This window comes from Malaclemys terrapin, chromosome 6, assembly GCF_027887155.1.
Source record: "Malaclemys terrapin pileata isolate rMalTer1 chromosome 6, rMalTer1.hap1, whole genome shotgun sequence".
Classification (NCBI taxonomy): domain Eukaryota; kingdom Metazoa; phylum Chordata; order Testudines; family Emydidae; genus Malaclemys; species Malaclemys terrapin.
This window is the reverse complement of record NC_071510.1, coordinates 4,202,862-4,491,219: the sequence shown is the minus strand read 5'-3', so window position 1 is coordinate 4,491,219 and position 288,358 is coordinate 4,202,862. Positions and strand designations below refer to the sequence as shown.

Below are 288,358 nucleotides of genomic sequence, written 5' to 3'. Positions count from 1 at the left end.
AGCTCAACCTGTTTAGATTATCAAAAGAAGATTGAAAGGTGACTTCACTGAAGTGTTGAAATGCCTTAATGGAGAGAAAATATTGGGTATTAAAGGGCTCTTTAATCGAGCAGAGAAAGGCAGAACAAGACCCAATGGCTGGAAGGTGAAAAGAGACAAATTCCTATGACAAATAAGGCACAAATATTCAACAGCGAGGATGATTGACCACAGGAAGAAGCTACCATGGAAAGTGGTGGATTCTCCATCTCTTGATGTCATTTAATAAAGACTAGATGCCTTTCCGGAATGTGTTTGCCCAAAAAGTAGCTATTGTGGTAGACAGGAGGCCTGTGATATGCAGGGGGTCAGATTAGATGCTCTAACGGTCTCTGCTGCCCATAAAGTCTACTCATTTCTGAGAAACCGAGTGTAGCATTGGGAGCAGCCTCTGCTGTTTTACTGTCTAGCCGGCTTGCTTCCTAGAATGAATATGTGTGCACAGATGGTTGATACTCCAAAGGTCCTTCTCCATGTCTGGCTGTCCAACGGAGAGGATGTACCTAGTGGGTCTGGCAGGGATCAGTCCGGGGTCTGGTACTATTCAACATTTTCATTAAGGATTTGGAAAATGGAGTGGAAAGTATGCTTCTAAAATTTGCAGATGACACCAAGCACTTTGGAGCACAGGATTGGAATTCAAAACTCCATGGCTGGGCCTCTCTCCATAGACTGGGCTGAAGTGAAAGCCCAGAGCCAAACACTCCTCCTCCTGGGGAGTGCGCTCCGACCTCTAATGGTCAGATGCTGCTTAGCACTGTCAGAGCAGCTTTGCTGGGGGATTCTCCCAGCATTTTCCAATAGTGGGAAAGTATGAAATCCCCATTTGACTGCTGGGGACAGAGCCTAGAGGGGGCAGCAACTTACCCCGAGTCCCACAGGTCAATAGGAAACCAGCAATGGAACCCAGGAGTCCTGACTCCCAGTTCCCTGCTCCTATCACTCCAGCAGAGCACACTCCCTCTCAAAGCAGGGGGACCGGACATGAGGGCCTGGTTGTAATTGCCAGCTGTGGGAGGGAGTGTGCAGCAGTGGTTAGTGAAGGGGCCTGGAAATAAGGACTGCTGGGTCTATTGGAGAGTGTCACTAGGAGCAGTGCATAAGATGAGGTGTCCTATCATGTTTACTCAGATCAGATTAGGACATAATAGAATGGCTGAAATAGTTTATTTTATTTGTATTGTATTATTTTGCAATTGTTAAGAGCAGCAACTTATCAGACTGAAGCATCTTATCTAATTTTTGAGATCTAAGTGTCTCCTCTTTGAGTGCGACGAGACAATTTAACACATTGTGACAAAGAATTTTCATTGCCACTTGTTATGATTTCAAGAAACAAACTGGTTTAGTTTGAATAGGATTTTCGGTCAGAAACGGTTTCAATGAAATTTCCCCACCATCTCGATTCCTGGACTCTATCTCTGCCTTTCGGCGGAAGGGGGGAGGCGGTTGCTGTCTGTTAGAACAGGAGTCTGATTTGGATAGGGATAGAGACCTCTTCAATGTTTTTAATGAAGTAAATACTAATGGGAATTGTGTGATCATGGGAGACTTTAACTTCCCAGATATAGACTGGAGGACAAGTGCTAGTAATATAATAGGGCTCAGATTTTCCTAGATGTGATAGCTGATGGATTCCTTCACCAAGTAGCTGCTGAACCAACAAGAGGGGATGCCATTTTAGATTTGGTGTGGGTAGTGAGGATCTCTTAGAAGAAATGGTTGTAGGGGACAGCCTTGGTTTGAGCGATCGTGAGCTAATTCAGTTTAAACTAAATGGAAGGGTAAACAAAAATAGATCTGTGACTAGGGTTTTTTTTTTTCAAAAGGGCTAACTTTAAAAAATTAAGGAAATTAGTTAGGGAAGTGGATTGGACTGAAGAACTTGTGGAACAGATGGATCAGACTGAACAGGTTCCAAACCTCTCGGAGGCTCTTACCTTCTAAACAGGGACGTCAGTTTTCTAGTAAAATCAGGAAAAAGAAAGGAGAAAACACAGAAGAGGTTCCTCCTGGCGCTCACGTATGTGACCCCTAATACTCTCTCAGTCCTCAAAGAGAGACCTCGAGAAGGAGACTTGCTGAAGGAAAGCTACAGGGGACTCAGAGGTTTCCCTGGCCCTGCGCCCCTGTCCTGCCTGGCTGATGTCAGCATCTCTCTGTGAGGTCACCACCTCCCCAGCACCTTTGACCAATAGGCTGAGGTCCTGCAAAAGGCCTTTGTGATGTCACTGCCACACCCACCCCTCCCCTGCAGTGCTAATGTCCTGCCGCAGGCCAGACCCTTTGGAGGTTTGAGCTACTCCCTGTGGATCACCCCGCTCAATGAGTGTTCATTCTAGGAAGCAAGCCGGCTAGACAGTAAAACAGCAGAGGCTGCTCCCAATGCTACACTCGGTTTCTCAGAAATGAGTAGACTTTATGGGCAGAAGAGACAGTTAGAGCATCTAATCTGACCCCCTGCATATCACAGGCCTTTCTGCACCATATGGGGCAGGCAGAGCTCTGCCTGGGCGCAGGGGGAATGGGATGGGGGTAGATCAAGGAAAGAGGGGAGGGGAATGGGTGTGAGGGAAAGAGCTCCTGTCCCAGATGAAGGAATTTGGGGGCAGAGGAAAGGACCCTGCTCCACAGAGAGGGGAGAGGGTTTCTGTGAGTGCCAGGGGGCTCCATTTCCCCTTCCACTAGCTCCCCATTTACAGAGAGCCAGAGCAGTACCCGCAGCAGAGAGCGGGAATTGCTGGTGGCCTCAAAGGCACAGGCCCTGCAGCACCTCGGGCACCTGGAGCAAGTGCCGCATGATACAGAGCTGGTGCATCACATTGGCCGTGACGTCCTCCTGCTGCAAGGGAACGAGAACCTGTCTGAGACTCAGACGCCTCCGAGGAATCAGGGGGGATTAACGGCCCCTGGAACCAGCAGCATTTCCACCCAGCCCCTGCCCACCTCTGAGGGATGGATTCCCCCTCCTGACCCTCAGGATGGAGTCTTGTTGTCCTTCCTAGTGACCTCCAGTGGCAACCCCCCTCCTTGTACGGGGAGCTCCTGCCAATTCCCCCTCAGTGCCCCTGACAGCTGTTCCACCTCCAATCCACAGCTCAAGTTCTCAGACCTCTCTCCTCCAGCCCCACCCAGGTTGGGTAGGGAGGGGACTGTAGCGGGGGGGCAGGAGGGATTCTGGCAGCAGTGAAGTGGGATGTGGGGAGGTTGAGAACTTTCCCCAGGTCACCCCAGCCACTAATGCTGAAGCCGCAGGATGGCAGCCCTGGTGAATGGGACGGATCGGCAGCCCCTGCTGACTAGGGTTACCATACGTCCGGTTTTTCCCGGACATGTCCTGCTTTTCGGCAATCAAACCCCCGTCCGGGGGGAATTGCCGAAAAGCCAAACATGTCCGGGAAAATGCCGGCCAGGCGCTTCCACTCCCGCGGCTGCTCTGCTTCGCTCCTCCCCTCTCAGACTTTAAGAGCCGAGCTGCCCGAGCCAGAGCTACTGGCTTCGGGCAGCCCCCCACTGCCTCCAGACCCCGAGCCGCCGGCCGGGCACTTCCCTTCCCGGGCTCCAGCTGAGCTGCTCCGCTCCTCCCCTCTCAGACTTTAAGAGCCGAGCTGCCCGAGCCAGCGCTACTGGCTTCGGGCAGCCCCCCCCTGCCTCCGGACCCCGAGCCGCCGGCCAGACACTTCCCTTCCCGGGCTCCAGCTGAGCTGCTCGGCTCCTCCCCTCTCAGACTTTAAGAGCCGAGCTGCCCGAGCCAGCGCTACCGGCTGGGCGCTTCCCCTTCCGGGCTCCAGCTGCGCTGGGGAAGCGCCGGCCGGTGGTGCAGGGTCTGGGGGCTGCCCGGCAAATCGTGAAGCCGGTAGTGCTGGGGCAGCCCTTTCCCCATGGCTGGGAGTGGGAGGGAGGAGGGGGCGGAGTTAGAGCGGGGAAGGAGCGGAGTTGGGGCGGGGCTAGGGGTGGGGAAATGGGCGGGGCCAGGGCCCGTGGACGGTCCTCTTTTTTTATTTATTAGACATGGTAACCCTACTGCTGACTGAATCCTCCTGTTCTCTCCAGAACGGGTCCAGCCTTGCCAGCAGCAGGACAAGCGTCCCCTGCCCATGTGCCTCAGCCCTGCCTGGTCAGACGCCATCACCCGTCAGTCCTTGGCCTCCGAGGCTGCCAGTGATGGGAGCAACTCTGGGTGGTGGCTCGGGTGACACAGACACCAGACCACTAGGAATTGGGTGCGGCCCTGTGGGACAGGAGAGTCTCGCAGAGGGCACTTGGGGTACTCTCCTGCCCTTCCCAAGAGCGATAGCACCCTGTCCTAAGAACATAAGTCTGGGATGAGGCAAAGCTTGTCATTAATTAGCCTGGCTAAAGAGCTGGGTGGAGCTGCTCTGGGGACAAGCTGGTTCGCTCCTGCTCATGGAGGTGAATTCATCTCCCTTCCCAGGAGCACCTGCTCTCCCTTTCATTCCCCACCAGGCTCCTTGTGCCAGGCCAGCGAATGGCCACAGGATGGGAATGAGGCCTGGGCCCCGCCCCAATCTCCTGAGTCTATTGCAGCTGTTCACCTTGTCCCCCATCAGCTGCTGGGTTTCCCCCAGGAGGGAGTAGGTGACAGAGAGAGAGACACACACACATTTGTCCTTCTGGTTGCAGGGCTTGTGTCCTTCCAATTCCATTGGTGGCTGCACAGTGGGCAGAGTCCTCGCTGCGTGCCCAGCCCAACAGAATTGCAGGGCGTGGTGTGGAACACAGAAAGAGATAGAGAGACTCATCCTCCAGCCGGGGTCAGTCTGAGAGAAATTGGCTGGGGTCCCAGTCTCACTCTTCTAGCAGGTGCCATTTCCCAGCTGGGTTCCTTACCCCTCTGGTGCAGCAGCAGCTGGTAGAGCCGGTAAACCCCCTCCCTGGCCTGCCGGCTGATGTCCTTGGCTGGGTCACTGACGGACAGAGCCAGCTGTGCCATGTGGTGACCCATCCTGGGGAATTCCGCTGAGTTCTAATGGATGGGAGAGGGAGAGGGGACTCCATCAGCATTTTCCTGTCAGCTCCCAGTCCGCCCCGGGCCAGGACTCTCCTTCCCCTCAGCCCCTCTGCAGGAGATGCTAGAGGATAGGAGCTAGAGCCAGACCCTTAATTTCCTCTGCCCCCAAGGAAGCCTGGAGCACAGGGCTGTAGGCAGGGCCCTCCATGAGGACTTGCTTCCCCAGCTGCTCCAGGATGACAGGGAGGCATGAACCTGGAGCACAGTCCCCTTAAAAGCCCAGAGTCACCACTTAACTAGGACAAGAAGAACTTGACTCAAGCCAGGCTCACTCTCTGCTCTGACTCTGCCTCCCCAAGAGGAACACTCCTAACCCACAGCCCCTGCAGCAGCAGATCCTACAGCCCGTCGGAGCCAGATCACCTACGCCTGGAGTCAGGAAGCTGGGGTCAGAGGTCACTTACGTCAAACTCAGGGAGGGCGATGGTGAATCGGAGCAGGGCCGTGCTGCTCTTAACGGCCCTGGCTCTCTCTCGCGGCACCCTGGACACGATCCAGTAGTTAATGTGCTGTGGGGAAAGGAGGCATTGCACTGACTGCCCTGACCAAGGATTCCCACTGGGGGCCCGGCTAGGATGACAGACTGGAAAATGGATCTAAGAGTGAAGGTAAAATTGTCCCCACCCCTCTCATCGGGCTCACCTCCAAGATGTACTCGAGCCTGTCGGTGTCTGGGGACTCTGCCAGCAGGTTCCCCAGCATGGCGTCCAGGAGGTCTGGCAAGACCCTAGGCAGATCCTGAAAGCAAGGGAGAGCCATGGGTCAGAGTTAGGCTACACCTGCCACAGGATGGCAAGTGGGGTCTCTGGGAAGCACTGGTGAGACCCCCAAACACATATCCTGGCCTCTCTCATTCACATCCCACTGCAGGAAATTAGCAAGGAATCATGGCAGGATGACAGCTGGCTCTTCAATCCATGACTTTAGCATGATCTACCTGCACTTGGGTGGTGTCCTTCTCCATGCCCAGGGTGAAGACGGCGTGCAGGGCAGCTCGGAGGAGGTGGGTCTCCAGCTCTGGCTCCAGGGCAGGTGTCATGGTGCTGGCAAGAGAGAGGAGCCGGTATTAGACTGTGCAGTATGGGAATGGGACTGGCACCAACACGCAGGTGAAACTGCAGGGAAATAGGCACAGACTGGCGAGAATGGAAACTGAGGCACCGAGCCAGGGAATGACAAGGCCAAGGTTTCTCAGACAGACAGTGGCAGGAATAGCCCCTGTTCCCTGGACACTGCTGCCCCTCCTGTATCTGATCCTGGGAGTGAGCCTCTCCCCAAAGCCGTTGCAATGTTACTGGAGTGAAAAGAACAGCCCAGCCAGGAGAGAGTGAACCTTCCCCGCACCTCTGCCAGAGGAGCCACCCTTGGGCGGTGACCTGGGAGTGGGAGGGGCAGTGACTCCCAGCCCTGGGCCTGAGCAGCACTGGGGTTAGGGGAACCGGGCCGGAGGGTCTCGGTACCTGAGGTTGCCCACAGCAATCAGGGAGTTAGCGAGGACGGCGCCGGGTGGAGAGTTATCAGGCAGCTCCTCAATGAGCTCCTGTGAGACCCAAAGGAGACAAAGGAGCGTGTGAGATTCGGGCCACACTGACACTTCTCAGTGAGGAGATTACACAGCCAGGGCCCCACACAGCCAGCAGGATCCCCCCACCTGCCCCCCGCTCCTCCGATTCCTGCCCAATAGTGACCACTCTCCGAATTTCTCCCGTCTCTTCTCCGCAGTCTTCAGCCCCAGCAATCCCTGCCCTCAGCTGCCCCTCCAGCACCAGCCATCCCCCATCCATTGGGCTGGGGAGACCCCTGACCCTCCCATGTCTCTGTCTTTCCTCCAGCTGCTGGGCACCGTGTCTCGCTCACCACAATCCTCTCCGCCACAGCCGCCTTGCAGCAGTGCGGCTCCAGTGTGTCCTGCCCTCTCTGCTGTGCAGCGAGACGCGGGGTGGATGGCGTGCAGGAACACGAGCTGCTGGGCCTCCTCCTGCACCCACCAGGAGTGGGGTTAGGGGAGAGAGAGCCAGTTAGCCAGGGACCTCCCTGCCCCCACACAGCAGCTGCAGGACTCAGGCCTGAATGGGGGAGAGTGGGGACCCGCCCATTGTCCAAATCACCCACCACTCCACCACAAGCAGGGTCAGGAACTGGGACAGTGCCTGTGGGGGGAGGAGACCTGGCTGGTTTGTGACAGACACCCCCACCTCTGGGGTCCCAGATCATGGAGGAGAAAGGTCCCCATTAGGGCTGGTGGATCATCAGGGACAAGGCCCTCTGCAGGGGGTCAGGTGCTGGGAAGGGGCAGGACAGTCTCGGTTCCAGCACAGCTGGGGTACATTTGTACCTTTTCTCCGCCTTGGAGCTGCTCTCGGCTGTTATTGAGAGCAGCCTCCTCTGTGGTCACGTCCACCCATTCCTCCTCCTCGTCCCCTGAGTCCCTGGCAGTCCCTGCACCAGGGAGAGAAGGGGACAGGGTGACGCCTGCTGCCACTCGGGGGAAGGACAGGGGCACGGTGGGGCAATGTGTCCCCTTCCCACGACCGGGACCCAGGGCAGATCGGGCCCCACACTGCCCCCTCTCAGTGATGCCTTCAGCCCCCAACTCCTTCAGGAGCCCATAGCAAAGAGACCCCCCCAGACTGTCCTGGACTCCCTGAGAGGTGCCTCCCCCCAACTGGAGCACCAAGGACCAAAGTGGCAGCATCCAGTGTCAGTGGGGTTCATGTGGCTCAGGCCTGACCTCTGGGCTGGGGACCCGCCCCCATAGCACTGATCGAGGGCGTGGGCCCAGGGTGTTCACGGCCCCGCCCTCACCTCTCCCTGAGCCCAGCCTGACTTCTCACCTGGAACAAAGCTGCGGCGCCCATCGGCCTCGCTGCTGCCCGAGTCCCAGGCACTGCTGCTGTCCCATGGGGAGCGGGCCGAGCTGCTGGTGGTGGGACAGGGATCCTCCACCTCCTGCCCTGGGGAGGCTGGAAGGTCCTCAGTGACCGGGCAGGGCGATGCCTCCTGCTGGGAATCAGGGCTGGGCTCCTGGGGTCGGTGCTGCCCACACAACATGCCCCAGAGTCACCAGGCCCGGCTCCCCTCCTGCGCCGGGTCCTGCCTGCCCAGCCGCATCCTGGCCCAGCTCCATTTCGACCTGGCCTCTCCCACCTCGGCGCCTGCGCTGGGAGCGGGTTTTCTCCGCCAGAAGGCTGGGCACTTCCACCTCCTGGCCTGGCCGGGAGCTCCTTCCCCGCCAGTGGGGACGGAGGAGCCGCTCTGCTCCTGGGGAAGATGGCAGCTGCTTCCCTCAGGCTCTGGGGCCACCTGCAGAGCCTTCTTCCTGAACATCCTCAGGAGCCTGGCCATCCTGGAACCGAGCGGGGAGCGGGCGTAAGTCTGGGGTCAAGGCAGCCTCTCACTAACCAGCCTGTTTGGTCCCTCCCCATCCCTGCCCCAGGCAGAGCAGCTCCTCCTCCCCGCACAGGGGTGCACGTAATGCAATCTACACGCACTGGCAGGAGTTCATTGCATGATCTGCTCCCAGCGTTCCCCCTCGTCACCCCTGGGGCTGCAATGCCCGAGGAGTCTCCTCCTTTTCCATCACTGGGTTCAGTCACTTTGCACAAGCAGCTCCCTCCTGCCGTCCCAGGCCACACTCCCCCTGAGGCTAGAGAAGGAACAGAACCCAGGAGTCCGGACTTCTCTGGGAAACCATTCCCCACGTCAAAGTCCCGAGGCAGAGCAAGGCCAGGACCCCCGCCTTTCCCATTGATTTCCATGCTCAGCAGCTCACAGGGTCTGGCCCAGCTCAGAGACGCTCAGCCTGGGGAACGGTCTCCCACAAGGGAAGGGCTGGGAGCCCCATTGCTGGGACCTTTCCAAACACACTGGAGACGGCTCTGGAGAAGCCCCTCCCCGGTCTGAGAGCGAGGGGCTCCTGGGGACGGTTTGCAAATCCAATCTCCTTTGGGAGAGATTCTTTCCCCTCTTTCTGCCTCTCCCCAGACAGATAGGAGACTCCAACGGGGAACCCTAATGCCACTCACTTGCTCTGCTGACGGAGCGATGGATGGAGGATGTTCAGTGTCATCCCTCGCCCTTCTCCTCACTCCCCAAAGCCAAGGCAGGCTGGAGAGGGTGGTGGTGACCTGAGGAGTTACCCTGCCCAGCCAGCAGGCAATGTGATAGCACTGGGCGATCGACTGGCTGTGAAAACAAGAGTCTGTCTTATTGCCAAGGGACAGAGAAACTCGGCCAGCAGCCGGGGGTGCAGAACACTGGCCTAGTGCGGGGGTGACAGTGCCTCCGGGATCCTGACATCCCGGTACTTTACACACCTTCCTGGAGCCTCCCAACCCCCCTGGGCTGTAGGGGCTGCGACCCCAACCCCACTGATGAGAACCAGGCCTGGGGCGGGGAAGCTACTGGCTCAGGGTCACACCAAGTGTCAGAGCCAGGGATGGGACCCAGCAGTCCTTATTTCCAGGCCCCTTCACTAACCACTGCTGCACACTCCCTCCCACAGCTGGCAATTACAACCAGGCCCTCATGTCCGGTCCCCCTGCTTTGAGAGGGAGTGTGCTCCGCTGGAGTGATTGGAGCAGGGAACTGGGAGTCAGGACTCCTGGGTTCCATTGCTGGTTTCCTATTGACCTGTGGGACTTTGGGTAAGTTGCTCCCCGCTCTAGGCTCTGTCCCCAGCAGTCAAATGGGGATTTCATACTTTCCCACTATTGGAAAGTGCTGGGAGAATCCCCCAGCAAAAGCTGCTCTGACAGTGCTAAGCAGCATCTGACCATTAGAGGTCGGAGCGCACTGCCCAGGAGGAGGAGTGTTTGGTTCTGGGCTGTTGGAGTACGGGCTTGCAACCATCTGTGCACACATATTATACTAATTGCATCTAGACCACATCTCCCTAGTTTGTTTGTGAGAATGTCCTTATTAACACCAAGATGGATCACATCTACTGTTTACCCACCTCCACTAGGCCCGTAACCCTGCCAAAGAAGGAGCTAGGATTGGTTTGGAATGATTTGTTCTTGACAAGTCCATGCTCACTAGTCCTAAGAACCAAATTGTCCTGTAGGTGCTGACAGATTGATTGTTTAATAAGGAGTTCCAGTATCTTTCCAGGTATGTTAATGGATGGGAAGACGCTCTTTTTCAGGGATCTCTGACGAGAACTGGGGCACAGCACTTAGTTTGTTGAGGCCATTAAATGGAGACAGGCACCTCTTCTCTTCTCCCAGCACCCCAGATACCTAAAAGGCTGGGACTCACATCCCTCAATGGGCTTTAAAAAAGACAATGGTTACAATGTGGCCCCGACCATTTCTGGTTTCTGCAGACTAGATGTTTTAGCAAAGTTTACAATTCCTTGGTGCTCAACACCGTGAAACTCCCCTTTCTCCTTCACAAAGGGCTTTAACGCCCCTTATCTCACCCAGGCTCTCGACTGCCCAAAGTTGGAGAATTGTCCCTGTTCCCACTGCAGAGCACCCCCCACGACACACACACAGAGTCCTCCTGGTGGTGGGAGGGGAACAGAGGAAAGGACAGAAGACGTAAGAGATGAAGAGGAAGGAGGGAGGGATAGAGGAAAAGATAAAACAAAAAGGACAAACCCTAATGTCCCCAGTGATTCTAAGTGACAAAATCCCAGGTGGGGAATAAAATTCGACCACCTTAAGCTAGTGTTTTCCATGCCTAGAATTCAGCTGGTGCCAGATGCATCAGACTGAACAGGTTCCAAACCTCTCGGAGGCTCTTACCTTCTAAACAGGGACGTCTGTTTTCTAGTAAAATCAGGAAAAAGAAAGGAGAAAACTCAAAAGAGGTTCCTCCTGGCGCTCATGTACGTGAACCTAAATACTCTCTCAGTCCTCAAAGAGAGACCTCGAGAAGGAGACTTGCTGAAGCAAAGCCACAGGGGACTCTGAGGTTTCCCTGGCCCTGCGCCCCTGTCCTGCCTGGCTGATGTCAGCATCTCTCTGTGAGGTCACCACCTCCCCAGCACCTTTGACCAATAGGCTGAGCTCCTGCAAAAGGCCTTTGTGATGTCACTGCCACACCCACTCCTGCCCTGCAGTGTTAATGTCCTGCCACAGGGCAAACACTTTGGAGGTTTGAGCTACTCCCTTTGGATCACCCCACTCAATGAGTGTTCATTCTAGGAAGCAAGCCGGCTAGACAGTAAAATATCACAAGCTGCTCCCAATGCTACACTCAGTTTTAACAAAATTAGTAGACTTTACGGCCAGAAGAGACCTTTAGAGCATCTCATCTAACCCCCTGCATATCATGGGCTTCCTGTATAGCACAACAGTTACTTTTTTGGAAAACACATTCCAGAAAGGCATCTAGTCTTCATTCAATGACATCAAGAGATGGAGAATCCACCACTTTCCCTTTTAGTCAGTGCCAGGGGGCTCCATTTCCCCTTCCACTAGCTCCCCATTTACAGTGAGCCAGAGCAGTACCTGCAGCAGGGAGCGGGAGTTGCTGATGGCCTCAGAGGCACAGCCCCTGCAGTGTCTCAGGCACCTGGCGCAAGTGCCGGATGATGCGGAGCTGGTGCATCACTTTGGCCGTGACGTCCTCCTGCTGCAAGGGAACGAGAACCTGTCAGAGACTCAAACGCCCTGAGGTATCAGGGGGAATTAAGGGCACCTGGAACTAGCAGTATTTCCACCCAGCACCTGCCCACCACTGAGGGATGAATTCACCTCCTGAACCCCAGAATGGAGTCTTCTTGTCCTTTCTAGTAACCTCCAGTGCCAACCCCCCCCTTGTAGGGTGAGCTCCTGCTACCTCCCCCTCAGTGCCCTTGACAGCTGTTCCACCTCCAAACCACAGCTCAAGTGATCAGAACCCTCTTCTCCACCCCCACCCAGGTTGGGCAGGGAGGTGGCTCTAGCAGGGGGGGCAGGAGGGATTCTGGCAGCAGTGAAGTGGGTTGTGGGGAGGTTGAGATCTTGCCCCAAGTCATCCCAGACACTCATGCTAAGCCACAGGTTGGCAGCATCTAGTGTCAGTGGAGTCCAAGCACTATTTCAACCCCACAGTTTTGGATGAACTTCCCACAAGGGGAGGTGAAGAGCACCCCCAGCAACACACACACACACACCCCACTCCTGGTGGTGGGAGGGGAACAGGAGAAAGGACAAAAGAAGTAAGAGATGAAGAGAAAGGAAGGAGGGATGGAGGAAAAGGTAAAACGAAAAGGACAAAGCCTAATGTCCGCAGTGATTCCACGGGACAAAATCCCAGGTGGGCTATAAAATTCTGCCATCTTGAACTAGTGTTTTCCATGCCTAGAATTCAGCTGGCACCAGATGGATCAGACTGAACAGGTTACAAACCTCTCCGAGGCTCTTAAATTCTCAACAGGGACGTCTGTTTTCTAGTAAAATCAGTAAAAGGAAAGGAGAAAACTCGAAAGAGGCTCCTGCTCGCACTCACATACCTGAACCCTTATACTCTCTCAGTCCTCAAAGAGAGACGTCGAGAAGGAGACTTGCTGAAGCAAAGCCACAGGGGTCTCTGAGGTTTCCGTGGCCCTGCGCCCCTGTCCTGCCTGGCTGATGTCAGCATCTCTCTGTGAGGTCACCACCTCCCTAACACCTTTGACCAATAGGCTGAGGTCCTGCAAAACGCCTTTGTGATGTCACTGCCACAGCCACCCATCCCCTAAAGTGCTAATGTCCTAGAATTCAGCTGGCACCAGATGGATCAGACTGAGCAGGTTTCAAAACCCCTTGGAGGCTCTTACCTTCTAAACAGGGACGTCTGTTTTCTAGTAAAATCAGTAAAAGGAAAGGAGAAAACTTGAAAGAGGCTCCTGCTCGCACTCACCTACGTGAACCCTAATACTCTCTCAGTCAGATCCTGGAAGAATTCCACCATGATTTCAACAGCTTCCGCCCCACCATCAACCTCAGCCTGGACCAATCTACATGGGAGGTCCACTTCCTGGACACCACAGTAGAAATAAGCAATGGCCACGTTAAAACCACCCTATACCGAAAACCCACCGACCGCTACGCCTACCTTCATGCCTCCAGCTTCCACCCCGGACACACCACACGATCCATCGTCTACAGCCAAGCACTGAGATACAATCGCATCTGCTCCAACCCCTCAGACAGAGACCAACACCTACAAGATCTTCACCAAGTATTCTCAAAACTACAATATCCACACAAGGAAATAAAGAAACAAATCAACAGAGCCAGAGGTGTACCCAGAAGCCTCCTGCTACAAGACAGGCCCAGAAGAGAAACCAACAGAACTCCACTGGCCATCACCTACAGCCCTCAGCTTAAACCTCTCCAACGCATCATCAGTGATCTACAACCCATCCTGGACAATGATCCCTCACTTTCACAGACCTTGGGAGGCAGGCCAGTCCTTGCCCACAGACAACCCGCCAACCTTAAGCATATTCTCACCAGCAACCACGCACCGCACCATAACAACTCTAACTTAGGAACCAACCCATGCAACAAACCTCGATGCCAACTCTGCCCACATATCTACACCAGCAGCACTATCACAGAACCTAACCAGATCAGCTACAACATTACCGGCTCATTCACCTGCACGTCCACCAATGTTATATATGCCATCATGTGCCAGCAATGCCCCTCTGCTATGTACATTGGCCAAACTGGACAGTCACTGCGCAAGAGGATAAATGGACACAAATCAGATATCAGGAATGGCAATATACAAAAACCTGTAGGAGAACACTTCAACCTCCCTGGCCACACAATAGCAGATGTTAAGGTAGCCATCTTACAGCAAAAAAACTTCAGGACCAGACTCCAAAGAGAAACTGCTGAGCTCCAGTTCATTTGCAAATTTGACACCATCAGATCAGGATTAAACAAAGACTGTGAATGGCTATATAACTACAGAAGCAGTTTCTCCTCCCTTGGTGTTCACACCTCAACTGCTAGCAGAGCACCTCACCCTCCCTGATTGAACTAACCTCGTTATCTCCATACTGATTTATACCTGCCTCTGGAGATTTCCATTACTTGCATCTGAAGAAGTGAGGTTCTTACCCACTAAAACTTATGCTCCCAATACTTCTGTTAGTCTTAAAGGTGCCACAGGACCCTCTGTTGCTTTGTCCTTTCTAGTAACCTCCAGTGCCAACCCGCCTCCTTGTAGGGTGAGCTCCTGCTACCTCCCCCTCAGTGCCCTTGACAGCTGTTCCACCTCCAAACCACAGCTCAAGTGATCAGAACCCTCTTCTCCACCCCCACCCAGGTTGGGCGGGAGGGATGGAGGAAAAGGTAAAACGAAAAGGACAAACCCTAATGTCCCCAGTGATTCCACGGGACAAAATCCCAGGTGGGCTATAAAATTCTGCCACCTTGAACTAGTGTTTTCCATGCTTAGAATTCAGATGGCACCAGGTGGATCAGACTGAACAGGTTACAAACCTCTCCAAGGCTCTTACCTTCTCAACAGGGACGTCTGTTTTCTAGTAAAATCAGTAAAAGGAAAGGAGAAAACTCGAAAGGGGCTCCTGCTCGCACTCAAATACGTGACCCCTAATACTCTCTCAAAGAGAGACCTCGAGAAGGAGAATTGCTGAAGCTAAGCCACAGGGGTCTACGAGGTTTTCCTGGCCCTGCGCCCCTGTCCTGCCTGGCTGATGTCAGCATCTCTCTGTGAGGTCACCACCTCCCCAGCACCTTTGACCAATAGGCTGAGCTCCTGCAAAACGCCTTTGTGATGTCACTGCCACACACACCCCGCCCCTGAAGTGCTAATGTCCTGCTGCTGGCCTGAAGGTTTGAGCTACTCCCTGTGGATCACCCCACTCAATGCCTGTTCATTCTAGGAAGCAAGCCGGCTAGACAGTAAAACATCAGAGGCTGCTCCCAGTGCTACACTCAGTGTTTCCAAAGTTAGTAGACTTTATGGCCAGAAGAGACCTTTAGAGCATCTCATCTAACCCCCTGCATATCATGGGCTTCCTGTATAGCACAACAGTTACTTTTTTGGAAAACACATTCCAGAAAGGCATCTAGTCTTCATTCAATGACATCAAGAGATGGAGAATCCACCACTTTCCCTTTTAGTCAGTGCCAGGGGGCTCCATTTCCCCTTCCACTAGCTCCCCATTTACAGTGAGCCAGAGCAGTACCTGCAGCAGGGAGCGGGAGTTGCTGATGGCCTCAGAGGCACAGCCCCTGCAGTGTCTCAGGCACCTGGCGCAAGTGCCGGATGATGCGGAGCTGGTGCATCACTTTGGCCGTGACGTCCTCCTGCTGCAAGGGAACGAGAACCTGTCAGAGACTCCAACGCCCCGAGGAATCAGGGGGAATTAAGGGCACCTGGAACCAGCAGTATTTCCACCCAGCACCTTCCCACCACTGAGGGATGAATTCACCTCCTGAACCCCAGAATGGAGTCTTCTTCTCCTTTCTAGTAACCTCCAGGGGCAACCCGCCTCCTTGTAGGGTGAGCTCCTGCTACCTCCCCCTCAGTGCCCTTGACAGCTGTTCCACCTCCAAACCACAGCTCAAGTGATCAGAACCCTCTTCTCCACCCCCACCCAGGTTGGGCAGGGAGGCGGCTCTAGCAGCGGGGGCAGGAGGGATTCTGGCAGCAGTGAAGTGGTTTGGGAGGGGGTTGTTTGGCTTGTTTTATTTTTACTTTGCAAAAGGTTTTTTCAAAAGCATTTTCTGCCCCTCTTACCCATGGTAAGGAAACAAATGGTTGTGGGGAAAGGAACCTGAGAGTGGTGGAGCCAGGGCAGTGGGGGGAAGTTGCCGGAGGCTGAAGAGGGCAACGGGGGGCTGAATGTGACCAGGTGCGGTGGGGGGAAGGGAACAGTTGGCGGAGGCTGAACGGGGCGATGGGGGGCAGTTGGAGGAGGCTGAAGGGGGAGAAGGGGGAAGGGGAAATTTGGGGGGAGGCTGAAGGGGGCAATGGTTGAAGGAGGCTGGGGCAGAGTGGCAGTTGTGGGGGCTGCTCATCCCCATGGGAGGGGAGGAGGAAGAGGAGCTGCCCTTGTATCAGAAGCTGTTTCCTATTAGAACTTGCAACTTCACTGTTCCTGAGCAGGGTCCTGTGATCAAAGGGGAACTAGATGGGTTCATGGAGGACAGGTCCATCAATGGCTGTTAGCCGGGATGGGCTGGGATGTGTCCCTAACCTCTGTCTGTCAGAAGCTGGGAATGGGGGACAGGGGATGGGTCACTGGATGATTCCTGTCTGTTCATTCCCTCTGGGGCACCTGGCACTGACCACCGTTGGCAAACAGGACACTGGGCTAGATGGACCTTTGGTCTGACCCAGTCTGGTCGTCCTTATCTTCTAATGTACTTCTCACGTGCTCAGTAACGTCTGCAAATTGCTGCCCTCACGCGCCATCAGAATCTGCTCCCTGCAATCAAAGGCAGGGAATATCCCCCTGAAGGGGAGAAATCGGAGGGGAGGGATAGGCAGAGGGATAAATCTGGGACAAGCTCAGGGTTCAGACTGGGGTGGGGGGGCGGCCTGCCCTGCCAGGTAGATGCAGAAGGGAAAACCCCCAGATAGAGTGAGGCAGAGGGGATAAAAGTTACCACGGATGGGGGGAGCCGTCAGCAGCAGTTCCAAACTAGGGTGTGGTGGAGGGTAGAAGGACATGTGTTCCTCACTGGATGGTCCATCTCAGCACCACCTCCCCAGGGCTGTGGTGTTAAAGGCCCCGGATGGCCCAGTGTCCAGGTACCGCCGCTGTGCTCTAGCTGAAATGGTGACTGAGCTGCCGAAGGAGACTTGATACAGGGAAATAGTTTACATCCTCCCCCCGACCCCCCTGGGCTCTGCTGGTATCAGCTCCTGAGCCAGACACTGCAGGTGATACGAGAGATCTGGGGTAAGTGCTGGGGCCTGGCTGGAAAGTGACTCTGCAGAAATGGCTCCTGCTCGCCCCATCCCTGCCCCGGAGTGTCTGTGCGGCGCAGAGCTGCTGCCCAGCGCCCCCAGGCTCACCCCGTTAGCAGTGGCTGTAGCTATTGGGGAAACACTCACGGGAATGCAGGACAGTGACCGGCTCTTCGTGCAGGAGGGAGAGGGGAGAGACTGGATGGGGCAGCTGGAGCAATCAGTGGGGAGGGAGGTTCTGGGCACCCAGCCTTACCCAGCTCCATTCCCTGCAGCCCCCCGGGGCAGTGACTTTCCTGGGAGAGGTGAGGGGCAGAGAGAGGAAAAGCCAGTTCCTGCCTCTGCCTGGTCCCTGCGCTGCTGAGGGAATGGGCTGTTCTGGGGTCAGTGTCGGGGGATCCCCCAAAGCGGCTCCTTTGATTCTGCTCTTTTCTGGCGTTTGGCTCAGAGACTCTGTTCCTGGGAGAGTGTAATAGCGTCTGGTGGGTTTAATCCCGGGGGAGAGGTCGGGTCTGTGCTGTAATAGCGTCACTGAGGCTTCTCCCAGCATGGCAGAGTCTAGAGTGTCTGTCTACAGGGACAGAGCCTGGGGGAATCGGGGTGTGAAATGGACTAACACTCATTCAGAAACCTCCCGAATTTCCCTTCTCACCCTGACAGGCTGCAGAATAACGACCCCGTTTTGCTCCAGACCGTCCCATCTTCCTAGGGGCTGGGGAAGGGAAATGGCTGTGGTGGATCCAGCTCAGGAAGGGGATTTTGGGGGAGCTGCTGGGGAGGGTTGTTGTAGAGGGGGGTCATGAAATCATAGAGTTCACAGTTCTAAGGAAGGGTAGAAGGGAGAACAGCAAAATAGAGACAATGGATTTCAGGAAGGCGGATTTTGGTAAGCTCAGAGAGCTGATAGGTAAGGTCCCATGGGAATCAAGACTGAGGGGAAAAACAACTGAGGAGAGTTGGCAGTTTTTCAAAGGGACAGTATTAAGGGCCCAAAAGCAAGCTATTCCGCTGAGTAGGAAAGATAGGAAATGTGGCAAAAGACCTCCTTGGCTTAACCACGAGATCTCGCATGATCTAAAAAATAAAAGGAATCATATAAAAAATGGAAACTAGGACAGATTACAAAGGATAAATATAGGCAAACAACACAGGAATGCAGGGGCAAGATTAGACAGGCAAAGGCACAAAATGAGCTCAAACTGGCTACGGGAATAAAGGGAAACAAGAAGCCTTTTTATCAATAGTGTCGGAGAAAAACACAGTTCTCACTCTTTGGTTGGGTACAGCAAAGTCAGATACTTTATTCTCTCTCTATCAATTGCATAGAGGGAGAGAGTGCACTAGGACACAGGGTCTCCCCCTCCTAGGCAGGTCTCTCCCAGGTAAACAATTACAGCAAGCATTTATACCTTTTGTTACAGACAATAATGAGCAACAGCTGCATTTTGTTTATACATAGGTCATCCTGATATCTTCTTTTCCTCACTTGTTTAGACTCTAGTCTACATACAATATTATCTACACAAGGTCGCAACAACTTCTCACACAGTTCTTTCCCACTCGCCTCACACAATCCTCGCTTCTACAAATCTCGCGTTCTTAGGGTTACAGTTAGCCTAATTCTTGCTAACAAACTGTCATGCATTGCAATCCCCTTCCTGTCCGTTCTTTCTCTGCTTCCACAATACATTAGAAGCAAGAGGAAGACCAAAGACAGGGTAGGCCCACTGCTCAGTGAGGAGGGAGAAACAGTAACAGGAAACTTGGAAATGGCAGAGATGCTTAATGACTTCTTTGTTTTGGTCTTCACCGAGAAGTCTGAAGGAATGACTAACATAGTGAATGCTAATGGGAAGGGGGTAGGTTTAGAAGATAAAATAAAAAAAGAACAAGTTAAAAATCACTTAGAAAAGTTAGATGCCTGCAAGTCACCAGGGCCTGATGAAATGCATCCTAGAATACTCAAGGAGCTAATAGAGGAGGTATCTGAGCTTCTAGCTATTATCTTTGGAAAATCATGGGAGACAGGAGGGATTCCAGAGGACTGGAAAAGGGCAAATATAGTGCCATCTATAAAAAGGGAAATAAAAACAAGCCAGGAAACTACAGACCAGTTAGTTTAACTTCTGTGCCAGGGAAGATAATGGAGCAAATAATCAAGGAAATCATCTGCAAACACTTGGAAGGTGGTAAGGTGATAGGGAATAGCCAGCATGGATTTGTAAAGAACAAATCATGTCAAAATTATAGAAGCAGCTTTTTGATCTAGCCAGCAAATGGAATGGCTGGCAATCAAAATTAGAACAAAATGTATTTTGAAATAAGATGCACCTTTTCTATATGGAGCGTAATGAACAACTGGCTAATCTTACCACGGCCTGAGGTGGATCCTCCAGTCCAGCACGTGGGGTCTGTCAGTCGAGACTGGATGTCTTTCTAACAGAGATGCTCTAGTTCAACCACAAGTTGCTGGGCACAGTATTGTTCACTTACATAGCAGGGAAGAGTTCCCTGCATTGCGGGAATCACTGAAGTTCTTTGGCCTGTGTTATACAGGAGGTCAAACAAGGTATGATCATAGTGGTCTCTTCTGGTCTTAAATTCTATGTACAAGGACTCGGAGGGATTAGCTCCTGGATTTGATGCCTATTAAATATGGGGCAAGGTCATTAGAAAGATGTTCATGTTGGCTCAAAGTTAAGGTTTGGTGTTGTGATGAAATAGGCTCCTCCAGCCGCTCACTAAGTGTAGCTCGCCAAGTTGTCCTGAATGACGGCTGGTTTTGGGTGCCTGATTTGCCGCACCTGCCTCTGAAAAGAGCTGGGTACTCACAACTGCAGCGGAGGGCGAGGGGTGCGCTGCAGCTCTGACAAGCAGGTTCAAGTTGCTGATTTTTTTTAAAGACCTCTGTGAAGCACAAACATTCCAGCAATGTCATGCTGGACGTTAAGAATCCCTCTGTACGTGGTCTCAATAAGGAATTAGCAAGCAAGATTGGCAGAAAACACTCCGAGCCCAGTCCTCCTAAAACATCTGCCCAGATGTAGTGACACACAGCACAGCCTCCCCCTCCCCCATCTTTTCCCTGCCTCCCTGGATTGTGACTACACCCCACAGGAGGAACCCCACTGGGGCTCATTCCTGGTCGGACGGTTGCAGCAACCCCTCCCCACCTGCTTCCCCATGTGGCTGGTTCCTGGCGCAGATCCCACTGCAGCCATGCTGCATTCAATGCCTGGCTCAGCACCCTGCGGCGGGAGCAGTCACCGCAGGTGAGCAGGTCTGGTGCCATTTGGGGAGGGACCTGACTCTCTGCACAAGGCCTCGCAGTTCACCAGGAGTTTCTGCCTCAGCAGCTAGTGGATGCAGTCTGGGGTTCGTTCCAGCCTGAACCAGAGCCCTCTAGTGGCCACCACTAATGAAACCTCAACCCTACACTCTCCAGAGTCAAGTTATGCCAAAATCCTTGCCTCCTGCCTTAGGAGAGGAATCTACAGCGTAAATAATCCAGAGGGTATCCCAGAGAAATGTGTCCCCTGCTGACAGTCAGGGTTGCAGGCCACCTGCCTGACCTCAGGATCCCATCAGCCCCATTCGCTTTTATTTTTGGGGAGCCCCATCCTGGTCCCCTTCTCCATGGACTCCTCATTTCCATCCTCGCTGCTCAGGTGAGAAGGTGGGAGGCCAATGCTAACATGTCTGAGTTCTTTAGAGTGCCCTTTAAATCTTCCCCAGGCAGGAGACAGGGCCAACTGGCAGGGGGCTTTTCAGCTGCGGCTGTGGAAGTCCCCAAGTCCTGGCCAAATCTGGGAAGCCAAGACACCTCTGCGTCCTGCTCCAAGCCACTGGAGGGAACTGGCCTAAGAACCTTGCTGGGGTTCTGGTTTTTGGGCCACTAGCTGAGAGTATTATTACAGTATATGATTGTATTATTTCTGCTGCAGCTACCATGCAAGGGATCTCTTGCTAAAGGGAAGAGGCTGATGCTGCCAAGGGGAACTAATGGACTGGCCAACGAGTCTTGCCACCTAGCGGAACATGATGGTGTCTCCTAAGGGGCTGGAACTCCGGAAAGACCCATGGATGGGCAAAGTAAGCTTCCAAATAACTGAGCTAAAGAGCCACTGAGCTAGTAATTCTCATGTTTGCCATCCCTGACCAACACTCCAGATGCAGAACAGACAGATTCCATTGAGTTAGTCACTCTGATTTGACTCTGAACTGGTATTAAAACATGACTTCCTTCCCTCTCCACATATGAAATGGCAACAGCTTCAAAAACCTTGATCATTACCTTGCCTCCTGGGGCTGATGTCCCTGGGGCTCATGGCATCTTAAATGGCCTTACTGTCACCATCTAAACAGTACAAGGACATCTGCAATTAACTGCATCGGTAGACCAATTCCAGGTAGCAGTCTTGGGAGCCGTGGGACAGGTCCTCAGCTGATGTAAATCAGCATAGCACTATTGATGTTCATGTAACTATGTAAGTTTCCATCAGCTGAGGGTCTGGCCCCATAGCTCAGGAAGTCGGAATGCTCTACACAGAGCAGCTGGTGGCTGCTTTACAATGATCGAAAGAACCTTTTTACCAGCGATACTTACATTGCAGAGAGGTCGCTAACTGAAGTGTGATTCCTCTGACGTGCTGAAGGCTCTGGCACTGGGAGAGGCATTTTTTTCTCTGCAACCATAAGAGCTAGAAATGTCACTCTGTGACTAGCTTGGTTTCTGCAGAAACAGAGTCTAACTGGAAGTGCTGGTGCAGTGCACAGCTACATACAGGCCTCTGCCTTCTAATGGCTAGTTTGTTAAACAAAAGCCAATTTCAAATACAGTAACTCCTCACTTAACGTTGTAGTTATCTTCCTGAAAAATCCTACTTTAAACAAAACCATGTTAAGCAAATCCAATTTCCCCATAAAAATTAATGTTAGGTTCCAGGGAAATTTTTTTCGCCAGACAAAAGACTCTTTCTCTCTCTCTCTCTATACACACACACACACACACACACATATACACAATATAAGTTTTAAACAAACAATTTAATACTGTACACAGCGATGATGATTGTGAAGCTTGGTTGAGGTGGTGGAGTCAGAGGGTGGAAGAGGGTGGGATATTTCCCAGGGAATGCCTTACTGCTAAATGATGAACTAGCACTCGCTGAGCCCTCAAGGGTTAATACATTGTTGTTAATGTAACCTCACACTCTACAAGGCAGCACAAATGGAGGGAGGGGAGACAGCATGGCAAACAGAGAGAGAGAGATGCACATTGCCCCTTTAAGTATGCTGACATCACTCTAAGTACATTACCTTTTTTAGTTGATCAGCAAGTTGAGACAGCAGCTGCTGCCAGCAAGCTCCCTCCATCCTGAGCCCTGTCATGTCCCCCCCTGTTCTGTGGAGATGGCTCAATGGGGTAAAAGAGCAAGGGGAGGGGCAGAACCGGGGGGGGGGGGGACACCCTGACCAGGGCCGGCTCTAGGCACCAGCTTGGCAAGCAGATGCTTGGGGCAACCACTCCGGAGAGGGGCGGCAGGTCCAGCTATTCGGCAGCAATTCGGCGGATGGTCCCTCACTCCCGCTCCGAGCGAAGGACCTTCCGCCGAATTGCCGCCGCAGATCGCGATCGCAGCTTTTTTTTTTTTTTTTTTTGGCTGCTTGGGGCAGCCAAAACCCTGGAGCCGGCCCTGACCCTGACATTAGCCATCCCTCTTTGCCTCCTTTCACAGCAAGCAGGAGGCAGTGGGGGGAGGGACAGCTAAACTGCCTGGCAATTGGTAGCCTGCTGGGCAGCTGCTGCACAGGGAACTCAGGGGAGCGGGGAGCTGATAGGGGAGCTGCCGGTCCACCCCTGGTTCCAAGCCCCCACCAGCTAGCTGCAACGGGCTGCTCTTCCTGCAAGCAGTGGACAAAGCAGGCGTCTGCCAACCAACGTTAGAAGGGAGCATTGCGCCACTTTAAACAAGCACGTTCTCTAATTGATCAGCAACGTAACAACGTTAACCGGGACAACTCTAAGTGAGGAGTTACTGTAATCCTACAAGAAAACAGTGCCTGAGCCTTCTCCCCCCGCGTGGTGATTCTTTCCCTCTGGCCCTGTCTATCCCAGGGCATATATTCTAAGGACTTCCCGTGCCTCTTCTATCTGAGGGAGGTAACTAACCAGGTGCACCAGGGAGGGTAAACCCACTGAACCTTTCCCTGCAGGATCAACACCTGCCACAGTGTGTGTTTCAGGCAAAGAGTGTTAGCCTGTTGCAATGGGCTATGGGTTACAGGAAAGGCCACAAAAGCAACAATCGCAGGGTGTTAAGCAGACTGGGCAAAACAGATGTCTCTGGAGCAGCATTTCTCAAATGCAGCCACCAGGGGCTTTTCTTGAAGCCACAGCTACATTGTTCAGGCTTCAGCCTCAGCCCTGGGTGGCAAGGCTCAGGGCCCTGGGCTTCAGCCCCATGCAATGGGGCTTTGGCTTTCTACCCTGCTCGGTGGCCCCCTGACACCTGCTCATGGCCCCCCAGGGGGCCCCAGACCCCTGGTTGAGAACCACTGATCTAAAGGCGCTTATACGTTGTCGCATTGTGTAGCACAAATCGCACCTTTTTCTGCTATATGCCCTGCGCTGGGGGATTGGCATGGTGATATTCTATTGCAAAGAGTCTGGGTGGGTTTACCTGGAATGGGCAGTTTCAAGTTATCCAAGAGGGACTGAGATTGCCTCTCAAGTACAAAGCTGGCAGGATATGGCACAAAGTATCTTTTGACAAGGAAAATGTTTGTTGGTCTTAGAGCTTTTGTTTGTGTCTCAACAATCAGCAGTAAATGGCTCAATAAATAACCCACTCAACTGTGCTCAGATAATCACACCTTTGTTCCCTTTTCCATATCAGACTAATTCATCTCAGCGACCCAGAGCTGGAACAGTAATAGTCAAGGGGCTGCAGGTGAGGAATGAGGTACACAGAGGAAGCTTGCACACTGCACGTTAGGCTGTGCCCGGTTCCAGCCAGTCCTCCTAGTTTCATGCTTTTGTGACTAACACGATCAATAATAATATCCTCCCCTTTTTATTTAACTACAGAGTGTGTAGGGCTGGGTGGCCCAGGGCTTGGTGATGCACTAGAGACTTTTTCCTCATCAAGCCACCACCAGTTTGAGTCTAGCCTGGGCCAGTGGTGATTAGAAGCTGGCCATTTGCTTCTCTATACGAAGGGAGTTGGTGGTTGCTGTTCAGTTTCCAGTGGCCAGAGACAGGGGTCAATATTTCAGAGATCACCCTCGCATTGGCAGCAGTCTCAGGGGAGGAGCCACGGGATGAATTGATGAGGACGCTAAACCACTTTCTAAGCCAGGGCTGTTACCTGGCACAGGTTTGAGGTGCATTGCTGAGGAAGCATGGCCAAGCTCACCTGGCTTTAGTGGTCTGCCGTTCACCCAAAGGAGTTCACACCAACAGCTGGTGGTGCTGGGGGGGGACCGTGATGAAAACACCTGGGCCAGGTGCTGTGAAAGAAAGCCACGCCCCAGAAGGTTTGAAAGGAAAATATGAATAGCTCTGTAGCACAACTGCAGAGTGCATTACGTTCCCCCCTTTGAGGCTGAGGCGGAGAGGATAGGCACCTGCTACTATTCCCAATGGAAGGGGCCGCAAGTGGGATTTTCAAAAGAGCCTTAGGAAGTTAGGAGCACAAGTTCCATTGACTTTCAACAGTGCTTGTGCTCCTAAGTGTGTAGGTTCTTTTGCAAATTCCATCCTTTAGCTCAAATGGTACAGCCCTGCCTGGGTTTCAGAGCTACGGTCCCAAGGTCAGTCTATGCTGATGACCCAATCAAGTGATCACTGCACACCTATTAATGGGTAATCCCATTTACAGACTAAATGTGGTTGCCAATGCAAATGACAGAAATGGCATCCTATTGAAGGATTCCCTGGCCCTTTTTTTACTGCAGGCAGGGCCAGAATGGTATTGTTGGCCCTTTTCAACCTGAGCAGCCAGTCAAAGTTTGGGGCCCTCTGGGTGTTCCAGGCAGGAGTAGAAATTGATGGAGTCTGGTATTTGCTTTGATACAGGTTTGTTTATTTACAAAGAACAGACAAAGTTTCTGTTTCTGAACACAGAAGGAATCAAGAAGAAGGAAACAGCTTCTTTTGCTCACAGAAGCAAGAGCACTCTTAGTCTTCACCCCTGGCCTCAAAACCTCTTCTCAGGTTTCTTCTAGGGTCAGCCACCCTTGCTTTCAGGTGCTCCTTCAGGCTGTCTGTTCTGGTCTGATCTCTCCCCACACACAAAACAACACTCAGCCAAAAGCTCCTAGGCATGAGCGGCAGGTCGCATAGGCAGGAGGAGGCGTTGCCTCCCCAAACAGCCACGTGTGATCCCACCCTCTGCCGTGATGCTCCCTGCACGCAGCTGTGGCCCCAGTCCTCTCGGCTCCGAGTCCAGCAGCCCCCCCAGTGCTCTGGAGATGGGGCTGGGTGCTGCCCGCCTTTCCGGCGCTCCAGAGCTGGGGAGGCTGGGGCCGCGTGCTGCCTGCCTTCCTGGTGCTCCGGAGATGGGGGCTTGGCTCCGACGGGGCCTCGGACAGAAGGGGTGGGGCTGGGGGCTAGCCTCCCCCAGCTGGCAGGTCACGTGCTGCCCATGCTCCTGGGCCACATCTACCTTTTGTCTTAGGTGGGGCTTTGAAGGGGGGTTCAGATCTATCAATCTCCGTGAGGCATTAACTCAACCCATCACAAGGATTCCCCCAGTTCATAACAGTGTATGGTAGCTTTCCCTTTCAGGCACAACCCACAACCGCTGAAGTCAATGGAAAGACTTTACAATGACTTAAATGAGAATTGGACTGAACCCTGAGGAAGGACGCCCGTGCACATTCTTCCACGGAACTTGTGCTCTTGATACACCTTTTCATTTAACGATGATGCATTTAACCACAGGGAAGATTCTGTGAATTCCTGAACGCTGCATTTTCTTACCTTAACGAGTCTGGATTTCCTTAACTATGGATTTCCTGTCTTTATCATGCTTGGTTTGGAGATAGTTACAATATTGCTGTAATTTTTTTTAGCCTGAAATTACTGGTATGTGCTCAACCTTAAACCCCTCTGTAGCGGGGTGGTTGCCCCACTCCTGCCATGAAGGGCATGAAACTAGCTGGCCCTATAAGAGGGCTGAGGGTCAGAGGCTAAGACATACCGTCTCTAGCTTCAGAGAGAGCAGGACCGGGCTGCCTGGGAGCTGAGACGGGGATCTAGGGTGGAGCAGGGCTGGGGAAGGGCAGAGGGAGCTGGGGAGCTCCAGCCTAGCAAAACCCCTGGCTGCAGGCCTAGTTAAAGGCCTACAAATACGTAGTGGGGCTGCAGAGGGGCAGCCCAGAGATAGGCAGAGACAGCTGGTCCAATCCCCCTTGCCGATGATGAGTGGTTTAGAAACTGCAGTCCGCCCTAGGGAGTGGGGGCTACATGGTGACTGACAGTAGCCACTGAGGTGAGGTGGAGATAGAGGGTGGGGGTTCCCCTGGGAGGGGAGACCCAGATTGTGGGTTACTGCTGGGGCAGAACCCTTGGGAAAAGGGCACCGGGGTCCGGGAGAGACACGGGGGCTAGCGGCAGGAAGCAGAGCTGGAAGAGCTAATTCCCAAGACAACCAGCAGGAGGTACCGCACCGGTGAATCTTCGCCCCGCCACACCATCTTACTGTAGTTGTTTGTCTGGGAATTTCCTTAGTTTCCTGAGCTAAGATAACAAATTTCATACAAGAACACTAAACAAAATCCCAAAGAGAGTGCTACTTCTAATGATTTGAAGATAGGTAGTATGTGTGACATTGCACTCCTTATGATTTTATGAAAATATGCTAATGAGTGTGAAATATAATGTAACTGGAATATGCTTCATGCAAAAGGTCTCTTGTAAGGTATCATTACAAAGCTTATAATCTACTGAGTGTGGTCATTCAATTTGTATGAATGTATCATTCTTGTATCTGAAACTAGGACTATAAAATATAACTCTGAGGTCCTATTGTAGTTATGCAAAGTGTGGCTATTAATGGTGGTTTAGAATCTTGATGGCTCCCATCAACTAGGACAATTGACTGTGGATGGCTCTGTTTGCTTGCAGGCCTTCCTGTGAGTCAGCCTGGGGGGAATGAAGGCTTGGGGTCTCACAGGACATGACACCATGTCACCTGGTACTGGAATCCATCTTAAAGCTGGTGCTTTTCCATTTAGAAGGAGAGGTGAGGACCCAAAAAGACAAAAGATTCCCACCTTGTGCCAAAGGTATATAAGGGGGTGGAACAGAACAAAGGAGGCAGCAGTCATGAGAAATCCCCTAGCTATCACCTGAGCTGGAACAAGGACTGTACCAGGGAAAAGGATTGGGCCCAGACTAGAAAGGAGTCTAGTGTGTGAAAGAAGCTTATTGGAACATCTATGAGGGTGAGATTTTATCTGTAATCAGTTTCTTAATGTATTAGGCTTAGACTTGCATATTTTTGTTTTATTTTGCTTGGTAATTTACTTTGCTCTCTCTGTTATTACTTGGAACCACTTAAATCCTACTTTTTATACTTAATAAAATCACTGTTGCTTATTAATTGACCCAGAGTAAGTAATGAATACCTGGGGGAGCAAACCGCTGTGCATATCTCTCTATCAGTGTTATAGAGGATGGACAATTTATGAGTTTACCCTGTATGAGCTTTATACACAGTAAAACAGATTTATTTGGAGTTTGGATCCCATTGGGAGCTGGGTGTCTGGGTGCTAGAGACAGGAGCACTTTTTAAGCTGTTTTCAGTTAAGTCTGCAGTTTTGGGGACGTGGTTCAGACCCTGGGTCTGTGTTGCAGCAGATTAGCGTGTCTGGCTCAACAAGGCAGGGTTCTGAAGTCCCAAACTGGCTCAGAGGTAGTCTCTGCACATCAGGTGACGGTCCCAAGGGGGTTTCTGTGACCGAACCCGTCACACTCCCATCATTTAAATGGTTAACTTTTAAAACTATATTTACATCCCTACTGCAGAGACAAATGCACCATGAAAGCAATGAAACATCTGAAATACATTGATGATATTTTCATTCTTTGGCCAGATGACTCACAGATTTCCACCACAACTTCAACCACCACCACTCGTCCAATAAACTCTCCCTGGAACACTCGCACACCAGCATCAACTTCCAGGACACCAGGACCAGCTTCAACAATGGAACCCAGCAGACAGCTATCCACAAGTAATCCACAGATCACAACGCCCACTTTCACAGATCCAGTAACCATGCCAAACACACCAAGAAATCTGTTATCTACACACAGGCACTCAGATACCACAGAATATGCTCCGAGGAGAAAGTCCAGGATGCACACCTTAACACACTCAAAACCACTTTCAAACAAGGACACTCCACCAGAGAAGTAAATCGTATCATGGAACGGGCCACCAAAATACCCCGAGAGAACCTGCTTCAATACAGAATTAAAATCCCCTCTGACCACACACCCCTAGTTGTCACCTACCACCCCACACTGGAATCCGTATGATACAGGGTATCATCAAACAACTACAACCATACTTGATGGGACCCCATCCTGAAAAGAAATCTTTCCTGAACCCTCTCTTCTGGCATTCAGACAACACCCCAACCTCATCAACAGAAGCAAACTCCCCACAGACCAGGACACACCAACTCAAAGAGGCACCAGACCCTGCCAGAACAACAGATGCAAAACCGGCAGACATACCTCCACTGCTACAATGATCAGAACTCCCCCCCTCACACCCCAACACATCTTTTGAAATCCATGGGTTCTACATATGCCTATCACAATATGTGCTGTACCTCATCCAGTTCACTAAATGCCCCAGCCAACAACTATGTGGGTGAAACCAGACAATCACTATGCTCTCGAATGAACTCACACAGGAAAATGATAAAAGACAAAAACACCAGGTCACCCGTGGGTGAACACTTCTCACAAAATGATCACTCTATATCTGACCTCTCAGTCCTCATCCTCAAAGGAACCCTGCACAACACTTTTGAAAGACAAGTCTGGGGACTTACATTCATTACTCTGCAAGACACTAAAAATCAGGGACTGAACAGAGACACTGGATTTATGGCTTATTACAACAATCTATAACCCACTAACAACCCCTTCCTGCCCCAACTGCTTCTCCCCTCCTTCCTCCCTATGACCGGAGGGGTGTTAATGTGCTGCTTCACCTTGAATGGTCCCTTGAAATCTGTGTTAACTACCTATGCTAAACAATCTGTTCCACCTTGTATTTAGCTGTGACACTCAGACCTGCAGCAGAGCTCTGTGTAAGCTGGAAAGCTTGTCTCTTTCATCAAGTGAAGTTGGTCCAATAAAAGATTAGTGGCTACAACAACACTGTTTACTGCAGAGATGTCAGTTACAAAACTTCATGGCCCTGTCTCCAGTTACAACTATAATTAGTTGGCTGTTAGGTTACAGTGGCTGGGCAGGATGGTGCTAGATGCAATGACAATCCTGGAGGGACACAATGATTTTGTTGAGGTTTGTAGATACTGTGATCTGTTCCAGTGTTTTAAGCTATCCCCCAACTGAGTCTCTGTTGGCAAAGGATTAGAGCGATATTAAAACATGCTTGGGCATGAAGAATATTTACTGCCAGTTGCTGTGATAGCTATTAGCCAATAAGCCCCAGTGTTTTACTGAATAGCAGAATGGAAGAGGCTGTGAGCCTTGTGTGATTCACTTTCCTATGTGCGTGCAGTCTTTATGTCAGAGCTGAGAATGCAGCATGCTGATAAGATCTGCTTCCTCTCCTACATGAAGCAAGTGCCTATTCCAGCTACCCAAAAAAAAAACCCCACCATCATAATCAGCAGGAGAAAGATGCTATGAATGATCCAAAATAATTTATTTTTTAAATCACTAGTTGTATCTCCCTTTAAGTAAGCATTCAAATAATTTACATAGGCCCTAGTTCTGCAGAGCACTTAGGAAAGTGCTTCGCTTTAAGTGCTTAAATCCCATTGAAGTCAAGGGTGCTTAAACACATGCTTGAAGTCGCTTTGCTGAATCCTGGCCATAAAGATCAAATCTGAAGCTGCTCCATGCATAACATTTGAGAACTGCAGAACCTGACATCAATGGGAGCTTTGCTAACTTGTCAGGCCCCATGGATCACTGGTTTGGAGTTAAACTAATAGCCCTTTTTTACTTTCTGTATAAATTGATAGTGCACTGGACTGGGATGCAGGAGACCTAGGTTTTATTCCCAGCTCTGCCACTGGCCTGCTGGGTGACCTTGGCCAAGTTGCTTCCCTTCTCTGTGCCTCAGTTTCCCCATCTATAAAATGGGGGTAATGATAACTTGTGTCTTTTGTAAAGCAAAAAATATATGTTCCACTCTATATGCATCCGAAGAAGTGGGCTGTAGCCCACGAAAGCTTATGCTCTAACAAATTTGTTAGTCTCTAAGGTGCCACAAGTACTCCTGTTCTTTTTGCGGATACAGACTAACACGGCTGCTACTCTGAAACCTTTTGTAAAGCACTTTGAGATCAACTGATGAAAAGCACTAAATAAGAGCTAGGTATTGTTATTATAAATCTAATAGCTATAATAAGAAATAATTAGTAATGCATCATTTAATCTCAGATTTTTCATCTAAACTCAGGCATTGAGGAAAGACCCTTGCTTAGCCCCCGGATTTCTGTGCACTTCTTGACAAAGAGCCTGAGCACCTGACCCAGGAAATATATAAAAATAGCCGAGAGAAAAGGAACTTGGTGATGTGTCTCCAGATTAGGGGCCTGATCCTTCACATGCTAATTTTTGCAACTAGTCTGAACTCCAGCAAGTAGTTTCTTGGAATTACTCTCCTGAATAGGATTGACGTAACTGTGTAAGGGCTTACAGGACTGACCTTCACACATGTTGCTCTACAGGGGACATATGAATACAGCTTTGGGTCCCGGCTCCTTTGCCAGCTCTATTCCTTTGTCAGAACATTATAAATAAGTGAGGAGACACTGGATACAGACATTAACTTTTCAAAATCTGTGTGTCTCAAGTGAGGTTTCTTTACCTTTCTTAGGTACAGGATGTGTAGCACTGTCAAGCAATTAAAAAAATTCATCCCAATTTATCATGTAATTTAAAAAAATCGCGATTAATCATGCTGTTAATAATAGAATACCATTTATTTAAATATTTTTGGATGTTTTCTACATTTTCAAATATATTGATTTCAATTTAAGCACAGAATACAAGGTGTGCAGTGCTCACTTTGTATTTATTTTTGATTACAAGTATTTGCACTGTAACAAAAACAAAAGAAATAGTATTTTTCAAATCACCTCATACAAGCACTGTAATGCAATCTCTTTATTATGAAAGTTGAATTTACAAATGTAGAATTCTGTACAAAAAATAACTGCACTCAAAAATAAAACAATGTAAAACTTTAGAGCCTTCAAGTCCCACTCAGTCCTACTTCTTGTTCAGCCAATCACACAGACAAACAAGTTTGTTTACATTTACAATGCTGCCTGCTTCTTATTTACAAATGTCACCTAAAAGTGAGAACAGGCGTTCGCATGGCACTGTTGTCGCCGGTGTTGCAAGTTATTTACGTGCTAGATGTGCTAAAGATTCATATGTCTCTTCATGCTTCAACCACTATTCCAGGGGATGTGTGTCCATGCTGATGATGGGTTCTGCTCAATAACAATCCCAAGCAATGTGGACTGACACATTTTCATTATCATCATCTGAGTCAGATGCCACGAGCAGAAGGTTGATTTTCTTTTTTGGTGGTTCGGGTTCTGTAGTTTCCACATTGGAGTGTTGCGCTTTTAACACTTCTGAAAGCATGCTCCACACCTCCTCCCTCTCAGATTTTGGACCGCACTTCAGATTCTTAAACCTTGGGTCGAGTGCTGTAGCTATCTTTAGAAATCTCACATTGGTACCTTCTTTGCATTTTGTCAAAGCTGCAGTGAAAGTGTTCTTAAAATGAACAACATGTGCTGGGTCATCATCCGAGACTGCTATAATATGTAATATATGGCAGAATGTGGATAAAACAGCAGGAGACATACAATTCTCCCCCAAGGAGTTCAGTCATAAATTTAACAAATGCATCATTTTTAATGAGCATCATCAGCATAGAAGCATGTCCTCTGGAATGGTGGCCGAAGCACGAAGGGGCATATGAATGTTTAGCATATCTGGCACATAAATACCTTGCAACGCCGGCTACAAAAGTGTCATGCAAATGCCTGTTCTCACTTTCTGGTGACAGTGTAAATAAGAAGAGGGCAGCATTATCTCCTGAAAATGTAAACAAACGTGTCTGTCTTAGCGATTGGCTGAACAAGAAGTAGGACTGAGTGGACTTATAGGCTCTGAAGTTTTACATTGTTTTGTTTTTGAGTGCAGTTACGTAACCAAAAAAATCTGTTTGTAAGTTGCACTTTCATGACAGAGATTGCACTACAATACTTGTATGAGGTGAATTTAAAAATACTATTTAATCATTTTTACTGTGCAAATATTTGTAATAAAAATAATATACACTTTGATTTCAATAACAACACATATATGAAAATGTAGAAAAGCATCCAAAATATTTAATACATTTCAATGGTATTCTATTGTTTAATAGGGCAATTAAAACTGCCCATTAATGGTGATTAATTTTTTTATTAATCACGTGAGTTAACTGCGATTAATCGACAGCCCTTATTATGTTTAAATGTTACACTGTCCGAGAGCCTGTTAGATGCAATCTATCCTAAGCAGTACTAAATAAGAAACCACATGTAAGTTGTCTAGCATACAGCAGGATAAATGAATGTCAAATAGCTCCAGTGACAGCACATACTTTAGGCTGTGCAAGCTCTGCAAACGTCTGTTGCAGGAGCCACAGGCTATGTGCTAGGAGGGTGCAACTAAACGTCCATGCCCATTTGGCACGGGAGGGGTCCCAGCCCCATAGTGGGGGAGGGGGCAGTTTTGTCTGCCCAAGAGCAGAACAAGGCGCCCGACAGGAAGTGATCAATGTACAAAGAGGTTGCAAACAGATAGTCCTGCTGTGTAAATGTCCAATGCAAGTCAGGGCTCCTCTCACAAGTGCTAACTTCCAATTAGTTCACTGTGTACGACAACACAAACACTTGCCAGCACCGTCCGTCCCACTGTATCCACACCACCAAACCCTCTGGTGATGAGAGAAAGAGGGACTGCACCCAGCAGTTAATGGGCTTGATGCAGGGCCACTGGGTGAGATTCTCTGGCCTGTGCGATCAGGAGGTCAGACAAGATGATCGTAATTGTCCCTTCCACACTTAAACTCCATGAATCTACAACTGGCAAATGTGGTTGTGGCTCTGTAGCAGAATCTCCCTCTTAAGGCAGGAATTCTGGATCTGGTAAGAGTATCGCTGATTAATATGCATGGATCTAGCTAGCACTTGCTTTGGGCAGCAGGTAAGGTAGAATTGTCCTGTGCTGTTTCACACAGTACAACAATGAATCATCCTGTATTAGACCTGCCAAGCACTATGCGTTTTCCCTTACGATAGTCCCTCATTTCCCCAGGGCCAGTTCAAGAAACTGGCTGGAGAGAACAGGAGAGAACAAGCAAATCTCTGTATCTGATGGCGCGCTGCGGTGCAGCTTCTCACACAGATTTCATTCCTTCCATTCTTCACTGCAAAGGGCAGTTAGGGAGCCAGTGGGACATGTTGCTGCCAGATACTTATACAGTAGCTGTTATACGGACACCCACTGGAGCAGGGGTGGGCAAACTTTTTGGCCTGAGGGCCACATTGGGGTATGGAAAGTATGGTGGGCCATGAATACTCATGATATTGGGGTAGGGGTGTGGGAGGGGGTGAGGGCTCCGGCTGGGGGTGCGGGCTCTGGGGTGGGGCCAGAAATGAGGAGTTCAGGGTGTGGGAGGAGGTTCTGGGTTGGGGTGTGGGGGGATGAGGGATTTGGGGTGCAGGAGGGGGCTCTAGGCTGGGACCGATGGGTTCAGAGGGCAGGAGGGGGATCAGGTCTGGGGCAGGGGGTTGGAGTACAGGGGAGGGGTGTGAGGGCTCCGGCTGGGGGTACAGGCTCTGGAGTGGGGCTGGGGATGAGGGTTTGGGGTGCAGGAGGGTGCTCCAAGCTGCAATTGAGGGATTCAGAGGGCGGGGGGGGGATCAGGGCCATGGCAGGGGATTGGGGCGTGGCTGGGGCTCAGGGGTGCAGGCTCTGCTTGGTGCTTACTGCAAGCAGCTCCTGGAATCATGTCCCCCCCTCTGGCTCCGAAGTGCGGCCAGGTGGCTCTGCACACTGCCCCATCCACAGGCACCATCCCTGCAGCTCCCATTGGCCGGAAACCATGAGAATGGGGCAGCATGCAGAACCACCTGGCTGTGCCTCTGCATACTACACAGGAGCTGGAGGGGGGTCGAGCTGGAGGGGAGGTCATGCCAGCTGCTTCCTGGGAGCTGCGCAGAGCAGGGCAAGCGCCCGACCTAGCTCCCTGGTGGGAGCTGAGGGCCAAATTAAATGGGCTGACGGGCTGGATGTGGCCCGTGGGCCGTAGTTTGCCCACCTCTGTGCTCGAGATAGTTACAATGGAACGGCTAGTCAGCAGGAAGCGCAGACCTTCCATTTAGAACAGTGACGAGTTACAAAGAGACGTTACAGAAAGGACTGAATGAGAAGGATAAAGGCTTCCAAACCAGCTTGCCTTGCACTCTATTTATACTGTAATTGATGCATTATGGTGAAAGCTGAGGGCTAGATTCCACCTTCTTAAGCCTATATGAGAATTTAGGTGGATTCCTCTTTGCTCAGAAGGGTGCCCAACAAACCCTGGATTTTGATCCTCACCCAGAAAAAGAGGGCTGTGTATGTGTATATCTGACTGGATGTTGGGTTTTCAAATCCATGTCCCTGCCAAAGACAGCACCCCAAAGCAAATGGAGGGCTGGTCCCACACATAAGTGTATTCTCCTCATATCTGCTCCTTCTCTCTGGCATATGACAACTGTCTTGGTGCTTAGGGTATGTCTACACTACGAAATTAGGTCAAATTTATAGAAGCCGGTTTTATAGAAATCGGTTTTATACAGTCGATTGTGTGTCCCCACATAAAATGCTCTAAGTGCATTAAGTCGGTGGACCGCGTCCACAGTACCGAGGCTAGTGTCGACTTCTGGAGCGTTGCACTGTGGGTAACTATCCCACAGTTCCCGCAGTCTCTGCCACCCATTGGAATTCTGGGTTGAGATCCCAATGCCTGAATGATGCAAAACAGTGTCGCGGGGGGGGTTGGGTACATGTTGTCAGGCACCTCCTGCTCCGTCAGATCAACCTTTTTACCTGGGTTACCTGTGCAGACAACATACCATAGCAAGCATGGAGCCCGCTCAGCTCAGCTCACCGTCACCATATGTCATCTGGGTGCCGGCAGACATGGTACTGCATTGCTACACAGCAGCAGCTAATTGCCTTTTGGCAGTAGCGGGTGCAGTATGACTGGTAGCCGTCATCGGCGATCTGGCTGCTGGCAGACATGGGGCTGCATTGCTACACAACAGCAGCTCCTTGCCTTTTGGCAGTGGATGGTGTATTACGATTGGTATCCATCATCGTTGTATTCCTCAGTGAGTTCGGTCAGAGGCACCTGGGCAGACATGTTTTGTCTCCTGGAGACTCAGTCCTGCCGGCAGTCCTATTGCACCGTCTTGACGATGATGGCTAGCAGTCGTAATACAGCATCTTCTGCCAAGCACCCAGAAGATGCCGATGGCTATCAGTCATGCTGCACCGTCTGCTGCCAGCCTAAGGTGTAAAAGATAGATGGACCAGATTTGTTCTGTATTCATTTGCTTCCCCCTCCCTCCGTGAAATCAACGGCCTGCTAAACCCAGGGTTTTGAGTTCAATCTTTGGGGGGGCCATTCTGTGTGACAGTTGTTTGTGTTTCTCCCTGATGCACAGCCACCTTTGTTGATTTTAATTCCCTGTAAGCCATGTTGTCACTCGCCCCTCCCTCCCTCCGTCAGACAATAGTTTCACGCCTTTTTTCAGCCCAGATGCCATAGTACTGGGATCATGGAGCCCGCTCAGATCACCGCGGCAATTTTGAGCACTATGAACACCACGCGCATTGTCCTGGAGTATATGCAGAGCCAGAACATGCCAAAACAAAACTAGGCGAGGAGGCGATTGCAGCGCGGCGAGGAGAGTGATGAGGAAATTGACATGGACATAGACCTCTCACAAAGTACGGGCCCCAACAATGTGCAAATCATGGTATTACTGGGGCAGGTTCATGCCTTGGAACACCGGGAAACAAGCACAGATTGGGGACCGCATCGTGTTGCAGGTGTGGGACGATTCCCAGTGGCTGCGAAATTTTCACATGTGTAAGGGCACTTTCATGAAACTTTGTGACTTGCTTTCCCCTGCCCTGAAGCGCCAGAATACCAGGATGAGAGCATCCCTCACAGTTGAGAAGTGAGTGGCGATGGCCCTGTGGAAGCTTGCAACGCCAGACAGCTACCGGTCAGTCGGGAATCAATTTGGGAGTGGGCAAATCTACTGTGGGGGCTGCTGTGATCCAAGTAGCCAACACAATCAAAGACATGCTGATATCAAGGGTAGTGACTCTGGGAAATGTGCAGGTCGTAGTGGATGGCTTTGCTGCAATGGGATTCCCTAACTGTGGTGGGGCGATAGATGAAACCCATATCCCTATCTTGGCACCGGAACACCAAGCCACCGAGTACATAAACTGCAAGGGGTACTTTTCAATGCTGCTGCAAGCCCTGGTGGATCACAAGACACATTTTAGAGAACAATGGGTACACTCTTTCACGTTAAATTTTGCTGTTCACATTACACAGCACATGTGCTTTCGTTACAAGGTCGCATTTTTCCTCTTATATTGAGGGCCTGCTGGTTTGGTGTGAGAGATCACTCATGCAGTGCCAGGCAACAGAATTCGGCTTGCAGGCAGCCATGGTAAGCCACAGTCTTTTGGCTTTTTTAACCTTCATAACATGTGGGAATGGTTTCAAACAGCAGCACCCTCATTTCCCATACCAAGCACCCGTTGGGTTGGCCATTTAAAATGGGTTTGCAATGTAAAAGGAGGGGCTGCGGTTTCCTGGTTAACATGCAGCACAAACCCAACTACCCCCCACACACACAAACACACCCAATTCTCTGGGACCATTGGGTTGGCCATTTAAAATGGGTTTGCAATGTAAAAGGTGGGGCTGCAGTTTCCGGGTTAACATGCAGCACAAACCCAACTACCCCCCCCTCCGCCCCTCCCTCCCCCACACACAATTCTCTGGGATGATCACTTCACCCCTCCTACCGCACCGCGTGGCTAACAGCGGGGAACATTTCTGTTCAGCCGAGCAGGAACAGGCACCTCTGAATGTCCCCTTAATAAAATCACCCCATTTCAACCAGGTGACCGTGAATGATATCACTCTCCTGAGGATAACAAAGAGAGATAAGGAATGGATGTTGTCTGCATGCCAGCAAACTCCGGGACCATACGCTGCCATGCTTTGTTATGCAATGATTCCAGACTACGTGCTACTGGCCTGGCGTGGTAAAGTGTCCTACCATGGCGGACGGGATAAGGCAGCCCTCCCCAGAAACCTTTTGCAAAGGCTTTGGGAGTACATGAAGGAGAGCTTTCTGGAGATGTCCTTGGAGGATTTCCGCTCCATCCCCATACACGTTAACAGACTTTTCCAGTAGCTGTACTGGCCGCGATTGCAGGGCAAATTAATCATTAATCATTAAACACGCTTGCTTTAAACCATGTGTAATATTTTCAAAGGTACACTCACCAGAGATCCCTTGTGTGCCCTCAGGGTCTGGGAGCACGCCTTGGGTGAGTTCGGGGGTTACTGGTTCCAGGTCCAGGGTGATAAACATATCCTGGCTGTCAGGGAAACCGGTTTCTCCACTTCCTTGCTGTGAGCTATCTTCATTGTCTTCATCATCATCTTCCTCGTACCCCGAACCCGCTTCCCTGTTGCGTGATTCTCCATTGATGGTGTTAAAGCACATGGTTGGGGTAGTGGTGGCTGCACGCCCTAGCATGGCATGCAGATCCGCGTATAAGTGGCATGTTTGCGGCTCTGCTCCAGACCTTCTGTTTGCCTCTCTGGTTTTGTGGTAGGCTTGCCTTAGCTCCTTAATTTTCACGCAGCACTGCTGTGCGTCCCTGTTATGGCCTCTGTCCTTCATGGCCTTGGAGACCTTTTCTAATATTTTGCCATTTCGTTTACTACTACAGAGTTCAGCTAGCACTGATTCATCTCCCCATATGGCGAGCAGATCCCGTACCTCCCATTCGGTCCATGCTGGAGGTCTTTTGCGATCCTGGGACTCCATCATGGTTATCTGTGCTGATGAGCTCTGCGTGGTCACCTGTGATCTCCACGCTGGGCAAACAGGAAATGAAATTCAAAAGTTCGCGGGGCTTTTCCTGTCTACCTGGTCAGTGCATCTGAGTTGAGAGTGCTGTCCAGAGCGGTCACAACGAAGCACTGTGGGATAGCTCCCGGAGGCCAATAACGTCGAATTCCGTCCACTCTACCCCAAATCCGACCCACAAAGGCCGATTTCAGCGCTAATCCCCTCGTCGGAGGTGGAGTAAAGAAACTGGTTTAAAGGGCCCTTTAAGTAAAAAAAAAGGGCTTCGTCGTGTGGACGTGTCCAGGCTGAATTCAATTTAACGCTGATAAATTCGACCTAAACTCGTACTGTAGACTAGGCCTTAGGGTGTTATAGAACATCAGGGTTGGAAGGGACCTCAGGAGGTCATCTAGTCCTAACCCCTGCTCAAAGCAGGGCCAATCCCCAGACAGATTTTTGCCCCAGATCCCTAAATGGCCTCCTCAAGAAGTGAACTCACAATCCTGGGTTTAGGAGGCCAATGCTCAAACCACTGAGCTATCCCTCCTTCCCAAATGACCACATATAAGCCTTCCAGCAGGGAAGAGCCCCACGTCCATTTCACAGCCTTTTCACGGCTTGCAGGTCTAAGTTGAGGCTGAGGGTTTGTCTTAAGGGATGGGAATTTAAAGGGTGCTCAGTGTTGGCCTAACTCTGTTAGCTGTCCATTGCTCTAACTGGGAACAGAATTTGGCCAATGCTGAGAACTTTGGAAAAGCCCAGCCCACGTGTTGATGATTGGAATGGCTCTGAGTCCTTTCCAAAGCTCCCCTGGCCTTCCCAAGGTTCACAGTTCACTCCTACTCTCCACTCCCACTGATAGACACTGGTCTATCCCTCCACGGCCCGCCAGCCTCTTTCACTTCTGACCCATCTCTTGGAAGAGTGGGCCCAAGTCAGGGACAAGTGAGGCACACTGATTAAGTACATTTCACCTCCAATTGGGCACTGTGAGGAGGACAGACATTCACTCTGAGTGAATCAATCTGGAGTTTGGAGGCAGTGAATACTGCTAGGTTTCTGTAGGCCCTTCAATACAATAAAGGATCCTCTGCAGAAAACAGGAGCTGAAGTTGATGAAACAATAACAAAAAGATCTGAGCTGAGCAGATGAGGTGTCCTGTTGTGGAGCAGCACCAGAGACAGATCAGTCTCTCGGGTATAATACCGTGGTAACCGCTGCTGGTTTACAGATAGGAGCAGATTGCATCCAGGCACGGGTGAGTACAGCACTTTTCTCCTTTATTGAGCTTTCTATAGAGATCCTTTCCTCTTGCTCTGCAAGATTGGGGGCTTGTTACAGAATCAGGAAACTCCTAGGGGCTTGTATGTGCTTTAAATCATCTGCTACAGTGATGACAAGTGACGGGGAAAACACAGAGCATAAGCCTGACTGGCCAGTAGTCTTGCTCTAGAAGCAAATCTCCTGCAAAGCAGTTCGTTTTCCATCATTGTATATTTCTTCCCATGAAAATTAACTAAGTATTTGTGCATTTGTAAGGCACCTATCACTGTGGCTCCTATATAGTACAATAATATAAATAATGTAGAATTGCTAGCCAAGAAACCTCCACAGAACATGCAACAAGTTCTCCCTGCTACCGGTATTGTCACTCATTAATAAGAGTGGTGGATGAAATGTTCAATATATAACCAAAATAATTGAATTACCAACTCCCTGCCATTGCAGCTGCCTTGGCAGGGGGGGGCCTCTCAGTCCCTCCTATTGTCTGCCTGTGGCACACTGTAGGTTCGTCTCTGGGGGCTCTAATACTTGGATTTACTTCAGGCTGTTGGCTTGGTGTGCGGGTGGCATTTAGGGTGTGTCCACACTGCAATTAGACACCCATGGCTGGCCCCCTGGGGCTCAGGGACTGTCTAATTGCTGAGATAGAGTTTCAGGCTCAGGTTGCAGCCTGAGCTTTGGGACCCTCCAGCTTCACAGGGTCCTAGCGCCCCGGCTTCCACCCAAGCCGAACATCTACACCGCAGCTAAACAGCCCCTTCGCCCGAGCCCCGTGAGCCTGAGGCAGCTGGCATTAGGGTTGCCAACTTTCTACTCACACAAAACTGAACACCCTTGTCCCGCTCCTGTCCCATGTCTTCTCCGAGGCCCCGCCCTACCCCTTCTCCGAAGCCCCGCCTCCTCTCACTCCATCCCCCCTTTCTCTGTTGCTCGCTCTCCCCACCCTCACTCATTTTCACTGGGCTGGCTCAGGGGGTTGGGGTGTGGAAGGGGGGGAGGACTCCAGCTGGGGGTACGGGCTCTGGGGTGCGACTGGGGATGAGGGGTTTGGGGTGCAGGAGGGGGCTCCGGGCTGGGGCAGGGGGTTGGGAGTGGGGAGGGGTGAGGGCTCCAGCTGGGGGAATGGGCTCTGGGGTGCGACTGGGGATGAGGGGTTTGGGGTGCAGGAGGGGGCTCTGGGCTGGGGCAGGGGGTTGGGAGTGGGGAAGGGTGAGGGCTTCAGCTGGGGGTACGGGCTCTGGGGTGCGACTGGGGATGAGGGGTTTGGGGTGCAGGAGGGGGCTCTGGGCTGGGGCAGGGGGTTGGGAGTGGGGAGGGGTGAGGGCTCCAGCTGGGGGTACGGGCTCTGGGGTGCAACTGGGGATGAGGGGTTTGGGGTGCAGGAGGGGGCTCTGGGCTGGGGCAGGGGGTTGGGAGTGGGGAGGGGTGAGGGCTCCAGCTGGGGGTACGGGCTCTGGGGTGCAACTGGGGATGAGGGGTTTGGGGTGCAGGAGGGGGCTCTGGGCTGGGGCAGGGGGTTGGGAGTGGGAGGGGTGAGGGCTCCAGCTGGGGGTACGGGCTCTGGGGTGCGACTGGGGATGAAGGGTTTGGGGTGCAGGAGGGGGCTCTGGGCTGGGGCAGGGGGTTGGGAGTGGGGAGGGGTGAGGGCTCCAGCTGGGGGTACGGGCTCTGGGGTGCGACTGGGGATGAAGGGTTTGGGGTGCAGGAGGGGGCTCTGGGCTGGGGCAGGGGGTTGGGAGTGGGGAGGGGTGAGGGCTCCAGCTGGGGGTACGGGCTCTGGGGTGCGACTGGGGATGAGGGGTTTGGGGTGCAGGAGGGGGCTCTGGGCTGGGGCAGGGGGTTGGGAGTGGGGAGGGGTGAGGGCTCCAGCTGGGGGTACGGGCTCTGGGGTGCGACTGGGGATGAGGGGTTTGGGGTGCAGGAGGGGGCTCTGGGCTGGGGCAGGGGGTTGGGAGTGGAAGGGGTGAGGGCTCCAGCTGGGGGAATGGGCTCTGGGGTGCGACTGGGGATGAAGGGTTTGGGGTGCAGGAGGGGGCTCCGGGCTGGGGCAGGGGATTGGGAGTGGGGAGGGATGAGGGCTCCAGCTGGGGGTACGGGCTCTGGGGTGCGACTGGGGATGAGGGGTTGGGGGTGCAGGAGGGGGCTCCGGGCTGGGGCAGGGGGTTGGGAGTGGGGAGGGGTGAGGGCTCCAGCTGGGGGTACGGGCTCTGGGGTGTGACTGGGGATGAGGGGTTTGGGATGCAGGAGGGGGCTCCGGGCTGGGGCAGGGGGTTGGGAGTGGGGAGGGGTGAGGGCTCCAGCTGGGGGTACGGGCTCTGGGGTGCGACTGGGGATGAGGGGTTTGGGGTGCAGGAGGGGGCTCCGGGCTGGGACCGAGGGGTTTGGAGGGGAATCAGGGCTGGGGAAGGGGGTTGAGGCATGGCGGGTGGGGTGTAGACTCTGGGCAGTACTTACTTCAAGCAGCACCTGGAAGCAATGGCATGTTCCCCCTCTGGCTCCTAAGCGGTGGTGTGGCCAGGCAGCTCTGCATGCTGCCCCATCCGCAGGCGCCACCCCTGCAGCTCCAATTGGCCGTGGTTCCTGGCCAATGGGAGCTGCGGAATCATCACGTGGGGTGGGGGCAGTGCGTGGAGCTCCCTGACTGCCTCTACGCATAGGAGCCAGAGGAGGGACATGCCGCTGCTTCCAGGAGCCGCGCGGAGCCACAGCACGCAGGGAGCCTGCCAGCCTCACTGCACAGCCAACCAGACTGCTAACGGGCCGGTCAGCAGTGCTGACCAGAGCCACCAGGGTCCCTTTTCGCCAGGCATTCCAATAAAAAACCAGACACCTGGCACCCCTAGCTGGCATGGGCTAGCTGAAGGTTTTTAATTAGAGTGTAGACATACCTCAGGGCCTGTGCTATACAAGAGGGCCGTCTCTCTGGTGGTCCCTTCTGGCCTTAAACTCTATGATTACCTAGATTTTCATGGCTCGGATTACAAGCACGTTTGTGCATTTTGCCGCAATTTCAGAATGTGCCCACTTTGTGAAAAATACTTGCCCTCTGGGCTCTGTGAAGATGAGCCTATGTTCGAGCGCATCAGGTTACACCGCAAGTCATGCAGTTTCGCTCAGAAGACTGAATGTTTTCAAAGCCAATTTACAGCTCTCTCCAAGTTATGGAAAAGATGCAAGATCGTGTTGTGCAAAACTGTGGAGACTAATTCTTCAGGCTCAGCTCCAGCAAAGCACATGCTTAACTTTAAGCACATGAGCAGTCCGATTCAACGCAATGGGCCTTGCAGCAATAGGGCTGAGATTTTCAAAAGCAAATAAAGCATTGCTTTTCAAAAGCACAGTGGGACTCATGCTCCAACCTCTCTTAAGCACTCTAAATTCTGAACACCGGCATGCCTTGCCGGAGCTGTACCTTGCATAGCATCACGTGTGCGCATGACACTTTACAGGTATATAGCATGCCAGGGTACCTGCACGAGGCATTTTCAATCTGAAATAAAGAGCATCTACCAGAGGACAATATACTTACGGCAGGTTCACCACTCTCTCTCTCTCAGCAGGCCCTGTTACCTCAAACACAAAACCTTGATAGTAAATGTCCTTCCTCCCACTTTTTCTCAGGGTTTCCATCCCTCTTCCACAGCCTGGGGAGGGGACTCCAGATCACCCCTTTCCCTCCCAAGATTGCCAGTCCACTGACAAACAGTCCCTCTCTCGCACCCCTCCAAGTGCGGGCAGAGAGCATTCTATCCTAGTTCAGTGCCTCCTACAGGTACTCGCTACTGTTTTCTACAGCTCGTAAAGTCTCTCCCTTTTCTACCCCCACTGTCTGAGTGGGTCAAATTATCTTCATGTTCCCCATCTGGGGAGAGGCATTGGCTGTGTCACAGCTGGGGCTGAGTCCCGGCTCCCTTTAAAGGGCCAGCCACACTGTGACAGGTCCCCTCAGGAGTCTTTTCTGTTGGAAAAAAAACACAAATGATGCAGCAAATCCTTGATAACTCGTGTGAGTTTAACACACTGTTTTCCCTCCTTTATTAGGCTCTACACAGGGACATCAGTTTGCATGAAGAGCACGTTAGATTCATATTTTCTGAAGGAGCTAGATGACGAACAGGTGATGTATCTGCAAAGTGCTGTACAGGCACCAGTGAAACCCCCTCACAGCACCGGTCAGGTAAACACTATCGGTCTCATTTGACAGATGAGGACATTGCAGTGTAGAGGTAAAGTGACTGGATCAAGGCCACAGAGGCAGTTCAGTGTCAAAGCAAGATTACAGTGCAAAAGTTCCTGGTACCTATTCCTTATCTCAGCACTAGGGCCAGATCATAGAATCATAGAATATCAGGGTTGGAAGGGACCTCAGGAGGTCATCTAGTCCAACCCCCTGCTCAAAGCAGGACCAATTCCCAACTAAATCATCCCAGCCAGGGCTTTGTCAAGCCTGACCTTAAAAACCTCTAAGGAAGGAGATTCCACCACCTCCCTAGGGAACCCATTCCAGTGCTTCATCACCCTCCTAGTGAAAAAGTTTTTCCTAATATCCAACCTAAACCTCCCCAACTGCAACTTGAGACCATTATTCCTTGTTCTGTCATCAGGTACCACTGAGAACAGTCTAGATCCATCCTCTTTGGAACCCCCTTTCAGGTAGTTGAAAGCAGCTATCAAATCCCCCCTCATTCTTCTCTTCTGCAGACTAAATAATCTCAGTTCCCTCAGCCTCTCCTCATAAATCATGTGTTCCAGCCCCCTAATCATTTTTGTTGCCCTCCGCTGGACTCTTTCCAATTTTTCCACATCCTTCTTGTAGTCTGGGGCCCAAAACTGGACACAGTACTCCAGATGAGGCCTCACCAATGTAGAATAGAGGGGAATGATCACGTCCCTCGATCTGCTGGCAATGCCCCTACTTATACAGCCCAAAATGCCGTTAGCCTTCTTGGCAACAACGGCACGCTGTTGACTGATATCCAGCTTCTCGTCCACTGTAACCCCTAGGTCCTTTTCTGCAGAACTGCTTCCTAGCCATTCGGTCCCTAGTCTGTAACAGTGCATGGGATTCTTCCGTCCTAAGTGGAGGACTCTGCACTTGTCCTTGTTGAACCTCATCAGGTTTCTTTTGGCCCAATCCTCTAATTTGTCTAGGTCCCTCTGCACTTTCTCCTTGGCACCTCTAAGCCCTGATTCAACAAAGCACCTAACTTCAATGGGATTTAAGCACAAGCTGCCAGGACTACTCATGTGCTTAAAGTTATGCACATGCTTAAATACTTTGTTGAACTGAAGCTCAAATGCCTTGCATACGTAACTGTGAATTATCCTTCGGATTCCACAGAACTTGTAGCTCTTAGGTCAGATTAAACATGCAATGCATTTTCAGACCCTGGTCCAACAAAGTACATAAGCAGGAGCTTAACTTTAATCACATGCATAATCCCACTAAAATTGATTGGGCTATCTAAGTATTTAATGTTGGGCCTGGGCTCTGCTGAACTGGGGCCTCCCAGGGTTCAAATTGGCATGGGCAGCCTGGCATGAGCTGGAGAATGGGCAGAGTTATGAATAGCCAGCAGTCAAATCATTTTTTTCCATTTGAACGGTTAGCCGCTTTTCTGGTCAGGCAGCTTCACACTAATCAACCCCATGACTTGGAAAGTCACGGGTCATTCATATCTATAAGTTGCGTGATATTTGATTTTGCTGTCAAGGTTTTTTTCTCTTTTTAGTTCCTTGCCAATCCTGTATGTCTGGCAGCGCGCTGCAATGCCCTGGGCTAACGCTCTGCTACTCAGAGTGCGAGAACAAAGAAATCGAAATGGCCACATTTTCAATAAAACTCAGCATCCAGCACCTCCCCTAGGAACATCCGAATAAATCTGGGTCCTTCCCACTAGAATGCTGCAGCTTTCCCCTGCGAACCAGGGGACTCCCCACACCCAGCCCTCGCTGGGACTCTGGTTGCTGTTGAGCTCTTTGGAAGAGCTGAGCCCAGACTTTCACAACTAGAAATTGTTCAGTGGACAGCTTTGATCCCCATTGAAAATGAGTACAGCAGTCTCATCCCATGTGTCCACAACACAAAACCACCATATTCGGATGTGTGAATGGCAGCCTCTGTTCAAGAGGGACCCAAGAAATCGGTAACATGGATGTCCCAAGTCAGGATTTATGTGCATGGGCTGATCTATGCCTTAGGGTGAAATTTACACACTTGTCCACAGTGATGCTTGATGTAAGTTACTGTTGTGCTGTTATAAGTGTCAGTTCCAAGAGCATTGCATTCACATTGTCAAGGGGTCCACTCACCACAGTGACACCTCCTGCTGGCCACCCTGGGGATTAGCACTGCTAGATGGTGCCTCTCCCATTGTCTTCTCACCCTGTAGACCCACCTCACTCCAAGAATCCCGGAATCCTCTTCATGGCTCAGCCCTCTGGCCAGGCCACCATCCATGTCTCCCCCTTCTGGGGTTACCCAAAGTCCTTCTATGCAAAGAGTCCTAGGCAGTCTTCACTTGTGCTGCCCTGATGGTGCCCCTTCCCCCAATGGCCAGCATAGGAACCATCCTCTACTCCAGGTTCCAGTCCAGGGACCCTCAGCTCAGCAGTTCTGTGCTCCAGCCACTCAGCCCTCAATGCTCCTTCCTAGTCCTCTCCTAGGAGTACCAGCTCCAAACCAACTCACTTCTCTTCCCAGGGAATGACTACAGCCTGCTACCTTCCTGCAGTGCAGCCTTTCCCGGAAGCCCCCTGTCTATTGCCAGCTGCCTGCCTGGCCTCTCCTGCACAGCTGAGCCTGTTCACAATCAACCCTGCTCCCTGGCGCTCCCTCCAGATGCAGCCTGTGGAGTTAATTGGCCTACCTGGCCACCTTAACCCCTTCGAAAGAACACCCCATCTCACACAGAGAAAATTAAAAAGAAATACCATCAACAAATAAAGCTATTTTGCATGTACCACCCAGAGAAGCTGCTTTGATAATATATGATTTAAACCCGCAACAAGAACTGCTGTGCTTTATCTAGTGTGGAAACCCTGGAAAATGAGTGTTAAAAGCTCATTCCCTTCTTTCTTTTAGAAAGACATGTTTGAATTTAATAAATACTGGAAGTTCTCTGGAATCCAAAGGATATTTTACAACACTCTGGTCAAAGAACTGGGAGGGTTTGGGACAGAGCCTGGCAAGTTCATCTGGCCAACCAGTGTGACCATGACTCTGGATGGAGATCTGGTTGTGAAAGACAGTGGAAACCAAAAGATACAGCTCTTCAGCCCTGAGGGTTGCTATAAGTGTGAGTTTTCCTATGGATCTGAACCAAGAAAAGATCTGGGAGATGTGGCATGCACACAGGATGACTTGTTGCTTGTCACTGATGGATCCAAACCCATCAAGGTCTTCTCTAAAGATGGTGAGATGATCCACCAGCTGAAGTCTCCCAAAATGGACTGGAATCATTCCTACAGGATGGCAGTCCTGAAGTCCAATGATATTGCAGTGACAGACTGGACAGATGGGGGAAAAGTTCACATCATTGAGGTGGACTGGAGAATGAATGCCATCCTGAAGATGAACGTGATAGGCGGCTTTCATAGACCAGAGCACATTGCAGTCAATAAGGTACAGTATAGCACAAACTACTAACACAATTATTTACATTGTGGCAGTTCCCAAAATGCACTAAACACAGTCCCTGCCCCCATGAGCTTGCAATTTAGGATGAGCAATAATTTTAATGATGACTCTTTCGTTAGCCGTAAGTTACGGAACAAGGTGGCAGAATTGTAACGGAGCTTTATTAAACATTCTGTAAGGCTAGTACTCCATGCTGAGGCTCTGCTAGTTCCCTTGGTGTCACAGCCCTGTAACAATCCCCCCTACTGCCAGGCCAACACGCCTCCCTGATCAGCCAAGATTACTAGAGCAAAGCTAAAAATTGGCCCCAGATCTCTTGGTCTCTGTCCATTGCCTTAACCGCAAACGATCCTTCCTCTCTTGTACTGACAGGCTGAAACAGTGCACAGAGTAAGAAGAACGTTTGAGCAAAGTGTATGATGAGTGGTCTCGTTCTGTAGAGTCCTGATGATTCTGTTGAATGAGAGACACTGGTTTTCTTGCGAGATCAGGGTGAGATCCATTTACAGTTTCTCCACAAACCCACTAGGCTGTAGACAAGCTACGTAGTAGTAGAATTCAAAGAATGTTCTTTTCGCTGTTAATAAATTTTCTTTGTGACTCCGATACGCCTTTAGCATCCAAACTCTGGAATAGATTTCTGGGTTATTTAGTACCAGCAGTAAAGCCAAGCCCGTTGGAATTCTAGCAGCTCTAACTAGGGTACTATCACTTTTTTTTCCCTGGCAGAGTGAAGAGATACTGGTTACTGAAGGGCAGCTCTATGGAAAATACCGAGGCTGCTGCCTCAAGATTATGGACAGTGAAAGAATTCTGAAGAAAACAATTGGACCAGACTATGGCAACAAATTCACCTTTGTGAATCCCTCTGGAGTCTGTGTAGATTCAAATGAGAACTTGCTTGTTGCAGATGAAGGACAAAACTGCATAGTGATGTTTAATCCCGATGCATCCCTGATTGCTTTAGTAGTAACTCAAGATCTAGAGGGCCCTCGTGGGCTTTCAGTGACCAAGGATGGGCTCTTGGCAGTAGCTGACTGCTACCATCACAGTGTGAAGTTCTACAGATACAGATGAGAGTAGGTGAATGCCTTAGCTCAGCAATTGAACTTACCTCAGTAAATACCTTTGTAGATGGTGAATAAAATAGAAATGTAAAAATCTAGGTTAACATGGGACAGAATTGTGATCATTGGGCTGCTTCTACCAAGCAGAAGAAAAACATTCTAACCTTATGCAGGCAAGCACTATAGGTCAAGACTTGGAGCCAAGGACTCCTGCATTATAATCTCTGTTCTGCTACTGCTTTACTGTATGGTCTTGGGCAAATCACAACCTTGTATCCTGTCACAGTTCCTGCACCTGGTAAATAGGATTCATGCTACTTACATACCTACCTGACCAGAGTGGTACAGAGGAATGAATGTTTGGATGCTGCATTGAAGATATCAAATGCTATGTAAGCGCTAACTGATATTATTATTAGGTAACCCCAAATTCAGAGGTAGTTTAGAGTGTGTGCCAGGGTTTTTCTGATTATAAGTAAGGGGAAAACTGTAGGATTTTAGATCGGCTGTGCAGTCATTGTTGGTAAATACTGACATTTGAAAGTGATCCGTTCTGTTCATTTGCCTAATGCTATTACCGTAGGAGATGAGTTTGTGATTTGTAAGCTCTCCAGATGTGCTGGGATGCTATACTCTCCTGAAGTTAGGGTTGTCCTACATGTGACCGCTGAATTGAGACTATGAGAGGATTTGTATTCAGGGCTCTTTCTTATATTTTTGCTGTAATGGAGATGCACTGGGAATCATTCACATATCTCTTCTCACTGCTGTTTTCCCACCAACTCCGAATGTGTTGTAATAATCTCTGTAACCTGCCTTCCTGCCATCTGGTTTGGTCAAGAGTCTTCTACCCAAGCCTCCCACTGGATTCTAGTTGCTTCCTAATATAAAGTATCTTGATTCTTCTTCTTTATTAAATAAGAGGGGGAAATGTTAAATATTGGGAAGGGGGTTTCTCTTCATAGACACAGAAGATCATGAGCAGTACTACAGGAACTTCTCTTCCTCACTTCAGAATTGCAAAGAAACAATGATGGGTCCTCACTTCAGGAACACTAACAAAGGTGGATAACACCAATATGTTAAAAAAAACCCTGTGAATTAGTCAGATATGATTTATCAGTAAGTATCTGCAAGTGGGTAGAAAAGGGTAAGGAGGTGTACACTGACATAGGTTACATGCCAAGGGGCCAGAAGGGAGGAGCAGAGCAGGACGATGTAAGAAGGTTCAAGTCATAGTTTGGGAAAACACGGTTACTTACATTACAGTAACTGTGATTCTTCGAGATGTGCTACCCATGTGGATCCCACCTGGCATCCACATGCACAGGGACTCCAAGAAAAATGTGGCGACTTTAACTTTCAGTCTCCTCTTAGGCCTTGTCTTCCATAGGAGAAAAGGTCTGTTTTCAACTTGTGTGAGCTAGCACATATTAAGTGAGAAATCTGCCTCCGTGCACAGGGCTGACCAAAGACCAATGCACCACTTGAGCTGTCACTCACACACTCCCTTAGGGTATGTCTGTGTCTCAAGCAGAGGAGACATACCCCCACTAGCGCTGATCAAGTTAGCATGCTAAAAATAGAGTGCCAGGCAAGCAGCAAAGGGGCTACGTCACCCCGAGTACATACCTGAGAGAGAGATTATGAGTCTGCTCTACAGCCAGTTGACTTTCAGCTCATGCACTAAGCTCCAAAGGGCCCAGGTTTGATCCTGCTGACTGGGGTCTGTCGGTGTTATACTAGACAAGTACTCATGGTGGCTAGCCCCTCACAGTGCCGCGGCTACAGTCTGTTTTTACCACATTCGCTCAATTAGAGCTAGCATAGATATTTCTCATCAAGTTGGGAATTACACCCCTGGTTTGAAGTGCAGACATACCCTTAGCTACCCTTGCACTTGTTTTCTAACATGTAACATTCTCCACCTTAGAAATCAGATCTGAAATTTGCTTGAAGTGTTCAAACATGCCAGGGGCATGTGGCTTCCTGGAAGGTGTGATAACAGACACCAATGCTTACATTCTTCCTGGGGTTGTCCAAAAGGAATGTCTCATTATCAAGCTTTAAAATATTATTTACAAAACCCAAGGGATTTGGTGGCCTTGGCACATGAAACAACACTGACCACAAAGTGGTAAAGAATAAGCACAATGTATTAATAAAACCTTTCAGCAAACCAATAGGTTATCGGTGATGTGTCCTTAGACGACCAATTATTTTAATCCAGAGCTTTGGAATAAAAAACATTTTATGTTAACGATTTAAACAACCATTTTATTTTTTAAACAAACTAAAATTATAGCATTAGTACAATATTAACATAGTCATGAGAATGTAGGAACCTCAAGAGGAAATCTAGTCAGCCCCTTGGCACCACTGCAGAATTACATATTAATAAGCCTTAAGGATTCCAGGGCGTGCAAGACAAGACAGATGGTGATATCCTCAATCTTTAACATGCTCCTTCCTTTACAATCTTTATATTCTTGTCATGTTCTCTAAAGAAAACAAGAAAAAACGATCAAGCTTTCTCAAGCTGGGTCACAGGTACGCAATGTTCTGGGGCACTGCTTTCATAGATCAGATGCACAATGCACCCAGTCTGAATAGAGACTTCCTACACCCAAAACAGATACTGAAATCTTTGCTGTCAACTCCAGTGTCTTTTTACATAAAAGGAAAATACCAGGCAAGCTTGCACTGCACCCTTCCACTGCCTATTAGATGCCACCTATGAGAAACAATCGGCCTCAGCAGCGCAGCACAACTTCCGTCAGATGGCACAAAGAGCACTGATATGAATCTCACCTGCAGTAACTGCAGAGCTCGCACTTGTTCCGGTAGGTTGTCCCGTCACTGCCACAGACAGGGCGATAATACAAAATACACATTGGTTTGAGGATATAATGAACACAAACCGGCTGGAAAAATTGAAAGAAAAATCATGAGATCAGTATTTCATTATTTAGAGAAAGCCAGAGTGAATACCTATCAGAGGGCTACATTCGGCCCTGATATACACACACCGAGTAATCCCCACTGAATCCAGTAGAGAAGCATCGGGTGTAACTCAAAATCTGGCCCATGGCCACTAGCTCACACAGCACGCATCGTGCTCGATGGAAGAGTAATTTTTACTGCTAAAATGAAATGTGCATATGACACCTACATTCAATCAGAGAATTTTATACACCCTTTGGCTAGTAACAACATTAGAAATGGGGAAGATTTTCAAAGGCCTCATTGGCAGCGAGGCACCAAACTCCCAGTGAAAGTCAAGGGCGATTAGGTGCCTAACTTGCAGTTGTGTCTTTGAGACGCTCCCCCCTTACCCTTTTGGGGGAAGAGCTAAGTACAGCACTTACCAACAGAAATAAGAGAAAACTCAAAGTTCCACCTTAACGGATGGCTAATGTGGAACTGATTAAGATGGAAATGCTGAATGAGCAGATGTGGTCCTTGGCCATTTGCCAGGGAGTTAAAGTCATCAGTAACTTTCTCTAGGTTTAAGCAAATATCAGTTGATGTTACATAGTCTTAGGCATAGTTAAGCCCTTTTGTACAGAATGTTTCTTTCGCGTTATGCACCACCACCTCCATTTAGATCACAAAGGGAACTAAATAGCCTGTCCAATGCTGGACCATATTCAATAGTCATTCCTGTAACAATCAGATACAAACTTTCTCTCTGGTCTCCCTTTATGGAAAGGGGAGTGATCAGGGGATTAGAATTGTCCTGCACACAAGGTGACAGGAACTGAATATCCTTCTAAAATTTTGCCTCTAGATACCTTTGACTTTTGTCAGTGCCAGACATTTGAAAAATGTCACTTCCACTTTCAAAGCAACGAGAGTTAGAACTGCATAAATAGATGTTTTCACAGTTTCAGCACTATCAACATTAATGCCAGGTTTGTTGTTTCCAGTTAAAAAGGCACCTACTACTATTATACATAACTATTTCTATCTCACACACGGTACATTTTGCAATTCCCAGGTGTCAAATCTCACATGTGAATTACAAAATTTATGGCAATGACGCACAGTCCCTCCCATGGATGGTAGATGGTGAAGCAGCAGAAAAATAGTGATTTGGGGTACAGTACCAGTCTCACTCACAGTTCCCTGCTTTCACCATTATACAAGACTGGCTCTGCCATGTGTGTTTATAAAAAAAATATACACTCCACTCCCATGTATTCTATAATAATAAATAGCAGACGGGGAATGAGATGAATTCAGGTTGATGACAGTGAGCAACAGAGCTGGGTGAATAATTTGTAACATTTTTTTCAATCAATTTTGCCTGTTTCATTGTCTGCAAACAAATAGTGATTTCTCCATATTTATTATCTATTCAAAATTTTTTGCTTAATAATTTCTGGGAACAATTACCAGCCTGTAGCTTGTTCAGGAGGAATTCGTAGTGAGCATTTGATATTTAAAATTTGAACTGCGTGGAGTAATTTTGATCAGACACAAATCAAAAGATAAATTTCTGGTCCCTGATTGGCTGAGTGAAATTTTGACTCAAGTTTCCAGTTTCAATACTTGTGTTTAAAAGTTCCAAATTTGCTTTTTGTGCCTTGTCACTTAAAATTATCTATTCCCTGGTCATTCCTGCCAGTAAACTTGTTTGTTAGACTGTTTGTGGAAAGCAGAAGGGTGCAAGACAGTCACAGCAAATTTGTTTAAAAATTAAAATGAATATAACAAGTGCTCAGTTCTATTGAACAATATTTCATACATGTAACAGAGTAAAGAAAGAAAGATCTTACGTAGCTTGGTAATTGTCCAGTTCTATTTAGTCCTTTATATCTTCCTGTGCCTTCCTCTGAAATACAATTTGTTCTTATGAAATCAAAACCTAAGCTTAAAGTGGTGAAAACTGCATCCATGATCAAACTTTAGTGAAATGTGCATAGAATTAATCTATGTAACCATGTGCTCCATGTCCTCCCTCAGTATGTTTGCTACAATCATTTGTTGTGTCTTGTTTTAATTTAGATTGGAAGATTTGGGGCAGGGACTGTCTTTAACAATGGGCAAAAGAGTGTGCAGAACTGCATCGAACCGTACGAGGCAATATGAATGTTTCCCTTAGGCAGTCTCTGCCAGGGCTACCTAGGTCACAGCTCTGGTGCCAGGGGCAGTATCTGGGGCTGCATGCCAGATTCCCCCCACCAGCAGAAACTGGGCCAGGAGCAAACAAAGCCATAATTTCTCTCCCTCCCCCCATACACTGGCCAGTGGAACTGGCTGTTTATGCGGGGTGGGGGATGGAACATGCTGCATCCCTTAAAGGAGTGTCACAAATTATTCCTCCCCCCCCCGCCCCCCCCCGCACAAACAGGAGCATTGTGAGGCACAGTCCCTGTGCATCCCCAGATCACACCCAACACTGTGAGCTGCTTGCAAATAGCATGATCCCTCTATGGGTGAAATCCTAGCCCCATTCAAGACAATGGGAGATTTCCTACAGACTTCAATGCAGCCACCATTTCACGCTATGTATTTATACAGTGCCTAGCACAATAGAGGCTCTTTCTTAACAAATAATAAAATCAGAGCTGCAAGATAGGGCAAAAACAGGTAATACAATTCCAAGCACTGATCATCCACCCTTATAGAAAGGTCACAGTTAAATGAAAGAATATTGGGTCAAATCCTGCAGTTTGCAGTTTGCTCAGCTTTTGGCTGAGGAAAGACCGGGGACTGTAGAAATCAGCCCATTGACTCTCAGGACTTGATCCTCCAGATGCGATAGGATGTAGTACTGTACTTATTACCAGGAGTAACATGGAAATCAAGAAGATAAGCGAGTCTTCAGCACCCCCGAAATATCAGGTCACTTTTATTTAGGTGCTCAGCTGTGGATATGGGTAGCTAACTCCAACATCCAAGTTTGAGAGTTTTGGTCCAGTGTTTCTAAGCAAATGAAAAATATACCCCCCCCCCCCCCCCCCCCCCCCCCCGCAATACAGTGAAACAGGAAAGAAAATACTTACTGGCAAAAGCAGAGAAGCAAAAAAAGAGCACAGTGATGTGAACTTTAAAATTCATCTTGATTTTGACATAACCCACACACCTGTAGATCAAAAGCTTTGCTCTGATATTGTTTCTGGGCAGCAGTTACCAGTAATTCTTTTCATAAAGGAGTGTCTATTATATAGGCTGGGAAGTGCCAGAGTTGTTTATTTTTTAACTCTTTCACTTCTCACTGACTCTTCAGAAACTCCACCTCCTCCTTCCTTCCATGCCCTGCTCAATTCCCCCGACGGCTCTTCCCCTGCCCTATCCCTGAGGAAGCCCTCTAATCAATTCCCCTGTCACCTAATAAATTCCATCTACAGCCAAAACTCTGATCAGCCTCAGATGACCTAGAGCAACCTCCCATTCACCAGCACCCCAGTTATCCTATCCTGTTCATCCCGCATTCCACCCACCTTTCCCGACAGCAATACCCTCACCCCAAGTAACCCATACAACTAACCCTAAGAAATACCCTCCCCATAGCAAATTCCCCCACTACAACAGTAACTTGACTCATGCTGATGGTTACAACATGCACTCTGTGACGGTACCTCCCATAAGGCTTTATGGAAATATGCTTACAATGTGTTTTATGCTACATATGCCATGTAACATATCTTCGTAAAGGTTATGATCTACTGAATGTATTAATCTTATTTGTATACATGTATCATTTTTGTATTCGAAGTTATGAATGTTATGAATGTTGTCTGTGTACTGGCTTGATTTCTAAATAACCTTAGTAGAGCATTTGGTCAGTTCCCAGAGAAAGGAATGTTGAAATTAAGGACCTAATCAAGAAACACTTAAATGACAATGGATCTTGGAATGATTCAATCCAAGAAGTCTACTTGAGGACCTTCAAGGTAGCATGTAAACAATAGATGCTACCTGTAAAAAGTGTGAGTCATGCATGGACATGTGACTTGCCCAGGTGACTCCTAAAGTCCATTTTGGAGCTGGACCCTGCCCTATCCCTGAGGAAGCCCTCTAATCAATTTCCCTGTCACCTAATAAATTCCATCTACAGCCAAAACACTGATCATCCTCAGATGACTTAGAGCAACCTCCCATTCACCAGCACCCCAGTTATCCTATCCTGTTCATCCCGCATTCCACCCAAGCTTGGTGGGCTGGTGCCTGGGCTGTAGGGGGGTTGTGGGGGAGCTGGGTTAGGGGTGTGGAAGTGGACAGGGGCTGTAAGGGGGTTGTGGGGGAGCAGGGGGCGGAAGTGGACAGGGGCTGTAGGGGGGTTGTGGGTGAGCAGGGGGCGGGGTGCGGAAGTGGAGGAGCAGGGGGCTGAAGTGAACGGTCTGTAGGGGGGTTGTGGGGGTGTAGGGGGGTTGTGGGGGAGCAGGGGGCGGGGTGTGGAAGTGGCCAGGGGCTGTAGGGGGGTTGTGGGGGAGCAGGGGGCGGGGTGCGGAAGTGGAGGAGCAGGGGGCTGAAGTGGACGGTCTGTAGGGGGGTTGTGGGGGTGTAGGGGGGTTGTGGGGGAGCAGGGGGCGGGGTGTGGAAGTGGCCAGGGGCTGTAGGGGGGTTGTGGGGGAGCAGGGGGCAGGGTTTGGAAGTGGCCAGGGGCTGTAGGGGAGTTGTGGGGGAGCAGGGTGAGGGGTGTGGATGTGGCCAGGGGATGTAGGGGGGTTGTAGGGGTGCAGGGTGAGGGGTGTGGATGTGGCCAGGGGATGTAGGGGGGTTGTAGGGGTGCAGGGTGAGGGGTGTGGATGTGGCCAGGGGCTGTAGGGGGGTTGTGGGGGAGCAGGGTGTGGAAGTGGACAGGGGCTGTAGGAGGGTTGTGGGGGAGCAGGGTGCGGAAGTGGCCAGGGGCTGTAGGGGGGGTTGTGGGGGAGCAGGGGGCGGAAGTGGCCAGGGGCTGTAGGGGGGTTGTGGGGGAGCAGGGGGTGGGGTGCAGAAGTGGACAGGGGCTGTAGGGGGGGTTGTGGGGGAGCAGGGGGCGGAAGTGGACGGGGCTGTAGGGGGGTTGTGGGGGAGCAGGGGGTGGGGTGCAGAGGTGGACAGGGGCTGTAGGGGGGTTGTGGGGGAGCAGGGGGCGGAAGTGGACAGGGGCTGTAGGCAGGTTGTGGGGGAGCAGGGGGTGGGGTGCAGAAGTGGCCAGGGGCTGTAGGGGGGGTTGTGGGGGAGCAGGGGGCGGAAGTGGACGGGGCTGTAGGGGGGTTGTGGGGGAGCAGGGGGTGGGGTGCAGAAGTGGACCGGGGGTGTAGGGGGGTTGTGGGGGAGCAGGGGGCGGAAGTGGACAGGGGCTGTAGGCGGGTTGTGGGGGAGCAGGGTGAGGGGTGTGGATGTGGCCAGGGGCTGTAAGGGTGCAGGGTGTGGAAGTGGACAGGGGCTGTAGGGGGGATGTGGGGGAGCAGGGGGCAGGGTGTGGAAGTGGACAGGGGCTGTAGGGGGGTTGTGGGGGAGCAGGGTGAGGGGTGCGGAAGTGGCCAGCGGCTGTAGGGGGGGTTGTGGGGGAGCAGGGGGCGGAAGTGGACAGGGGCTGTAGGGGGGTTGTGGGGGAGCAGGGGGTGGGGTGCGGAAGTGGACAGGGGCTGTAGGGGGGGTTGTGGGGGAGCAGGGGGCGGAAGTGGACAGGGGCTGTAGGGGGGTTGTGGGGGAGCAGGGGGTGAGGTGCGGAAGTGGACAGGGACTGTAGGGGGGTTGTGGGGGAGCAGGGTGAGGGGTGTGGAAGTGGACAGGGGCTGTAGGGAGTATGTGGGGGAGCAGGAGGCAGGGTGTGGAAGTGGACAGGAGCTGTATGTAGGGGGGTTGTGGGGGAGCAGGGGGCGGAAGTGGACAGGGGCTGTAGGGGGGATGTGGGGGTGCAGGGTGTGGAAGTGGACAGGATTTGTAGGGGGTTGTGGGGGAGCAGGGGGCAGGGTGTAAATGTGGACAGGGTCTGTAGGGGGGATGTAGGGGAGCAGGGTGAGGGGTGTGGATGTGGCCAGGGGCTGTAGGGGGGTTGTGGGGGAGCAGGGTGAGGGGTGTGGAAGTGGACAGGAGTTGTAGGGGCTTGTGTGGGTGCAGGGGGCGGAAGTGGACAGGGGCTGTAGGGGGATCTGGGGGTGCAGGGGGAGGGGTGTGGAAGTGGCTGGGGGATGTGGGGGAGCAGGGTGTGGATGTAGCCGGGGGCTGTAGGGGGTTGTGGGGGTGCAGGGGGAGGGGTGTGGAAGTGGACAGGGGCTGTAGGGGGTTGTGGGGGAGCAGGGTGTGGATGTAGCCAGGGGCTGTAGGGGGTTGTGGGGGAGCAGGGGGCGGAAGTGGACAGGGGCTGTAGGGGGTTGTGGGGGAGCAGGGTGTGGATGTAGCCAGGGGCTGTAGGGGGTTGTGGGGGTGCAGGGGGAGGGGTGTGGAAGTGGACGGGGGCTGTAGGGGGGTGTGGGAGTGCAGGGGGAGGGGTGTGGATGTAGCCGAGGGCTGTAGGGAGGTTGTGGGGGAGCAGGGGGAGGGGTGTGGAAGTGGACAGGATTTGTAGGGGGTTGTGGGAGTGCAGGGGGAGGGGTGTGGATGTAGCCGGGGGCTGTAGGGGGGTTGTGGGGGAGCAGGGGGAGGGGTGTGGAAGTGGACAGGGGCTGTAGGGGGTTGTGTGGGTGCAGGGTGTGGATGTAGCCGGGGGCTGTAGGGGGTTGTGGGGGAGCAGGGGGAGGGGTGTGGAAGTGGCCGGGGGCTGTAGGGGGTTGTGGGGGTGCAGGGGGAGGGGTGTGGATGTAGCCGGGGGCTGTAGGGGGGTTGGGGGGGAGCAGGGGGAGGGGTGTGGAAGTGGCCGGGGGCTGTAGGGGGTTGTGGGGGTGCAGGGGGAGGGGTGTGGATGTAGCCGGGGGCTGTAAGGGGTTGTGGGGGAGCAGGGGGAGGGGTGTGGATGTAGCCGGGGGCTGTAGGGGGTTGTGGGGGAGCAGGGGGAGGGGTGTGGATGTAGCCGGGGGCTGTAGGGGGTTGTGGGGGAGCAGGGGGCGGAAGTGGACAGGGGCTGTAGGGGGTTGTGGGGGAGCAGGGGGAGGGGTGTGGAAGTGGACAGGATTTGTAGGGGGTTGTGGGGGTGCAGGGTGTGGGGTGCAGAAGTGGACAGGGGCTGTAGGGGGGTTGTGGGGGAGCAGGGGGAGGGGTGTGGAAGTGGACAGGATTTGTAGGGGGTTGTGGGGGTGCAGGGTGTGGGGTGCAGAAGTGGACAGGGGCTGTAGGGGGATGTGGGGGAGCAGGGGGAGGGGTGTGGATGTAGTCGGGGGCTGTAGGGGGTTGTGGGGGTGCAGGGGGAGCGGTGTGGAAGTGGACAGGATTTGTAGGGGGTTGTGGGGGTGCAGGGGGAGAGGTGTGGATGTAGTCGGGGGCTGTAGGGGGTTGTGGGGGTGCAGGGGGAGGGGTGTGGAAGTGGACAGGATTTGTAGGGGGTTGTGGGAGTGCAGGGGGAGGGGTGTGGATGTAGCCGGGGGCTGTAGGGGGGTTGTGGGGGAGCAGGGGGAGGGGTGTGGAAGTGGACAGGGGCTGTAGGGGGTTGTGTGGGTGCAGGGTGTGGATGTAGCCGGGGGCTGTAGGGGGTTGTGGGGGAGCAGGGGGAGGGGTGTGGAAGTGGCCGGGGGCTGTAGGGGGTTGTGGGGGTGCAGGGGGAGGGGTGTGGATGTAGCCGGGGGCTGTAGGGGGGTTGGGGGGGAGCAGGGGAGGGGTGTGGAAGTGGCCGGGGGCTGTAGGGGGTTGTGGGGGTGCAGGGGGAGGGGTGTGGATGTAGCCGGGGGCTGTAAGGGGTTGTGGGGGAGCAGGGGGAGGGGTGTGGATGTAGCCGGGGGCTGTAGGGGGTTGTGGGGGAGCAGGGGGAGGGGTGTGGATGTAGCCGGGGGCTGTAGGGGGTTGTGGGGGAGCAGGGGGCGGAAGTGGACAGGGGCTGTAGGGGGTTGTGGGGGAGCAGGGGGAGGGGTGTGGAAGTGGACAGGATTTGTAGGGGGTTGTGGGGGTGCAGGGTGTGGGGTGCAGAAGTGGACAGGGGCTGTAGGGGGGTTGTGGGGGAGCAGGGGGAGGGGTGTGGAAGTGGACAGGATTTGTAGGGGGTTGTGGGGGTGCAGGGTGTGGGGTGCAGAAGTGGACAGGGGCTGTAGGGGGATGTGGGGGAGCAGGGGGAGGGGTGTGGATGTAGTCGGGGGCTGTAGGGGGTTGTGGGGGTGCAGGGGGAGCAGGGGGCGGAAGTGGACAGGATTTGTAGGGGGTTGTGGGGGTGCAGGGGGAGGGGTGTGGATGTAGTCGGGGGCTGTAGGGGGTTGTGGGGGAGCAGGGGGAGGGGTGTGGATGTAGCCGGGGGCTGTAGGGGGTTGTGGGGGAGCAGGGGGCGGAAGTGGACAGGGGCTGTAGGGGGTTGTGGGGGAGCAGGGGGAGGGGTGTGGAAGTGGACAGGATTTGTAGGGGGTTGTGGGGGTGCAGGGTGTGGGGTGCAGAAGTGGACAGGGGCTGTAGGGGGGTTGTGGGGGAGCAGGGGGAGGGGTGTGGAAGTGGACAGGATTTGTAGGGGGTTGTGGGGGTGCAGGGTGTGGGGTGCAGAAGTGGACAGGGGCTGTAGGGGGATGTGGGGGAGCAGGGGGAGGGGTGTGGATGTAGTCGGGGGCTGTAGGGGGTTGTGGGGGTGCAGGGGGAGCAGGGGGCGGAAGTGGACAGGATTTGTAGGGGGTTGTGGGGGTGCAGGGGGAGGGGTGTGGATGTAGTCGGGGGCTGTAGGGGGTTGTGGGGGTGCAGGGGGAGGGGTGTGGATGTAGCCGGGGGCTGTAGGGGGTTGTGGGGGTGCAGGGGGAGGGGTGTGGATGTAGCCGGGGGCTGTAGGGGGTTGTGGGGGTGCAGGGGGAGGGGTGTGGATGTAGCCGGGGGCTGTAGGGGGTTGTGGGGGTGCAGGGGGAGGGGTGTGGATGTAGCCGGGGGCTGTAGGGGGTTGTGGGGGTGCAGGGGGAGGGGTGTGGATGTAGCCGGGGGCTGTAGGGGGATGTGGGGGTGCAGGGGGAGGGGTGTGGATGTAGCCGGGGGCTGTAGGGGGTTGTGGGGGAGCAGGGGGAGGGGTGTGGATGTAGCCGGGGGCTGTAGGGGGTTGTGGGGGTGCAGGGGGAGGGGTGTGGAAGTGGACAGGATTTGTAGGGGGTTGTGGGGGTGCAGGGTGTGGATGTAGCCGGGGGTTGTGGGGGGGTTGTGGGGGTGCAGGGGGAGCGGTGTGGAAGTGGACAGGATTTGTAGGGGGTTGTGGGGGTGCAGGGGGAGGGGTGTGGAAGTGGACAGGATTTGTAGGGGGTTGTGGGGGTGCAGGGTGTGGATGTAGCCGGGGGCTGTAGGGGGGTTGTGGGGGTGCAGGGGGAGGGGTGTGGATGTAGCCGGGGGCTGTAGGGGGATGTGGGGGTGCAGGGGGAGGGGTGTGGATGTAGCCGGGGGCTGTAGGGGGTTGTGGGGGTGCAGGGGGAGGGGTGTGGAAGTGGACAGGATTTGTAAGGGGTTGTGGGGGTGCAGGGGGAGGGGTGTGGAAGTGGACAGGATTTGTAGGGGGTTGTGGGGGTGCAGGGGGAGGGGTGTGGAAGTGGACAGGATTTGTAGGGGGTTGTGGGGGTGCAGGGTGTGGATGTAGCCGGGGGCTGTAGGGGGGTTGTGGGGGTGCAGGGGGAGGGGTGTGGATGTAGCCGGGGGCTGTAGGGGGATGTGGGGGAGCAGGGGGAGGGGTGTGGATGTAGCCGGGGGCTGTAGGGGGTTGTGGGGGTGCAGGGGGAGGGGTGTGGAAGTGGACAGGATTTGTAAGGGGTTGTGGGGGTGCAGGGGGAGGGGTGTGGAAGTGGACAGGATTTGTAGGGGGTTGTGGGGGTGCAGGGTGTGGATGTAGCCGGGGGCTGTAGGGGGTTGTGGGGGTGCAGGGGGAGCGGTGTGGAAGTGGACAGGATTTGTAAGGGGTTGTGGGGGTGCAGGGTGTGGATGTAGCCGGGGGCTGTAGGGGGTTGTGGGGGTGCAGGGGGAGGGGTGTGGATGTAGCCGGGGGCTGTAGCGGGGTTGTGGGGGTGCAGGGGGAGGGGTGTGGATGTAGCCGGGGGCTGTAGGGGGATGTGGGGGTGCAGGGGGAGCGGTGTGGAAGTGGACAGGATTTGTAGGGGGTTGTGGGGGTGCAGGGGGAGGGGTGTGGATGTAGCCGGGGGTTGTGGGGGGGTTGTGGGGGTGCAGGGGGAGCGGTGTGGAAGTGGACAGGATTTGTAGGGGGTTGTGGGGGTGCAGGGGGAGGGGTGTGGATGTAGCCGGGGGCTGTAGGGGGTTGTGGGGGTGCAGGGGGAGGGGTGTGGAAGTGGACAGGATTTGTAGGGGGTTGTGGGGGTGCAGGGTGTGGATGTAGCCGGGGGCTGTAGGGGGTTGTGGGGGTGCAGGGGGAGGGGTGTGGATGTAGCCGGGGGCTGTAGGGGGGTTGTGGGGGTGCAGGGGGAGGGGTGTGGATGTAGCCGGGGGCTGTAGGGGGATGTGAGGGTGCAGGGGGAGGGGTGTGGAAGTGGACAGGATTTGTAGGGGGTTGTGGGGGTGCAGGGTGTGGATGTAGCCGGGGGTTGTGGGAGGGTTGTGGGGGTGCAGGGGGAGGGGTGTGGAAGTGGACAGGATTTGTAGGGGGTTGTGGGGGTGCAGGGTGTGGATGTAGCCGGGGGCTGTAGGGGGTTGTGGGGGTGCAGGGGGAGGGGTGTGGATGTAGCCGGGGGCTGTAGGGGGGTTGTGGGGGTGCAGGGGGAGGGGTGTGGATGTAGCCGGGGGCTGTAGGGGGATGTGAGGGTGCAGGGGGAGGGGTGTGGAAGTGGACAGGATTTGTAGGGGGTTGTGGGGGTGCAGGGTGTGGATGTAGCCGGGGGTTGTGGGGGGGTTGTGGGGGTGCAGGGGGAGGGGTGTGGAAGTGGACAGGGGCTGTAGGGGGTTGTGGGGGTGCAGGGGGAGGGGTGTGGAAGTGGACAGGATTTGTAGGGGGTTGTGGGGGTGCAGGGGGAGGGGTGTGGATGTAGCCGGGGGCTGTAGGGGGGTTGTGGGGGTGCAGGGGGAGGGGTGTGGAAGTGGACAGGATTTGTAGGGGGTTGTGGGGGTGCAGGGGGAGGGGTGTGGATGTAGCCGGGGGCTGTAGGGGGGTTGTGGGGGAGCAGGGGGAGGGGTGTGGAAGTGGACAGGGGCTGTAGGGGGTTGTGGGGGTGCAGGGGGAGGGGTGTGGAAGTGGACAGGATTTGTAAGGGGTTGTGGGGGTGCAGGGTGTGGATGTAGCCGGGGGTTGTGGGGGGGTTGTGGGGGAGCAGGGGGAGGGGTGTGGAAGTGGACAGGGGCTGTAGGGGGTTGTGGGGGTGCAGGGGGAGGGGTGTGGAAGTGGACAGGATTTGTAGGGGGTTGTGGGGGTGCAGGGTGTGGATGTAGCCGGGGGCTGTAGGGGGTTGTGGGGGTGCAGGGGGAGGGGTGTGGAAGTGGACAGGGGCTGTAGGGGGTTGTGGGGGTGCAGGGTGAGGGGTGTGGAAGTGGACAGGATTTGTAAGGGGTTGTGGGGGTGCAGGGTGTGGATGTAGCCGGGGGTTGTGGGGGGGTTGTGGGGGAGCAGGGGGAGGGGTGTGGAAGTGGACAGGGGCTGTAGGGGGTTGTGGGGGTGCAGGGGGAGGGGTGTGGAAGTGGACAGGATTTGTAGGGGGTTGTGGGGGTGCAGGGGGAGGGGTGTGGATGTAGCCGGGGGCTGTAGGGGGGTTGTGGGGGTGCAGGGGGAGGGGTGTGGAAGTGGACAGGATTTGTAGGGGGTTGTGGGGGTGCAGGGGGAGGGGTGTGGATGTAGCCGGGGGCTGTAGGGGGGTTGTGGGGGAGCAGGGGGAGGGGTGTGGAAGTGGACAGGGGCTGTAGGGGGTTGTGGGGGTGCAGGGGGAGGGGTGTGGAAGTGGACAGGATTTGTAGGGGGTTGTGGGGGTGCAGGGGGAGGGGTGTGGATGTAGCCGGGGGCTGTAGGGGGGTTGTGGGGGTGCAGGGGGAGGGGTGTGGAAGTGGACAGGATTTGTAGGGGGTTGTGGGGGTGCAGGGGGAGGGGTGTGGATGTAGCCGGGGGCTGTAGGGGGGTTGTGGGGGAGCAGGGGGAGGGGTGTGGAAGTGGACAGGGGCTGTAGGGGGTTGTGGGGGTGCAGGGGGAGGGGTGTGGAAGTGGACAGGATTTGTAAGGGGTTGTGGGGGTGCAGGGTGTGGATGTAGCCGGGGGTTGTGGGGGGGTTGTGGGGGAGCAGGGGGAGGGGTGTGGAAGTGGACAGGATTTGTAGGGGGTTGTGGGGGTGCAGGGGGAGGGGTGTGGATGTAGCCGGGGGCTGTAGGGGGGTTGTGGGGGAGCAGGGGGAGGGGTGTGGAAGTGGACAGGGGCTGTAGGGGGTTGTGGGGGTGCAGGGGGAGGGGTGTGGAAGTGGACAGGATTTGTAAGGGGTTGTGGGGGTGCAGGGTGTGGATGTAGCCGGGGGTTGTGGGGGGGTTGTGGGGGAGCAGGGGGAGGGGTGTGGAAGTGGACAGGGGCTGTAGGGGGTTGTGGGGGAGCAGGGGGAGGGGTGTGGAAGTGGACAGGATTTGTAGGGGGTTGTGGGGGTGCAGGGTGTGGATGGAGCCGGGGGTTGTGGGGGGGTTGTGGGGGAGCAGGGGGAGGGGTGTGGAAGTGGACAGGATTTGTAAGGGGTTGTGGGGGTGCAGGGGGAGGGGTGTGGATGTAGCCGGGGGCTGTAGGGGGGTTGTGGGGGTGCAGGGGGAGGGGTGTGGATGTAGCCGGGGGCTGTAGGGGGGTTGTGGGGGAGCAGGGGGAGGGGTGTGGAAGTGGACAGGATTTGTAAGGGGTTGTGGGGGTGCAGGGTGTGGATGGAGCCGGGGGCTGTAGGGGGGTTGTGGGGGTGCAGGGGGAGGGGTGTGGATGTAGCCGGGTGTTGTGGGGGGGATGTGGGGGTGCAGGGGGAGCGGTGTGGAAGTGGACAGGATTTGTAGGGGGTTGTGGGGGTGCAGGGTGTGGATGGAGCCGGGGGCTGTAGGGGTGCACGAGGCTGCGGTTCGGGGCACCGTGCCGCGAGCGCCCCACGCCGAGGGGGCCGCCGGGGTGTCACGTGCGGCCACGCCCGCCAGGGGCTGTTTTAGGGGCGATGCCCCGCAGGCGCAGATTGGCTGCCTGCCGCGCATGCGCAGGGAGCCCGCCCGCCCCCTATGCAGCGGTGGTGTCGGCTGTTCCGCTTGGCGAACGCCCAGGCCCGGCGCGAGGGCCCTTTCGCGCTGTGGCTTTTTTCCTTTTTCCCCTTCCGTAGCGGCCGTAGCGTGCTGGTAGTCTCGTTGCGTGGGCGGGGCCGAGTGAAAGGGGGCGGGGTTGTCGATCGCTGCCTGGGTCACTCGGCGCCTCCAGTTCCCCTCGCTCTGCGCGGGGAGCGGCCCCCACCGCCTCTGTCCGCGCGCGCGGGTCTCCGGCCGCGCCGCCATGTTGGGCCTGCGAGTCCTCCTCCTGCGGGGGGCGCGCGGCGCCGGGGCCTGCCCCCAGGTAACGGCCGGGCCGGGGCGGGGCCGCCGAAGGGCGGGGCAGAGGAGGGCGAAGGGAGGGGGCCTGGCGTCATGGGGGTTGGGGTGTGGTGCTGTGGGGCAGGGGGAGGGAGAAGAGTATGGCCGTATGGGGGGCTGGGGTATGGGGAGGGGTGAGGCAGTATAGGGGCATGGAGCTGGGTGGGGGAAGGGCATGGCAGTATGGGGGGGCTGGGGTATGGGATGGGGGTGAGGCAGTATAGGGGCATGGAGCTGGGTGGGGGAAGGGCATGGCAGTCTGGGGGGGCTGGGGTATGGGATGGGGTGAGGCAGTATAGGGGCATGGAGCTGGGTGGGGGAAGGGCATGGCAGTCTGGGGGGCTGGGGTGTGGGGAGGGGTGAGGCAGTATAGGGGCATGGAGCTGGGTGGGGGAAGGGCATGGCAGTATGGGGGGCTGGGGTATGGGATGGGGGTGAGGCAGTATAGGGGCATGGAGCTGGGTGGGGGAAGGGCATGGCAGTATGGGGGGGGGCTGGGGTATGGGATGGGGGTGAGGCAGTATAGGGGCATGGAGCTGGGTGGGGGAAGGGCATGGCAATCTGGGGGGGCTGGGGTATGGGATGGGGTGAGGCAGTATAGGGGCATGGAGCTGGGTGGGGGAAGGGCATGGCAGTATCGGGGGCTGGGGTATGGGATGGGGGTGAGGCAGTATAGGGGCATGGAGCTGGGTGGGGGAAGGGCATGGCAGTATGGGGGGCTGGGGTATGGGGAGGGGTGAGGCAGTATAGGGACATGGAGCTGGGTGGGGGAAGGGCATGGCAGTATGGGGGGCTGGGGTATGGGATGGGGGTGAGGCAGTATAGGGACATGGAGCTGGGTGGGGGAAGGGCATGGCAGTCTGGGGGGGCTGGGGTATGGGATGGGGTGAGGCAGTATAGGGGCATGGAGCTGGGTGGGGGATGGGCATGGCAGTCTGGGGGGGCTGGGGTATGGGATGGGGGTGAGGCAGTATAGGGGCATGGAGCTGGGTGGGGGAAGGGCATGGCAGTATGGGGGGCTGGGGTATGGGATGGGGTGAGGCAGTATAGGGGCATGGAGCTGGGTGGGGGAAGGGCATGGCAGTCTGGGGGGGCTGGGGTATGGGATGGGGTGAGGCAGTATAGGGGCATGGAGCTGGGTGGGGGAAGGGCATGGCAGTCTGGGGGGCTGGGGTGTGGGGAGGGGTGAGGCAGTATAGGGGCATGGAGCTGGGTGGGGGAAGGGCATGGCAGTATGGGGGGGGCTGGGGTATGGGATGGGGGTGAGGCAGTATAGGGGCATGGAGCTGGGTGGGCGAAGGGCATGGCAGTGTGGGGGGCTGGGGTATGGGATGGGGTGAGGCAGTATAGGGGCATGGAGCTGGGTGGGGGAAGGGCATGGCAGTATGGGGGGGCTGGGGTATGGGATGGGGGTGAGGCAGTATAGGGGCATGGAGCTGGGTGGGGGAAGGGCATGGCAGTATGGGGGGGCTGGGGTATGGGATGGGGTGAGGCAGTATAGGGGCATGGAGCTGGGTGGGGGAAGGGCATGGCAGTATGGGGGGGCTGGGGTATGGGATGGGGTGAGGCAGTATAGGGGCATGGAGCTGGGTGGGGGAAGGGCATGGCAGTATGGGGGGGCTGGGGTGTGGGGAGGGGTGAGGCAGTATAGGGGCATGGAGCTGGGTGGGGGAAGGGCATGGCAGTATGGGGGGCTGGGGTATGGGATGGGGGTGAGGCAGTATAGGGACATGGAGCTGGGTGGGGGAAGGGCATGGCAGTATGGGGGGCTGGGGTATGGGATGGGGGTGAGGCAGTATAGGGACATGGAGCTGGGTGGGGGAAGGGCATGGCAGTCTGGGGGGGCTGGGGTATGGGATGGGGGTGAGGCAGTACAGGGGCATGGAGCTGGGTGGGGGAAGGGCATTGCAGTATGGGGGGGGCTGGGGTATGGGATGGGGTGAGGCAGTATAGGGGCATGGAGCTGGGTGGGGGAAGGGCATGGCAGTATGGGGGGGCTGGGGTATGGGATGGGGTGAGGCAGTATAGGGGCATGGAGCTGGGTGGGGGATGGGCATGGCAGTCTGGGGGGGCTGGGGTATGGGATGGGGGTGAGGCAGTATAGGGGCATGGAGCTGGGTGGGGGAAGGGCATGGCAGTATGGGGGGCTGGGGTATGGGATGGGGTGAGGCAGTATAGGGGCATGGAGCTGGGTGGGGGAAGGGCATGGCAGTCTGGGGGGGCTGGGGTATGGGATGGGGTGAGGCAGTATAGGGGCATGGAGCTGGGTGGGGGAAGGGCATGGCAGTATGGGGGGGGCTGGGGTATGGGATGGGGGTGAGGCAGTATAGGGGCATGGAGCTGGGTGGGGGATGGGCATGGCAGTATCGGGGGCTGGGGTATGGGATGGGGGTGAGGCAGTATAGGGGCATGGAGCTGGGTGGGGGAAGGGCATGGCAGTCTGGGGGGCTGGGGTGTGGGGAGGGGTGAGGCAGTATAGGGGCATGGAGCTGGGTGGGGGAAGGGCATGGCAGTATGGGGGGGGCTGGGGTATGGGATGGGGGTGAGGCAGTATAGGGGCATGGAGCTGGGTGGGCGAAGGGCATGGCAGTGTGGGGGGCTGGGGTATGGGATGGGGTGAGGCAGTATAGGGGCATGGAGCTGGGTGGGGGAAGGGCATGGCAGTATGGGGGGGCTGGGGTATGGGATGGGGGTGAGGCAGTATAGGGGCATGGAGCTGGGTGGGGGAAGGGCATGGCAGTATGGGGGGGCTGGGGTATGGGATGGGGTGAGGCAGTATAGGGGCATGGAGCTGGGTGGGGGAAGGGCATGGCAGTATGGGGGGGCTGGGGTGTGGGGAGGGGTGAGGCAGTATAGGGGCATGGAGCTGGGTGGGGGAAGGGCATGGCAGTATGGGGGGCTGGGGTATGGGATGGGGGTGAGGCAGTATAGGGACATGGAGCTGGGTGGGGGAAGGGCATGGCAGTATGGGGGGCTGGGGTATGGGATGGGGGTGAGGCAGTATAGGGACATGGAGCTGGGTGGGGGAAGGGCATGGCAGTCTGGGGGGGCTGGGGTATGGGATGGGGGTGAGGCAGTATAGGGGCATGGAGCTGGGTGGGGGAAGGGCATTGCAGTATGGGGGGGGCTGGGGTATGGGATGGGGTGAGGCAGTATAGGGGCATGGAGCTGGGTGGGGGAAGGGCATGGCAGTATGGGGGGGCTGGGGTATGGGATGGGGTGAGGCAGTATAGGGGCATGGAGCTGGGTGGGGGAAGGGCATGGCAGTATGGGGGGGCTGGGGTATGGGATGGGGGTGAGGCAGTATAGGGACATGGAGCTGGGTGGGGGAAGGGCATGGCAGTATGGGGGGCTGGGGTATGGGATGGGGGTGAGGCAGTATAGGGACATGGAGCTGGGTGGGGGAAGGGCATGGCAGTATGGGGGGCTGGGGTATGGGATGGGGGTGAGGCAGTATAGGGACATGGAGCTGGGTGGGGGAAGGGCATGGCAGTATGGGGGGCTGGGGTATGGGATGGGGGTGAGGCAGTATAGGGGATGGAGCTGGGTGGGGGAAGGGCATGGCAGTATGGGGGGGGGCTGGGGTATGGGATGGGGGTGAGGCAGTATAGGGGCATGGAGCTGGGTGGGCGAAGGGCATGGCAGTATGGGGGGCTGGGGTATGGGATGGGGGTGAGGCAGTATAGGGGCATGGAGCTGGGTGGGGGAAGGGCATGGCAGTATGGGGGGGGCTGGGGTATGGGATGGGGGTGAGGCAGTATAGGGGCATGGAGCTGGGTGGGGGATGGGCATGGCAGTATCGGGGGCTGGGGTATGGGATGGGGGTGAGGCAGTATAGGGGCATGGAGCTGGGTGGGGGAAGGGCATGGCAGTATGGGGGGCTGGGGTGTGGGGAGGGGTGAGGCAGTATAGGGGCATGGAGCTGGGTGGGGGAAGGGCATGGCAGTATGGGGGGGGCTGGGGTATGGGATGGGGGTGAGGCAGTATAGGGGCATGGAGCTGGGTGGGCGAAGGGCATGGCAGTGTGGGGGGCTGGGGTATGGGATGGGGTGAGGCAGTATAGGGGCATGGAGCTGGGTGGGGGAAGGGCATGGCAGTATGGGGGGGCTGGGGTATGGGATGGGGGTGAGGCAGTATAGGGGCATGGAGCTGGGTGGGGGAAGGGCATGGCAGTATGGGGGGGCTGGGGTATGGGATGGGGTGAGGCAGTATAGGGGCATGGAGCTGGGTGGGGGAAGGGCATGGCAGTATGGGGGGGCTGGGGTGTGGGGAGGGGTGAGGCAGTATAGGGGCATGGAGCTGGGTGGGGGAAGGGCATGGCAGTATGGGGGGCTGGGGTATGGGATGGGGGTGAGGCAGTATAGGGACATGGAGCTGGGTGGGGGAAGGGCATGGCAGTATGGGGGGCTGGGGTATGGGATGGGGGTGAGGCAGTATAGGGACATGGAGCTGGGTGGGGGAAGGGCATGGCAGTATGGGGGGCTGGGGTATGGGGAGGGGTGAGGCAGTATAGGGGCATGGAGCTGGGTGGGGGATGGGCATGGCAGTATGGGGGGCTGGGGTATGGGATGGGGGTGAGGCAGTATAGGGGCATGGAGCTGGGTGGGGGAAGGGCATGGCAGTATGGGGGGCTGGGGTATGGGATGGGGTGAGGCAGTATAGGGGCATGGAGCTGGGTGGGGGAAGGGCATGGCAGTCTGGGGGGGCTGGGGTATGGGATGGGGTGAGGCAGTATAGGGGCATGGAGCTGGGTGGGGGAAGGGCATGGCAGTGTAGGGGGTGCTGGGGTATGGGATGGGGTGAGGCAGTATAGGGGCATGGAGCTGGGTGGGGGAAGGGCATGGCAGTCTGAGGGGGCTGGGGTGTGGGGAGGGGTGAGGCAGTATAGGGGCATGGAGCTGGGTGGGGGATGGGCATGGCAGTGTAGGGGGTGCTGGGGTATGGGATGGGGTGAGGCAGTATAGGGGCATGGAGCTGGGTGGGGGAAGGGCATGGCAGTCTGAGGGGGCTGGGGTGTGGGGAGGGGTGAGGCAGTATAGGGGCATGGAGCTGGGTGGGGGAAGGGCATGGCAGTATGGGGGGGCTGGGATGGGGTGAGGCAGTATAGGGGCATGGAGCTGGGTGGGGGAAGGGCATGGCAGTCTGGGTGGGCTGGGGTATGGGATGGGGTGAGGCAGTATAGGGGCATGGAGCTAGGTGGGGGAAGGGCATGGCAGTCTGAGGGGGCTGGGGTATGGGATGGGGGTGAGGCAGTATAGGGGCATGGAGCTGGGTGGGGGAAGGGCATGGCAGTCTGGGGGGGCTGGGGTATTGGATGGGGTGAGGCAGTATAGGGGCATGGAGGGAGCTTGTAGGAGGGCACTATGGGGGCATGGGCTAGAGAGCGGAGGGAACCCCTGGGGGCATGAAGGAGAAAGAGGAAGCCGGGAGTTGAGTCTGTTCTGCCCCCGCAGGTGGCTGGAGGCCATGTGGCTGCTGTGCAGTGCAGGTAGTAAGGAGGAGTCAGTGTCATGGTCCTTAGTGACTCATGAAACCAACCTGTATGACGGCTGCACAGCCCCTCTTACTTGTCTGTGAACTTACAGAAAGGGTTACTCCTGGGGTGGCCAACCTGAGCCCGAGAAGGAGCCACAATTTACCAGTGTACATTGCCAAAGAGCCACAGGAATATGTCAGCAGCTCCACAACCCTGCTCCCAGTGCCTCCTGCCCACCAGCAGCTCTGCCAATCAGCACCTCCCCCTCCTGATCAGCTGTTTTGTGGTGTGCAGGAGGCTCTGGGGGGGAGGAGCGAGGGCATGGCAGGCTCGGGGAGGGGGTAGGAGGGGGTGGAGTTGGGGCAGGGCCTGTGGCAGAGCCAGTGGTTGAGCAGTGAGCACCACGGGCACATTGGAAAGTTGGCGCCTGTAGCTCCAGCCCTGGAATCGGAGCCTATACAAGTAGCTGCATGTTAACTTTTGAAGAGCCGCGTGTTGGCCACTCCTGGGTTACCCTTTCCCTGCTCTCACTCCCTGCAGTAACTTACATGTGCCAGGTGCATTTTCACTGTTTCCCTTCCAATCGAGTCCATAAATAGAAACTTGGTCTCTTAAAAAAAATATATCTATCTATTTATCTGTTCTAAAGCAAGCTCAGATTCAGACTCAAAGAGTGGCAGTGGTAGCCACACTGTGGGTTTTACACCTTCACGTTGAAGATAAATTCAGCTTCTCCTCTGCGTGTACAGCCTTGTAACACGGTGGCAAGCTTTCACTCCTTGAAATGTCAATATCCCGAGGTTCCCCCTCATTCTGACTTGCACAGAACAGGTTCTGGCTTTTGACATTCATGGTGTTCCCACAATAATATTGGGACTGATAAATCATTGCAACACGATACTGCAACATCATGTTGTAGCAATGCAGTGACTGCCTCTAAAGACATTGTTCTTAATTTGGAAACTCTTAACCACTGCCCTCTGCACAGAGAAGTTGATCCAGGAGGGTGCTGCACTTACTAGTGCTTTTTAGGCCTTGTCTACATTGCAAAATATAATGGTGCATAAACATGACTGTGAACATTTGAGTTGGATGACACAATACGAACCATGACTTGGAGGTCAGCGTAAGCCACAATAAACTCTGGGTCAGCATAATTATGGGGGACTTTAACTTCCCGGATATAGATTGGGGAACAAACGCTAGTAGCAATAATAGGGCTCAGATGTTCCTAGATGTGCTTGCGGATCAATTCCTTTATCAAGTGGTAGCTGAGCCGACGAGGGGGGAGGCCATTTTAGATTTGATTCTGGTAAGTAGTGAGGACCTTGTTGAGGAAATGGTAGTGGGGGACAACTTGGGCTCCAGTGATCATGAGCTAATTCGCTTTAAACTAAATGGAAAGAGTACCAGAATTAAGTCAAAGACTAGGGTTTATAATTTTAAAAAGGCCAATTTTAACAAATTAAGGGGACTGGTAAGGGAAGTGGATTGGGCAAACGTATTAAGGGACCTAAAGGCAGAAGAAGCCTGGGATTACTTTAAGTTAAAGATGCAAGAGCTGTCAGAGGCCTGTATCCCCAAAAAGGGAAAAAGATTACTAAGCAAGAGACTTAGACCGAGCTGGATGAGCGACCGGCTGAAAGGGGCGATTAGGAAAAAACAGAAAGCGTACAAAGAGTGGAAGAGGGGAGGGATCAGTAAGGAAACTTACCTTAGCGAAGTCAGAGAATGTAGAGATAGAGTGAGAAAGGCCAAAGGCCGGGAAGAGTTGGACTTAGCGAGGGGAATTAAAAGTAATAGTAAGAGGTTTTACAGCCATATAAATAGGAAGAAAGCAAAGAAAGAAGAAGTGGGACCGCTGAAGACTATAGCCGGAGAGGAGATTAAAGATAATCTAGGCATGGCGCAATATCTCAATGAATATTTTGCATCGGTGTTTAATGAGGCCAATGAAGGTATTAGGGATACTAGCACCGTTACAGAGGGGCATACGGGATGGGGGATTACCGCATCCGAGGTAGAAACAAAACTAGAACGCCTCAATGGGACTAAGTCGGGTGGACCGGACGATCTTCATCCGAGAATATTGAAGGAATTGGCGCGGGAAATAGCAGGCCCATTAGCGACTATATTTAATGAATCTGTAAACTCGGGGGTAGTCCCGTTAGACTGGAGAATAGCCAATGTGGTTCCTATTTTCAAGAAAGGGAAAAAAAGTGACCCGGGTAACTATAGGCCTGTTAGTTTAACATCAGTAGTGTGCAAGGTGCTGGAGAAGATTCTGAAAGAGAAACTAGTTGAGGACCTTGAAGTTAATGGCAAATGCGATAAATTACAGCATGGTTTTACGAAGGGCAGATCGTGCCAAACGAATCTGATCTCCTTCTTTGAGAAAGTAACGGACTTATTAGATAAGGGAAATGCGGTGGACCTAATATACCTGGATTTCAGTAAGGCGTTTGATACAGTACCCCATGAGGAACTATTGGTTAAAATGAAAAACATGGGGATCGATATGAAAATCCAGAGGTGGATAGGGAATTGGTTAATGGGGAGAATGCAGCGGGTCGTATTAAAGGGTGAATTGTCGGGTTGGAGGGAGGTTACTAGTGGAGTGCCTCAAGGTTCGGTTTTGGGACCCATCTTATTTAATCTATTTATAACTGACCTCGGGACCGATTGCAAGAGTGGGCTGATAAAGTTTGCGGATGATACGAAGGTGGGAGGAGTTGCAAACTCAGAGGAGGATAGGGATACTCTGCAGGGAGACTTGAATGAGCTTGTGAATTGGAGTATCAGAAATAGGATGAAATTTAATAGTAAAAAGTGTAAGGTGATGCACTTGGGGACGAATAATAACAATTTTAGTTACAAGATGGGGACGCATTGGTTAGAAGTAACGGAAGAGGAGAAGGACCTAGGGGTCCTTGTGGACCGCAGGATGACTATGAGTCGGCAATGTGACGTGGCGGTGAAAAAAGCCAATGCGGTCTTGGGATGTATTAGGCGAGGTATATCTAGTAGAGATAGGGAGGTCCTGCTTCCGTTGTATAAGGCGCTGGTGAGACCTCATTTGGAGTACTGTGTGCAGTTCTGGTCTCCGATGTTTAAAAAAGATGAACTCAAACTGGAACGGGTGCAGAGAAGGGCGACTAAGATGATCAGAGGAATGGAAAACCTGTCGTATGAAAAGAGATTAGAGGAGCTTGGGTTGTTTAGTCTGACAAAGCATAGGCTGAGGGGGGATATGATTGCTATCTTTAAATATATCAGAGGGGTTAATACAAGGGAGGGAGAGGAATTATTCCAGTTTAGTACTAATGTGGACACGAGAACGAATGGATACAAACTGGCCGGGGGGAAGTTTAGGCTTGAAATTAGACGAAGGTTTCTGACCATCAGAGGGGTGAAATATTGGAACGGCCTTCCGAGGGAAACGGTGGGGGCGACGGACCTGTCTGGTTTTAAGATTAAGTTGGATGAGTTTATGGAGGGAATGGTTTAATGATAAAACATAGTAGCCAAGGAAAACCAAGCAATGGTACATGGACAGCATAATGGCCAACAAGGGTCAGGCTGGAGACTCTTGCCTATATGCTCGGGGTATTACTGATCGCCATATTTGGGGTCGGGAAGGAATTTTCCTCCAGGGTAGATTGGCTGAGCCTCTGGAGGTTTTTCGCCTTCCTCCGCAGCATGGGGCAGGGATCACTAGCAGGAGGGTCTCAGCCGATTGAAGTCACTAAAACACAGGATTGGGGACTTCAACGGTAGAGTCCAGGGAAGGGTCTTGCGGCCTGCAGCATGCAGGGGGTCAGACCAGATGATCATAATGGTCCCTTCTGACCTTAATGTCTATGAGTCTATGAGTCTATAATGTCATCTATCTGACTGTTCACAATCATGTTCTCAAATAATCACATTTTGTTATGTAGATGAGCCCTTGGAGTCCTCTAGGGACCTGGGGCAGCTTCTTGTGGAAAGGGGAAAGATGAAGCAACAGTGATTATGTCTTATGGAACCAGTCAATTATACAGACTTTGTTCTGACATGTATTTCAAACATTAATCTCTGAACATGTGCTGTTGGCACTCATGAAGGATACAAAGTGCAGAAACTGTGACCTTGAGCTAATTCACCATTTGCCTCTATGGTTCTCTGAATCTTTTTTTTGTCCTTTTGAAGCTTGACATTGAGTGGGTAAATGATAACTCATTGCACAATTGTGGTTACTCAGAATACATGCAGGTTTAAAATTTGTGTGACGACCTTCTTGCATTAAGAAACAATGAACCTGAAAGGAATCCAGGGATATCTCCATCAAGGCTAAAGTTAAGATACCCCCAAATTTATTTAAATCATAGAATCATAGAATATCAGGGTTGGAAGGGACCTCAGGAGATCATCTAGTCCACCCCCCTGCTCAGAGCAGGACCAGTCCCCAACTAAATCATCCCAGCCAGGGCTTTGTCAAGTCTGACCTTAAAAACCACTAAGGAAGGGGATTCTACCACCTCCCTAGGTAACCATTCCAGTGCTTCACCACCCTCCTAGTGAAAAAGTTTTTCCTAATATCCAACCTAAACCTCCCCCAATGGCTATCTATACTGCATGCAATGCGCTTTAAGGTATTTTTGTACCACGGGTTCCCGCAGAGCAGTGTATTTAAGGAAGTTCTTCATCACACAGCACACAGTCAACCTGTGGAACTTGTTGCCAGGGGATGTTGTGAAGGCTAAAACTATAACTGAGTTCGAAAAAGATAAGTTAGTGGAGGATAGGTCCATCAATGGCTATTAGCCAAGATGCTCAGGGACTCAACCCAATGCTCTGAGTGTCCCTAAACCTTTGACTGCCAGAAGCTGAGACTAGATGTTAGGGGATGGATCACTCGATAATTGCCCTGTTCTGTTCATTCCCTCTGGGGCACCTGGCACTGACCACAATCGGAAGACAGGATACAGGGCTAGATGGACCATTGGTCTGACCCAGTATGACTATTTTTATGTTAGGGGTAGATAGGTGACTGTGGCCATGGGCTAGGTCTGTGGGAGCTGCTGTGGCATCTCTCAGATGTTCCCAGTACATTGTGTTGGTTCTGCTCTTTGGTAGCAACATCAGCCTGGCCTCAGAATGCTCCTGTTTAGTCATTATTTTGATATGCTGCCAAAACCTTCCTGAGAAAAGGAAATGAGAGAAGGGAAATGCCGATTTTTAACAGTTAATATCTCAGCAAAAACTGATCAGAATTTCATTAGACAAAGAAAAGGTACTTCAGTGGCCTGAGGTCTATCCCTTGCCAAGTATTGAAGGCCTACTTCAAACAATGGAAGTGAGAGAGCTGCTCAAAAGGTGGAGGGAATCCTTTACAATGGAAAGTATTAGGCAGGCTAAATTATAGGCATTGCTATCAGCTTCTATCTAGAAATGAGATGCCCTGAAATCTAGAATGAAGTGGCAGATTGTTTTATGACTCCAGTAGTAACTTTAGTTATTTTTTTAACATTCTCTATTCAGGTCCATGCATCTTTGGCTACAGGGCCCAGGCAAAATGATGGCACGTTTTATGAAATTCGTACCTATGATGTTAAGCCATCAAAGATGAAGGAGTTTGTGGAAATGGTCAATAAACACATCCACCTTCGCGTAGCTCATTCAGAGATGGTTGGATTCTGGACTGCGGAGTTTGGGGGCATGAATAAGGCCATCCATATGTGGAAGTTTGGTATGCGCAGCATCACTTCATATTGCTCTTGTGTGTCATGTGCATTAGACAGATGAAACAGGATGTTTTCTTGGACTCTTATAAATAAATAAGAGAGAATAGCTCCTATACTGACAACTGAAAACAAATACAGTAGAACCTCAGAGTTTCGAACACCTCTAATGGAGGTGGTTTGTGACTTTGAAATGTTCATAACTCTGAACAAAACATTATGGTTGTTCTTTCAAAAGTTTGCAACTGAACATTGACTTAATACAGCTTTGAAACTTTACTGTGCAGAATAAAAATAGTGCTTTTAACCATGTTAATTTAAATGAAACAAGCACAGAAACAGTTTCCTTACCTTGACAAATCTTTTCTATTTTTTAAACTATCCCTTTATTTTTTTTAGTAGTTCATGTTTAACACAGTACTGTATTGGATTTGACCTTTTTTTGGTCTCTGCTGCTGCCTGATTGCGTACTTCCAGTTCCAAATGAGGTGTGTGGATGACCGGTCAGTTCGTAACTCTGGTGTTCATAATTTTGAGGTTCTACTGTACTTGCAGAATTAAGGTGAAGCATTTTTGATATCTCTATGCTAGACAGTCTCGTACTGGTATTTCTCATTATTCATTTGTGTGGCTTTCTTTTCTTAAATTATTGAAAATTCTGCATGTGCGTCTGTCTGTGTACTTTCATATACCCTAGTTATTCAAGGTAATGTAAGCAGGATTTAGGACTGTTACTGGGTCCTTAAAAATGGCAAATTTAATCAATAAATTCTATGCTTTTCCTTTGTTTGAAAAGCTGTCTGAAAGATTTAGGCTTTAATAATGTTTCATATAGCCAAACAAAGTATACTTAATGTTACATAAGGGAGAATTAATACAAAATATTCATATATGAGCAAAAACTCAACCAAAAATAAGAAGACTAAAGCAAATCTGTTTAAGGAAAAGGCTAAATCACTACTTATTTCCATTTTTTAGGGATAGGGTTTCTTATTTCGTACCAACAGCCAAATATCTAGTAGGTATAGAAAGTGTATACATGAAAGACTTAGTGCCAACTTCTAGATACTAAGAGTGATTGTGGCCACCAGCTTTCGTTAAAAAACCCTATTTTAATATTGATGTGAATTTTGCTTGGAAAATTGGTTTGTCCGGAAAATTGTTAGATTAACTCTGAGGGCAAAAGAGGATATTCCTGAAGAAAATTAAACTGTTCTTATGTTGTCACTGAAAAAAAAAAAAATTACCCCAAGTGAGAATATAAGTTCTGAATCTTCACGGATGACACTAACCTGTGGGGAGAGGTAGATATGCTGGAAGGTAGGGATAGGGTCCAGAGTGACCTAGACAAATTGGAAGATTGGGCCAAGAGAAATCTGATGATGTTCAACAAGGATAAGTGCCCCGTCCTGCACTTAGGACAGAAGAATCCCATGCACTGCTACAGGCTAGGAACCGACTGGCTAAGCAACAGTTCAGCTGAAAAGGACCTGGGGATTACAGAGGACGAGAAGCTGGATATGAGTCGACGGTGTGCCCTTGTTCCCAAGAAGGCTAACAGCATATTGGGCTGCATTAGGAGGAGCATTGCGAGCTGATTGAGGGAAGTGCTAATTCCCCTCTATTCAGCACTGGTGAGGCCACATCTGGAGTATTGCATCCAGTTTTTGGCCCCCACTACAGAAAGGATGTGGACAACTTGGAGAGAGTCCAGTGGAGGGCACCGAAAATGATTAGGGGGCTGGGGCACATGACTTATGAGGAGAGGCTGAGGGAACTGGGGTTATTTAATTTGCAGAAGAGAAGAGGTAGGGGGGATTTGATAGCAGCCTTCAACTACCTGAAGGGGGGTTCCAAAGAGGATGGAGCTCGGCTGTTCTCAGTGGGGCAGATGACAGAACAAGGAGCAATGGTCTCAAGTTGCAGTGGGGGAGGTCTAGGTTGGATATTAGGAAACACTATTTCACTAGGAGGGTGGTGAAGCACTGGAATGGGTTACCTAGGGAGATGGTGTAATCTCCATCCTTAGAGATTTTTAAGGGCAGGCTTGACAAAGCCCTGGCTGGGATGATTTAGTTGGGATTAGTCCTGCTTTGAGCAGGGGGTTAGACTAGGTGAGCTCCTGATGTCTCGTCCATCCCTAATCTTCTATGAGTCTATTAATAGTTTCTGTCTCCTCATAATAAATTTATTTTAATTGAATCCAGTCTGACAGAACTGAATATAGAATTTTAATATGTCTTTCCCTTTCTTGTAGATAACTTTGCCCATAGAGCCGAAGTCAGGAAAGCAGTAGCCAGTGATAAAGAATGGCAAGGAAAATTCATCTCTCCAGTTCTGCCCTTCTTGAATAAACAACACAATGAAATTGTTTACCTGGTACCTTGGTGTGAGATTGGGAAGCCTTCAAAGGAAGGGGGTGAGATTTATCTGTCTTTGATTAAAGCTATCCATGTGGATTTGATAAGAAATAGCTTTATGTTTTAACCAAATGTTATGTTGTGTAAAAGGCTAGGGAAGAGTTCAATAGTGGCTTTCTTTTACAGGAATATGTAAGTTAGGGTAGGGGTGTGTGTGTGTGTGTGTGTACGTACACACTTGTACTTTCATGAGTTGGTGGCTAAAGCCCTGTGCAGGATGGTTGGGAATAAATTGGATGGATGCTCATCTTAGCTGTTCAATCTGTTCCTCCTACAGCAATGCTCTGAATATTTTTCTCTTAACTTGCTTATTTGCTCAGTGTATGGGAATGCATTTCTAGAAATAGTAAGACAATCCAGTATCCTGTCTCACTTGCAGAATTCATGTTTTACAGTATAAAAGAAAATAAGATTGTCACAGGTTTTAGTGTGATTTCACCCACAAAATCAGATTAGCAGATGACACTCAGATTTTTCACAAATTCATTCATTTTTCTCTCTGTTTAGGAACTGTTTTTTTTCTTGTTTTGTCACAATCATGATTTTAAAAACCTACCTTCTATGAGGTAAATATGCATCATTCATACATTGGTGTCAGTACCGAGTAATCCCTGGAATGTCAGTGTTAAAGGTGGCATGTCTTGCAGCAAGCCTGGAGTCTTCTCTGTAAACCTTGTTGTTTCTGTAGTTCCTCCTCAAACAGGAAAGACCCTTGAAGGATAGAGCTGATATGTTTGTCCCAGGTGTCTGGTCAGTGATTGCTGCTTTGGTCTCAGGACACCTCTTGCTGTGATGGATGCTGCTAAGATTCATGTAGTGGTTATGATGTCATAAATAACATTGACCACCAAGGACACTGTCAGTTTCAGAAAGGCTAGTAGGATCTGGGCCAGTTCACATTGTTCATCTTTCTATAGCCTCAGGAGATTTTGTTGTCTCTAGTCATCTGAATGCTGAATTCGTAGATCCTGGAGAAAAGAGACTGGTGTTCACCTGAAATGGCTTCACTTCTCTTTATCTTTGAGATGGCTCCATCTGTGCAGGGTCGTTCAGTGAACTTTTCATTGTTTTCTTTTCTGTGACCCGTATTCCTGTGTGACATGATGGATCTTGGGACCCTTTGGAGCAATGTTTTGGTCTACTAACCCCAAAGAGTTGGAAGTTACTGCTCTAACTGAATCACAATAAATGTGAGGATGGCTTGTAAGATTTTCATACCTTTTAGAATCAGATGATTAGTTTGACATTTCATGGCTTGTACTGCTGTATTCTTTTTCCATCAGGGGTGTATGAGATGGTTACTTTTCAGATGAAGCCTGGTGGGCCGGCTCTGTGGGGCCAGTCGTTCAGAGCTGCAATCAATGCTCATCTCAATACAGGCTACACGAAGCTGATTGGTGTTTTCCACACAGAATATGGATTACTTAACAGAGGTACAGTACTAGTCAGTTTTCAGTACAGTCCTGGGCACAGAGGGGCAAAGGTGCAAATCAGCAATACTTATGAGAGTGTTCAGACTCCTGATTAATGTCACTACAACTTTGGAGGCTGCATTTTGGATCCTGGGCCTCTTGTATGGCTTTAGCTGATCAAAAACTGTGGTGTCTTATTTCTTTCACCATAACTGTACTTTCCCGGAGTCCGCGTCCATGGTGCTAGCACCGAGCACTGGTAGTATGATAAATGGGGTGCTTGTCTCACTGTAAGCGTGCTAGAAACCAGTGCCAGCACTAGCCCTGTGGGGAATTGAAACTCCATAGATACACACCATGCCAATAAGCAAGCCCTGAATCATTGAAAGGATTTAAATGTATAAATAAGTCTGGCTCATGCTTGCTTATGGATCACTTCCTCCTCTCAAATACAGCCAAATTACTCTCTCTTGCCAGGGGAAAAGGAGCAGCATCTTGGCACTAGTTCTGATATCACTGTAAGTGCATGGAAGGGCACACATGCACCAGGATAGCCCCGCTAGTATCATGGGTGATGCATATGGACATACACAACTGTCTAACTAGTCAGATCCAGTGTTTCTTTTGCCCTGGAATCCTGTACACTGTCTCCCTGAATTCAGCTTGACATGGGGTCTAAAGACAGTTTGCTGAAACTAGAGTTGTGGCTTAAAAGGATTAGAAAATGCAGTGTTAAAAATCAGCATGAGAAAAGCTCTGCAGAAGGAATGTCTTGTTTGATGAATTGCTGCTTTTGGGTGGAGGATTTCAGAACAGAGCAAAGGACCTGTAGGATATTTCGTACTGTAATTTAGCTACGGTCTCACTCTTCAATTTGTTATGCTCTTGTTTTCACAGTTCATGTGCTCTGGTGGAATGAGAACCCTGACAGCCGTGCAGCAGGGAGGCATTATGCCCATGAGGACGCCAGGGTGGTAGCAGCTGGTAAGCAAGAAGGCTGTGTCTTTTCAGCATGTATACTGAAAAGTCAGAATACCGTTCATTTAAGAATGCTGTCTTGTTTTACCTAATTCTGTGTATTTAATTTCAGTGCGGGAGAGTGTTAGATTCCTGGAGTCCCAGCAAAATATGCTTCTGATTCCTATGCCTTGTTCACCATTGAAATAGTTTTCTACCGACTGATGTAATGGCAGACAACACAACTTTCATACGGCATTTTTATCCTGAACAGTCATATGAGTCTCTCTCAATACCAATATAATCTAGCCAAATATTTTTCAATTTACTGTATGTGGATAAAACCTAAATCCACATGCTTAATCTTAGCCGTAGTCCTCTGCACTCTGTGCCACAATAAGAATTCAAGGCCTGCCCACCATGCCGTGAACTCTGCAAATGCTTCGTATTAGCCATGAATTTCTCATCTTATCGCCACTTGGAGATGCATCCATGCAGAAGTATTCTATAACTGGTACAAAAAGGCAAAAGGCCCTTTCCAAAGCTCACAGCTGTACCAGTGCAAGGATGATCAGAGAGCTGTTATCTGTATAATGTACTTTGCTATCTCCTGAGAAGGTCACATCTTCCCAGTTACTATTTGTTACCCTAAAAAGCAGGAATCCTAATCTAGGTTTTGCATGCTGACCATACATCTCACTGGTGTGTCTGCTTGTATTTATTATTTTTAATGAGGTTGGAATTACGTTTGAGAAATGTTGCAGTAAAATTGGTTAAGTGGTGATATAGGGAACTCAGCTTAAGTATCAGGAGAATCTTTTTTACTTGAATTACTGTATTGCAATTCACTTAAATTCTTTCTATTGTGGGTCACAGCCCTTTATTCAATTATGACTGAACAGTAAGTTACATGGATCACATCTCCATGCAAATACTTGTTTATTGTGCTGAAACTGATTATGAATGACTTGATTAATTCTGAGAGTTTCTTTATGAATTGTATCATATTAACTGGGCCACTAAAGTCCATATGCCTATACTTTTGGAGAAAGCTTTGCCAGACTGTAAAGCTTAAAGCCTAATAAAAGCATTGATTATTGTTCTGCATCTTGTATATAGCCATATTACTTGCCTAAAACTGTTCCTGTCCTTTCAACCAAGAGGGTATAACGCTTCTATAAATGCAGCATTCTGAAGGTTCTACATGTTGGTTCCAGCAGCCTAGAGAATAGTTCCTTTAGAGCCAGTAATCTTGCTCCTTAACTTGCTGGAGGGAGTCACTGAGTGTGTAGATGCATGTTGCCAATCTGTCTGGGACTAAAAATCAGATCTTGGTCTAGTTTACAAAGCATTGCCTCAAGATATTAATTCAGTTACTTTATACACAAGTTGAGATATGAAGACTTACGACTAAAGCCTAGTTTATAAATAAAAGCAAATGTAAATGGGGAAAATATTGCCCATGGGATGCAACTTAACATTTGTAAAGACAAGTGTATGCAGTGTAGATAGGCTCTGATTGAAGTTGTCAACTAGAATAGCCCCTTTAGCTGTACACTGCATTACAGAGGACACGTGCACTATCCTCAGGATGATAGGACCAACGTCAGACTCAGTGGAGACTGACGTCTTCAGAGATCAGTTTTTCCTATCTTTGATTTTTTTTTTTTTTAAACACTAGATTAGGTCTTTGAACTTGAATCTGATTTATTATGCTGCTAGTATCAATTCTGAATATCTCTGACCTTAACCTGGACTAAGTTTGAATCATAGAATCATAGAATATCAGAGTTGGAAGGGACCTCAAGAGGTCATCTAGTCCAACCTCCTGCTCAAAGCAGGACCAATTCCCAGCTAAATCATCCCAGCCAGGGCTTTGTCAAGCTGGGCCTTAAAAACCTCCAAGGAAGGAGACTCCACCACCTCCCTAGGTAACGCATTCCAGTGTTTCACCACCCTCCTAGTGAAATAGTTTTTCCTGATATCCAACCTGGACCTCCCCCACTGCAACTTGAGACCATTTCTCCTTGTTCTGTCATCTGCCACCACTGAGAACAGCCGAGCTCCCTCCTCTTTGGAACCCCCCTTCAGGTAGTTGAAGGCTGCTATCAAATCCCCCCTCATTCTTCAATAACCATGTGTTACGTGGCACAGGACACTGGGATTTACCCTCTACCGTAGTGGACTGCAGAAGTAAAACTTACATTAATATTGTTTGCATTAAAGGACTAAAACAATTCAGTTCATGGGAAAGGTGTAAAACAATTTTCCACTTAATGTGTGGAAGTTCACATCACAAACCAAACATAAACAAGGTCCTCCTGCGTGTCACAGATTAATAGCACTGCGCTAAACAGTAAATGCATAACAGCAAATTTTTGTAGATGAACAGTGCTGTTACAGCTTTATTTTTGACTTAATACAAGGCAATTAAAATGCCTAATACTTCACAAACAGTTATTAGCAAATACAAATATATATATTTATTTTTATGAAAATGTCCATTGAAAGATTTAACTTAAGTTTTGTTGTGAAATCTCTAGATTTTGCAAAGTTAACAGATATTCCAGTGCAAAAATAGATCCCATTACAGATAGCATAAAGTGCTTGGAATGAAGGACCAACTGTATTTTTGGGGGGCGGGGTGGGGGTATGAGGAAGGGGAGAAGCACTTTATCTTGGGGAAAAAATAACATGTATAGTCCTTATTGAAATACAAATATACTACAAAAAGGGTTGCAACAATTTAATAGCATACAGTAAGTGGTAACATTGTTTCAAATACATAAATGCCCTAAATGCAGTTCTGTTATCAGAGTGGTTCACAATTGTAACACGTGTGGCACTTGGATAATTTTGCCTGACATCCAACTCCAAGGGCAGAAAGAAGTAGTTGGAAATCATTTCAGCGAGTGAGAGAGCGGTATGTGAGAACTATATGGCACAGGATGGATTCCATACAGATTAAAAAAATGTACAAGAGGCTGAGATTTCTCCAGGGACTGAAGAGGTGTGAAATATTCCTGTTACCTTCAACATCTAGTGTAACTTTTCTTTTTATCATAGAAGCCAGATTGTGCATTAGGACTCTTCAAGGCTTTCTTCTTTGGCAGGGTTAGGAGAAATGAGCACATTATGAGTACACTGTCTACCCACTGCAAATGAAATCATCCATCAAAAAAACTGCAACCATCTGTATGGGTTTAAAATAAACCCCATTGCAGTGGGCTCAAACTTGCACACCTCACATTCCTATTATACTGACTGGTTCTGTGCATTGCAGGATTGAGTCTATAGCTGTAGTCTCTCTGTTGAGATTGTGAATTAGTGCCACTTGTGGTGTTGATTTTCAGAGGTATTAAATGTTCAGTGTGTTCATTGACTCTGAAAATCATATCATAGCCCTGATCCTGCAGCCCTTGGTATCATGTGAGTTACAGCTGCAGGATTGGCCCCAATATTTATAACAGCTCTGCTCCTGAAAATATAATGTATACTGTTAATCTATTAATTATTCGGTGAGGCTACTGTAGGGAAGTCTGAGTTCCTGTAAGTACAATACAGATATGCTTTAAGAAATGAGGTATACTAACCCCGTCTTCTGTCCTTTCCCCTCTACAACAGTATTCTGTGGATTAAATTATGAATATAGTATATAAAAGGCACTTCAGCGTAGCTGTAGATTAGTTTACTTTATCCCAATGCAGAAATACAGTCAGGACTGGTAGACTTAACCCTTTGCAGTGTGTTTCATTTAATAAAATGCTGAATTTATCAATGCCAGGATGCCTGGAAGTATATAAATAATCATCACATTGCCTAATACTGCTAAAGTGATCAGTTCATGGCACTTTCTGTATTTACTAGTGTAAGACTTTGGGGCATTTACTGAAGAAAATCAAGTCATGATGGAGGAGTATCCAGAGGTAATAAATAACTTTTAGAGGCCCGGTGCAGCAAGGGCCATAAAGCACCAGTAGCCCTGTTGATGTCAGTGGGGCTGCTCATGCGCTTGGGGCTGAGGCTGGCTCTAAGGGTTGAAGCACAGCTGGGGTGCCCGAGGAACATTAGTACAGATGTGCTCCCATGGCACAGCCAGACGAGAGAGGCTGTCGGTAATTCTCATCATGGTAAAGTTTTGAATTTTAGATTACGGATTGCTGTCACTGGGGTGTTGGGGTTTATGCGCCTAGTTGTTTCCAAGGGGAACTTGGATGAGGTGGTTTCCTACACGAACAAAAGTATATTCTGCAGTTAGGGTTCACCTAATAAACTACAGCACATTAATCTAACCATATATCAATTTCCATGTAGGAGAGTTTCAGGCAAATTGTTGTAGGTGAAGCCAGGGCTGGTGGTACTTGTTCGAGCACATAATCTGGGATTTGCACAGACCATCTTACATGCCTGTAACAAAGTTATCACTGAAAATAGAGCATGACCATGCCGACATAATATAATAAATTACACTATGGCTAAAGATCTAATTGAAGTATTTCCATACCCTAACTGCTGCCTTTTTAAGGACATATAAATAATATTGTTGAAAAAAATCTACATCTCTTCAGGTTTTCAGTTTAAGTGACAAAGCCAGAAATAACTCCACATTTGAGCTAAGCAATAGCGAATTTCAGATGCTGGTTACCTTTCTGCTGCCAAACAGGAATTCAAGAATAGGCATTCCATAGCAGAGCGACTGTCTCGTGTGTTATAAGTTACTCTTGGCATTAGCAGCATATACAACCAATGAGTGTGCTGCTCTAGTCTGATCCCTAGTTTTGCTTCTCCTCCACGGCTCTCTACTCAGTCCTTGCGCAGCCTTCCAAGTGGCACTACTGTGGTATCGCCAGAGGAGCAGCAAAGTACTTAACTACATAAAGGCTCGTTAGGGAGCAGATGATTGGTCACAATGCTAGTGGGACAGTCCCATACATTTGCAAGGTTCAGTTGTGCTCGCTGCCATCCCTGCAGCGGATGATGAGATAGGTTATCAAATCTCTGTGTACCATCTACATATGGTATGCTTCGTAGTTTAAGATTATTACCGATTGACCTCCACCAGTCTATAAAGATCTTTACAGAGTAGCTGGTCTGGTGGTTCCCCCCCCCCCCACCCCCCCCACACACACAAAATAAGGCCACAACACTGTGCCTTTTGGTAACTGGTTGGCATTGACTGTTTCGGTGCATTCATTGCCGGCAATGCATGTAGCACCAGGGAAATTCCACTCCCAATATGAAAAAATTTAAAGAGTATGAACGTGCACACCTTTAAAATATCAATAAATAATCACTGGCCATGATTCCGCAATAAACGATTGTTGCAACCCTAGGAAAAGTATACGGTGTAGGAACAAAATACAGTATGGCTGAAAGCCCACAGTGTCCAATGGGTTCCATACTACAGTTTCACAGAGTTATACTGTAATGAACTAGATTCAAGTCAGTCACTTGAGAACAGTACAACAAGGCAATGACTCCAAGAGGCACTGCCTCTGTAATGGAATTTTGTTTTCATTGCATTGAATTGCATTGCATTGAATGGTTATCAGTAGAGTGTCCAGTTTACGTCTTTCCCTCTGTATCCTCTAGCTTTCCCCTTTGGGAATATCCCATTCCATGCAAAGGAAGGTGTGCTGTCTCGTCCTTCTGCTCAACACCATGTCCTTGCCAAGAGTAGCTCACACGCAACTTTCTTTCACCTTCTCATCTTGCAGAAAAGACGTAAGGATTGCAATGTCCACAACAGTCTGGTTTTTGTGCAATGACATGTCCTTTGTGTGGTCATCATCACTTTGGTCCTTGGCAAAGTTTACAAATACCTACAAGAGAAAAGGGTCATGGAATCTTTAGTCACTTTGGGCTCTGCTTAATGCAGGACGTTTTCCTCTACGAACTGTTTGTTTACCATGGATTCAACCCTGCTCCCTATTGAAACCAATGACAAATTTCCCACTGGCTTCAATGGCAGTAGGATTAAGTCCAGTATCTACTCTTTGTCAATTAAAATAGAGTTACAGAAGAAAAGCCCAGGTGGAAAAATAAAAAATCTGCCACACAGTAAGCAGCATTATCCAAAGGCCTCAGCCGCCTTATCAGGTGTTTTGGCTACTGCACCCCTCTTCATTGCACTAGCTTCGCTGGTCACTGCATTGAGCTCAACATCCTATTCCTCAATTCCTTCCTGCTCACAACCCTCATTTTATCCTCCCTCCCTCTGCATCCTTCTCCCACCCTTTGCTTCTGATCACTCTTGCTTTCAGACTCCTTTTCCACTATCCCCAGAGTGGGACCTCTGTGCCAAGCATCCTCTGCAAAACCCTTTCAACACAGATCTCTTCAGCAGTGGTAGCGCCACACCTTTTCCTACTTCTGTACTGCATAGTGCCAGTGCTAGATTAGAAACTCTTTGAAGCAAAGGCCCTGTCTTTTGAAGTCTCCTGGAAGGTGCCATGTATTTTTACACTGCTATGTACTTTGCATTTATAAATACCGCATGTGTTTACTGTTTTTGCACTGGACAGTATTACCTTGCACTACTATGGTGCCTCTCATCTGAGGATTTCAAAGGCTTTTATAAACATGAATTTCGCCTCACAAGACCACTGTAGGCATTCTGAACCCCATTTTACAGATGAACAAACACCCACACAGAGGGTTAATGACTTTACCCACAGTCACACAGGATATCTGTGGAACAGGAACAGAAACCACGTATCCTAACATTCAGTTCTGTACAATTGCAAGACTATACTTTGTCCTTCAAATGTGTTTCTCTTAGCTTTTATGTCACATTTAGCCTGAAGGCTTGGTTCAGAGTAGGGAGAAAAAGATGCAGTGGATAAGCCAATGATGATAATACCTAGCTCTTATGTAGCCCTTTTCATTAGTAGATCTAAAAGTGCTGTACAAAAGCAGGTCAGCAGCATTATCCACATTTTACAGATGGGGAAACTGAGGCACAGAGTGGTGAAGTGACGCCCAAGCTAGTTGCAGAGTTGGGAATGGAAGCCAGGTCTCCTGAGTGCTCTATCCACGAGGCCCCACATAAATATTTGCCTTTCTACAAAGGTGAGATTCATTGACATGTTACAATCTCCACATAGGAAATACTCAGCTGAAGACAAATGGTCAAACTCTGCTCCCAGTTACACTCTGGAGGTCCAGTGGAGTTACTCAGGGTTTCCCAGCTATGTAAAGAGAGGAGAATTGGGCTCACAGCGCACTAGAAACTTACTTGGTCAAGTGTAGTCTGAGAAACGGAGTAGTCTTCTATGTGGAGTCTTTTTTTGTTCTGGGAGAGGATGCTAAATATCCTAGCCAAAGAGGATGGCGAGGATGGGAGCTGGTACTGAAGCATGTTCCGATGCTTCTCCTTCAGGACGCTGCCAGGAAAGGCAAGCCCGAAGAATTCCTGAACGGGCTTCAGGTTAGGGTTTGCCCCCGCTATTCGCACTACTATTGTATAGCCATCTCCAAACCTGCAAACAGCACCAAGCAGAGGAGTTGAGGTGAGTCTCTTGGAAAAAGGGGTGTCATTTAAAATACACAGCCATTTCCTGTAGCTTAAAGAGCAACAAGGAAGCCACATAAGAAGAGCCGAAGAAGGAGAAAAAAAATCACTCACGTCAATATCCCAGCAGCTCAGATTGAACTGGTTGGCAGCCCAGTGCAGGCCCACTGACAAGTCTATGGCCTGAGCAAAATGAAAGCGCTCACCTGTTCTTCAGATGCTGGACGCTGCCAAGACACCTGAACCGCCCGTTGACCATTATTGCCATTCGAGTGCACAGGGCTTCGCATTCTTCCATGCTATGGGGGCAAACAAAAACTATTTAACCCTGCAAAAAGCCTGCGTTTTCTGAAATCACCACCGCTACATCGCACCAACCTGCATTTACAGAAACGAAGCGGCTGAGGTGAATGTTTAGATTTCAAAATCCACCCCCAGTTAAATCAGACTGGAGAAATACAATGCAGTATATACCCAACTATAATGAACACTACATGCCTGTGAGATGTAAGCACCACTGATCTCCCCTCCTTGATGACGCTCAGAGCACAGTTCCATAAGAAACGGCGTGCCTTGGGATCCATTCCCGTGGTTGGCTCATCCTGAAAATTACATTTAGTAAACCATGTTATACTATAACATGCTACTGACACTATTTCGTATACAATGACAATATTTAACTGTGCAGAGTGAAAACCACACCCATCCAAATGATTTTTACTGGAAAAGTTTAAAAGAAAAAATGTCATGGAAATTTTCCCCTTTTTTCTTTCAAAATTTAAAATATGATTTTCCCCCAGAAATTTTAACTTAGTAAAAATTTGATCAGCTCTATTGTTGGTCAAAATTTGGAGAACAAATTTTGTGAATGTTGTACATTTTTTTCTCTAACTAAAAAATTTGGTCATCAGTTTCAATATTGGAAAAAATTAATGAGCTCTAGTTTAAATAGAACGTGTAGCTCTCACTCATCACATACTATGGATTTTAGTAGCTCTTTTTCAAGAATTCACAAAAGGAAAGATAAAACCATTGCTTTCTTGTCTATTCTTTTCTCAAACTGTTCACACATAAAGAGCTGGATCTGATCATCCATCTATGCACAGAACTCCCTTGACGTTAAGGGAGTTTTGTATATAAAGCAGTGGCAAGCTATCAGCCTTAATTCTTAGTGAGTATCCAAATCTAGACAGTCATTGCCAAAGTAATCGGAAACAACTCTCTGGAACAAATTTCCAAAAATACATGGCATGAGCTTCAGGCCTCCATTTTGCCCTGTATTTGTACATATAACTACATCATGTTCACATATAAGTTGGCCGTTTGCACATACAAATGACATGTTATGCATTTAAATGTATACTTCATTGCCAAATGGTAAAACTTCACAGACTTCAATGGGAACAGCATTGAGACCTAGTTATTTTTTAATGGAAAAAAATGTTAATACATGAAGAGTCGTGAACTCACCAGGAACACCACCGGAGGGCTCCCAATCAGGGCAATAGCAGTGGAGAGCTTGCGTCTGTTCCCTCCACTGTAGTTCCCAGCATATTTTTCTCCATATTTCACAAGGCCCAGTTTACGAATTGCCCATTCGCCAACCTACAGGAAGAGAGGGCAACATGACCTTCTGAATCAATATCTATGGGTGGGAACTACTGCACTGGAAGGTAAAGAGTCTTTGGGAAATAGAAACATATTTATAAAAATTAGGGCTGTCAGTTAATCGCAGTTAACTCACGTGATTAACTAAAAAAAAATTAATCGCAATTAAAAAAATTAATCACAATTAATCACACTTATAACAATAGAATATAAATTGAAATTTATTAAATATTTTTGGATGTTTTTCTACATTTTCAATATTGACTTCAATTACAACACAGAATACAAAGTATACAGTGCTCACTTTATATTATTTTATTACAAATATACGCACTGTAAAATGATAAAAGAAATAGTATTTTTCAATTCACCTCATACAAGTATGAAGAACGGTCTCTATCATGAAAGTGTAACTTCCAAATGCAGATTTTTTTTTGGTTACATAACTGCATTGAAAAACAAAACAGTGTAAAACTTTAGAGCCTACAAGTCCACTCAGTCCTACTTCTTGTTCAGCCAATCGCTAAGACAAAAAGTTTGTTTGCATTTACAGGAGATAATGCTGCCTGCTTCTTGTTTACAGTGTCACCTGAAAGTGAGAACAGGCATTCGCATGGCACTTTTGTAGCCGGTGTTGCAAGGTATTTATATGCCAGATATGCTAAACATTCGTATGCCCCTTCATGCTTCGGCCACCATTCCAGAGGACATGCTTCCATGCTGATGATGCTCGTTAAAAAAATAATGCGTCAATTAAATTTGTGACTGAACTCCTTGGGGGGAGAATTGTATGTCTCCTGCTCTGTTTTACCCGCATTCTGCCCTATATTTCATGTTGTTATAGCAGTCTCGGATGATGACCCAGCACATGTTAGTTTTAAGAACACTTTCACTGCAGATTTGACAAAATGCAAAGAAGGTACCGATGTGAGATTTCTAAAAATAGCTACAGCACTTGACCCAAGGTTTAAGAATCGAAGTGCCATCCAAAATCTGAGAGGGACGAGGTGTAGAACATGCCTTCAGGAGTCATAAAGAGCAACACTCTGATGCAGAAACTACAGAACCCGAACCACCAAAAAAGAAAATCAACCTTCAGCTGGTGGCATCTGCACGCCAGCTACATCAGTGCCATGCGAACGCCTGTTCTCACTTTCAGGTTACATTGTAAACAAGAAGCAGGCAGCATTATCTCCTGCAAATTGTAACCAACCTTGTTTGTCTGAGCGATTGGCTGACCAAGAAGTATGGCTGAGTGGACTTGTAGGCTCTAAAGTTTTACATTGTTTTATTTTTGAGTGTAGGTTGTTTTTTTTACATAATTCTATATTTGTAAGTTCAACTTTCATGGTAAAGAGATTGCACTACAGTACTTAGAATCATAGAATATCAGAGTTGGAAGGGACCTCAAGAGGTCATCTAGTCCAACCCCCTGCTCAAAGCAGGACCAATTCCCAGCTAAATCATCCCAGCCAGGGCTTTGTCAAGCCGGGCCTTAAAAACCTCCAAGGAAGGAGACTCCACCACCTCCCTAGGTAACGCATTCCAGTGTTTCACCACCCTCCTAGTGAAATAGTTTTTCCTGATATCCAACCTGGACCTCCCCCACTGCAACTTGAGACCATTGCTCCTTGTTCTGTCATCTGCCACCACTGAGAACAGCCGAGCTCCCTCCTCTTTGGAACCCCCCTTCAGGTAGTTGAAGGCTGCTATCAAATCCCCCCTCATTCTTCTCTTCTGGAGACTAAACAATCCCAGTTCTCTCAGCCTCTCCTCATAAGTCATGTGCTCCAGACCCCTAATCATTTTTGTTGCCCTCCGCTGGACTCTTTCCAATTTTTCCACATCCTTCTTGTAGTGTGGGGCCCAAAACTGGACACAGTATTCCAGATGAGGCCTCACCAATGTCGAATAAAGGGGAACGATCACGTTCCTCGATCTGCTGGCAATGCCCCTACTTATACAGCCCAAAATGCCGTTAGCCTTCTTGGCAACAAGAGCACACTGTTGACTCATATCCAGCTTCTCGTCCACTGTGACCCCTAGGTCCTTTTCAGCAGAACTGCTACCTAGCCATTCGGTCCCTAGTCTGTAGCAGTGCATGGGATTCTTCCGTCCTAAGTGCAGGACTCTGCACTTGTCCTTGTTGAACCTCATCAGGTTTTTTTCTGCCCAATCCTCTAATTTGTCTAGGTCCCTCTGTATCCGATCCCTACCCTCTAGTGTATCTACCACGCCTCCTAGTTTAGTGTCATCTGCAAACTTGCTGAGAGTGCAGTCCACACCATCCTCCAGATCATTAATAAAGATATTAAACAAAACCGGCCCCAGGACCGACCCTTGGGGCACTCCACTTGAAACTGGCTGCCAACTAGACATGGAGCCATTGATCACTACCCGTTGAGCCCGACGATCTAGCCAGCTTTCTATCCACCTTACAGTCCATTCATCCAGCCCATACTTCTTTAACTTGGTGGCAAGAATACTGTGGGAGACAGTATCAAAAGCTTTGCTAAAGTCAAGGAATAACACATCCACTGCTTTCCCCTCATCCACAGAGCCAGTTATCTCATCATAGAAGGCAATTAGGTTAGTCAGGCACGACTTCCCCTTGGTGAATCCATGCTGACTGTTCCTGATCACCTTCCTCTCCTCTAAGTGCTTCAGAATTGATTCCTTGAGGACCTGCTCCATGATTTTTCCAGGGACTGAAGTGAGGCTGACTGGCCTGTAGTTCCCCGGATCCTCCTCCTTCCCTTTTTTAAAGATGGGCACTACATTAGCCTTTTTCCAGTCATCCGGGACCTCCCTCGATCGCCATGAGTTTTCAAAGATAATGGCTAATGGCTCTGCAATCACATCCGCCAACTCCTTTAGCACCCTCGGATGCAGCGCATCCAGCCCCGTGGACTTGTATGAGGTGAATTGAAAAATACTATTTCTTTTGTTTTTTTTACAGTGCAAATATTTGTAATAAAAATAAATATAAAGTGAGCACTGTACACTTTGTATTCTGTGTTGTAATTTAAATTAATATATTTGAAAATGTAGAAAACATCCAAAAATATTTAAAATAAATGGTATTCTATTGTTTAACAGCGCGATTAATTTTTTTAATTGCTTGATGGCCCCAATAAAAACAGACCCAGTTATACAGCACTCTCTTTGGGTACTGCTCAGTGCCCATTCGCTGGGTGGCAAGCTACTGTTTCCTAGGGCTTGCAGTAACATGACTCATTGTGCGCTCGTAGGAAATGGCCCAAGATTCCTCAAGGTGCTTGCAGTTACTACACACCACCACTGCAGATGAAGGCCCTTAAACTGATTGGGGAAGAACCTCAGCTGTTGTGAACGGGCACGGCTCCTTTACACAGATATGGCCCATTAGTATTTCCAGACCAGCACTCTATCAAGATCTACCGCATATGGGATGTAGATGGCGTATGTTGCTGACAGCATGAGAAGTCAACAGCAGAGAGGGAGTGGCCTGACTGACTGCTCCAGCACTGGGAACACCCAAATGTCAGTGTTCAAATAATGAAAATTTAGTCCCTATAAACTATGAGTAGCCAGACTGGGAAGCCCTTAAATTGGTGAGCATTTATTCTCAATGAACTCAATGGGACTACTCCTCAGAGTAAATGATCAGCAACAGGAATAAGGACTCCACCATTTATCCCTAAATAAGCATTCCTTAAGGCAACCGATCAGTCTCGGAGTAATGGTGACCAGTAGGAAAAGCCTGGGGAGGGTTTAACTGACTTGAAACCCATATCAGCGGCTCTGTGCAGGACACAGTTGTCCTAGGTAGGAGTGAACGAGCAGAACACTTGTTCGGTACTGAAAAACCACAGCAGATGACAATTTCGCTATCCTGTCCAAACCGACGGATTAAAGTGGGCAGTGAAATGCAATTCAGCCTGGGTCTGTGCTTTCTGGTTTGCGTACCTGGCAGACTTCTTTCTCAGGAACACCCCGTAAAAGTGCAAAGAACTCCAGATGTTCTCTCCCCGTCAGCAGCTCGTTAATAGCATCAAACTGAGGGCAATAGCCCATGTTCTGATGGACTCCTTGGATGTTAGACAAGATACTATAAAGCAAGAGAAGATCCATAGTTAGGATTGTGCAACATCCGTTGCCTTTTCAGGTAGGGAACACAGAACAGGGATTTGACCAGTCTCATTCTGGAAGTATAACCAGTGGCTTAGCAAAGCTGTGACTGGATCCCAAAAGCAATTGGGGGTCACAGTAATTTCTTTTAAAATGTGACTGTTAATCACCATGGGCACCATTGTCAAAAACGCCTACGTAACTTAAGAGCCTATGGGCACGTCTACATGGCAAGTTACTGCGTGGCAAGCCTGGACTGCTACAGCACAGTGAAAGCCCTGGAGTGCCAGCAGTAATGGGACTTGGACTGTGCTCGAGCAGTGTCCACATGGGGCATTACTGCAGCAAGCTGATGTGCTGGAGTTTCATACCGTGGCTTGCTGCACAGTAACGTGCTGCGTGGACAAGCCCTAAGCCCCATTTTTCAAAGTGACTCAGGATTTAGGTACATTTGAAAATGTTACCCTATGACCTTGACTCAGCAGAGCACATGCTTAAAGTTAGGCAGGTTTAGCCCTGGTGCAAGCAGGGGCCAGTCTAACAAAGTCAGTGGAGTTACATCTGCTTGGGAATTTGAACACACAGGAAGGAGAGAGAAGCAGAGGATTTTCTTTGGTGTGAAGCAGAGGGAAGTGTCTTCTGCTCACCTGTTTCCCTTCAGATAAGCTTCTCCTCCCGTCACATCTGTATCTCCAGTTAGCATCTTGAAAGTTGACGACTTGCCAGCGCCATTCACTCCCAGGAGGCCAAAGCACTGAAAACATTAAAGAGCATATGAGCCCATGTGTATTTGAGTGCATGATTTGACCTGCAGAATCTTTTATTACTGACAATGACAGGCATAAGGCAGGAAGAAGTCCCTGGACTCTCAGAGCTCAGGGTGAGAGTGAGGGTCTATAGGAAAAAAACATCTTTTTATGTATAAATGTGAGCAAATTTAATCTGGAATTAGCAAGACAGACTAACGATGGCTCCCCCCATTCTGACAGCTGCTCTTCAGTGTAATACTGCATTTTCATAGGAAGTTTCTGAACTTTTATTTCCAACTGAAATCATTTGGAAGGGAGAAGAGAACAAAAGCATTTTATCTAGAGGAATAGCCTCAGACTGCATACCAAACACTAATGTATTTATCCTGCCACCCCAAGTGAGTGCGATTATCCTTGTTATCCTGAGGGATTTAGTGATTTGTCCCAGGTCACACCCAGAGTCTGCAGCAGAGCAGGGAATTGTCTTAAGCACAAGACCATGTCTCCTCTTCATTACAATGAAAACCTCAAGGATTTCAGCTCTTATCCTACTCACTGCCTTCTACTGCTCCGAAATAGTTCAGTAAAAACGAACACAGATCTAAATGACAAATTGGTTGTTACCTCCCCAGGAGGGATTCCAACACAGATCCGGTCAACAGCTGGTTTTCTCTTCATTCTATAAATCTGAAACCAGGAAATACAAATTAATGAGAATAAGCAAGGTGGGAGGGTGGGAGAAGAGAGAGACTCTGAGCCCCACGTACTTCCCAAGACATCCTTAAGGCTCCAGTCCTGATCCCCCTGGACTTGATGGCTAAATTCTCATTGGACTTCAGTGGGACAGGATTAGCTTTTTACTACCACATCAAATCATACTAGCCATACTCCCGGAGGTAACTGGTGGTCGAGATAATCAGGGGAGCTGATTCTGGGGTCTGCACTCAGGCATACAGGCCCAGATCCTCGGCTGGGGTTAATTGGCATAGTTCTGTTGACTTCAATGGAGGGTCTGGCCCAATATCTGATTGGGAAAGAAACTGTAATGCGTCAGACAGTGCCCCAGACATGCGAGACTTGTGCCAGAGATGCTTGCATTCTGGATGCAGATGCACTGCTGACATCCAACACATTTTACCTGCTGGAAGTGAACTGCCTTTTAAGCCTGTGAATAGAATGTATCTGGGCCCTGACTCAAAGTCCACTGAAATCAGTGAGAGTCTTCCCCTTGACTCCCGTGGGTTCTGGATCAGGTCCTGGGTAAGCTGTGTGGTACTGGTGAGGGACTGCCCCAGCCCCAACCTATCTAGGTAAGCATGTGCAGCCCTCTCTCTCTCACCTTGGTCAGCTCTTTGATTTCAAGGATGTCACTCTGTCCGCCGCCACTAATTATCCTCTGCCTCTCCCTGGTCACATCCTCATCTTCATCATTCACGGGAGGCAACTTGGCACTGACAGGCCTTCGAAGGGGAACAAGTCAACATGCGAAAAGGAAGAGAAGAAAGCATCCAAGGTGAATGCATTACAAATGAAAGAGAGGGTGAGACAGATGTCAATCATGCACCAGCATCCAAACAGAACACACCCGGGGAAGCCCTTCTGTGTTTGCAATTCAACCCTGTGCAGAAGGCTAGCAAGCTGCTTCCATCCCACTTAGGCCTTCAAAGCGAGGCTTCAGTGCACAGGCCATGTGCACGCAGGGGAACTTCACCCATAGCGAATGCTGATCTGTTTGGTGTCAGAGCTGTTCGATCCAGGCACATGACTCCTAAGGCCTCCAGCACACTCTTGGGCTACTGATTATTGCTGTGTTCACATAGCGTCCTCCAGACAAAACCAATTTCACACCAACTAATGTTTGCTCAAGTTCAAAATACTGCCAAGGACCAAAACGTTCTTTCTTGGAGATGCCTCCCACAGCTCTTCTCAGGCTGGGAGAGGGGTTTGAACTAGAATTTTAAAGCTGTGCTAGTGATGCAAACTTTGGGCCCATTCCTGCTGCCACTCAGGTAAATTGCAAAATGACATCCAGGCTCTGGCTGCACAATAATTTCCCACTGCGAATTGACAACGAGGTGGTACAATGGCTGTCTGCACAAGCATCATCATTAACACAAGGTTGCTAACTGCGGTTTGACCTTGCTGATTGTCTAAGTTGTAGCATGGGTCTTTTGCAGTATGACCGGGCCAGCTGAATCCTATCTGCCACTGTCCTGTACGTCAGAGCCAAGCGCACACCGCAGGCTTCCGTGCATCTCCCCAGCCCCAGCCCCAGCCCACAACACTGACGCATGATGCAGAGCGAGCTTACCTCGGTTTGATGAAGAACCTGTACTGGATGAGCACTGTGATAAGGAAGAAGACTACCCCTTCCACAGCCATGGCAAAGAGGTTCCGTCCCACCAGATCCCAGGACAGAGGGGACACAAAACGGTTCTCACCTGTTTGGAAAAGCCAAAGCACAGTCAGCGTTGCACAGCGGCTGGAGAGACCGATACAAAGATGAAAGGCTCTTGCCCTGAGAGAGCTTACAGACTAATTTTAGACAAGATGCAATGAGAGGGTGATGCTAAGGGGAAAGAGAGGACAAAGATAATAAGATCACGTGGTGACCCAGTTTTGGCTTGTGCATGTAGTACTTTTCTAATAGTGATATTCAGATGTTCATTGTGCTAGGTGCTGCACATAGCTATAGTAATAGACAGGCTCTGCCCTGAAGAGCTTACAATCTAAAGGGGGGGAGGGATAGCTCAGTGGTTTGCGCATTGGCCTGCTAAACCCAGGGTTGCGAGTTCAATCCTTGAGGGGGCCACTTGGGGATCTGGGGCAAAATCAGTACTTGGCCCTGCTAGTGAAGGCAGGGGGCTGGACTTGATGACCTTTCAAGGTCCCTTCCAGTTCTAGGAGATGGGATATCTCCATTAATTATTATAAACAGTGAAAGGAAGCATTATCCCCATTTTACAGAGGGGGAACTGAGTCACAGAGAGATGAAGTGACTTGCCCAAGGGCACACAGAAAGTCTGTGGCGATGTCAGGAGTTGAACCCCGCTCTCCTGACTCCCAGCCCCAGTGCCTTAACCACACGACCATCCTTCCTCTCAACTTGAGGTTGCATTTCATACAACTACATTTTTGTATTTTTAAAGAATCTACTGACTCCCTAATAACTCAAGCTCCCTAACAGCTGAGAACCATTTGCTCGCTTGTCCTGGTAAGGAATCAGGTGGGATATCTACAGGCTCTGGCCACTTCAGAGCAGACCTCTGTACTGTTTTCACTACTGTTAGCTAGGCACTAATCCTGCCAGGCCCTGGGAGCCAAGGCCCCTCAGTTCCTGGTGATTTCAATGGGAGTGGAAGGCAGTCAGCACCTCCCAGGCTCATGCCCTAGGTGTCCAGCTGACGCTGTGGATCCCACATTGTGTGAGGTCACTTACCAAACCTTTCCAAAGCGTCGGCCATGGCCTGATTTTTCACCATGTCGATCAGTCCCCGCCCCAGGCAGAAGTGGGGGAAGATGAGGAACACAGACTTCAGGATTTCATTGATATTGTTCAGCTTCTAATGGAACAAAAGCCAAGCACAAGTCAGCCACCCGAGCAGCTTCTCAGGGCGAGAACCAAAAAGCAGGGAGGTTTAGCTTGCTGAGGGTGACTGTCCTGTACATTTGCTTCCCAATGGGTAGAAACAACCACTCCACCACCCTCTGACAGCACAGATTAGACAAACAAACTTGACAAATAATGGGGGAACCCTCTGGACATGATTATAATTGTGCCCCGGGACCCCATGTGCTAAGTACTGTATGTACCAACAGCACAAAGATAGTCCGGCCCAGAGAGCTCACAGTCCAAGATTTAGATAATATGCTTGAGGTGAACAAATAGGGCTGGGGTCGAGGTAACAGCAGAGAGATGGGATTGCCATGCACTGTCTCAGTCACAGATTACCATCAGCTGAACTAATGCCAAGCAGGTATGGGATACCCCATTCCCCCAGGTCTCCAGAGGGCAGGGGACTGGTATTCTTATCTCAGCTTTCACTCCCACCTCCAAGTGAATACAGAGCTTAGCTTCTCCACACAGCACTCAGTAGCTACCAAACTCTTCTTTCCCTTTGACTATTGATTAGAAACAGCTGAAGAGTTTTAAGCCCCTTTCAGCAAGGTACGTAAGCATGTGAGTAGTGCCGCTGATGTCAAAGGGGCTACTCGTGAGCTTAAAGTTACAAACGTGCTTACGTACCTTGCTGAACTGGGGTCTTCTGGGCAACATGCCCCACTTGCTCCACCATTCCCTATTCTGACCACCTGACCCAGCCTTCCCTCCCCTCTCCTGCACACCAGGAGATACAGAATGGACACCGCGCACTCGCCAGTGCCTAAGGGCAATGTAAAACAGTGGGGTGGTCAGTGACGCATCATGGGAACATACGTTATTGGTGAAGAGCTCGAGGACGAAAGTGGCCACACTGCCATTTATGCCAATGAAGAGATTCACGCTGGTCAGCACCACGTAGGCTGTGCTGGGGATCTTGAACACAAAGGAAGCTGGGTACATGAGTGGTGTTATAGACCACCTGGTGAGCAGAAAGACACAGTGTAAGACACGCTCATTCACAGCACAAAGTCCACTGCGGCCTCACGGCTCTCCTTGAGAGATGCAGCCTTACCCATAGAGCAGGAGCAGAAGGGCCAGTGCGGGCAGGTTGGAAGAGGACACGTAGGACTTCTGTTGGAAGCAGATGAAGATGATGATGACCAAGGTGGCTGGAACTACGTAGTTGCACTGGAAGGAGGAAGAAATAGCTCCAGGTTACTTGCAAAATAAAATCAAAAGCATCTTAATGCTCTACATTTGTTTTTGTTCAGTATCTTAATTAATGATCTGGAGGATGGCGTGGACTGCACCCTCAGCAAGTTTGCAGATGACACTAAACTGGGAGGAGTGGTAGATACGCTGGAGGGTAGGGATAGGATACAGAGGGACCTAGACAAATTAGAGGATTGGGCCGAAAGAAACCTGATGAGGTTCAACAAGGACAAGTGCAGAGTCCTGCACTTAGGACGGAAGAATCCCATGCACTGCTACAGACTAGGGACCGAGTGACTGTGCAGCAGTTCTGCAGAAAAGGACCTAGGGGTCACATTGGACGAGAAGCTGGATATGAGTCAACAGTGTGCTTGTGTTGCCAAGAAGGCTAACGGCATATTGGGCTGTATAAGTTGGGCATTGCCAGCAGATCGAGGGACGTGATCGTTCCCCTTTATTCGTTACACCATTTATTGGTGAGGCCTCATCTGGAATACTGTGTCCAGTTTTGGGTCCCACACTACAAGAAGGATGTGGAAAAATTGGAAAGAGTCCAGCGGAGAGCAACAAAAATGATTAGGGGTCTGGAGCACATGACTTATGAGGAGAGGCTGAGGAAACTGGGATTATTTAGTCTGCAGAAGAGAAGAGTGAGGAGGGATTTGATAGCTGCTTTCAACTACCTGAAGGGGGGTTCCAAAGAGGCTGGATCTAGACTGTTCTCAGTGGTAGCAGATGACAGAACAAGGAGTAATGGTCTCAAGTTGTGGTGAGGGAGGTTTAGGTTGAATATTAGGAAACACTATTTCACTAGGAGGGTGGTGAAGTACTGGAATGGGTTACCTAGGGAGGTGGTGAATTCTCCTTCCTTAGAGGTTTTTAAGGCCCGGCTTGACAAAGCCCTGGCTGGGATGATTTAGTTGGGAATTGGTCCTGCTTTGAGCAGGGGGTTGGACTAGATGACCTCCTGAGGTCCCTTCCAACCCTGATATTCTATGATTCTATGAAGTGGAGGAAAACAGGGTAAAAATATGGGAATAGAATTGAAAATAAGCTAGCACATTATACATGGTGATTGGAGAGCTTGCCAGCCACTCCACATCTTCCTTAGTCCAGCACTGGAAACGTACTGTGTACTTGTCCTAGGGTGAATCGCAGTGCCCAGATGTTACAATAAATGAAGAGGAATAAGTCAAGGTGTTTATTATTGTCACGATTCGTATTACAGTAGCCGGATAGTGATGGGAGGTTCTGGGCATGCCCCGCCCTGAAGAGCTAGCAATAGATTAAAAGACAAGATAAAAGGTGGGAAGGGAAACAGAGGTGTGGAAAAGGGAAGTGACTTGCCCAAGGTGACAGAACAGGCCAGCCAGCAGCAGAGCTGGGAATCCAACCCAGGGCAGCTGAGTCCTGGCACAGTGCCCTGATCACACCATGCTCTTCAGCACTAGCTAATGTCAATAAATTCCCCTGGAAGTGGGAGTTCACCATGCCCTTTCAGTAGGTTTGTGACCATATGCACACGTCTGTGTGCGCACACGCATGCACAGGGGCCAAATTCAGCCCAGCCAGAACTCCGTAACCACACCAGCTTATACCAGGGATGGTCAGCTGTGCAGGGAGACCAGTGCTGTGCTGGCAGGAGAGCCAGGTGGGTGGAGCAGGGGCAGGAGCAGCTTGTCAGAACTACCAGGCACCAGAACACTTATCACATGCATCCCGTTAGGGCATGTAGAAGAACGCACACTCCTTCATCCTAGCGAGCTCTGCAACGAAGGCGTAGTGCTCTGCACTGCCCCGAGCTTAACCGGCACAAGCTGCCTTCGTTTCGCAGCGATGGGTGTTGTTACACATTGTAACCTGCTCTAAAGGATGAGCTCCCGGGAGGCAATCTTACCATGTCCCAGACGAAGTTAGCCAGCCAGTAGATCACCGGCTTCACCCCACTGATGAACTGCAGGTGCTTGGCCTTGCTGACTCGCTCCTGGATCAAGAAAACCACAAAGCTGGCGGGAACGAAGGACATGGCGAAGATCACACAGATGGAGACTAAAACGTCCACCGACGTGGTCATCCTGGGCAAAGGGAAATCAGAGTGGTGATAAATTATTGCCAGAGTCTCCCTCCATACTGTGCCAGCGCACGTTAGCACCGGAACCTGAACTGGGGCCCAATTCGGCCACCCTCACCACACAATGGGAATACAGGTGGTAGAACTGGGCCCTCAGGTTAAGCTCTGTTGCAAGTATGTTCATTGAAAGGGCATTGTTGGGCTGGATAATGATGAGAGGTCTTTCACATGTCTAACCACAAGGGAAAATGTCGGGATTTACATCTGAGCTTTACTCCACCAAAGATTTATACGTGTAGGGGACTGGCACATGAGAGCAAAGCTCTGCCCCGCACTTTTCCAGCGTTAACAAGCTTCAGTATAATGCAGTTGGGAGAGTCAGAGACTGAGATTTGCAAAGCTGCTTAGGGGATTTGGACACCCAAGTCCCATTAATGTAATGGGAATTGGAGATGCAATTCCCATAGGTGGTTTTGGAAATCTCAGCCTGGAGTGCTGCAAAATCCCTGGCCAGATCCTCAACTGGTGACTACAACTGGCCACGTTAATCCAGCACGGCTCTGGTCTGCTGGCTTTTGAATCACTAAGGAATCCTCGTTCTTTTATTTACCCGCTCCCCTCTCCCAACACCCATTTCTTGCAGCTTCCTTAATTCCAAGGAACTTCCTTCTTCCCTCCCTTCCATTCCCTGTAGCCCCTCGTCTCCAGCCCCTCGTCTACAGCGGATAACATTCATACTAGGACGTACAGGGCGACCTCGGAGAGCTGCTGCTTGGTGAGGTTGAGCGGGTGGTTGAACGCGGTGATCCCGTAGGTGCTGGGGTTCTCGCCGTCCTGAAGGTTGGCCCGGAGGATGGCATTGTTGATCACATTCAGGAAGGAGCCAATGGCATGCCAGCCTTTGTTATTGAACCAAACCTGAAAAGCAACATGCCAGCATCAATAGGGTTGCCAGCCATGCCTATCATTCTATGGCTCCCCTGGTCCATAGCCAAGGGGTTCAGAGGTCTACAGCCACTTGGGTGGTGGTGGGAAGATGTACTGATTCTTCCTGCCTTTTTTCAAACTATTGTCAGCCACCTCAGTGGCACAATATACAGTTTGACAAGGGCAGTTATGTGCCCCCTGATCTCCTGAATAAAGGTGGTAGCATCACTTCAGTTCACATGAGGACCCTGGGATGTTCATGAGATCCTAAGCATGGGTGAATGGAGCCATATGGCCCATGTGCACTGGGAAAGCACAATCCATGGTTCCTATACTGGGAGCAGGTAAGTGCCATGATCTACCGATTTCCAAGACCTTGATCCAACACCCTTTGGAGTCAATGGGCTTTGGACTGGGGTCCAAGAGGCCACTCTCTCCTGGAAAACACCACACAGGGATGTGGCAGTTTTGGTTCTGTTGGCAAATGATTTGGGCGCCATGCCCCCTGTTCTGAACACATGCTGCATACGGATCGCTAGGGCATTGCCAATTAGAAGCAGAGCTGGGGTTTAAAATGCAAGGTTCTGGCTCCGAATATCAGGCACAGCAGTGGGTGGGCAGGATTTACCTTCACGTTGTTTTTTGTGTCCATCCCTTTCATGAAGCTTCCCAAGCTGTGAAGAAACTGATCTCCAGAACTTCCCTGTGAACAGCACACAATGGCACATTTGCTTCATCCATTATAGACAGTGCAGCGGATACCTTCCTTATACTGTTTGCCTTGCCACAGATTGGGGGATGGGAAGGTGCCCCAGCCTCACACGTCCCCTGAACTGCAGTCCCAGGGCTCAGAGTCCCTCACTATTCTTCTGGGACGACTCCAAAGTGGGCAGGAAGTTGAGAAAGCCCCAGGGAACTCCAGAACTGTCTTTTGTGTGGTAGCAACTAACCGGCACAATCCCACACAGAACTTTCCTATTCTAGCAGCTCTCAGAGACACTGTGTCACAAATACTCGCCCTCCCAAAAAATCAATAGCCCAGATTCCTTCCCGTGCCAAGATCCATGAAGTGCAGAGGGGTAGGCTGAGGCTCACTGATTCTCTGAAGCAATTTGCACTTCCCTGGCACAGGTTAGAGCAGCTGAGACGCTGCTCTAATTTACACCAAGTGGCAATCGGGCTGGATGGGGCCTAGGGGCCCTCTACTCCTGCTCTGTGCCAGCAGTGGGGGAGCTCTGAGCTAGCTAGATCCAGCTGCTGTCTGGCTGCTCTGTGCCAGCAGTGGGGGAGCTCTGAGCTAGCTAGATCCAGCTGCTGTCTGGCTGCTCTGTGCCAGCAGTGGGGGAGCTCTGAGCTAGCTAGATCCAGCTGCTGTCTGGCTGCTCTGTGCCAGCAGTGGGGGAGCTCTGAGCTAGCTAGATCCAGCTGCTGTCTGGCTGCTCTGTGCCAGCAGTGGGGGAGCTCTGAGCTAGCTAGATCCAGCTGCTGTCTGGCTGCTCTGTGCCAGCAGTGGGGGAGCTCTGAGCTAGCTAGATCCAGCTGCTGTCTGGCTGCTCTGTGCCAGCAGTGGGGGAGCTCTGAGCTAGCTAGATCCAGCTGCTGTCTGGCTGCTCTGTGCCAGCAGTGGGGGAGCTCTGAGCTAGCTAGATCCAGCTGCTGTCTGGCTGCTCTGTAACAGTGGAGTGGCACAGAGAGGCCAGAATGAATGAGAATATCAGGCTTGATTTCCCCCCCCCAGTTCTCATGTTGTGGTTTCGGAGACACCCAACCTGCTCTCTCAGATTCTGAGCTGTGCTAGCCGATAGTAACTGGGGTCACTGACTCCCATTGACATCAATGGAAGCTTCCTGGAGTGAAAAAGGAGTGAAATCAGAATAAGGACCTCAGGACTTAGTCCTCTTTAAGTCAGCTTCCTGACTCCACTTTGGGTTTAGATGATCAGGTATTCCGAGACCGTAGTTACCAAATGGTCCTTCTGGATTTGAACAATGACGACTCCGCCCACAAATGCAGTTCTATTACAACCCATGCTAGCATAATGTGGCTCAGCACATGGTCCTTTATCTCAAACAGAGGAAACTCATATTTTTAGACCCAAAGGTCCCGGGTTCAGTCCCTGCTGGCCACACTCCCTCTCCCCCCCCCCCCCCCGGGGGTGTACTATGACATCAGCACATTCTGAGCCCATATGAAATTGCTCTTCACCTTGGCTACCTCCAAGATTTTCTTCACTTGCTTGATGGCATCACTGACTTCATCGCTGGGAGGAAGCAGGAGGGAACTGCTGGCGCCCACTGAAAACCCACCATACCTGAAAGCACAGACAGACAAGACAGTGAAACACAGACTGACTCTACAGTGTCCTCCATAACAGGCCCTTTTTCATCCCCTGGGGCTTTTAGCTTGCTGCTCTGTGCTGGGATCTCAAAGTTAGGCCTCCAGTGACAACCTGAAGTTGACATTTGTTTGTTAAGCTTCCATTCAACAGGAGCCTCTAGGGGTGTCCACACAGCCCACAGCAGTGAGCCTGCCATGTAGACATGCCCGAACTCTCATAACCAAACAGGACTCCCACTCGCTGAGCTCTCCGAGGGGACAGCAGGACATTCAGGCTTATTCCTCCCAGGAGCTGTGCTAGATTTCTGGTTAATTCCCCCAAACAAAATTAGAGCTGACTGTTTACACAACTGACCTGTGGCCTTTCCACACTGCAGCCCAACCTTTCAGCTTGCTGTCCTTTCATCACGCAGGGGTTAAAGGAAGGGGAAGCAAGGCGGAGAGCAGCTACCATCCACTGCTGACAGCAGAGTGGGGTCCTCTCTCAGTGCAATGCTCCCCCACCGTGCTCCCGGCCCCTCTTAGGATGGTGCACTTGATTGTAAGCAGTCTAAGGGCCTGATCTTGCAAGGGCTTGCTAGTGGGCATCCTGCTAAGTGGAACTACTCACAGGAGCAGGCGTTGTGGTAAGCAGGCTCTTTTCAGTTTGTCTGCTCACAAAGCGCGGTGACTAGGGAAAGGCTCAGTAATTGTGGATACTATTTCTACTGCAACGCTCAAAACAATCGTTTCACTGAAATATTTCTGGTGGGTTTAGATTTTGAAAAAAGCTTCGTTTTACAAAAATTAAATTTGACCAGACAGCAGCCCACAGAGCATGGCACTCAATCGGTTAATGAGCCCCAAGCACCCTAAAGAAAGGACAGTAACTTACCGGAACTCATTCACCCAGATCTTGTTCCTTAAACTGGGAAGGCAAAGAGAAGAAACAAGTCTGTTATTTATGAGATGGGCCATCAGTCAGACCTACCCTCCAACCATATGGGCACAGACCATAATGAGACAGAAGTACATTCATGGCCGGGGCCAGATTAATGCTGTGTTTAACTCCAGGGAGTTCAGTTGTGTCACCCGGCAGAGGAGTTTGCCCTGATGCTTTACACTGGTATAGCAGCTCCCGGGCTCCCTGCACTGCTCTGCCTTGGCCCCTGGGATAAAGCAGAGAGGGACCTGAGCTGGAACCGGAGTCAGAGACACTTCTGGACTTGGCTGAAGTTTTGGGCAGAGCCCATTGCATCGCAAAAGAATGGGAAAATCGGAAGCTGCTTAGAAAATTTACCCAGGGTCGTGGTGGAGTCTCCATCACTGCCAAGTTTTAAATCCCAAGTGGGTGTTTTTCTAAAAGCTCTGCTCTGGGATTATTTGGGGGAAGTTCTCCGGCCTGTGTTACACAGGAGGTCAGGCTAGATGATCACAATGGACCCTGCTGGCCCTGTAGTCTAGAAATCTAAACCAGGAAGGGATCCAGCAGTTTCAGACCACGCTTTTAAAAGCCTCGTGTTTGACTTCAGGAAGAAACATTTCAGCTAGTTGAGTACTTGGCTAGAAATACTTCCTGCCGATTTGTGCTGACTTGCACCTGCCATTGAGTGAACAATCAAAGTGAGATCGAAACGTAGGGTCTGATCCACAGCCCATTGAAGTCAACGTAAAGACTCTCCCTGACTTTGCATCAGTCCCTCCAAGGCGACCGGGAAGGGACTATTAGCTATGCACAGGTGGGTGCTCGTGAGTCTAAAAGAGCCTAAGCTGGGGTGGGCCAAGAGAAAGCACCAATTAGACTCACTGAACCTCGCATAGTCTCACCTCTGCAGACAGCCCAGAGTTTACAGCTCTCCAGGGGTCAGATTCACCCATGGGAGTTATGTGGTGCACAGGTCTCTGCACAGGGGTAGCAGCAATCACTAGGGAACAATGTGTGTAATAGGCACCTTTTCCCAATGATCTGTGCGTAGGTCTTCACCAGATAGTCCGATATGTTCCGGCCCGTCAGGTTCTGCAGGATGTCGCCAGTGTTCTGTTCTCTCTGGTGCCGTGGGGAAAGCAGAGACTTGGAACCGAGTATGTTTTCCTCGGCTTCATGCATATCCCCCCAAAAGACCCAACCCAGCCGCGCGTTCTCCATGCACATCCCCGTGCTGCTCTACAGAACAGACCTCTCCTACCTGTGGAGGTGGCAGCCCCCCTGCGCCAGGGGGGCACACAGGGAGCATTTTCTTGATCTTCTCATTGCTGCATTCGCAGGCCGGGGAGGGGTTCTCCATGGTCCAGTTGCCGTTCAGGAAGATGTCCAGGACCGTGTCGGGGACAGAGGCGGTGGTCCATTTATCCTCTCTGACCAGGCAAGGAGTGTCCCTGCATGAGGCAAGAGCCAAGGCAAATGCAACTTTTTATAAAGAATGGTCAGTTTGCTAAATTATGTAAATAATCAGTGCTGGTCAACACACAAGAGGGAGTTTTCCGAAGCGCTCAGCTTGGGCCTAGCTCTGCTCCCACTGAAATCAGCAGTCAAACTCCCACTGGCCTAGCCGGGCGCCTGTGGAAGGCAAAGGGAAGGCTCTCATTAACATCAATGGGAGCAGAGTCAGGCTGACGCCAGGCACTTTGGAGAATCCCACCCACCATTCTCATCCCTTTCTGGGGAGCTTAAAGTGCTTTATTTAACTCCGCCTCACAACCCCCAATAGAGCCACTTTGTGGCGGGGGGATGCTGACATGCAGAGATGTTTAGGGGCTTGGGTGGGCCTTTGGAGTGGGCATGGAGCTGCCCTGCCCCAGGGTAGCACCAGGAGGCAGAATGTCTTGGCGCTCCCATTCCTGTAGGGCGAGTGCGCCTGCCACTGCACAACTTCACAGGTGCAGATAATTCTCCCCCAACCAACCGGCCTACCCCATTGCCTGATGTGTGGGGCACGGAGCTATGGCCCATCACCTCCCTACCCAGTTTGGCGCAGTGACTTCAGTTCTGGGTGGCCTGTATACAGATCACACAAGGGTTGGTGGTGGGGAGGAAGGTGGGGGGGTTCTCCTTTGTGCCTTCCCTCCAGACACAATCTGGCCATAAATGACTTGCCCAAAGCCACGCAGCAAGTCCGTGGCAGAGGTCTCCAGGCCTCCCATCCTGCCTGCTAGCCACAAAAGCACACTTGTGGAAGCCACACACACAAAGAAATCCTACAGAACATGAAGCAGAGAACTGTGGGAGCAAAACAACTAGACCAAGCCAATGACACACGGCCATGTGGCCAGTTTGGCTTTGCTTTTCAAAGCCAGACCCCCACTGCAAGTAACTCGGGGAACACCCTCGCGTCTCTATCCTGGTCAATGGCAGTTCCCAGCATGCTGCCTGCACGGAGCACTAGCGATGGTCTGGGCACCACTGGGGGGCGGGTTCTTGAAGAGAGAAGGAAAGAGGTCATTTTCACAGTACGCGCCTGCACCCTTGTGTGCTCCCTTCTGCCCTGCGGAGCGAGTAGCTCCCACTAAAGTCTGGCTCAAGGGGAGGGAAAAGGTAGGGCCTGAGCCTGCAACCCTTGCTTAGCTGAGTGGCAGTGCCAACAAAGGATGCAATCACAAATGAATACTTGCATACAACATAGGAGGCAAGGGGCCTGCACCTCTGAAGGAAGAGCTTTCATATGAGTCCAGGCCGCTGGGATCAGGCCTTCTGCTTGATGTTTCCCTAAGCTGATCACTACAGCTGCTTCTAATTAACCACTGCCATTGCGATAATACAAACACCACACCCATCATGTTGATGTTACAACCCCCGAAAGCTGATTCTGAGGCTGGTGGCAATGGCAGCTGAGAGTTATGTGACACACGTGAACAGCATCCACCAGGGCCTCAGAGCAGCAGCAACGTGAAGTGGCTTAGAAATGACAGAGCTACCCCTTGTACCTGCCCGGGCTCGGGTTCTACTTACGGAATGGAGTGTCCTTCCATACAGCGGGTCCCAAAGCCGGGTTCATTGAGAAGAGTGTTCACAAGCTTCTGAGTGCCTGCATCGTCTGGCGCGTCATTGCTACGGGGGGCATCAAAGAGACACATTCAGGGCACCTAGATAAGGCATGTGTAGCAAAACCAGCAACATGGCAGGGCCGAGACACAGGTGAGAGGGTAGGAAAAGGAACTGGGTGGAAATTTTCCTTTGTGGCATGTGTGTGTTCTCTCTCTCTGTCTCTCACACAAAATTACTGTAACATTTGGAAAGAGTTTGGGATACTTTTAGCTTCTTTTCTGTGTGATTTAGCATCTGAGAACAAACTGAATTGAGATCTGAGGAAGAAAAGTGCCAAATAGTATTATATTCCTCCTACCATTCAAACTCACTCTTATTTGGAGCTTGCCTTGTTAAAGCTACAAACAGGCAAAATGGTGTCTTTTCTTTACCCTGTACTTTGGAGTTACGCACACAAATGCAAACTGTAATGGTGAATAGAGAAAGCAGAACCAGTTCTAAAGACGCTGATTTAATGTTTTCTAGTCATTTGCAAGGTACCTGATAAAGGTATACTGCTCCTCATACATCCAGGGCTGCAGCTCCAGGCTGGGGTATTTCCCGAAGGGAGGTACGATCAGGCTGAACATGAGAGCAATGCACACAAACACGGCGGGCAGTACGATCTGAAATCACAAGGGAAGCGGCAGAGCCACCTTTAAAAGAAGTGTCCCCACAGGCGTCAGCCACCCAGAGTGATGCATGTAAGCCACTCGGAGACACTGGCAGAACGGGGCCATGTTCCAGTGACCTCTGCAGGAGTTGCTGCCTGGTCTCACCTGGGCGAAGAAACCCTTCCTGCTGCGCTTGGCAATGAGCAGCCTCTTCCACAGCAGAGCTACGAACTGCTGCTGGATGAGCTTCCAGCCCTTCATCTGGTAGGAGCCTTTGCCATCCATCCCACTGAGCAGGTCTGTCTCTCTGGATTCTGCTGAGAACAAACGACACAGGGCTCTCACCCACCCGCAAACAAACAAACAAAAGCAGATTTCCTTCTCCTTCAGAGGCTGTTCCTGCTTGTGCACACAGGACCCGGCTGCCTGCCCAGTCTCTGAGCACAGAGGCGTATGGCGTGCAGTAGGGCAAGGGGAAATGATCTCTCATGAATATGCAGCTGTTAAGGTGCCACAGGACTCTTTGTTGCTTTATGCATCGAAGTGTTTCTCTTTCTGCATCACTGAGGCTCAGACTACCTTCCGATCTCGCTGCCATTCATTTCCAAAGGGAACTGGGCATCCAAATCTACTAGGCACTGTTGGAAACCTCAGCCTTACAGTCTATACCAGGAGTTCTCAAACTGTGGGTCACGACCCCCTTTGAATGGGGTGGCCAGGGCTGGCTTAGCCTTGCTGGGGCCCAGGGCTGAAGCCCAAGCCTCACTGCCCAGGACCGAAGCCAAAGCCCAGGGGCTTCAGCCCTGGGTGGCAGGGCTCAGGTTACAGGCCCCCTGACTAGAGGCCGAAGGCCTTGAGCTTCAGCTTTGCCCCCCTGGCCGGAGCGATGGGGCTCGGGCTTTGCTCCTCCCCCTCCCCAGGCAGTGGGGCTTGGGTGGGCTTAGGCTTCGGGCCCCCCTCCTGGGGTCATGTCCTAATTTTTGTTGTCAGAAGGGGGCCATGGTGCAATGAAGTTTGAGAACCCCTGGTCTACACTATCTGTTCATTAAACCCCTCTCGGAAGCAGAGGTGGGCCAGACCAGAAATGCCAGCTCTGAACATCCCCAAACATTGGGGAAAGTTCCACTCTAGAGTGGAACTTTTCAGCTTAGGTCCACCGTTCATTATAAGGTGTCCCATAACACAAAAAGGGGCTTTATATATTTATTCCGAGGAATAAGAGTATTAACTTGGCCTTAGGGAAGGGTAGATTCATTTCAAAGGGCAGGGGAATGTTAATATAACAGCTGAGATCCAGCAACATCTGGACCTAGAAAGCCCCTGCTTGAGTTATTGTGGCTAGGTCACATTTCCATAGTCTAGATGTCACTAGGGGCACCTCTATACTATAAAATGACCTGACGCAGTGCCCACGGAAATCACTGAAAAAGCTCCCAGTTGACTTACTGGGTTTTGGGTCAGGCCCTAAATCTGTCCCCTTTGGACAGACTGTTTCATGCATATTCACGCATTAGCTTCTGCAGGGCCCCAGAATGAGTTGGGATCTCTAGTGCTGATGCATAAACAAACCTTGTTCCACTTGCCTTGGCCCATGTAGGGAAGCAGAGATTAATAAACATCTTGCATGAGGATGAAGCATCCAAGGTTAAGTATGTCAGGAATTCTAACACACTTCAACAAATGCAGGAGAAACTAATAGGACATTTGCTGGAAGGAATTTAAATAGCATCCAAAACTCTCTGAAGGTGTGCTAATTAGTTTGTTTCAATGCCCTCATAAAATCTCGTATTTCTCGCATTGTGATTCACCCCAGAGCATGGACAATGAACACATTTCTTTAAACCATTCATATTTTAGAACTGTAGATTAGTAATGAGGCACAGACAGACAGTTGAGATTATTGCACTACAGCTCCTTCCATCTTTACCTGGATCTATGTCTGAATCATTAGGGTCGAAAGCATCATCTGCTGTGAATGGATGAAGACAGCTCTGTCTGTCTCCAAAGACACGCCTGTTCCTTCTTGCAGGTAATGTGCCATCTGAAGAGGACAGCACATGTTAGCTGATTTGCTCAAGTTAACAAAGACAATGAACAACCCTATTCTTCTATGAGCCCAAGCACTGGGAACTGAAGTATTACCAGCAAGCTACTGTATGGAAATCTTCCCTGAATATTTGCTTTCAACTTTTAAGAAGTTCCCGTATGCAAACTGAACTGCTGTGGACTGCCTCTGAGCTGCTGCTGAATTAGCACCAGTGCTGGGAAAAGCCACCACACACCTTTGCATTGATCTGTAAAGTGAACCCAGGAGCCAGTTTTTCATAGAGTGTCCAAGGAACTTACTTTTAAGGGCAGGGGACATGGGAGTCTGGCCAGGGGACATGACCAAAATGTTGCTGAAATCCAGCAGTCCCTGGCTGCTTGGAATGGCCCCATGGAGACTCTTGGAACCAGGTTTTTCATTTATCAATTAAAATTTGTGGGACCGGGGGATAATCCTAAAATGTTAATTCAAGATGTATTGTTACATCAAGCAGAATTTGCTCTGTGTTTCCCAGGAACAGACTACTGGAACAAATTTGTGGTGCGAAGAGCAGCATTTGGAGTGAAGAGAAAAGTCATAGACTCATAGACTTTAAGGTCAGAAGGGACCATTATGATCATCTAGTCTGACCTCCCGCATGATGCGGGCCACAAAAGCTGACCCACCCACTCCCGGAAGAATTCTCTCCCTTGACTCAGCTGTTGAAATCCCCAAATCAAGATTTAAAGACTTCAAATCACTGAGAATCCTCCAGCAAGCGATCCCTGCCCCATGCTGCGGAGGAAGGCGAAAAACCTCCAGGGCCTCAGCCAATCTACCCTGGAGGAAAATTCCTTCCCGACCCCAAATATGGCGATCAGCTGAACCCCGAGCATGCGGGCAAGATTCTCTAGTCAACTGAACATAGACACTGTCAGACTAATCATCTGCTCAGAAACTTACTTAATGACACTTATTCAATGTTTCATGATAAACTCATTCGGACACTAAGTTACTGGAAAAAATCCTCCATTCCAAGAAATATGTGCATGCGTCTTGACACTCAGTAACGACATTTTTGCATGGCTATTTTGTGACTTTAAAAAAGTCACCACAAAAGTGTTCCAGTTTCTGATTCTGAAAATAATTTTTGTAGCTTCTTTCACTTGTGGCTTCTACACCAGGGCAAGAACCATCATTTTACAGATGGAAAAGTTGACACCCAGAGAGGCCAACAGATTTGCCCAAAACTATAGAATGTGTAAGTGGCAAAGTGGGAAACAGAACTCATATCTGCTAAATTCCACCCCCTTGCTCTAACCACTAAATGATTGATTCTACTTGCCCAATGGCTTAATTCCTTCAATGGGAATTTATATCAGTTGAGAATTTAACCCTCTGTCAGTTGTGTGCATAAGGGATGATGCATGCAAATCCCATGTACAAAGCTATACAGATAGAACCTCCTTTGACAGTGCAGCCCTGAAACGATTGCACTAACCTGAGGTCTCTGCATCCACCCCATTATCTTCAGCCACTTTGAGAAAGATCTGACAGGCAAAGAGAGGTTAAAACGACAATCAGAATTACTCTAATTCAGCAATAATGTGCTGTTTGATGTAACATGGGAGATCCCATGATTCCAGTACAGAATGCATCATTTCAACTGGAGGGGCTATATGGACTATCCCTTGCCTAGAGCAGTGGTTCTCGACCAGTGGTACGTGTACCCCTGGGGGTACTCAGAGGTCTTCCAGGGGGTACATCAACTCATCTAGATATTTGCCTAGTTTTACAACAGGAAACATAAAACGCCCCAGCGAAGACAGTACAAAGTAAAGTGTCACAGTCCATGATTTGTTTATACTGCTCCGTATACTATACATGGAAATGTAAGTACAACATTTATATTCCAGTTGATTTATTTTATAAGTATATGGTAACAATGAGAAAGTCAGCCATTTGTCAGTAATAGTGTGTCTGTGACACTTTTTTTGTCTGATTCTATAGGTTTTTAAGTGAGGTGAAACTTGTTGGGTACACAAGACAAATCAGCCTCTTTAAAGGGGTACAGTAGTCTGGAAGGTTGAGAGCCACTGGCCTAGAGCAGCTTAGAACATAACCAGTGTGACACCTGAGGACTTGGCAGCCAAATGCACCCCTATGATTTTGATTGCTGAGGTTGGGACATTTTTTGGGGGGGAAGGGGGGACAGCACACATGTTCTATTAGCTCCAGCTAAGAATGGCATGGGACATTTTTTATCCGCGCACTATTCCCAGGCTGGGGCAGTCATTAACAATACAGAATCATGATGCAGAGTAAGCACTTGTTGTAACCTTCATCTCTTTCCAATGAAGATGCACATATGAGGCTTGGTATTAAACTGGTGGAAGTCCACCTGCCTTCTAATCAAGAAGGAACAACATTCCCAGCTCTGATGGGATATGCTTTCCCCTGTGATTTCCTATACAGGAAGGGCCAAGTTTTCAAACACATTAGACAACAACCATGTTCTAGAAGCTGCTGGAAGAATCAGGTTTTCCTCCAACTAGTTAAATCATAGACTATCAGGGTTGGAAGGGACCTCCGGAGGTCATCTAGTCCAACCCCCTGCTCAAAGCAGGACTAATCCCCAGACAGATTTTTGCCCCAGATCCCTAAGTGCCCCCCTCAAAGATTGAACTCATAACCCTGGGTTTAGCAGGCCAATGCTCAAACCACTGAGCTATCCCTCCCCCCCAAAGAGGAAATCATGATGCCAAATGTGTTTCAGAAGGTGTTGGAGAATACAATAGACAGGGCTTCAAGGGGACAGGCTCTTTGTGCTGCTCTGGTGACGGAAAGCTACAGGAAAGCCAGCGTACCCTAGTGAAAGTGGACTCCCTAGGTGGAGGAGAGTCTGGGCAGGGGACACGACCAAAATGTTGCTGAAATCCAGCAATCCCTGGCTGCTTGGAATGGCCCCACGGAGACTCTTGAAACCAGGTGCAGCCCCAAGATGTCTGAAAGTACTTGACAGGGTAAGTTTAAAAACCTGATTGTTAGAAAATAGTTCGGGCCAGACCCCCAGCTGGTGAAAATGGGGAGCTGTACTGTCTATAACAGAGCTGTGCCCACTCACACCAGCTGAGGACCTGACACTCAATTTTTAATGCACGTTTCCCTTGTGGGCACACTTAAATTGGGCAGGAAGAGAGAATTCTTTTCACACTTCCGTGGATTAGGAACTCAGGGCCAGACCAGTTCCCTGGTAGACAGGCTTCCCATGGATATACAGGGGATTTTGCCCTGGGGTCTGCAATTATTTGTTTGACATTGTGTAAACCATCAGATGAGCTTCAGCTCACATACTTCCTCCAGGGTAGTCTCCGAGATGCCGTAACTTGAAATGCCCAGGTCAGAGAGACGGTCGTCGATCTCATGGAACAGCTCCACAAAAGCTCCCTCTCTAGCAGCTTCATACGGCAAGACGTAGGTTAACTCATGGCCAATCTCCTCTACCAGCCTGGCCTCAGGAACGTGCTTCATAATGAGGTTGGAGATAACAGAGACGTCTGGAGGAACCAAAATACAAGATGCCCACCCTGTTACTCTGTGAGTCACCGGCAACAAAGACTGCAGAGACTTTGGAACCTTGCTGGGACACATCCTCAGCTGGGGTAAAACACAACCCAGTGAAGGATCGACTTCAATGGAGCTAAAACCCCAGCTGCAGATCCCAGCAGCTATTACTATTTGCAGCATTTCTGAGGACCTTTGAAAACCAGACACAATCAACAGCCCTGCAAGCCAGGCTACATAAGTGAACTCTGTGCAGTGCTAACATATTGGCTTGAATGGCCCTTAAATTCTGGTCTCGTTTGATCATTAGGTGAGATTTCATACTATTCAGCACTTTGCATTCATTATGCTTTGCAAGTATTAAATGTTCCTCAAAACTCCAGGTAGGGCAGTGCTGTTATCCTGATTTTACAGATGGGGGAACAGAAGCAGAGAGGTTAAGTGAGTTGCTCAAGACCACAGCGGTGAGATTCAATCTCATGCGTGCCTTTTTCAGTCCTTACCTACTGTCAAGGTGTCACTTTCATGGTCACTGCCAAGCCCAGCATCCGAGCTGCTCTGGGAGACACTGTCGTCCTAGGTACATGAGAAAGGATGAGCATACGTTAATTGCATCAAAAGGCAGCCAGCTGTATGCTGCCCTCTGCTCATAACACCATCCAGAGAGGCCCAGCAATCCGGATGCTCTAGGAAGGGGCTATAGCACAAAGGATCTTAATGTCGTTGATTGTAACAAAGGGTTGAGATAAATAGTACTGTAAGAGGATGTAAGAGCAGAAGCTAATATCAGTAGCAATGTATTTAATCGATTCAGGCAAGCAGCCAAACCCATTGTCAGGCCGAAAACACAGGCATTAGAGACATCATGCAAAGAGGTTGTAATGGATGCAAGCTTCCAATGCAGTGGTTTAACCAGAGCTGATCTCAGGGCTGTACCAAGGCAGGTAATGCTTCTGTGCCGTGCTAAGGGATTTCTTTTCAACCCATTTACTCCATTACATTTTAACTGTTGCTTCTTGGCAGCCTTAAGTTTTGGTGTAAGGAGGATAAAGATGGAAGGAGAAAGGAAGTGGACAGCTGCTATGGGAACTGTACCTTTTTCAGGTACGACACCGTACTGCTGCTGTTTCTGCAGGAGCTCAGAGAAGAATCCACGTCCTTCTTGACCAGGGTCAGGTAATAGCCTGTTCCCAGCTGGTTCTTCAGGAACAGGGAAGAGCCAACGCAGCACAGTTTGCCATTAGAAATGATGGCGATCCTGTCCCCTAGGATGTCTGCCTCATCCATGTGGTGTGTGGACAGAATGATGGTGCGGCCTGTAAAGAAAGAAGGTAAGACAAACATCAAGGAGTTTGCCAGTAAGTCAACAATATCAACGTCCCTAGGTCATGGGGGATGCAAGCACCCTGCCCTCCCCATCCTGCTAAATGGGGAGGTGGGTCCCTGGTAAGAGGGGGGAATGGTATGGAATAAGTTAACAACTAGCTCAGGTGGATTCTCTCCTCTCCTTCATGACCCAGTCCCCATCCTGTTTGTATTTTGCCACTCGTCTTGGTGAGCATTTACAGTGCTAGCTATGAAAAAAGAAGAACAGGAGTACTTGTGGCACCTTAGAGACTAACAAATTTATTAGAGCATAAGCTTTCGTGGACTACAGCCCACTTCTTCGGATGCATATCATATCATATGCATCCGAAGAAGTGGGCTGTAGTCCACGAAAGCTTATGCTCTAATAAATTTGTTAGTCTCTAAGGTGCCACAAGTACTCCTGTTCTTCTTTTTGCGGATACAGACTAACACGGCTGCTACTCTGAAACCAGTGCTAGCTATGGAAACAGAACAAGCCACACCCCGCAGTGAGTGGACACACAGTGATCTGAGCAGTGTAAGATGTGGTGCACCTGAATTCCTGATTCCCCAGGTCTTGCTCAACTGGAGCAAGGGTTGTGATTTCAGGGTACACCAATGAAAGGGGTTTTGTACCAACAAGTAGGCCCACTTAACACCTGAGGGCTTTACCCTAATGCAGACACCAAGAGTCAGCTTCTGAACTGAGGTACATCCATATGAATCCACTGGAGTTACTCCAGATTTACACCTGTGGGAATGAAATCAGAATCTGCCCTCCTATCCTCTTCCCTCAGTGGGTATCAGAGTAGCAGCCGTGTTAGTCTGTATCCGCAAAAAGAAGAACAGGAGTACTTGTGGCACCTTAGAGACTAATAAATTTGTTAGTCTCTAAGGTGCCACAAGTACTCCTGTTCTTCTTCTTCCTCAGTGGGTAGTGAATGTAGAACATGGAATTCTCTTGAGCACTGAAATGCAGTCCCACCAATTAAAGAGAAGGGGCTTGTTATAATGAGACTGCCAAAAGGGTCTCATTAATAGGGAATGCAGGCGTCTGGGTGCCCTGAGCCCAGGCTGGGGCTGTTTGTTGCCATTTTCTACCGGGGCACCAAGGGATTTGCAGTGACGCATTAGTTAACAATTCCCCCATACAATCAGCAAAGGTAGAACAATGTATTTTATCTAAGCCACAAGCCACTGATGCCCTTTTCCTTCCAACTCTAACTGGGTGAAAGAACGGATACCTTGGCGATACTTCAGAAGCAGTTCCCATATCCCTCGGCGAGAATAAGGATCCACCCCAGCTGTTGGCTCGTCCAAAATGACCACCTTTGATCCACCCACAAAGGCCAAGGCCACCGACAGCTTTCTCTGCATGCCACCTGCGACGGGAGAGAAGAATTCAGGCTGGAGGCGTGAACAACGCAGCAGAGATCTGTGCCGTAAGGTGCTGTGGTGGAGATGGCTAGAACCAGATTCCCTACCCCCTGCACACAAATGCCTTCTGAAGCCATGTGTGCACACAGATAAAGTTAAATGACTCTCGGCTCCGTCCTCCCCCCATGACAGAGTTCTGCACCGTGCCAGGGAACAAGTAGAGGGGGTCCTTAAGGAGCTGGTCGTTGCTCCGGGATCTTGCGTTGCTCAGCACCAGCATTAGAGCAGCTGAGAAGCTGATCTAACTTATTTGACTGGTGTAAAGTCTGCGAAGTACCTTACTGCCAATGGAGAACTGGCAGAGTGGAGCACCACACCATCCCACCACGCCCCTACACTGGGAGTGCAGGAGTGTTCTCCTACACAAGGGGGATTCTCAGTTAGCTCTTTGGGGCCAGAATCCACACACCTGGCATTGCCTGAGTGGGACGACGTGAACAGAGCAGACTGGAGAATACAGACAGTGGCTTTAACCACTTTGCTTTTGTCTAACTTGCTCCAGTCACTGCCCGGGGTGCCAGGCATACTGTTTTAGTTTTACATTTTATTAAGATGTCTAGAGATTTTTGGATCCTGGGTGCTAATAAATTCAATAGCATATTTACTATGAGAGCTTTGGGAATGACTGTCATCTTGGATTGAAGCTGGGACCTCCAGAACTAAAGCATGAGCTTGTGCTAAAAGATTAAGTCAGGTATAGACGATTCACGTCTTCTGTGGGTCGGGCACAGGGGGGGTGGGTAATGCACACTCAGCCTTGGTTTACATAATTGCCCTAGGCAGAGGAATCTCACACCGAACACCTCAGGCCCCGAGCCATTTGAATCTCAGATGAGCACCCAGTCTTTGTGGTCAACAGGCATAGGCTGACTTACTCAGATCCCGGTCTGCCCTGAGCCCTGCCTCCACTCCACCCCTTCCCCCAAAGCTCCCATCCCTGCTGAGCACCCACTCTTTTTTTTCCATGGGTGCTCCAGCCCCGGAGCATCCACGGCATTGGCACCTACATCAACAGAGATTGAACCTCGGCAGATCCAGAACGAAGAGCGCAAGTCTCCTCAGCTTGAGCTACAAACTACGTTCCCAGCTATTAGCTGGAGCAGACCCACCTCTGTTGGAGATCAGCCCTAGAGGCGGATACTTTACACACACCAAGTGGCAGGTTACACTGTCGTATCTTGCTTTGCCTCTCCGTATTAGGGAACTACAGTGCCCGTCTCAAAGCCTTCTGAGCAGCTGAGATGAGCCATGCAAAGGGCTGAAGAATTGGACCTACCAGAGAGTTTGCTGGTTCTAGCTTTGAGTTTGTGAGGCAGGCCGACATCCAGCACCATCTGCTGCATCTCTTCTTTCACCTTTTTTTCTGACAGCCCTTTCAGACGAGCGTAGAACCAGATGTGCTCTTCTACAGTCAGCCTAAGGGGTAGGGAGCAGAACCAGCAAGGCACTATGTCTCAGTCAGGCTCAGACTCATCCCATGAACCTTTTTTTTAATCAGTTACACAAACCATACTTATTGAGGCAGGAAAATATTATACAGGGCTAAGATTTTTGGAAGTGACTAACGATTTTCAGGACTCAACTTGGGACACCTTAGAAGGGCCGGATTTCCAGAGGGCAGATGCTCAGTGCTATCTGAAAATCAGGCCATATTAAGGTGCCACAGGTTGGACTCCCAAACACTGAGGAACCCCAAATCATTAGTCACTGTGGAAAATTTTGGCCTATTTTTTTTCAATGAAAGAAACAGTTTTCTAAAAGAAAAACTGGAAAAATGGTCTTGATGGATGTGCAAGGCATTGCTGATAGACCACAGATACATCTAACAATAAAACAGAACCTACTTCTGTCCAGCTACAGATTCTTAACACCTCCATCACTGAACTATCCCAGGCCACATATACAACTCGGAATAGCACCTCTTGGGTGGGAAGTAACCCCTGGCATAAGCCACTATTTGCTGGTTTCAGCCCATGAGGTGCCATGTCTCCCATGTGTCACCAACAACCCTCAGCTTCCATTGAATATTACGGTCCAGATCCGCAGCTGGTGTAACCAATCCACTCACTTCAATTGAGCTGTGCTGAATTACACCACTGAGGATCTGGCCAAATATGGTACATTTTAACATCCTGATTCTTGGTTCACCCCCATTTACCAATATATTGATACTCCTTCAACACTACTTCATTGTTCAACTGCCTTTAAACAGCAGCCCTTGCAAATGATATGCTAGTTACATCTACCTCTATACAAACATTTGCTAACCACTGTCCCGTGGAGTTACTCTGGACTTACACAGGCAAGAGAGAGACCAGAAGTGGGCCTACAGCCATAGAGGGTGGGAATGTCAGAAAATGAGAAAAGGAACCCTCTGTAGTTTTAAACAAGCACACACACATTTTTGTTTTGTGCTACAGACCCCATCGTGCTTCTTGGCTGCTACTCACAAGTCAAAGAGGACATTGTGCTGGGGGCAGACACCCAAGTTCTGCCTGATGGTGCTGAGCTCAGAGCGGATATCTTTGCCCAGGATGAAGGCCGTGCCCGAGGTCGGAGGAAATAAGCCAGTTAAAATGGACCTGAATGACAAATGCAGTAAATAGTAAGTGAGCTCCAAAACGTCACAGCACAATCCAAATCAAGAGGGGGCTTGTTCCACATGCACTAGGGAATGAAAGGACAATGGCTAGGATAGAGGCTTGCTGATATCCCCTATCACGTGATTATTCACCAAAGGAAAACAATCAGAGAAACATCTCGCACGTGAGCTTTCAGTTTTAATGGGAGCTGGACTGAACCACATGCTAATGGTTCTGTGAGAGAGAAATATCCTCCCCACTCTCTAAAAGCTATTAATGCTTTCAGAATTCATTTCCTTATTCTGATAAAACAGGGTCACAAAGAGGGTTATTAAAAAGTGCTGCTGACACTGTACCAAGTCAGCCACAGTCTTGATCTGGAACCGTGACAATTCACTGGCATCAGAATGTTCCATTCCCCAATATCGGTGTATTTCATGGGCCAGATTCTCAGCAGATGTAAATCAGCGGAGATACAATGATTTACACCTGCTGAGTCTCTGGCCTGGAATATTTAATCTACACACCTATCCACATGCACATATTATATTGTCACGTTTAGACAAAACACTAGGTTTCAGAACCACTCTAACAAGAGCGCCTCCCCCACCCTTAAAAATACTGTCCTTACATGGTTGTGGTTTTCCCAGCTCCATTGTGTCCCAGAAAGGATGTGATCTGCCCTTCAAAGAAATTCAGTGTGAGCCCATCCACGGCAACCTTCTTGCCATCACGATAAATCTTCACCAGGTTCTGAATGGAGACCCCCAGGCTAAGATGAGTGGGTTCCTCCTCCATGCAGTCTGCGAGAAGAATAAGTAATCAGCAAGGCAGCGTAGAATAGACACAGCACCAAGAGTATTAATACACATCTTTCCTTGGCCAGTGAGAACCCGCAGTGAAGTGGACCATCTAAGAAGCTTCCTAATCTCCCTTCCCAGGGTGTTAGCCCTCCATGGAGGTTCACTTTAGCTTGGCACTAATTAGTTCTTTGGAGGCCAGCTGTAAGGGCCTAATCCAATGCCAGATGTAGTCAGCGGATACGTATCCACTGACCAGATCAGGCCCCATGTCAGAGAGGACCCAGTCCTGTGAGATACTGAGCACCCCCCTATTGAAATCAATGGAAGTGGAGGGAATGCCACCGCTCACAGGTTCATGCCTCAATGCCAAAGGAGAGCCCAGTCCTGCCGGCCTTATTTGGGCAAGATTTCCAGTGATGTATGTGGGAGTTTTATTGGAATAAGGACTGCACAATCATGCTCACCTTCTGTTAGTTATCAGGGGAATGAATAGTGAGTAGGACAGGAGCAGCTTTAATTTCATGATGCTAAATCCGGACATCCTTTCACACAGGCCTTATCCAGGGCAAGTCCCCAACTTCATTCATTTAAACCTAAGCACCTGCCTTCTGGCCCCGCGTGGGTCAGACACTTACTTTCCGATGGCCCTTTGTGATCAGAACGAGCGTGCCGCCTCTCCTCAGATTCCTCACCGAACCAATAGGACTTTGTAAAGGGGAAGTACCAAGGCCTGGGAATTCCATACTGGCCTAAATGGGGAGGAAAGCATTCACGTGAGCCCAGCAACAGCCACCATAATGTCTCTATATTTAAAGACAGAGGGCAAGTACTGAAGCATCGTATCTCCAGCTGTCGGGCCTTGGAGAAGAGCAGCACGTACACGAGAAGGTGAAAATCCCCCTTCTAGAATGGAAATTGGTGACAGATTGAGAGAGAGATTTTAGCCAGGTGGGGAATATTAGACGATTTCAAAATGTTACAACCAATCTTCCCAAATCCCACTTTACTCTAATAGTTAAAGGCCCAATTGTGGGAGGTTCTAACCACCCTGTGTCAGGTATCAAGTGTCCTCAACTCCTGGCAAAGCCAATGGGAATTGAAGAGGCTGAGAATCTCATAGGAGGTGCTAGCACCTGGCTGGACTGAGCCTAGTTTCTCTGTATGTGGGGGAACTTGGAAATTGTCCAGGAGTTTGATCAGTGGCTTTGATGTGATAATATTGATGGTGCGGGGTTGCCCCCTTCTGTAACATGTGCTGCCTGGCACATGAAACGCTCTTGACGAATGGGCAGGAATACACAGGACCCACAAAGAGCAGAACACCATGTCTCTAGGCAACAGTAAAGGCTCACCTGGGAAGACAGACTCAATGTACCAGGTCATGACCCCATAGAGGAACGTATCAAACAACATCATGAAGGCAGATGTGGTGAGGTTGAAGCCATCTTCTTCAAGGGGGCTTTCAAAGAGGTTGTCCCACTGCACGCCAACCCCCTGCTCCTCAAACAATGCAAAGTACTCGCAGCCAAACCCAAAGGCGACCGGGGACAGCAGGCTCTAGAAGAGCAAGATGTTTACACTCTTGAGACCATTCACAAACTCATCTCTTCCTCTTTAAAAATCAACGGAGAGGGGACTGCTCAGCCCTCATGCTAGTGTCATGACTCAAAACACAAAGGGGGGAATCTGGGCCCTACTGAAGTCAATGGCAAAACTCCCGGTGGGGCCAGGATTTTCACTTGGGGCTCAGCAAACTCCCATTGCCTAGTTTTGTGCTTGCATAGCCCTCCTGAGTTTGAAAGCTTGACTCCTACTCAAACGTGACGGGTTCGTGATGCTCTTAGAAGAGACTGAAACAAGGAGCAGAGGTAGAGAGAATGATGCAGTAGAATGTGTGTGTGTGTGTGTGTGTACACATATAAGTAAAATGAGGGGATTCTCTACCCCTAGTAACCAGCAAGGACTTCCTTTTAGCTACAGAAACATGTTGTCCTTGTTTGTTTTTATTGAGTCACCCTGGGAAGAAAACCCAGGTTTAAATTCCCGGGGGGCGGGGGCGCAATTGGAAACCCAAAATAGTTCTGCAACCACCTCAAAAGTAAGAACATAAGAATGGCCATACTGGGTCAGACCAATGGTCCATCTAGCCCCATATCCTGTCTCCCAGCAGTGGCCAATGCCAGGTGCTTCAGAGGGAATGAATAGAACAGGCAATTATCGAGTGATCCATCCCCTGTCATCTACTCCCCGCTTCTGGCAGTCAGAGGCTAGGGACCGCCCAGGCATGGGGTTGTGTCCCTGACTATCTTGGCTAATAACCATAGATGGACCTATCCTCCATGAACTTATCTAATTGTTTTTTAAACCCCATTATAGTTTTGGCCTTCACAACCTCCCCTGGCAACAAATCCCACAGGATTACTATGTGTTGTGTGAAATACTTCCTTTTGTTTGTTTTAAACCTGCTGCCTATTAATTTCATTGGGTGATACCTGGGGTTCCTGTGTTACATAAAGGGGTGAATAACACTTCCTTATTCACTTTCTCTACACCAGTCACGATTTTATAGACCGCTATCATATGCCCCCTCAATCCTCTCTTTTCCAAGCTGAAAGTCCCAGGTTTTTTAATCTTTCCCCATACAGAAGCTGTTCCATAACCTTAAAGATTTTTGTTCCCCTTCTCTGTACCTTTTGCAATTCTAATAGATCTTTTCTGAGATGGTGTGACCACAACTGCACGCAATATTGAAGGTGTGGGCGTACCATGGATTTATATAGTGGCATTATGATCATTACTGTCTTATTCCTATCCCTTTCCTAGTGGTTTCTATCATTCTGTTCGCTTTCTAGACTGCTGCTGCACATTGAGCAGATGTTTTCAGAGAACTATCCACAGTGACTCCAACATCTCTTTCTTGAGTGGTAACAGCTAATTTAGATCCCATCGTGTTGTATGTATAATTGGGATTATGCTTTACAAAGTACATTACTTTGCACTTATCAATATTCAATTTCATCTGCCATTTTGTTGCCCAATCACCCAGTTTAATGAGATCCTTTTGTAAGTCATTGCCTGCTCTGAGAGCCCTTTGCCCTGGGTACAGTGGAAAACAATGGCCTCTTGCACCCCACAGCCCCACACGCTAAAGAGCCACCGAGCGCTTTGCTGGCCACGGCATGATATTCAATACAGCTCCTCCGCGCCAAGCCCGCCGCGACTCACCGCGAACATTTTCAGCGAGACGCTCACGTAGTCCTGCCAGGCAACGCACAGCACGTAGGGCAGGTAGAGGGTGAAATAGATGATCCCACCACAGGCTGTTGCCAGGTTGGCCCTGGAGAACATGGTGCTGATGAGGAAGCACTGCAAGATGGTCACCACGGCAAAGACGGAGAGGAAGACAAACACCACGCTGGGGTCGCTGTAGGGCAGCAGGTTTCCCATCTGGGCAAGGAGGAGATACATGTCTCACAAGGCAAACAGGGCTCATTGAGAAGCAATCAACAGGGCCCACTTGCAGAATCGCAATTCAGAACAGAACTACCTTTTAACTGCTTTAGCTGCCTGGTCCTGTAAGCAGGAGGGATTGTGACCGTGCCAGAGGTGCGTTTTGCCCTAGACATGGTACTCTGCACACTGAGATGCATTGAAACAATTAACTGAAGCACGCCTATTGTTTTAAATCGTACCCCTGGCCGTACATTTACTCATCTAGATATTTGCCTAGTTTTACAACAGGCTACATAAGAAGCACTAGCGAAGGCAGCGAAAACTAAAATTTCATACAGACAGTGGCTTGTTTATGGTGCTCTATATACTATACCCTGAAATGTAGGTACAACATTTATAGTCCAGTTGATTTATTTTATAATTATATGGTAAAAATGAGAAAGTCAGCACTTTCTCAGTAATAGCGTGCTGTGACCCTTTTGTATGTTTGTCTGATTTTGTAAGCAAGTAGTTAAGTGAGGTGTAACTTGGGGGTACACAAGACAAATCAGACTCTTTAAAGGGGTACAGTCATCTGGAAAGGTTGAGAGCCACTGTTTCAAATCACTCAGCCTCGTTTTGGAACCAAGAGCCCCTTCCCAGTGAGTCACGGCCTGATCCAAGTTCCTAGAATATTAATGAACCCCAGATCATTCGTTATCAGGCTGATTGTCAGCAGGGCCCTGCGTCATGCCGCCCCACAGGAGATCAACACTGCTGAGAAGGGGAAAGAGAGAAACTCTGATGGTGCCAGCCTCACCTTCAGAATCAGCACCAGAAGCCCAGCGCTCATGAGGAGGGGGATAAGGCTGCTGATGAACCAGCTGAACCAGAGGATACCATTGTCCAGGCCCATGATTCTCATGGTCTCCTTCAGCCGGGCTTCCTTCTCGTACACAATCCCCTTGATTATTACAGCCACCGAGTAGATCCAAGCCAGAGTCATGAAGAGGGGCATGGAACGGCCCATGACACGCAGGAATCTGGTGGCAGGAAGGGAAAGAGCCAGGGGGAAGATTGTTGCGGTTATTTGCTTTAGAGAGCGTCACCAAGGGCTGCCGGGTACCCTACAGGTGCAGAGGAGGAGGATCACAGTACTGCCGAGAGGTCCCTGTTGGGGCCAGGGCTCCATTGTGCAAAGCGAAGCATGCACACAGGGCCAGGTCCTCACCTGGTGTAAATCGGCGTCGCTCCCTGGAAGTCACCGGGGGAGTGAGCGACTCACAAGCCTGCGCTGCTGCTGTTAGCAGGGCAATGCTTTATGACCTTCCTAGACTAGTCCCCAGCCGCTTCCAGGCCAGACTGCAACTGCACAAGCCTGGGTGGAGGAGAGCACCCAGGGACCAATCACAGCTACACTCCCTGCCCCCTCCATTGCTGACCCCTGCCACTCCAGCCAGAGGCCTGGCCAGGCACCGAGAGGGGGTGATACAGTACTGTCCCGATAATGCACTCTCCCACCCCGCCCCACTCTGCAGTTGGGAGGCACCATCCTCCACAGAGCTCTCCTGGGGCAGGGCCTCAGGAGCCATCCTAGAGCCAGAAACGCTTTGGGTACCTGCACAGAGCGATACACTCAATCCCACATTAAGGAGCCAGGTTCATGCACCAGTATAGGAATGCACAGGTACCGCTAGACCAAATCAGCAGGGTAACAGAAGGCCCAACCCTGCCCATCAATGCCAGTGGCCACACTCCCAGTGACTCAGGATCAGACACGGACCCTGCTACCTGGTCGACCTACTGCATAACTTACATATCATCCACATAACAGGGGTAGGGCATCTGCTGCACGTAGACACCAGTCTTCTTCTCTGTGCCCGTCAGCGCCCTGATGATCGCCTGCTCCACAACATCCTGCAAGTACACAAAGCCGCCCCAGACATACCGCATGTCTTCAAAGGGGTCAGCACGAGGACCGGGGTCCCAGTACCTAAGCCAAGGGAACAAAGATCACCTGTTAGAAATCCTTACAGGCCGAGAGTCTCCCAACACCTCTCTTGAGAAGGCAGCTGGGGAGCACTCACCCATCCTTAATCTTGTTTGTCCTTTCCACATTGTCTATGTCCATCCGTATCTTGTACTTGATGTGAGGAGGCAGCTCTACACTGTTTGGGGTGATTTCAGGGAAGACAATGCCAGCCCAGAACTTCCTCTCCTCCAGGAGCTCCATGGACCTGTTTATGAGCCGCACTTCTGTGGCCACGGGCTCCAGCTTGTCCAGGTTGACACACTAAATGGAGATAGATTTGTAAGTCCATGGGCAGAGTTTATTACATAGGGACATATGTTGGTAGCTACAGTGATAGAACACAGTTAAGCCTGTGAAACAAGAGGGACCCGGAGATGCTAACACCTTCACCTAAAAGATGAGGCAAAGCTACACTGTGCTGGAACAGACGGTCATTCATTTATAGAGGTGGAATCCAATGAGTTCAATAACGCTTAGAGCTTTAAAACCACAGCAGTGTCTCCTGCCGTCACTGAGTAATACCAGATGCAGAAAAACAAGCATCCAGGGCACTGATGAGATCAGCCATTATCAGCTGCCCATAATGGTGGGGCAGGACTGTCACTGGAATCCACCTGGAACATGCAGGATAAGATTTTTTCAAAGATGGGGGCCTAAAGTTAGGCTCTTCTGTCCGTATTTTGGCACCTAAGCGAGCAGCCTGAGTTTCAGAAGTGCTGACCACCCAGCAGCTCCCCCTGAGGCTAGGACACTTAGATGCCTAAATGTGGGCTTAGGAACAATCGTTTCAGATTTTAAATCTTGGCTGCAATGTTTTATGGCTTTCTTGATGCAAATCTCCTAGGAGCACTGATGGTGCGAACCATGACACTGCAAACCCAGACACCAAACTACCACTCATAAGCGCTGAGCTTTTTACAATATGACTCTCCAGGACCCCTTGCAGAGGGCATGGCTTGGCCTTGTACCGGAGGACATGCATGAGCAAACGTTACCTAACAGCAGCAGCAAGCTCACCTCCATGAAGCGGGAGATGGTTTGGACGGCCTGGTCAGTCTCATTGAAGGCATCCATCCAGGTGTACGTGGAGCCATTCACTGGCTGAATATTCTCTGAGGACTTTGCCAAGAACAGGGCAACATCTTGAACCGTCCACGTTGAGCTGCTCAAGTGAGTGTCCCAGAGGCTTTTGCTTTTCAGCAGTGTCTGCAATTTTGGTGCCAGGGGAAATAATGACCGTTAGGCTCAGGTTTGGATTCCCCCCAGCAAGGCAGAGCTTGTACCAAGCTACCATGACTCTTTCCCCTTGGACCTGGAAGTCCAGCTCCGGACAAGGACCGAGAATGGAGAGTTTACTGAGCACATGAATGCTCTTCAGCATGCCGTGTTGCTAATTCTGCCAACGCACGGGACTTCCATCAGAGAAGCCCAGGTTCCCAGAGTGCAGCATCACATTAACTGCAGTGGGACAAAATGAAAATTCCCAGGGGAAAATAACAATCAGGGGAGACGCAGAATTGGTAGTGTCAAATGGGGTGCCCAAGTTGCCTGACCGAGGGGCCTCGTTTGGCAGCTTGCTAGATGACTGAAGGCTACTCCCAGTTCGCATGACAATAAACACGTTGCAGCTACTCTTAGAGAACACAAATCCCAGCACAGATCGGCCACCTACATCATGGTCTAACTATCTGGTAGAGGCAGTATTGTCTGGTGGGTAGGCCACAGGACTGAGACTTGGTAGGCCGGGATTCTAATCCCTGTTCCGTCACTGGCCTATTGTGCGACTTTGGGCAAGTCACTTTGTCGCTCTGTGTCTCAGTTTCCCCTCCCACACTTTGTCTGTCCTGTCCATTTAAACTATGCAGGGCCAGGACTATCTCTCCCAATGAGTGTGCACGGGAGAGCACACTCCTAGCACAGTGGCATCATGATCTTAGCCTAGGCTGAACTGGAACACAAATAGGAATCTCCAGATCTATCTAAATCCCTCTATCTGAGGTATTCACAGGGTGCCCAACACCGTATGTCCTGCCTTGCAGGCTGAGAGTTGACTCTGGACTGCTCTCTCTACTGCAGGTGGAGGGCAGCAGAGAACCACACACTTTGGACACTCAGAGCCTGCCCAATGATACAGTAAATACACTCCCAGCCTCATAGGCACATTTGATAACAACTCTCCAGCAGGTGGCAGCCTTGTTCCGGTCTCTGGGAAAGTGGGAAGAGTTGCAAAACAACCTCCCGGCCCCCAACCAAACAAAACGCCATCCTTGGAAAGCAGGGAACCACAAAGGAAGGAGGAGATTTTTCAGCTAATTGGTGGTTGCTACATGCTGCTGACACCTTCCAAACAATTCTTTGCTTTGAGCAGAGCCGAAGGGGTGATCGAGTGTAACCGGGAATTCAATTCCCAAGGTGCTAAGCGTAAATATCAATGCAGCAAGGCTGACCCTGCCTCCTCTGATGTGTATTTATTATAAGTTACAGCCCATTGTTGCTCTGGACGCAAAGAGGTTACACCAGGAGGAACTGCTGGCTGAACCATCTATCTCACAGACAGAGCGGGTAACAACGTTAAAGGGAAGGGACATCCCAAATATGTAGGACAAATACTAAAATACTTAATGAAAGAATCTATGGAGGAGGGATGTTAGAGGAAGGCTAATCTTGGGACTAAAGGCACTGAACTGGGAGCCAGGAGATCTGGGTTCAGTTCCCATCTGTGCCACAGACCCTGGGGTGATCTTGGGCAAGTCATATAATCTTGTGTCTTAGTTCCCCGTCTGTAAAATGGAAATGTACTTCCTTTGACTGTTTATGCTGGAAGTAAGATTGTCTCCTATACAACTTTACCACATGTAACATTACCTACCATATAAGGATCAGTAGAAAAGAGGGAAGCATTCACTGCAAAGGATATGGCTAAGCAGAAGAACAACACATCTAAGGAATGGTTACAAACTATACAAATAGGAAATTGACTTTTGAGCATACTTCAGACTAAAGAAAGGTAAAGAATTTAACCTGAATAGCTGTTTCAGACACACAGACAGTGCAAATGGGAACGAGATTAAAAAAATAACAAGGCAAAGCAGGAAAAAAGGGCAGAATACGCCAGGCTGGTGAAGGAGAACACAGGAAAGAAAAACAGAAATGGAAAGAGGGCGATTGTGCTCCAGCACTTTCTCCTGTCCCTTCTGTGTCTATATTTTGTCTCCTTAAGGTCGGCTCATCCAAACACTCCTTACAGCAGCCAGCAGACGCACACTATTTGTATTCACGTTGTTCATGTTAAAAGCAAACACGCACTGTTCTCTGAGCTCCTGCTCCTTTCAAGTCAATGGGGGTGTTGTCATACACCCCCACCAGAAGTAGGATCCAGCCCCAAATGTCAAACAAGAGGTAGAAAATCATTTCTCCTTTCAGTGCCCCTTCAGCTGCAAGGAGCTTGACATAAACATCCAGTGACCTGCAGGGCTGGAACTCGGAATCTAACCATTCGGTAACACTATCGTCTGCCTGTCTCACAGAAGGCATGTCATTGGGTTTAAACAAACAGCCAGCAAGGTCATTAGGCCAAAGAACTGACCTACCATGACAGTGGCCCCAGCTGGAAGGTCTTGTGTTTTGGCCTGATAAGTATGTAACTGATCTTTGTTCCAGCTCTAAATTTAACAGAACGCCGATGGCATGACTTTGCCCGCTACTCACAATAAAAGACCCCATGCACACGCATTGGGATAGGTGATGGGGAAAGAGAGCGATGCCTTGAAAATTGAACTATAATGGTATTTGTTAAAACAAAGCAGGGGACTGGAACTCTTAGGAACCTCAGGAAGCCTCTGCTAGAATGGAGATGGTTAACAACAAGTATAAAATACCAGCTCACTTGGTTTGTGGATCTCGCTTCAAAACGCACCACTCGCTTTTCAAGGGACATCTGATTGCAAACCAGTATTCAAAGGCTGGCCCTGCAGCAGGGCTGTGCAGCTCCCTTTACAGTTTCTGGGCCTGATTCTGACCTTAGTTAGACCAGCGTAATCAAGAGTAACTCCCATCAAGCCAGCACCTCCATTAGAGTGATCAGAGTCCAGCCAATCATCTCCAGCATTTTCAGGCCATGGGGAGAATGCAGCGGGGGGGGTGGAGGGGCAAAGAATACTTTACACTTCCATTCAGTGGGGATATTTGTCTAGCTTTACTGGGGAGACAGCAGTAATGCTGGTTTGGACTGTTCTAAAGGGCCTGATTCATCACTGTGCCACTCCAGTTTTCCCTCGGTGTAACTTCCGTGGGGAAGGTGCCGACGGTCTGACTTGGAGTCCACCCGATCAATGGAGCTATGCCAGCATGTAAGCGCAGTAATGCAGCAGATTTATTTTATACGTTAGGCCTGATTCTCTTCTTGCTTACACGGGTGTAAAGCAGGAGTTACTCCGCTGAAGCCAAGGGATTTATAACAAAGGTGGGAGATCATATTCAGACTCACTGCTCCTTCAGGTAAGTCAGCACGGCAGCATTTGCTCTTCAATTCAAAATGAGCCCAATCCTGCCGATGCCTCACTTCAGCCCCCAGTTCCCATGGCACTCAATGGGATCTGAGGGTGCTTGACACCTCCCAGGATCAGTCCTTGGTTTGTGACTGCTTTCTACAAGGTCTACCTCATGCTAACTCCAAGACAGCAGTTGCCCTGGTACTTACGGGCATTTGCTGTTACAAAGGAGAACACAGCATAGCACGTTAAATGTGTCGGGAACCCTGCTCTCCAGGTTATACACATGTAGTAGTCAGCAGTGAAGAAGAAAGAGCGGATCCCAGGCAAGGCAGATGGAAAGCAGTGGTTAATCACACTCTGCTTCCGTTCACGGCACTGTGTGACATGATTACAGGGCGCTCATATGTCACATACTGGACTTAAAAATCCCTTGTTCTCCACTCAGATGGGCCAGATCCTCAACTGATGTAAACTGGTGCAACTCCAGTGAAGTCAGGGGCGCTCTGCTGATTTACACCAGTGGAGGAACTGACCCAGTTGTGTCTAGTTCATTATTCAGTTCTCATTTCACGTACACACAGCTTCAGACAAGGCTAAAACCTTCCTTCTCGAATCGGAGCTGCCATGCAAGAGAACTTGTCTCAAGGAATGACCATGCAGTGTTGTGCATACAGCTCAGGACTGAAGTGCCAGTCACATCCCCAAAATAAACACTTCAGGCAAGGACAAAGTTATCTGAGAAATGAAAGGTATGTCTACACTGCAATTAACCCCCTCTGGCTGGCCCATGCTAGCTGGCTCGGGGTCAGCCTAAGGGGCTGTTTAATTGCAGTGTAGACTCGGGTGCTCTGGCACACTCCTACCTCAGTGTCTTAGAGCCCAAGCTCCAGCACGAGTCAGAACGTCTACACCACAATTGAACAGTCCCTTAGCCTGAGTCAGCTGACATGGGCCAGCCGCAGGGGTTTCATTGCAGTGCAGACATACCCACAGTGACGGCATACTGACCCGGATCAGATCCATTTCCTGGCTGCTTTCCATGAACGTCCAAATCTTCGGGCTTATCTCCTCCCACATCCCTCCTAGGTCCCGGAACACGCCCAGCTCCTGGAAAGTCCTGTTCACCTGCCAGCAAAGGGGAAGGATTATTCCAAAATTTCAGCATTGCAGGTCGGAGCAGCAGCAGGCCAGGTAGGCAGAGTGCAAATCTAGGCACTGCGCTGCCCAAGTTTTATTGGTAACGTGGTAGCTACAGCAAGGAGAAAAATCACACGTGTTTGAAAATAAAAATATCACAAGCTAGTACATTTGCGTGCCCAGGATCTCAATGCCTTTGTAGGCCACTTTAAAGGGCTGAATTATGTCTGGCTCTTTCATGAGTGTGCACGGGGAGCAGCGTACAAAAAGCCTCCCCCCCACACACACTTTTCATGTCAGGGCCATTCAGGAAAGCACTAGGACTGCTGCTTCCCAGTGCTCCCAGAAGTGAGTGTCTCCCCAAAGGAGGTGGGAAGGAGACGCAGCATGGGTATCCCCCAGCCACCCCTCCTGTCTTCCAGCCCCCTTTTCTCTGTGAGGCTTCAGCAGAGAACATAGATCAGCTCTGCGCTACAGGATAATAACCTTTATACTTGAGGGGTGTTCCCTGGGCTGGTTACACCAGCAGTAGGGCCACAGAACAAAGCTGTGAACTGCACGGATGGGTCTGGCCCCGTCTCTTCTGTGCTGCTTATAGAGGGGACAGGGTTCTATAGCCTACCTCAGTCATGACCTGCCTCGTGACCGGGGTGTCAGGAGTGTACAGGATCTTCCCAATAAGCAAAGGCTTCAGAGCCCTCCAAATAATTCGGGAAAGCGGACTGGATTCAAGATTCTTCAGCAGCTCATTGCAATAGGGTGCTAAACAGGAAGAGAACATGCATGAGCTAAGCTAGAGACACGGTATCGAACAGCTCAAAGGCACTTACTCATGGGCAAGCGTGTCACACACGTGTGCATTTTAAAAACAGAAATATCTGAGCCAAGAGGGTTGGAGTTAAAAAGAAAACACCCTGAGCTGCACAGCTTGACCAGAAACCCAACGCCTCTCACTGTGATCTGGAGCTCTGAAAGTCACCAAGGGGCATCTGCACAGCATCCATCGTGAAAACCAGGCCCCGGTGCAAAGCGAGCGCTGCTCACTGATTACAAAGCACAGTTCAATCCAAAGAGCACATCAAAGACCCAATTTTCAAAGGGTCAGTAGCCAGATCTGCAGCAGAGCTCAGCACCCCATGTGCACCCCCAGGGCAGAGCACTTTGCAAATCCAACCCAGGGTAGCACTCCCAAAGCCCTACCCAAAGCCTAGATTAGTCAGTGGGAGCCTTCAATGGGCTCTGTGTCAGGTCCTTACACTGCCATTATAAGAACATCTCACATCATATGGAACGGTCTCCACTACCCTATCACGCCGTATATGAGCATGTAAATACACACACGCCTTGAGTCATTATCTGGCTATCCTGTCACCCTGTGGGACAGTCTAGCGGAAGCGGAGGCCTCTAACGATTCACACACTCGTAACATGAATAGGCACGTTGCCCAGGACCGGATCTCACTTACTTGTAGAATTATCATAGAAATTAGCTGCATCCTCCTCCGTGCTGTTGCCTCCAAACAGGGCTTTGTAGTTGTTGTCCTCGTACCAGTTGAGAGATTTGATTTTTAACCCTCCCCCCTCCGGGTGGCCACACACGATCCGCGACACCGCCTGGTAGATCTGGGTAGAGGAGCTTGTGGAGTTCACATTGGTCAGAAACATCACCTCCTGCCTCATATCACTCCAGCTCTTCATGCCCGCCAGCTGCAATGCACGGGGACAAAGGGCTTGCTTATTTCATTTGCATGGAGCAGATATTTTGATATCAAAGCATTTGTCTCCACAAACACCGGATCTAATTTAATAAACCAGCTACGAGAAACAGACCTTGGAAAAGCAAAAGGCACGATCAGTGGGGGGACCTTGCACTCAGGAAATGTCCCATGTATGCAGGGGGGTGGGGGCTGGCTTCTGTTGTGCCATCTCCTTTATTCTGTGTTTTTCAATGACATCGCAGAGAAAATCCTTAGCCCCTGCCCTCCCGTGAACTCCATTCCTTCTCATGGCTGCACCCCATTCCCATTCCAGCAGGGTCCCCTCATTTGGCGACAGAATGGGGGTGGGGAGGAGTGAGCCAGAAGGAGAGGTAGGGAAATAATAAAGAGTGAGTCAAACTAATCAGATGCAGCTTTGCAACATTCAGAGGCTGAGATACGGGACCCAATTCTCTACTGGTGTAAACTGGCATAGCTTCACTGAAGTCAATGGGCTTGTGCCAATTTACACGGGTAGAGAATTTGGCCCATGAGGTCAGATATCACTTTCCTCCCACCCTCCCTTTATCAATGGCATTCCCAGACAATCCTTGATGGTCATGCGGCAAGTCCAGCTGCAGCTAAACTTCAGGGTCACAACAGGGATCTTCATTGGCTCCGCAACCATTAAAACCAGCCAGCCTCCCTTGGCATTTCCCTAACACAAGGTGCAGGTTTCAGAGTAACAGCCGTGTTAGTCTGTATCCGCAAAAAGAAGAACAGGAGTACTTGTGGCACCTTAGAGACTAACAAATTTATTAGAGCATAAGCTTTCGTGGACTACAGCCCAAGTGGGCTGTAGTCCACGAAAGCTTATGCTCTAATAAATTTGTTAGTCTCTAAGGTGCCACAAGTACAAGGTGCAGGGGCATTAACACTACAGATTGGCTACGAAGAGTCTATCTTCCACCAGAAACAGTCTCCATCACTCTGACATTAGCATCCATGTCCACTCACTTACAAAGTGATGCAAATAAAAACACCACAGGGCCGGCCTATGACACTACAGTAATATACTGTGCTTTAAGAGAGAAGGCCAGATACCCAGAGTGTGTAAAATGGCACATCTCCACTGATGTCCATTTATACCAGCTCACAATCTAGCCTGTAATGCTTCAGACCATTATTTTCAGAGCTGCAGCTCCCATTAACTTCAACTGGAGCTGGGCACGATGGACACTTTTGGAAAATATCAGGCCACCTTAACTAGAGGTGTTGCTATATTCGCCACCTATTGTAACAACAACGACGCACGTTAGTATTGGTGAGCTGAACTGCTTCACTAGCAATGTGTAAAAGGGTTTCTGAAATCTATCAGGAAGAAACTAAATTACACAGTAGCGAGAAGTGTTGGTCCCAGGATATGAGAGACACAAGGTGGGCGAGGTAATATCTTTTACTGGACCAGCGTCTGCTGGTCCAAGTGACGAGCTTTCGAGTTACACGTAGGAGAGTGATGAAGAGCTTTGTGTAGCTCGAAGGCTCACCTTTTTCACCAACAGAATTTGGTCCAATAAAAGATATTACCTCACCCACCTTGTCTCTGTAATAACTAGAAGGCACTACAATATTGCTACCAAAATGCCTCCAACCCCCAACCCCAGACCTATAAACCTGAAGCTGCTCTCATGTTCTGCATTGCTATCCAGTATGCTACCCTGATCATCTTGTTCCCTTCTTCCCTGCCCCCTCTCCTGATCTATACTGCACACCCCACTGCTTCCCAAAGCTTTGATACAAACACAGGGGCTGGAAGCAGTGAAACCTGGAGATCCTGAAGAGCCTAGGCACCTGCAAAGGAAAGAGGGTTCACCCCAGGAATCCTGGGACAGCCTGGGGAGCTGGGCTCTCAAGACAGCTAATCAGCCTCTCCCTCCCCACTGGACCTACAGTTCCTTCCTGAGCTCCAAGGGTCCTGAGTGGGGCATTTCCAGGCTTGGAAGAATCAGATTTTTATTGGTAAATGTCGATTTCTCTGTATCCACGCCAGGGGCGGCTCTATGTTTTTTGCCACCCCAAGCATGACAGTCAGGCGGCCTTTGGTGGCACACCTGCGAGTGGTCCGCAGTCATGCGGATTCGGTGGTGTTTCTGCGGGTGATCTGCTGGTCCCGTGGCTTCGGCGTATCCGCCGCTGAATTGCCGCCGAATCCGCGGGACCGGCGCACCTCCCACAGGCACGCCGCCGAAGGCCGCCTGACTGCCGCCCTCACAGCGACCAGCAGGCCGCCCCCCGCGGCTTGCTGCCCCAGGCACGCGCTTGGTATGCTGGTGCCTGGAGCTGCCCCATATCCACGCAAACTGACAAAAATATTTCCATTGTTAATAATCAAAATTTACAAAGTAGGAAAAATGCTGCTTAAAAACTTCTTACTCAAAATCCAGTGATTTAGACTCTTGAATTGGACTGGTTACAAATGGATTAGGAACGAAGAGTAAACAGCTATGGTTTGTTTATTAAAGGATATTTATTATGTATATTTTGACATGTGATGTTGACAATCTGTGTTAACAGTTTAACCTTTAGATTTCTGAATCACAACGAGTACTGTTGTTGGAGAATTGTCTGGCCTCTGCCCCCCAATTTCCCACAGATGTGAAAATTTAAATTGATAAACATCTAAAAAAATGCTTTAAAAACATTGATATTATCCATCAATGTAATAAAGAAATAAAACTCTAATTCTGCCAAGCCTAAGTATAACACAGAGGCACATGGGAATGGCTGCCCACGGGTTTCCAAGAGCAGGAGGGAAAGGAAACATGCCCCAGAGCTGTTGCAATTCTGTGACCCACTCTTCCACAACTTCTCTTGGCTTTTGCGCCTGTCAACTAGCATAAGTGGAATGGATGCATCCTGCCCAAAGTCAGCACCCAGAATACCAGGCATGTTTTAGCTAGACATAACACTGGTGTCTTTCTAGCCCATATATTTGTAATATAACACACAACAGCCATCCCTTTATGAGATTCACACAAGAATGCTAAGGAGATTTTAACATTACAGATACTTCCTGGGCCACGGGCCATCGCTTTATTTCCATGGACCATGACACCAAGGCAATCAGAGTGTAGCTGGCCTGCTAGTTCTGATGTACTGTGCCGCTTGATTTTGACACAGTCAAAAATGACAAAGCCTGGACCAGAGCAAACCAAATTCACTCCGGAGGTTACACCACTGAAGTCCGTGGAGTTACGCTGGGGATGACCTTGGCCTGTTGAGTTTATTCCCAGAATTGTGGATGTTTTAGACATGTTCCAATGACTTGGCAAAAATTCAGCTGATGCTGATCGAGAGCCACTCCCAGGTCACACACAAGAAGTTTGTTTATTTGTATCGATCTGATGGGAGACAGATGAGACAACAAGCAAAGCCTTGGGGTTTCTTCCATATTTGCCTAATGTTAATGCCTTAGGCATATTTTAAATTTCTCCACTGCCCATTTGTTGTCTTGGTCTGCATCCCACCCCACCACATCTGGTGTCATTGTGCTCCACACAGCTTGGGGGAAGCAGACACCATGTGATACAATGGAAATAACCTTAGGTATACATCAGTCATTTTAGGTTTCAAAATGGCTAACTTTAATTTTGCTCTGGTTGACTCTTAAAAATAAGAATTGGACATATATGGCCAAGATTTTCAAAAGAGACTCGTGATTTTCAGTGCCCAACTCAAAGGCCTCATCTACACTAGAAAATTCATCCATTCCACTAAGCTAGTGAAAGCAGTATGATCCTCTTCCCCCCACGCCCCTAATGTGGACACAGGTATAGCCATATAAAGGTGCTTTATACCTGTATAGCTGTTCTCATATGCAAAGGAGAATAACTATATACCAGTATAACTGTATTCACAATAGGGGGGAGGGATAGCTCAGTGGTTTGAGCATTGGCCTGCTAAACCCAGGGTTGTGAGTTCAATCCTTGAGGGGGCCACTTAGGGATCTGGGGCAAAATCAGTACTTGGTCCTGCTAGTGAAGGTAGGGGGCTGGACTCGATGACCTTTCAAGGTCCCTTCCAGTTCTAGGAGATGGGATATCTCCATTAATTTAAAATTTAAATTTATAGCTCCTTGTAGTTTGTATTTCCTTTCTAAATGTCTCCTGTCGCTTATTTCTGATAAAACCGCAGTGGACAAACTACAGAACACTCAAGAGCGAAACTACTCCCCCCATTGGCCTGGGGACGTACAGAAGCACGCTGTGATGGTCACAAACCCTGCATCTCAATATGCCACTGCCCGAGCAGGGTAATCAATAGGCCTCTGTTAAGCACTGGAGATGCCTAAAGGCATAACAGGTAAGAAGCTGGCTGCCGTGTATCACCTATCATTAAGATTTCATATGGCTAGCTGACTGCTCCACTGCATTCAACACTGAAGGCTACATTACAATAGCAGTAAGCGATGGTTCTAATCTCAGGAAAGCCGCAATGCATATCCCACATCGCAGAGCAGGATCTCGTTGAAAAGCTTTTACTGAAAGCAACACAAGCAGGGAGAAGTGGCTTTCTGCAGTTCATTCTCAGTTCACCTGGTTGCGCCTTGAGCTCTGCATCATTCGCACTGAGTGAGACAAGCAGTCACTCCACTGAAGGCAGTGGAGTTGCATCTGTGCAAAATGTACCACAATCAGCTAAAGTGGGGAAATGGGAGAGAGGAGGAATGAATATGTGTTTAGAGCTGGACTGAAAACTCAAATGGCAAGTCTCAGCCTGATGTAAGTGGTTTTATAATGCAGAAAACAGGCTTTATAGAGGGAACATGACTGAGAAGCAACCTGACCTAGGGGCTAGGGCACTGGACTGTGGGTTCAGTTCCCAACCCTGCCACTGATCAGCTGGGTGACCTTGGGCAAGTCACTGCACCTCTGTGCCTCAGTTTCCCCTCCTACCCTATATGTCTGTTTGGACTGCAAGCTTTTTGAGACAAGAACTGTCTCTTACTACGTGTACATAAAACACCCGAGCTCAGATGGGGCCTATAGGGTATGTTTAACACTGCAACACCTCTGCGGCTGGCCCATGTCTGCTGACGTGGGTTTGGGGGCTATAAAATTGTGGTGTAGACGTCCAGGCTCACGCTGGAGCCTGGGTTTTGGGACCCAACAAGCTGGGAGGGACCCAGAGCCTGGGCTCCAAACGGCTACACCATAATTTTATAGCCCCACAGTGTGAGCCCCAAAAGCTCGGGCCAGCTGCAGGTGTTTAATTGCAGTGTAGACATACCCTTACAAGCTATCATACTACAAATAAATAATAATTCAATCTATCAGACCCTGCCATTAAAAAACAAAAATCATTTGTGCGAGCAGCTTTGTTCAGTCTTTAGGGAGCCTCTCACCAACAGGTTCAGGCTAGGAAAGATTCAGCATGTAGGTTGAATTGGAAACTTGTCCAAAGACTGGGATCGGGATTGCCCCCATGTTCAGAGCCAGGGATCTAGTTCAGTCCCTTTGCTAGAAAGACTAGGGGATGTGATGCAAATAATAGTTTTCTCCTTTCCCCAATGCCTGCTGCTAGATCAACAAGGGAATGAATCCTCCTTCCCCATTTGTCACACAGCAGTCAGCAGCCCAAACAATGAAATGTAACTTTCAGTCAGGCAGTCTGGGAGGCTAATGCAACAGGCGCTGCAGAGAAAAGGCTGCCGTTGTTTGCACTGGAATAGGGGAAAAGAATGGTACTCCTACCCAGGACAGCTGTCAAGCAAAAGGCACGTTACTCAGGGAGTTTTCAGCCACATCAGCAAAGAGAACATCACATGGTTTCAATTATTTTTACCTCCAGGCAAAAAAAATAAATAAAAAGAGGCCTGAGTGCTGTAACAGGAAACAGCTGTAACCAGCCCCGGAGGCCAGGCTCTTAGGAGAGCCTCTTCTGCTAACGGCTACAGCTTTGCCTTGATTCCAAACTGATGCTGATCTTGGAATCTTCTTGTTCATTTCATCATAAATGGGAACTGCTGCAGGTCCTAGGATTGGGCAGGGAACATGTCCAAGGAAGAGTTGGTGGGCATGTGCCAGCTTCTAACGCCCTCCCCTCTATGGCTCAGTAACCTGAGGTGACCTCAGCTTTCCCAGGCTCTAAGAGGTTACTCCAGTTCATGGCTGTAGGGCTCTTTCCCCGATGAAGAATAATGGGGAGGAGGGGGATGGTATTGTTTAGCTTAAATGGCAACTTCTCCAAGAGAGAAAACACATGTTAGAATAATAACAGCCTGTCACAGTCAGCACAATCTGAGCTAAAGTAAGATAGTTCATTTCTTATTGCTATTTCTATTCTCAGAGGGCCAGCAGCCCCAGTCCCGGAACAGGGCCCCACTGCGCTGTGCCGTACAAATACAGAACAAAGGCAGTCCCTGCTCCAAGGAGCTAGCTCTAAAAATATAGCCGGGGGCTGGTCCAGCACTAAGCACTTAGGGCTGATTTTTCACCATTTCACCTACAAAAATGTTTTTTTTTTCATCCACAAAATTGTCATTTACACGTGCAAATTTGTCACCTTATTATTTGTATTTATATTCTGACAGAGCCTGGAGGGCCCCAACCAAGATCAGGTTCCCACTATGCTAGATGCTTCACAAATATAGATGAGACAAGCAATGCATACGTAACTGTCCAAAAGTCCAGAGCTAGTAAATTACAACATCAACCTACTTTCCCCCTCTCATAACTCCTTGTCTCTCCCTGAGACCAGCTGCTGAAACCAACTTATATCACGTCCACCACGGCTCACATCTGTGAGCAAAACTCATTACACCGGCTCGCGCCCACGGCCCCGTCCAGGGCACAGCGAGCATTCTGTTTATTTTGCCAGTGCAATGATTCTTCCTGCCTTGGAAAAGCTGGCTCTGAAAAGCAAATGTCGGACACGATGCACAGCACAGATATTTTAGAGTTCTTCCTTCAGGTCCCTCAGAAGACCAAATCTGTAGCTGCACGGCTCAGAGGACTCCCACTGACTTCCCTCGGAGTTCTGGGCACAACGGTGCTACAAAGTGGGGCCTTTCTTTATTAACGGGAAAAAAGCTGGAAGGCAGGTGCAGGTTACTGGGCAGCTTTGTGCTTTGGGGAAGTCAATTTCAGGCTAGGAACGGTGACGGCAAAGAGAAGTTCTCCCTCCCAATGCAGGAAGGAGCAACTTACCTCTTTAACCAGCTTCCCAAGACTCTCCACCAAGCTCTCCAGGGCTCCTGACAGATCGTGTAAGGAGGAATTGGAGGCGATTCCTTTCTGTAAGAGGAAAGAGAAATAGAAACTTGGGATCACAAAAAAAAACAACAACAACAGGGAAACGCAAACCCTCAGGAACATTCAGATTCCGAGTCGGGTTTAGTGGACAGGGACTCAGGAGACCTGAGTCAATTCCCAGACTCCCTCTGTGCAACCTTTGGCAAGCTTCTTAATCTGCCCCATGTCTCAGCTCTTCATCCATCAAGGGGGGTAATGCTTCCCTTCCTCACAGGCTGGGGTGAGGAGAACAGCCATTAGTGAAGAATCCCATGCTTCAGTGAAGGGTATGTGGGGATAGGCCTTGAGTTAGGGGCAACTCTCAAGCTAACTTTGCTGTGAAGACAAGCCCTGAGTAAGAGATGCAGGAGCTGGTCATGTGCTTTTGACATTTCTCCCATGAAGGATGAGAATGGACAATTCACAGGCTGAATCGTAAGATTTTAAAAAATAATTTCTGCACAATATGCAATAAGAAATGTCAGCATTTTTTCAAGGGACACAATGTTCGTGTATATGTCACCTCGCCCTGCCACATGATACTTCAATGGTTGCTTCTGGCAAGTAAATACGGCATCTGAGTCATATTTACTTTGCAATGGGAAACAATATTTGTCATAAACACTATTTCAACCAGGAAGTGGTAGACAAATCACGCAGTTGGCATTTCTGGTATTACTGCCGAACAGGATCCCTGCCCTATTGTTTAAGGGAAGGGTGATCTCATGCGGCTTCATCCCAGCACACTAAAAAGGACACACCAAGCCAGAGGTTCAAATGACGCTTGTATTTATATTAAAGAAAACTTCTTTTCATAGGCAACTTTGCTCGCTGTGTTCAAGTAATTGGAATGTATGTATTATTCAGTGTTCTGTTTGGGCCACAGCAATGACAAAATGCCACCCATGTCATTAAGAGAGACAAACACAATTGCTTTTTGTAGCCCTCACAGCTCTAGTGTGATCAGATGTCCCAATTTTATAGGGACAGTTCCAATTTTTGGGTCTTTTTCTTATATAGGCTCCTATTACCCCCTGCCCCCGTCCCGATTTTTCACATTTGCTGTCTGGTCACCCTACACAGCTCCCTCATGGCCTCGTGCAACATGTGACTCACGGCAGAGCTACAGCTCACTGCCAAACCTGGAGATGTTTTCTGGGATGCCCCAACGCTGCAGAGTTCAAACCCGTTACTTAACACCCATACAAGCTGCCTCTCCATACTGAATATTAGCATTGGAAAGATCTACACAGAGCAAAGTTCTTCCCTACGTGGGAAGGCCCCATTTTAACTTGTGTGCTTTACGGTCTCGTGGGGAAAACCCGCTCACAGAGATTGCGTCTCATTCTGTCAAGTGAAGGAGGGTTGGTCCCACATTTAAGTGGCGGGGTATCCCTCCAGCACTGATCTCAGGGGATTAACTGAGGGCAAGGGCACTAGATTCCCCCTCCCCTGCCCTGGCTGCCTGCAGTCCCTGATTGGCATCACTCTTCTTTACTCAGTCAGCAGCAGGCTCAACACTAGAGAAAAGTTTGAAGGAAACAGAAAATAAAATCCAGAAGTGGCCCCTCTGTCCCCCCGCCCCGTTTTTGAGCCAGCCCTGCCTAAAGCACTGCAAACTCTCTGCACACTGTGGGCACTTCTCAAATACAGAATTAACAACAACTACCTGCAGGGCAGGCTCAACACAGAGCGTCTAATACTGCATGTGGCAGGTCTCCTCCATCAGCCCGAAGAGCCTATCGAATGGGAAAGGCATACATAGATCGCGACTGAATCTGCAGTTCAGCGATTGGTGCTGCATTATGCCCAGGTGTGTTGCTTTCCTTGGACAATGAACATCCATTCAACAATGGCTTTTTGCCATCCAGCCAGCCATAATTTTGGGCTTTTTGATGATCCCTCCCAGAGTCCCTTCTGCAGTCCTGTCTAAACCGATTTGCCTGTCTAAGTGCTTATATAAGCCAAAGTATAACTAAGCGCATTTAATTTATCCTCTGTGAGGTTAGGACACCCCATGATCGCCATTTTATAGGTGTGGAGCTGAGGTACAGAGACATTCGGGGCATGTCGACACTCCATCCGGGAGCAAGCCCCCAGCTGGGGCCCGCAGACGCCCGCTCAGGGGCTCACGTTGGTGCTCTAGAAATAGCTCTGTAGATGGTGCTTTGATGTTGCGGCTTGGGCTGGAGCTTGGGCTCTCAAGCCCACTCCTGGCCCCAGGCTTCGGAGCATGTGCCCAGCCCGAGCCACAATGTCTACACTGCTGTTTTTAGGACCCGGGCTCACTCCCAGATGCCGCACAGACATGCCCAGAATCAAGGTCACAGCAGGGCAGTGGCAAAGATGGCAACCTGGATCTCAGTCCAGGGTTTTAACCACAACTGCCTCCCTCTATTCCTCTGTCCCCAGGCTTGGACAATTATTTGGGAGTTCTCTATATGGAAAAATTTGTGAATATGAAGTATGGTAAAAATGAGCACCATTTTTCTATCTGGCTTTCTTCTTAATTGTGTTGAAATCTTACCAGCCAATTCATTGCACTTTGTACCACACTGATTTCCTTTGTAACATTAATTCTTCTCTTTTATGTAGAGCTGAACACACTCTCCAATGCAGAAAGACCAATGTATCACCCCTTAATGTGGGGTTTAAATGGGAGCTTGAGTTTTTCATGAAGTCCCTGAGGTGAAATTTACCCTAAATAGAGCTGCAAACTCATGGACCCTTCTTCTTCTTCTTCTTCAGGGGTCTCCGAAAAGAAAAGGATGAAAACTTGTAGCCAATTGAGCCATGGCTGTTTACGCCAGTTGAAAACATGGCCCAGAGTTTCTGTTACACTTGCATTACAGCCAGAGAGAGCTTTTAGTTACTAAAATGCCATTAAACAAAGACCTCCGGGGCATTTTAAAAAATGTAATTTACTTGGTCAATGAGCTTTTCAACACGGGTTTATGAGCTTTGTATAAGAAGCAGAGCAGAACTTGTTTCCAAGATTTCACCCTTAGGAAAATGCTGCTTTTATTGATACACTGCAAGTGAACAGACTCCTTTGTTCAAGAGTGGCAGAACGTTACCTCCTTTTCCAAGGATGTTATTGTAGGTCAAGGGACTGTTTAGCCATTAAGCCCAGTGTTTCAAATGTGTGATGACCAATTCCTAGATTAATTTATTCAGTCCACTTGGCCACATAGAGCACATGTATTTCGTTTAACTGATTCAGACATTACAGCAAACTTCACCATTTTCCTTTGGAAAAATTATGCTTTGTGCTCCTAAGTAAGGTTGGCCGAATGCTCATCAGGTTCAGAATTGCTGGATTCAAGATTCTCTTCAGAAGCACAGAGCTTTCCTCTGAGGTCGAAATCAGAAGCAGACTTCTCAATACTTCACTCAATATCTATATTGTTCTTGCCCAGTGGCAGGAGCATAATGACTTATGGCTGCTCTTGTACTGATCAGAAACATAGGCTTAGATATGGCCAGTGTTTTTGTTTCTGCTGGGCTAAAGAATTCAGACTTTACTGAGGGTATGTCCACACTTACCCTACTTGTTGGCAATGTTCTCACTTTTATCCTTTTACGATCTTCGCTGCGAGAATATTCGTAAGCTTGTCATTACAGAAAGCAAATTCTATAACCGAAGATGGTGGAAAATGAGGAAGTTGGGCCTGTACTGAGTGAGTTTGGCCAGAACCAGAATTCATTTAACGAGGAAGAAAACCTACAGGCCAACATTTCCAATGGGTGGCCTCCTTTTTCAGGGTCCAGTTAATTCTCAAGTAATTTGCTCCTGTATTTTGCATCTGCAATTGGATTGTGGGTGCAAATCTCAGTACTTGTACCCTCACCAACCTGACTGGGTGTAAACTGGGCAGTTAGAGGCACGTACTCAGACTGGCATCTGAAAATCTTTGGGCTCAAAGTGAGTGTGTATGGAGATTTGGGAAGGGTAAACTGCCCAGGTGGAGAGAGGCTGGGCTGCAGCCATGTGAACGTTTACATGGCAGAGGGCCAGTAAAAGGCCTATAAACCATTTCAGTCCCATTCAACCCCACAAAATGCAAATTTCACTTATTATGAACACTCTAAATAACTGAAGATAACCTCAACTCAACCTCTCCTGTCCCCAGCCTGCTCTGAAATGCTTTCCTTCCCAGAGTCCTTTTCAAAATAGTTCATTTCTCTAGAGGAACAATTTTTGTGCTCTCTTTCCTCTGTCTGCTGTTACTTCATCTCTATGTATTCATTATTATGTCGTTCTCGGTAGTAGCCTCTCTAGGTAAGGAGAAAATGCACATGGAAGACATGTGCAAAACAGAACATGAATTACAGTAAAGTCAGGGCTGAAAGGTAATCTGATTCCAGTGCTTAATAATCAGCCTCTTTGATTGGGAAAACTCCAAGCAACTGATGCTTGACTATTTGTCCTATGAGGCATATCAAATCTGGATACCCACAGAGCAAGAGTGCTGAATTCCTCTATGCAGACAGTAGAGTATTTGTTTTATTGGACAACAAAGTGGGTTCCATAGGCCCTTTCTTCTCTGTGCTGCTGTTTTCAGTATCAACTTAATCAAGTTCTTTGTATGCTACCCAGACACTGTAGGTACACAAAGCGTCGCCTGGGTTCCAAAATAAACAAGCATGTCTGTTGCAAATATCTTCACCAAGCACCTTAAGTTTACTTAAATAAGTGCAAACTGCATGGAGCTAAAATATTTAGGTACTGATCCAAAGTCTATTAAAGTCCGTGGAAAGATTCCCCTTCACTTCAGTGGTGTTTGGATCTGGACCTAAAATCTCACGTGCGTGCGCGTGTGTTAAAGCTACTCAAAGAGTTTGGGTTGCCATTGGCTACAAGCTTCCTCACGTTGCAAACATATGAAAGCTCTAATGCTAAATAAGTTTCTGTCCGACATCTGTGGGTTCATTCCAGCTGAGACGCAACATCTGATCAAAATACAGGAACAATGAATGGCCCATTTGTTACCATACAACATAAATATTTTTCTCCTGACAAATCAATGCAGAGACGCATGTTCACAGGCAATGTCCTCATTTAACATTGAATCAACAGAAAGCAGCAGTATGGCAGGAGAAAACGATATGATTAACTTGGGGGACTCAGAACCCTCTTCCATTTTCCTTATTGGCATTAAACAGTCGATTCCAAAAAACAAAGGCTCTAGTATTCTTGAACACCCTGTCCCCATATTTCCCGAAAGCTTGTACAACCAAGCATTATATCGTGCCCTTCATAAAGCACTAATTCCCAGCACTGATGCTCTCCCTTAGGAATCACTGTATAGCCAGTGCACTCACCATTATAGGCTTCAAAAGGTCTATATTAGCACGAAAGGCTTGCTCTGCTGCGTGGAGTTTTTCCTTAGGCATGGTGCAAAGGAAGGCTTCGCTGACCACCGCGACTATCGGGTTGTGGATTGTAACAAATTCAGACAGCTCTGACGAATTGCACAGATCTCTTAGCTGCATTCGATAGCCGGACAGGATGACCTGGGAACCGTTGTGAAATGATACAAAATGCCATCAATAAATCATTCTTGGCACTAAGCTAGTATCACTGAGTCAGAAATGATCATTTAGCTACATCATAATTCATAACATTCAAGGTTAGAAGGGAGAGGGTATTTCTCCCTAAGGATTTCATGGTTCTTAACCATGCATTACTCTGATTATGACAAAAGTATGCGGCCCCACTAAGTTCCATAGGAGAGTCCTACGGCTGAGATATCTCCACCACTCCATGCAGATCCATATAGTAGTAGACTCCCTACTCTACACCAATCTCAATATATATTTGTTTGGGACCTGAGCCCCTCTAACAAGTTAAAGTTTGTGGTCAAACCTAAGAAGTGTGGCAAAAGCAAGGAAGAAAGACCTAAAGCCTAAACTCCTGAGATATATCATCTGTAAGGCACATTCTCTAGCCTACAATTATTTGCAATCAGATTCCTCTTGCCTCACACACAGGTGTGCAAGGCCGAGAGTTGAGAGCACAAGAATCCTGCTATTTGTGCTCCTTGGCCCGATCCGAAGCCCACCAAAGTTAATGGAAAGACTCCCACAGACTTTAATGGGCTTTGCATCAAGACCTCTGAGCACAAAGGGGTGTGTGTGTGTGTGTGTGTGTGTGTGTGTGTGTGTGTGTGTGTGTGTGTGTGTGTGTGTGTGTCCTATCCACACCAGTTGGCAAAGGTCATGAGATGGGAGGAGGTTGGTTCCTCCCTCTCTCTTCCTGACACGTTCACAAAGGAGTGGCCAGAGCCTGGCGCTTGTAATTTTGCAATGTTTGGAACTGATCCTGAGCTACTGAAGTCAATGGGAACATTGCCACTGACTTCAATGGACATAAGACCAGATCCCTAACTCCTGTCCACAAACACCTCGTACTTTAAGTTAAGGATTCATTTCCTTTACAGATATTAAACAGGAATGAAAACCTCTGATCAATTATCTAATACCTGGGTCTCTCATGGGACTGATCTCCAAATCCCTTTAACAGGTCATTATGGCACTAGAGTCCTTTGAATGTGCAATGGTAAATGCTTAATACAGGTGACAAACAAGAGAAGCTCTGTGACTCTATCTGGAATGTCGTGGTTTACTTGGTGAATAGTGGCAGGGCAACCAGATTTACACAACTAACAATAGCGTTTCTCTCCATTTCTGCTTCTCTTGGTTTGCAACCGCTAGTATGCCTGGACCGGACGTCAGTCTGAATCAAAGGTGATCACTAGGAGTCGGTCAGAGGGCGACCCCTGTTCAGAGCACCCTCTTGCGGCAGGCTGTGGCACAACAAGCAATGCTTGTCTCAGTTTCCCTTCTGCAGACTCCCAAGCACGCAACTCCCTCTGCTGCTGCTCCTCCTGCCTTCAGCCCTCTCCAGCCCTGGCTCTCTGGTTTGGGGACACCAGTCAGCAACCCTCTCTTGATGCCTCCTACCTTCAGCCTTCTCTAAGGAACCAACTTCAGTTTCCTTCCAGGACTCCTCCAGTAACCTGGTCTCTTTGGGGCCAGCCACACTGTGACAGAGTCTCACTAAAATCTCTTGTATCATGTTGAGCCAACAAAGTACAAGAACTTTCATATTTTTCAAGGCAAAAACATGTCAACCATCCAGTGGAGAGATGCCTATCTAAGGAAGGATGCAAATGGACTCAGAGTTATAGAACCTTAACTTCTGCCTACATCTGCACTCCAGAAACAGGATGAATCCAAGCTTTGTTCTCTGTTGAGTAAATGGGATGTGTTTTGTGATTTGTAATGGTGGCACTTCACAAAATTATTACCAACAGCACCACAGCAATATCAGAGAAGGATGGTCTTGTGGTTAAAGGCAGCGGACCTCACGGGATTCAGGAGATCTGGGTTTAGTTTCCAATTCTGGCACAGATTTCCTGTGCGACTTGGGGCACAACACTTATAACAACAAAAATATCTGTATTAAACAAAAATAACAAGCAGACAGGACCAAAAAAAACCTCCCAGCCACATGAAGTCACAACTTCATGAAAATTACAATCGGTCTGAAATTGTGGTGACCTCAGGTAGAAGCATAAATTATAAATGACAGGCTAATTCCCCCAAGGAGTCTTAAAATGTCAAGATCGTTTTTGTAGACGTTGGGACTGTATCTGAAAAACAAGACACAGGTCACTTTATTTCAGGCTCATGGATCACAGTATCCTTTCTCTCCTGTCCACTAAGCACCGGGTATGTAAAATTGGGAGATTTGTTCCGTAGATTTGTACAGTCAATCAGAAGTGGCTTACGTGACCTAAGTGCAATTGTTCAGTCCTATTGTTAGTTACACTGTGGTAGCACCCAGGAGCCCCAGTCATGGGCCAAGACCCACTGTGCTAGGTGCTGTACAAATGCAGAACATAGAGACAGTCCCTGCCCCACAAACCTGCAGTCTAAGTGGTTTTACAGCTTTCTATGTTTTCAGGGGTCAAATCTCCAGCTTCTGGCTGAGGAGGTCGGGGTGGCTCTCTCTTCGGCACTAATCAACACTCCTTTGAAAATCCCAGTCTAATTGGTCTGAGGAGTGCTATAGAGTGATCTGAGTTGGTGTCGTCTTTCCCGAAGAGCTGACTAGACTGCTCTTCAAGGCAGAGACCTTGTATCTCATCACATGTATCTGTACAGTACCTATAGAGGACACAATCCTGGTTGGAGCTTTAACTATATACCAATAATGTCCCCTTGGCACTGCCAGCTCCTACTTTTCTGAGGCGAATGAAAGAGAAAGCAGCACCTGGAAATAATCCCAGATCTCACACAGGGGGATACAGAGTCCTAACTTCAATACAGAGCGGGGAGAGGACTGTATACCTGCAGTGGGCACTAATTCTCTCTGCAGAGATCCTCCCCTCTACTTCTCCATTCCTACCCACCAAAACCAAACAAACCTTCCCCTCACAATCAATATTCAATCCAGCGGTAAACTCAGGCCTCTCACACGACTCTCCAATGAAATCACTTGGGAACATTTTATGCTTTTTCTGAGTCACAAGTCAGATCAGGAAGTTTTCCAGGAAGAAAGACGTCTGCTTTGATTCATTATTTATATTACGGTAGTCCCTGAAGCCCCCTACCAGGCTTCAGAGTCCCACTGGGCGACGGTACAACTTGTTGATTTTGGTTTATGGCTACTACTGTACTTCAATGGAAAATATTATGGGGCTGGAAAACATCATTCAACAATACTGACAGAGTCCACACAAAACGTGTTCTTCTATTGACAAGATCAAGGTGTAAGTTAAAGTCATTCAAGAGAAACCTAGCTAGCAGTTTTCCCCTCTAGTGTCACCAGAGTAGCTCTAATATGGTCTGCTAAAAGTATTACTTTCCCTCTCACTTATACTGCCTTCCTAATGGCTACTGTGGCTACCAAATGAAGTTCAAGTTTGTCAAAAGACTGGGCGCCAGTTAGTTTTATTTCATTTATCTTTTAATTATTAATCTCTTTAAAAGCTGTCTCTACATTCCCAATACTCAGCACTACACACGTTGTTAAAGTTCTCTGATTATGTGTCCCATGTTCACATCTAATATGTGCTTCTCTTTGATTCTATATTGAGCTTCAGACAGATTCCTTAAAATAGATACAAAGAATTTTTTTTAGAGTAATGTATTAACTTATAGGATTAACTATCCAAAGCAGATGGCCTTGTCAAATTCTAGAAAGCATCAAACATTTGTATGAATGAGACCAGCATCCGAAATTAAGAAGGATCAAAGTTTAAAAGGGTTAAGTCACCATCCTTCAGGATATAAACTGATCAAGAACAGGGGTGAGAAGAAGGAAGAATTTTCCCTTGATGCTAGACAACTGCATGGGCACTTGCATTACTGTGAGCATCCGTCGTCCTCCGAAATCGGACGCAACCAGCCCTGGCCAATGTCAGAAAGAGGAACATGAGCTAGGTGGGCCACTGAGCTTTTGCAGTCTAGGAAGCCCAATGTTCTGAGTTTGACAAAGAAAACAATTAAGTCAAGGACTCCAGTATTTGCACCTTCCTGTATTATGTGCAGCAGCTTTCACACATCTCAGCCAAAATCAGGTCACCATTGTACCAGGCACCATTACGAATTTGGGTCCGATTTGGTGAATAGTTTCGGCCAAAAAAAAAAAACCAACAGATTTTTTCCCACAAAGATCAAAATGTTTCATTTTGACCATTTCAAAACAACATGTTTTGACTTTTCTTTTCAAAACAGCATTCTGTTTAGAAATTTGGCTAATTTTTTAAACCAAAACAAAGGGTAAAAAGCACCCCAAAATTACCCAAAATGAAATGGCAAAAAAAATCATTTGGGGTCAAACTGAATCAATTTTTCTTCAGATCCTTTGAAAAAAAGTCAATTATTCGCTTAGTTCCACTATGTTCTGTGCAAGCACACTGTCCCTATCACAAAGAGCTGACAATCTAAACAAAAGACAGACAAAGGGTGGGGAAAAGGAACCTTCCTCTTCCCCATCGGACAGACGGGGAACTGAGGCACAGAGAAATTAAGTGATTTGCCCAAGGTCACTCTGGCAGTCTGCAGCAGAGCTCCTGAGTCCCATTCCTGTGACTTACCCACAAGGCCATCTTTTCTTTGTCATTGAGAAAGAAAAGTAAAATAGTCCAAACAACACCGCTTGGCCATACATTTTTATTGGAAAGCAGGACTTGAGAAATTCTCTTTGGCTTTTCAAGTGTTCTGTGCCTTTTAGGCATTTCCAGACTCTCTACGTGGATTTTCAAGTCCTCTTACACCTTGCTGCAAACCAACCAAGATGAGATTGTAAGCTCTTTGGGGCAGGGACCATCTTTCTGCATTGGTACAGCAACCAGCACAATGGGGCAAGGCTCCTAGATGCTACCACAATAATAATAATAATGCTTGAAAGAGTTCCTCACCCGCTTGAGGTTGACCTCTGCATTCAGTATCTCCTCCACAGCAAACGATGGCACGGAAACATTATGATGGAGAAAGTCTGAGAAGGTCTCGTTGTCGACCAGGAAATCCCGAAGTTTCAAACCTGTTAGGTGAGACGCAAGCATCGCTCGGTTTTATTTAGTGCAAATCCAAAAAGGAGAAAGAATGTGAAATCTTCAAACTAAAATAGCAAAACCTGGTTGGGGGGGAGGGGAAGGGACGATGACAATGCAGAACACAAAAGGAAAACAGTAGCTGCTGCCAATGTGCTCTGAAATACAGCAGCTTGCAGAAAGACATTGGACCTGCCATGTTTTTACACCAAAAATAGAATCTTTGAAAACAACCTCCCTCCAACACCTTCACTAACACCTGATTTGTTGCATTTAATCAGCTGCCAGGCACATGAGATGCAAGGGGAGCTCAATGGTCCAGAATAAATTGCTCTTCAGTTTTGGGGAAATTTCCTCCAGTGCAGAAGGCCTAGGCACAAGAGGTTCAGGTCTCCACTTGAACTCTATTTTATAGGCTTAAGCAGAACTGAACTGGTGTACAGGGCAATAAGAAACTTACTAAATCTTATATAAAATGTTTGATCATTAACAATACGAGTACTACTAATAATCACCATCATTGTAACCTACCACAAGACATTGCCAGGCCAAGCACAGGCAGACACAAGTGTGCCTGGAGCCAGATGTTACTTTATACAGATAGCACAGATGGATCTAGGAAGTAGTCTTGCCATCTCTCACATGTTTTTTTTTTTTTTTTGGTAAGTCTTATAATAGTTAGTGTTTATCTAAAAGCCCCAGTTCCTGGAATCATGTGATTATATGAGAATCTCAGCTTTTTTCTTTTTCTTCTCTTTTTTTAAGCAGAATCTTCATGGCTGAGGCGAAACGCTGGAAAATGTTGTACCCTGAAGTCTTAGAAACCAGAGAATAAAAAACAGAACCCCAACATTGATTTTTTAAAAAAAAAACTCATGATTTTTAAACCAATCACATGATTTGGGGGGCCTGACTCTGGGGCTTTTGAATGCCTGATGTTGGCAATACAAGGAATGCAGTTGAGATGAAAGGTGCAAACGCTAAGCAGTGGGGAGTTGAGGGAAGAAAGAGATCTTGGGAGTCATTGTGGATAGTTCTCTGAAAACATCCACACAACGTGCAGTGGCAGTCAAAAAAGCAGAATGTTGGGAATCATTAGGAAAGGGACAGATAATAAGACAGAAAATATCATATTGCCTCTATATAAATCTACGGTATGCCTGCATTTTGAATACTGTGTGCAGATCTGGCCGCCCCATCTCAAAAAAGATATGTTGGTATAGAAAAAAGGTAGAGAAAAGGACAACAAAAATGATTAGGGGTATGGAACAGCTTCCATATGAGGAGAGGTTAATAAGACTGGGACTTTTCAGTTTGGAAAAGAGATGACTAAGGGGAGATATGATAGAGGCCTATAAAATCATGACTGGTGTGGAGAAAGTAAACATGGAAGTGTTGTATACTCCTTCTCATAACACAAGAACTAGGGATCACCAAATTAAATTAATAAGCAACAGGTTTAAAACAAACGGAAGTATTTCTTCACACAACGTACAGTCCACCTGTGGAACTCTTTACCAGAGGATGTTGTGAAGGCCAAGACTATAACAGGGTTCAAAAAAGAACTAGATAAGTTCATGGAGGATAGGTCCATCAATGGCTATTAGCCAGGATGAGCAGGGATGGCGTCCCTAGCCTCTGTTTGCCAGAAGCTGGGAATAAGTGACAGGGATGGATCACTTGATAATTAACTGTTCTGTTCATTCCCTCTGAAGCACTTGGCATTAGCCACTGTCGGCAGACAGGACACTGGGCCAGGTGGACCTTTGGTCTGACCCGGTATGGCCGCTTTTCAGGGCCGGCGCAACCCATTAAGCGACCTAGGTGGTCGACTAGGGTGCTAGCATTTGGGGGGCGCCATTTCGGGTCCTTCGGCGGCGACTGAGGCGGCCGGATCTTCGGCCACCCCGGTCGTCGTTGGCATTTAGGCGGAGGGAGCTGGGGCAGGGGGCGCGGGGAGGGCCGCCTTCAGCAAGTAAGGGGGGGGCGGCATGCAGGGGAACTCCCCGCCCCAGCTCACCTCTGCTCCGCCTCCTCCCATGAGCACGCCGCCCCGCTCTGCTTCTCTCCCTCCCAGGCTTGCGGCGCCAAACAGCTGATTGGCGCCGCAAGCCTGGGAGGCGGGAGAAGTGGAGCAGTGACGGCGTGCTCAGGGAGGAGGCGGAGCAGAGGTGAGCTGTGGTGGGGAGCTGCCACATGGCTCCCCGGAGGGGTGGGGAGCTGCCGCAGGGCTCGGGGAGGAGGCGGAGCAGAGGTGAGCTGGGGCGGGGAGCTGCCGCACGGCTCCCTGGGCTGGGGGGAGCTGCTGCGGGAGGGTGGGTGCGGGGGGGGGGGGGGGAGTTACCACAGGAGGGGTGCCTGAGGACGGAGGGGGGGGGGAGCTGCCACAGGGCTGGGGGGGGGGCAAGGTGGAAGTTTCGCCTAGGGCGCGAAACATCCTTGCACCCACCTTGCCGCTTTTATGTTCTTATGAAGAGAATTGACATGGTTGACTCTAGAGAAGATTCATAGGCATAGGCTAAGCTGATTAGGTAGATATCCTGATGCCTTTTCTACTTAAGGAAGAGCAGAGGCACAAAACAAATTGGTAATTGATGGCAAAGAGGGAGAAAAACCCACGTGCCAATCCCTAATGCAATGGACTCCTAATAGCTTGTATTCCCTCCCGGCTGCACTGCTCAGCCCAGAGGGAGCAGCAGCCACTGTGGCCCAGGGCTCTCGTTCTTGTTTTAATCAGCTTGACTGCTTACAAGAAACACTCAGTGCCTTTCTGAGAAGGCACCGGAGTGAGCCTGCTGCAAATCTCCACAGCGCTGGGAGGGGATGGGAGCACGCCAGGGCGGCCACATGTCCCAAGAACATGGAGTCCCGCTCTCTGTATGCCTTTCAGGGTTTCTTTTGTCTCGACTTGGCAGGACACCAGTCTGGTCTAAGAATTATGAGGCGAGAGCGGGGGAGGAAAAGCAACACTCCCCATTCTCCCTGCAGCACGAGCACGCCGGGGTTACTGTCGGTCATTGCTCTCTAGCCTACAACTCTGGTTACAAGTTCCCTGTAGCCTTTTTGTTCTACATGAAAAATAATCGCCACCATCAGCTGGGCTGAGGAAAGCTAGAGCGAACGTTGACAGGAGGTTACTTCAGGGTGAAAGCTTTATTCCCCACTCCCCGGCAGGATGATTTAATAACCTGCCCATTGATCAGACTGTGAAAAAAAACATACCAGGCTCGTGCAAACAAACAGGCCTAGTTTTCTTTTCAGCCAAGACTGGCACTAAGAAAAGTGGGCCAGATGCTCAGCTGGTGCAAATCAGCATAAGCCATTTACACTGATTCACACCAGCTGAGGGCTTTGCCCCCCCAAATTACTCCGATTCAAAAATCTCCTTCCTCCTGATTTCTGGCTACTTCCTAACTGCACTGCATTGGCTAAAGAATTACCCGGTGTGTTTGGGTTTTGGTGAGATCATCAACAGCACTGAAACTCAAATGGACAAAGAGATTAGCTGGACAAAGACACAGTGGCATTTAAAGATCAGACATTTGCAAGCTTTTTCGTTTAGCCCAATTCTAAATAGAGTCTATTTTGCTAGTTGCTCTTTTAATAAAATTTTATTGAACAACAATTCTCCTGCTCTTCCTGTATTTCCTCCTCCTTTGTTCTTTATTGCTGCTCGGAAACTGCATCTTTGTTAGTTAGGAACATTCTCTTTAGTTTGTCTAACTCCAAGTGTTTGCACAACTGCAGCAAAGCAACGTGCATCTTATTACAGAATGTAAAGAAGCTATTTTGGGATTCCCACTGCCCTGTCTGTAAAGATGATGTGGACTGCGAAGGAACCTTGTCTTCTTACTTGTCTATGAATTAACTAACACAATGTCCCTCGGGTGTTTTCTTTCCTCATTATCAGCCAGCATTTTCAAAAGTACACAGTGCTGGCTGACATTCCCATCCCAGGCATATTTCTACATTTGTTTTCATCCCGATTCCTGACAAAAAGTCAAAGTTTTTCACCAAATGGAAAATTTAAAACAAGGTTGATTCAGAAATGCCAAAACATTTTGTTTCAGGTTGGTGCGACATTAATCGTTCTCCCACAAGCAACTGTGCTGACATGCCTGAGGTCCCACAGAAAGCCTGTAGCAAAGCAATGACTTGTCTTGACCTCAAGTCCAGTGCCTGAACCAAAAGGCCAACCTCCTTCTTGGTGAGCTCACCCCGCCTCTGGTTCTCTTCCATCAGGACAGACTGAGCCACCCCACAGAGTCCCCGCTCTTCAAATCACAGAGGCCCACACACTGACTTGCCCCTGAAGCCAGTCACAGGTGGGCAGGGGAGCAGAGCAATGCAATCAATCTAAACTCCAGCACTGCACAGTCTACGTGTATGTCTACACTACAGACCTTACAGTGGCACAGCTATACGGCTGCAGCTGGGCTGCTGTAAGATCTCCCGTGTAGCTGCTCTGTGCCAAAGGGACAGAACTACACAATTCCCAATGAGCGGCGGTAGCTGACAGAGCTGTCCACACTGGCATTTCTGTCGGTGGAAGACGAGGCTTTTTTAAAGGCGTCCCTTTCAAAACACCCATCATTCTGTCCACGGCTATTTACCCACCAGAGCATAACACAACCGATGCAAACAATGCAAGATGGTTAGTTCAAAACTGCCACAATGCCCGCAAACAACACAGTCATAGTTCCTGAATGCGCTCACAACATACTAAGTAATGGGAGCATTTAAGGTGGGAGGACACATGCTGGAATTACAGCGTAATCACCAAAATGCATCCCTGCCATTAAAGAAATTCTTCACCCCCTGTTGGGATGATCTATGTTCTACTGCGATGGAACAGCTCACCCCCTTCGTCCTGCCCTTTGCTGCCAACAGAGCCAGTCGAGTTCAGTACCAGCATACGGCTTCTGCTTCTGACAAACGAGGCAGCAGATCAGGCCCTTCTGGTTGAAACGTATAAAATAAATAAAGTTCGAGATGAGCCCTAGTCATGAAACTTGGATCTGAGTTTGGGTGTAGGCTCAGCTGGTGTAAATCAATTTAGCACCACTGAAGTCAATAGAGCTTTGCTGATTTACACCAGCTGAGGATCTAACCTAACATGTGAAAGGAGCTCCTCTCCCTACTGTACAGCCAGCTTTGCGCTTTAATTCCCAGTCTACCCACACTAAGGCCTGGATCTTGCAAGGAGCTGTGCTGAGCTCAGGACTGGAGGCTTGCTCTCTGCTGCTCTTTGTTAATTAAAAGGTCTGAAGAAAACAAGGCAGCCAGTCAGTCCACGTGCCATGACTGCACCTTCAGCAACTGCAGATACTCTTCTAGTGGTGTCAAGTATCAGGAGGTAGCCATGTTAGTCTGTATGCACAAAAACAACAAGGAGTCCGGTGGCACCTTAAAGACTATCAGATTTATTTGGGCATAAGCTTTCGTGGGTAAAAAACCCACTTCTTCAGATGTCTAGTGGGACATTCAAGACAGAAAACAATTATGTTATTTCCTGCACTTCCTTTGCTATTACTGGATTGATCGGCTTTTGGCTGAACTTCCATTTCTCCCAGCTCAGCCACTCCTTCCCCTTGATCCTGAAGTGCAGTCATAACCCTTTATTTATTATCTCAGAGGCTGCTAATAGAAAAGTGATTGTGTTACCATAAAAACAGCATTAAGGCATCACTGCAAGATCAAGTGGCAAGACCAGACGAGTTATGGAAGCCTTTACTTTGCTCCTTAGCATCGGCAGATTCTTGTAAGTGCCTGCAGGCGAGCGGATTCCTTTCCCGGCACAAAGCAATCACACGCCTGCCTCTCTCAATTAACGAAAGCGGCAATGCAAGATTGAGAAATCCATGGGAACCATCAGTGGATGTTTCTTTCCTTGTGATGTGATTGAGAAGGGGCTGCAAGGCACCAAGATACCCACTAGGTAGGGTTCAGACTTATGGGGCCTGATTCACAGCTCTGGGTGAACTGCACTTGATACAGAAACTGGAGTGAGGAGAGGGACACCTTTGCACCTCTTGGTATACTGGGGCTAAGCCCATTGATAAGTCAGAGCAGCGACAGGACTGGTCTATCATACCCCAGGCTGCCAAAGACCTTAAGGAGCTGTTCCAACAGCCGGGAGCAACCAAAGTGCACTTGCATTGCGTACCATCCTTCTGGATCCCTGCCCTCCCCAACAAGTTCTCTCCCCCCACAGCTGTCCCTTGCACTGCACCAATACAGACAGCATCAGCGGTCTGGTCCACCTGTTTGTTGCAAGGTGAGCTGTCTCTTCCCACACAGATCCCCAACCCAGCAAATGAAAATCTATTTTAAGGACCACTTCTGCATCACGCAAGATGGCCATAGGGTAAGCGGCGCTGCAGCGTTTTACCTTCCCCGTTACACAAATGGAAAACCAGAGACACAAAAGTGCATTGACCTGTCCGGTAGACAGTCTGACCCAGTGGGACATGGCATAGGACTGGGATCCAGGAGGCATCGTGTTCTCAGCCTGGATCATCCATTGATTTGCTGAGCAAGTCTCTTACCCTCAATTTCCCTGCATATAAAATCGAGATAACATTCTCTTTGGTGAAACTTCTCCATCATAGAGCTGAGCACCCACTCCTTCCATCAGCCCCCACAAAAATAAAGACCTGAAATAAACAACCCAAACAAACAAAATAACCCTACCCCAAGCAGAATTCTTCTCTCTAGAAAAGAGAAGAATAGCGACTTCACTAATGCTAATCTATTTTCTGAGGAAGGCATTTAGATATGATGGTGATGGACAACAACATGAAACCCTAAGACAGGCTAGTAAATTACCAATGTCAGATATGGGAATAGAACTCAGGACCTGTGAGCTCTCAGCGTCTTTTGCTTATCCAGAGGAAACAGCAATCGCAGTAATGTTAGAGACTATATTAGCAAAGGACCTACTGATCCAGTGACCCAGCTCTGTTATGCTACAAACAAACCCCTTTGATTCCCAGTCATCAGCCAGTGCTGGGCAATTTTCATTTGCCCGTGTTATATTCCCATGATTAAACTTTTGGTAGCACATCCATGCAGCGTGCTGGAGCGTCACACAAGCCTCCTTTAAGGGCTCATTTGGCTTTTAATCTTTTCTTCCCTCCACATGGCATCCTTCCCTTGTACAGGTGGTATAGCTCTCACAGCTAAATCTCTTCCTAGCTGATGCCGACAGGAGCTAAAACAGTCATAGGAACATGTTACACAACATTACCTTGATTTGCTGACAGGAAATAGAGCAGCTCGGAAGGCCTGTGGTGCAAGATCTGCTAGCATCAACACGCCAGCCTAATCTGCCAACAGTTGTCCCTTTCCCATGTAAACGTATTGTCCGTTTGCTGTGGGAGGTGGTAGGCCTATCTGCTCTCAGGCCATAAAGTGCCTCAGCCTGTTGTCAGGGGAGACAACCAGTTACGTTAAGGCCCATCCAGAACCTTCACACATCTTCCTTTTCGGAAAACAGGCTACTGTGGGAGGTTGTGGGATCCCCATCACTGGGGTTTTTTTAAGAACAGGCTGGACAAACACCTGGCAGGGATGGTCTTGGTTTATTTGGCCCTGTCTCAGCCCAGGAGACTGGACTTGATGACTCCTAGAAGTCCCTTCCAGGCCTACATTTCTATGAGTCTGAGTTTAAGAAGGATTCAAGCAGTTCCCTTTCTCCTGTCTGTTTCATTTACTTGTCTTACTGCTAAGTTTCTTCTGAGAGAGGGGGGAAAGGTTATGTGCAGACTCCTCACCCTTTCTCCACAGGAACTCTGGAGAATGGCTCACTCCTCCTCCTCCTCTTTTGGAGGTCATGCTGGGAAGGTTTCAGTCAGACGGGCAGTTCCATGCTACAGAGTGTGAGCCAGGCAATCCTGGAGCACCTCACGGGACTAATAGAGCCACAGCATTAGTGAGAGGCAAAGTGCAAAATGTTATCCACCTCTTCCCTCCGACCCGTCTGAGTTCCTCATTTCCCACAGCGAGCACGAGCGCCTCACGAACAATTGCACACCACAGGCCGGATCCTCAAATAGTATGAACTGGTGTCGCTCTGTTGGCTTCAGTGGAGCAACACCAATTTACACCAGTGGAGAATCTGGCATACAGCCGCCAGACCAATCCATAGAAACAAATTATTTTTTTCTGCTGGTAGTACCTTGGGTCCCTAGTTGTTATCAAGGCCCTATTGTGCTAGGCAATCTATATACATATAGCCACAGACAGTCCCTGCCCCAAACAGCTTACAAAGGGCAGGAGGGGAAACAGAGGCACAGAGAGGTGAAGTGACTTGTCCAAGGTCACTCCGCAGGTCAATGGCAGAGCTGAGATTAGAAGCCAGGTCTGCAGACTGTCAGTCCTGCATCCGACCCACTAGAGAACACTCTCCTTATTTAGATACTGCAGAAAAGCAGGGAAAGAGACAAAAGCTCTATTATCTCTTCTTCCACCCTGGACCAGATTCTGTGATTAGTACAAACAAGAGTAAAACCAGGTTTGCCAAATGGAGACTAAAACAAAGAGAAAAACGTATTTTCAAGCTTCTAACAGAGTATTAAACATGATACGATTTAAAAAAAAAATAGGCTTATGAGGTCCTGGGAAGTAACAGAGAGAGAGAGAGAGAGAGAGAGTGTAAATATGGTGCAAGCCCCGGTGGGCAGAAAATTTAAACTAAAATGAAAATTCCCCCCAAAATTGTTTGTTTTGGTTGAAAAGCCATTGCTTGTCTCCCCCGACTACCTGTCCCCCCCAAAATCAACCAATTTTAACACTTATGCTTTAGGCTTTTAAGCCAACCTCTGATTATTGGGACTCAGAAGGGAAATTTCTCCAGGACAAGTTATTGCATAAACTGCCTACTGCAACGGTTCTTGCAACTTCTTCTGAAGTAGCTGATACCAGTCATCATTGGAGACGGTATACTGGACCAGAAAAACTACTGGTCTGATCTGATGATACAGCAATTTCTATGTTCCTGACAATTTCCTGGGAGTCCTGATGAAAACCAGGGCAAATATGCACTAACTGCATGAAAAGGTATCACCATCCAAATCAGGATTACCCCACTGCGGAGCACAACTTTGTAATCAGAGCAGAACACGCTGGAGTTCAGCACTAGTAGTACGCTGTTTAGAACATGCTGGAAAGTGTGGGTATGTCCACATAGCAAAGAAAACCCCACGGCTGACCCGTGCCAGCCAACTTGGGCTTGTGGACTATGCACAGGTTTTTCTTTGCAGTGTAGACATACCCTGTGTCTTCATGCCACTGCCCCCTGCTGCCTCGAATGTCTAATCATTCCAGGGCTTGTTATGTCACTTTCAAGTGCAGTGGTTCTCAACCCGCAGCCCAATCAGCACACAGCTGCGGCCCATGTGACATCCTCAGGACCATACATGTAATATATATATTGTGTGGATGCGGCCCTCAAAATGCATAGAGAACTGCATCTGTAGTGTTGGAAAGGTCTGGGCTATGGCAGCTGGATGGCACAGACAGGGCAAGCACTGAGACTCAGCTAGGAAAACACTACTCAGCCAAGCTCAAAGCCTTTGCTAATCTTGCCCCAGGAATGAATCCACTTCTGGCACATGCCTGTGTTCAGCCATCATCTGAGAAGGTCCTGTTAACAACAACACACAGAGATTCATAAGGGGAAGGTCCACCATAAATCCTGTCTTCAGATGCACACGCAAAGCTGCTACTAACATCAACAAGAACTACCTGCGCGCATCCTAAAGTTAGTATTTATTAATTATTATTATGACAGGCAGGGCTGGTAGCATCATCTATTTTTAGGGTTGCGCAATAGTTCCCATTATCATACTGCCTTAAAAACTACTTTAAAGGAACAGTAAGGTTCTGAAAAAAAGCAGGACAGAAGTAGGCAATGCTCGTTTAAGCAGGGAAAGACACTCCTACCATATGTCCTTTCAAATCAAGCACAAGAGGGCAAATGCTGGTTAGAGACTAGATGTTTTGGTTCCCAAAGCACTAGAGCATTTCTAATTCCCAGATCAGCCTGTAATTTAATCTGCACAACAGTATCCCCTTCATAGCTGCCAATGTACAGTACACCCTCCACGGGCCAGATCCTCAGCTGGTGTAAATCAGCACAGCTATGTTGACTTCAAGAGTTATCACAGTTTTACACCAGCTGAGGCTCTAACCCACCACATGCAGGTAAGTTGCATGCATTCCGCTGACTTACAATATACTGCATGTCTATAGCACTCTTTCATCTCAAATTATTCCATAGTTCTTTGGAAATGGGACTCAATATACAGGCTACAGTATATGGAGGAATCACTTCACTAAAATGCAGCTATCTCTGGAGTGAAATACAACCACTGCTTAACATGCAGCAACACAACAGTTTAGACCAAGAAGTCAGGAAGAATGCTGTAGCTAGCTGAAACTGCAAGGGCATTTAGCAACAGGAGGCAGAACGTAATTACACATATTGGATTTTAGCCGGAACCCTGGGGTTAACACTCCCCTATTTATATTACCAATCACATTTAAAAAGGTAAGGCATTTGATTTCCATGAAGAAGCAGCCTGCAAAAATCTATTTTCCATGGATTTCATAGATATTTTGGTTAAAGTATGCTCCACGTCCCTGCCTGGCTAAAGCTGACCTTTGATTCAACACAGATCATATTTCCAACACATCAGTCTTTTACTGCCCCACTGTTACACTAAAATCCATGCCACAGCACACTGTATTTTGGAGTGAGGACTCAAGTCCCTTGGCAGCTGTTACTTAGCTCACAGGGATATTGTAAAAATTGATTAGTGAATGTCTGTAGAGCACTGTGAAGATGAAAAGTGTTCTGAATGGAGACGTTCCCAAAGCTGAACACTGAATCTGGGGAGGTAGGGCCTCAGAACCAAATCCCTCCCTACGGATTTGGTTCCAGGTGAGATGCAAATGTGGAAGGGACCTATGTTCTAGCCATATATCTGATGTGGCTACGATCTCTCAAAAACAACCATTTGCACAAGATTTCTGTTCCAGATGGTGGAAGTCTCCCTAAAATAGCTGATCTGACCATCATTCAAAATGTCGTAAGCTTCCCACGGTCACTTTCTCGCCATTTTTGACAGAAATGTCACAAGACAGTGGTGCTATCAAACCCACACTGGAATCAAAGCCATAGGTCAAACCAAAACCATGAACCCTAACCCAGGTCCAAGCTCTACTTACTCAGCTGAAGCCAAATGCAACATTCAGCAAATTAGCCAATTTTTACATTTCAAGATTTGGGGGGTTAAAAGTTACCAGAAACAAACCCAGAAATTCTGTCAACACAGCCTGAAGAGAGAAAATAATTGCACACTGAAGATAACCATGTGCATATATTTCTGATTACACAATACCAATGTGTAATAAACTATGCTGTCAAGTTTATATAGATAATGGGAAACCACGGAAGTTCTATTGTTTACTCAGTACAATTTTTACTTCTCAGTTCCAAAGAGAATCTGTATTTACAGATAAGGCTACAGCAGGTACTTTAGTTGACTAAAAGCAAAGCCACCCAGAGCTTTCAGAAACAACTCCAGTAGTGTCTTATGCAGGCAGATACTAGTTACACTGACTAACATCAGAACTGGGAAGTGCTTGTTTTCTCTATTATTATGGCTGTATCCACGCAGTAAAGACAAGCTAATGGAAAGATAAAAACAGTGTCCTTAAGATACAGTATTTTGTTGCTTACTGGAATAATACTGTTATGTATTGTAAGTGCTATCATTAAAAAAAACAAAAACTATCAGTTTTCCTGGGCCTGGAGCCAATCAGTAAGTTGGCAATGCAGCACATACTGAAGAAGGTAACAGAATTGCCAGCCAATACCGGCAAATAGTATTACACTTAAGACTCTCCGTTCTGCTAACACACACAGTCCGGTGCTAGCCCATGAGGGGCCTTAAGTAGGAATATTTTGCCTCCCCCCCGCTCCCGCAACACATACTAATTAATAGAGGGCCCCCTTGAGCTGCTCGGGAAGTTCAGATCTGAACTACACATCTGAGTCCAGTTCTGCTAGAATCGCATGAGTACAGTGCACATTGTACTGTACCACCCTGTGCCGTGTTGCCAAGCTCCACCTCTGATTGTGGATCATGTAATTATGCTGTTAAAGAAAACAGATGCTTTGAAAGTTCAGGGGCATCCTGACCCACAGTGCGCTCCATGGGGAAAAGAGATTTAACGCTTCACCAGATCTTTGTATCCAAACTGCTGCAGAGATCATTTCCTACACAAATCCTACCATTGACTTGGAAAAATAAAAGGAGAAAGCAGAAGTTAATTACATTTAAAGGGATAAATTCTCAGCATGGAACATGGGGAATTCAGCATATACAATAAACCCTAGCTAAAGGAGCGATATATCTAACCCTCAACACACACAGTTCTACCAATATCATACTAAGGGTCTATCTACACTGGAAAAAAGGGATGGTTTTAACTTGGGTTAGTTAACTCAGGTTAAAATAGCAATGAAGACACAGCAACTTGGCTTTTAACTTTGCTAGCAGTTTGCATTCAATCTCAGACTCCCCTATAAACTTTAACTCGAGCTGCTAACCCAAGTTAAAAGCTGAACGGACGTGTCTTCACTGCTATTCTAACCTGAGTTAAGAACCCACCTTTTTATTTGCAATGTAGACATACCTAAGAAACCTTTCACTTGCAGGCTTCATACAGGGTGTCTTGTTTTGGTATAAAACAGAAAAACAAGAGGATTCATTTAGATTCTGGGTCCACTGCCTGTGGGAGGGGGTCCCAGAGACATGCCACCACAAAGGCGAACATGCAAGCACTGTCTGGGATTTTTAAAGCAGTCTCAGGGATTCAGACACAACTTCCAGTCATTTGAACAGAAGAATTGAGCGAGACTTTCAAAAGCGCTCAGCATTCGGCTAACTCTGCTCCCCATGATTTCAACAGGAGCAGAGTTTTAGCCCACATGGACTGCTTTTGAAACTTTCACCCTGTATGTCTCAATTCCCTTGACTGCTCTGAAAACCTCAAGCACTGGGACTGAGACAGGCAGTGTATTTCTAAAAACTGCTTGAATTGGTCACCAAGGTGTTCGTTTTGGTAGGTAAAGCAAAGCACACAATGGGATTAACTGTATGGAAACCTCCCACTGAGTGATATGGAAAGTGCACACAGCAGAGTTAACTACTCTCAGTTGCCTTATCCCAGAGCACAGATCTATCCTTTCATGCCTGAGAGCAGTGTTGGGCAGCAAAAATGTTCTCTAGCACCAAGAGAAGCCAAACTGCATGATGGGACTGCTAGACTCCATTTTGGGTCCTCAGGTGAGTGTTGCTATTTATACCTTTACATAGTCCCATGTGGTGTTGGGCAGGCAGCTCCCCACTGATGAGTGGGAAAATGCTACATATATTTGTTGCTTGCTTTGTTCTCATTCTGATTTGTTTGGGTTTTGGTGGTGGTCCCTTCCAGGGCAAAGTGAGAAAGGAAAGTGTTTTAAGGAAGAGAGGAGGAAAAGATACACATTAAAAAAAAGAGAGAGAGAGAAAAAAAAGGTGGAGGGGGCTGATTAGTTGAAACCAAAAGAGAGTGGAGCCAAGGGTTTATAATGCTGGGTTCTGGCCTCATCAGCTCAGGATGAAGGGTTGGTTAGACTTGAGCACAAACAGTGGGGTTTGAAGGCAGCTGTGTCAGTCCTTAAATGTGGGTTTGATGAAGTGATGGGGGGGTGACTATTTCATACAGCTGTCATTACAGACACTTTGTTAATGTATTTTTTTGAATGAGCTCTTAGGTTAAAACCCGTTTCTTTCAGTAGTCTCTTGGTGTCTCCCTGCCCTTTCTCTTGCCCATATTTCTGTGAGTCTACAACCCTGTCTCCTACCCAGTGTTTCTCAAATGTGCCACCACGGGCTTTTCGTGCAGCCACTACACCCTCCTGAGGGGTAATGGGGAGGGGAGAAGGGGGGCAAAGTATCAGCCTCTGCCCCTCCTGTTGCTCCTGGATGCGCCACACTGCATTGCCTCTGGAGACAGGCGGGGCACATTGCTGCAGAAGCAAGGGGAGTTCTCAAGGAGGAGAGGGGCTTGGGGTGGTTGGGCAGCGGGCTCCACTGGTGCGACTTCAGGAGCCTGGCCACAGGGATTCAGGTGCCAATCCCCAGCTCCAGCTCCAGCCATGTGGTCCTGGCTTTGGGCTCTGACCCCTGGCACCAGCCCCTGGTCCCGGCTCTGTCCCATGCTCCAGCTGTGTGGCGGTGGCGGCAGCCAGCTCTGAGTGCTGACCCCGGCCCCATCCACACGGCTGCAGGCTCTGACCCCTGCCTTCAGCCGCGCGGCCCCTAGCTCTGACTGCACGCAGCAGGCACTGACCCCTGCCTTCAGCCGCTGGGGCTTGCTGAGAAAAGTAATATTGACAAACATGCAACTATCACTTTTCCCAGCAGACTTACTAGCTAGCTGGGCGGCTGTGATAAGTGACACTTCCATGTTAGCCAATATCACTTATCACAGCCCTCCAGCTAGCTACTAAGTGTGCTGTGAAAAGTGATATTAATGCACAGACAACTATCTCTTTTCACAGCATTATTTTTATTATTGATTCTGCAAAAAAAAAACCCACAGAAATAAATGACAATGATTTGGACGTGTATCTGTGCATATTTACACATCTTTATAGGCATATTTGTTTTTCCTAAAGTTAATTAATATTTTAGTAAAAAGCTTCAGTGCAATCACCAGCAAGAGTTGGTGGCCACACTCTGGGGCCACCAAAGTTTCTTGTGAGGCTATCCTATTGCCATAACGTGATGTCGATTCAGTGTCCACTGAAGTCAATGCAAAGACTCCTCTGGCTTGCAGTGGATGCCGGACCAGATCCATGCTCTCAGCTGCACCAAAACTGCACCGGCAACATAGTTAAGCATGCCTGATGTTGAAACATGTATAAAGGGGCTCAGATAAAATGGGTTGGTAGAGAGTGCTAAATTGGGATTTGCAAAGCAAAAAGGTGCAGCCCTTTTAATGTAAGTCAATTGGAGTATCAAGTATCAGGGGGTAGCCGTGTTAGTCTGTATCCACAATAGCAACGAGGAGTCCAGTGGCACCTTAAAGACTAGCAGATTTATTTGGGCATAAGCTTTCATGGGTAAAAAACCCACTTCTTCAGATGTGTGGAGTGAAAGTTACAGATGATATAATTGAAGTGTGTGTTTCTGATGTTGTTTTAATGCAAATTTCATAATGTTACTTACTATTTTGTTTATAGATTTTTCAGTTATTTAATACTCTATGGATGGGCTCAGACATTCCTAAATGCAACTGCCCAGGCTCATGAAGGTCTGGGTGATTAGCATCATTGCTCTATTCAAACTCTATGTAGACAACCCTTGTTACACTTGTAAACAAAAAGTATGAATCAGTATATCCAATGTATCAATTAATTATAAATTCTACTGCAATTGGACCACGGATAGCTCAGTGGTTTGAGCATTGCCCTCCTAACCCCAGAGTTGAGAGTTCAATCTTTGAGGGGGCCATTTAGGGATCTAGGGCAAAAATCTGTCTGGGGATTGGCCCTGCTTTAAGCAGGGGGTTGGACTAGATGATCTCCTGAGGTCCCTTCCAACCCTGATATTCTATGTATCAAAGTCAACAACTAACCATGAGTGAAATTTGTATTTAGGGCATATGCTTTTCAGGGCAAGGACCATGTCTTAATAGGGATTTGCACAGTGGGGTCTTAATTTTGCTTAGGGCCCCCCTCCCTAGGGGGGAGGGATAGTTCAGTGGTTTGAGCATTGGCCTGCTAAACCCAGGGTTGAGAGTTCAATCCTTGAGGGGGCCACTTAGGGATCTGGGGCAAAATCAGTACTTGGTCCTGCTAGTGAAGGGAGGGGGCTGGACTCAATGACCTTTCAAGGTCCCTTCCAGTTCTGGGAGATAGGATATCTTCATCATTTCATTTCAGGCATTATTGCAATACAAATAATTCACTATTTATATAATTATTTTCATTGCTAGATGGTCATCAGTTTTGTAAGCCTAATCATTAGAATGCCTAAACCTTTTTGTGTGGGTGTGGGTGGGGGGGTATTCTTCTTTAAATCCAAAGAAATATTAAGCATTGGAAAAATCTAGGCAAGCATCTAGCCCACCCAAGGATATAACATCTCTCTGCTTTCATGCTCTCAGAAGGTGTGCAGTTCTGGTCTATTTTCAAGTCTCATTGAATCCACCTGGTTTATCATTTAATTGCCTACTTATATACCTCTTCAATCAGTGCATTATTTAGAATTTGAAGTCATTCCATCTGTGGTGCCAAAGCAGAACTGAGACGTGAACTACTCAGAAAACATAACAAGTCCCTCCATCCCCATATCACGTACTGGGATTGTGGCACATGGATATGGGACACTTGTTTTCTACCCTGAGAAAAATAAACAACAAATAATAAGCTGTCTCTACTACAAACCAACCAACCACTTGCCTCAGCTCCATTTTTAATTCAAATTTACTGGGCCAATTTTTATCAAGTTGTTGTAAAACTGGCCTGATGAGGTGAAGTTCTGAGCATCCTCATTGCTGGCTAGCATATGGGGATTGTGGGCACGCAGCACCTTGCAGGATTGAGCCTCGGATGCTGAGGTGTGGAGGTTCTACGTTCAGGTTGCCAACTTGCTTCCTGAGCCAGTGGAGGTTAGGCCCACCCTTGTTCTAAATCGGACCAGTTTTTGTGGGCTCTGGAAGGAGTCAGATCCAACCCTTCCCGTAGCCAGTGGGTCACCAAAAATGTGACCTCTGAAGCAAGTGGATAGAAGATGGAGAAAAGTGAGATGCTAGAGGAACCTCCACTTCCAAAAACAATCAAAAGCTGCTCTTTTGGGCAGTACTGAGAATACAGGAAGGCACTAACGTAGACCTCAGGAGACGTGGCTTCATTTTCTGCCTCTGCTACCGTCATACTGTGTGACCTAGGGAAAATCACTTCCTCTCTCTATGCTTTAGTTCTCCCCCTGCAAAAAGAAGAAGATAGCATTGCCCTTGTCTATTTACATTTTAAGCACTTTGGGGTAGGGACTGTCACATGCAGCACCTCACACAATGGGGCACTGATCTCAGTAGAGGCCTCTAAGTAATGTTAATTGAGCAAGTGATTCCATATGGAAAGAGGTGGGCAAGACTTTAAGTGCAGTCCATGCTGAAACCTTGTCCGGGAAGTTGCAGCCCCCAACGAAAGCCTGAGGTAGCCGTACATCTTGAGGGGGATATTTCTGGGGGTCTGTCTGGTTCATTGCCCTGTTGTTTTTGTAAGAAGTGAACAGAATGCATAGCGAAAAGGTAGACTGTCATTCTGGTGTCCCTAGAACGTGGAAGCCATGAGTTGACTATCAGCTGCTGACTGATTTGCAGCTGTTGGTGACTGATGGCCCAATAGCTACCAGGGACTTTAAGCAGCAGAGCTTATAGCATGTGAAAGCCTTCTGGAGCATCCAACTTTGTAATGAGACAATGTATCTGTGCAAAGAGCTTTGGCTGCGCTGTAAAATAAAGCAGTGCTCGTTTCTCCCTTCCCCTGCAGCAGGGGGAGGGGGGAGGAGAGCTGCTTCCATAACTTCTGGAGAATGGGCCCAACCCTGTGAAGTGCTGAGTACCCTCCGCTCTCCCTGAGGACAAAAGGCATTCAGGCTGCAGCGTGCCTTGCAGTAGGTGCTCAGTACCTTCTAGATTAAGTGCTAAAGCACGAGGCTGCATGCTCCAGAGGTAGCCCCGGTTCGGCTCAGGCACACGGCTGGCTTTAAGATGCAAGGAGGCCCACTTCAGTGACATTACTCACACCCCTGAAGCTAAGCACGTGCTTAAAATGAACAGAACTGCAGTGCTTAATTACTGTCGTTGGGAGCAACTGGACAACTCCCGGCAGTAAGCACTACCCCAGGAGCTGGGGTGGCAGGAATGGACCCGCAGGCTAGGAGGAGAGAGACAGACTGATGGCAGCTAGTGGAGGGGCTCGGTTGCTCTAAATAAGTCTGGATTAAAAAAATCTGAGGGGATGATGTGGACAGGGGAAAAGGAACAGAACGATCACAACCACTGGTAACCGGCCTTCCCCATCCCGCACTCTAGGGGCATCCTCCCCCCAAACACACACACACACCCCGAGGGCGAGCCCTGGGCACGAAGGCTCTTTCAGATCAATGATGATATAACCGACCCACTTTGCTCACTTCTTGTGAGGTCCAAAGTCAAAGGACTCTGGCAAATGCTGACTCAATAACTGATACAAGCTCCTGGATTTAGACAAAGACAGCGTTAGCAATGCCAGAAAACACCCCCGGGTGCACTTCATAGAGCAAACAGAAAAGAGGCAGGGCTTCCTTTTTTTAAAAAAAACTGAAGGTTATTAAATAGATTTAGGGCCTAGGCCAAAACCCAGCGGAGGCAAAGGCAAGCCCCTCTCCCGCCCCCAATGATTTCAATTGGCATTGCATCGGCCCATTTTCGGAGCAGGGAGGGGAATGCAGAACTTTTAAATAATTAACTTTGTGTGGTCTCAGTGGGCAACAGGCCCAGCTACTACTGATGCCTGAGAGCAGCTCCAGGCTCCCTTTCTCCTGCTGACCCCAGCCTTAAAGACAAAAGATAGGGCAGATTAAATAAGGTGCCACCGCCCCACACACACACACAGAATTTAGAAGCTGGTGCTTCATTTGTTTATCAGGCAAGCTTTTGTTTCTGGCATTCAGAGTATGACTCCCGAGCACAGAGCCCTTTACTCCCAACTCAGAGTGTCTTTTCAGCAAGATAAAGTTGAACAGCTGCTGATAAAGATGCAACAGCTACTAGAAGTGCACTGCCACGCACCTGCTCTACATGAAGGAGGCTGAGAGGTAGTGGCTGTGCCAATTGAGTCCTGCATATTGCTATGAACTGAGAGGGGTCAGCCAGGGTCAGATGCAACCTCTGGACTCTGCCCTGCCTTTGGCTGGTGCAGACACAGCTTGTGCTGAATGGAAGGGGCACAGTTGCACAAGAGGAGGAAAGCTGCTGGGAGTATCTGTGGATATCTGACACCCAAAGAAACACAGATGGCCCATGGGCTCTGGAAAGTGAGGATATGCTCTAGCCATGAGTGTGTGATAACAAGGGAGCCCTGCTTGCCAAGCTGAATAGAACCAAAATGCCGTATGACCCCTTTCTATACCTGCCTACTCCCTCCCTTTAACCATCTTGTCTATTTCCTAAGAACACCCCAAAGCCTGCCAAGAACCAACAACATGCCTTTACCAGGTCGAGGACTTGATGCTCATATGTGAGATGCAACCAGCAGAGTGCCAGACTTTCTGCTGTTTAGTCTGTTAGGATTGGCCTGAGCTCTATGGCAGCTCTCATATGTCCTTCTCTCTGACAAGTTTCATGCCATAATGTAAAAATCTTTAATGAGCCTTTATGTTTTGCAGACAAGTGATAACTAACATCTCTTCGCGCTCCCCAGAGGCTTAGGTTTGGCTCCGTGCCAGCAGCTGAGTCAGGAAAAGAGAAGCAGGAGGATGAATGGGCCACAGAAAACAGCTGCAAGTGCTTTGAGCATTTGTTTCCATGCGCTGCAAGAGGGCCGAAGACAAGAGGGCCAGGTTTTGGCCTCAGCTACACCACTGTAAATCCTCCATAACTCCACTGACCTAAGTGGAGTTATGGTGTATTTACTTAAGTGTAACACGAGACAAATATCAAAATGATCCTGAAACCACCACCCAACACTCATGAGGACTGTTTTTCCTCTTCAACCAGTAGTCAAAAATACCCCGTCACCCTGCCATGCCATTTCACAGCAGTGGCTATCTCCTCTTTACACGAGGATGAGTAGATCTTGCCAACTTTAGGGGGGTGTGTGTCTCCTTCAGAAAACATCAACAGAGAGAGGGAACATACCTATGGAGCTGCGCCTTCTCTCTATTAGACAAAGCATAGATTGAAGTCAATGGAGTTACAGTGGTATAAATCCAGTGTGTGACAAAGCAGAGGAAAGCTGGTCCAGTTGTAAAACCCAGGTTTGGTTCCCTGATCTGCCACAGATTTCCTGTAAAATCTTGGCCATGTCACCTACTCTCTCTGCCTCAGTTCCCCAGCTGTAAAAGGGGGATATTACAGCACTTCCTTATCTCACAGGCATGTGGTGTGGCTATTTAAGAATGTGTGGTGCTCACACACAACAGTACAGAGGGCCATGGTAGTACAAGAGATAGAGGCTGGTCCATAGTGATTACGTTTTAATTCAAGGGGCTGGAAGAAGAAAATAACCTTAAATAGTTCCTCATTGGGGGGGAAAGGGAGGGGCAAGTAGGGGATTTTTCCTGGATAAGCTGTGACCTCACTCCTTTCCTATAACTGACAAAAACCTTTATGATGCAATATTGCCCCATGCTAGGTATTTGTCCAACACCTCGCACAATGGGGCCTAGAGCTGGCTCAGGCCTTTAATTACTATGGTAAGTGTTAATCATTCATAATAAATGAGGACTAGTCAAAACGCTAAGTATTTTCATTTCTTTCTCCTAAAAGTTCTTTTTTTTTTTTTCCACATTTTTCATGGACATGTTCAATTTATACAATTATTCGTTTTGATTCAAATTTTGTTTAACTTCAGTTTTTAGAGTTTTCCCCCTTTCCCTTTTTTTAAACTAGGAAAAAATAGGGAGAGAAACAGTGAACTGATCAAAAAGTGAAAAAAATTCACTTTGATTTTAAAACAAATGTTTTATTTAGATGAAAAACCTCAAGGGTGAAAGTGTTCTGCATGTTTTCCATGCAAAAAGACCATTTTTTCCCACTAATAAAAGCTTTGAAATTTTTTGATCAATAATAATAATAATAAATAATAATAATAAATAAAACCCCAACAAATTTCTAACAATAAGCTTTGATCAAACACAATCAGTGAACCCCATTAAAGAGGCCAATGGTGGGTGGCAGGGATTAGTAGGGCACCCCCTATATCTCTCATCCTCCTCTTGGTCCTGCAAGAAATGGTCATCCGTGTCAGACAACTGAAAGATCTTTTATTGTATGTGGCTGGAGAAAGGGTCAGGCCCAGGAGGGGCTGACAGGGAACTTCCAGACTTGTTTTAATGAAGAGTTTGTAAGTGAGTAACATGGGAGGGACAATTGGGCTTTGTTCTCTCTGCCACACCAACAAGAGAGGGTCTGTCATGTTCAAAACATTCAGAATCACAGCTAATCTGGTGGGTGTTTTACTTACACAATTGAATTGGTTGATTCCCCCCCCCCCACTTAGTTTATTATAGAAAGAAGCTCTTTACTGTGTTTGCTCTGAGCTGTGTTTTTACAATCAATTCATCAAGCATTAGAATCACACAATGAGCATCCTTGCTTTGACTTGTACTGACCGAGCTCCTCTATGCGAGCCACTCATGACTATAACCCCTCCCTCTGGCCTTCCCAGCGTTGTGGCTCTGATTAGATTTCTTTAAACGTCCAAACGGGATTCACATTGCAAGTTTCCCTACACCAAATATATCAAAGCACGCCCTCGGGGTATGGTTTTGGCAAGTACTGTTCTTCCCAGTTAGGACACTGCTTGCTTCTGCACCATCTGAAGGCAACAGGAGTTCAGTCATGGATTTTCAAGGGGGACGAAACATACCAGTAAAATGTAGACAAGATTTTTCCAAAATTTTATGTGCCTCAAATTTTCAGTGATCAACTTGAGACACCTTAAAAGGGGGCTGATGTTCACAAAGTGCTAAGCACTCACCTTCTGGAAAATCCGGCTCCTTTAAGGGGTCTCAAGTCAGGCACCCAAAAATGGAAGCATCCAAAAATCACTTTAGAAAGTCTCATGCTTAGTTCCTCTCCAAGCACACGCACGTAGGACGAGGGCATAGACTCACTCTGCAGGAGGCATTGAGTAATTGTCAATAGCAGCTGTCTTGAACACACCTGGGGCATGAAGATTTGGGACCCCCTCGTTAGTGTGGCGGGGGTGGGAAGAAGCAAGGAGTGTGTGTTTCTCCTTCTGAGCAAGCAAATCAAGCTGCTTCCTTGTGCTCTAGAGACCTGGCGCCCAAAATCCACAAGACAATGACCCTATTGGTCAGCCCCCAAAGGAGAAACAAGGGGGAGCAGCCATTTAGGGCCCCTAGAAACCTGAGGTGGGGGCATGACAGGGAGGGGTTTCAACAACTGGTGCCCCAAAGACAAAGGTAAAGCAAAAGGTGCAGACATGGCCTATGACAGAAGGGAAGGAAACAAGCTGGAAATGTTGTAGGCCTAGGCTGGTGTTTGTTGGTCTGCTTAGAGCCCAGAAGCCGCAGAGCCCTGATCTGGGGTGTTTTGAATCTCTAAATGAACCTTGTGCACAGTTCTATTCTAGTCACCCGCCCCCAGGATATATTAGTGGATATATCGAGTCCTAATACATACCCCCACCTGTCTGAGTGCTCAAGGATGTGAAATGAAGTAGAGACAAGCCCGGCTCCAAAGAGTATATAGTCTAACTCTGACATGATAAGCTACTTGCAGTGCCTCAAGTTATGTCTGTGCAGGACTGGGGCCTAAACAAGAATCATGAATGGACACCAAATAGTGCATGTAGGAGAAGTGTCACAGTAATAAAATCATGCAGTTCCTCATTAAGACCCAGATTCTGCAAAGCACTTAAGCATGTGCTTAACTTAACGCATCTACTTAAATCCCACTGACTTCAGAAGGGCTCCACACGCGTGCAGGAGCCTGGCTGTGCAGAGGCAGCTGAAGGATCAAGGCCTAGAGGCACGTCCACAACTTGATGCTTCCATTTGTTTTTAGAAAGTTACTTTTTTAAACCAACCCCGGCCCCCATCACCATTTCTAATAGGAGAGGCAGAACATAGGCAGTATATGAAAAATAACCTATAGAATAAATATTTATTCCTTTAAAAGGGAGTACACAACTCTTAATAAAGGCTGCCCAATTAGATGGCATTTACACTGACACGAGGAAGAATGTTACTAGCCAGGGATGCGTGAAACTCTGGTTCAGTTCCCTGCTCTGCCATAGCCTTCTGTGTGACCCTGGGCAAGTCCCTTGACCTCTCTGTGCCTTGGTTCCCCATCTGAGAAAGGGGAAAATAGCACTTCCCTCCCCCATCAGTGTGTTGTGAGAATAAATATATGAAACACTATAAGGCATTCAGATACTACAGTAATGGAGGGCATACAAGTACCTAAGATTGATCAGTTTCCAAAACAAAATGCTGTCTAACTCCTTCTAGACTACATCATAACTAAGTGCCCTAAATACACATTAGAAGGAAAGTGGGGTAATTATTTCAGATAATATTCTGCTTTGATTTAGCATGCTATGGCTCCGCTTCAGCTGTTTCACACCCATGTTCGTTTGTATCTTTGATTTGTTGTTCGGTTTTTTCCTGCCAGTGCCAGCCATATTGGAAAACGGGCTTTGCTAGTTTGTCATTTGCCTTTGAAATCCCTAACAAACTTGTATTTTCCAAAAATGCATGCAACAGGCTACAACATTGGCAATTTCTCAAATGAGGATCACTGCAGCTCTCTGAGGACGGCAATTTTACATTAAAAAAAAACAGCTGCTGCAGTTGGCTGCCGTAGGCCAGAAAGAGACTGAAGGAGCACAGAACACTGATCCTGGAGAACAGGTTTTAGGGTGGGCTCTGATGAGCAAGGACAATGAACGTACACTATGCCCTTTCCACCCGCTGCAAAAATACATTTTAAAAGGTGCCGGCTAACAGCAGCAGCAAACTACAAACTACCAAATGTACAATGTTCTTTTTCCCCATTGAGTTACCTGAGCCAGAGTTCCCAAGCTTCTGCAGTTTTCCCAGGAGTTTCTGAGTATCCTTTAAGCTGCTGTCCTTCTGGCTGTACAAGAGTAACCTCTTGGCATCCGAGAACAAGCGGGAAATGCTGCAGGACAGGGATGGAAAAAGCAAACAATGCAATCATTCGCCATGTGGTGCCATCTGCACCAACTTCCACAGGCTCAGTTTTATGTCTGAATTAGTTTATATTCAAAGACAACCCTCTCCTGTACCATGAAACCTTTGCTAAGCGACCTCCAGGGGCCAAAGTGAGGAAGCCTAAATAAAAATGGCCTTTAATGAAAGATTTAAAAAACACTGCACTGGGACCCTTCAAGTTATTTGAAAGCAGTTATTTAAGATGAGGGGGATGTGAGGTGCTTCTGGTAGGTTTGTCTGTTTTTTTCTGCTACAATAAAACACTCAGCTGTTTGTAAACACACTGCTTGTAGAGCACCTCGACAAATACATCCCCTTTTCTTTACAATTCTTTTCCAGGTAGACAAAGTCAACTGACCCTGAACTCCGATTGTTCTGCAATTATAGCCCTGGTCTTAGGGACAGATTGGGGCGGACCATCCCATGGGCACAGTGAGATGGTAAGGGAAGGGCACAAGGATGCCAACCACAGCTGGAGTCCCTGCACTCAGCAGAGCACACCTGCCTTGGCATGTCATCCCACTGGGACCACTTGGACAAGGCTTCTCCATGGTGCCATATGCTGTGAATTTCCCCCACAGACTGGGGAACCCAGGGAATACGGTGCATCTCTGAGAAGCAATGCTTCCCAGTGCTCCCCTGGGAGCAATGCAGAGTCACACCAACCCCTAACATAAGGCTGTACTCAAAAGCTATTCACGTTACATACACGCACATCGTACGTATGATCGGTGTATTTTCCTTGGTGACTAGCAGAAGGTGCACACTCCTCCGTCTCGCTCACCCACTCATTGCTCAGGAGTCCTTAGTGGCCATTGTTCCAGACCACCACTATTGTTCCTGCCCTTACACGTACAAGATGCAACAGCTTTGGTGGGGTTTTTAGTGCCTTTGTTACAACTTGCCAGTGATTTATCTGTAGCTGGGAAATCAGGGAAAAGGCCACACCCTGTCCATAACCTGGCATCTCCCAAACTAAACAGCTGCTCAGTCAAGGAATAGGCCTGACTCGTTTCTCTATAGGCCAAATTCTACCTCTGTTTATATTAATTCCTTACTCAGGCAAAACTCCTTATTTCACTGGGAGCTCTGCCCGAGTAAATACTGAGTGAGGACGGCAGGATTTGCTCCTATACATTATACTGGGTTTGCACAATCATTTGCGATCTATAACATGACTTGCTGCGTCCTGCAGCCATGGGTTCTTTGTGTGGTTCCTTCAAAGTCCAGCTGCAGGAAACCACCACCACAGAACACAGCACTTGGTGGTGACTGAAGTAATCTAGCCCTGAATTCCAATCTAACCCCCAGCTGCTATTCCCACAACTCTCAACTTACGCTTGACTGGCTGTCCCCTGAGAATGATCACAAGGAAAAGCAAGATCTTGTACTTACATGGACCTGTTGAAGTTTCCAACGACACCTGGGGATTCCCCGGGTGTTGGGTAGCGGAAGCAAGGGTTGTTGGCATTACAGATAATCCCTTGGACCCAGGGCAAGGTTCCCGCTGAAGGCATGGCCTTGTTTGGAAAGTGACCTAGAACAGAGGGGCAAATGTTAGGAAAAGTTACACCTTTGTTCCCAAAATTGGAAACGTAGCCAGGAAATGGGAGAGATGTGTGACAGCACAGGGTCCAATCCGTGCTCATTATGTACGGTAACCTCTTACTGAAATCAACAATACATCAACAAGCATTGAGAGATCAGGAGTCCAGCCCCCAAAACTTATGAGATTTTAAAAATAATAAATATGGGACTCCTTTTCTTTGCCTTCAGATTTCAGCCTTTTGAGGGCATTTGGGTTATGTTTTCAAGCTTGTCTCCCATAAGGGTTAGAAACTTTTTTTTTTTTTGATTGAAAGTGGAAATTCTCACTTAATCACAGGATTCCAGGAGCTGGGACTTGCAGGGGGGAAAAAACACACACACACACACACACCCCAAAAATTGTGACACACACTTAAAATAAAATAAATAGAGACTTGGCAACACTGAATTGACAGGTGTTCGGAGTGAACAAGGAATGCAAGACCTGGCCCCGAATTTGGAGCTAAAATGTTCTCCAAATTCCCTCCTCATCAATCCCTGGTTTCTCATGTCCTAGCAGATGCTTTAACACAGAGAGAGCAGTCAGAGCAAAGAAAAGCTCACAGGGTAAATTCTCCCTTCAGCTGCATGGATGAAGGGAGCAGCTTCCCTTGCAGGCTAGAAAATAGCAGACACTGCTGCTGGCAGGCAGCCAGAAGGGGCGAGAAGCAAGGTCTGCACTTTGTGCAGGGGAAGGGAACAAAACTGCTCTCTTCCCCCCTTTCTGCCCCTTGGCAAAAGTAGATTGTTGGGCTCTTCCCCACAGTAGGAACTAGAGGCAGACTAAATTTCTTCAGGCTCCCCGGTCAGCCCTGGCTCCCTCCACCTTTCAAGCTGCCCCTGGGTCCCTCCTACCCCTTGTTCCTGCCATGTCTGAGATAAAGACTCCTCCCTGCCCTTATCCGGTCACTCCAGGCATGCCATGCAGGGTAATAAGTGACATTCTACACAGAACTTCAGAGCTTGGCAGCTCTGTGTGCACACACGTCTCTTGAAGCCAATGAAGTCATTGTGGATTTACCCTGCAGTTAATGGAGAATTTGGCTCAGGGCTGCATGCAACATTTGAATTTGCGTTTTGGTTTTGAACCCCTATAGCAGGGGTGTTTGGATTCAACATTCGGGCCACTGTCTAATCGATTCCCATTTTATTTTTTAAAGGTACTTCCAACTCAGCCCATACCACTGCAATGCCAGGAAAGCAGGAGAGTTTCTGCACTGGTCCACCAGTGAGGTGGGTGTCACTACTAACTCACCACGACTTGGCTTTTGGGCAATACCTCTAGGGCAGGGTTTTCAAAGGCACCTAAGAGTTAGAAACCCAACTCCCATTTGCTTCCAGCTTTTTGGCTCCTTTGCAAACCCCAGCTCTTGTTACTGAGGGTCTTTTTAGACGAAAGGGGGGAAAAAATCACCCCTCAAGTTTTTCGGACTGCCTCATATAGAGCTATTAAGGCAATGATGTAAATTACTCATGGCTGTGAGCTTTATGACAGTGTTTCACAGGGATATCTTGGGTCTTCTCTCCTACCAATGATGGGACGATAGAGGCTACCTTCTTATGGCCATGTAACTGAAAGGAAATGCTGGGACATTTTCAGTACACAGAAGGCAAAATGACTTTTCCCACCAGTGCTAGGAAAAGAGATCGTCACCTACCGTTATCTTTAATAGTATTTGCATAAAATTACTATTGAAGGTTGGGATTCTAGGATTCAATTTCTTACCCCTTTCTAGTAAACTGAAAATCTTCCACAGTTCCATGAGTGGGACTTTCACTTTCAAATTTTCTTCTTTATAAACCAGGAAGCTTCTTCACCCTCTCTGAGCTCTTTGGTGACAAAGATGGAATTTAAACTAAACCAAACCAGTTTCCTTTTTTAAGTTTCCCCAGGCACAAAGAGCAAAACGCTTATTTTGCTCTGACTTCCATTTCAGATTAAGGAAATTCGCAAAGAAAGAACAAATGCGAAGTCCACTAGGTCATGTACATTGTGATTCACTCTGTTGCATTCTGCATGTGAACCAAAACACAAAGCTAGCAGGCATCCTCTACATTTAGAAGTGCAGCACCCAGAACGCCAGCATTCCCCTTCAGTGACATAGCTGCAAACACTGCTCTTCTTTTTCAGTCATGTTTAAAGTAATGCAGATTTTTTCTGAGCACAACATGTTTTGAAATCCTCAGGAGGCAGATTTTAAAAAAAAGTAAGCTTCCACAAGATAAAGACAGCAATCTCACCACAGAGATACATTTGCAATGGTCTGTTTGGCTTGACTATGGTGGAAGTCATAACGATCACTTGACTATGGTGGAAGTCATAACTATCATATATACGGGGGGGGGGGGGCGGGGGGGAAATCTTGCTGACTAGATCAGATAAGAGTGCTTCAACCAGTCGAGGCTGTTAAAAATTATCAAAATCCTGAATGGCAAAGGCTTAGACTAATACATGACTCAACCCTTGGTTACATTCTTGTCCTTTTCAGATAAGATTAGACAGATGACAATTTGTTTTTAACCATGCTCAGCACCATAAAATATTTAATATCTCTCAGTTTGAAAGTGTTTTCACATTTCCTAGTTACTATTATAATTTGTAATTGTCTGCAAGTCATTTCATACACTGTACAGGATCACCACTGCATATAACTCGGTTCCTCTAAAAACGTATGCAGAGTTGCCACAGAGTTCACTGTGACCTGATTTCAAGGTTTCTCTATAGCCCAGCTCCCGATTCAACAAGAGAACATTCCACTTTACAAGATTCATCCATGTCTGTTTGCAAATGAGTGAACGTTCAATGAAACTGAACTGCACTAGAGAGAGGCTTAAAAGAAAGAATCCAGTTGCTTATTCTCGGAAGCTATTAAATGAAAGGAAAGATGTTAACTCAAAGAGTGAATTAAAAGTTGTCGGATGCCACTCCACACTTCCTGCTAAAAGCCTCAAAAAATAGAACATTATTAAATAAAAGGGAAGGATTCCATATCAAACAATGGTTGATTAAAATTCAGCTCCTGCCAGCAGGGTTAAAGGAAAGGATTTAGGGCAGTATATGCAAATTTGAGTGCAAGTCTGAACAGGGAAAATACCTCTGGCTTTCAGGCTACACACAGGGCCAGAACTTCAGCTGGTGTAAATGGGCATCATTGTGTACACCAACATTGATGTACACCAACTGAGGCTCTGGCTGACCGAGCCCATCTGCTTTCCCTGAGTTTCAGGTGCCCTAATGCCCTTGTCTCCACTAACACCATCCTAAGGCTCTGTAAGGAAAGAGAGTAGGAATGTCTCAAGGAGTGCAAAAGCATGACATTTCACCCAGGGAAATTTCCGGTGCCTGCCAAGCATTAAAGACCGCAATAGGCTAGTTAGGCCAAAAAAGAAAACCCACAAGGCTGACTATGTCCAGAGTTTGCTGGATAATGGAAAACTGCAAACATCAGCACTTCAGCTTTGCTGGAAGCCAGAGCATGAATAAAATATTTCTCTGTGAAGGGATTCCCAGCTGGCTTGAAGCTCTACCAGGCAATGTGCATTCTGTACAGCAGGCACACGTGTGGGAATATTGTGTTAATGCAGCAAAGCTCTTTTCATAATAATCCATTGTTATATTGCATTTTAAAAACCGAACACTTGGGACTCCCCTGTGCATTCTGTGGAGAGCAAAATTCTCTTAACTTGGGCATTAGGCCTAACCTAGGAGTAATCAGGTAAAGGAAAGATAAACAAGGAGCCCTTCCCCAGACAGCTGACTGCTGACAAGCGGAGGTTATCATGAGAAGCCTGGGCACAGTGCTGACCAGCAAATCAGGCTCACTAAACAGGGAGCATCCCAGAGGATAGAAGAAGAGGTCACTGGAACTAAAGGGAGGATAGCAAGTCTTTTAAAGAGGCAAGAGGAAGCTAAAGAGGACTACTCTATGTCCACAGATGATCTAAAAAGACAATGCAAACCCGTTTTCCCCAGACAAAAAGCTGCGCGTGATTCAAGATGGGAAGCAAGGCCCCTAAGATAAGCTGACTATCGCAGAGTCTGCTGAGCTAACCTAGTCCCTGGTGTTTTTATATTCTTTAATATGTATATTGCAGTAGCCCTAGCCCCGGCTGAAATCAGGGCCCACTGTTCTGGTCGCTGTACAGTCACATATAAAACTGCCCCCCTGCTCTAGAGATCTTATCTAACTAGACAAGACAGCCAGCTGGTGGGAGGGCAAACAGAGGCACAGAGAGGGGAAGTGGCTTGCCCAGGATCATACAGCAGGACAGCAGAGCTAGAAACAGAACCCAGGTTTCCAGATTCCATGTCCTGTGCCCTACCCACTGGACCACACTGTCTTATCTTTCCCATACCCTCGCTGGAAGTTGCACTGTCCCCTTTCCCAACAGGCTGGCAGTCAGTGTTCTGAACGCTTCATGGGGAAGATGGTTCTGCTTGTGTCAGCAAGCTTGCAAGGAAGTGCTCAGCCCTGCAAGCTCCTCTGTATGAACTGCCTGCAGACAGCCTTGTGGGGCAGCAGAGTCCAACTGCTGACGTCTGCCATTTGGGAGAGGGGCAGGTGAAAGTCTCATCTGGGGGGGACTCAGTTACAGCACAGCAGTGCCCTCGCACAATTTGGGTCAGTCTGTGGCTTGAGGAGACAGCCATGTTTTCGGCACGCCCCTGAACATCTGTGCTACAGCACACTGCAGGCCTTTATACTGCTTAGGAACATGGTTAACACCTGGGCTATACCAACTGGTCCCAAAACGTACATCAGTCATGCTAGGGCACTGCCATATTACAACTGGTAACCCAGGTTACTATTTTCTGTCACGTAGCAGGAGCCAGACTGCTTAAAGCCACTCCAGTCACATGCTGCTCTGAATGTGTCCATTTTTGTTGAAGGGAGACTCACCAACCAAGGATGGAGAATAAGGCTGAGGGGCTTTCCAGAGGATTCCCACAGGCTAGATCAGGGATCGGCAACCTTTGGCACACGGCCCGCCAGGGTAAGCCCCCTGGCGGGCCGGGCTGGTTTGTTTACCTGCCACGTCCACAGGTTCAGCCGATCACGGCTCCCACTGGCCGCAGTTCACTGCTCCAGGCCAATGGGGGCTGCGAGAAGCAGTGCGGGCTGAGGGATGTGCTGGCTGCTGCTTCCTGCAGCCCCCATTGGCCTGGAGCAGCGAACCACAGCCAGTTGGAGCCGCGATCTGCTGAACCCGCAGTCGCGGCAGGTAAACAAACCGGCTCGGCCCGCCAGGAGGCTTACCCTGGCGAGCCACGTGCCAAAGGTTGCCGATCCCTGAGCTAGATGTTTTCATACAGCACCTGCTTAGGCCAACATAATATAAATGGCAAATGCGCCCAAGAGAAGCAGCAGCTCGGTACAATGCTGGAGCAACAGGCCACACGTGGCATGACCCCCCAAGATTCCCTTTGGTGGCAGTTGGAGGGGGAAGGAAAGGTGTTGGTAAACAGCCCTGATTAAGCTTTGATCACAGTGTGTCAAACGGCATTCCCTCCAAGCCATGAAACAATCGACTGCCCTTGGTACGAAGCCTCCTTTGCTACTTACATTCGTGTTGTTCGTAGGGCGGATACGAAAGGCGTACGGAGATCAGTATAAAGAAGATAAAGAGAGGCCAAGCAACTTCAATCAGCAGCTGAAACTGGAAAGAAAAAAGAGACAGCATTAGGATTTCATATTAAAAACCCCGAGGGAGTGGAGATCACGTACAAGCCATGTACAAGTCAGTAGAAATATTGTAAGCTTCACACTGGCTCTCTGACTAGGGGCTCTCAGAGTCAGTGACTCTGTTTGCTATGGATTCCAAGAGCCTTTTGGGGTTAAGTGCCACTTCCACGGACTATGCAAAACATACTGGAGAGGGCTTACTTCTGGCTGGTTTTCATTCTTGAAAACTTCAGTCTGCTGGGTGAAGAAATGATGCTTACCCCCAATGCATCTCACAGCCAACTAGCTGAAAGTTTGGCCTCCTATGTTCGGGATAGCTGAGAAGTGGAGTTCCCCCCGCAAAGCCCTAAACCTTTACCCAAGAACTAGGGACTCAGTTCCAGCTGTTAGTTACAGTGGGGTGTATCTGGAATAACACCACTGATGGCACACATTAGGGCACAATTGATCCCATACTGTCATTTTCAGTCTACAAATTATTATTTATACCTTGTTCGTCCCTACAGGCCCCCAGCAGACTGGGGGTCTATTGTGCTAGACACTGTACATATGTAACCCACACACCTCCTGGGTGTGGTGTTCTGTCCCATCTAGTGGCACCGAGACCACTTAGAGACAGAGAAAACGAGTCTGCTCTACAGACTTAGCTAATAGGCAGTTGGCTTTTAGCTCATGCAGTAGACGAGGCTCATGCACTAGGCTCCAGAGGTCCCTGGTTTGATCCCACCTGATGACGACCTGGGTCTGTCAGCATTACACATACACATAGTGAGAGACCGTTCTTGATGCAAAGAGCTTGCAACAATCTACATGGACCAGACAAAGGGTGGGAGAAGAGAGTATTATCCCTATAGTGTTATCTGGATGGGGGACTGAAGCACAGAGACATTGAGTGAATTACCCAAGTTCATGCAGAATGTCTGTGCTGGAGCCAGAAACTGAACCTAGAATGTCTGTGTACCTGTCTAGTTCCTTCCTCCCCTAAGTTTTGCTGCCCAGAAAGCTTGTCTACACACGCTAGCCCTAAGGTAAGATCAAAACTAAGAATTTAAAGTTGTTCTCCTTTTGCATTTTTCAAACGTCTCCCACTTTTACAAACATGGAGATCATTTGTTGGCTCAGCCCTTACCTCTCACTTAAAACCCTCAAGCAAGATTTCAGTTCTGTCCTTACACATGTGCACAGGTCAGTGGGACAAGGCAGAACCCCACATACTGCATCATGAACAACCAAAATTAGTCCCCTGCCATTCAATACAGGACACTCCAGGCAGAGTCCGGGTATTTACCATCACTCAAGCTAAACCCACCCTGTGCATTAAGGCAATGGTGCATTAACCCAAATGCTATCTGCACCTGCCAGGGAAGCCATTCCGACAGATTCCCACAGCTGGCCCTGGAGGCCCAGTTCCCATTACAATTAATGGAAGCTGGGAATCTAGGTCTCTTAGGAGGCTTTGCCTCACAGGCTAACAGCACTGTTTCCTAACCACTACTTGCCACAAGCACACTGCCTATTTACTGCTGAAGTGACGTTCACAGGGCGCGGTAGTAACCCTGGAGCTCCACCTTTACAAAGCAAAGGGAGGAGAATCTCACCAGTCCCTATACATATGGCAGAGCCCCCTTTCGGGCTACTCGGGTTTACAAGTCAGCGAGTGCCAGGGGGACAGAGGCGCTAATGGGAACATGCTTCCTGCAGCACAACGCCGTACCATGGTCCCACTCAGGCATCCCCGGAAACAGAGCTAGGAAGTTCATAGTTGCCTCTCGCTTCCTTTCCTTGGGTCCTCCTTCTGCTGCTGGGCAGGTCGGACTTTCCATTGCAATAAGGAACAGGAGGGGTAGCACTAGGTTATCCTCTCCTCCCTACTAGCGTCTGCAGCTGGGCTCCACGCTGCTGAAGACGACTGGGGCTCAGTGGTGGGGGTGGCTATTCCTGAAGCTCCTCGCTGAGGATGAAGGCTACCAACCAGCTTCCCTTCACTCCTGCAGCAACGGGACTCGCATGAGCAGAAGCCAGGAGGAGGAAGCAGGAGTCACTCGGAATCCCCACTATCGAGAGCCCTGAGCCAGACCAGGGGTCAAACAGAGCTCCCCCAGCTGGCACAAGATGTCAGCTTCATAGCCCTGTCCCCATGGCATCAAGCTGCCATTGTCACTCACAGATCCTCCGTTTGCACAAGCCATTGTGGTAATTACAGAATTAGACAGGTAATGGTGCACATCGTGGTGGGCGACGTGCCAGGCTTTTAACAGTCTGAAAATGGGGCGATCGATGCTGATTGGCCAACTTGCCGTTCACTGAAGCATGTTATAACAAGTCCTGCTCCATCACAGCCGCCATGGAGCTTGGCTGGAGCCGAGGGTCTGCACCCAAGTTCCTGCTAAGCTGCACAGCAGCCTACCAAGGGCTGCACAGGTGCTCAGGGCTGCGGCCAGGGAGAGGTGCCTCTCCCCCCACCCCCTGCCCCAGCCCCAGAGCTGATGTGGGGAGAGAGGGCTGGGGGGAGTCCTCTCTCCCCACCACGGCCCTGGGGCAGCCTGCATCCCAACCCCCTCATCCCTGGCCCCACCAGAGCCCTCACCCCCATGCACCCCAACCCTCTGCCCCAGCCCTGAGCCCCCTCCCCACCCTGAACCTCTCATCCCCAGCCCCACCACACATCACCTCCATATTGTGCACTTAACAAAATTCATTCTGCACACGCATGGGAAAAATAAGAGGGAACATTGGTCTGCCAAGCCTAGCAGACTGGTTGGATAACATCCACTTCGTTGAAATACTGGTTTAATAAAGGCATGCACCGAAGATAAACGTATGCCTAGGATGGCGTTTTAGAAGATGGTTTTGGTTGCTGGCTTCATTCCATTCCCCATCAATCAACTAAAAAAAACTAAACATCCTCCTTTGGCTTCTAAAGTTCAGTGGGTCTCCCTGCTGCTAATTACAGGGAGACCCACTGTTCCCTTTACAAAGGTGGGTAAATAACCCCATCTTTACACATGAAGACAGAGGCACAAGGTCACACGGGAAGTCTAGACTGGAAGCCAGGACTCCGCAATAACTACTAGATGACGTTGCCTCCCGTGGCATGCAGATAGCAATGAAAAGCTTCTAAACACACGTCCTCAGCTCCAGTCCAGACTCCTCAGGGACAGAATTGCCATGCACACTCCCAGCATGGGTCTAACTCTGCTCCCACTGAAATCAGTGGGCGTTTTCTCATTGCTGGACAACGTAGCTCCTCGGATTTACACCAGCCGAGGATCTAACTCAATGTGAGGGGCCAGTTAGATAGTGAGATCTAGCAGCCTGTATAGGCCTGCGAACATTGGTCTGATCCTTAGCTAGCTATTTGCAAAGGAATAGAGGAGCAGGAGGAGGTGCTGAATCAGGGGAGTTGAATCAGAACAGTGCGTTTTTGCACAACTGTGACCCCTGCCCCTGGTTTTCCTTTCCCTGGGAGCAGTCAGGATACTTTGTACTGGGCAACTTCCAACAGCACAAACGTAACACTGGAGTTGCACACGTCAGGCTGAGCTTTGAACCCAGCCTTTGCAATGCAGCTCAAACTCACTCCAACTTGGACGTTGGGATAGGAAACTTAGGCGGTGCTGGCTCATTACAGGAGCTCTTGCGGGATGTAAAAAGGATATTTCATCTGTGACCCCACAAACTCTTTTCTGGGTCAGATCTTTGGCTGGTGCCAATCAGAAATGACTTCAATGTGCCTATGCTCATTTATGCTAGCCTCCAACACCAATACAGACCGAGAATTCCCAAGCTAGCCGTGAAAGTGGTGTAATGGGGAGCCCTCTCCTCTCATTTTTGTTTCTATCACGTAATATTTTTCCCCTCTTGGTATTGCCAGTCAGATCCCACAGCTGGATCATTAGCAAGATAAAAGCCCTGGGGACAGGCACCAGAGAAGGCACTAAAATTACTCTGCTTGAGGCCTTCATTATAAGCTAACTGTTCATGAAAAAAATTAGCACTCTCTCATCCAATGGGCTACTAACCAGGAAAACTACAGCACCGAAGCTATCCAGATGGTACCAAAAAACATGGATTAAGACAACCAAGAACACAGCCCAAGAGAAGACCCAGAAGGCCTTTTTCATTGGCAGTCACACGGTTCACGAATTTTCTATATAGGTCACTAAGTTTTTGTGGTATCCCCAGATGTCTAATTATGTCCATGTTGCCCAGTAAACTGGTCTATTCTGCATGGTCAATACAGATTAAAGCAAACTAAATTCCTTTACCCACCTTCTATTTTGTTCAGAAGGCATGACTCTCGGAAGGCATGGGTATAAGGAATTCTTGAGAGACAGGGGTCAATTCCTCAGCTAGTGCAAACCAGCATAGCTCCACTGACTTCAATGGAGCTCCGTTAATTTACACCAAGGGAGGATCTGGACCTGGACATGTTTTGCATGAGAAGGAGAAATAGGGCTATAGAGATGAATGGACAGAAGAGCACTATTGGTCACGCTGCAGCCCTCTACTTATAAGAGCAGTTCTGCTGAAATCACATAAGGCAGGGGTGGGAAAACTTTTTGGCCCAAGGGCCACATCTGGGTATAGAAATCATATGGCGGGCCATGAATGCTCAAGAAACTGGGGGCTAGGGTGCAGGAGGGAGAGAGGGCTCCAGCTGCAGGTGCAAACTCTGGGGTGGGGCCAGAAATGAGGAGTTCAGGAGTGCAAGAGAGGGCTCTGGGCTGGGTGCTCCAGCTGGGAGTGTGGATTCTGAGGTGGGGTTGGGGATGAGAGGTTCGGAGGGGGGGGAGGGGGGGAGATCAGGGCTGGGGGTTGGGGTGTAGGAGGGGGTCAGGTGTGCAGGCTCCAGGCGGCACTTACCTCAAGCAGCTCCTGGAAGCAGCGGAATGTCCCCCATCAAGCTCCTACGCGGAGGCGCAGCCAGGTGGCTCTGCGCGCTGCCCCGTCCATAGGCGCTGCCCCTGCAGCTCCCATTGGCCACAGTTCCTGGCCAATGGGAGCTGCGGGGGTGGCACTTGGGGCGAGGGCAATGTGCAGAGCTCCCTGGCTGCCCCTACATGTAGGAGTCTGAGCGGGGACATGCTGCTGCTTCCAGGAGCTGTGCTGTGGCCACAGCACATGTGGAGTGGGGCAAGCCCTAGACCTCACTCCCCAGCAGAAGCTCGAGAGCCGGATGAAAACGTCTGAAGGGCCGGATGCGGCCCCCAGGCCATAGTTTTCCCACCCCTGACATAAGGTCTAGAGGAGGTGTTCTCAGCCTTTTCCATGGAAGGATCCCCCTCAATCTATCAATATGTGATGGGCACCAGTTTTAAACTGCAGGTTGTGAACCTACGGGCTAGAAGAGCAGGCTCTGTATGACTGGACCTGATGCAGAATGCATAAAGTGGGAGAATCTCAACTACACAGAATTTCCTGTCTTCATCAGCATGCTTGGCATCACTGAGACAGACAGAAAAAGCTAAGGTTAGCTTAGCCTCACTAAAGTCATTCAACACCTTGCAGGATTGGGGCCTTTCAGAGGCCTAAAATCTGACCATTATATGAATATGGACATTTCTACATGATACATCCTGAACCAGTGTGTCTTGCTCTTTCTTCTATGTCTGGTGGGTTATGAGGCTGCAACTTAGGCAGGCAAACAAAGAGAATGGCTCGAACTTACTGTCTGCCTTCTCCTGTACGTGAAGTTCTTCCATAGCAGCAATCCCAACTGTGTCCAGAAAGCCATCTTCCTTCAGCAAGCCCCGGAAGCTCTCCCTGTGCAGCAGCGGCAGGACACGGCCGGGACACTGTGGCTGGGCATTCACTGGAGAGCAAAAATTAGGAGAGGAAAAACTAAGTTGTAAAGAAAAAGCAAATGAACAAGTACCACATTCTAATCTCACTTGCACCCACGCACCCCTGCTGAATCCAGGGCTGCTGCCAAATTGTTCCAGCCTACCCCCATCCAGCCCTGCAGACAGCGATGGGTGCAAATGAGTGCGGCCTTTGACCCATGGAGTTCCTAGACTAAAATAAATAACTAAACCCCCCCATCCCCAGGAGGGCAATTCCCCAGCTTCCTTCCTGCCCATCAAATCGGAAAGAAAAACCAAACAAAACTAGGAGACAAAGCTCTGGTTACTTACAGCTGCTTTGCAGAATCTCTCGTTTCAGGTCAAACCCTACCGTGATCTCATAAAATGGCTTTTTGTGTTCCCCTCCACATTTTTTAGAATGGTGAAAGCCTGGCCATTTGGATGGGAGTTCTGCTATTTTAAGAGCTCCAGACTCTGGCAGCTGCATCACTCGCAAAAGGCAGCGCTATGCACTGATCAATGGCCGAAGACATTGGGTCAGTCGAGCACTTCTCCGTATGGCACACAATAGGCATGTCAGGGCCAGGGACAGGGCCAGCTCCAGGCACCAGCCCAGCAAGCAGGTACTTGGGGCGGCCAACGGAGAGGGGCGGCACGTCCGGGTCTTCGGCGGCGGATATCTATCTCTCTCTCTCTCTCTCTCTCTCTCTCTCTCTATATATCTCTCTCTATATATCTCTCTCTCTCTCTCTCTATCTCTCTCTCTCTCTCTCTCTCTCTCTATCTCTCTCTCTCTCTCTCTATCTCTCTCTCTCTCTCTCTCTCTCTCTCTCTCTATCTCTCTCTATCTCTCTCTATCTCTCTCTCTCTCTCAGTGAAGGACCAGTTGCCGAATTGCCACTGAAGACTGAAGCAGCGGCAGAGCTGATCGCAACCATGGCTTTGTTTTTTGCACGCACTGCTTGGGGCGGCAAAAACCCTGGAGCCGGCCAGGGCATAGGCAATAGCAAATGCATCTACGCTGATGGGTGAAGGCAGTAGAAAAGCATCTCTTCCCAACCTTGCTAGGGAGGTGTAGTGCTATGCCTGCTAAGATGCCACTGATGCACCTTCCTCAACACAGGGGTCTGATCAACCAATGCTCTGCACTTTGCAGAGTCATTCACAGCGGTGCTGAATGTTAAATGCTCCCAAATCAACATGGCAGTTGTGAGCATGGTGTATTCTGACCTTGTAGCATTTCACACTCACTTTGCACTGGTGTAAGTGACTACACAAGGTGCAGGATAACACAATCAAATCCCTAGTATTTATTTTGCTGTCAATTAATAGTACAATAAGTTAATCGGGTGGATTTTCTAGGTTATCAAAGCTTTAGCTGGTTATATAAACACACTGAGTTATAGCTACCGCTCCTTGATATTAGTTACATGGAGAACACACGTGCTTTTGATAATCTTCTGACATACCAGTGCCTCAGCAGAGGGATTCTAAATTGCATTCCTGCTTCCAAAGTGCAGTGAAAACATTCCCAAAATTCATAAACAAGATAGGAACATAAAACTTGGGTGAAATTCTCTGGCCTGTGTTATGCAGGAGGTCAGACTAAATCATCATAATCTGGCCTTTAAAAATCTGAATCTATAAACGTCCAGACCAATCAGTTCTTTTTAATCTCGGCAAAGACTAAACATCATTATCACAAAGCTACACACCACAGTGACCTTCAGATTAAAACCTGGATGAGAAAAGTGACATTTTCATAATGTAACTACCAAAACGAATTAAACCAAACTGCTATTATATCAAATTCCTGGGATGACCACGCTGTTGTAGGAGAACAGTGCTGCTTAACACTAGCAAATGAGCAGAACAAGAGAAGAGGCTCCCTACAAGAACCAACAAACAACATGGATCTAAGAGAAGTGATCAATGTCAGCACGTAATCACCTCAAGGATATAGTCAGTATAGGTCCATTTACGTCATTGGATTCTGTGGGATCTAGAAATGTTCTTCATCCACAGCTGCCCCTCTCCATAATCAGAAAATGCCTCAGTGCTCTCTGCCAAGGGAATGCCTCACTCTAGATTCCCTCTGGTTGGACAACACTGCCTCTGACGTTCCAGCTGCACATACATCTGGTTCGTGGCACTCACCAGAGACCTCCTAAAAGCGAGGTGCTGACAGGCTCCGCAGAACATCCAAAGGAAAAAATCTGGCCTCTGACAACGAGGTCAAAGGACAAGCTTTGGCCTCCAAGGACTCTCCTCAAACACCTCCCACCAACAGCATGCTTACTGTCCTGCTGGATCACAGAGAGATTGCAGCGTGGCTCTGTTAAGTATCCATGTTCAATATTTCAAGCTGTAACAAAACAATCCAGAAAAGAAAGAAACTAAGTAGGAACATTACCACCCCCTCTACCCACTCATCGCTGCTCGTGCTGCAGGGCAGCTGAAAGCATTCTCTTTCCAAGCCTCAGCGAGCAATCTGAACATTACTGGTATCTTAATGCAACAGACACGGACTCTGATCACTAACAGTACAAAGTATCAGAGGGGTAGCCGTGAGTCTGAATCTGTGAAAAGCAACAGAGGGTCCTGTGGCACCTTTGAGACTAAGGGTACATCTACACTACAGGGGGGAGTCGATTTAAGATACACAAATTCAGCTACGTGAATAGCGTAGCTGAATTCGACGTATCACAGCCGACTTACCCCGCTGTGAGGACGGCGGCAAAATCGACTTCTGCGGCTTTCTGTCGATGGCGCTTACTCCCACCTCCGCTGGTGGAGTAAGAGCGCCGATTCGGGGATCGATTGTCGCGTCCCAACGGGACGCGATAAATCAATCCCCGCGAGGTCGATTTCTACCCGCCGATTCAGGCGGGTAGTGTAGACCTAGCCTAACAGAAGTATTGGGAGCATAAGCTTTCGTGGGTAAGAACCTCACTTCTTCAGATGCAAGAGCATGCCATCTGAAGAAGTGAGGTTCTTACCCACGAAAGCTTATGCTCCCAATACTTCTGTTAGTCTCAAAGGTGCCACAGGACCCTCTGTTGCTTTTAACAGTACAAAGACGACTCAAGTGAAATGTCCTAGCAACTAGATGGAACACACTCATTTTTCAAGCATTTGCCACACAGTCACTGTCCCTGGGCCAGGAATCCATGATTCCCTCTTTCCTAATTACCATAGAAGCACAGCAAAAAGGATTCATCCCTTTCTTGCATAGGGCCCGATCTTGCACCCATTAAGCAAACAAGAGCTTAGCCCAGATTCGTTGGCTCCAATACTCACGGGTCCCACAACAGAGGCAGTATGGAAATTCAAGCAGTAATTTATGGGAGGCTTCTGCTGAGAAGCAATCACTAGGTAGTTGGGATAATCCACTTCAGTGGAAAACCAGAGGCCTGGAATGGGAGCAGGGCAACAGGCAGAGCCCATGCTCCACTGTCCAGACCCTGCGCTTGGAATCTGGAGGCAAAACAGCAAGAACTGACATTATTAGGCGCAAGAGATTCACTCAGCGGAGTGAAACTGAACAGGAGGAAGTTTGGGCCAAAAATCCATAGGATGGACAAAGCCAGGACTTGCCAGATAAACTGGGTGCTGCATGTGTTATTCCAAACTGTACAAACCTGTTCACGTCCACCTCTCAGCCATCTACGACTACTAATCTGACTACGTACAGGGAGACATCCTGGGTATCTGTCAGACCTCAACAGAGATTGGGCAAAACACTTCCGTGCATGCTTAAAGCTGGCTCGGATTTTAACGGACTTGAGAGGCTGACAGATCTGGTTCATGTGGGACATAACTTCGGTAGCTCCCCAAATTCACTACTATACTAATGCATCAGGAGATTCCTAGTGGGTAAGAATCTCTGTGCAAAATGGCCCCCCTTAGCCACCTTCAGGTATTTCAGACACTTGTTTTTCCAACTGCCAAAGGATGAGAATTAAAACAACCTGCGGGAAGACCCTTGCAATAGCAGACACCCTAGGTCAGCTAGAGTTTAAAGTCCAGCAGCATTTCCTCCCTCACCTATTCTGATGGGCTTTCAGCACAGCTGTAAAAATCCAGTCCCGCTTGCAATAGACAAGTGCCAGCAGGGCCGGTGCAACCATTTAGGCGACCGCACTAGAATTTGGGGGACGCCATTTTCTTTGGCAGCGACCGCGGCGGCCGGATCTTCGGCTGCCCCGGTCGTCGTCGGCATTTAGGGGGAGGGAGCTGGGGCAGCGGAGCGCGGGGAGGGCCGCCTGCAGCAAAGGGGGGGGCGGCCTAAGCTGATTGGCGCCACGAGCCTGGGAGGTGGACAAGTGAAGCAGCCACGGTGTGCTCGGGGAGGAGGCAGGGCAGGGGTGAGCGCCTCAGGGTGGGGAGCTGCCACGGGGGGGGGTGCAAGGTGGAAGTTTCGCTTAGGGCGCGAAACATCCTTCCACTGGCCCTGAGTGCAATGCTACAACAGAATTCAGCCAGTTTCAGCAGGGACTGGCTGCCTCCCCCCTTCAAGTAACATTGTGAGCCATTAGTACATACCATGAACCCCAGAAGTACCAAATGCAGGATTGGAGGCATGCACGTAAACTTTGGTTCTCTGCATTCACTACTACAGGTTAAATTCTCTCGGTGTAAATTGAGGCCGCTCTATTGAAGTCAATGGATAGCCACCCATTTACACCAACAGAGAATTTGGTCCTTTCAATCTATGGCATAATTTGTTTTTCTATATCCCATAGTCTCCAGCAAGACAGCAAGAAATCCCTTAACTCTGGCAGATGGTGAGGTCTGGAGTGAGCTTTATTGTCTATAAGTGTCCTGCATACACGCATCACAATGCACAGGGCTTGCTACTGCAAGTAATCCAGCTATTCCCAGGTGCAGGACTGAACAGGAACAGGCCGGTAGAAAAGATTCTGTGATGTATCTGCAGAACCTTCATTTTCATACCCACTCAAGAGACACAAGCTCAATTGCCAGCTCTGTCACAAGCTCCCTAGACGTCCTTGGGCAAGTCACTTCTCTTTCAGTTCCCTCAATGAGGCATTGGGATAATCATTCTTCCTTTAGCGGTCTTACCTATTTAGGACCTTCAAGACAGACACCGTGTCTCTTACTGAAGTGGCTGTACAGCACCTTGCATAACGGAGTCCTGATTGCAGTTAGAGCCTTTAGGTGCTATCGGAATTCAAATAATAAAAAGAACTGATTGCTACTTGGAGCACGGAACTGGGCTGTGATTGCACATCTGGAGCAGCGTTATTTCTGCACAGAGCCCAGTCACCTTAGCAGAGGCAAGGGAGGGTTGAGTACAATCTAAGGTTTCTGCTAAAGAACAAGCAAGAGCAAATCAATGGTCAGGAGGCCCCTTTGCATTTGATCACTGGAAAACACGACAAGACTCAATCCAGAACTCTGGTGGGGGAGGTTATTCTCGGTCCTCACAGAGAAACGAGTGTTTATTGGATTTTATGCAAATAATTTGGCAGCGAATACTCTGCCTAAGCTCATGCACAGCTCCATGGGTTTGGCTGTGCACATCACTGTTCTGATACTAGCCGAGGTGAGGATGAGAAGACAGATCTCTGGCCACTTGTCCATACAGGCTGCAGTCTGCCCTATCAGCAATTGGCTGAATATCATCCACACCCACCAAAATAATCCACAGGAGAGAGTCAGGAGAGAGAAATTTGTAAATTTCCCCCTCTCACAGCATCCTCCAGATCGTTCCATTGGGTTTTAACACCCCCAATCACCAAATTAGTGAGTGGTTCATGTCACAGCTCCAGGCAACTGTACTTGTATTCTCCCTCTGTGGCCTGCCCATGACATCATAGGCTCCCAGCTCCTCATTCATCACTACTCTTGGGTAGAGACCCCAGTTTCCAGGCTGCCCATCCTCCCTGCCTACACTGTGATATTTGGGGCAAGCTATCCTGCCTAAACCAGTGTCTGCACTTCGCTTTCCCTCCAGACTCTATTAACAGTATAATGGCCCACAGTTATAAGTTACTACACAGCCCTTTCTAACAAAGAAGCACACTTATTCTTAAGATGAAAGCATTAGAGAGAAAAAAATCTATTAAAAAATATAAAAAAAAATCCTACATGCATGCTAAAAAGCTCATCGGAGATCACCCTAACTTCAACCTTGGTCTCTGGAAGGTGTGAGATCTTCCAAACTCACAACAGGGTTCTCTCTGTGGTTACAAGTTCATAACTGTTTCAGATTAAGAAACAGAACCCTGGCTGGGCAGATCAGCCTATTTCTTTATACAGAAATCACCCTTAAAGTGCCAGATAAGAATGGACTTTTGGAACAAAAAAAAGTGTGGTTTGCCTGGGGAATGGCTAAGGGACAGTGAATGCAAATACCCCTCCTGCAATTAGCAAAACCCCATCTTTTTGTGGCTTAATAGGTCTCCAAAGGATATTGCAGGAAATTGCCATATCTGTCACAGTGCAGCCCACAGAACTGTCCATGCCCTTTCCCCAGTTTCAGGGAGTAGCCGTGTTAGTCTGTATCCACAAAAACAAGGAATCCGGTGGCACCTTAAAGGCCAATAGATTTATTTGGGCATAAGCTTTTATGGATAAAAAACACTTCCTGCATCTGAAGTGGGTTTTTATCCACGAAAGCTTATGCCCAAATAAATCTTAGTCTTTAAGGGGTCATCAGACTCCTTATTGTTTTTCCCCAGTTTGTCACCTATACCTCTTTCTTCCAAGTGGCTCTCCAACCCTACAGATGGCAGGAGAGATTTCAGAGCAGAGGCCCCCCCATCTGCACATGCCATCTGAGGGACGATCCTGCAGTGCAGCAGAAATCATTAATTTTAGCAGTAAACGATCAAAGTGGACCATCTTTGCCGTAAGTGCTGCAGGCGCATTGACAGCAAAATGTGTGCTTCGAGTCACCATTTGTTATTGGTACAACACTTCTCCACTGCTCAGAATCAGAGCATTCCTAAGTGCCTGTAACCCTGTCAGCCAGGAGTCCCCAAAGACAGACCCAGTCCGAACAGAAAGCTGGATTTTACAGATTTAGAATTTAAACAGAGAAAAAAGCTGTTGTGGCAGAGAATCCATCCCTGCCTCTCTTCCCTCCGCCCTTCCATTCCTGGGGTCTGTACTCAGCAAACATACAACAGCCTTCAAAAAATCTGTCTGCAAACAATGCAGCTGTTTGCTCTAGGACAGGGAAAGACCTTTCCTCTAGAAAATAAATCACTATTTAGACAGGGAACATAGCAAACTAATCAAATACCAGGGGATCCGGATGTTTCAGAATATTGATAATGGGCTACAGAGCCTTTAACCTATAGATCACCAGCCCTGCTCAGCAGTGACTGACAGCTGTTACCAGCTGATGAGAGTTCAGTGGCCCATGTTAAATAACTTCAGTGGCCTCAGTCCAGTTGTTAGTGGGCAAGAATCCACACCACAAAAGCAACTACTACAGCTGACAGTTCTGCAGAGGCCAAGGACTGAGGGGCCATGGAGACTGACATGGACCCACCAGACCAAGTTTGAAGCATGCTCAGGGCTGGTGCAAGGAAGTTTCGCGGCCTAGAGTCCACTCCCAATAATAGATGAGGAGGTGTCAATTCCAGGAGAGGAAAAGCTCCTTCTGTAATGAGCCAGCCACTCCCAGTCCCTATTCAAGCCCAGATTAATGGTGTTAAATTTGCAAATGAATTTTAGTTCTGCTGTTTCTCTTGGAAGTCTGTTTCTGAAGTTTTTTTGTTCAATGATCGTGACTTTTAAATCTGTAATAGGATGACCAGGGAGACTGAAGTGTTCACTTACTGGCTTTTGTATGTTACCATTCCTGATGTCCGATTTGTGTCCATTTATTCTTTTGCGGAGGGACTGTCCGGTTTGGCCAATGTATATGGCAGAGGGGCATTGCTGGCACATGATGGCATATATGACATTAGTGGACGTGCAGGTGAATGAGCCCTTGATGACTTCGTGGACTTTGGATCAGGTTCTAAAATGAATCTTATCAAATCAAACCAGAGTAGCCATAAAAACAATTCAAGAGCTGGAGAAAATGCCTTGCAGCAAGACACTTAAAGAGCTCAGCCTGTTTAGCTTATTAAGAAGATTGAGAAGTGACTTGACTACAGTGTACAAGTACCTTCTCCTGGGGAGAAGATATTGAGAGTTAAGGGAACAGGAGTACTTGTGGCACCTTAGAGACTAACGAATTTATTTGAGCATAAGCTTTCGTGGGCTACAGCCCACTTCATCGGATGCATAGACTGGAACACACAGAGAGAAGATATTTATACATACAGAGAACATGAAAGGGTGGAAGTAGCCAGACCAACTGTAAGAGGCCAATCAATTGAGGTGAGCTATCAGCAGCAGGAGAGAGAAAGGCTAAGGGGCTCTAATCTAGCAGGCAAAGGCACAAGAATCAATGGCTGAAAGCTGAAGCCAGATAAAAATGTGTGCCTTATTTCCAATTTGAGTTTAACAGTGATAGTGATTAACCGCTAGAACAAGCTACTAAGGGAAACAGTCGAGTCTCCATCACTGATGCCTTTCTGGAAGTTACGCTTTAGCCAAAGACAAGTTACTGGGTTCAACAGAAGGTAATTGGGTGAAATTTAATGGCCTGTCAGACACTGACTAACTGAACTAAAGGTCCCTTTTGGCCTTAAACTCTGACTCAATGCACGAAATGTCTTATTTACTTTCCTTTAAGGAATTCCAGGCTGCATTTGATAAATAATCACAACAAATCCTGCATCTTGGCAGGGGGTTAGACTAGATGACCCTTGTGGTCCCTTCTATCCCTATGGTTCTAGGATTAGTGTTGCAAAGCCCTTACTTGTAGTATTGTGGTAATGCTAGAGCTCCCCACTGAGATCGGTGCCCCACTGTGCCAGGTGCTGTACACACAAATAACAAGAGACCATCCCTGCCATGTAGAGTTACCATTCCGAATAAACAAGTCAAAGGAAGTGCTCTTATCCCTATTTTGCAGATGGAGAACTGAGGCACAGAAAGATTAAGGCCTTAAACCTCAAAAGTGTGTAGGTGTCTAACTCCCATTGGAGTCTATAGGAGTTAGGTGCCTAAATACCTCTGGGGATCTGGGCCTAAGTGACTTTCCCAAGGTCACATAAGGCGCCTGCAACAGACCTGGGAATTATATGCAGCTCTCCTAAATCACAGTCTTCAACCTTCACCATCTGCCTGAAAGCTCTTCAAAATCAGATGTCAAATTTCAGCTTCTCCCAGCACAATGGGATACAGCAGCTACAACTAAGAGCTTTTTCTACATAGTTACACATGCGATCACTGCCTTTAACAGGACATGACTGAGGGTAGCTTCCAAGAAGTTACCATAGCAAGGTGCAGAAATCTGGAGAAAAGCTTATTAAAACTAATAGTTACAGTAAACTTTTCAACTTTAATTGGACCAATGGACTTAAGGCAGACAGCTTTAGACTTAGTTCTGTTCAAGTCAAGAGAGAAAGGACCACTAACAGCATGTGTACACAAGGTAAGCTTTCATTTGTACTAGTGCTAAAACAGTAATGGATTCCATAGCAAAGGTGTTTGTGAAATTCTTTGGGATGACCAAGAGAGCTCTGAGTGGCAGTATCTATTATGTGCTCACCACCACAAAGACTTGGAAACTCTTGAACAACTTTCTGAAGTGTGCAGCTTTCAATTGGACTGGGCACTGGGTTTCTCCAACACCCTTCTCTACAAGTGCCACAGAATTGTCAATTTCCACGTGGAGGGCCAGTGGAGATGGGGAGTCAGGACCCCGGTCTGACAAGTCAATCAAACAATGGTACTTTGATGGCAATAAAAAAAAAGTTGTGCTTTTAGAACATCTTTCCTCTAATGAAGCCGAGTCAAGTTACAGAGAGTTAAAGCATCGCTAGCCTTATTTTACAAAGTAGGAAACAGACACAGAAGTTAAGTGACTGACCCAGGATCAGAGCTGGGAATACAATCAACGGATCCCAATTCTCAGTCTCCTGGCCTAAGCGCTAGAAAGCCCTGTAGCTGCTGTAGAGAAGAGCTTTGAACCTACAACCCTCTAGCTGCAGCACAGGACTGCTATCAACTGAACAGACAGTCACTGGAAACCGCTCTTTCAGAATTCCCAAACACTAGCTTCTAGATCACTTAGGTTTTCCAAATAGGCAAACCCATCCCCCTCCCCCCCCCCCCATTTCCTATACAGCCTTAAAACATCATTCTGCAATAGCTCCCCTCCAGCTTAAATCACTGGTTTGTATTTGCAGCTCTCCTTTTTGCAGCACAACCAGGGAACTGCTGACTCAGCAGGCAACAGGGACGAGATTAATCACACAATAATTACTCTTGGTTGATAGTTATGGGCAAGATCCTCAGCTAGTTTACATCATTTCGTGCCAGCTAACAATCTGGGCCAATGTGTGTTAATAAACAGATCCAAGTCTTGTTCTAATGCACACAAATAAAAACAAATTCACATTTTAACCAAGACTAAAGTGATTTGCCTGCTGTCTGAATAGTATGCACTTTTATTGCTGTGAAAGTCAAACAATGAAAGCAGCTTGAAATTGGCTGTAGGCTACTAAAAAAGGAAAGAAAGCTTTGGACTAACCTGCAGTGTGTATGGTAACTTTCTTGTATCCCTACCTCTCACCAGACTGGAAGTTTACAACGTGAAGCACAGTAACAAAATTACAGGAAGTTGCTTAAATAATCTCAGTTCACATAGTGAATCAGTCTCTCTGATCTAAACAAAACTCCTTGGCTTGATACCCAAATCACTTTAAATAGGATCCCTTGGGATACATATGCCCAGTGAAAGTGAGGAGGGGGAATGTAGAGGGGAGGGCAGGGCCGCAGGGAAGGGGGAGGGCTAGGGTGTTCAGTTTTGTGCAATTAGAAAGTTGGCAGCCCTAACCACTGGGTTACTACAAGTACCTACAGGTCTTCTTTTGAGGATGCCCTTATTGCTATATAGCAGTTTCTCACCTTTTCCTTTTGGGATCTTCATGCTGACATAGCATATCAGTATGATCAATATCAATGAATTGAGGGCCGACCCCTGGTGCCATCTGACTTCTCCTTCAAAGGGACTTTTAGTTCCAAAACATGTTTGGCATACTCTTAGGTAATCTATATAGAGCATTCAGTTGACGTTATTAAATCCTCAGACACTCCATATTTCCTCAGCACTGGTGTGAGCAGTCTCCTGTCCACTGTATCATATGCCTTTTCTCGGTCTGTAGAATCCCAGATGCAGTCCTGGTGGTACTTAGCCGCTTCTCTCTCTTGTGCCAAATTACAAACCTGGCATCTGTGGTTCCTCATCTTTTCCTAAAACCCAACTGTTCTTGTTCAAAGTGGGGTTCCACCATCCTCCTAGTTCTGACATCCAAGGCGCATTCAGTAGCTTCACCCCATGTGCCAATACCTCTATCCCTGAATAGTTTCCAGTCATTGATGTTTACCTTCTTATATACAGGCATCAGGATAGACTTGCACCAATCTCTGGGAATGTTCTTGTCTTGCCATATGGCTTTAACCACTCTGTTCATCCATTTTATGCCTCTCTTGCCCAAGGCTTTCACCAGATCCAGCACCACATCTCTCTGCCGTACTAGTCATTATCTGGCCTGCATGTCTCACCTATTCCTCCATTAAGTCAGGCTCAGGCACCACATTAGGATCACATGTTGGCAATTCTGCCTCATTTAAAAGACTATCAAAGGATTGTTTCCACCTTTCCTTCGCTTGTAAACACTTGTAAAGGATGAACAATACCATCCTCCATCCATTTGCCTCATTTTTTGCAGCGACATAGATCTTTTTGCAAGTCAGCTGTGGGTAGTTTACATGCTCAGCATACAGGAAATATAGGGCATTCTCTTCGGCCTTCTTCACTGCCTGTTGGCAGCTCACGGTGCTTCTTTGTATTTGCTTTTACTAGAAACCAACAGGTTCATTCCTTTCTCTTTACGTGCCATTTTCTTGTTTCAGTTGCTATCTGCACTTCATCAGTCCACCACTGCTCCTCTCTCTCCCTTGGTTTTCTCCATCTGTATCATCCACAAGCTTCTTTGATGCCACAATTCATGTTCTTTGGAGGTAGTTCCACTCTTCAGCCGATGCCAAATCTATTTCCGGATACTTATCCTGTAGTGCTTGCAAACGCTTCTCTGTGCACTTCCCCGTAACGTCTGTACTTTAATCCTGTTTCTTTTGACCTTAGTTCCCTCCTTGTCCAACACTCTGCTGCAGTCTTTGCCACAAGAGGTTTGTGCTGTAGCACTGCCATCTTGCCAGGTGTCACTTCGCAGTCCATAACTTAACTGAGATTTCCTCAACATTGTATTAATCTGGCTTTTGTTTCCACCACTGTCATATGTGATCAAATGGCTCACTGTCTTTTGGAACCATGTATTGGCTGTCATCCATTAATTAGCAATATCTAGTAACTTTCTTTCTCATTCATAGAGTTTAGGATGAAGTCTCCTAAGCACAGCTCATACCCCTTGTGGTTTTTGCCCACCTGCGTATTTGTTATATCACAGAACACCAACAGCAGCTCCTTCAGCATTGCTGTGTCTGCAAGTCTTGGAGAAACTCCCTTTCTCTACCACATTCTTGCTGAGATGCATACTTGTATCACAAATAGAGGGTGCTCTTTAACTTGGATTCATATAGTCTGTCACACTCAAAAAACTTCAACCATCCTTTTCCTCAGCTCTCCTCTAATTACCAGCCAGATTCCGTTATCACCCCTTTTGTCATTTACATAGGCAAAGTTATAATCGAAGCCCAACGCTTTCACTGTGTCCCCGTCCATCACATTTCCCATAGGCACAGAACATCAATCCCTCTCTACCATCATATCCGCTACTTCCACGCCTTTTACCAAACTGGATACATTCAGCCTTGCTGCTTTTATGATGTGGGATTTCTTTGGCTGCGCAGGTCACTGCTTTTCCTCAGACTCTTCTCTCTGACCACTGGTCTCGCCAACTCTCTGACAGCTCAGACACTGGCCGCTAGAAATCCTATTGGCCTGGGGCTGCCAGGTGATCTTCTGGCACAGGGCTGAGATGCCCTCTCGCCATTAGCAGTAGTCCCTGGTGGAGAAGCATACAGGCCAGTCTCACCCCTCCTCGTTAACAATATCTACCGCTGCCCTGCGTAACTCACCAAAAAGATGAGACTGTTTGCACTGACTTAGTCACCTCACCCCACAAAGAACTAGAGCGTTTTGGTTGATGTCCCGGACATACACCGCAGTGAGAGGGCCTTTCCCCCCGTTGAGTTAGGTACGTGCCCATTCTTCCTACTTCGTTGCCACAGACCCGGTGGATCACCTACAGGAGGCACCAGTGTCACTGCTGCCAAGCACGAAGCATCATTTACTCCACAAGGGGGGTTGAGATCAGAGTTTTCCTTCCAGTAAGTAGGCTGCCCTCCTGGGCAGAAGATCCCCACCTGCCCTGAACGGTCTGGTTATTTTGGGGGTTGGAGGGCCAGGTTGCCTAGTGACTGGAGCACTTCATTTCCGGCCCTCTGTTTGGTAAATGTGCCCCAGCCTTTAAGGTGGGGGGGGGGATTGTAGGGGGACCCAGACCCTCCCTCTCCACTAGGTCCCAGCCTGTGGACATCAACTCCCGACTAAGGATGCTCCCAGCATTGAGTCTACCTTCACTGCCCTGGGCTACTTCCTAAAACCATCCTTTAAGTTTGAGGCATGGCCCCTATAGTCCAAGTTCCTGTGGTGATTTGTCGCTACTAATGCCCCCTCGTGGACCTTGGGTGGCATCCTGTTGTGGTCCCATGTTCCTCCTGGTGGGGCAGATGTAAGTTTGGCGAGGTTGGAACCCCACAAGCTCTCTGGTTTTCTGTCACCCAGGTTTCTCTTAGGCAGGGAGCTCCCAGGCCTCTGTTTCCTTTGGCCAGAGGATGGTGCTTGGTTGCTGGTGGCTGGTGGCTGCCTTGACTGGTAGGCTAGTGATCCTTCCCCACCTACCTCTCCCAGCCCACAAAACAAATTGATTAAATAAAATACATATATAAACAAAAAGCCATTGTCCTGAAGAGTACAATGTAGAATTCAGACAAGACATAGTCGAGTGAAGGAGAGAACAAAGAAAATGTGGAGAAGGAGGACAGAGTTACATAAATAAGATCATAGGGTTCCACAGTTGGTTGATTAACAATTCTTGATGATTAATCTTTTAAATTTAATCAAATTGTTTCTTGTAAACATAATCTGTGCTAACACAGGGAACTCTGACTCCCTCTAGTGGCTGGACTGTTCACAGAGGTTTTAGCTCCGGCAGTAGAGCCTTATGGCTTTAGAGTCACATGGCTTTAGAGCCACAAGATTGATGTTCAAGTCCCACTGATGACAAAACCAGGGGCACTGTTGTATTGGCTTGTGGCAGAAATTAACAGGATTTGAACGCAGCAAGGATGATAGTTGGTGCATAAGTCTTTGGACAAGATCTTGCGCATGTAAGAGATTAGTGCTGACCAAGACAAATGTTCATGGGAGAAGGAGATAGAAAAAAAAAGGAGAGTGTTAATGGCATGGGGAAAGCATGAGGAGATGAGGTCAGAGAGGCGTGCTAGAGTTATATGGGGAATGCACAAGGAGACTAGTAGATAGGAACTGCAAGACACAATGTTGCCCATCTAGCTCTGAGAAGCGGAGCTAGGTTCTGTTTTGCCTCATGCATCAAGAAAGTGGTCAGGCAAATTCTCCTACTAGAGTCTTCATTAGAGACAGGAAGGAAACAGCTTGACATTTCAGATCCCAGATTAAACTTGCAGTGGTGGCAGTTAGGGAAAAAAAAAAAAAAATCCATCTTTTGATTTACAAATTGAGCAAATCTGAGCTGGAAGTCACTGAGGCAGAATCAATAGGGGACCCCAGAATACCATTTTTATAGTTTTTATTATTATTTATAGCTGCACTTTAATGGCATACTTAACGTAACATCATTTAAAGGATTCCATCTGAAAAGCATAGGAAAGATCACTGCATAACAAACAATTGGAGGAGAGGTAAAAAAGCAGAGCACATAGGACATGTGTACAGTGCAACATTCTGGGCCTGATTCAGCACTATCCTGCACCGTGTGCTGTGTTTACATGGGTGCGATGGGAGTGTAAAGGGAGTACAAAGTGCTACCAAATCAGATTGATAGAATTTTACACCCACTTTGCCCCTGCGTGAATTCCTGCACACAGCACATGCAATGGAGAACCAGGCCTTCTTTCTATATCCTAATGAATTCAGCAAGCTACCTTCTGCTCCCAGCATATAGTGCAACAAGCAAATTCCTAATTCTGCAATGCAATAATGCCTGTTACCGCATGTACTGAAGAGAAGCACTCCTACTGGCTTAGGACCTGATCCCACATTCATTATGTGATAGCAGCAAACCAGCCCAGCTTTTATCAACATATAGGTACATCTATAAGGTATCCATAGATCTATTCTCCAAGGACCACATTTGCCTGCACTGGTGAAAACAAGTGCAGCTCCAATAGGATCAAAGGAGTTGCACTTGCATACATCATTGAACTTAAAGTATTACACCCCAAATGAAATTCATTAACTTATCATGCACTTTCCTAAAGCCACTAGAAAGACTAACTGGCTGAGATACTGAAGCTCTCTTATTATAAACGAAAGTCCCTGGCTGTCCTAAACTCAAAGGCCAAAATCTAGTTCATTCTCTGTGCCAGATAAAACACAAGAAAAGCAAGGTTCCAATCTGTCCAAAAGACAAAAGCAAATAAGATAGTCAATCACAGCCAGTGTCCAAAGATCCAGAGTCCATATGAGCTGAAAATCTCTTTTTACTGTCAATGAATGTGCTAGCCTATGTAGCAGGATCTGAAAATAGTAGTGCACATCCGACTGAGACCAGAATTGCAAAGCTTGGACTCGGCTCAGCATTGATCTCAGAGTAACTCTATTCTAAAAGAGCCAACGTATCGTCCACAAAAATCTTTACTGCATAATCCTGATAAAAACCGACCTCTGTAACGGACGGTGCACATCACACTGAGTGTGCAGGCTTCACCCACTGAAGTTCAAACATCAGTCATTTTTGTCTTGGGCTTTGCCCTCTGGGACCAATATGCCATAAACTATCATATGTCAACTGCGGTAACTAGCAGAAACACCACATCGTTTTTGGGTGAAGAGGGAATTCTTTAGTGGTGTTTTTGGGATTCACTGGCACTATTAATAATTTGTCAGTTACATTTATGGGGATACATTCTGCTCTTAAGCACACCCACACAATTCCATTTAGGTCAGTCCACTAGCACGGGTGTCACCATTGATAAGAATCACTGAACTCATCAACAGTGAGAAATGGCTCCAGAGCAATGGGAAGATGGCATCATAGTTACAATAGCAAAGCCTGGTGACCTAAGTGATTGTAACAACTGGAGGGTGCTACACTCCTTTCTCCTTGCAGTATCCTCTTAAGCAGAATAGGGGAAGTGGTGGAGACAAAACTAGAGGGAAGAGCAGGCTAGATTTTGACCTGGAAGATCATGTATCAACCAGATTTCCCTCCTAAGAATGTTCTTTAAAGAGAGCATCCAATGGCAAAAAGCCACTCATCAAACTTCACAGATTTCAAGAAAGCATTTAACATCGCAATTCACTCTGGAACGACCTGAAGCGTAGTGGCATGCCAACAAATACAGTTATTATCAAGGCTTTCTACTAAGGGGCAGCTTGCACAGTTGAAGTAAAATGCGGCAGGCTTGAGCAAACAGTTCAAGAGACACTGGTGTCAAACAATGTATTCTCTCACCTTTACTGTCTGGCACTGGTATTGACTTCATTATGAGGAAAAAGTGTAGACAAATACAACACAGGCATCACATGGCTCAACAACAGAACAGTAGAAGATCTAGATTTTGCTGACAATATACTGGTTTTAACTGCTCAACCAACATGAAAGTAAAGACCAGAAAGCTTTATAGCATCACAGAAAAGACAGAGCTAATAATTTGTTAAGAAAAAACAAATCTAATGAAAATCCCAGCAACTCCCAACTCAAGCATTACATTAGAAGGCAAAGAAATACAAGCGGTAACTGAATTCACATACTTTGGCAGTAACATGCAAGCCGATAGGGATATCCAAAAGGAAATTAAGTAATGAACTAACAAAATGGCAGCTGTGTTGACCAGCTTAAACAAGATCTGGTCAAAAAAAAAATTCCAAAATGTAAAGATCAAAACGAGGACTCTTCAACTCAAATACTCACCAGCAACTACACACCACACCACAATCTCTGCAGCAAACCTCGTTGCCTACTCTGTCCCCATATCTACTCTGGTGACACCATCAGAGGACCCAACCACATCAGCCACACCATCAAGGGCTCATTCACCTGCACATCCACTAATGTGATATATGCCATCATGTGCCAGCAATGCCCCTCTGCCATGTACATTGGACAAACCGGACAGTCCCTCCGCAAAAGAATAAATGTACATAAGTTGGACATCAGGAATGGTAACATACATAAGCCAGTAAGTGAACACTTCAATCTCCCTGGCCATTCTATTACAGATTTAAAAGTCACTATCATTGAACAAAACAACTTCAGAAACAGACTTCAAAGAGAAACAGCAGAACTAAAATTCATTTGCAAATTTAACACCATTAATCTGGACTTGAATAGGGACTGGGAGTGGCTGGCTCATTACAGATGCAGCTTTTCCTCTCCTGGAATTGACACCTTCTCATCCATTATTGGGAGTGGACCACATCCACCCTGATTGAATTGGCCCTGTCAACACTGGTTCTCCACTTGCGAAGTAACTCCCTGCTCTCCATGTGTCAGTATATAATGCCTGCATCTGTAACTTTCACTCTATGCATCTGAAGAAGTGAGGTTTTTACCCATGAAAGCTTATGCCCAAATAAATCTGTTAGTCTTTAAGGTGCCACCAGACTCCTTGTTGTTTTTGTAGATACAGACTAACATGGCTACCCCCTGATACTCAACTCAAATGTTATTTCTACCTTAACATATAGATGTAAATGCTGGAAATCCAGCAGCCTTCAAAAGCAAATGGCTCAGGAAGTTACAAGGTATTAAATTGAATGAATTTATAACCAATGCCAAGATTTGTCAGAGTTCAAAAACCCCTCATCTCTAAAGAACGATCTCTAAAGTTATCCAGAAAAGAAGATGGAAAGATCTGGGACACCAATTAAGAATGAAGCCAGAACATCTGCCACGACAAGTGTGCCAGTGGGCAGCTGGAGGAACATGCAAAGGGCTCCAACAGAAAGAATCCCTCCATCAAACAAGACCCAGACAGGGAAAACTTATGGGACTTAACAGAGGACCTACTAAGAGTAGCCCAGGATAGACAAGGATGGCAGAGCCTTGTTCATGCCCTAAGCTACATCTCATGGCACAGGAAAGATTCAGATTCAGAACAGAGCAGAATTTTCTTCATTAACTTTAAAAGCCTAAACACTGGCTCAGGACAATTTGTTTTACTTACAATACGTAAAATTCCTCTTACATCTAATACAGGATATAACCTCATTTTTCTGATACATACTTCAATTTTTGGAGTTTGGGGTTTTACTTTCACACACAAAAATATAGAGAGGTGAAAAGACCCAGTTTGGTCAATTAAAAACAATGTTGCTTCACGATTGCTTTCTTTTTCACCTACATAATTCTGTGCCTATGCAGAAGGACGGTGAGGTTCAAAAGGGAGGGAAATCCAGCACAGAATACCAGATGGAGTTTATAAAAAGAAAGAACAAAAGAACGGGGAACAACTGGCTTCAAAAATGAAAATACATATAAAAGTCAAGCATTTCCAAGTTGTTAAGGAGGCGGTTTGTTTTAACAAAAGAAAAATAGGCTCCATCCATTTTTAAATACGGAGAGCAAGATATCCTTAGCTGGTTGAGTTCGCAATGCTCCACTGAAGTCAAAGGAGCTAACCTGGTCTGTATCTGCTGAGGATCTGGCTTATAAGTGTCTGAATACTGCAGTAAATCCAGACTTTACCATGTGTGACTGGGACTGAGGAGAAGGGTCTAGAATGTAGCATTAGTGAAATGACGACATGAACCTGGGATGGAGGCTCTGGAAAAAAGAAAAAAAAGAACCAAGAGGACAGGAAACAAAAGGGGGGAAAAGGCTTCAGGGAGAGCAAGAGGCAGTCTGAGGGCATCAGAAGACACATCAAGAAAAGAGGAAGTGGTGTCCATTCCCTGTAAGCAAACAGGGATTAAAGGTAAAACCCTGACCTCATTGAAGTCAATGGAAAAAACTCCTAGACAGCAAGAATTGCCAATCAGTTTAATGGGGCAAATCAGTTAAGAAAAACAATATTTAAAAGGAAGACAATTGATCAACAGGAAGGGAAACATTTTTCTTGCAAAGAAAGAGTTTTTAGGTTAAAAAGTAGAGTTATGTAACTACAGGACAAGGTCAGTTCTGTTTAATAAACAGTGGTCACTTTGACCTTTTAGAGCTACCTGTTTAGGGCTTGATTGTCAACCAGCTTCCATATGGCCTTCATTTGTGCACCCACAAATAGGGGGGCCAGAGCTGTTGCTCCCACAACTAATGGTAGGTAGGGATGGGAGTTTGGGCCTAACTCTGCTCCCACTGAAATCAACCAGGTGAAACTTTACTTCAGTGAGAGCAGAGCGAGGCCAATGCTGAGAGCTTTGGAAAATTCCACGCAAGAAGTTAATTAATATTTGCATCCACAGTGAGTTCGGAGGACAACTATACAACACACACCCTACCTGCGAAAGCAGAGTTCCTTTTGGAAAACTTGGGCCTTAAACTCAGCAAGAGGACACGGACACAAAGATCTCCCTGACTACTGTCCTCAAGGAGATACCCCCTCCCCGAGATATGCCGCTCCCCCAGTTCTGAGAAAGATTGTGCTCTCATGTGTGTCTGGCACAGTGTCATCTTAACTTTAGTATTTGTATTAGGACAGCCAGAAGCCAGAAACTGAGCTGCCCATCGTGCTAAGCATTGTACAGATCAGCGGGCGGGATTGAACCTGGGACTTCTGGAGCTTAGTGCATGAGCTGAAAGCCAACTGGCTCGTAGCTAAGGCTGTAGAGCAGACTCAATCTCTCGGTCTCTAAGTCAGTGGTCGCCAACCGGTCAATTGTGATCTCCGGTGGCGCAACGTGGCTGCCACTAAGGCAGGCTCCCTGCCTCCCCCGGTCCCACTCCCAGAAACGTCCAGCCACTCCCGCTGCTCCTGCCTGCAAGCACCACCCCCGCAGCGCCCATTGGCCAGGAGAGCTGTGGGGGCGGTGCACAGAGCCATGTGCCCCCTGCCCCCAGGGGCACGTTGGCCCCTTCCAATGAGAGTGGTGTGGGGCTGGGGTAGGCAAGGAGCCTGCCTTAGCCTAGCTGCGCCCGCTGCCGACCGGGAGCTGCCAGAGGTAAATGCTGCCCAGCGGGAGGATGCACCCCAACCCCCAGCCCTGAGCCCCCTCCTGGAGCCAGCACCCCATACCCGCTCCTGTACCCCAAACCCCCTGCTGCACCCCAAACCCCCAGGTTTAACTAGTATAAAATGTAGTGAGAGGTTTTTGGGGTGATATTCCACAAGTTATTTCACTTGGAACAAATGACCATCTGAGGGTAATCACTTCTGGTCACTTACAAATCTTTTCTATGGCACCGCTAACTTGGTCTCCCAATTAAAAGAGAATATTGGATTTCCTTTGAAATGCTCTCTTGATTCTGTGGTCAGAGTCCCGGGCTTTGTTTGCTTATTCCCAAAGCATATCCCTTTCAGTCTAGCCCAAACTGGTACAGTCTTGGAACTACTCTTTTTTCCCTGTCTAAAACCAATGGTTCCCTAATGAAGTTAACATAATGCAAAATGGTCCTTTATTGGATTAAGCTAGCATTCTTCTAAGCAGCACTCCCCCAGAAAATAACTAACGGGCATAAGAAGTCAGCTTGATTGTGGATATTTATCCTGTTTAAACTACAGGCTCTGATGTTCTTTCCTATTAGAATCTTTAATCAACCTTTTACCCTATTGCTCAGAAGAATAAAGTGCTCGGAGTGTTCTTTATCTGTCCATGATGTTAGGCTGTTTTGTCAGAAAAGCTGCATCAACAGTTTTCCATCCTACTCGGCCTCTCTGCCACAGTCCTTGAGGCGAGATCACATGTCTTCGTCCAATGACAAATGCTTTAAAAAAATAAATAAAAAGGCAGAACTAGCCTTTTCCCTTTATAAAACCTACCCATAACAGAACACAAGGGGAAAAAAATCTATTACCATATTCCATCAATAACCGGGACATGGTGACTAACATTCTCTTGACGTCTAGCATTTTCAGATGACTTACTGTGTGTGACAAAAATCTACTGAAGTTCAGAAGTGTGGCTAGTCTGGGATGTATTTTTATAGTATCCCTCTCTCTTTTGCAGGATCAATAATACATATCTAATGTATATTCTTAACATACTCCACAACTACACCCACCGGGTATGTTACACAAAAATAGATTAAAATAATATTTAAGTTCCATGGTCACATTCTCAGCTGATGTAAGCTAGCAGAGCTCTGCTGAAGTCGATGGAGCTCTGCCAGTTTACACCAAGAGAAAATTTGGCCCCCCGCATCACCATGGAAAGTAAGGAAATCTGGAGTTAAATTAAAAGATTAGGACTGATTCTGCTCTCACTTCTACCAAGGAGAATCAAAAATAACACCGTGGACGTCAATGGAGTTACACTGGAGTCTGATCACAATCATGCCCTTTGTGCCTAACTCCTCATTTGGGGGTGAAATTCCAACCCTGTGCAACACAAGTCCCCATAGAAGTCCTAGGTAACAGTGTCTAGGCAGTGCAGCTCATGTGGTAAACAATGTTACCCACTGCCCAAAGCCTATAAGCAATGTAGTACTCAGACATGGTGGGATGGGTTAAAATGATAGACCTACAGGCAAAACTCCATATTTCCATGCTTTTGTGGGCCAAATTCTGCCACCATTCACACACCTGGGAACTCTCCATCAATGGCATTGCACCCCAGGTGTAGCTTAGAGAAGACTTTCCTTGAAATCACATCTCATTTGATTAATTTATGACTGAACCCTGCACTCTCCTACTCCGGGTTAGATTCTACCCTGAGGTCAGTGAGGTTACTTCTTATTCACTTTGCAGTAAATGAGAACAAAACCTCAGTACAAAAACTCCATAAACCCTTCTGCAAGGAAGTCAATAGGAATGTTGCTTGAGTAAAGACTGCAGGATTGGCCCTTAGATCTGATGTTTTTTTAAAGACATTGTGAATGTCACATTTGCTTGTTTCTTTGTTCAGGGGAGCAGGCTGAAATTTAATTATGGAAATATTGGAGAGCTGAAAACTTCTAAAACATACAAGGCTGGGTTGAAATTTATACTGAAGGACCTAATGTAAATGAGAAATAGGCCACAGGATTCAGCCAGTAATTGGCACCATTAATGTTTAGATTTTAATCCTATAAAACCTCTACTGTCTATGCTGTAAATAGGTATTTAGAGATTTTTCCACAAACACCTATTTATCGGATAGATCGCACAATTAGCATCTGCGGTGAAGAGGTCATTCTGTACTTTAAAATATTTGTTTGCATTATTTAATATTGAGCCATACTTGGGAACTTTATAATATGTATATCAGGCCATCCCAACTTTTGCAAATGCAAAAAAGTCGAGATTCAGCTGCATTTCAGGATGCTTATTTCACACTTCGAACACAAACATAATGGAGAAGAGTGGATTTTAATTTTTTTTTTTTAAATAGTTTGTTTTTTTAAGGAGAATTTGAAGTGTGACTATTTGGGGGCAGCTGACTTGCATTGACTCAGAGATTGTACCTCACTGCGATAATCTAACCTGACCTGCAGAACATAGGCCAGAGAATTTCACCCAGCAATTCCTGCATCTAATCTAGAAATATCAGGTCAAAACTGACCTTTTAAAAAAGACAGACAATCTCCATTTGAAGACTCCAAGCGATATTATCCCCTTTGTAATCTGTTCCAGTGCTTAGCTACCCATTGCAGCTATGCATTGCACTTTACTGCACGACTCAAAAACAGTGGAGTAGAAATGTATTTCCCCTGGAGCCCCACTGAAGTTGGGATATTTGTGGAGTAAGGTGCTACTTCGTGTGACTAAAGGGATCAGAGTCTGGCTATTAATAGGCAGGTGCAGTACAAAGCACAGATTGCACAGCATTGTTTTTGCATACGTTCAGGCTCCCATTGACAATGGATTGTAGTGGCTCAGAAAGTGCAGTTACGTCTGTCATGTCATTAATATAGTACACCAAGAGTCCCTGATATTCTGTATTTAGCAGAACAGTCTGCAAGGGCACCGCAGAAACTCACAACGATCCATCTGTTTCGGGGATGTCTCATCATATACTTCCATTTGGATTTCTTAAAAGACGCAAAATGTGCAGTAAGAGCGAGGCACAAGGCACGTGGCACGTTTCCTTTTCCCTCACCATAATCCCTATTAAACCTCACTCTGAGCTTGATTTTGGTTGTGCTGTAACAATGCTTCCTTGGCAGTTATAAAGCACTGCACAAGGATCTTTATCACACCAGTTATTAATGAAACATCATGAAAATTAAAGCACATCTGTTGTCTACTGTGACTAGTGTTGGGTTGTACATAGGATCCACTGGTTGGGTTTTAGTATTTTAAAATATTAACCTGGCCAGATGTTCAAGAAAGCTCAGTTTCCATTTAGGCCCCAATTCAACCAAGCATTTAAGCACACTGGCTTACCGGATTCACCCCACCAGAGAATCTGCCCTAAATGTTTCCCGGAGGTTAAAAAAAAAAAAAAAAATGTATTTAGGTTAAAACTGTATTTTGTCTCTTTATTTTTATTTATGTTTTTATCATAGAAAAAAAGAATTGGGAAATGTTCATTTGCATTTTTAATGCATTATCTGTGCTAGAACTAAAAGGAATTTTTGGTGAAAAATATCAGCGGTTTTCAAGTTGCAACTTAAATCTCGTTGCTTTATTTTGATACTTTAAAAAAAATGTTTACACTCCATAGAAATCAAACATCAGTGTTTATAATAGGCTGATAATGGGTTATAGTGTACCAATTTAGAGTAATCAGCTATAATGTAGAAACAAAGGATGTAACACTCCCTGAAAGCTGCTGTCACTCAAAGAAGTACTGGGACAGATTTTGATCTTGTATGCATCTGGAGTAATTCCACTGACTTTAATGGAGTGACACTGCTGTAGGGAGATCAGATTCTGACCCATTAGGCTTTCACATCGCGCAATGGAGGAATAAATGCAGGGAGCATGAAATATGTACCCCACAAGAACACCCAAATAAAGTGAACGACGCTGTTCAGAAAAATTAAAAGCACCCCCCTAGTTCCAAGCACTTCTTTCGATTCTGCACAAACATCCCCCCAGGCGGGAAATGGAACCGGAAACCAGGAAATTCACAAGGTAGCCTTGAGTTGATCAGTAGCTATTTTTCCATTCCCCCCCCCCCCCCCCTCCTTCGCTGGATCCCGTCAATCTTTTTTTCTTGCAAAGCACATTCCTTGGAGCGAGATTCTCCCCTGCCAGAATCATGTCTCTCCTTGACGCGAATGCCCGGTCCCCAGGCGAGCCCGGTGTGTGCACAAACAACTTGGCCAGGAGGAGATCTTCAATTGTTATTTTTCTAAGGAAGCAGAGTTCACACGCCTGGGGTTACTCGCGGTCAGTTCTAGCTAGTCTGTTCGGGCTTTCCTGCCTCAGCAAGCCCCGCTTGAGGCTCCGTCTGAGAAAGCAGTGGGGGGGCGGGGGGGCAAAGCAGTGCTTGGGCAAAGAGGGACCGGGCCGCCCAGAGGATTCAGGGGGCCCGGGGCAAAGCAATGTCAGGGCCCCTTCCATAAAAAGAGTTGCAATTCAGGGCCCGGAGCAAATTGCCCCACTTGCCACCCCCCCCCCCCCGGGCGGCCCTGAGAGGGGTCCCCCTGTCCCAGGCAGGCTGGCGCTGGTTAGCGATGGCTCGAGCGGGCGATGAAAGCAGAGGACGGGCAGAACCGGGGCACGGGTGTCAGGGGCTAGACGTGAACACGTCCAGGGGAGGCGGGGGAGCAGGGCAAGGGGCAAGCCCCAAAGGAGCGTGTCCCGTGCGGGGGGAGACGGGGGCGGCTGCCCCAGGACGGGGGGAGGTGAGCGGAGCGAACAAAGCTGGAGAAGCGCCGCTCCAGACACAGCCCAGCCCCTTGCGGGCCGCGGGGCACAGGGCGGGCGGAGACCCCCACTTCGAACAGACACCCCCCACCCCGGACAGCCAGCGCCAGCTGAGCCCTACCTGGGTGCCGCTGCGGTCTCCCCGCTGCGCGGAGCCCCGGCCCCGTGCGCGCAGCAGTGCGGTGAGCTGCGCTGCGCGGCCGCCCGGGCGCTGCTGCAAGACGAGGGGCTCGAACCCGCCGCTCCTTTTATAGCTGCCCCGGCAGCGCCGCGCGGGGAGGTTATTATCGGTCAACCACGGCTCCCGGCTGCTGCTGTTTATGTCGCGCTGTCACTCACACGCAGCACGTGGCGACCCGGCCCGCCTCTTAAAAGGGCGATGCGCGCCACCGGGGTCCGGTCCGCGTACCCGGGCACCTGGGGTTGCGAGCCCATGGGCGGCCAGGGACGGGGTGTGTCTGGGGCTCGGCTCCTGGCATACCGGGCTGTTTCAAAGGGTCCCTTGACAGCTCCTGTCCCCTGGGCCAGCTGGGCTCTCCTCCCTGCTCCAGGCATTGCAACCTCTGGGGTTCCCTGTGGGCACTCAACCCCCGCTCTGCCCAAGGCGCTACCCCCACTCCACCACTTCCCCCAAGGACCCACCCCACCCTGCCTCCTCCTGCCCCAGCTACACACCCGCCCTGCCTCTTCTCGCCACCTTTCGCCCCCTTCCCTCCCTCGCCTCTTCCTGCCCTTGCGCCTCCCTCTCCCCCCAGCGCCTCCTGCCTGCTGCTGAACAGCTGGTCGGCGGCAGGACGGAGGCGCTGGGGGAAGGGGAGGAGGTTTTTTTCCATGGGTGCTCCGGCCCCGGACCACCCGCTGTGTCAGCGCCTATGGTCCCAGCACCACTCCGGCTTGGCCCAGCCATCAGGACGATGGGAGTCTGGGTAGGCCAAACCTGCAGGAGTGGCACTGCGAGCCCATGAGCCAGGTCACAACTCCGCTCAGACAGGTTGCAAGGCCCAGAGCAGAGAGCCGAGCCCAGCCAGCCCTGCAGGATAGGAGCTGCCGCTATGGGGTGTATGCCAGGCAGAGCCCACCCTCCTGGGATGCAGGACCTAACTGAAACCACCCCAGGGCCTTCCACCCCCAGACTATTTACTAGGTCACAACAGGCTATAAACATTTACAAATGAGTCCTGTGCCCCAAAAGGTTGAGACTCACTGTTCTAGCAAAGCGACTAGGCCTCACTGGGTGAGTTTCTCTCACTGGGCCGTGTTATGGTGGTCAAAATGGCCCCTTCTGCCTTAAAATCCATCTCTATTCCCTGTCCTCCATGAACAAGGCAAGGGATAACACCTCTGGATACCTGTGTGTGTCTTACAGGCGTTGTGAGAAAGCTGGGGGGGGCTTTGAATATGAGCAAATGAGACACTAGTATCCAAGGGATCTTCATATTAATTGGGCATATTCAGGCAACTGCCAGCTATTTTATAAAGTCTGTAAACTTGGATGTGTTATAAAGTTGAGGATGAATGGTTATTTATACAATCATTCATGCCAGAAGTTAGTTGATGTAAGCACGGTCTGAATGAATTCTCCCCCAACAGCTAGCTGGGATGGGGAGAGACTTCAGGAGCAAACTGTATGTACATGAACACACCTACTCTGCTTAGATATCCAGCAGATAGAGCAGTGTGCTGCTCAAAGTGCTCAACTTTGGCTGGTGTTGGATTACAAATCACTTTAGTACTGAATGCAGGGGGAGTGAAATGCTGTTATCAGTGTTGTTGTCATTATTATAAGAATAAAGGGAAGCAGAACGGTGCTTAACCTGTCCCAAATGAGGTGGTTGCCCTCAGCTGAAAGGACCTCATTAAGCCAGGGGCTCCAATGCCAGAGGCCTAGGAAAGGTAGGCAGGCAGAGAATGGGTTGGGTCATGCTGCCTACTCAGAAGGTGTGGATTGTCCTTAAGTGTCTCAGGCTGGTTTAACTTGTTCTTCCCCACTATTCAAAGAAAGAACTAAATAGGCTTTATTAGGAGCCTCTTTGTTATTTTTAATGTTCACTCAGAGCTGAAATCACATGTGGTGGGACCCAGTCTGCAAAGAGCTAAAAATCGCAAAGAGACCGACCTGAAGAGGCCCCAGCAGAGAGGTAGGTAGCAGCAGAAGGTGGCTGATGGGCAGCTACCACCTCTGGCGGCAGGAGCGGCTGGCCAGAGCAAGCCAGGTGTCTTCTTCCCCAGGTGGGAGGTGAATGCACAGAGATGCACCTCTGAACCCTGGGTCCTCACTGACCAAGGACAATCACTGTGAGTGGGTATGGTTGGGGTGAAAGTGGGCCGGTATGGGCCGGTATGGCATACCGGTAAGCAGCCCGTACCGGCCCGTACTCAGCTGACGTTAACATGCTGCCACAGCAAAGGACCTTCCTTAAAGCGCTGCCGTGGCAGCACTTTAATGTCATTGCCCCTCCCCCCCCCCCGGGCTGCCGTCACCGGGGGGCAAAAGGGGCAGCTGCCCCAGGGCCGGTGATTTAAAAGGGCCCAGGGCTTCTGGCTGCTGCTACCGCGACAGCCGCTGGAACCCCAGGTGGCATGGGCCAGGCAGCGCAGATGGGCTGGGCGAGGCTGATCCCCAGCCCCGTGCCTTCCACCTTCGGCCCCCATACAGGTAAGTGTTTAATATTACTTTCACCCCTGGGTATGGTGAAGGAGAAGAGGGGGGCACAGTAAAGGAACTGTTAATTGTAGAACTCAAGAACAGGAGGCAGAAGGCTCTGCCCCACACACTCTGGGGTGGGCATCCAGCTCACAGGTTTATGTTTATGAATCCTGCTTGTGACATTTTCCCCAATTAATGTCGGGTGACTTCTCTCCTTTCATTAAAAGTTTCTTTTCTACACTCAGACTCTGTGCTTGCGAGAGGGGAAGTATTGCCTGTCAGAGGTGCCGAGGGGTGGTGTCAAGTATCAGAGGGGTAGCCATGTTAGTCTGAATCTGTAAAAAGCAACAGAGGGTCCTGTGGCACCTTTGAGACAAACAGAAGTATTGGGAGCATAAGCTTTCGTGGGTAAGAACCTCACTTCTTCAGATGCAAGTAATGGAAATTTCCAGAGGCAGGTATAAATCAGGGGGGGTGGTATGTAATTTTCCCAGGTTACTGGGTGGGGGCTCGAGCTGGTTCTGTGTTGTATCGATGGAAAGGAACCAGGGGCGGCTCTATGTTTTTTGCCGCCCCAAGCATGGCAGTCAGGCAAGTGGTCCGCGGTCACGCGGATTCGACGGCGTTTCTGCAGGTGGTCTGCCGGTCCTGTGGCTTCGGGGTACTTGCCGCTGAATTGCTGCTGAAACCGTGGGACTGGCCACCGGCAGACCTCCCGCAGGCATGCCGCCGAAGCCCGCCTGACTGCTGCCCTCACAGCGACTGACACGCCACCCCCCCGTGGCTTGCCGCCCCAGGCATGCACTTACTGCACTGGTGCCTGGAGTCGCTCCTGAAAGGAACCCCTAGATACTGAACCTGGCCCTGGTTGCTGCTGGCTCCGCCTGGCAGAAGAGTTACATTATTAATCATTTGTTATGCTCCTTTCAAAAAAATCTTGGAGTTTTTATACCCACATTCACATTTGTTTCGCTAAACCAGTGCAAACCCCTACATGGAAACTTCTTTTGATTTGAACGGTTTATTTTGATTTGAACGGTTTATTTTGGTGTAGCATGACCCTGTCCCTTATCAGCTAAACCAAAATGTGACCGTCTTCACTACAGTCACACCTCAAGGTGGGCAATTGGGAATTAGTCACCTTGCTTTACTCAATAGAGCACGACAATGGTGCAGAGTAGCAAGTGAGTTCTGCATGGCTGCTGCCAGCCTTGCATCCAGCCTGGCATGGTATTCACACACAGAGAAATCTGCGTGTGTACCCAATGGTTTGTAATGCCCCAGTTTGCTGTGACACTCCTTTCACAGGCTGTTGTGGGACAGCTTGTCTGTTCCCTCCACAGATTGTGTGCAGAAGTGGTCTAGGCCGAGGAAATTCATGTCCTGGCAAGACCAAAGCTGGTGTGCTTTTACCTCTTTGTGCTCAAAGCTTGCTTTAAACTGAAGTAAGAGCGTCTGCATAGCCTTCTACACTGGTTTAACTATTTTTTGAATAACACCTTCAGTTAAACCAATGCAACTTTGGGTGTAGAGGAGCTCTCTGGTTAGTGGAAACAAACCAGGAGTGAAATCCTGGCCCTGTTGAAGTCAATGGGAGTTTTGCCATTGACTTCAATAGGGTCACGATTTTATCCCATGTTACTTATTGTAGATAACAAAGCATGAATGGCAAAAGTTAGCAGTTCACCAACAACCCATAGGCTGCAAGTTGTTTGTCCAACTAATATTTATGAATAGGTTATACATTAGGAAGAAATTGGGAACAAAAAGAAAAAAGGCTAAACTCATATGTAGAATTATTTGCAGTACATAATCTGACCAGCTGTAGTTGGAAGGGGGGAGGGATTGCTCAGTGGTTTGAGACTTGGCCTGCTGAAACCCAGCGTGGTGAGTTCAATCCTTCAGGGGGCAAAAAATCTGTCTGGGGATTAGCCCTGCTTTGAGCAGGGGGTTGGACTACTAGATCTCCTGAGGTCCCTTCCAACCCTGATCTTCTATGATATAGTGAACATTTCTTTCAGCTTCTTGGGAAATGTGCTTGATTACCTAGTTTACTGTACTAGGGGGCAGATCCTGAGCTGGTGTAAGTTGTTATAGCTCCATTATTACCCCAGCTGAGAATCTGCCAATAGAAGCTGTTTGCTGTTCAGCTTTCTCTTTCTGCAATGCCCACTGATAGATCACTATTAGAAAGAGGATCACAACAGCCTCTGGAGCATAGGCTGTGCCTGTGTATTGTGAATTTTTCCACACATAAAATTCTATATGGTAAAAACATTTAATGCACAAGAGATAAGAAATTCTAAATTAGGATTCCCACTGCAGATCCATTGCTCATCTATAGTAAAGTCTTTTGCCTTATTGTACATGCTGTTCATGCATTGCTTTAATATGAGCAACCTGGCTGGGTGGGAACAATGTCTGAATTTCCTGATTTCTGTGTGTTTCAATGCTCAGCCATAAAGTTACATTAACTTTTTACTTCTTTCATTCTTTAAAGAAAAATAAGGAGACTGAAGTGAGTGATCACACCCTGAAATAGACTCTCAAGAGATTACAGTGAGCACGCTTTAAAATAAAATTAGCCATGTGACCCTCAAACATACCAAATAAATGTGCACTCACATATGCAGTGTATAGGCCAGGGGTCGGCAACCTTTCAGAAGTGGTGTGCCGAGTCTTCATTTATTCACTCTAATTTAAAGTTTTGCGTGCCGGTAATACATTTTAACGTTTTTAGAAGATCTCTTTCTATAAGTCTATAATATAGAACTAAACTATTGTTGTATGTAAAGTAAATAAGGTTTTTTAAAATGTTTAAAAAACTTCATTTAATTAAATTAAAATGCAGAGCCCCCCGGGCCGGTGGCCAGGACCCGGGCAGTGTGAGTGCCACTGAAAATCAGCTTGTGTGCCGCCTTCGGCACGCGTGCCATAGGTTGCCTACCCCTGCTATAGGCTCACACAGTGAATTCAAACACAAAGCTATAAGTAAGTAGAATTATGCCAAACTACGTAATCTCAAGGAATAAATTAAATCAAGGGGATTGAATGGATAGTTTGATTCTCTGGTCATCTGATATCAATTCCATCACTGCAATTGCAGAGTAACTCCATTCATCTCAATGCTTTGGATTTATACCAGTGAAACAAAGATCAAAATCTGGACCGAGTATTAAATCCATAGTAGATTTGAAGTTAACCCTAGTAACTTTTTCAGTACTGGGAGGTGGAACAGGTCAGAACTCACAAGAGGAGTCAGTTATGAGCCATTCCACCTTCCTCTTCCAAGAACCCAATAATTCTCCCTCAGCCTATCTCCTCAATATGACCAACCACCTGCAGGCCTGGACCAGCATGCGGCAGCAGGATGCACTTGCCAGAAGAATGAAGAAACTGACATGGAGGCAGCAGCATGAGTGAGAGGGGAGACAGGGCTAGGGGTGGGAGATGGTGAGGGGCTTGAGGCTGTATAGTTGCTCAGGATGCTTGTGTTGGGGTAGTTAGGGGGATGGGAAAGTGGAATCCTCTGAGGGTCGTGGAAGAGAGCTCATTTGATAGAGGGGAACAGGAGGAAATAGATGTGGGAAAGGAGGTGGGCACTTGCTGCATGGAAAAATAAGCGTATTCATCCTTAATGCTCTAAGGAGTAAGCCATGTGGGAACTCGCCAAGCATGTTCCCAAAACCTATGCAGTCTATCAATTTTACACTCAGGGCCTGATCCAAAGCCCATTTGGAATCAGTGAGAGTCTTTCTTTCTATTGACTTCAGTGGGCTTCAGATTAGGCGTTTGGTATCTTCCTATGAGATTTTCACATATTAATATTTGTTTGGCCATTTGCTCTCTTTCAGATCCCTCGCATTGATTTTCATTGACCTCTTTGGTTGTATTTCCCACGTAGGGGCCTGAGACATTGCTGATGCAAGCTGTTGCTGGGTCTAGTAGATGTATTGCCCCAGTAAATTTAGGTGAGACAGGCAAGCTATACAGTCTCACTCACACACACACACACACAAAATTTGTGCCACTTTGTCATCCATACCAAGAGATCCTCCAATATAAAGTGAGAAGATTTAAGCCACTTAACCAAAAGGCTGTGTATTACAAGAGCAAAGGAAACAAAAGTTTACCATGCCTTTTGGTTGCTTGCAGTAACATATTATGGGGATACATCTGTAATTCTGAACTCTTTTTAATTCTGTGTGACCTTGTTTGGGCTCAAGTCATAGAATATCAGGGTTGGAAGGACCTCAGGAGGTCATCTAGTCCAACCCCCTGTTCAAAGCAGGACCACTCTCCAGACAGATTTTTACCCCAGTTCCCTAAATGGCCCCCTCAAGGATTAAGCTCACAACCCTGGGTTTAGCAGGCCGATGCTCAAACCACTGAACTATCCCTTCCCCCCTAGGAAGCAAGAAAGATGTGCAAACTGTTTAGTAAAACTTTTCTTCAGGAAATTGCTTCCTAACAAACTTTGATAGCTTTCTTATTACTTGACAGTCTTGCAACACAATCTTTGTGCCAAGCTTCCTCCTTCCTCGCTATTGCATGTTCTTGTACAAACTGGAAGTTAATTAGTATATCAAGCATCTGCCCTGTTTTTTTGAGCTTCTCAAACTAGATTTTTGTTATGACACCAATCAGAAATGCCTCCAGTGCAGTTTCCTGGACAGATCCTTCTAATTTTAAACAAAAAGAAAATGGTCCTATGTTAAAATGTCCTCTAGAAAAGCAAGATTTCAACATCCCATCCTCAATTTATCTTTCCTCATGCAGGTGTTAGAGTCACGTAAGTGCAGTTGTTATTCCACAACAGTGCAAATTGTTACATCAAGATATTTTCTGCAATCTGCTACTCCCAGTTTCTTTTCATTCCTCTATTTCCAGATGGTTGAGACAAGTAATATACAGATCTGCAGCTCTTTCAAAGACAGGTTACCCTTTGGAGAGCCGTAGGAGACCTATTATCTGGAACTTAAGGCCTTGTAACTTGCACAATGCCACTTGCCCCAAGGAAGGAGTCAAGTGCTACATTATCCATAGGATTTGGGTACATAATGATTTAAGGGCTATCATAATTAGTCATTTGTGAGGGTTCTGAATTCTCCACATGACAGCTACTATCCTCACCATAAGACATAGCTATTCTGTATCCTTTCTGTACTCCCCCAGTCACAAATATCTACCATGGTATATTTTAAAAAGCAAAACAAAGGAATTCAATATGTATTGTTTAATAAACAACTCTAACAAAGTTTCAAAAGCGAGAGAGAGAGCGAGCATGCCAGATTCTCAGCTGGTGCAAATCCTTTCAACTCAATGGAACTACACTGAGTACCTGCCAATTTGCTCCATAGTTTTAAAGCAGTTTTCAAAGCAAAAAACAAACAAACAAACAAACAAACATGTAGAGCTGCCAGTTAACAAGTATTTATACTTGCCTACTGTATTTTCCACTCCATGCATCTGATAAAGTGGGTTTTAGCCCATGAAAGCTTATGCCCAAATACATTTGTTCATCTCTAAAGTACCACAAATACTCCTCGTTGTTTTTGCTAATCCAGACTAACAGTTACCAGTCTTAAAATATTTAGATATTCTAAATTTAGTAATTGGACACTCTCTTCCTCTTCAAGTTCCCCAAATGCAAATATACACAAAACATACATCTATTATATTATAATGATGTTAAAGGTCCACACCTACTTCTATGAAATCAATGGTAAAACTCATCAACTTCAAAGGAAAGCAGAATCAGGTGGTAAAAGACTAAAACAGCATGGACGATTTGCAAAGGCTTGTAAAAATTAGCAAGGACACCTGCATAAGCATTTCAGTCTGTGCTATAGATTATGGGCCAGATTGTCAGAGGGCTATTGTGTATATGTACATAGAACTCTTGATATGTATGCACAAGTGAGGGCTTGTGTGCAGGCCTTCGGGCTGCGCATTAGAAGTGCACAAGTCAGACGTGCAAAACTGTGCTTTTAAAAGTTTTGTCCACTCTTGCAGTACCCACTGAAAAAGCACATATGTGGGAGTCTAGGGCAGTGCATGCAAATACTAGTGTCATGATGCTAGTGCACGGGACCAGGAAGTGAAACTTGCTGCAAATGGAAGTGAAAATGACTATACGCAAAGCTCTGTCTATTGCCAAAAGTTAACACAAAACGCAATGGGAGAAATGTTTTCCCTGCAAACTCAGTTTGACTAATTTAAGTCCAGATCTTCAGCTGGTTTAAATTAGTGCCTCTCCATTGATCTGGTGTTACTTGTAATGATCAAAACCTGAGATTCTTTTATGCAAGACTGAATTCTGCTTTCAGTTACCCTGGCATAATAAGCCAGAGTAATTAGACTGCTTTCACTGGTTTCTTAGACACCAGTCTAAGAAAGTTCAAAATCTGGCTGTAAATTCTTATTCGGGATCACTCTCAAAAGGCTTGTCTACACTACAAAATTAGGTCGAATTTATTAAAGTCGACCTGTAGCCTCCGATTTTACAAAATCGATGGTGTATGTCCCCACTATGGACATTCCATCGGCAGAGCGCATCCCTACTACCATGGGTAGCATCGACTCACAGAGCGATGCACTGTGGGCAGCTATCTCACAGTTCCTGCTCCTGATTAGAATTCTGGGTTACGCTCCCAATGCCCGATGGGACAAAAACATTTTCATGAGGTGTTTTGGGTACATATTGTCAGCCTCCCATGATGCACTTGGGTCCTCCCTCCCTCCCTGAAAGCAACAGCAAACAATCATTTTTGCATCTAACCCTGGGTTACTTGAGCAGACGCCATAGCACAGCAAGCATGGACCCTGATCAGCTGTACGCTGTTGATGTGAGCATCGCAAATACCTCACGCATCATCATGCGGTATTTGTAGAGCCTAGCCAGGAGCCACTGCGGGGAAGAATGTGATGTCACGCAAACAGCTGTGCTGGAAACCATAGAACGGAGCAATTTGCACATATTGGAAGCGGCAGCCGGACTTGTTGACACAGTGGAATGCCGCTTCTGGGCCAGGGAAACAAGCACAGACTGGTGGGACTGCATTGTGATGCAGGTATGGGATGAGGAATAGTGGCTGCAGAACTTTCAAACGCGTAAGGCCACTTTCATGGAACTTTGCCAATTGCTTTCCCCAGCCCTGAAGTGCAAAAATACCAAAATGAGACCTGGTCTGACAGTTGAGAAGCGAGTGGCGATAGCCCTGTGGAAGCTTGCAACACCAGATTGCTACTGGTCAGTCGGGAATCAGTTTGGAGTGAGTAAATCTACCATGGGGGCTGCTGTGATTCAAGTAGCCAGGACAATCAATTAACTTCTGCTAAGAAGGGTAGTGACTCTGGGAAATGTGCAGGACATAGTGGATGTCTTTGCTGTGATGGGGTTCCCTAACTGTGATGGGGTGATAGAATGCACATCCCTATCTTGGCACCAGACTACCTTGCCAAAGAGTACATAAACCAGAAGGGGTACTTCTCAATGGTGTTGCAAGCGCTAGTGGATCACAGGGGCCATTTCACCGACATCAACGTGGGATGGTCGGGAAAGGTACATGACGCATGCATCTTTAGGAACTCCGGTCTCTTCAGGAAGCTGCAAGGAGGAACTTTCTTCCCAGACCAGAAAATTACCGTTGGTGACGTTGAAATGCCAATAGTTATCCTTGAAGACCCAGCCTACCCCCACTCCCATGGCTCATGAAGCTGTACACAGGCAGCCTGGACAGCAGTAAGGAGTAGTTCAACCATAGGCTGAGCAAGTGCAGAATGGTGGTAGAATGTGCCTTTAGACATCTAAAGGGGTGCTGGTGCAGTTTACTCACTAGGTTAGACCTCGGCAAAAGCAATATTCATATTGTTGTTGCTGCTTGCTGTGTTCTACATAATATCTGTGAAAGTAAGGAGGAGAAGTTTCTGACAGGGTGGGGGGTTGAGGCAGATCACCTGGTTGCCAGTTATGAGCAGTCAGACACCAGGGCAATAAGAAGAGCACATTGAGATGCACTGTGTCTCCGAGAGGCTTTGAAAACCAGTTTCATGAATGATCCAACACTGATGTGACAGTTGTGGGTTGTTCCTTACCAACCTGCCCCCTTCTTCGCATGTACTGCCCTGTAAACTAAACCCCCACCAACCACAGTGTTCACAGTGAATAAAGAGCCTCTTGTACTCAATTCATGCATTTTTATTATGCTAACAAACACTGAACAGAGACAGCAATGAATAGCAACGTTAACCAAGTAAGGGCCTGATAACACAGGAAGGGAGGGGCCAGGACACATAGCTTATTACAGTTGCACTGTCTAGCAATCAGAGCTGTGGGAATGAGAGCTTTCTGCTCCATGAACCACCCCCTGGAGTTGAGTTCAAGGGATAACTGAACTCCCCGCCCCGCATTCTAAGATGTCTGGGAGAGAAGGATATGGAACTTGGTGAGGAGGGCAGCTGGTTCATCAGTGGGTGCAATGGGACTCTAAGGTCTAGCTGTCTTTCCTGCACCTCAGCCAGATGCCTCAACATGTCTGTTTGCTCCCCTATCAGGTGCAACATCTCCTCTTGCATGTTATGCTCTTGTTCCCTGCTTGCTTTCTTGCCCTCTTGGTTGATGCGCATGCTCTCTGAGAGTGTGAGCCTCCATGCATGGAGCTGGGCCCTGTCAGCCAATAGGAACGCATCAAATCACAGAACATTAGGCTTGAAATTAGACGAAGGTTTCTAACCATCAGAGTCGTGAAGTTTTGGAACAGCCTTCCAAGGGAAACAGTGGGGGTGAAAGACCTCTCTGGCTTTAAGATGAAGCTTGATAAGTTTATGGAGGGGGTTGTTTGATGGGATAAAGTGATTTTAGTCAATAGGTCAATAACGTGCCATCGCTGGTAATTAGCAACAATGGTCAATGATGGGATATTAAAAGTTACTACAGAGAACTTTTTCCAGAGGGTCTGGCTGGAGAATCTTGCCTGCATGCTCGGGGTTCAGCTGATCACCATATTTGGGGTCGGGAAGGAATTTTCCTCCACGGTAGATTGGCAGAGGCCCTGGAGGTTTTTTGCCTTCCTCCGCAGCATGGGGCAGGGGTCGCTAGCTGGAGGATTCTCAGCGATTTGAAATCTTTAAATCTTGATTTGGGGACTTCAACAGCTGAGTCAAGGGAGAGAATTCTTCCGGGAGCGGGTGGGTCAGCTTTTGTGGCCCGCATCATGCAGGAGGTCAGACTAGATGATCATAATGGTCCCTTCTGACCTTAGAGTCTATGAGAACATGTCTTCCCTTGTCTGCTTTTTTCGCCTTCTAATCTGGGACAGCCTTTGTGCTGGAGTGGAGGAAGCACCCAGAGAAAATGTTGCAGTTGCAAGGAAAAGCATACATTGTTGAACACTAAAGGTTAACTGTTGCAATGAATGAAAATTCACAGCAGTAAATTAATTCCCGGAGGTACTCAGACAAATGTTGTGTTTTAAAGAAGCGCCTGCCAGTAAGGTACAACACATGGCAGAGCGCTTGGCAGCAGATTTCAGTTTGCAGGCCGGCATGGTAAGCACCCACGAAAGGGTAGGCAGTATGAGGGCACACCTGGGGAAATTTTTTAGTGTGGAAACTCTTGACACATAAACAGACTTTTCCTGGGAGCACCCTTTGCGTGGCTGGACTGGCCAATTGGGACTGGGACTGTATCCCAATTGTTTACCTCAAATTAAACATTAACCACAATTGAATTTAACCCCTGTAGTGTTATTACAAGTGTGCACTCACCAGAGGTGCCTTCCCTGCCATCACAGTCCTGCACCAGTGGGTCCTGGGAGGGGATTGGCTCCAGAGTTAGGAAAATGTCCTAGCTGTCAGGGAGAATGGATCCTCCGCTTGCTTGCTGCACATTCTCCTCCTCCTCCTCCTCGTTGCCTGTGGCCGCTTGGGAGGTATGCACACAGAGTGTTGGGGTACTGGTGGGGTCCCCACCTAGAATCGCATGCAGCTGCTCATAGAAGCGGCATGTCTGTGGCTCAGCACCAGAGTGACTATTCACCTCCCTCGTCTTCTGGTACACTTGCCTGAGCTCCTTTATTTTCACACGGCACTGCTGTGCGTCCCTGGTGTAGCCTTCCCCCCCATGCCCTGTGCGATTTTGGCACAGATGTCAGCGTTTCTTCTGCTGGCTCGGAGCTCTGCCTGCACAGACTCTTCTCCCCATACAGCTATCAGATCCTGTGTCTCCTGTATGCTCCGCGCTGGAGCACATTTGCGTACCTGGGCAGCCATGGTCAGCTATGGTGGTGAGCTCTCCACACTGATCAAACAGGAAATGAAATTCAAAAGTTCCCGGGGCTTTTCCTGTGTACCTGGCTGAAGTGCAGTGCAGTTGAAAGTGCTGACCAGAGTGGACACATTGGAGCACTCTGGGACACCTCCCGGAGGCCAAACAAGTCAAAATACACTGCGCTGGGTCTACACTACCTCTAATTCAACCTGGGAAGGTCCAATCTAGCGCTACTCCTCTCGTTGAGGTGGAGTACAGGTGTTGATTTTAAAAGCCCTTTAGATAGGCAGGAAGGGCTCTAGTGTAGACAAGCGAATTATAAATTCAAACCAATGCGGGGAATGTCGATCTAACGATGTGGTGTAGACCAGCCCAAAGTCAATGAGAGTTTTGCGGAAGGTAGGGCCTCTGCATTTGACCCAATAATACCAACAAAAAAAACTTTAGGCCAGATCCTCAGCTAGTGTAAATGTGAGTAGCTCCAGTAAAAGCAATAGAGGTCTGATGTTTACTGCAGCTGAGAATCTGGCTTTTTAAATGGGCAATGGGATTTTTTGAGTTGACGTTGCCCCACTAAACAGTACTGTGGGTGATTTTAATCCACATTCTCTTCCCGCTTGATTCATGGGGGTCAAGATTTCCCTTTATTTACATTTTGCAAGTGGCTTTTTCTTAATAAATAGGGTACACCAAGAAGGAAAAACAAATGCACCTTCAACATTTTGATCCTTTTAATTCTTCATGTCAAAAACAACAACAACAAATATAAACTGCTCCATGTCCACCTATTTATTTATCCACTTAAATATTTCAGAGAGCCCTATCATGATGAGCAGTAACTCATACATTTCAGGCCTGATCCAGGGCCTAGTCCAGTGTAAAGACTTCCCATTTAATTCAATGTGCATTGGATTGCCAATAAAACGCAAAGATATATCCTTGAAATAGTTTAATCTCTAGCATTGGCGCTATTGATGACCCTGAGCTTACAGAACAGTAAAACATCTGAATTGTTAAGTTATCTTTCTCACTAACGAGGAGAACTGCCCCCTTCCTTATAAAGCACTTTTGAAAAAAAGCTTGTTAAGATTGTTGTGTTAATCTGTGATCCCTGTCTAGAATTCTAGGCTCAGCTGTTGTGGATATTGAAGTTCACATGTTTTTAAGGAAGGCTTGGTCTAGGACAGAGATCAGAGGTTTCCAGGCCTCCTGTTCATTGTCTCCTGGTTCCTGCATCACTGTAGGTGGAATGGTTAGTTTTCTCAGGAGAAATAATCTGTACAATGATATTTTCTCAGTAGCTAGCACGCAGCTCTGTTATTACCTACCAGAGCAGTCATTCAGAAAATACACAGGCCAGAGACCATTGATAGGTATTATCCAGTTAAAAAAGGGGGGGTGGATCATAAAAATGGAATGCACATACTATAATTCAGAACTTCCCATGGTCAACCACAAAGTCTTCATTTTGGGAGGTTGCATTTCCCTTCTTAAAACAGTGTAAAACCAATACAATGCAACTTCAGTATATTTTTAATTCTGGGTGCCAGAAACACCAGGCAAACCACCATAAGACAAACCATATGCCAGACTTCTAAAATGTAACTTCATTTTTTAAAGAGTCACCCAGGGAACCATTTTGAAATAGCCTTCAGTATTTCAGAGAAAGGAGAGAGATGGTGCAGTTAATTTTCTTCAGTGAACACAGAACCAGGGCAGGTGGCAATCTAGACAAGAGAGAACACTAGTGCTATTAATATAGGATTCTTATGCCTTCCTCTGAGGCATCTGGTGCTGGCCCCTGTCTGAGACAAGATACTGCACTAGATGGACTACTGGCCTGATCCAATCTGGGAATTCCTATGTTCCCAGTATACACACATTGGGCCTGATTCACTACTGTGTCACTCTAGTTTTAAACCTTCAAATCAGTGGAATTATGCTAGCTTATAATTGGTGAGTCAGTCCTGTGATTGTATTTGTTCCTTTGTCATTTTCCCCCTGTGCTATAACCTCCTAGTGTCACCGAGGACTTATCTTAGACTCAATAAATAAAGATACACTTTAAGTAATGATCTCATTTATGATAAACGAATAGCAAATTCCTCTCAAAACAAGGCTTCATTCCCCCATGAATCCAATTATTAATCAGGTTCAATGTGTTTATCTCTGATATCCTGCTGCATAGAGGAAATCTCTATGTGGTTCCCAGAGATGTGTCTGCCTTATTCACATCCCAAAAGTTAAGAAAAAAAATGAATGGAGATTCATTCACTCTACTAACAGAATGAAGGAAGCTGTTCTTGAGAGCTGATGTAATTAAAGATGGCCTTCAAAGAAAATGTTTTGTACCCTAATTTTCTTCTTTATGATGTATAGTAAAGGATGGAAAGACCATTTGAAAGGATTTTTTCTGCCTTTAAAAAAAACCCCAAACCTTAAAAATATCAGGAACGTGAAGTCTGGTCACCTCTGGTTTTGCTGGGGAAGTCAGAGGTCTCAGAGATGCAGAACAGGAGCTTTCTCAGTCCTTAAATGAAGAGGTTTGGAGTGCTGAATCAAAGACCTACTTTCCCCCAGGTGTTTCTCAGGCATTTGGAATTAAATATGGATTTACTCACACATACACATCACACCCTTTCTTATAAAGAATAAAAAAGCAAAGGTGGAGACAGAAATAGAGCACAACCCCAATTCTATTCCTTTGCAGGTCACATGCAGATGCTGCAAAAATTCCTCAGCAGTATAAACAATGCTAATCACTGCATCTCAAAGCAAGACTGGGATTAGAACACCCAAATCAATGGGAATTGGGTGTCCAAATTCCTTAATCAACTTTAAAAGTTCCACTCTAAGTCACTTCAAAATTACAGCTTAAAAATTCTGCTCTCTGTCTCAGTGTATTAGCAGTAGGGAGCTTTTCAAAACGTAGCTGCCTTGGAACGGTTTGGTTTTTTTAAAGATGAAAAGAAGATGTTGTGCTATTGAACTTTTTGGGCTGATGAGTTCCATCAGCACTGCCAGCAACATTCAGAAGTTATTTAGAATACAATGGGATGGCAGCCCTGCTGAGCCTGGGAACTTCATGGAGCGGGGCCACATATGCATCGTTCGTCTTCTCAGCATGGTCCAATTTTAGGCCATGATTCTCCAGCTACATCCACATGGGTGCAGGGTTTTGCGTGTAGAGGTGAGGTTGGAAGAATGGGGCCAATGCACCAACTATTAGGCACTTTTTTTTCCCATTTAAGCGGCTTGAACAAAACTGACAGATAACTAATGCCTATTTAAATCAGCTACTATATTTTATCTGCTTTCCACTTTAACTTCTCAGCATTGCACACAATGATTGATATACAACGTTAAAGCCAACATTAATGATTTGTTTATGCATGTTGAAGGAAGCATAACAAATAAATCTCCCATTGTGGTAAAGTTGATGCAAGGATTGTTTACTATGCAATTATAGTTTATTCATAGCAGTGGCTGCAACAGGACTCAAACACTTGCAAGTTGCCATGCATAAACAAACTAAGGCCTTGGCTACACTCGTCACTATCATTGAACAAAAAAACCTTCAGAAACAGACTTCAAAGAGAAAGAGCAGAACTAAAATTCATTCGCAAATTTAACACCATTAATCTGGGCTTGAATAGGGACTGGGAGTGGCTGGCTCATTACAGAAGCAGCTTTTCCTCTCCTGGAATTGACACCTCCTCATCTATTATTGGGAGTGGACCACATCCACCCTGATTGAATTGGCCCTGTCAACACTGGTTCTCCACCTGCGAAGTAACTCCCTGCTCTCCATGGGTCAGTATATCATGCCTGCATCTGTAACTTTCACTCTATGCATCTGAAGAAGTGATGTTTTTACTCACGAAAGCTTATGCCCAAATAAATCTGTTAGTCTTTAAGGTGCCACCAGACTCCTTGTTGTTTTTGTAGATACAGACTAACACGGCTACCCCCTGATACTTAACTTTAGTATAGTTATCTATAGTATAGTTATAGTTACAGAAATCTCAGACTGCACTGGTACAACTATGATTGTAGTTCTGGTCAAACATTTCATTCAAAATCTTTTCAGCCCAAAATGGCCTTTTTTCAAACACCAGAAAGTGGTAAATAGGTTCCCTGAAAAAAAAAATAGATTTTTTTTTTAAATTAAATCATAAAAATCTTGTCTTCTAAAATGAAACTGAAACAAATTCAGAATTTGTTTTTCCCTCATTTACTGTTCCTTCTCTCTCCCTTCTCCCTGTCCCTAGTTGTTTTACCCCAGGGGTAGGCAACCTATGGCACGAGTGCCGAAGGCGGCACGCGAGCTGATTTTCAGTGGCACTCACACTGCCCGGGTCCTGGCCACTGGTCCGGGGGGCTCTGCATTTTAATTTAATTTTGAATGAAGCTTCTTAAACATTTTAAAAACCTTATTTACTTTATATACAACAACAGTTTAGTTATATATTGTAGACTTATAGAAAGAGACCTTCTAAAAACGTTAAAATGTATTACTTAGGGTTACCATACGTCCGGATTTTCCCGGACATGTCCGGCTTTTGGGGGCTCAAATCCCCGTCCGGGGGGAAATCCCCAAAAGCCGGGCATGTCCGGGAAAATCGGGAGGCTCGGCCGGGGCCTCTTTGTGCGGGGCCGGAGGCATGGTGCCGGGCCGGGCCCGCGGGTCGGGGAGCCGGGCCGGGGTCGGGGGGTCGGGCCCGCGGGGCGGGGAGCCGGGCCGGGGTCGGGGGGCTGGGGGCCGGGCCGGGGTCGGGGGGCCGGGCCGGGGGGCCGGGGTCGGGGGGCCGGGCCCGTGGGGCTGGGAGCCGGGCCGGGATCGGGGGGCCGGGCCCGCGGGGCGGGGAGCCGGGCCGGGGTCGGGGAGCCGGGCCGGGGGGCCGGGCCCGTGGGGCTGGGAGCCGGGCCGGGATCGGGGGGCCGGGCCCGCGGGGCGGGGAGCCGGGCCGGGATCGGGGGGCCGGGCCGGGATCGGGGGGCTGGGGGCCGGGCCAGGCCCGCGGGTCGGGGAGCCGGGCCGGGATCGGGGGGCTGGGAGCCGGGCCGGGGGGCTGGGGGCCGGGCCGGGCCCGCGGGGCGGGGCGGGGAGCCGGGCCGGGATCGGGGGGCCGGGCCCGCGGGTCGGGGAGCCGGGCTGGGATCGGGGGGCCGGGCCCGCGGGTCGGGGAGCCGGGCCGGGATCGGGGGGTTGGGGGCCGGGCCGGGCCCGCGGGGCGGGAAGCCGGGCCAGGATCGGGGGGCCGGGCTGGGCCCGCGGGGCGGGGAGCCGGGCCGGGATCGGGGGGCCGGGCCCGCGGGGCTGGGAGCCGGGGGGTGCGCCGGGCCGCCGGGGGTGGTCGGCCGGGGCCGGCACCCCAGGGCCCGAGCCGACCCAGGCGGGAGCCAGCCTGGGCTGAGCTGGGCTGGGCCGCGCCTCCTCCCCCCCACACCCCCCCTTACCTGCTTCAGGCTTCCCGCGAATTAAATGTTCGCGGGAAGCAGGGGAGGGGGCGGAGACTTTGGGAGGGGGCGGAGTTGGGGCGGGGGCATGGGCGGGGCTGGGGGCGTGGGCGGGGCCCCGGGAGTGTCCTCCATTAGGAGGGACAAAATATGGTAACCCTAGTATTACTGGCACGGGAAACCTTAAATTAGAGTGAATAAATGAAGACTCAGCACAGTACTTCTGAAAGGCTGCCGACCCCTGTTTTACCCAGTGGAAAAAAGTGAAAACAAAAGAGAAAAGGGAAAAAGAAGAAAAGGTGGGGGGAGGGAAGGAAGAGAAAATGGGGGAAAGAAAAACTAAAAAATGTTGGTGTTTGAGTTTTCAAGTTTTTCATTAAAAAAGTTAAATTATTTTCAGGAAACATACAATTTTGTTACTAGTTCTACAGATTTATGATCTCTGGCCTGTGTTACACAGGAGGCCAGACTAGATGATCACAATGGTCTTGGAATCCATAAGTCTATGGGAGGGGGTGTGTGTCATAACTATAAAGGGAAGGGTAACAGCTCTCCTGTGTACAGTACTATAAAATCCCTCCTGGCCAGAGACTCCAAAATCCTTTTCCCTGTAAAGGGTTAAGAAGCTCAGGTAACCTGGCTGACACCTGACCCAAAGGAAACAATAAGGGGTCAAGATACTTTCAAATCTTGCGGGTGGGGGGGGAAAGGCTTTTGTTTGTGCTCTTTGTTTGGGAAGTTGTTCGCTCTTGGGACTGAGAGGGACCAGACATCAATCCAGGTTCTCCAAATCTTTCTGAACAACTCTCTCATATTTCAAATTTGAAAGTAAACAGCCAGGCAAGGCGTGTTAGTTTTTACTTTGTTTTCTCAACTTGTAAATGTACCTTTTGCTAGAGTGTTTATCTCTGTTTGCTGTACTTTGAACCTAAAGCTAGAGGGGGGTCCTCTGAGCTCTTTAAATTAATGGAGATGTCCTATCTCCTAGAACTGGAAGGGACCTTGAAAGGTCATGGAGTCCAGCCCCCTGCCTTCACTAGCAGGACCAAGTACTGATTTTGCCCTAGATCCCTAAGTGGCCCCTTCAAGGATTGAACTCACAACCCTGGGTTTAGCAGGCCAATGCTCAAACCACTGAGCTATCCCTCCCCCCCATGTTTGATTACCCTGTAAAGTTATTTTCCCATCCTGATTTTACAAAGAGGGTTTTTACCTTTTTCTTTAATTAAAAGCCTTCTTTTTAAGAACCTGATTGATTTTTTCCTTGTTTTTAGATCCAAGGGGTTTGGATCTTGATCCACCAGGAGTTGGTGGGAGGAAGGAGGGGGATGGTTAATTTCTCCTTGTTTTAAGATCCAAGGGGTTTGGATCTGTATTCACCAGGGAATTGGTGAAAGTCTCTCAAGGCTACCCAGGGAAGGGAACTAGCTTTGAGATGGTGGCAGCGGACCAGATCTAAGCTAGTAGTTAAGCTTAGAAGTTTTCATGCAGGCCCCTACATTTGTACCCTAAAGTTCAAAGTGGGGAAGCAGCCTTGACGGGGGGAACCCCGAAATGATGCATATGTCAGATCTAAAATAGACGTTTGCACCAATGCAGATACACTCCGATGGCTGGAATCGGGACAAATCTCCTAGTGTAGACAAGCCCTGCCTGGATACAAAATTTGTATCCCCATCCAATCAGCAAAATTGGTCCGTGGATATCTAAATCCCCGGATATCCGCAGATTTACAGGGCTCTAGACAAGACCTTAGATTCATAGATTCCCAGGCCAGAAGGGACCACTATGATCATCTAATCTGATTCCCTGTATAACACAGGCCAGAGACCTGCCCCAAAATTAATCCTAGAGCAGATCCCTTGAAAAAACATCCCATCTTGATTTAAAAATTTGTCAGCAATGGAAAATCCACCACCTTGGTAATTTGTTCCAATGGTTAATTACTCTCACCGTTACATTTTCACTTTATTTCAAATCTAGCTTCTAAATTCTAGTCTGAATTTGTCTAGCTTCAACTTCCAGCTATTGGATTGCCCATTATACCTTTCTCTGTTAGATTGAAGAGTCCATTATTAGATATTTATTCCCCACTTAGGTCCTTACAGACTAATCACGTCACCCCTTACTTAACCTTCTCTTTGTTAAGCTAAATAAATTGAGCTCCTTGAGTCTATCACTATAAGGCATGTTTTCTAATCCTTTAATCATTCTTGTGGATCTTCTCGGAACACTCTACAATTTATCAACATCCTCCTTGAATTGTGGGCACCATAACTTGACACCGTATTCCAGCAGCAGTCACACCAGTGCCAAATAAAGAGGTAAAATAACCTCTCTATTGCTACTTGAGGTTCCCGTTTATGCATCCCAGGATACATTAGCCCTTTTGGCCAGAGCTTCACACTGGGAGCTCAAGTCCAGCTGATTGTCCCTGTGGCAGGCCTGGCACCTCACCGCCCCTTTGGTGCGGGGGGGATGGGGTGTCGGAACCTCACCACTCTGAAGTTCGCATGCTTGCCTCTCTGTGGGCAGTCCGATGCAGCCTTATGGCCTCCCTCCACGCAATCACCCCTTAGTCAGGGTAGTGTGTCCTAATGGCCAGAGTCCATATAAATCGCTCCCAGCATCCGAGCAGTGCAGCCCAGTGGCCAGAGTCCATATATCCCCCCTCGCAGGCAGGGTAGTGCGGCCTAGCGGCCAGAGTCCATGTAACATGGCCCAAACATCAGGGCAGTGTGGCCCAATGGCCAGCGTCCATATAATCACCCCGCTTAGACAGGGTAGCACAGCCTAGTAGCCAGAGTCCATACGATTCCCATGCTGGGCCACCCCCCAAACCAGGGTAGGGGCAGGTGGCTGGGAGGGATAGGGGGACCCAGCCCCACCCTCTCCACCAGATCCCAACCTAGGGCCCTGGTAGTGGCAAGTTCCCTTTGCCACCGGCTCGGCGGGGATCTGTCAGAAACACCCGAACCCCTAAAGTTCCCCTGGGTCACTTCCTACCATAACCTGCAGGTCCTCCTTTTCAGGGGGTCCTCTGGTCTGTTCCCCTTCTGCGATGTACTCAGTCTGGGTGTCAGGACATGTCCCAGCTTGGCTGGCTTCCGGATTCTGGTACACAGGCTGTCCCTCCTCAGGAGCTGGCAGCGTGCCTCCTTCCCCTCCAGCAGTCAGCCCAGACTGAGTAGCTCTGCAGGCTTTTGTACCTGTTCTCCAGTTGGAGCATGCCCAGCAGAGCCTCGGGGGCGTGGCTTCCTCTGCTAGGAAGGAAGTGTTAACCCCTGCGGTATCAGTGCCCCATCACAGTCCCCCACCAAAAAAAGCTTTTTTGGAGTCACTGCTTTGCAGGATAGAGTGCCCCATCCTGTAAGGGTGGCCTACATTCTTTGTTCCTAGATGTATACGTTTACATTTAGGCTATTAAAACGCATATTGTTTACTTACATTCAATTTACCAAACAATTCCGATTGCTCTGAATCAGTGACCTGTCCTCTTCATTATTTACCACTCCCCCAATTTTTGTATCATCTGCAAACTTTATCAGTGATGATTTTATGTTTTCTTCTGAGTCACTGATAAAAATGTTAAAAGGCGAAGGGCCCAGAACTGATTCCTGTGGGACCCCACTGGAAACAGTCCCACTCAATGACGACTCACCCTTTACAGGTACGTTTTGAGACCCTGTCCACACTAAACACTTTTAACCAGGATTTTGTCACATGTCACACGAGCAGTTACAAGAAAGACAGATTTCAGAGTAGCAGCCATGTTGGTCTGTATCCGCAAAAAGAACAGGAGTACTTGTGGCACCTTAGAGACTAACAAATTTATTAGAGATAAGCTTTCGTGGGCTACAGCCCACTTCTTCGGATGCATATAGAGTGAAACATATATTAAGGAGATATATGTACACACATACAGAGAGCATGAACAGGTGGGAGTTGTCTTACCAACTTTGAGAGTTGGTAAGTTACTTAATTGGCCTCTCAAAGTTGGTAAGACAACTCCCACCTGTTCATGCTCTCTATATGTGTGTACATATATCTCCTTAATATATGTTTCACTCTATATGCATCCGAAGAAGAGGGCTGTAGCCCACGAAAGCTTATGCTCTAATAAATTTGTTAGTCTCTAAGGTGCCACAAGTACAAGTAAGACAGTTCCGTTTGCATCCACATAGTAGCCTACCTCCCGACATTTAAGTGGCTAATGCTGGATACAGCGCCACTTAGGCTTGGCCCATTCACCCACCCTTTGATAAAGACAGAGGGGTCAACAGAGCAAATACGAGTGGCGCTGCAACCCCATGTGCTAGGTCGCAACACCACTCAGTTTGGGGGCCTTTTCAAATGGGGGGTTGAGGGCAAACTGCCCTTCAACCAGGACAGCAGGCTTGGGGGCCAAAAGTGGGATAGTCCCGCAAAGCCTGGGACAGTTGGGAGGGATGCAGCAGCTTTGTTGCTATCACAGCCATTTGTGTATACCCTCAGCTCTTTCCCTGCTCTAACCTATGCTTTTTAGCTGGGAAAATACTATCCTGCCCCAGCAAAAGAGACAGAGTGCTTGGAAGATGTGCACACAGACTTGCCTGGTCTACAGCGCATTCTGGGCTGTCCTGCCTCACACAAAGCTGGGAGAAAAGAGGACTGGACAAACCAATTATAGAGGGATGGATAGGAGGCCACATCTATACCGCAAAAAAACCCAGTGTGCTGAACTGGTTCCAGGTTGTGTTGACAGAGAGGAATTTAGGGAAGACGCACACCATTGCTGCCGCACCAGTATCGACTATGGTGGAAGTGTTCGTGTACACAAGCCACCAGAATTTTTTCCCACCCCTTTGCTTTCAGTTTTAAAATCTTTAGGCCCCCCACCCCCTCAGGTTTTTTGGCCTCAATACCAACTGTAATAACCTTTGGAAACTAGAGTGACTCAGTCAGTGCTTTCCACGGATACACTTCCTGCTCAACCATTTCCCCACAAATGTCTAAACTATGGAATTTGTTGGCAGTAGGAATAAATGGAAATTGAGCAATTGCTGTTAACACCCTTTTTAGCAGTTACACTAAGTTCTCAGAATCACGTCTTATTTTCATCCAAACCCTTGATACTATTAATGAGAAATTTCACCGGGCCTTTGCAGTCCTGTTCACAGTGTTTAAGATTTGAATATCTTGGGAAACTTGAGAGGAATTGAGCCTGATGAAGATACAAAGGGAACGATCAGGCCTGTTTCTACGACAGACAAGCAAGGGCAAAAGTAGGTCTACATCTTTGGATATGAGCATTGGCATACTGTGCATCTACCTTGTTCACTGTGCACTCAATGACCATGATTGTGGGTGTGGAAATTTTGCATGCACATTTTTCATTCATGCAGTTGCTCATATATAATTCGAAAATCGTAGATCTCAAGATGCATTCTCTTCCTCTAGACCGTTACTGAGTTCTAGTCACTTTTCCAGCTCACCTCCTTTTACTTGCAGCCCCCGTTGCTTTAGCTGTGTTGAGGTTTCCAGCTGCTAATATCTTGTTGTGTTGTGGTGATATTGCGTAAGCAGATGTCAGAATTTTTTTTAAAAGTGGAAATTGAGCAATAGTATGCACATCTAAGAAATCAGAAGTGGCTGCAATGGGTAAAATCACACATCAGAAAATGTAGACGGCGGGGGTGGATTTTGAAGCAACACATCAAATAACCCTACTCTTGATCAACTCACAGTTGCACTGTTTGATTTAAACACCTCCTTAATGCTTTGTGCCATGGGAGTGTTTATTATTGAATCATACTTATTAAAGTAGTGCCTAGAGACCAACCAAGATCAGGGACTCAGTGTGCTAGGCACTATACAACCACGGAGTAATAGACAGTCCCTGGTGATGGATACAGATGATTGCAGATCCTTCTTGAAGATGGAATTCAATCAGTATGTTTCTTACACTGTCAGTTCAATAGGGCTATGAGGAACCCCCTCATATATCCCCCCGCTCCCCTCCATATTTAGCCGTGGTTTAGGAAGACACTTGTATTTTTTTTCCCTCTAGCTAGTTGGAAAACACGATTTGTCCAGTTCTCTGCTAGCAAAACTCCAGTGTTTTCAATGGAATTACCCCCCAGCTGGGAACTTGGCCCCATGTATGCATGAGTTAAAGGAGGGAGCTGTTTTAAGCCCCTTATTGTGCTACTTCATATAAAAAACCTCCTTATGCAGTGATGGCAGAATAGACCTTTGTGCAAGGCAGTACTGATGGCAGAACTGGGAGGCAGATTAAAGGCAGAATTTCACCTTTAAGGCTCTTTTATTTTCCCCTTTGTTTGTTTGTGGTCAGAGCTCAAATCGAGGGGAATGCAGCCCCCTTGCCGCAATTAACTAAGCTGGTTCATATTTCAAACAAAAGCTCTCCTAGTTAAGTATGTTCCTTTCAAACTTGTATAATTACTCACAAGCTTAATGATATTTAAACAGGAGAGTTCAGTTTCCAGCACTGTCAGCCACCCCGGTCAAACGAACAACAAGACCAAGGGCTGAAAACAATGGGGCCAGGTCTTCAGTTGGTGTAAAGTTGCAGAGCTTCATACCAATGGAGCTGTGCTGATATCCACGGCAGAGGATCTGACCCAGTTGCTTTGTCTGTTTAACATGTCGGCTTGGCAGGGCAGCACTGCACGCTGGACACTCTTCCTTGAGACCAATCACAGTGCAGACACAACTAGCAAAAAGCCTTCGCCCTCATCCCTCGTTAAGTGATGAAGAGTGGTTTAGGGGATGTCTACACTGCAATACAAACCCCACAGCTGCAAGCCTCAGAGCCTTGCTCAGTTGACTCAGGCTTGTAGGGCTCAGGCCGTGGGGCTAAATATTGAGTGTAAATATTTGGACTCAGGCTGGAGCATAGGCGCCAGCTTCCTTCAAGTCCGGGGGGACGTTGCTCAACCCCCTGCTCCACCGCAGGCCCTGCCCCCACCCGACCCCCTTACCCCAAACTCCCACCTCTGCCCCACCTCTTCCTGCTCCTGCTCCGTCCCGGGCCCCATGCCCGCACTGCCTCTTTCCCACCCAGTTCCATCCCCTCCCCCCAGCGTGCCCCATCCCCCCTCACTCCCAGAGCCTCCTGTATGCCACGAAACAGCCGATCGTGGCTTGCGGTAGGCACTGGGAGGGAGGGGGAGGCGCTGATTGGCAGGGCCGCAGGCGGATGGAGGGGGGAGCTGGCTGCCAGTGGGTGATGAGCACCCATGGAGTCGGCACCTATGGGCTGGAGCCTGGGCTCTGAGGCCTACCCCCTTGCTGGGCTTCAGCAGCCTGAACCCTGCAAACCTAAGTCAGCTGACCCAGGCCAGCGGCAGCCGTGTTGCAAGTCTTTTATTCCAGTATAGATTTACCCTGAGTCTCCAGCACCCCACTCACTCACAAAAAACTCTACTCACTCCCCACACCCTAACCAATGCACACAAACCTTATACTGTAAAAAGCGACAAAGAGTCCTGTGGCACCATATAGACTAACAGATGTATTGGAGCATGAGCTTTCGTGGGTGAATGCCCACTTCGTCAAACGCATGTAGTGGAAATTTCCAGAGGCAGGTATAAATATGCAGGCAAGAATCAGCCTAGAGATAGGTCCTGTGATGGTGTCGCTGGTGTAAATATGTGGGCAGAGTTGGCATCGAGGTTTGTTGCATGGATTGGTTCCTGAGTTAGAGTTGTTATGGTGCAGTGCGTGGTTGCTGGTGAGAATATGCTTAAGGTTGGCAGGTTGTCTGTGGGCGAGGACTGGCCTGCCTCCCAAGGTCTGTGAAAGTGAGGGATCGTTGTCCAGGATGGATTGTAGATCACTGATGATGCGTTGGAAAGGTTTTAGCTGAGGACTGTAGGTGATGGCCAGTGGAGTTCTGTTGGTTTCTTTCTTGGGCTTGTCTTGCAGTAGGAGTCTTCTGGGTACACGTCTGGCTCTGTTGATTTGTTTACTTATTTCCTCGTGTGGGTATCGAAGTTTTGAGAATGCTTGGTGAAGATCTTGTAGGTGTTGGTTTCTGTCTGAGAGATTGGAGCAGATGCAGTTGTATCTCAGCACTTGGCTGTAGACGACGGATCATGTGGTGTGTCCGGGATGGAAGCTGGAGGCATGAAGGTAGGCATAGTGGTCAGTGGATTTTCGGTATAGGGTGGTGTTAACGTGACCGTCACTTATTTGTACCGTGGTGTCTAGGAAGTGGACCTCCCATGTAGATTGGTCCAGGCTGAGGTTGTTGGTGGGATGGAAGCTGTTGAAATCGTGGTGGAATTCTTCCAGAGTCTCCTTCCCATGGGTCCAGATGATGAAGATGTCATCAATGTAGCGTAGGCAGAGAAGGGGTGTGAGTGGACGAGAGCTGAGGAAGCATTGTTCCAGGTCAGCCATAAAAATGTTGGCATATTGTGGGGCCATGCGGGTGCCCATAGCGGTGCCACTGGTCTGGAGGTATATATTGTCACCAAATTTGAAATAATTGTGCGTGAGGATAAAGTCACAGAGCTCGGCAACCAGTTGATGCACTCTGTGACTTTATCCTCACGCATAATTATTTCACCCACATGGCCCCACAATATGCCAACATTTTTATGGCTGACCTGGAACAGACTTCAAAGAGAAACTGCTGAACTTCAGTTCATTTGCAAATTTGACACCAGCTGATGGCATCAGCTCAAGATTAAACAAAGACTGTGAATGGCTAGCCAACTACAAAAGCGGTTTCTCCTCCCTTGGTGTTCACACCTCAACTGCTAGAAGAGGGCCTCATTCTCCCTGATTGAACTAACCTCGTTATCTCCACACTGATTCGTGCCTGCATATTTATACCTGCCCCTGGAAATTTCCACTACATGCGTCTGACGAAGTGGGCATTCACCCACGAAAGTTTATGCTCCAATACGTCTGTTAGTCTATAAGGTGCCACAGGACTCTGTTGCTTTTTACAGATCCAGACTAAAATGGCGACCCTCTGATACGTGAAACCTTATACTCCGTCTAGAAGGGTTTTTTCCCCTTCTGAACCCATCTGGACGGTCTATGAACCTGTTGGGGAGGAGCCATATCCTCAGTTGGTAAAAGTCAGTATAGGCCCAGTGACTTCCATGAAGTTATGCCAGTTTACATCAGTTGAGGGTTTGGCTCATGTTTGTATATATCAAAAGTGATTTGGTTTTTTCAAGCCAGTCAGCTGCTGAGAAGCAGTTCGGGGCTGTGTACATACCCTGCAATTATTAGGATCATCAGCTATTCTGCACATAGGGGATAGGTTTTGGTTCCAGAATCACATGCCAGTGAAAAGGGGAATCTCCATTAGCCAGCAGAAATACAAGGGCTTTTATTCCCTCTTTACTCAGCCACAAATGGGCTATGTATCTTTCTTACAGTTATGAACCTCCAATATAGCAACTTCACCTTTTTGATTATGACTGTATTTAAGAAAATACCAGCTCTTAAATTAATGTGAGCACAAAGGAAACAGAAAACTACAAAAACATGCAACTATTCATTATAGACACTGGAATGTGGAAGTACGGTATGCTTTGACATGCACACTAACCACAGCTCGTATACAATTTATTGACTGCACCCTACAAACGATGCTTCATACACCTATGTGTGTCATAAGATGGGCCCAGGGCTAGTGTGAAATTAATACCAGTGACTGGATTTTTATGCCAACAAGCCCTTATAATTATGTGGTTGCCAAAAACAAGGTGGCTATTACAGTGTGTGATCTAGCACATGCAATGGTTCAGTAGTGAAGAATGATTCAATGACCTTCTGTAGGCAGCAGACTGGGTGAGTGCACTAGGTTCTGTTTTTTGGAAGCCTGGGCCTAAGATAGGAGAAGTGACACCCTCTGTTTTTGGGTGCCCAATCTGAGACAAGATTAGAGGGACTGATTTTCAGAGGGGGGGATGCTCAGCACTCTTAAAAAAGTCAAGCTCCTTTAAGGTGTCTCAAGGTGTGCACCCCAAGTCACTAGCCAAACCCTTCACAATTTAAGCCCTGGGTTCCAATTTGCAATCTGCATTTGGTCACAACTGAAATGGCCTTAACTTAATTACATTCATCCATCTCAGATGGCCACCACACACTTTGGTGCACAATACAACACAACTGAGTCTCTGCTCAGGAGTGGTCTAGAGCTGGAATATCAAGTGTTTTGCAGTAAGGATTAGCAGAGCTTGCACTTAACCCCAATCTATCATGTTTTGATTTCAATGAGCTCAGAGCTTCACTAAGAACAAAAAAAAATAAAACAAAAGTAAGAGTTATGAGAAAACCAGGATTTTTTCTGCAAATCCCATTAGGATTAAACTATTCCAGATATAACTAGATAGCCTGGCAAACAACCTGCCTTAATGACTGTAAGACACTACTATTAGGGAACCTGTGTATGTGCTATAAGGAAATCTAATGATAAATTACATACTAAAAACTCCATTAAAAGAACGTTAAGTTTGCAAAGTCAAGTACTCAAAAGTTAGGAAATGTCAGAACTAAGGTTGCCTGTGCAAGCTTAATTCATGCCCCCTGCACATATATGCTATGATATAGTCCTTAATTCATAGAATCATAGAATATCAGGGTTGGAAGGGACCTCAAGAGGTCATCTAGTCCAACCCCCTGCTCAAAGCAGGGCCAATTCCCAACTAAATCATATGTAATCACATACTATTTCCCCCACCCTTAGGACACCTGCCTGATTCGGTGCACAGGATGGTCAATATTTTGTTTTCTCCTCATTGTTCAATGTGTGGGCCTAGGCCATATTTACTGCACACTACTGGGTAGACATACCCTTAGCCGCAAGTCCACTTTCAGAATCTGGAACATCTTTTCTGAGGTGCCACAAGGGGATGTTACAAATCTGTTATGAAGCTGGCCAAAACGTGAATTCACGTCTGGGCTTGCTATAAGACATTTCATTCTACTGAGTGATGATTAATGCCTGAATTTAATTAGGCTAAATTCATTAGTATTCATAAAGTGTTCTGAGCTCTTCAAATGGATGGAGCTATATGCACACTCATTACTGTGCTATTAGAACTCACCGGCTACTACTGCCATCTCTGAGCTCCAGGGATATGGGTTCATTAACTGGGCTACTGCAGAAGTTGCACCAGTGTAATTAAATTAGTTAAACTGATGCAAACCCCTGTGAACACAGTGATTTTGGTTAAAGAAAAGCTCTTTAACTTAACCCTGCTTTTAATTTAAATTAAGACAAAATAATCCTTGTTTAAACTGAAATAAACTGGCACAGAAGACTGTGCGGACACTCTTAACTAAATCAGTTTAAAATCACACCTTAAATTGGAGTTACCCTCTCATTTAGACAAGCCCCTGGATGCAAGTTTATCTGCAGTACTCACACTGCAGTGCAGCAGCAGGGAAGATGTAACAGACCTTCATAGTTAATATTCCATTTAGATAAATAGAAGCATTTATTCTTCTCTCACATCTATTGTTTCAAGCTCTCTTCAGGCTCAGGCAGATGGCCCTGTTTGTAACACAATTAAAAAGGTCACCTTCACAATAATCTAAAAAACGAGGCCTTGTCTACACACTGCTTGGAAACGTAGGACTGGTCTATACCACAGACCTATAGAGGTATAACTACGTCGCTCAGGCATGTGAAAAATCCACACCCCTGAGCAACGTACTTACACTTAGCTAAAGCTTTTGATATGGTCTCCCACAGTATTCTTGACAGCAAGTTTAAAAAGTACGGATTGGATGAAAGGACTATAGGGTAGATAGAAAGTTGGCTAGATCATCGGGCTCAATGTCTAGTGGGCAACCGATATCAAGCGGAGTGCCCCAGGGGTCTGTCCTGGGGCTGGTTTTGTTCAACATCTTCATTAATGATCTGGATGATGGGATGGATTGCACCCTCAGCAAGTTCGCAGATGACATTAAGCTGGGGGGAGAGGTAGATACGCTGGAGGGTAGGGATAGGGTCCAGAGTGACCTAGACAAATTAGAGGATTGGGCCAAAAGAAACCTGATGAGGTTCAACAAGGACAAGTGCAGAGTCCTGCACTTAGGACGGAAGAATCCGATGCTGGGGACTGACTGGCTAAGCAGCAGTTCTGCAGAAAAGGACCTGGGCGTTACAGTGGATGAGAAGCTGGATATGAGTCAGCAGCACCCCCCGCCCAGCTCACCTCTGCCTCCGCCTCTTCCCTGAGCGCGCCGCATTCCCCCTCCTCCCCACTCCCTCAGCTGTTTCGCAGCGCAAGCACTGGGAGCTAGGGGGGAAAAGTGGGCACGCAGCGCACTGAGGGGAGGAGGCGGAGGTGAGCTGGGGGGGGATGGGGAGCTGCCAGTGGGTGCTGAGCACCCACCAATTTTTCTCCATGGGTGCTCCAGCCCCGGAGCACCCACAGAGTCGGCACCTATGGACAGCACTGTTGGTAGGAGAGCTTCTCCCACCAACATAGCTACTGCCTCTCAGGGAGGTGAATTAACTACACCAACGGGAGAGCTCTCTCCCATCAGCATAGAGCATCTTCGTTAAGAGCTACAGCAGTGCAGCTGCACCAATGCTGTATTTTAAGTGTAGACTTGTCCTTAGTTATGTCAGAGCATCCTCCTTAGTTGGGTTTCCTGAAATCAGTTTAAGAGTGCCTCTAGTTACATCAGTACAAGTCCTAATTTTTTAAATGAAAGCTTAGATTCATGAGTGCAAGCATATGAGTTTCAAAAAATAGAGAATTATGCAGTTATTTTTGCAGCTGTATAATCACATTACACGTGGGTCTCTTTTTTAAATTATAAAACTACCAGTAAGGTATAGGTTATTTTTTTTAATTGCCAGCTATGTATCATTAAGAATATAAAAATTCTAAGGGCCCTAGTCTTTGCCCCTGTGACTCTATAATTTTCATGTGAATTTACATGGGAGGTCAGTGTTTAAGTTGTCTAGTATAAATTACCATACACGTGATTTGATTTCTGCTGTCAGGAAAGCCATGCACAAATTGAAGTCCATACATATTGCATGGCCCACAAGAGTGCCAAAAGGATAGAATTATACTTAAACAGTCATATCTGTACACACACAATTCCAAAGAACAGCTGAAATTTGTTTCTCGTGCCTCTGAACACATCCACTCTGCTGAGGAGCAAAAAAAAAATAAATGCATTAAGCATAACTTTAAAATAATCCTTAGATAAATTTCTTATCTTAATGAAAAGTCATAATACCTATTGTGCTTAAATATTAATCAACTTCTTGTTCCAATCAACTGATCTTGACAATTGCTTTTACATAGTAAATAAACTCTGTCTCAACTCTTTTCATTTTCTGTAATAATTGCCCTTTTAAGCCTAGGCAGTGGTAGGAAGTGTTACTGCAGTGCATGCTGGGAATTGTGGGTCTTCTGGCTCTCTCGGATATAGACTTCCACCCCGACGCACTACAGTTCCCAGATCACAGCGCACAGTCTATTATCCTAGGCAAAGCAGCAGCAGTTTCACATTAAGCTCTACTTTGGTCTTTCCTTTACAGTTCTTGTCCTGAAAATGACTAACTGGAAATGATTGGAACACTTGCCAAGCAGAGGGGATGTGTTCAGAGGCACGGGAAACAAAGCCATGTAGTGGCTTTTTGTGCGCGGTTTGTCCACAGACCAAATGTATTTCTGTACAATGAAAAGTGGAGTTTGCTGGAGGTTTTGGCTTTACTTGTTCAGTGTGTTCATCTGGCTCAGCTGGACATTGCTATGTTTTGTTTTAAAGAAAGACAAAATCAATATAATTGTTACTGAAATAAAAAGCCCACTTAGGTTTTGACAGGTAGAATTCACCCTTGTTTTCGGTGTTGTACCCACGCTGGTCCCAGAATATTAGAATCACCCAGATACATGTACTTTTTTACCAGGCATTATTCATATACCCAGCACCTTCAAGTTAGAGCCCACACTGTATCTTCTTATGTTTAAGAATAACGGACGAAGCAGGTGATTTCACTTTCTGATGTGCTCCTAGTTCCTTATGCACTAGGCTCCCTGTGAATGAGCTTCTGCCATCAGACCACAAAGGTCCCAGCGGTTACATGCAGACTTTGGGCACCAGGGTGGGGGGATCCCCTGGCCTAAGGGGTGAAGTTAGCTATAGAACAACCCTAGTCCAACATTTAGAGTACTTCTATTTGCAACTTCTGTAATATTCATTAACTTGAATCTTACCACATGCCTTACTGTAACCCTTCCTAGTAGAACCGAGACTGACTTATAGAAATGCATGGCTAATAAGCAGAGAAGATGGCCCAAAATTACTCAGTGTTGAAGCATGTCTATACACTATTGTTTGCTCAGACATTTTTTCTTGTTAAGTGCGCTCAGAAATGTGTGCAATTCAGCAGCCAACCACTGTCTCCTCTCACACACCTTGCTTTTGGACGATACAAGTAATGCCTATGGGTTATTAGTTTGCTCTCTATCTTGATAAGCAGGCACTTCTCATACTTTGTTTGCACTTTGGATAGAACTGAGATAAATGTTTTAAAAATGAAAAGCTGCCATGCCAGCTGTTTGTGCTAGTTCTCATCTAAAACACACACTGTTATCCATTTTGTGTGCACAAATGGATGCATTCACTTTTCTCTAAGTCCATGTAAAATACAATCCTAGGAAAGCACTTATGGTATGTGTGCTTCAGTTTTTATGCATCATGCCATTCTATAGGAAAGGGACAAGCACTGCATTTGCTGATGTACTGTTTACTGTTTTATACCCACAAATCTAGAAAATTCAGAAAGGCCTAGTTTACTCTGGATGTTTCACCTGTTGATGTCTGCTCCTGACTAAGTGCAGATCTCTAGTATAAAGGAGCTAAAACTCTGATGATTGTGCACCAGTGCAGCTGTGACAATGGCTGAAATCAGCAGATTTTCAACGAAGACAAGGCCTAAACATCTATCCTTAAATCCTCATGACATAGCTATACATTGAAATTGCCACTGGGATGCATTCTCAGCCGGCTTTGGCTTTTGCTGGACAACTTCAATAGGTGTCACTGGAAAATAACTTTTGAGAAAATGGAAAAAATATCCATTTTTGTTGAAATTTCAGGTTTTTATAGTACACCCAAACCCCAATATTTGAGGGGGTTAAACTGAAATTTTTCAGTTTTCAGGCTAACAAAAAACCTGAAGAATGTCAAAAGGAAACTTTCAAGGAAAATTAGAAAAAATTTAAACCTTGTTAAAATACTTTGTAAAAAAATGTAAGTCATTTCCAGGCCAGCTATAGCTGCCCCTTTAAAGCTGTGTATATCAATCTGAGAATGCAGAACCCATATTATAGAGCTGTGGTTCTCAGACTTTTGTATTAGTGACCCCTTTCACACAGCAAGCCTCTGAGTGTGACCCCCCTTTACAAATTAAAAACACATTTTTTATATTTAATACTATTATAAATGGTGGAGGCGAAGCAGAGTTTGGGGATGAAGGCTGACAGTTTGCGACCCCCACATAATAACCTCATGACCCCCAGTTTGAGACCCCTGTTATAGAGGCTGGTAGGCACAATATGCTGTTAATGATTGCAAATGTTGGAGTCCAAGTCTCTGCTTTCAGGGGACGCTCCAAGTAGTTCTATATAAACGTAATATTTATTTTTTCAAGGATGCAGAATTAAATTAAAATTAAAAATAAATAAATTAATGGAGATATCCTATCTCCTAGAACTGGAAGGGACCTTGAAAGATCATTGAGTCCAGCCCCCTGCCTTCACTAGCAGGACCAAGTACTGATTTTGCCCCAGATCCCTAAGTGGCCCCCTCAAGGACTGAACTCACAACCCTGGGTTTAGCAGGCCAATGCTCAAACCACTGAGCTATCCCTCCCTCCAAAATGGTCATTCTATACATCATTCCCAAAGCATGCTAGGTGCTTAGCAGAAAAATAAGGTGATGAGCTAAGAAGTATATAATCTGAGGCCAAGATGATGCTCTAATTGAAATCAGTGACAAATCTCTCACAGACAGTACAGGATTGGGCCCTAATTTTATTATACAACACCACTAGTGAATTTTTTTTAATAGCCACATTTCTTTAAAAAGCCCTTTCAATTCCTCAGTTGTGGCATTGGAAAAGCTCATTGATTTCAGAGCAATTCTTGGAATCAGAAGGAGTTTTGCCTACACTAGGAGTGCTTTTGTTCAGAGTCTATACACACACACGCACACACTCAGAGTAATTCTGTAAGCTATAAAGTTTAGTTGGAGCCACAGGATTTGGCTTGTTCATTGTGCTCATCAAGCTCAATTGAACTGTGTTGCAATTTTGGCAAAAGAAACATTGTGCAAAATATTAATTGTACAATGAACTCTACAAACATGTTTTTGAACTTTTAGCAAGAGTTCTGCAGAGCCCCATGAAGGCAGACCTATAAATCCATGAAAAGGGGTGTTTACGGACATGCTGATAGACTGAAAACAATAATTGTGCACCACTCTAAAATACCACTTATGGAGTAGAGGCAGCCCCTGTGGTCCTCAAGTACACTCAAATGTCATGGTGATGGGTGCAGTCTGAGAACCTGAATAGAACTGTGCCTACATAGAACCCCATTAAAGACAACTGCCAAATGTGGACTTAAGCCAGTATCCACTGTTCACATAGGCAGAAACAAGTTCCACTGACTTTAATCAAACTACACAAGATTCTTTCAGAGCAATAGCAGGAATTGGTAACTCATAAATCCACTGTTAGAAACAAACTGCAGTTTTCCAGGTATGGGATCGTAGAACTGTTACATTATTACTACCCTGCACTAATTTTGTCTGTTAACTTTGCACTCTTTGTGATGTTTTACAGTAGGTTTATATTTCTATCTTGAAGCACCTCAAACACTTTGAAATTAGTTATGGTGATTTTTACAATATATATTTGAATTGCAGTAATGCCTAGAAACCCCAATCATGGACCAGGATGCCAATGCGCTAGGCTCTGTACAAACACAGAACAAAAAGACAGCCCCTGCATCATATGAAAGTGTTTTATACATGTTGATTGCTGTTTTCACCTAGAATTTGGTAGATCAAGTAATTGTAAACATGTTACCACAAAGTTGTAAGTGTACACGAGGTTAAAAATTAACTCCCAATTCCTCATTTGTCACACACTAAAATTTTAGTCAATACGTTTAGGAGTCTGTTTGCATGGGTCCAGTTGCATGATTGGACCCTTAAAAAGCTGCTCCAAATTTTGATAGCAGAATAAACCAAAATTCTTTCCTCCTGTTAAATTAAGCCTAAGAAGGAAGAGGATATCTGCATTAATGGCTAAAAATCCAAAGCCAACCAACCAAACAGAAAACAAATTTCAGCAGATAGAAAGAAAAGACAAGCACTATAATTCCTAACACAAAAATGCAAAAACTCCCTTAACTCTAAAAGGTGAACTGAAAATGAACAACCGGACATGTGATACTGTAAGGGCTTGTCTATATTTACGCGCTGGTTCGGCGGCAGGCAATCGAACTTCTGGGTTCGATTTATCGCGTCTTGTCTGGACGCGATAAATCGAACCCAGAAGTGCTCCCCGTCGACTCCGGTAATCCTGCTCGGCGCGAGGAGTATGCGGAGTCGACAGGGGAGCCAGCCTGCTGCGTCTGGACCGCGGTAAGTTCCAACTAAGGTACGTCGATTTCAGCTACGTTATTCACGTAGCTGAAGTTGCATACCTTAGTTCGAATTGGGGGGTTAGTGTAGACCAGGCCTAAGACAACAGTTTTCAAACAATTCCTGCTAAAGTGGGTTCTAACATGGTTTCAAAGTCAGTGGAGACATATCCAACCTTCTTCAAACCATTTTAGTAGCCTACACTATTTACCTGGGCTAGATATCTTTTTTTTAAAACCCAGTTCTTACATGGTTTTGACCCATCCACATTAACCCTTAAGACCATATTAAAGTAGCTGAACATGAGCTGTTCTTGAAAACAATACTGTATTTACAGTAACTCCATTTTCAAACAATCCCCAGGCCAGCATAGATAAGGCCTTTAAACTACCTGAAATTTATTCCTTTTTCCCTCCATCGGGGTTTGGGAATGCTGCAGCTGATGTCTTCATCAAGGTCTTCCAAAGAGTGCTAAAGTCCTGCAGAGAAAGGAAGAAAGAATCTAATAGGTCTTTTTACATTTGAAATAAGAGGCCCATAGACATATCAAAAGGAGTAGGAAAGGGTGTAAGATATGGCCTATATAGATCCAACTGCAGGATCAGGACCTCTATGGGGTATGTATGTGTATATTATTGCTTCACAGTTCACCTTTAAAGAGTGTTTTACCCAAACCCATACAGATCATATTTTCTGCACTGCATACTATGGCTCTATTAGTATGCACGAGTCCACAGCTATTACTTAAAACTTAAGGGACACCTGCAATGAAAACAGAAGACACTAATTGCTACATTTTAGAAACAAAAGGGACGATTTAGTCAGTTTGTTTGTTAGAGCAAGCATAGTGGTTACCTTAAAAAGACTTTTGTAAGTTTGCACCTCTCACACATTCCAATCATGAGTTCCATGTCTTCTGCTTTAATCTTCCTTGCCACTAGACCATCCAGTCTGATGAAGTATCAACAAAATGTCAGTTCCAGTGGAAAGCAATACTTGCTCTAATGGCTGTGATGGAGAGCACGGATACAAGAGGTATTTGTAAAAACTGTTTTTAAAAATTAATGTTTTTTCCACATATACAGTTGTAATACCACAGGCCTCAAATTTGCAGCACTTATGAATGTGCTTCCCAGGATGTCAGAGGAATCATTGTCATATGTAACAGGACCCTAGACAGTTAAATAACTGTACAACTTCCCTTTAATGCTCCTGAAGTGAAAGATAGCAAAACTACTAAAAACAGGGGTGGGAATTGTTTTGTTATTGAAAAGCAGCTTCAAAGCTTGAGAAGATGACAAATGATTTATTTCCTAAAGCCCTCTAGTTACCCTCAACAAATCTATTATTTCCCTTAGCACATTGCTGTCTTTGTACAGCATAGGAAGGCAAGTAAATAGCTTTATTTAGGAACCTGGATGCACTGAGACGCTGAGAGAATGTATCAGTGCTTGCAAGGGGAAAAAAGAACAGAAGAAAATCTTTATCTAAAGACTGGATTATGATTCTGTTGAAGGACAGAAAGACTATGAAGGGTGGGGGAGAGTGAAAGACATTTCATTCTATAGCACATCACTAGATATTATGGAGAGAAGACAGTCGTCTCTCTAAGAGCAAAAGGAACACTTTTTCCTAATGTATTGCTGGTTAATCTTACACTGCTTTGCAGGAAAACGAATACTAAGTAGCTGGATACAAGCAACATGCAGTTTCTTTCATCTCTTTTGTAGGGATTTAATGACAGCTAAACTTAAAATTATTTCAAAGGAAATGCTGGGGGAAACAGTCAAAAGCCACAGGGTAGAGAGGATCTAATAATGTCCCTTTAACTGAGGTAAAACCCTGGACACTACAAGGCTTTAGACAGATTATAGGCAGTTTCGTCCTGTCCATATTGCGGCTTTTAACCTTGAACCTGCGCCATGGAACAACTGTGTTACAACTGCAGTGTAGATAAGGCCTTACTGGTAAAGGCCAGACACCTTGGTTTGCCTGTAGGCAGACTGCAGGGCTACGTTACTGTATAATGACTTTGGAGGCCAAATTCAGATCTCCCTCTCCCCCTTACATTAACTGTGAATTTGGCCCTCCTTACAGGTCTACATGGTTGGCCTTAATAACTGTACTTATTGCACACAGTCCTTTTTAAAAATGATCACATCTCCTCAGCCCCTTACTGTATTTTGTTCAAGAGTTGCACAAACTTTGGAAGAATTGCAAGAAATTTCAATTTGCTATCTGAAAAGATTGCAAATAGAGGCCTCATTTTATTTGACTGACTCTTTTTCCATCACTTATTGCCAGCTCTGAAACAATGGTTTGTGTTGGTTTAGAGGTTTCCTAAGTCTCTTTCAAACAGTTATGCTGGATCCAAGATCAAAAATCGCATTAGAGGTAATCCTTTCGTACTTAAATCCATACAGTATCGGCATATGATTTGTGTGCAACACAAGACTTATTCATACAGAGAATACCATGGAGACCCATAAAAATTACTGAGAGGTAACTTTGAGGAGAAGAATGGGTTGCATTACAATTTTGCCAAAAGCAATTAAACGGAAACCTAAATGATGGTTAAATGCACACAATGACATCACCTTATCCTGTACAGGCCTCAGTAATGCAAAGCAGAACCATACACTGGCTCTGAAGATTTGCCCGATAGTAACCTCGAACAGGGAGAGACAGACTTAGCCAGAAGTGAAAACATGCAATTTCCTTGCCAACATTTAAGACGAGCAAGCATCAGGGGTATCCGCAGCTAAGCCAGGCAGAGTGTGCGGAGCCTTTGAGAGGTAGAAGAGGAAAAATAACAATAATGAAGCTATTTGTTGACTTTTGCCTTGGAAGAATTAGGTGCCCAAATGGATCCTCTGCTTTGCATGCAATTAACCTTTTCCCTTTTCACTCCCTGTCTGTTGCCACCCCCCCGTATTTCCCTGAGTTAGGAGGGAGCCAGGATTTGGTTCTGGGGGAGTTTATTGGGGGCGCAGAGGCAGGGTTTCGATCAGCGGGGCTCTTCCTGGGGCATCCCAGTGGATTGTCTCCGGCGGGGATGGGGCTCTGAGGCGGGGAGTTTCCTTGGAGGCTGTGGTGGAGCTGAGAGGAGAGGGGGGGGGCCGGCGGGATAAGGGGGAGGCCGGTGGGATAAGGGGGGAGGCCGGCGGGATGGGGGGCCAGTGGGATAAGGAGGGGTAGGCGGGATAAGGGGGGGCTGGTGGGATAAGGGCCAATGGGATAAAGGGGGGTAGGCAGGATAAGGGGGGACGCCAGCGGGATAAGGGGGCGGTGGGATGGGGGGGCCAGCGGGATGGGGGGTGGTGGGATAAGGGGGGGTAGGTGGGATAAGGTGGGGTAGGTGGGATGGGGGGTAGGCGGGATAAGGGGGGCGGTGGGATAAGGGGGGGTAGGTGGGAAAAGGGGGGGCGGTGGGATGGGGGGCCAGTGGGATAAGGGGAGGCAGGCGGGATAAGGGGGGGCTGGTGGGATAAGGAGGGGTAGGTGGGATAAGGAGGGGCGGTGGGATAAGGGGGGCTGGTGGAATAAGGAGGGGTAGGCGGGATAAGGGGGGGCTGGTGGGATAAGGAGGGGTAGGTGGGATAAGGGGGGGCGGTGGGATAAGGAGGGGTAGGTGGGAAAAGGGGGGCGGTGGGATGGGGGGCCAGTGGGATAAGGGGGGGCTGGTGGGATAAGGGGGGGCGGTGGGATAAGGGGGGCTGGTGGAATAAGGAGGGGTAGGCGGGATAAGGGGGGGCTGGTGGGATAAGGAGGGGTAGGTGGGATAGGGGGGGCTGGTGGGATAAGGAGGGGTAGGTGGGAAAAGGGGGGGCGGTGGGATGGGGGGCCAGTGGGATAAGGGGAGGCAGGCGGGATAAGGGGGGCAGTGGGATAAGGAGGGGTAGGTGGGATAAGGGGGGCCGGCAGGATGGGGGGTAGGCGGAATAAGGGGGGCTGGTGGGATAAGGGGGGGCAGTGGGATGGGGGGTAGGCAGGATAAGGGGGGCCGGTGGGATAAGGGGGGGCAGTGGGATGGGGGTAGGCAGGATAAGGGGGGCCGGTGGGATAAGGGGGGGCAGTGGGATGGGGGGTAGGCAGGATAAGGGGGGCCGGTGGGATAAGGGGGGTAGGCGGGATAAGGGGGGGGTAGGCGGGATAAGGGGGGCTGGTGGGATAAGGGGGGGCAGTGGGATGGGGGTAGGCAGGATAAGGGGGGCCGGTGGGATAAGGGGGGGCAGTGGGATGGGGGGTAGGCAGGATAAGGGGGGCCGGTGGGATAAGGGGGGGCAGTGGGATGGGGGGGGCAGTGGGATGGGGGGTAGGCAGGATAAGGGGGGCGGTGGGATAAGGGGGGGTAGGTGGGAAAAGGGGGGGCGGTGGGATGGGGGGCCAGTGGGATAAGGGGGGGCAGTGGGATGGGGGGTAGGCAGGATAAGGGGGGCCGGTGGGATAAGGGGGGTAGGCGGGATAAGGGGGGGGTAGGCGGGATAAGGGGGGCTGGTGGGATAAGGGGGGCAGTGGGATGGGGGGGGCAGTGGGATGGGGGGTAGGCAGGATAAGGGGGGCCGGTGGGATAAGGGGGGGCAGTGGGATGGGGGTAGGCAGGATAAGGGGGGCCGGTGGGATAAGGGGGGGCAGTGGGATGGGGGGGGCAGTGGGATGGGGGGTAGGCAGGATAAGGGGGCCGGTGGGATAAGGGGGGGCTCCTGGGGGCAGGGGGAGCGGGCATGTCATTCAGGACATTGTAGCGGGGGTCCCTGAAGATGAAGCAAAGGAACCGAGGCTGCAGCTCCCCGCACGCTGCGCTCCCGAGGGGGGTCCCGGGGGTCCCCGCCTTTGCAAAGGGCCTCGGGCGGGGGGAGCCCCGGAGCCCCCGCCCCGCCCCCCGTGGCGGAGCAGGGAGCGCCGCGCAGGCGCAGGGAGCGGTGGCGTTTGAACGCCAGTTACCCCGCGCAGGCGAGCGACGGCGAAGTAGGTGAAAGGTAACTCGGTGTCAGCGCTCTCCCCGCGCCGCCGCGGCAGAGTGCGCGTGCGCAACGAGTGCCACGCGCATCCACCCTGCCCTGGCCCGCCCCCCTTGCTCCTTTCCCAGGGGGCGGGGCGGCAGCGCTGAGCGCGTGCCGGGGGGGGCGGGGCTGCGCCCCTGCTCCGCTCCTGCAAGCAGTGAGGGCACGTGGCTGCCTGTCCCTGCCCGACTCTGCAGTGCGCCCCGGCAGCCTCTTGGCCAGGGCCGGCTCTAGGTTTTTTGCCGCCCCAGGGCTGGGCTCTCACCGCCCCACTAGTTCCCTCCCCCACCTGCACCCCCCGCCCGCCCCGGCCCTGGGCTCCCCCCACCCCATCCCACCCGCACCCCCTGCCGCCCCGGCCCTGGGCTCCCCCCACCCCATCCCACCCGCACCCCCTGCCGCCCCGGCCCTGGGCTCCCCCCACCCCATCCCACCCGCACCCCCCCCCGCCCCGGCCTGGGCTCCCCCCCACCCCATCCCACCCGCACCCCCTGCCGCCCCGGCCCTGGGCTCCCCCCCACCCCATCCCACCCGCACCCCCCGCCGCCCCGGCCCTGGGCTCCCCCCACCCCATCCCACCCGCACCCCCTGCCGCCCCGGCCCTGGGCTCCCCCCACCCCATCCCACCCGCCCCCCCTGCCGCCCCGGCCCTGGGCTCCCCCCCACCCCATCCCACCCGCACCCCCCGCCGCCCCGGCCCTGGGCTCCCCCCCACCCCATCCCACCCGCACCCCCCGCCGCCCCGGCCCTGGGCTCCCCCCACCCCATCCCACCCGCACCCCCCGCCGCCCCGGCCCTGGGCTCCCCCCACCCCATCCCACCCGCACCCCCCGCCGCCCCGGCCCTGGGCTCCCCCCACCCCATCCCACCCGCACCCCCCGCCGCCCCGGCCCTGGGCTCCCCCCACCCCATCCCACCCGCACCCCCTGCCGCCCCGGCCCTGGGCTCCCCCCACCCCATCCCACCCGCACCCCTGCCGCCCCGGCCCTGGGCTCCCCCCACCCCATCCCACCCGCACCCCCCGCCGCCCCGGCCCTGGGCTCCCCCCACCCCATCCCACCGCACCCCCCTGCCGCCCCGGCCCTGGGCTCCCCCCACCCCATCCCACCCGCACCCCCTGCCGCCCCGGCCCTGGGCTCCCCCCACCCCATCCCACCCGCACCCCCCGCCGCCCCGGCCCTGGGCTCCCCCCTCGCCTCCAGCCAGTCTGGCGCTGGCAGGGTCGGGGTACCTATTGGGTTCCAGGAAGTGGGTGGAGCCCGCCCATTGCTAAAGGATCCCCCCCCCCAGCCTAAGGGGAGGATCTACAGGTCCTGAAACCCAACTGATTTCGGGGGACAACTAATGAAATAACAGGGACAGGAGTGCGTTCAGAACGTCAAAAGAAGGGAACCTGACGGGGACACCGAGCAGAGAACCCCGGACAGCGCCCACTGCTCCTCGATGGCGTCAAGGGAGCCAGTGGACGCCGCCCAGAGGAACTCTGCCCGGATACGTGACCGGACAGAGGATCAGAAACAGGCCCCACAGTCACAGGGGTCTCCATCGGCCAACCTCCTCTCCCTGGTTTTACAGATGGTCGTTTTCGCCAGGGCCAGGAGGAGGTTGACCAGGAGGTCCCATGACTTTGTGGGGTAAGCAGCGGGGCTCCCGAGCCGCGCCTCAGCCCAGGGTCCCTCCAGCCAGGGCTCCCGCCTCCAGGACCAGCCGGGACCCGGGAGGGCAGAGCCGGGGGACCACCCGGCAGGGGGCTGAGGAGCCGGGGCAGGGTAGCCCCAGAGGGAGTGGAGCCCCGGAGAGCGGGACGTGGACCCCGCACGGCAGCACCCCGCCCTCTATGTGCTGCTGGGGGGGCAGGAAAGGGGGGCTACTCCCCCAGAGCTTGCTGCTGCCGGCAGGGAAAGGGCTGAAAGGGCTGGGGGGAGTCCTCCTCTCTGGCCCCTGTCCCGGAGCAGCCTGCCTGCACCCCAAACTCATCCCCAGCTGTGCCCCACCCCAGAGCCCATGCCCCCAGTCAGAGCTTTCACCCCCCCACCGCACTCTCAACCCTCTACCCGAGCCCCTCCCGCACCCCAAACACCTTATCCCCAGTCCCAGCCAGAGTCCTCACCCCCCCACGCTCCTACTCTCGCCCTGAGCCCCTCCCAAACCCCCCATTGCCAGCCCCAGACAGATCCCTCATCTCCTACACCCCTACTCTCGCCCTGAGCCCCTCCCACACTCCAAACCCCTCATCTGCAGCCGCAGCCCTCACCCCTGCACCCCATCCCTCTGCACCCCTCCCATCCCCAAACTCCCTCCCAGAGCCTGCACCCCAATCCCCTGCCGCAGCCTAGGACCTGCACCCCAGACCTTGTCCCTCACCCAAACTCCTCCCAGAGCCTTGGGCAGGTGGGGGGCGCGGAGTTTGGGCACCACCAACATTTCTACAAACATGCAACCCCTGTTGCTATTCTTTCTGGACATCGAGATGGTTTGTTCCTGCGCCCTCAATAGGGCTTCTTTAAAATACAGCCAGCTTTCCTGGACTCCTTTCCCCAGCATATTAGCCTCCCAGGGGATCCTGCCCATCAGTTCCCTGAAGGAGTCAAAGTCTGCTTTTCTGAAGTCCAGGGTCCGTATTTTGCTACTCTCCTTTCTTCCTTTTGTCAGGATCCTGAACTCAACCATCTCATGGTCACTGCTGCCCAGTTGCCACCCACTTCTACTTCCCCTACCAATTCTTCCCTGTTTGTAAGCAGCAGGTCAAGAGGAGAACTGCCCCTGGTTGGTTTCTCCAGTAGTTGCACCAGGAAGTTGTCCCCAAAAACTTCCTGGATTGTCTGTGCACTGCTGTATTGCTCTCCCAGCAGATGTCAAGGTGACTGAAGTCCCCCATTAGAACCAGGGCCAGTGTTCTGGAAACTTCAGTTAAGTGTCCGAAGAAAGCCTCGTCTACCTCCTCCTTGGTCCGGTGGTCTATGGTACATGCCCTCTACGACAGCACCCTTCTTGTTCTCGCTTCTAAACTTAACCCAAAGACTCTCAACAGGTTGGATTAATTTCCCAGTCCTGTGGGACCTGGTGCAAGTTCCTGATCTGTGAAATGGGGTAATGTTTCCTTTTTCAAACCCTTTTGTCTGTCTTTCTGATTTAGACCGAAAGCTCTCTGGAGCAGGTACTCCTCTTGCTACGCATCCGAAGAAGTGGGCTGTAGTCCACGAAAGCTTATGCTCTAATAAATTTGTCAGTCTCTAAGGTGTCACAAGTACTCCTGTTCTTCTTTTTGTATGAACATGGTATAGCATAATGCAGATCTGATCAGAGATGGGCCTCTCAACACAGTTGTAATAATAAAAGCCCCCATTCTGTTCCATTTGCAGTTCCTCAGTACATTTATATGCACTTTTGCAAAGCAGTTGGAGATCGACAGATGAAAAGTGCTACGAGCGTTATGTTTACAAACAGAGCATGTAGTGTGACTTAAGTTACACTTAAACTGAAACCACTACTTCTTGAAAAAAAAGTCTTCCATGTCATCAACTGTTGAAGGCACAAATCTTTTGTCACCTTTATTGATGCCTTAATTTTTTGTGCAGCTTTTATTACTAGTAGCAAGATTTCATTTAGTCACTTTGATGAATAACATCACGTTTAACAGATGACTTCATCGCTATAACATATCTTTTAGGAGCCATTAGAGCTAGGGGGACAAATGACCTCATTTTGTACTTAGTTGCTTTTTTCTGTTTATGATCTCATTTAAGGAGTCTGGCTAATCCAGGCTTGGCAATTATTCATGGAGCCTTTGACCTTTGTCAGCCATTTCCAGTGTGGAAGAGACAGAGTCATTATTGTAAAATAGGTGGGTCAATATATTATGTGATATGAGTTACAGTCCCCAGTCCAGTTGCTAGTGGTCAGAGCTGATAGTCTCAAAACTACTCTGAAATAGCAATGGTAGCGAGTAGGTGAGGCCAAGCATTGTGACTGAAGGTGCCATTCGTTATACTGTACTGTTCCTTGAATCAGTGGAGGACTACAGTTTCCAGGCGATAGTGCCTTAAGAACATAAGGACGGCCATACTGGGTCAGACCAAAGGTCCATCTAGCCCAATATCCTGTCTTCCGATGGTGGCCAATGCCAGGTGCCCGAGATGGAGTGAACAGAACAGGTAATCATCAAGTGATCCATCCACTGTCGCCCATTCCCAGCTTCTGGCAAACAGACTAGGGACACCATCCTGGCTAATAGACATTGATGGATCTATCCTCCATGAACCTATCTAGTTCTTTTTGAACCCTGTTATAGTCTTGATCTTCACAATATCCTCTGGCAAGGAGTTCCACAGGTTGACTGTGTGTTGTGTGAAAAAATACTTCCTTTTGTTTGTTTTAAACCTGCTGCCTATTAGTTTCATTTGGTGACCCCTAGTTCTTGTGTTATGAGAAGAAGTAAATAACACTTCCTTATTTACTTTCTTCACCCCAGTCATGATTTTATAGACCTCAATCATATCCTACCTTAGTTGTCTCTTTTCCAAGCTGAACAGTCCCAGTCTTATTAATCTCTCCTCATATGCCAGCCGTTCCATACCCCTAATCGTTTTGGTTGCCTTTTTCTGAACCTTTTTCAATATACCTTTTTTGAGATCGGGTGACCACATCTGCACGCAGTATTCAAAACGTGGGTGTACCATGGATTTATATAGAGGCAATATGATATTTTCTGTCTTATTATCTATCTCTTTCTTAATGATTCCCAACATTCTGTATACTTTTTTGACTGCTGCTGCACATGGAGTGGATGTTTTCAGAGAACTAGCCACAATGACTCCAAGATCTCTTTCTTGAGTGGTAACAGCTAATTTAGATCCCATCATTGTATATGAATAGTTGGGATTATGTTTTCCAATGTGCATTACTTTGCATTTATCAACATTGATTTTCATCTACCATTTTGTTGCCCAGTCACCCAGTTTTTTGAGATCCTTTTGTTGCTCTTCGCAGTCTGCCTGGGACTGTATCATCTGCAAATTTTGCCACCTCACTGTTTACCCCTTTTTCTAGATCATTTATGAATATGTTGAATAGGACTGGGCCCAGTACAGACCTTTGGGGGACACCACTATTTACCTCTCTCCGGTCTGAAAACTGACCATTTATTCCTACTTTTTGTTTCCTATCTTTTAACCAGTTACCAATCCATGAGAGGACCTTCCCTGTTATCCCATGACAGCATACTTTGCTTAAGAGCCTTTTGTGAGGGACCTGGTCAAAGGCTTTCTGAAAATCTAAGTACACTATATCCACTGGATCCCCCTTGTCCACATGCTTGTTGACCCCCTCAAAGAATTCTAGTAGATTGGTGAGGTATGTTTTCCCTTTATAAAAACCATGTTGATTCTTCCCCAACAAGTTATGTTAATCTATGTGTCTGACAATTTTGTTCTTTACTATAATTCCAATCAGTTTGCCTGGTATTGAAAAATCAGGCTTACCAGCCTGTAATTGCCAGGATCACCTCTTGAGCCCTTTTTAAAAATTGGCATCACATTAGCTATCCTCCAGCTATCTAGTACAGAAGCTGATTTAAATGATAGGTTACAGACTACAGTTAGTAGTTCTGCAATTTCACATTTGAGTTCCTTCAGAACTCTTGGGTGAATATCATCTGGTTCTGGTGACTTATTACTGTTTAGTTTATCAATTTGTTCCAAAACCTTCTGTAATGACACCTTAATCTGGGACAGTTCCTCATATCTGTCACCTAAAAAGAATGGCTCAGGTTTGGGAATCTCCCTCACATCCTCAGCCATTAAAACCGATGCAAAGAATTCATTTAGTTTCTCTGCAATGGCCTTATCGTCCTTGAGTGCTCCTTTAGCACCTCAATCGTCCAGTGGCCCCACTGGTTGTTTAGCAGGCTTCCTGCTTCTGAGGTACTTAAAATTTTTTTGCTATTACTTTTTGAGTCTTTGGCTAGCTGTTCTTAAAATTCTTTTTTTGGCCTTCCTAATTATATTTTTACACTTCATTCGCCAGTGTTTCTGCTCCTTTCTATTTTCCTCACTAGGATTTAACTTCCACTTTTTAAAGGATGCATTTTTGCCTCTCACTGCTTCTTTTACTTCGTTGTTTAGCCACGGGGGCACTTTTTTGGTTCTATTACTATGTTTTTTAATGTGGGGGATACATTTAAGTTGAGCCTCTATTATGGTGCCTTTAAAAAGTTTCCATGCAGCTTGCAGGACTTTTACTTTTGGTGCTGTACCTTTTCATTTCTGTTTAACTAACCTCCTCATTTTTGTGTAGTTCTCCTTTCTGAAATTAAATGCTACAGTGTTGAGCTGCTTTGGTGTTTTTCCTGCCACAGGGATATTAAATTTAATTATATGATGGTCACTATTACCAAGCAGTCCAGCTATATTCATCTCTTGGACCAGATCCTGTGCTGCACTTAGGACTAAATCAAGAATTGCCTCTCCTCTGGTGGGTTCCAGGACCAGCTGCTCCAAGAAGCAGTGATTTAAGGTGTCAATCAACTTTAACTCTGCATCCCGTCCTGAGGTGATATGTACCCAGTCACTATTGGGATAGTTGAAATCCCCCATTATTATTGAGTTTTTTATTTTACTAGGCTCTCTAATCTCCCTGAGCATTTCTCAGTCACTATCACCATCCTGGTCAGGTGATTGGTAATATATCCCGACTGCAATATTCTTATTATTAGAGCATGGAATTACTATTCATAGAGATTCTATGGTACAGTTTGGTTTATTTAAGATTTTTACTTCATTTGATTCTACACTTTCTTTCACATATAATGCAACTCCCCCACCAGCACAACCTGTTCTGTTCTTCTGATATATTTTGTACCCTGGTATTACTGTGTCCCATTGATTATCCTCATTCCACCAAGTTTTTGTGGTGCCTATTATATCAATATCCTCATTTAATATGAGGCACTCTAGTTCACCCATCTTATTATTTAGACTTCTAGCATTGGTATATAAGCACTTTAAAAACTTGTCACTTTGTAGCTGTCTGCCATTCCATGATATCATTGAATGGGACCTTTTTTCATTTGACTCTTTCTCATCAGATCCTACCTATATTTTATCATCATCCATCCTCTCCTCCTTACTAGGACATAGAGAATCTCCATTAAGAGACATCCCTCCATTAAGGGATGTCTCTGTCCGAACCACGTGCTCCTCCGCATTTGTCAAGGTTTCCCCCATAAAATGGTTTTAGCAAGGGCAAATTTTCAAGTGGATTTTCTGGAGGCCCTGGCTCCTCCTTTTCTGGTTCTAGAAAGCTCTGCAGTAGAGGTTTGTTTGGAGAAGGGGGAAGAGGGATGGAAGGGGAGGAAGTCTGGATGTTCTGATTGTCATTGGGATACTAAAGAGGAAGGTTTGCAGCATTTTCTAGCGGTGCTCAGAGTCTGGGTTAAGCCAGTCTCCTCTGGAGTTTCATTCTATAGCTGCCCGCAGTCAACTGAGAATACTCTGTCCCAGCACTTGTATGCACTGCAATTTCCTGAACAAAAAAAAACAACACACTGGTGCCCTAGAGTAACAGCAATATATTTTCTTTGAGCTGTGGGAACATCCCGTGACAGAGGATGATGATTAGTATCACAAAAGTTTTATAGTGCCATGAACTTAGACGGTACTTTACAGATGTAGATAAAGTCACATTCCTTCCTCTGAGGAACTTACAGTATAGATAGATATTATCCTGCAGAGATGTTTTGCTCGTTGCAAGCCCGGTGTGTCCCAGAACTTCAAGGAGGAGACGATTCCCTAGGCTCCATTACGCTGCAGGTTGCAGGGTAAAACAGAACCTGGGCTAACTGAACGCTGTTAGTATGTCAGCAAAGTGTTGACATTGGTGAGAACCCAGGGTGCTCAGCACCTTTGAAAAAGTCGGGCCACTGTTAATTTAGGTACCTAACTATGGATTAAGAAGCCTAGTACTGATAGCCAGGTATAACATTCCCCTCCACCCCCGATTTTCTATGTGAATAGAGTGTCCCTCCCTACCCCCGATGGAGACAGAAATTCCCATATTTTCCTTTAAAGGAACTCCTCAACCCACAGTGTCCTGCACTGTCCCTGCCTGTCTTAGATTTGGCTACATCTCCTCTTTTAGGGCATGGCTACACTTGCAGATGTAGAGTGCTTTGAGTTAAACAAGCCTTCACAGAGCGCAGTAGGGAAAGCGCAGCAGTCTATGCACGCTGGCGTGGCCACATTAGAAGCACTTGCAACGGCATTGGGAACGGTGCATTGTGGACAACTATTCCACACCTCTTCCCATTCTGGCGCTGTGGCTTGTGGGAACAGGGTGGTGGGGGTGGGGCATTCTGGGTCCTGTCCCAACGCACCGTGATGCATCGGTTCGGATCCCAGCAACCCCTCTGCTTCCATCCACAATTGGCACCATCTTTCAACGGCTTCTGTCTTTCCTTTCGGTCTGCGGGAATGGAGCCCTAACTGCTGAGGAATATGCTGTCGAGTCTCGCCAGCACGTCACGTTTGGCAGTCGAGTTATTCCTTAAGATCCAAAGTGACAGTGAGGACTCCGACGATGATATCGACTCGAGTAATGCATATGACACGAGATTGCTTGTGGCAGTCACAGACATGCTCACCACAGTGGAACTGCGCTTTGGGGCTCAGGAAACAAGCACCGAGTGGTGGGATCACATCGTCATGCAAGTCTGGATGACGAGCAGTGGCTGCAGAACTTTCGGATGAGAAAAGCCACTTTCATGGGACTGTGGGATGAGCTCACCCCCACCCTGCGGTGCAAGGACACGAGATTGAAAGCTGCCCTGATGGTGGAGAAGGGGGTGGCTATTGCAGTCTGGAAGCTGCACCCCAACCCCCTGCCCTGAACCCCCTGCCTGCACCCCGCACCCCTCCTGCACCCCAACTCCCTGCCCTAAGTCCCCTGCCTGCATCTCGCACCCAAACCCCCTGCCCTGAGCCCCATGCTACATCCTGCACCCCATGCATGCCAACCCCCTGCCCTAACCCCCTGCCTGCACCTTGCACCCCTCCTGCACCCCAACCCCCTGCCCTGAGCTGCACCCTGCACCCCCATGCATGCCAACTCCCTGCCCTGAGCCCCTGTCGCACCCCACACCCTTTCTGTATCCCAATCCCCTGCCCTAAGCCCCCTGCCTGCACCTCACACCCCAACCCCCTGCCCTGTGCCCCAACTCCCTGTCCTGAGCCCCCTGCTGCAGTCTGCACCCTTCCTGCACCCCAACCCCCTTCCCTGAGCCCCCTCATATACCCCACACCCCTCCTCTGCCCCAATCCCTTGCCCTGAGCCCTTTCCTGCACATCACACCCCCTTCCACACCCCGAACTCCCTCCCGCATCCCAACTTTTATGATGTTCACCTTTTAAAAAAAAAAAAAAATTCCCTGGGTGCAAACCCTAATGAAATGTGCTGCGCATACCTATGTGGCTGGCGTGGCACAAATGGGTTTCCCTAACTGCGGAGGGGTGATACATGGGACGCATATTCCAATTCTGGCACCAGCCCACCTAGTCTCTGAGTACGTTAATCAGAAGGGCTATTTCTCGATGGTTCTCCAGGCGCTTGTGGGCATTGACATTAACGCAGGCTGGCCTGGAAAGGTGCATGACGCGCACATCTTTTGGAACACTGGCCTGTTCAGGAAGCTGCAAGCAGGGACTTTTTTCCCAGACCAGAAGATCACCGTAGGGGAAGTCAAAATGCCCATTGTGATCTTTGGAGACCCCGCTTACCCGTTAATGCCGTGGCTCATGAAACCCTACACAGGGAGCCTTGCCAGCGGCAAGGAGCAGTTCAACAACAGGCTGAGCAAGTGCAGAATGACTGTGGAGTGTGGTTTTGGCTATTTAAAGGGCCGCTGGCGATCTCTGTATGGGAAGCTGGGCCTGGCTGATAACAGCATCCCCGCAGTTATATCCGCATGCTGTACCCTCCATAACATTTGGGAAGGGAAGGGTGAAAGATTCACTCAGGCATGGAACTCGGAGGTTCAACACCTGGAGGCTGAATTTGAACAGCAGGGCTATTAGAGGGGCCCAGCGCGGGGCTGCAAGGATTAGGGATGCCTTGAGGGAGCAATTTCAGGCTGAAAGCCACCAGTAATGTCTGGTGTCCTGCACGGGAGTGAAGTGCAGTGGTTCCAATGTTAGTAGGAATATGGGTTTGCTACGTATGACACACTGACTTGCAGTGCCTGTTGCTTTCCTGGGGTATGGTATCTTTTACTTTATGCAATAATAAAGAATGTTTTCAAAGCAAAAAAACCCAGTTATTGAAAAGAAAATCCACTTATTGAAAAGAAACACGACTGCTTGGGAAACAGAAAGGGCAAGGGGGTGGGGTGGGGAACGGTACAATCACAGATTTGCGTATGTCCTGTTATCATATTCAGCCTTCCTGTCTGAAGTGCCATGCAATGAGTGCTGCACTTCAGGATGGCTATACTGCATGGTGATGGAGGTTGAGTGCAGTGGGTAAGGGACGTAGTTTTCGAGGCTGGGTGGTGAAGCTACAGGTGTTGGAGGCAGCTGGTGGCGATAAGAACCCAGATGTTGGGGAAAGGGGGTTGGAGGTGACATGGGGGCACAAGGGAAAGAGTTTTGGGACAAGGGCTGCGGGGGGGCGGGCGCAGAAGTGCTCCGCCTGCATGGCTACGAGTGCCTGGATCGAGTCCGCTTGACGCTCCATGATGCTTATCAGCCGATTCGTGCTTTGGTGCCAGCAATCCGCATTCTGCTGGCGGATCCTCCTTTCACTCTCCCGCCACTCCTGCACTTTTGATTTTCATTAAGGGAGTGTTGCATGACTTCATGCAGCATGTCCTCTTTGCTTCTACGTGGTCTCTTCTGGATTCTTTGCAGCCTCTCGGCCAGTGATAACATGGACAGCTGGGATCTCACTTGCAAGTTAGAGCACATTAAAGCAGCCCTGTGCACTCTAACTCGCAAGTGTAGCCATGCCCTTAGATCTGGTCTACGCTGTTCCTTAATCAGCAAGATAGATCTCTTTAGCCACACAGAGCACTCCATTCTCTCCGGAACCTGAACATACTCAAGTAGAAACCAGTCTGGTAAAAAATGGAAAAATAAGTTTTGTATGGGACTTCAGTATGCATTAGTATGGCATGTAAGCTTGGGGAGGAATGTAATATCTTCGAAAGTAAGGTTTCCCTCCCTCCTGTTTGAACTGGCAATAAGACAATAGTAAAGAAACTGTTTTGTTTAGTATTTTACAGTGTCCCTAAATGTGCTAGCTGCTTCAGTGTACCGATGCAGGCAAGGGTCCAATCCACAAAGGTATAGGCTCCTAACTTCCACTGGAATCAATGAAAGTTAGGACCCCTAATACTTTTATGGATCTAGGTCAAGGTCCCTGTCCCAAAGAGCTTACAGTCGGTTACATCTCAATAAAAGATATTGGAATAGGTACAGAAAAAGGCAACAAAAATGATTGGGGTATGGAACAGCTTCCACGTAAGGAAAGAGTAATAAGCTTTTTAGCTTGGAAAAGAGACAACTAAGAGGGGATATGATAGAGGTCTATAAAATCATGCCTAGGTTGGAGAAAGTAAATAAGGAAGTGTTATTAGCCATTCACATAACACAAGAACAAGGAGTCACCAAATGAAATTAATAGGCAGCAGGTTTAAAACAAACAAAAGGAAGTATTTCTTCACACAACACACAGTCAACCTGTGGAACTCCTTGCCAGAGGATGTTGTGAAGGCCAAGACTATAATAGGGTTAAAAAAAGAACTAGATGGATTCATGGAGGATAGATCCATCAATGGCTATTTGCCAACATGGGCAGGGATGGTGTCCCTAGCCTCTGTTCGCTAGAAGCTGGGAATGGGCAACAGGGGATGGATCACTGGATGATCACCTGTTCTGTTCATTCCCTCTGAAGCACCTGGCATTGGCCACTGTCGGAAGACAGGATTCTGGGCTAGATGGACCATTGGTCTGACCCAGTATGGCCGTTCTTATGATTTCCCAAGGGTTAGGACAACTTAGATCAAGTTAGGACTGTGATTCAAACTGACAAACCCAAAGGCATTTTAGTTTTAGCATACCAATTCTGTGCTTTTGTTGTTGCTGTGCCTAATCCACAAAAGGGTGGGATATTCAGCAGTACTCAGCGTGGACCTAACTTTGTTCCCTGAATCAACGGGGAAGGAGAGCTGGACCAATGCTTGGACATTTCTGAAAATCCTACACAAATATTAGAAAATGGGATGGTTCTGCCTCTGGCTGCTAGCTATGCTGCCATAGAGTGTGCTGGCCTAGTTCTATAACACAGACCTGATCCTGCATTCCCTGATCCTGTATCTCCTGCTCCGCAAGGTTTACTCCAATGGGAGTTTTGCCTGAAGAAGAAACGCAGCGCCAGGCCTGCATCACTACTGTTAGTTTAACAGAGTGGGACGGATGGAAAATGAATCTTTTCTCTACCCTCATCTGTTTTCTGTCCCCACCACAGTATATCCCAAACTGCATGACATTATCCCCACTCATGTTCCTCTTGAAGTGCTCCTTTCATGTAACCCACAAGGAGTGGTTTATTAGCATTTTTAATAAGCCAGTATCACCAACAAAACAGGTTTCTCTGCCCTCTGGATTTTCCAGGGCAACCCACATGTGTCTGTCTCAGACAGCAAGCTAACAGCAGGAATGCCTCCAGCCCCAGAGCACCCACGGAGTCAGTGTCTATGATTGTGGTAGCAGGATAACACCAGGATCCAGGGCTGCTCTAACCAGCCCTCCAACCGCACCCCTCCCACTCCCCCATTCATCCCAGAATGGCCTCTCTGCCAGGAGCTTGCGGGAGCAGTTCAGGGTTCGACACTGTGACAGGTCCCCCCCAGGGTGTCACCTGGAACTAGGGTACCGCTGAGCCCCCTGACCCACCAGCCTGGGCTCCCTCTCATACTGTACTGCTGTAACAAGCGGAAAAGCCCCCCAGCCTTCACTTTCACCAGCATACATGCAGGCAGGTACACATCCAGCTGCAGTTTCTTAAGGGGAAAGCTGCACTTGTTTTGCAGCTTGGAGTCCCCTGGTGTTTCATTCACAGGCTAAAAATCCCTTAAACCTGGGTCCAGCACTTCCCCTGTTCAGTCTTTATTCCTCAGATGTTTCCAAGAGTCTTCCTCTCCAAAACCCCAACTAAGAACCTTTACTGAAGGAGACACTTGGAAAAACACTAAAGGGGAAGAAAGACCAGTATCTGAACACATGCTATGGTTCAGGGAAGAGTTGAAAAACACAGTAAATATTAAACAAACCAGACTGTCTAAACAGAAGGCGTGGTGTGATAAAGATACTTGGAAATGCCTCTGTCATGAATTTGCTGGTACTGTTAAATCTCATAATATACAATGTGTTGGTTATGACAAAGAAATCGATGCTGATGGTATATCCATTGAAAAGGTGTAACATGCATGATTTTTTGAACAAACTTTTGAACATGGTAGGAGTGGTATCAAGGAAGTCCTATCAGGATACTGCTTCTCAGCTAATACCTGTAAACAGGCTTAAAGCTTGGCACAGGAGAAAAAGCATACCAAACCTAATCTGCTGGTTGGAGGGGGAAACTGAGGCACGCCACCTCATGGCATTGATGGCTAAATGCCAAGACACGTACACTCTGCATTATGTTAACAATGCTACAGACAAGAATGTTTTCAGGCAACCTGGGAAAAGAAACACAGAACTTTGCAAGAACACCTGTAGGTGACACAACAATGTTTGGGAACACTTGGAAGTTGTATAACCGAAACCTACAGAGAGCACTAGGCATACTGCCTCCACATTAGTCAGTGACTAACCTTCTGGCGGTAATCTAAGGGGGGAGGTGTGACACTGCACCCCATATTCTTCATAGTGATATTATTATGATATGATTATAACATACCTATGATGTATTTTATGCAAGATAAGTCCTGTGAGGTAACATTGGAAAAGTTATGTTTTGCTGAATATGAATATATTATTTGTATGCATGTATCATTTTTAAATCTGAAGTTATGAATATTGACTAGGGATCTGTATTTCAAATGGGCTTACTCTGGAAAACACCCACAGCCAGCCTTTCAGGTACAACAATGAGGAAGACAGATGGGGCCGATGGCCCATCAGCAAAGACAGTGGACTGTGGAATAGCTGGACCTTCCTGTGGGTGTTTTGATCAGCCTATAAGGAATGACTGCTATAACACTGCAAGGTCATGTGACCAGGCCATAAGATTCTGGACTCCATCTTGGGATGTCAGTATTTTTCCACAAACCAGTCTGGGAACCAAGTTTGGAAACAAAGGGTTCCCGCCCTATGCTAACGCTAGATAAGGCACAGAATGACATCATCTGTGGTTCTTCACTCCCCACACAAGAAGACTCCTGGAAACATCTGAGGAACAAAGACTGAACAGGGGGAAGTGCTGGACCCAGCCAGCACTATTCACTGACCCTCACTCAGCATTGCCCTGTCACCCCTGCGTGGCTGTACCAGTGCAGAGGAGCCACAAGGCAATGGCAGCAGCTGGCCAAGTGGATGTTTTAAAAACCATAATTTTAAAAAGAAAACAGTCAGGGGAAGATAGTCACCTTGGTGCAGAAAGCAGAATTTGGGTTGGACTGTGGGCCAGATCCACTCAGGAGATATTGGTGTGGGGTAGACATGCATGGAATATTTCTCTTATGTTTGCGGGAAGGATAACCTCAGATGTACAGGACCAGTCATAATCTCCCCCGACGCTCTTCACCTTATCACATTTCCGGACATATGGAGAAGCAGTCCGAGTACACTTTGGCATGCAGGGTGGTCCTTGTATGTTTGCAGTTGATGCTTTTTGTAGAGATGCAGGAACCAGGGAGGCTCAAAGCAGAATCCAATTGTGTGTAGCCTGATGCTTGCCAGAGGCTGAAGCCAGGTTACCCATATTTTTAGTGTTCTGTGCACATTCTATTGAAGTAAATCCCAAATCAGTACTTAAGGCTCAGGCCTATATTCTCAGATGCATCCACTAATTTTGGCCATCTGAGATTGGGAGTCCAAGCTGAGCCACCCACAACCTGATTTTCTGAGGTTCTGAGTTTGAACAGCTCCCATTAGCTTCAATTTGAGTTGTGGCTTCTCAGCACCTCTGAAAGCCCAAGCCCTAGCTGACTCAGGCACTTCAAAATCCTGGACAGAACCAAGCTGATATTATGTTCATTCATTAGATCTTATTTACACTACAGCCCCTTCACAGGTTCTGGCAACATAAAGGGGCCTTGGAGTGTCAGATTAATTTAAACCCACTTTTTAATGCCCTATTTCACTGCGAGTAAAGCAAAACAAACCAACTAAAATCATACAGCAGTTCTTGCACAACAGTTCAGAAGAGTTTAAAAGGAGGATGGAGAGACAGGGCTAGATCCTCATGTCTGGCTGAGCTCCGCTGTCTGCACCATGATGCAAAGGGCATGGGGGTGAAAATGTGGTTGTATCTTTAATAGCCTCTGATTCTGGGTCTGCCAGTTCTCAGTGGGAGCTGAGCACTATTGAAAATCTGGCCATTTCATGTAGGAACTGTTTGGTTCTGAGCTCTTGAAAAATCTGGTCTGCATATGTACATTTATTCTGTCAAACATGGCACATTATTCCCAATGAAGTCACAGGTCCAAGGCCAAAAGTCTCTTAGGTTGGAGGTATGTAAGGTATGTAAGCACCTCACTCCCACTCATTTCAATGGCAATGAGGTGCCTAAATATCTATGTGAATCCCAGCCTTAATTATTCTTCGCTCTTCGCACACAACCTGTTTTCAAGCTGTGTGAGAAGGTGAATGACTTCTTGTAACCCCGGACTGATTTCAACACGGAGTGATTAAGCCCTGACATCTGTAGCAAGTAAAGTAAGGAAGTGGTTTTACAGAACAGGCTGACACAACACAGGACAGGCAGAAGGCTAATTCTATCTATACCAAACAGCCTGTGAGTCAGATATCAGACATGTTTCTCAACAAGAATGTATCCTGAGCCCACTTGTTGGCATGAATGCTGTCGGTAGGGAGGGTGCTGTAGGCACAAGTGGAAGGGTCCCCACCACCCTTGTACCCATCACAAATATTCTACTGGAAACCTCTCTCACCAACCAGTTCAGATCCCACTTATCCCATCGGATTAAACTGAGAACTGGGAGGGCCACTGACATCTGACAAAAGCTTCCCCATAGCAATGTCTCAGCCTTTGCTGGTCTCTTATCTACTCAGCAGCATCTCCAAGTTCAGGGTTTGGGCTCTAGCAGGTTTGCAGCAGCTCAGTGAGCCATTGCTCTTCCCTCCTGGTTGCCTGTTGTGTCTCAAAACCTAAACAGTTCATTAAAAAGGGATTCTTTATCTCCTATGGGTACAGAAAATATTAATGGATGCAGCGACCTCAGAGTCCTACCGGAGTCTGAAACAATGGCCGAGAGCTGTTAGTCACCCTGTTCAACTCAGCAGGTTAAATAATAATAAATGGAGATATCCTATCTCCTAGAACTGGAAGGGACCTTGAAAGATCATCAAGTCCAGCCCTCTGCCTTTACTAGCAGGACCAAGTACTGATTTTGCCCTAGATCCCTAAGTGGCCCCCTCAAGCATTGAACTCACAACTGGGGGTTTAGCAGGCCAATGCTCAAGCCACTGAGCTATCTCTCCCCCCTAAGTTGAAGAGACTTCATTTGGTTTCAGAGTTAACATTCCTAACTATTTCCCTTCTGGTTAGAGCATGCCAGGAGGAAGAGGGACAAACCCTTTTTGAAGATCTGCACAGTCTTCCTGTGACTGGCATCTCATGTTTGCATTCTGAATGGATGGAGCTTGGTTTGAGGATGGAATCTGAGAGAACGCTTCCACTTATTTTTCTGTAGTCTGACCCCTGTCCACATTGGAGTGCTGTATGGGAGAATTAACTGTTCCCGAGATGTTTCAGTGTAGAAGGAGTAGGTTGATCATGGTTATGAACTGTAGGGCCCAATCCTGCAAAAAGCAGAACATCTTCTGCAGTATTTGATACCTGCTAGGTGAGAGTGCAAGTCATCACTCTAATACAGATGGCTGTGTGGACCATAGGAACAATGTTCTTTGCTGCCCAAACCCTTATTACCAAACTCAGCCACTCCCAGCTCCCTGTTGTCCTCAACAGTTCTCAGAAGGACAGTCCCATGCCAAAGAAGCTGCTCCCTACTTTCCCCCACCATACTTACAGCTGCTTTGTCTGAGAGATCATTGCATCCAGACATAGGCGGCGAGTTATATGGGCTTGTGGGGCCTGTGCTCCACCAATATTTAGGAATGTGGGCCCGGCTCCACCAATGTTTGGCCTTACCATGCCCTGCGCTTCAGGGAGACACGGGGTCCAGGGTGGCCTAGGGGGTTAGCAGGGGGCCTGGTGCTGGCAGCAGCAAGCGACCCAGCCCCCTCTGCTCTGCCCCCACCAGCTCTCAGTGTCTAGGGTTACCATATGTCCGGATTTTCCCAGACATGTCCGGCTTTTTGGGCCTCAAATCCCCGTCCGGGGGGAAATCCCAAAAAGTCGGACATGTCCGGGAAAAGAGGGAGGGAGGGACCGGCGGTGCTCTGCCGGGGGCTGGAGCCGCTAGGACCGGCAGTGCGGAGCCGGGGACCGGCGGTGCTCGGCCGGCAGTGCGGAGCCGGGGGCCGGGCTGGGGGTGCTCGGCCGGAGGCTGGAGCCGGCGGTGCTCGGCCGGGAGCCGGCATTGCGGGGCCAGGCAGTGCTTGGCCCGGGGCTGGGGGCTGGAGCCAGCGGTGCGGGCCTGGGGTTGGGGGTCGGCGATGCTTGGCCGGGGGCCAGTGGTGCGGGGCCGGGCGGTGCTCGGCCCGGGGCTGGGGGCTGGAGCCGGCGGTGCGGGGCCGGGGTCGGGGGCCGGCGGTGCTCAGCCAGGAGCTGGCGGTGCGGGGCCGGGCGGTGCTGGGCCTGGGGCCGAGGCCAGGGGCTGGACCCGGCAGTGCGGGGCCGGGGGCTGGCGGTGCTCGGCCGGGGGCTGGCGCCTCGGGGCCCGAGCCAAGCCGGGCAGGCGACATCAGGGCCAGAGCCTCTTGGCCTGGGCCGGCTGGCTGCCGGAGGGAGCCGCTCGGCCGGGGGGGGCCGAACTGGGCCATGCCCCGTGCCTCAGCTTGCCTGCTGCTTCAGGCTTCCCGCGAATCAAATGTTCGCGGGAAGCAGGGGAGGGGGCGGAGCAGGGGGGGGCGAAGCGTCCAGTGGAGGGGGCGGGGCTGGGAAGGGGCGGGGCTGGGGCAGGGGTCAGGGAAAGGGCGGAGTTGGGGTGGGGCCGGGGCCCATGGAGTGTCCTCTTATTGGACACTTAAAATATGGTAACCCTACCAGTGTCGCTTGGGGGAGGGGGTGGAAGCCGGAAAGAGGTGGGGTCGGGCGTTTGGGGGAGGGGGCAGAGCAGGGGCAGGGAGGGGCGGAGCAGGGGCGGGGAGGGGGCGGAGCGCTTGCTGCTGCCAGCACCAGGCCCCCGGCTAACCTCCCAGGCCACCCTGGACCCTGTGTCCCCCTGAAGCACAGGGCCCCCCAAAGTGCGGGGCCTGGGGCGTTTGGCCCGGTCCATCCTTTGGACGGGATGCCTTTGTTCTGGGTACCACCAAAAATTATATAAACCTAATGCCCATGATCCCTCTAGGATATCCACAAAATGCGTCATTCTATAGCTTACTCTATGTTCTGAATTCACATGTCCCACGACCTCATACTCAAGGTGCTTTAATTGCATCTTTAGAGCTGCTTGGACAAGGTTTTGTACTTCTGCTGGTGTCACAGCATTTTGCCGTACACACTGCACCTGGGACAGGGCACACTAGCCCTGCCTGAACTCTCCTGTCTTTCCAATTTCTTTGATCTCTCCTGACTCCACCCAGGGGCCTGTCCCAGTGGATACATGTTGACTTACTACTTTGCTATTCAAATATTCAGATTTTGGCTTATGGACTTCTAGGAAGTTAGTTACAAGGCGTGCTTATTCCTGTGGAGCTGACTTAGTCCAACCTAACCCTTCCCTTAGTGAAACAACTGAACACAAGCTCCTTTAAATCATCTACCACTTTACCCACCATTTGTCGTGCTCAGCAGAAGTTTGCTGACTCCTAGGTACTTATCTCCATGGAGGCCATGTGACTAACACCACCAATTCAGTGTATGGACACTTGCATAACTCAGAAACTGAAATACTCTCCACATCCTCTCCTAAACCTTGCATAACTCTGCTGTGGGCTGTTAACTAACTCATCCATTTGAACCTAGAGGTTGTTGCAGTTCAGGGGTGGATGAAGTGATGTACATCAGATTTGAGAAGTGCTTTGGGATGAAATAACCAATGTGTAGAACTTTTATTACTACAAACTCGAAAAAGAGGCAACTCTTGGCATGACTGAGGCTCCGGGGTCACTCAGCTGAACCACATCTTCAAGTCTGTGACCTTAAACACACAGAGGAGAAATTAAGAGTCCTCCCTTCAGCTATGCATGAAGTTCATAACATATTTGCAAGAACAGGAGAAAGGCAGCTGGATGCCTCATGTCACAACTGAATGTAATTTGTTTTGACTCTGAAATTTGTTGGCTTTTGTTTCTGAATTGAAAAAAATACATGGAAGCAAGTGATAACATTCCTTGGATTTGCAGCTGTTAACAAGGAATTAAGGGCCAGATTTGGATTTAGGTCTCACAAGGTGCAGATATATTTTTAAAGATCTGCCCTACATCTCATTTGGTACATGTGTGTCATCCTCTGGCTTTCAATCTCTGAAAGCTATTTACTATTGTAACAATGATTTTGCCCTAAAATGAAACACATGCCTGTGTTGGTAACAGTTCAAACATCTAGAATGTTTGAAGTTTTCCTTTGCATTCATTTTTTCACTTGATATAAATAGACTGGTCTGTGATGACATACCAAGCAATACATGAACATAAGGGCATCCTAAAATTCAGACTGGTTGTCAAATCCAGATGCCAGACAAGCATTTGGCTCTATTCTTAGTAGTCAATTCCATGTGGCACCCTCAAGCTTACTGCAGGTTCAGACTCATCCTGGTAAAATTCTTTGCAAAGCAGCTACTCCTCAGCAATTCTTGTCATGTCACAGTCCCCGAAGCCTGGACAATGACGCCTTGGGAAAGGAAACTCTTGCCCCTTTCCTAAAACAAGCAAGATTAATTCTCTGAGTTTTTTTAAAAAAATAGTAGATTCAGTCACACATCACAGCCAAAGCATCCCACTGCAGGGGGAACTCGGGGGCCAGCTCTGTTAGCTGGTGTGGAAAGGAAGCACTGGAGCCGGGGCGGCTCTATGTATTTTGCTGCCCCAAGCACGGCAGTCAGGCTGCCTTCGGCGGCACGCCTGCGGGAGGTCCGCTGGTCACGTGGATTTGGTGGCATACCTGCGGGAGGTCCGCCGGTCCTGCACCTTAGCTGTACCCGCCGCCGAATTGCCGCCGAAGCCGCAGGACCAGTGGACCTCCCGCAGGCATGCTGCCGAAGGCGGCCTGACTGCCACCCTCACAGCGACCGGCACGCCGCCCCCTGTGGCTTGCCGCCCCAGGCATGTCTTGGAGCGCTGGTGCCTGGAGCCACCCCTGACTGGGGCCAGTGGTCTGCCCCCTGTGGGAGTGGCTGGTGCTACTGGCCAAAAATGGATGCATTCACCGTATCCTGAGGTGCCAGGGACACTAGCTTCAAGTCCTAAATGTTTAGGGCTAAATTTTGGTTCAGAGACCCTGGACTATACAGTGAGGAGGAGATCCCATGTCCAAGTAGCGTTCTCCCCCCAGGGGAGCAAAACCACAGCTGCAGCCACGGCCTCTTTAGAACAGTCTTGTGTTTCCCACTGCAGTCTTCTAGTGGTTTGGGCCACAGCCTTGTCCTCATGTCAATCAAACAGGCCAGCTCCAGGGTAATGAGAACTACCAGCCACACTAGTGGCCTCCCTTGCTTAGGGAGTGCCGACAGCCACCTTATTGTTGCCACCTGTTTAAGCCTGTTTGTGGAGGGTTTCCTGTGCCTTTTTGCCTCCCAAGGCTGGCTGTGCTGGGGTGGCTGGAATTCAGGCCTGGATCGGTTTGATTTTTAAGCTGAGGACAAAGCAGAGTGGTGCCTGACTAAGTGAAAGGGGCAGAGCAGTGGGAGCCTGTAATGGGCAGAGCCAGTGTTGGCACAATGAGAGTAGCTCAGGTGCTGGAAAGAATCATCAGGATCTTTGCTTCATAGAAACACCAAAGAGATATTGGGCCAGATTCTGGCCCTGCTGTAGTCCCTGGACATCACTCCAGCTGCATAAGGGGCTGTAGAGGGGCAGAGGGGCATACAGCAGAAGTCTCCCAGGGCAGGGCCACATGTTGCCCAGAATTGCTGGTGCACAGAACTCTCCATCCAACCCAACATGATCCTCTTCAGCCCCCAGCACAGGGGCACACCAGTCTGGGGCCAGAGCTTTTGGGGGCATGTCAGGTGTGGGAGAGGGAGTGGCAACAGCTGTCTGTAGTCCAGCAATTCGCCTAAGCAGCAGGTTGTCATTACTTAGAGCCTTCTTCAGCCCCTCCTCCTGAGTTGGACCTTCTGCGATGAGCTTCCTGAGGCATGCAGCATCGATCTGTCTTATACACACATGTCTTGGAACTGCTATAGATTCCTAGTCCAAAGGATAATGAGCATTTCCTCACCCCTACATTTATAAATAGGATTTCAGCAAGTCAGCTCCCCCAAGAGCAATTCCTTACTGTGCTCTTCACAGACAGTTGCATTTAGTTTGATGTACTCCTGTTTTTGTCACGGACGGTTTACCACAAACACCCCTTTATTCAACCAGCTATGCTAAATACAAAAAAATCCACATCTGACAATTAGCATCACTGACCTGTCATTTCTGTCTCTCCTGGCTCATTAAACATACACCATAGAGATGTGTTGGGTGCATGCAGGTTTTATTTTTGGCAACGTAGCTGCTTTAACAGCGTTGAGTGTCACCTCGCATTGTGATGATAGAAGAAGTTTTTCCAAGAAAATGTGACACCCGATGCTTTTCTTGGCGTTCTAGAGATCCTCCACATTCCCCCCTCCCTTTGTTATCCAAACTGCAGCAATTTTCCATTGATTGATTAGAATTGTATTCCCTGGAGCCACAGTTCCCCAAATCAACCAGAGGGAGCAGTGAAGAACAACATATGATGCTTGTTCTCAGTCTCAGCATGTTGCTTCCCCAGCAAACTCTGGGCTGGTTCAGCTTAACTCTCACATTTGCTGCCACTAGACCTCAAAGAGGCAGAGGCTAACAGCGGGAGTTTGCCTGGGAGCTGTCCAAGAGGAGGTACGCTAAGTGCTGCATTAGGGGGGCTGTGTTGGTGAGTATCTGAGTGCCTGCTGCTGGGACAGTTGGTCAGTTTGACCGTGTGCTTGATTGCTTGCTTGTTGTTTGAAAAGTGTGAATTGGGAGTGCTTTGTTCCAGGTGGGCCTTGAGTGGGCCTGACTGGTATATAAGGGCAGTCAGCAGCGAACCAGCTGAGTGGCGAACAGCAGAGGCTAACAGCGGGAGTTTGCCTGGGAGTTCGCCTAGGGAGAGCGCACCGAGGCTTTCATCTGCAGGTTTCTCTGAGTAGTTCCTGCAACAGTTGAGGAAGCTCTTAAGAGGACGGTGATATGGAAGGTGAGCGATCAGCTGTTGTAACCTGCACAGGTTGTGCCATGTTTGTCTTTCTTCCGCAGGACAGAAGTGACTTTGTCTGTACAAAGTGCAAGCTGGTCTCCATATTGGAGGAGAAGGTTCGAGGGCTGGAGAAACAAGTATCGACTCTGCGTTGCATAAGGGAAAATGAAGATTTCCTGGACAGACGTCAGGAGATGCTTCTACAGCCACAATGTTCTGAAGATTCAGAGCAGGCGCAGCAGGGACAGAAGGATTGTGAGGAGGTTTGGCAGCATGTGACCTCCAGAAGGAGAAAGAGGAGCGTCCATGCACCAGCAATGGAGATACAGGTGAGCAATCGTTTCCATGTTCTCTCTACAGGTGCTAATGCGGAGAGTGGACTAGATGGCCCATCTGAGGGAAGGGAGCAGAAGGAGACTCCACCGATTGGAAGGCAAAAGATGCACTGTCCTAGGGATGGGGGTTCCACGACCACCACTCCCAAGAGGAGGAGGAGGGTGGTGGTGGTCGGGGACTCCCTCCTCAGGGGGACTGAGTCATCTATCTGCCGCCCTGACCGGGAAAACCGAGAGGTCTGCTGCTTGCCAGGAGCTAGGATACACGATGTGACGGAGAGACTGCCGAGACTCATCAAGCCCTCGGATCGCTACCCCTTCCTGCTTCTCCACGTGGGCACCAATGATACTGCCAAGAATGACCTTGAGCGGATCACTGCAGACTACGTGGCTCTGGGAAGAAGGATAAAGGAGTTTGAGGTGCAAGTGGTGTTCTCGTCCATCCTCCCTGTGCAAGGAAAAGGCCGGGGTAGAGACCGTCGAATCGTGGAAGTCAACGAATGGCTACGCAGGTGGTGTCGGAGAGAAGGCTTTGGATTCTTCGACCATGGGATGGTGTTCCAAGAAGAAGGAGTGCTAGGCAGAGACGGGCTCCACCTAACGAAGAGAGGGAAGAGCATCTTCGCCAGCAGGCTGGCTAACCTAGTGAGGAGGGCTTTAAACTAGGTTCACCGGGGGAAGGAGACCAAAGCCCTGAGGTAATTGGGGAAATGGGATCCTGGGAGGAAGCACAAGCAGGAGAGCGCAAGAGGGGAGGACTCCTGTCTCATGCTGAGAAAGAGGGATGATCATTGAGTTATCTTAAGTGCCTATACACAAATGCAAGAAGCCTGGGAAACAAGCAGGGAGAACTGGAAGTCCTGGCACAGTCAGGGAACTATGATGTGATTGGAATAACAGAGACTTGGTGGGATAACTCACATGACTGGAGTACTGTCATGGATGGATATAAACTGTTCAGGAAGGACAGGCAGGGCAGAAAAGGTGGGGGAGTTGCGTTGTATGTAAGAGAGGAGTATGACTGCTCAGAGCTCCGGTATGATACTGCAGAAAAACCTGAGAGTCTCTGGATAAAGTTGAGAAGTGGGAGCAACAAGGGTGATGTCGTGGTTGGAGTCTGCTATAGACCACCAGACCAGGGGGATGAGGTGGACGAGGCTTTCTTCTGGCAACTAGCAGAAGTTGCTAGATCGCAGGCCCTGGTTCTCATGGGAGACTTTAATCACCCTGATATCTGCTGGGAGAGCAATACAGCGGTGCACAGGCAATCCAGGAAATTTTTGGAAAGCGTAGGGGACAATTTCCTGGTGCAAGTGCTGGAGGAACCAACTAGGGGCAAAGCTTTTCTTGACCTGCTGCTCACAAACAGGGAAGAACTAGTAGGGGAAGCAAAAGTGGATGGGAACCTGGGAGGCAGTGACCATGAGATGGTCGAGTTCAGGATCCTGACACAAGGAAGAAAGGAGAGCAGCAGAATATGGACCCTGGACTTCAGAAAAGCAGACTTTGACTCCCTCAGGGAACAGATGGGCAGGATCCCCTGGGAGAATAACATGAAGGGCAAAGGGGTCCAGGAGAGCTGGCTGTATTTTAAAGAATCCTTATTGAGGTTGCAGGAACAAACCATCCCGATGTGTAGAAAGAATAGTAAATATGGCAGGCGACCAGCAGAGGCTAAACAGTGAAATCCTTGCTGATCTTAAACGCAAAAAAGAGGCTTATAAGAAGTGGAAGATTGGACAAATGACCAGGGAGGAGTATAAAAATATTGCTCAGGGGTGCAGGAGTGAAATCAGGAAGGCCAAATCACACTTGGAGTTGCAGTTAGCAAGAGATGTTAAGAGTAACAAGAAGGGTTTCTTCAGGTATGTTAGCAACAAGAAGAAAATCAAGGAAAGTGTGGGCCCCTTACTGAATGAGGGAGGCAACCTAGTGACCGAGGATGTGGAAAAAGCTAATGTACTCAATGATTTTTTTGCCTCTGTCTTCACGCACAAGGTCAGCTCCCAGATTGCTGCACTGGGCAGTACAGCATGGGGAGAAGGTGACCAGCCCTCTGTGGAGAAAGAAGTGGTTCGGGACTATTTAGAAAAACTGGACGTGCACAAGTCCATGGGGCCGGATGCGCTGCATCCGAGGGTGCTAAAGGAGTTGGCGGGTGAGATTGCAGAGCCATTAGCCATTATTTTTGAAAACTCATGGCGATCGGGGGAGGTCCCAGATGACTGGAAAAAGGCTAATGTAGTGCCCATCTTTAAAAAAGGGAAGGAGGAGGATCCGGGGAACTACAGGCCAGTCAGCCTCACCTCAGTCCCTGGAAAAATTATGGAGCAGGTCCTCAAGGAATCAATTATGAAACATTTAGAGGAGAGGAAAGTGATCAGGAACAGTCAGCATGGATTCACGAAGGGGAAGTCGTGCCTGACTAACCTAATTGCCTTCTATGATGAGATAACTGGCTCTGTGGATGAGGGGAAAGCAGTGGATGTGTTATTTCTTGACTTTAGCAAAGCTTTTGATACTGTCTCCCACAGTATTCTTGCCACCAAGTTAAAGAAGTATGGGCTGGATGAATGGACTGTAAGGTGGATAGAAAGCTGGCTAGATCGTCGGGCTCAACGGGTAGTGATCAATGGCTCCATGTCTAGTTGGCAGCCAGTTTCAAGTGGAGTGCCCCAAGGGTCGGTCCTGGGGCCGGTTTTGTTTAATATCTTTATTAATGATCTGGAGGATGGTGTGGACTGCACTCTCAGCAAGTTTGCAGATGACACTAAACTAGGAGGCGTGGTAGATACACTAGAGGGTAGGGATCGGATACAGAGGGACCTAGACAAATTAGAGGATTGGGCAGAAAAAAACCTGATGAGGTTCAACAAGGACAAGTGCAGAGTCCTGCACTTAGGACGGAAGAATCCCATGCACTGCTACAGACTAGGGACCGAATGGCTAGGTAGCAGTTCTGCTGAAAAGGACCTAGGGGTCACAGTGGACGAGAAGCTGGATATGAGTCAACAGTGTGCTCTTGTTGCCAAGAAGGCTAACGGCATTTTGGGCTGTATAAGTAGGGGCATTGCCAGCAGATCGAGGAACGTGATCGTTCCCCTTTATTCGACATTGGTGAGGCCTCATCTGGAATACTGTGTCCAGTTTTGGGCCCCACACTACAAGAAGGATGTGGAAAAATTGGAAAGAGTCCAGCGGAGGGCAACAAAAATGATTAGGGGTCTGGAGCACATGACTTATGAGGAGAGGCTGAGAGAACTGGGATTGTTTAGTCTCCAGAAGAGAAGAATGAGGGGGGATTTGATAGCAGCCTTCAACTACCTGAAGGGGGGTTCCAAAGAGGATGGAGCTCGGCTGTTCTCAGTGGTGGCAGATGACAGAACAAGGAGCAATGGTCTCAAGTTGCGGTGGGGGAGGTCCAGGTTGGATATCAGGAAAAACTATTTCACTAGGAGGGTGGTGAAACACTGGAATGCGTTACCTAGGGAGGTGGTGGAGTCTCCTTCCTTGGAGGTTTTTAAGGCCCGGCTTGACAAAGCCCTGGCTGGGATGATTTAGCTGGGAATTGGTCCTGCTTTGAGCAGGGGGTTGGACTAGATGACCTCTTGAGGTTCCTTCCAACTCTGATATTCTATGATTCTATGATTCTATGATTCAAAGCAGGGATTTCCCCAGACTCCCCCTAGGGAGGGGGTACACCCCCCCGAATTTCCCCAACACTCCCCCCCGTTGTCAGCCAGTTATATTGCTGTGTTGCCCAAGTGATCAATTTTGGCTGGTGTTGGATTACAAATCATTTGAATGCCGGGATAATGAAATCCTTATTGTATGAGTAAAGGGCAGCAGAACTGTGCTTAGCTTATCCTGTTTGAGGGTGTCACCTTCAATTGAAATGCCCTCATGCCAGATCCCAGTGGAGAGAGAGCGTGTGGGGACAGGTGTTTTGCTTCATGGTCTGCTTAAGAATCACAAGTACTCTTTGAAAAAAACCCAATGAGGAGTCTTTGATCTGCCCCTCTCCACTGTTTAAAGACAGAGCTGATTAGGCTCCATCGAGTCCTTTGTTTTGTTAAGTGACCACTAGAGCTGAAATCACTGATGATCAGGTCTAATGCTTAGACCAGCTGTGGCTCAGTGTTTCTGTGGAAGAGGCAGCCCAGCCTGCACTAGCAGTGAGGGTCCCTCACTGAGAGCTGGAACCTCAAAAGACCAACTTGCAGAGGTCACATCGCAGGTAGCAGCAGCAGGTGTTGGTGCAGGGCCATTGGCAACAGAATGGTGGAGTGAACAGTGGCACAACGAACAACATGGCCAGAGCGAGCGGTGAGTGGCTGGAGGAACAAGCAAGGTGATACATCCCCTGTCGTCCAGTCCCAGCTTCTCACAGTCAGAGGCTAGGGACACTCAGAGCATGGGGTTGCATCCCTGCCCATCCTGGCTAATAGCCATTGATGGACTGATCCTCCAGGAACTTATCTAATTCTTTTTTGAACCCTGTTATAGTTTTGGCCTTCACAACATCTCCTGGCAAAGAGTTCCATGGGTTGACTGTATGTTGGGTGAAGAAATACTTCCTTTTGGGGTTTTTAAACCTGTTGCTTATTAATTTAATTGGGTGACCCCTAGTTCTTGTGTTATGTGAAGGATTAAATAACATTTCCTTATTCACTTATCATAGAATCATAGAATATCAGGGTTGGAAGGGACCTCAAGAGGTCATCTAGTCCAACCCCCTGCTCAAAGCAGGACCAATTCCCAACTAAATCATCCCAGCCAGGGCTTTGTCAAGCCGGGCCTTAAAAACCTCCAAGGAAGGAGATTCTACCACCTCCCTAGGTAACGCATTCCAGTGTTTCACCACCCTCCTAGTGAAAAGGTTTTTCCTAATATCCAACCTAGACCTCCCCCACTGCAACTTGAGACCATTGCTCCTTGTTCTGTCATCTGCCACCACTGAGAACAGCCGAGCTCCATCTTCTTTGGAACCCCCCTTCAGGTAGTTGAAGGCTGCTATCAAATCCCTCCTCATTCTTCTCTTCTGCAGACTAAACAATCCCAGTTCCTTCAGCCTCTCCTCATAAGTCATGTGCTCCAGCCCCCTAATCATTTTTGTTGCCCTCTGCAGGACACTCTCCAATTTTTCCACATCCTTCTTGTAGTGTGGGGCCCAAAACTGGACACAGTATTCCAGTCTTCATACCAGTCAAGATTTTATAGACCTGTGTCATTTCTCCACTTAACTGTCTCTTTTCCAAGATGATAAGTCCCAGTCATATTAACCTCTCCTCCTGTTTCATACCCGCAATCATTTTAGTAGCCCTTCTCTGTACCTTTTCCAATTCCAATATATTTTTGGGAGGGTGGGGTAACCAGACTGCACACACTATTCAAGATGTGCGTGTACCATGGATTTATATAGCGGCTTTATGATATTTTCTGTCTTATCTATCCCTTTCCTAATGGTTCTTAAAATCCTGTTAGCTTTTTTGACTGATGCTGCACATTGAGTGGATATTTTCAGAGAACCATCCACAATGACTCCAACATCTATTTCTTGAGTGGTAAAAGCTAATGTAGACCCCAACATTTTGTATGTATAGTTGAGATTGTGTTTTCCAATGTGCACTACTTTGCATTTATCATACAGCCCACCTTGACCCTCAGAGTCTCACCCCTCATTGGCTCTAACACCCCCCTGTAAATTCAAATACTCCCCCCTCAAAAGAATTTCAATTCCTGAGGAAAACACTGCCTCAAAACCTTACTTGTTTTCATATTTCCAGGTTTTAGTCACAATTTTTTTCACTAATTAATTCTTGCTCTACAGATGGCAGGAACCACCAAGGACTAATTTTATAGTTAACTGTGCAGTTCAGATTTGCAATTCATTAATGACAAGAATCACAGGGCAATTTTGTTCCCCGATTGGAGAACTACTTCAATTATGCACCACTACAATTTTATATTTGATTTTAAGGTTTGAGTTGGTTAGCATAGATTTGTAGTTTCCAATTTTACAATCTAGAGCCCCAATTCTGCTGACACATGCATGCGTAAGTTTTTGCATGGGGCTAGTCCTGTTCATTTCTGAGGGGCATGTCATGAGAACCTGAACAGAATATTTGCATGTATAAAGCTACCCGTGGATGTAAGTAGTAAGCCTTGCATTTATTTTTTATAAGAAACAAAGCTACACAATATTTTTGCAAGTGTTCACACTACTAAAAAAGAAGCATAAGAAAGTGTGAAGTGAACATGAAAGTGTTGTGAATTGAAGTGTGCTTTAAATTTGAAGAAATATTGCTGGATTTCTCAGTCCCCCTACTATCCATTCAGCTGTATTATTTATTCAGCAACATTTTATGAATATGGTGGCTCACCTGTAGAAGGCAATGGATAGAGCATTGGCCCGGGAGCTATGAGACTGCATTCTCTATCCAGCTTTGCTGTTGACCTGCTGAGATGCTTGGCCAGTCACGGAAGTATGTGTCCCCCTCTGACATCTTGTCTACCTAGCTTATAAGCTAATCACAGCAGAGACGGTCTTCCGGTGTTTGTACAGCCTTAATCTGTTGGGCCTCCACAGGTGTGACGGAGCAGGGAGCAGGGCAGATTTGACCTGGGAATGTTGCAGGGGGGTTGCAGTGGGGATGTGGGACTTCCCTTGAAGGAAGCTACCTGAGCTGTAACCTGAGCCAGGAACGGGGGTGGGGAGAATTAACACCTTCTGCCCGGGAGACTGAACAAAGGAGAGGAGCAGCGGGAGGAGTTTGGAGTTAGTTTCGGTTGGGGCTGGGTGGTGCAACGCAGGGAACCCCAAGCTGGGGTCCAAGCTCCCTGAACCTCCCCGAGGGACCTAATTGAGGGGGTCTGGTCGTACCTACACGCTCTGCTTGAGACTGTGTTCCTGTCCTTAAATAAACCTTCTGCTTTACTGGCTGGCTGAGAGTCACAGTGAATCTCGGGAAGAGGGGTGCAGGGCCCTAACTCCCCCACAATCCGCAACAACTGGTGGCAGCGGCGGGATCTACTGCACCCCGTGGACGGCGCTTCCTGCAGTAAGTGACTGGGGAGCAGTAAAACGAAGGGGGATTGACGGGGACCAGGCGCGCTGAAGAGTGAGAGAGAGACGGTTATTACCCCTGGGAGTGTGTGACCAGCGAGAAGGACTTTTGCAGTAACAGGGTCCCCCGAGGGGATCGCAGCGAGTGGTCCCAGGGGCGGAGGAGTCTGCAGCTCGACCCTGGCAGAGAGGTGGTGACCTCGAGAAGGGCTGGCACACTAGGGGGCCCCCTGGGAACTGTGGGGAGCTGTGAGCACACAGGCCGGTGAGTGGCCAGCAGGAAGATGTATGCCAAGCGGCTTAAGAGCGACCTGGTGGAGCTGTGCAAGCAGAGGCGGCTGCGCATTGGGAGGCTCACCAAAGAACAGCTCATTGCCCAGCTGGAGGCAGAAGATCGCGCGAATGAACTGATCCCTGTGTCTCAGGGAAGCAGCCTGGCAAATGCAGCGCAGGCACCAGTGTCTGTCCCAGCTGGGAGTGGTCAGCCGGCTGCTGAGGGCGTCCCGAGACCCCTCCTTCCTATGCCTAGGGGAAGGGTGGGGAGGAGCCCAGCAAATACCGAAGGCGCCGTGGCCCCCCCGGCCAGCAGGGGGTCCCCCCGGCGAAGCTCGCCGGCCAGCAGAGGATCCTCCCGGCGACGTTCGGCATCCGGGGAGCGGAATTGGCTGGAATGGGAGAAAGAGCTAAAACTGAGAGAGCTGGAGGATCGTGAACAACAGAGACAGCATGAACGGGAGGAGAAAGAGAGACAGAGACAGCATGAACGGGAGGAGAAAGAGAGACAGCATCAGCGTGAACGGGAGGAGAAAGAGAGACAGCATCAGTGTGAAGAGAGACAGCGTCAGCAGGAACGGGAGGAGAATGAGAGACAGAGACAGGAGAATGAGAGACAGCGTCAGCATGACCTGGAACTGGCGAGATTGAAGGGCAGCGAACCCCCGGCTGCGGTGAGTGAGGGAGGACCCAGGACTGCACGGAGCTTTGATAAGTGCATCATGGCCCCATACAAGGAGGGGGAGGACATGGATGACTTCCTGGAGGCCTTTGAGACGGCCTGCGAGCTGCACCGGGTGGATCCCGCGGACAGACTCCGGGTCCTTACCCCCTTACTGGACCCCAAATCCGTGGCATTGTACCGCCAACTGGGAGAGGCAGAGAAAGGGGACTACGAACTATTCAAAAAGGCCCTGCTACGAGAGTTTGGGCTGACTCCTGAGATGTACCGGGAAAGGTTCCGGAGTCAAGATAAAACCCCTGAGATCTCATATCTGCAACTAGCCGTCCGCATGGAAAGATACGCCAGCAAGTGGGCTGGTGGGGCCCAGACGAAGGAGGACCTGATTAAACTGCTGGTACTGGAGCAACTGTATGAGCGGTGCCCATCCGACCTGAGGCTGTGGTTGGTGGACAGAAAGCCAGAGAACCCGCGACACGCCGGGCAGCTGGCTGATGAGTTTGTAAAGAGCCGGTCAGGGGGTGGCAGGGAGGAGCCCCAAAGGAACAGGCCCGCCGCGATGCAGAGAGAGAGTCACCCTGGGACCTCCCAAAGGGGGAATATGGGGAATCCCCTCCCACGGGGAAGGCCCAGCATCAGGGACAACCGACCGGCTCGAGGGGACCCACGGGACCTGAGCTGCTATTACTGCGGCCGAAGAGGCCACGTTCGGGCCCAGTGCCCCAAGCTCAAGGACAGACTGAGCAGACCGAACCCGCACCGGGTTAACTTGGTAGAGGCCCAGACGGACGAGGGGCCGGCTTCCCACGCGAGAGGGGCTGGCAGCTTATCAACTGCTCAAGAGAGAGAAGGGCCCCCGGCCAGCTTCTCTGGGGGGCCAGATGCTCCGGATTCAAAGTTCTCCGTTTACAGGGTTGGCGCGGGGCTGTCCCTGCGGAGCGAGTGCCTTGTTCCCCTGGAGGTGGATGGGAAGAAAGTTTATGGATACTGGGACACGGGCGCAGAGGTGACACTGGCCCGGCCCGAGGTGGTGGCCCCAGATCGGGTGGTGCCCAACACCTTCCTGACCCTGACCGGGGTGGGCGGGACCCCATTCAAGGTTCCCGTAGCGAGGGTACACCTGAAATGGGGGGCCAAGGAGGGCCCCAAGGACGTGGGAGTGCACCACCATTTGCCCACTGAGGTGTTGATGGGGGGGGACCTAGAGGACTGGCCAAGCAGCCCCCAGACCGCCTTAGTCGTGACCCGTAGCCAGAGCCAGCGAGGGGCACTACGCCCTGACCTTGGGAAGGATGTCCCACCGGAGGCACCGAACCCTTCCCGGGTGGGGAGGGAACACCCAAGGACAGGCCACGGGGTGGCTGGGGCTTCCGACCCAGCCGACGAGAGGGAGCAGGTCCCCATCCCTTCCCCAGCCGCCGAGTTCCAGGCCGAGTTGCAGAAGGACCCCTCCCTGCGGAAGCTAAGGGGCCTGGCTGACCTCAGTGTGGTACAGACCATGAGGAGAGGATGCAAGGAGAGGTTCCTGTGGGAGAAGGGGTTCCTGTACCGAGAGTGGGCTCCCCCGGGGGAAGTGGAGTCGTGGGGGATCAGGAGGCAGCTGGTGGTTCCCCAGAAGTTTCGCCACAAGCTACTGTACCTGGCCCATGACATCCCTCTCGCAGGGCACCAGGGGATCCGGCGCACCAGGCAGAGGCTGCTACAGAACTTTTACTGGCCCGGGGTCTTCACCAACGTCCGGCAGTACTGCCGATCCTGTGACCCCTGCCAGAGGGTGGGGAAGGCCCGGGACAAGGGGAAGGCAGCATTGAGAC

General features: G+C 48.6%; 3 protein-coding genes across 5 annotated transcripts; 1 reads left to right on the top strand and 2 right to left on the bottom strand.

Moving 5' to 3' along the window:
- Positions 1–50,711: 50,711 nt before the first annotated feature.
- Positions 50,712–54,507, bottom strand: LOC128839871 (trypsin inhibitor ClTI-1-like). The gene is made up of 4 exons (XM_054033225.1): positions 54,401–54,507; positions 53,171–53,226; positions 51,201–51,313; positions 50,712–50,890 (listed from the first exon to the last, which is right to left on the bottom strand). The coding sequence occupies exons 1-4, from the start codon at positions 54,453–54,455 to the stop codon at positions 50,845–50,847; spliced, it is 270 nt and encodes an 89-aa protein (XP_053889200.1). The 5' UTR covers positions 54,456–54,507; the 3' UTR covers positions 50,712–50,844.
- A 10,208-nt stretch (positions 54,508–64,715) lies between these two features.
- Positions 64,716–82,008, top strand: LOC128839196 (protein NipSnap homolog 3A-like). The gene is made up of 6 exons (XM_054031974.1): positions 64,716–64,899; positions 75,913–76,120; positions 78,370–78,531; positions 79,816–79,965; positions 80,842–80,928; positions 81,035–82,008. The coding sequence occupies exons 1-6, from the start codon at positions 64,840–64,842 to the stop codon at positions 81,109–81,111; spliced, it is 744 nt and encodes a 247-aa protein (XP_053887949.1). The 5' UTR covers positions 64,716–64,839; the 3' UTR covers positions 81,112–82,008.
- Positions 82,009–86,011: 4,003 nt separating this feature from the next.
- Positions 86,012–214,641, bottom strand: ABCA1 (ATP binding cassette subfamily A member 1). Of its 3 annotated transcripts, none has more exons than XM_054031636.1 (50): positions 214,556–214,641; positions 189,024–189,167; positions 183,233–183,326; positions 177,477–177,618; positions 175,910–176,028; positions 151,918–152,039; positions 146,810–147,001; positions 141,401–141,487; positions 133,962–134,202; positions 133,119–133,258; positions 132,368–132,484; positions 127,884–128,072; positions 126,922–127,127; positions 126,651–126,827; positions 125,655–125,877; positions 124,628–124,849; positions 122,755–122,959; positions 122,038–122,151; positions 121,231–121,402; positions 120,468–120,599; positions 119,294–119,433; positions 117,825–117,962; positions 116,329–116,549; positions 115,737–115,809; positions 115,024–115,226; positions 113,171–113,219; positions 111,571–111,684; positions 109,809–109,960; positions 109,531–109,655; positions 108,955–109,053; positions 107,195–107,384; positions 106,961–107,055; positions 105,904–105,936; positions 104,898–105,003; positions 103,321–103,395; positions 102,514–102,683; positions 101,592–101,769; positions 99,555–99,670; positions 99,317–99,461; positions 98,321–98,444; positions 97,193–97,322; positions 96,221–96,341; positions 95,506–95,568; positions 94,780–94,886; positions 93,971–94,112; positions 89,885–90,019; positions 88,913–89,016; positions 88,621–88,713; positions 88,139–88,382; positions 86,012–86,723 (listed from the first exon to the last, which is right to left on the bottom strand). In XM_054031636.1, exons 2-50 carry the CDS (start codon positions 189,087–189,089, stop codon positions 86,583–86,585), a joined length of 6,786 nt encoding a protein of 2,261 aa, XP_053887611.1. In that variant the 5' UTR covers positions 189,090–189,167; positions 214,556–214,641; the 3' UTR covers positions 86,012–86,582. The 3 variants fall into 3 exon arrangements, with proteins under 3 accessions (XP_053887611.1, XP_053887614.1, XP_053887612.1); XM_054031639.1 differs by having other exon boundaries at positions 109,809–109,957; XM_054031637.1 differs by lacking the exon at positions 214,556–214,641 and adding an exon at positions 191,317–191,381.
- Positions 214,642–288,358: the final 73,717 nt, after the last annotated feature.

Excerpts from the sequence above, each read along its gene's own strand:
- LOC128839871 (XM_054033225.1), bottom strand. The coding sequence starts at position 54,455 with ATGAATTTTAAAGTTCACATCACTGTGCTCTTTTTTTGCTTCTCTGCT. Across the intron at positions 53,227-54,400 it reads TTGCTTCTCTGCTTTTGCCA|AGGAAGGCACAGGAAGATAT; the intron begins GTAAGTATTTTC and ends ATTGTATTTCAG. Across the intron at positions 51,314-53,170 it reads CTGGACAATTACCAAGCTAC|CCGGTTTGTGTTCATTATAT; the intron begins GTAAGATCTTTC and ends CAATTTTTCCAG.
- LOC128839196 (XM_054031974.1), top strand. The coding sequence starts at position 64,840 with ATGTTGGGCCTGCGAGTCCTCCTCCTGCGGGGGGCGCGCGGCGCCGGG. Across the intron at positions 76,121-78,369 it reads CATCCATATGTGGAAGTTTG|ATAACTTTGCCCATAGAGCC; the intron begins GTATGCGCAGCA and ends CCTTTCTTGTAG. Across the intron at positions 78,532-79,815 it reads GAAGCCTTCAAAGGAAGGGG|GGGTGTATGAGATGGTTACT; the intron begins GTGAGATTTATC and ends TTTTTCCATCAG.
- ABCA1 (XM_054031636.1), bottom strand. The coding sequence starts at position 189,089 with ATGGCTTTCTGGACACAGTTGGGATTGCTGCTATGGAAGAACTTCACG. Across the intron at positions 122,960-124,627 it reads TCTCGCTGAAAATGTTCGCG|AGCCTGCTGTCCCCGGTCGC; the intron begins GTGAGTCGCGGC and ends TTGCTCTTCTAG. Across the intron at positions 119,434-120,467 it reads CACAATGTCCTCTTTGACTT|GCTGACTGTAGAAGAGCACA; the intron begins GTGAGTAGCAGC and ends CCTACCCCTTAG.